The following is a 218,998-nucleotide window of genomic DNA, read 5'->3' as shown; positions in this document are numbered from 1 at the left end:
TCCCTGTGTTTCCCTTCTGCAGCTGCATGGGTGGGACGTGCCCTAGTCCCCAGCTCTGTCAGGACATGTGTGTCTCAGCTGTGCAGGGAGCATGCATGGGCCCATGCCCTGTCAGAGTTACCCAGCTGCAGGAAGGACAGCACCCCCTGCAGCAGTGCACTGGGATATGGAGCAGGTAAGTGGCTAAACGCATCACCAGGTGAGCAGCTAGCTTCGATCCTCCAGGGCCAATACAGAAAAAGCCCTTGTGTGTGTCTGCAGCGTTGCTTAACAAAGGTGGGGGCACAGAGACTGACTCCACTGCTAGCTGCAACACCCACTGCTGAAGGAAAGCTGGCACTTCTGTGTTGACTCTAGGCTGCGTTTCTGTCAGCGAAGTGTCAGGATTTGCACTTGCTTTCACAGGAGTGTTACAGAAGAGCCCTAACTTGGGAGTCTTTCATCTCATGGAAATGAAGCCAAGCAGAGCTGCCTCTGGCTTGCCTGCAGCCCTGCCCAAGGCAAGCAGTGGCCGAGGGGCTGTGGCAGACCTGGGAACGGCCCTGGATGTCAGAGCCCTGGAGGAAGACAGCTCAGGCAAGTGTCCGCAGCCCAGCCCCGCTGGGTCTGTATCAATGTTTGTCCTGGGCTGCCAGGGGCAGGTGCCATGCACAGCTGTATGCTGACTCCAGCCCTGCCCACCTGCAGCTGGCTACCCAGCTCCAAAGGCAGGCTGTCCTCCCATCCCTCCCTGGATGCGCTGGGCGCTGCTGCTGTGGATGTATTGAGGAAAGAGGCTGTGGTTTTACCTCCCTTTTGAGACAATCCTTATAGAGCAAGGGGCCTTTTCTAGACATGAAAGGCCAAGGGCTGTTTTAGTGTTGTCAGCAGGGTAATATGCAATGCACGATGTTATGACCTGCCCTTGATTACTGTGGGGTACTGAGCAAAGACTAAAAGATTAAACACTGCATGGTATTTGGGAAGCGGCTTCATAAAAGTAAACCCGGCCTTGCTCTGTGACAAGAGGGACAAACTCCCTCAAAAAAGTCATATTGTGTGTAGGGTGTTACTTTTAGTGCAAGTGTCCCAGGCTCCTCCTTCATTTACACTTCAAAACACTAAACTCTCTCCCTAAAGCACAAAGGTCTTTACAGAAGCTCTCACCTCTCTTTGCTGAGCTGGTTTTTTTTTTTTTTGCCCTTCTCCCCAGTTCAAAGAGAATTTAGCACAAAAAGGGGGAAGAGGGGGAACTACACAAACCTGATGGCCATCTTTGAATAGGAACACCCACTTCTGCTAACTTAAAGAAAATTACAAAGGAGAAGTCTACCAGTAACTTCGATTTCCATTTTTATTATTCCATAATGGGGTTAACAAAGGAAAGTTACAGGTCTAGTCCAGTGGTAGTTACGTTGCTTCCTTCCTTGCTTGTTCAATGTTTGGGGACTTCCATATATTTAGTACCTTGACAATCCTTTTTTTCTTTTTAGAATGACAGCTCTCTGAAAGGCAGTATCGCAGCCTAAATAGGCTGTATCTCTCAAAAGTAGGAACAGGGGTGGTGTCAAACCTCATGTCCAGGAAGGCTGAAACTCTAGAGGCCCCCAGAAGTATTTTCTTTTGAAGAAAACTTTCCAAATCCATTGTACACTCTAGTCAACTTTGCATTCAACAGTGGGGGGGGGGGGGAAGTTACCTCCCAGGAAAGTATTTGCCTAGTGCTTCTGAAGTTAGGACTGTAGCTGTATGAACACCACCTTCAGAAGGGAGCTCAAGTAGAGTAGGTTTGAAACTGGCATCCAAATAAACTAGTCAAGAAATGTGTCCTAAGCCCAACCTTACTGCAGTATGAGGTTGCTCTCTGCAATAACCTAAGCATTTTCCAGTACTAAACAAAAGAAACATTTAAATTCCAATACTCGAGCTAACAATGCTTAGTACAAGAATTAAGTGCTTAATTACCAGCATTGTTCCTACAACACATACATACTTTTGTTATTAGCTAACATTAGGGAAGCGTTAACTTACAACCGAGAAGTGCATCACGCTCAAATACATGCAATGACTTGTGAGTTCAGTATTTTTTATTAAAGATTAAAAATAAAAACATTTGACACCCAAATATACATAAAGTCACAATAAACTCAGATGTGCTAAAAGCAAAATGTGCATAAGAACACTCATTTCTAAAAGGCACCCTGCCACCAGTAGTTTTAAATGTTCGTCTAACTTCAACAGGTTTCTGGTTTTTCCTCTTCCTTCACTGAAGGTGAGACTCTACACCACTACTGAATAAAGATGCTAACCACACCAACCCCTTTCAGGGATCTTTGCTATCACTAGAACACTTAAAACTGTGCATGCAGAATTAACTCATACCTCTCATGGAGTTAACTGTCAGGATTTAAAATGCACAAGGGCCTTTTCTTCAGAGAAAAAGGTAGTGATATTTGGGCCATTTATAAGGGCCAAGAGAAAGCAATAGCATTATGAAATAACTGCTGGGCATCCAACCAAGAGCTTTGCTAATAAAAAACAACCCCCTCCTCCCACCCCCCCTTCCCAAACTCTCATTAAAAACAACCCCCCAAGTTACAAAATGCTGCGCACACACACACACGCGCGTGCACACACACAGGTGTGCACACACACAGATGAAATGTTAACACGTTTAGCTATTAGCCTGTCAGGGTGTGACAGCATAGGAGCGCCACTGCTGCAGTCCTGAAGCACAGCGATGCCCGACGCGTGCTTGCGCGCCGCTCGCGGTCCCCCACGCTGCTCGACGGCCGCAGGAGAGCACGGGGCCCGGGCCCTCTCTCGGCTAGGTAGGTCTGCGTCGATTGCCCTCCGCTTCGCCGTTACCAGGGTCTCCACATGGATTTGGGAAAGCTAGAGGAAGGCACGCCGCGCGTCCGGGAAGCGTCCAGCCCGCCCGCCGAGGTCTGGCCGGGCTCAGCCTCGGTCTCCTCCGAGTCGGAGCAGGTCTCCTCGCCGGAGGAGGGCGAGAGCGCCGAGGCGGGCAGCGCCAGGCCCAGGGCGGCCTCGGCCGGCGGGGCCAGCGCCTCGCCGCCGGGCCAGGGCCCGAGGCCCAGCGAGGGCTCGGCCAAAGCGTCCGCGATGAGGTCCTGGAAGGCGCCTTCGTTGAGGGGCATGGACTCCAGCAGGTGGTTGAGCAGCTCGGCGGCCGTGGCGTCGTCGATGCCGGGGCAGCTGGAGACGAAGGTGTGCACCTCGTGCATGCACTGGATGTAGCCGGCGGCGAAGCGCTCGCTGGCCTCGCGGTGCAGCCGCCCGCCCTCTGCGGCGCCCGCAGCCCCGGGGGAGACACAGAGGGGAGCGCCGTGAGGGGGGGGCGGCCGAGCCCGGCCCCCCGCCGCCGCGGCCCCGGCCCCGGCCCCAGCACTCACCCAGGGCGCGGCGCTCCAGCACGGCCTGCACCCGCCGCACCGTCAGCTCCAGCACCTCCGCGTTCTCCAGCTTGGCCTGGAACTGCCGCCGCGCGGCACCGCCGTCAGCGCCCTCTGCGGCGCCCGGCCCCGGCCGGATCGAACCGGCCCGCGCCGGCCCCCGCCGCCCGCCCCTCACCTCGCTGTCCGCCAGCAGCAGCCGCAGCTCCTGCAGGCTCTCGTTAATCCGCGCCCGCCGCTTCTTCTCCACCAGCGGCTTCCTGGTCTGAGGGAACCAACAGCCGCCTCAGGGCACCGGCCGCGCACGGCCCGGCCCGGCCCGGCCCGACGCGACGCGGCGCCGCCGCCCCGCTCACCTTCCTGTCCCCCTTGGCCTCGAAGAGGTCCTCGTCCTCCCGCGGCGATCGGCCCTTGCCGGGCCGGAAGGCCGGAGCCATGGCCCGAGCCGAGCCGAGCCGAGCCGAGCCGAGCCGAGCCGAGCCGAGCCGAGCCCCCTCGCCGCCCCGCCGCTCGCTCGCTCGCTCGTTCCCCCGCGCGCCCCCCCCCGCCCCCGCCCGCCCGCCCTACATATAGCTTCTGATTTGCATGTCAATGAGCCCATTGGCCGCGCCGCGCGAGGACGAGCCGGAGCGTCGGGCGAACGGGCCAATGGGCGGCGGGCGCTTTGTCTGTGCGCGCGGCGGTGGGCGGGGCGGCCGCGGCCGAGGCGGCGGTGCCGCCGGACCCCGCGGGCATTGTTCGGCCCTCGCGGCGACATGGCGGCCGGGCCGGGCCGGGGGCGGCGAGCTGCCGCCGCCGCCGCCGCCCTCCGTCCGTCAGGCTCCGCGGGGGACGAGCGGCGGTTTGGGGCCTGGCGCGGGCAGCGCCGGGGGAAGCGTGCCCGAAACGGGTGCCTGGCGCGGGCAGATAAAAGGAAAAAAAAAAAGGATTTTTTCTGTTGTTTTGGGTTATTTCAAAATTATTTCATATTTCAAATATTCCCATTTATTTATGAGAGCAGGAATGTCTAAGTGTAGCTTGCTTAGGAGCGCCACAGCGGGACCTACCTGTAAGGCTAGGTGAGCTTGACGGTAGAGCAGCCGTGGGCGGTTGGCCCGTTTTCAGGGTTTTTTTTTTTTTTTTTTCCTTTTTTTGGACGGTTTTGGCAGCCACGCCAGGCAGAGAAGGGGAGCAGGCAGGTGCCTGGGGGGAGAGATGCGCCCCCCCCGCTGCCCGTGCGTGTCCTCGAAAGCCCTCGGGCAAATCGGTCACCTTCTTAAAAAAAGAAAGCAAACAAGCAAACCCCCAAAACGGCGTGTTCGAAGCCCTGAAAAGCGCGCGTGGGTGTTGGGGGTGGCTGGAGCGGCGCGCGCTTGGCGTGGCGGGTGTCCCCGGCCGCTGCTCGGCGGTACGCCTGCTCGTAGAGGTGCAGGAAGTCGGGGGCCTGTTACAACCAGCAGCCTGAGCGTGAAAGAGGCAATTCGGGAGGAAAGCAGGAAACTGCTGGGATCCGAGCGTCGGGCGCAAAAGACGGGTCCCGTCCTTTGGTCTTTCCTTGGTCAGAATTGCCCAGGTTTGCAAAGCTGGCCCCTCTCGCGGCTCAGATGGGATTTCAGCGCTTGCTCAAGGAGACGTGCTAAATTCAGGGGTTTTTTTTTTTTTTTTTTTTGGTACCTGAGCAATTATTTTATGATGGGCTGGAATGAGCTGAGTTAACCGTTTGGGGCGGGGATCGCCGCGGCTGAAGGTGGGCACGGTGCGGGAGCTGCGGCCCGAGCGGAAGTTTCCCCCGCCGCGCTGGGCGGCGTGGGGCCGCGCTGCGCTTTGGCGGCCCGCGCTGCGCTTTGGCGGCCCTGCCCGTCCCCGCGCCGAGCGGAGACCCCAGGCAGCCGGGCTTTGTGCGAAACTTGATGCTGATGACAGTTGGCAGCTGCAGTCCTGTCCCCCCCCCCCCCCCCCGCCGCCGCCGCCGCCCCGACAGACTGAGTCAAATAAAAGCGTTGGGGCTCGTCCCCGAGGAGAGCGACAGGTGTTTGCGCTCGCTCCTTTGTTCCCCTCTTTTTCTCCTCCTCGGTAGCGTATGTCGTGTTTTCGCTGCCCGAGGAAACGAGAGGCGCGTCCCCTGCCTGCGTCAGCGCCGCGGGCCCGCTGCGCACGCTTGCCTCTTTGTACGCGTTCAGCCTGACTTCCCTCCCTCCCTCCCTCTCTCCCTCCGGCTCCCGGCTGCTCCTGCCTACGCCGCCTGGAAGGACCCAGCGCGGAGCGCGGGGTGGAGGTGGAGGTGGTGGTGAAGGTGGAGGTGGAGGTGGTGGTGGTGGTACGCGTTGCCTCTTCCGTAGGCTGGTGCCTGCCTCGTCCCTTGCGGTGCGCTGGGTGAATCCGCCCCGAGAAAGACCCGCAGACCTCCTAAGTCCCTTCCACCAGGCCTGAACGCTGCTTTTTCGTCTTCGCAGCCCCCGCGTGAGCATCCAGGCTCGCGCTGTGCTAATACCTGTTTGACAGGGGAGGAAGCTGGGGTAGAGGCGCTCAGCGCCGCGCTCGCCTGCCCTCAGCGGAGCAGAGCGTCGGAGAGCGAGCTGGAGCCTGGCGCGTCCTGGCTGCAGGCCTGAGCTCAGGCCACGCGGCTCGTTGTATCGCAGCTGGCAGCAGACCTGATTTTCAGAAAGGTACTTTTATTTTTTTTTCCCTTTTCCTTGTATCTTAAAGCAATGATGTTTGGACTTTGGCAAAGCGTTTGCTCTGTAGGTGACGCATTTCCATTGCGTTAGACAAACAAAATTGGATGGTACCTGTGACTGCATGACCAGATCTGTCCTTCCAGTTCGGATGAACTCAGGGCACCACGCAGCTGAAACTCCCTGATCTTTTCACTGATAGGATTGATGCAGACTAGGCACAAACGTTGTTCAGGCCAGGGGCATAGCATTTTTATCTTTAAGCAAGAATGGACACCTATGACTGCGTCTTGTGCCTAGCCTGTTCATAGTTGGCCTAATGGGAGAAGAAAAGACCATCGTAGGGATGCAAGCTGCAGCCAAGTAACGGCTGTTACAGTTTCGAGGGAGCCGTCTTTGTTCTGAACCAAAATTAGCTATGTCTTTTAGCTACATCTTTTTGTATATATGGATATATAAATATACGGACATACATATACACTAATACACCTTTAAAAAACATACAGTAATGTATCAAATATACATAATCACGTGGTAAACGATGAACCACAAAAGAGTCTGTGAGCATGTTTTCCCTTCAGAGAAAGCTTAGTTTTTCCTAACGTATGTAATCAGAGACGCTCAAGCACTGTGTTTAATCTAGTGTAAATTCTGCTGATTTACACCAGACACGTTGCACCCTTGTGAGGGCATAAATTCATTCTGAAGGGAAGGCAGGAGAAATAAAGGAACGTAATAGCTGAGCGAGATTTGTCTCATGTCTTCTTCGTTTTAGGGCCTAATCCACAGTCCATTGGAGCCGGTGGTTCACAAGCAGAGCTTGGCTAAGGATGGCCGGGGAGAGTCAGCCATGGCTGTAAAGTTCTGCTTCTTTTCTGCCTTGGCTGGAACTGGTGGCAAGGTAATTTTACACATTGCTAGCTCTTGCTCTGGAGCGTGTCTTTCTGTATTTTCTTTGAAAAGCTGCACATCAAATGAGTTAACAAATGCTGGAGACATTTGTGCTGAACATTAAAAATCTACGGGCCGTAAATATCAGGGCACTACTTGACCTGCCACTCTGGAGGAAGAAGTCACCGCAGGCTATCTGCTCTAGCCTGCGGCTGAAATGTGACATTTTTGTGCCGCTTTAAATAAGCTCCATCACATCAGGTGGAGCAGTTCATGATAACCTCATGCATTTTAATGTAAATGTCAACTGCAGTCTAGTAAAAAAGCGTTCCTTACATACCTTGTCTAATACCTCCCTGCTTGCCCGTGCATGGTGGTTCCTGAAGGAGATTTTGGTACACCCTGTCTACTTCTCCATATGGTTCTTTACTGGCTTAAACCAATACTGCTGTCTGCTGCCAGTGAGGTGTATGTGTGCTGCTCTCCCCCCTGTGGAGAGTTAAACCTTCTCTAAGGTAGAGAACTCTGCCCTGCCAGAGACTGCAGCTCCCACACGTGATATAATTGTAGTTTAGCTGGGGAGCCGCATAGTTTTAGCTGAGACAACGGGATCAGGGCTTTGCTGCCTGTGTTTTCGTGTGAGACTGCATGTATAGCAATGTAATGCAACGTGACTGTTTTTGGTTCTTTATTAGATATTGTCACTAATGGCCCTGTGGTAGTAGGGGCTAAGACACCTTCTGTGGAAGACAACCCTGCAGCCTCAGCTACCTGCCACGTGTTTCGGAGGCACCGGTAAGTGGTAACTCCTCAGGAGGTGGAGGATTCTGCCACATAACTCCATGTCTCACTTCTTTTTGCAGTATCGGTTCCATTTAAAAAGCCTCTAGCTCCTAGAGGAACATCCACAGAGAAATAACGCACCTCTGAAATGTTTTAGGACTCCTTGTAATATAGGCAAGTGTGTTCCTGAGACTGGCACTATCCACACTTTCAGCAGGTAATCCAGACTCTCCGTTGAATAATACAGTTAGAGTACGGTACAAAGACATGACGTGTGTGGACAGGATCCACTGGAAATGCTTGAGTGGTTTCTTTCACGCATACTATAACATCCTGTTGTCTTTGGAGGCAAAAGTTCCTGTCAGAGAGACGTGTCATCCTTATAAATATTAATAATGCATATAAATGGCGGTGGGTGTAAACTGTGGTGGATATTAGGTTAACGCGTGAATTAGGCATCAGTTTTATGTCATCCAGTTTATGTTTACACTAACAAATACAAACCGCTTAGGTGGCAGATCAAGCAAAAAGCTGCCTTCTCCCCCTTCCTCTCCCTGAGGTCCCTTCACAAATGAAAAGTGTGTTCTAATTAGCCTCCTACCTTGTCTCCCCTGAAAATTAGTCCAGCTCACAGAACCAAGGTACAGGGGAACCAGCCTGGAGCTGGAAGAGCTGAGAGCTGCAGGCAATAAATGAAATGAATGAAGAAGGCTGTGTAGAGAAGTCAGCAGCATTCCTCATCCCACTCATCGTGGTTCCCTTTGGTGCTATCGATTTCTCTGCTGTTACAAGCACAGCTGTTTAAGAGGAAAACCTGGTTAAATATCATTCTTCACTCAGCTGCTCTTGGACTTGTGTCTGTTACTGCAAAGTGTATTTGCTGCCTTGAGCCCTGAGAGTCTGTTGCCCCTTGCAAAAGCCGTGAGGCTTTTCCTAACCCTTTTTTAATCAGCAGACCGATACACAATGTTTATGTTCATCAGCCGGGGCACAGAAGGACAGTTCATGCCAGCAACAACATTAACGTGCAAAAGGGTCTCAGGTCCACTCACAGAAAATCCCAAAGCTGCATTCACCCCCTGTGCGGGCGTGGGTCCCCCTTTGACAGTGAGGATGCACCCTGGTGTCTGCCATTTCAAAGGTACCTGTGGTGATACTCAAATACAGCAAATGCGTAGGGGCTGTGCTGAGCAAGTACCGAGGGCAAGAGAGCATCTCTCACTCATCCGGTGAGTGCTGGGTGGGAACTGGGCACGGTGAGCCTCTGCGGGGCACAGCCATGTGTGCCAGCGGACTGTGGTGGGACTGGGAGAAAGATCACCTGTTCCATGGAGTCTGGCTCATCTGGGGTAGTGGCTTCCCCTGCCTGCGAGCTATTTTTTGTGGTAGTGCTGTCCTTGGCCCTTTTCTGCCCACAAATAGGCACAACTTTGTTTTCATCAAATAGTAACCATTACCAAGACCCAAAGTTAATCACTGTTTTGCTTTGGCTCTATCCTGATTGTATCTGGAAGTCCACTGGGACTGGAGTCTGTTTGTAATAAGGTACTTCCCATTTCAGTGTTCTCCTCCTGCATTCATCACCAGGTTGCTGGTGGCATCTCGCCTTTATTGGTTTTCTTCAGATATTTGATAGTCTAAATACAGATCGAAGTCTGACTTTGAAATATTTTAGCAGCTACTTTTATTATAGTGCTGTTCTTTCCCATCAACTTGTCAGACCTCAGGAGAGAGATGTCTGAACTCATATGGCATTCAACTGTGCCATTTAGATTGTGGCCCATTGTTAGTGACTATGGCAGGGTCCCATGACTTGTGAGGTTAGAGAAACCATTTGTTTGGTCACGTTGTATTTGTGAAAGTTATTTCGGGGAAGTGAGAATAACTGTCTAAAGTAAGTAAAGAGATTTTTCAGTCTGAGTTAAAAAAATAAAAAATAAAAAAACTCTCTCCCTGTGGTGTTCCATACTGTAGTATTGCCAGAGAAGGCTCTGCATTTGATTTATCTAATGTTTTGGGGTTTTGAAAGTTGTCCTAGTTATGGGGTTCATTTGATCAATAGGGTTTATCCCATCCTTGTAAACAGTGATGTTTTACGTCACTGATCCTCCTCTTTAAGATGTTTTTATTGATTTCTAAATGATTGCCAGGTATCCTTGTTAATATACGTTTTCTTCAGAGATGATGTTGAAGCTGTTAAACACAATCCTAACTAAGGCTGAAAGCTTTAATTAAATGCGTGCCCTTCAGAACGCATTTTTTTCTGACATGCAGTGCACGGCCAGGATTACTCCTGGCTTCTGGCAGTGACACTACAAGTTTGTTGACAGGACACAGATTTTATTTTTATCAGGTGAACATGTGCATAATCAGGCTGTGAACTTTGCTCTGGTGTGTTTTGTCAAATGCTCTAGAAAATGCCTTTACTCGTAGTCTCTTGCAGGTTTGTATTCGCTTTGCAAATGACATATCTGTAGGTGGGGAGAAAAACTATACCCTTAAGGGCATGTTTGTTAGGTCCTTTTTAGCAATGACAACATATATTTTACTGTCAGTTTTGGTAAACACGGGCCTTCTCTAAATCAGAATGAGAAATATTCTACAGACTGAGACCGATACCAGTACTCTCGCTTGAGAGTATTGACACCAGTTTTGATAGTTCATGGGTTGTATAAATACTGGTTTTGATCCTATTGTAAGAGATACCTCATTGTGCCAATATGTTCTTTGAAGGTATCGCTGGACAGCCTGGGTAGCCATACATGACCACAGTATTAGGCATTTGTGGGCTTTGATGTAGCGAGCAAATCCAAAACAGAAGAAATACCCTCTCTCATCCTCTGTATCTTGTCTGAAAAGTGCGATGCTCCCACTCTGTGTTGATTGTTTCTCTCAGGAGATACTAGATTATAGCCCAGACTTCTTTGTAAAGATACGGCAAGTCCTTCCAGGGACTTGGTCCATCATGTATTATGGAACAGATGTCTCTTTAACTACTCCAAGGCTAGTATGGATTGTAGCCTTGCTCTTTGCAGAGCTCATTTAGGTGGCGTGCTGCTTAGCTGATTTAGATTGGTGGTTGAGTCCCTGAATCCACTGCAGAAGCTCCGCCTGTCAGTTTTTGGTAAGCAGCCATAACTTAGAGAGATGCTGGGAGGCATGAGGATGAGGTAGCATGGAGGAAACTTAGAGAACTGATTTGAAAGAGGTGATGAGTGCTGTCATTTCTGTCCTGTCCGTATGTGTTGCCCTTGTTGCTGGAGAAGCTAGTGTCGTGTAGGAGGAGCATAACTTTTCTGAGCACTTGGAAAGAGAATACCTCTGGAACTTCAGCACAGAGAAACATAACCTATGTGAGGGCTTGTTCACAGCTTTCTGACAGGGACAGTGCACAGCTGAACCCCAGCAGCTAGAGGGAGAGGAGCTCTTGCTAGCTGGAACCTGGCTGCCTCCGTTTCAACTGACAAACCAATCTGGAGTTGGCAAGTCAGTCTTTGGACCCGTGGCAGTGCTGTTTGTAATTCTACATTATGTTGTTTGGCTTGCTTGTGGGCGTGAAAAACAGGGTGGAAATAGGTGCATTCAAAGATATTGCAAGGCATGGGGATACATGTTCTCTCCTGGAAGAGCCGGTGAATGTTACCTGTCTGCTCTCCCATCCTGGAAGGACTGATGGGTGTCTGGGGCTCACAAACATGCTGCGGGATTATGAAGTGCAGAGGAGAACTTGCATTCCTCTGCTTGGAGAGTCTTTTCTCCTTTTTTTTTTTTTTTACCGGTGGGACATAGGTATTTGCAGGAGAATGCAAAAATGTCCTCCTACTGCCTTCTGTGCTGACTTTTGGTTGTGTGGGGCTGCACAGTAGTTCGACTTACCTCTCAGCACGCGTGGGGTGGTGATGGAAGGGACCCTTGCAGGGTGGGAGTGGAGGTGCTGTTCCCCCCACATCAGTAGAATACCAAATGCCTTTCTCATGATTATAGTTTGGTAAACCCTGCCAATCTGTGGCAGGTGTTCCTCTGTCAGTAGGCACAGAACACTGTAGCCAGCTCACATGATGAAACAAATAGCATATGCAAAACAGGAATCACAGGAAGTCATGGATATCATGCAGGCTCATATTTGTGCTACACAGGGTGACTTAAAATGGAAATCAGTTGCCAATTCATTTGCTACTATGTTATTTTTCTAACTAATTAAAAAGGCCTTTTTTTTTCAGGGTCTGATGTAAGGGCAGGCTCTGCTCTGCAGCATGCCTTGTTTTACAGAGTATGTTAGGAAAGGGTTCGTTTACTTAATGAATTCAGCATCCAGATTAATTGGATTCTGAAATGGCTACTTTGGGGGAAAGCCGTTTTACTGGCTTGTAGGGATTACTTGAAGTTCGCTAAACTCCATCAAACATTTCTTAGCACAGCCATGGCTTGTGTGTCCTTGCAATTAATGGACTAAGCGAATGCCAAATTTGCACATACCTACAAGCAGAAACTTCAGAATAGAGCAGTAGGACTAGATCCACTGGAGGCAAATGCGTGTTGCTGTGTCAAATAAAAATCCCAATGATATACAACCTAAAGCTAATTACGGGGCAGCTCTGAAAATCAAAGTACAAACTGAAAACGCAGCAGCTTGGTACACTGAGTTGCTCTTCGCAGTTTCCTTCCCTCCCACCCCTTTTGGAGGTGTGGTGAGTGGTCTGCCTGTGCTGAATGAGAGCAGGGGTGGCTTGTCCTCACAGCTGCTGAGCTGTCTGGATCCCAGCAAGCTCCTGTGACTACTGTACCACCTAAACTGTTTGCGGATCAAAATAGTGCAATGGAAGGTGGGAGATTAGGCACGTGACGAGCTGCTTTTGCCTGGTTAAGTATTTGGTGAGTAACAAGGACTTCAAAGAGCAAGAAGTTGGGAAGTGAGAGTTCTGGGATTGCAGCTGATGATTTCCTAGCCTCATTTCTGTCACAGGAGTTGCATGCTGGAGAAGATGCAGAAGCTGCCGCTTGCTGCAGGAGGTCTATAAAATGCCACTGGCTTCTAGGAGATGGAGGAGGTGTATACAGAAGATCTGAAAGGTGGAAACAAGGAATTATGGGAGTGTCAGTGATGGGTTTCCTCTCTTTGAAGCAAGCAACTTGTGACTATCAACTATGCAGTCAGGCAGATAAAAGCTGACACAGAAGTGTACCACAAAGTTCGTCAGGGGTATGGGCTCAGGCCGTAGCTGGGAAATCACTAAAGCTTGACCTTAGAGGCACCTTCAACTCCTGCTCTGCTGGCCATATACTCTGATGCCTCCCTTATTTTTGCTCTTGGAGGCTTTCTGGCCCAGCTTTGCTAGACTTCAGGATCTGAGAAGAAATCAGCTTGTCAGTCCCATGTCTTGCTGTGTGCCTGGGATCAAACCATTCACTGCAGGATACAAGCTCAAGCAGTTGGCCAACGCTAAACCCACAGTTGCCTGGTCTCGACTTACGGTTGCTGTGGAGCCCACTTCCTGTCTCTAACAGCCATAATTAGAGAAAAGCCCAGAAGGAGAAACAAGACTGATTTCTTGAAGAGCTCATTTGGAGGATCAGGAAGGTCAGAGTGGATGGCTTCAGTGCAAGCTCTGAGATAGGCTTAAGCTGAGTGGAGTCAACCCTCAGGCTTGACCCTAGATGTCAATGTAAACAGTTCCTCTAGGGACTTTCATCATGGAAAGCATGGGCAAAACTGCAAGCCCAGTTGCAGTTTTGTCAGTGCTTGAAATTCAGACAGTATAGATTGGGCAGGTAGGGCTAAACTCGCTTTCTGCAGGTGCCTGGAAAGAGCCTTTGGCTTAACCTTCACAAGAAAGGGAGAACTCGCTCGGTCCTGGGCACTGCAGGGACCTGCAGTGTGGTGGGTGTAGTGCAAGACTCCTGCAGGGTGAGAGGACACCAGTGACTGTGGGTGGCAAACTGACAAGGTTGAACCAAGGCAGCGCAGAGTTGAATGTGCTTCTGCTGAGCAGAGGATCAACAGCTTCAGGATGCAATCGGTCACATCATCCTGCTGGAGGGAGTCATCTGAGATGCTGGTGCTGTTCCTTACGGAGGAAGAAGGCAGGCCCTTTGGGCTGGCACAGACTCACAAGATGAGGGCCCCTCTGTCTGAGCGGGAAATAGGCTTAACGCTCCTCCTGCCACTCCTGCAGTTTCTCGCACTTCTTCCTCCATCTCTCCTGGACAGCTTGGCACTCTGTGGAGCTGGGTCAGACAGAAGCACGAAGGTGCTAGTCATGCTCTTCTGCTGCTTTTCCTCAGTCAGCTTGTTACTTGCATGTTCCTTAATATTCTCTATAGTGCCAGAAGCATGTGATATTTTTCAGTGAACCTTTTCTGGTGATAAATGTAATTGAACAGACAGGCAGAAGAAGCTGTCACGAGTTCCTTTCAGCTGCTGTGTTGGTTATGTTCTGCAGGTACTGAAGAGAGCCAAAGCGTGCTGTTGCCTTCAGTGTCTCTCCTGCAGCTGTGCTGGCACACAGCCCCTCTCCAGAAACCCTTCCTGTTTTCTAGGGTTTTGTCTTCTAGGAAAAGGTCTGGAGAGGAGAAGTCTGAGAGGCGATCTCATCAACGTGTATAAGTATCTGAAGGGGGAGTGTCCAGAGGATGAGGCCACTCTCTTCTCCGTGGTGCCCAGCGACAGGACAAGAGGCAACGGGCAGAAACTGAACCACAGGAAGTTCCATCTGAACCTGAGAAAAACTTCTTCACTGTGAGGGTGACAGGGCACTGGAACAGGTTGCCCAGAGAGGTAGTGCAGTCTCCTTTGCTGGAGATCTTCAAAACCCGCCTGGACGTGATCCTGGGCAACATGCTCTAGGTGACCCTGCTTGAGCAGGGAGGTTGGACTAGATGATCTCCAGAGGTCCCTTCCAACCTCAACCATTCTGTGATTCTGTGAAAAGTCCCTCTATTATTATGACTATTTTGGTTTTACATATTCTTTTATTTCCTATGGGTTTTATATAGAAGAGACAAGTTGAGGGATAGCTTCAAGAAGGCCCTTAGACATCTACTATCTAAATATAGTGTCTGAAAGAGAGTTAAATCTCTTGGAAGGCAGGTCTGAGAAATCCATGTGCTTAGCAAGGAGGTATCGGGAAATTGTCACTAGAAGACCTTGTATGGGTGTATCTGAAACCCTCCCATCCCTGGAGCTGATGTAAGGCTTCAGTCAGGTGTTCATCCATCCTGGGTCCAGATCTCTCTAGTGAGGGTGAGTGCTTACAGCGCTCGTGAGCAGGACTGCTTCTGTCAGGACAGGTGCTGCCTTTGCTGTCATAGCCTCTTAGTGAGTGCAGTCCTGCATCAGGTAGGAGACTTGCTTTCAATTTTCCTTTCAGGCCAAGGAACTCTGCCTCTCCGTCCCTGGAGGAGAGTCAGCTTGCATGTTGCTCTCCGAGCTCCTCCTCTCCTGTTCAAACTGCCTCATGGACTGGAGAGAAATGGAAAATCCATGGAGCCAGAGGAAAAGCAAGCAGGGGAAAACGGCTGTTTGGCTAGTGGTTGAGAGAGGGGAACTGTGGGCTCAGGTCTCAGCTTCAAGGTCTGCCTATTCATTTTGTGTTGTGCAGTCAAGCATTTTCCCAGGAAAAGGCTTTATGATGTTTGTATTTAGGTCTGAATGGGGAGGGCACTTGATTGACTTACTCTAGTGACGTGTTTCTCTTTGTTGTATCAATAAAAGTATTTGCACAGAATTCATGCGAAGGAGGAAGTGATCTGGAAAATTACTGGACTGAATTAGAGTTTCCTCTTCCTTTTCCAAACTGACCCACTACCTGAGGCTCCCCAAGGCCAGAGGGACCCCAACACGATGTGTCAGGAGCGGCTGGGGAGAGCAGGAGAAACATCATTTCTGGTACTTGTAGCAGATTGCTGTCCTGATGTGGCAGTGTGAGCAGGGCTGAAGTCCCGGGATCTGACGAGGCTGCATTTGAGCAGCTCGTCGTTAGACAGTGGGGCAATTCTCAGTTATCATGTTATTCATTTTTACAAAATATTACAAATTCTCTTCTCTCTTCAGACTACCTAGTATTTCATTTCAACACCTTTTCCATATCCTGCTGGACAAAAGACTGCCCAGACTGCCAGTCATGCAAGACTGCATAAGGCTGCCCAGCATCAGCCTGCCCCTGAGCTTCGGAAACGCGGAGTGCCAGCCAATGGGCAGGAATCTGGACTTGTGTCAACTGCAAGTGCAGTAGTGTCTAGTTCGGGGACCCTGGGTCAAGAAGGATCATGAGAACGTGGAGGAGGTCCAGTAAGGAGCTACCGGTGGTCAGCTCTGAGGAGAGGCTGAGGGAGGTGGGCTTGTATACTTTGTTAAAGAAGAGGCTGAGAGGGATCTAGTAGCATCCTACAACTGCTAGAAGAACAGTCACGAAGTCAGTGGAGCCACACTGTTCTCATTAGTGGCAGATGATAAAACAAGGGGCAGTGACCACATATTGCTGCTGGGAAGATTCAGATCAGATATCTTCACTAGGAGATGCAGACCCGAAACAGGTCACCCAGAGAGGTCAGGGAATCTCCATCCTTAGTGGGTTTTGAGTCTCAGTTCGACAAAACTGCAGTCAACCTGATCTACTCTTGGAAAAGGCCCATCTTCAAGGAGGATTGAACTGGAGAGCTCCACAGGTTCCTTCTGGACAACATTTTGGTAACCCTATTCATTCTGGTAAGGTTACCAGTGTGCTGTCATAGTTTTCAAGGAGAGTTTCTAACCCTAAATATATGGAGATATGTGTCTGATGCAGTAACCCAGGACTGGAAGAAAGCTATTTGTTCCAGCTTACTAGGGCAGCACGATCTCAATATGTATGAAGAGCATGGGTTTTGGGAGTGGGAAGGAATAGAGGGATAGATGTGGAAAGAAGTCACTTTTGCTCCCTGACCAGGAGACAGGAGTGAGGGGAGGGAGCTGTTCCTGCAGCCAGAGGGGGCTGGAATTTCATTTGAACCCGCTCCTGATTTTGCAGTAGGAGCAAGGCGAAGCGAGCTGCCGAAGCAGAATGCCTTTTGTTCTGTGTGCAGCACTGTGCCCCAGGGGCCGGGAGCAGTAAGGAGCTGCCTCTTTAGCACTTGTGCAATACAAGTAATAAGTAAAAGGGAAGAGGGGTCAGTTGTAGCTATCTTTAATGTCTGTTGTGATGTACTGTGGTCTTCCAGGAAAAAGCCTCCTTCCAGACATGCCATCTGGCAAACTTTTCTGGGAGCAATTAAACTTGACTTCCTACAGCTTTGAACACAAAGGTGGATCCTCTGTCCTTCACACCCATATACTCTTCCTCTGCTGCCCAGGAAAAAGTGAATTCCTGTTGCAGAATCGCTCACCTCAGCCCAGATGTCCATATTCACAACATTTAGAGGTACTTCATTTCCTTGTTATTTATTTTTTTTGCTTCCGTAACCTTTTGTTAATTTTAGCTAGAGGTTGGCCACTGGTTCCAAAAGTTACTGGAGGAGGAACAAGAAGGCTGAAGAAGAGACAGAGTCTTGCAGTGGGATTATTGCTTTAGGGGAGGAGATGAAAACAGAGCCCAAGGAAGCCAGCATTTTAATCTTACCTTTGGCCTCTTATCTGTCCCATAAACACAAGCAGATCTTAAACCTATTCATCACAAATATGTCACCATTGCTCAAGTCATAACTAAGTTCAGCATTTTCTTGTCAGCTTAATTACTTTAACCATCTTCCTTTCTTTCCATGCCTTGAAATATAGTCTTTGTAGTATAGATTCTTTGCCAAGTTATTGAGTTGTAATGTAGTTGGACCTGAGCTTTTAAAATGAACCTCAAACAGTAAATATACTTAGTTCCTAGGCCTGCCTTGTTTTCAGATATGAATGAGATCAGCTGAACAAGCCAAGCGTGAAGGTCTTGTGCGTCTGAGCGATACTGAATGGATGTGTACTCAACAGTGCAGAGCTGGTGAAATGTCCTCTGGCTGTACTGCAAACGGCTGGTGACACTCCAACTTTTCCAGGAAGGCCTGTAAAATTTTCTCATTCCTCTTTTAAAATCCAGGTTGCTGGGAGAGGCTCGTCTTCTAGCGAATCATAAGCCTAAGTGAGTTTTCCTGATGTAGCCCTATCTTCTGGGAGTAAAAAGAAATGGCGCTTCTCCCTACCTGTTGTCCTGGGGAGGCAGTATAACGGGTACCCCCAGGACAAGCCTTTCTGCCCCTCGGCTGCTCGTGGACTGTTCTGGGACGTGATTCATCTGGACAGGCAGACAACTGCCTTTGCCAGGATAAGCTGTCTCTCGGTAGGGGGGGTTTCTGGCAAATGCTGTTCAGCTCTAATTAGCCTTTGGTTGGCCTCCAGGGTATGTTTGTTTGTTTGTTTTACTTGCACTGAGTCATCCCACTTGTAAGACGTGAGAAACATTCAGCCAGAGCCCTGACCTGCCCGTTTCCAATATTGCCAATGCTGTTGCCAACAGAACCTCCCCACAAAGAGGAGCAGGGTAGTCCTTCTCCTCTCCCATTAATGTCTGTCCCTCTTCAAAATCCCCGTTAATGTCTGTCCCCCTTCAAAATCCTAAAGGAAGAAAGCTGGGTTTGTAATATGACTCCTTTGCTTCCTCGCTTTACCAAAGTGTGATGTACAGACAGTTAAGTTGGTGTAGGAAACGTGCTGAGGTGCAGGAGAGAATAAGAACTGGTCTGTTCTAGTTTTCCCTCCCTGCTTGCTAGGAATGTGAAGAGTAGGCATGTGCTTCTCTCTTTTGTTTGCAGGACTTGAGACACCTGAGAAGTGATGGTGGCAGGAGAGCCTAAGAAAGTGAGGGTGTCTGGAAGGGAGTCATGCATGCTGCCATGTCCATGAGGTGTTGGGGAGAGAACGAGGAGAGGAGTGACGTCTCCCAGGTTACGTCCTCTAGAGATGTGAGGGCTAAGCCCTGTGCACAGAGTTTTCAAAAGGACTGCTAGTCTAAACCTGTGCTTGCTGCAGTGTGCAGGGAGGTGAGGCTTACAGTGGCATGCAGGGCTGGCCTAATGCTGGATGGCCTTGTTTGCTGTAGACAGTGCTCCAGCATGCTGGCTGGCTTTGTGTGCCCCAAAGGGTGCAGAAATGGGCAGGTTTGCATTCTCTGCCCACAAGCTCTCAAAAATTTTATCTGTTGTTGCAGGAGATGACAAGAGGAAAAGGAAAAGATTGCTTGCCTTTTGCAGAGATGCAGAACAGATCGTAGGGCCAGACTACATCCAGGATGAGAGATGCTGGGCCAGACTTTGTTTCTAGTAGCCTATCCTGTCTCTTACAGGACCTCTCTGGAGGTCACACCAAGTAGGTGAACTTACGAAGTATGATGTGAATGCATTGCTACTCCTACGGTATGATTGTGCGATCCTTTGCTTGCAAGCGTTCCAACGATGCTTGTGAAACCCTATCCTCTCTCAGGGCTTCCTTACAGCTGGATTGTTTTGTTAGAGCACTAAAACTGGATGTCTCGTCTTCTGTCTCAAAGCGGCCGTCTCTTTTGTTGGATGATTTGTCAGCTGCTGTCTGACGTCCATCCTGCCATTCCTTTCCCTGTTCCACGAGAGCCATTGCATTACAACGGCAGTCACACCTCTGTGTATACGATGTCACTGATAAATTCCAGTCTGGCTCAGGCAGGATGCATGGTCCTGAGACAGTCCTTTTGAAGGTCTGCAGCGATCTCTCCTTGCCGGCTGGCTCAGGGTTTTTTTTTCTGTATTAACGCTCCTTGATGTGTCTGCTGGTTTTGACACTGTCGACCGTGATGTCCTTGTGGAATGCTCTGAGCAGATGGTGCATCTGTCTGGGGCTGCTTCAGGTTGATTCAGATCATATCTTACAGAGAGCTGCAAAGTTGCCTGTTACACTTTCCAGGCCTTCCAGCAGGTTTCTGTCTGCTGCATGGTTCTGTGAGGAGACCCTCCCATTTTAGTGCTTATTGATTTATTTTGGCTAAGCTGATGAAACTCACTTCTGTCTGCCTTCAGGCATTCCTCGTGTTCCCTGCTCCTTTCCCCAGCCTGTCACTCCAGCAAAACGGGTCTATTTGCAGCTGTTCTGAGGATATGTCAGTGCCAGTAGTGTTGGTCTTGATGGATAGTGTCCTAAGACATCCAAGGCATTCCTAGCTCCTGCCAGTCTCAAGAAGGGAAGGATCTGAGTGTCCTCCTTTTGTACGTGCTCCAGATGTGCACAGCTGGTTATTAACATCTCTGCCACTCGTTATTCAAGCTGCTGACTCTGTGCGCTGTACGCGGAATGACTGATCTGGCTCTGTACAGAGCCAGCTTGGGTCCGACAGCCCCTTTGGCTTGGGTGCGGTTCTGCACAGAGGTGTCAGTACAGGACTAGTTGAGGTGGGAAGCATTAGAGTCACTTCTGCATGGTATAGCCTCATGTTAACAAGCCATTCTGAAACCCAAAGTGCTTGACAGTCATGCTGAGCTGTCCCTGCATCTCTAAGGGGCTCCTTGTGTTGTGTGCGTATTTCTGTTAGCCAGGGCATTCCCCCATACATAGCAGCCTGTAAAAACCTGGCTGTCTCACTTAAGTTCAGTGCCATTTGCCTGATGGCTTTGAACGAGGGAGCTCTAGTACAGGCTCCATTTTGACGGGCGTTCCCTGTTTGCTAGCAGTGCCTTTCTTTCCAACATCTGCAGTGCCAAATCCGAGTGGTGCTGTCAGCCAGTGACTCATTTGATTGTTATGCCAGGCCCTGCCTTTGCTCCTGGAAAACCTCAGGGGCTGTTGGCCCGTAGGGTCACTGTGTAATAAAGACCTGCCAGAAGTCCCAAATACTTAGAGTGTACAGTTGCTCGCTTATCACCTGCTTGTTAGTACAGCATGAAATAAATTTTGGCTCTCCGTAGTATTTGAATGCCATTCTCTCATTCGCTATATGCTTTAAAGATGTAACACTACAAGGACTGATAGACCAATATACACCCTTGGGTCACAGCTGGTCTTCGCACCTGTATGTGTAAGAGCTGCTGCCAAAGAAAACAGACTTTTAATTTCAGTTATAGGTGATTGACTGAGTTTTATTTTTGAAAGACACAGAAAGAGCTGATCCTTTTTTGATCCAGCAAACAGAAGTTACTTGTGCTTGAATATGCCTAGCATATATATAGTGCCTTTGTTCTTTGGGTCACAAATGCTATTGCCTAAATACTTCCATAGATTGGAAAAGTGAGCTGGAGAAATGACATTGCTTCCCTCAAAGTCACACAACTGGGATATGTGGGAATGACCCAGCTCTTCTGTTGCTCTACCCACTGAAGTACGTTGCTGCTGTACCCGTCCAAGAGAACTGTCTTTCCTTCCCAAGACATGGCCCATGCTATTTCTTTATGTATCCTCTTCCCTTGTCCTTTCTTCCTTCCAGCCTGTAGGGAAGAGATGGAGGAGCAGTGTCTTGGGACAGACTGAGTTGGCGGGCTTGATGGAGAAGACGAGGCTGCACAAATCGCTCTACTCATAAACACCACCCTGGTCAAGGATTTCAATGGACCAGTGAGCCTTTTACAGGAATAAACATGTTTGATTCTTACCATCTCTGGTACTAAAACTGGTGCTAAAAATCCAGCTTCTCCCCAAGGATGGTAAATGCTGCCAACCCTTATGCCTTGAATCTGCGTTGTGCAAATTCCTGTGACTCAGAGCAGCTACTTCAGGATGAAACTCAAGAGATTTGTTCTTATATTGGCTACAAATTGTACCTGAACTTTATCATTAGCAAGGCAATCCTAGCCCGTCTATCATTACGTTCCCTGTCTGGAATTCACCACGCAAGCAATAGCAGTGTAATAAAAGCCAACAGACAATCTGGTTGCTTTACTGAGCTTTGAAGTGGAGCGTTTGGCACTTTGCCACACTCCTGTTGGGGCTCAGCCATTCCTACATCTAGAATGTAGAGTGATGGGTTTGGGTGCTATTCAGCCACTACTTTCTCTTCTTCAGCCTGGTTGCCTAAGGAAATGAGACCAGTGCAAGCACACCCAGCATGTATGTGTGTACGCACCCCCTCTCCAACTTTTCTGCTCCCTCCGCTCCCAAATGGTTGGAACCTGTTGGAGCACTTTCAACTGCATTTGACAGAAAGGCAGAGGTCTTTAATACATTAAACTCGTAGAGGTTTGCGAAAATAGCTGGGCGGAAGAAAGAGATCAGATTCTACTTGTGTCCCCACTGCAGGATACGTTGCTGTGGCCGCTCAACCTATCTCAGACTTTAGAGTATCTGCACACCCTCATGGTGCAAATTCATAGAGGTTTGCTGGTTTCAGTGGTCATGGAACTACTTTGTTGACTTTTTTCCTCCTCTTTCTTTAGTCTGTCCCGTATTTCTTCATGAAATCTGTTTTCTGAAGCCACACTTAGGTACACACTAAAATCATCTGATCCTCTTGAGATCTTCATGCATCAGCTTCAGGTTTAAATTTGCTGATCCCATGGAAATCTGGGAGGCATTTGTCACTCCTTCTAGTGGGCCATATTTTGGCAGTTGTACTCATGGATATTCTTTTACCTCGTGTTTCACTGAGTTCAGCTTCACTAAGTTTAACAGGATTTCTTCTTAAGACTAAGTGCTGTGCATTGTAATTTAAGCGTCATGGCAGAACCTGGTCTACTCACAGCAGACCTGATCCCTTTCTCTCAATTTTCACGGCTCCTCATTTTCGTAAGTACAACTGTGCCATGAACAAGCACATCTCATGATCATTTGAAGCCTGGGAAGGGTCTGGAGTTTGAAGCAATTACCTTTTACACTTGATTCAGAGTGTGCAGGAGGAGGGGGAAGAGAAACTGATCATTCAAACATGAATTATAAATACCCAGGGGAAAGTCTGTCATCTTTTGTTTGGTGTTGTATGAGATAATATCTTGCCTGCGCTTGCAGGGAGAATGGGGCAAAGTACTTCCCGCCTGATGCATGTCAGCGTAGGAGCAACGCTGAGGGGCTGTGCCAGCCAGGCACGGCTGCTGCCCTGAGCCAGGCTGCAGTGCTGGAGCCAGCTGAGAGAGCAGTGGGACGGGAGGGGGGGACGAGAGCTGGCCTTCCGCACCCCTTGTCCCCGTCCTGGCTCATGGGCTGTACCGTCGCATGCAACTCTCCTTTCTTCCTGTTCAGACTGGCTGTGTCTGCTGTGGATGATTTCCAGTATAAATCAGACAGAAGCAGGAGACAGGCAAAGGGAAAAGGAGCGGCTCAAGCAGTGTCGCAGAGGAAACCGGTGCCAGAGCTGAGGACAGCACCCAGCCTTGTGCTGCAGGACTGCGTGTTCTCCCAAAAGACAATGAAGAGCTGCTCTCTTTTCTGTGAATTACTGTGTTTCCCCTTTATGTGGATCATAAAACACAGAGCGGCATCGGCACCCAAGCCTTCCCACTCCGCCCACGTCACCAAACTCCTGCTCTTTAGAGAAATACCACCCAGAGCCACGTAAGCCTACACTACCCCACAACAGTTCACTTAGGCTAAAATTTGGTCTTGCTCAGCTTTTAGGGGCATCAGTTGCTCTTGCAATCAGTGCTTCCAGCTAGGTGCTAGCTTTTTGCTTGGAGGTTGTTCCTTAGAGCTCATTCAAGTGTGATTTCAGAGTTTCTCTAGGCTTTTGCACGTAACGTACCGACTTGAAGGGAAAAAGGAAGAGAGGTAGCTTTCTGAGAGGAAGGTACGTATGAGCGTTGATGTTTTGGTAACTCCCTCCCAGGGAATCTTATCAGCACTGGGTACTGGTTAATATCTCTGCTTGTGTGCCCTTCCTTTTCAGAGCATAGCAATTGCATCAAGTGTTTGCCCCAGCTGCCTAGCAATTTCAGATTGTCCTATACTTGGTATATTTACCTTCCTAGCTGTTTCTGATGCATGGGGTATTCAGCAGCTGCTGTACTGTGGTATACTATAAACACAAGGCAGGTGTTAACTGGCAGCCCATCTCTCATATGTCACACATAATTGCAGTAGATTGCCAGAGTTCTGCCAGCTGGGCGAGCCGCTTGTGTGTTTTGGGGAATATTGTATTCCTGTAAATCTAGATTGTCATACTACACAGAGACACCTTCTCCCCCAGGATATTTCCCACCAGTTACCACTACAGATGAGCCCCTCACTGCACACTGATTTAAAATGCTATCAGGGAGGAGTTAAAAATCCAGCCCAACGTATACCCCTGCCCATGCTAAAGATTCCCAGTTGGTCATCAGTGTAGGTACATGGAACGGACACACAGTAGTTGTACTGTATGGTTTCACAGAGCAGTTGAGCTAACAGATCCCAGTCTGGCTGCCCTCAGTTAAGATCTTGGCAGGCTTTCGCTGCATTAGAAATTTATAAATGCCATATGCCTCTTTGGGATTTTTCGGTGTGAGGATGTGTGGATACTCAGAGCAGGTGGTTCATAACAACCATACAGGTTGGAGCACAACCTGTAGAGGGAGATCTTAGTTGATGGCAGACGTTTCCATGTTTGTTTTTTCTCCCACATGTGTTGCATCTACATTAATCAATCAATCAGTGTCCCAAAGCTGTGCCAAATCTATGTGCTAAAGGAGCTCTTTTAAAGAGAACAGCATGAAGTTTTTCCTTCCTGAGTCTGCCTGCAGCGTACCTCTCTCCAAGAGATACTTCGCTTCCTTTTGCAGATCTGTGTTCGTGCAACACAACTGAAGAAACTACCCAGAAAGCAAGCAAGCAAGCAAGCAAGTAAGTGCTCCCTGTGACTTGAGTTGTAGGCACCTGGGGAGTCACGAATGTGGTGAGAGGGGTTGTACAGACCCTGGACCAGGTCAGAGTGACAAATTCACCTGGCCTAGGGAAGGAGAAGGGTAGATGAAGCATCTGAACTCAGCTCTAAAATCAGTCCTAAAACCAGCCACTGCTGATTTGATCTGAGAAGATCCTGGAGTCCTCAAACAGATGAGATGAAATATGTTTCTACCTGGGGGCTGTAAAGGAGGATAAAATGCTGGGACCACAAGGTGTGGTGAAATTGCTGGAGAAAATGGTCCCCCTGGGAGTCAAAATGGGAGTTTCTGCAAGCTGCAGGCATCAAAGCAGAACCCCCAAGGGCAGGTGGGAGTATGAGTTGACTCCCACTCTGCAGCCAGACTCCACATGCCTTTGGTTTTTTTCACTCATTCCTTAATCTTTTCTCCCTTGGGGAACCTCATAAAATTAATTATGAAAACTTTGACAAGGCAGCCCTAGGAGAAGGGAAGCACAGAGAAAGATTTATCCTCTGGTTGCTCTATCAATGCCAGCAGCTACCCTAGGCAGAGCTCCCCCTTTCCCTGGGGCATTTGGGTAGAGGCCTCATGTCTGTGCTCAGCAATCTCCTCCCTCTTAGTGGAGCTGTGTTTGCTGGTCAGGGAAGAGAGAGCGGAGACCATGGAAACAGAACACAGGCCCTAACCACATCAGATCTCCTCAGGGATAGGCTCCTAGAGGTGGAGGGATGCCTCTGGAGGAGTACCGCTGCAGAGACCAGCTCTACAGCTGCATCGCTCTGAGACAGTTCTTCTCTAAATGCAGACCTCTTCTGGAGAAGGTTTCCTGTGCTTTGAGGCTGCCACTGTTCCTACAGCACTGAGAAATGGCTGGGGGCCACTTGGAGATAGAGGCCCCAAGGGCAGAGCCAGTGGGTTGTGTCAACATGGTAAGTCTGTAAAAACACACTGGACTTCTCTGGGCCTTGTCTTGGGTGCTTTGTAGCTTGCAAATCCTGCCTGATATAAGCTGCCCAATCTCCAGCCCTGGGGGGGCAGGTTGAGCTGAAGTTCTGCAATCCCCAATGCTTTGGGGCCTGAATCTCCGTTTTTGCAGGTACTAGTTTTGGTCCAGACCAAGTGTTGCACAGCACGTTGGCAGAAGGGGAGCAGCCATCCTCCCCTCAGTACCACAGTGCTCTTGCTGAGAGGGGAGATGGTTTTGATGTGGTGGACGCTATGGCCATGCTGTACACTTTTGGTTTGGAAGAGCTCAAACTTGACAGAAGGCCCTGGTTATCTGGTGAAGAAGGAGGCAATGGGTTGGCTTTTCGAGTTGAGCGTGCAGCGTTCCTGGCTGTATGAGAGAGACAGCTCTGTCCTGTCACATAGCCTCTCTGGGGGCTGAAATTAAAACAACACTATCACTTGAAAATGAGATAAGGGTAAGTACTACTTTTTCTCTCCCACAGAAGAGCACTGAGCTCCTGGGTATTTGAAATGATTGGGTCTCCCAGCTTCCTCCTTTCAAGTCTCAGCCAGCCATGGCCCTGGGGATGCTTAACATCAGGAAGTGTAGGCAATGTAACCCTTTGACAGCCCTAAATCTGATTGGATTTAAAGTAAGAGCCTAAACGTTAGTTCTCAGAAATTCAAGTCTCTGTGATCCTCATTGTTTTTTCCCTGCTTAATTCTGATTTCAATATATAGGGATTGTAATTAGGCAGAAAAAAAACAGTATTGGGTCCTCTGATTCTTAAACTCTGGTCATTCCTTGGTAGCAGAGAGGTTTAGATGTGTTAGGAGGGGATAATCCAGAGCTAGTCCCTTCCAAAAGAGAGCTTTGCCCTCAGAATGGGGTCAGGCAATTCTGGGCAGGCTGTGAGGAATGAATATGCTGGTAGGGGCATTTCGCTCTGAGAGGAAGAGGGCTTTGCTGGGTGTGGGGGAGTATGCTGTGGAAGGCTCCTCCATACTTCTCTTTTTCTCTTTCCCAGAGATGGGCATACTGTGTTAGGAGGGCTCTTGGTCTCGGCTAATTCAGCTCTTATGCTCTTACATCTGAATAGATATTTCAAGCTATGGGAATTTCCTCTAGCTTTGCTGCTAGACACCAAATACGCATGCACACATACATTCAGTAACTCGGAGACTCTCTAGGCCTGAGGCCAAATATATCAGACCCAGAGTAAGGTGACAAAACCTCATGCAAAGAACTGTCCTCTGTTCCTCTGTCTTCTTCCCACACTTCCAACTGCCTGCAGTAGCCTTGATTTCTTACCTCAGCTAAAGCACCATCTATGTTAAATTGGTTCTGTGTTTCACCCCAGAGATGGGAACTTTTCACTGCCAGTTGAAATACTTCTCTATATCTGCTTTATAGAGGACATTGGATGAAACAGACTCACGCTATGAAGTTTGGTCAGTGTGGGATGGTGGTGGCGAAGGTTTGTTTGTTTGTTCTGGTTTATTTATACAGCTTCGCTGCAAAATCCATACCAGTTATACCAGTATAAAAGTGCTGTGTAAATGAAGCCGATTTTGATTGTCTGATCTGTTGATTCCACTCTTTGATTTTTTATTTATTTATTTATTTTTGCTATGGTGGGGAGTTTTGCCAGTACAGCTATACCAGCAAAACTGGTAAGTGTAGGTGAGAGCCGCTGGATGCGTATCAATCATTGGCAGCTAATGCACTGCATCTCCCTGTTTGGTCACTACTGTCTCCAGTAGTATGAAGGCTGAGGGTGTTCACTCCCTAGGCCAATATTCAATGTGTTACTGGGCCAAATTCAGGGAGAGCTATGTGCATTTGTTGCAGTCAAACTAAATCTGTTATTCCTAAACAATGGTGATGTTTGGACCCCTGTGACACTGTGGAGAGGTAGAAAGTCCTTGATCAAAACATAGTGGGTCCAATCTGGGTCCTTCTCATACTTTACCTGTAGTGTTTGGGGAGGTAAGGGATGGCTGGTCCCTGTCCATATGTGGAATAAGGAACAAGTATTCTTCAGGGAACTGACTGTATATGTGTGTGTGTGGATGCAGACACCTGTGCACATACCACGTTGTACTTTGGGGTTCAGGATTTGTCTCGAGACAAATGCCCTGGAGCCAGATTTTTGAGCACTTCAAGGCTGAGCTGAGCTCTTTGTGAAACCCTGCTCCTAAAGCTTGCAGGGAACCCTCAGACACTGCTGTGCCGTGGCCCCTTTCCATGTCGTGGAAATCTGGGCGGTCTATCTACAGACAAGCATTTTGGTCAGTCATTTTTGCCACCTTGATTTGCATTCAAACACTTGGAGAGTCATCTGCTGGGGAGCTGCCAGTTGCATGCTGATTCTGTTTGGGTTTAGGTCATGCACAGACACGCTGGGGAAGGCATTCCTCCCCTGCAGCTTGTTATCTCTCCCTGGAGGAATGCAGCATCTCCTTTATATAATACGTACACACTGTGCCTTGTCACAAGGAGTGGCCAGAAGAAAACAACTGCAATCTGAATCAAATGTTTTGGAGCTGGGGGTGTGGGTGGAGTGAGGGCATGGAGTAGGAGCTGAAGGTTGTGAGGAGCAGGAGGGCAGCACGGAAACGTTTTATGTGTTTTAGTTTTCCCGAAAATGGTGGTCCTCCTCATCTCGGCAGTGTGATGTGCTATTTAAAAAAAAAAAAAAAAGGCATGCCCCTTTCTCCATAGCAAACATGCTAAATATCTTGAAGTTAGTTCCTCTTGCCTTTGAGTGCAGTAAATCTTTGGAAGCCTGAAAGAAAATCTGTCCTGTCTTCCCACCTATGGCAGGTTTGCTGTCTTTGTGCTGTGCGTGAGCAATGGTGAAAGGAATTGATATTTCTCATTTCTTCAGACTACTTGGGAAGTCAGGACACACCAAAATGCCACACCAGGAGTCTGATAACAGCCTGTTTAGTGTGATTACCTGCTTCCTGTATGTTCAATTTATTTCTCTGTTGGAGTGGTTGCTTCTTTCTGTTCTACTGCTACAGGTTTTACTATTTCTGTTAGTCTTATTCTTTTTGTCCTCACTGTTGTTGGTTTTGTTGTGGAAAAGCATAGGGAGGCACTTGGAGAAGCAATTATTTTGTGTACTGATTTTTAGTCTACCCATGTTTTACTGTTTGCTGATTTTCTTATTTCCCAAGTAGTTTGACAGGCAGATATTTTTCACGTGCAACATGCATGCAGACCCATATGTCTATACCTATATACATAGAGAGAGAGAGAGATGGATATATACAGTGGGCCAAAGAAGCTGTGTTAAGTGCGGAGTTACTGCAACATCCCTTAATGAGTGGGTATTGCCTTAATATATTTATTGAAAGAGGCTTTTCACATGCATTTGAAGGAATTTTACTAGATGGCAGCAATGTACCAGTGGAGAGCCCTGGCATGGCTGACTGTCCCCAGCTAAGCCCTGCATGAAGCAGCAGTTCGGACTCCCAGGGGCTTGACTGACCTGCAGAACAGCCCTGAGTGGGGCAGGTAGCCGGAGTCGGCTCTTCCTCCAGCCTTTGCCATTCTGTGAAGAGGGCACAAGTCTGAAAGCATATAGACAAAACTACCAAAGCTGTGCTAGCAGCTGGGATGCAGACATCTCTGTCGAGGAGGTAGGTATTGTCCACCTCACTGCGGTTCACATCACAGCTTCTAAAGGATTCGGGGCTGCTGGCGGCAGTGAGACACATGGGTGCTGGAGTGAGCCTGCTCCCTGCGTGACAGCAGCTATAAAAGATTTTCTAGCTCTTGTTCTAAAACATTCAGCTTGTTCACGTGGTGGCAAACTAGAATGACAGCCAGCAGGAACTGGTCCACAGCAGTGATGGCTTTCTGTCTGGTTGGCTTTCCTGTCAGAAGCAATTCCCTAGCTCTCCTGGCCATTCATTTTTCTCTCTGATCCCCATTGATGAAAGCCACTAGAAAATGAATTTCCCATTTCGCGTAGAATCTCACCTAAATAAATTCTGTTGTCTCAAGTCTTTTCCCCTTCTGCCTGGCAGGCAGCTGGCTACGGAGACTGTCTTGCACTTTGTTCCTCTGCCATGGATGCTCCTGTAAAGCCTGTCTTGAGCTCCTGCTGTCCTCTGTCAGTCTCCACCCAGACCGTGCGAGTGGCTGCAGAGTGTACATGCTACAGAGCAGAAACCTGCATGTGTCCCATGCAGCAGTTCATGCAATGGGACCCCATCCAGCTGAGGACCAGTAGGTGCTACCCTACTGTAACTGAAGACTGCCGTCCCTGTGGCCCTTCAGGTGTGAGGGGTGTGCCCTTGGCAGGCAGATCCTTCCTGCTCAGACTTACTTCTCCATACCCAGTAGTACTGTGGGTTGACTTTCTAAATGGACCTCTCAGCCAGCTGGAGAAATGCCTGCTCCATATTTAGGGAAGGCTGGAGAACCGTCTGTGTGCTGGGTGAGGCCTCTCTGATCTGTGTGGCAGGAGCAGGATATAGACACAGACAGCTGGATTAAAGGTTAAAAGTGTGTAAATTCCCCCTGAGGGGCTAGGATTAAATCTGTGAAACCAAAAGTTTACGGAGACGCTTCAGGCTCCATCTGGAGTAGCCATACTTCCCTCCAAAACCAATCAGAGTTGAGAGATCATAGGCTCCATCCATACTGGTGTTTCATCTTAGAGCAGTGGTGTGGTTTTGAGGGGAATTTCTTAATTCTCCTCATTCTATTCACTGGTGGTTCAGTCCACAGCACAGTTTTTGTGCACACAAATTGGATTCCTTTTAGTAGAAACTAAATCAGAAGTCCTGCTCTGAGTTAGCACCGATGTACTCTGGCTGTGGTGGAGGAGGACGTGGTGATGAGAAGCAGCAGCTGGTGCTCTGGGCAGCTATGAACCACATGCATGCTCAGGGAGTTTGGTCCAGGTGACTAAATCTAGCTGGAAGTAAAATCTTGAGCAGCATACACGATACGTGTAGGAGCCTCAAAGCCAACTGCTTCAGCCAACTGATCTTCTCTATGGCATCGAATTATTTGCTAATGGAGACACAGCCCTTGAGCTTATGTGACCTTGAGCCCTTGGTGTGTAGCGGCCTCAAGTGGGTGTTGAAGGTTAGCTCTTCAAGGGTAGTAGGTCACTGTGCTTCGTGTCTCACATCTTGCACAACTGCAGTGTGGCTTGCACCAAAATGTTTTGATGTTTCACTTTGCTGGGAGCAAGCCATTCCCCTTTCCTGTGGAGTCTGCACAAGCCACCAGAGAGAAGAAAGGCTGCTTTTTTTTTTTTTTTTTAATATAGGAGTCTCAGTCTGCTGAGACCTGCAGCAGGACAGATGCTCGGGTTTCCTTGGGGTTGCTATGAGCTGGAAAGTAATTGCAGCCATCTTGGGATCCCTCCAGGAGGCCCTGTCACCTTTCTCCCATCGTAACACTGCCTCTCCCTGAGAAGAACAAGGTGTGGGAGGTAATGAGGTTGTTCATTTCAAGCATTTGGTTGGGCAGGGAGGATGCACCTGCCTACCTCGTGGCCTGTAGTGCAGTTGGCTGATACGCTTAGCAGTGAGGCGCTGTGCTCCAGGTGTGCCAAAGCTAGGCTGAGCAGCCTGGCTCACAGGGAATATGCCTGTGAGCACCTCAGGCTTACAGTGTCCAGGGTCTGTCCTTCAGCCACCACCAGCCTGAGGTATGGTACTCTAACCAGCTGGATGCAGGGCAGGAGAACAGGCTAACACCCACTGGGAGTTTGGAGGAGTTACTTTGGTAGCTTGGAGCAACCCAAAAGGTCACAGGAAAGATGTGCGGTGTGTGGCTGATAGCATGGACGTGTGGATGGGGGTGCTGCTGGCCCACTGCCCGCTGGGGGGAGTGGTAGGGCAGGCTGGCAGTGAGCTGGGAGGTGGTGTTCAGAGCAGTGACGGGGGCTCTGCGGCTGTCAAGGCAACAGCTGGAACAGAAAGCAGCTCTTTTGGGGTTTAGTGCCACACTGCAGCCTTCCTGCTTTTCTGCTCCTTCCCGCTCAGCTGTGGTTATCACCCCAAGTCACATACTTCCCTAATGAATCCTGGTGCCCACAGTGACCATGCACCACTTCCAGTGGGAGAGCAAGGCGTTGGGGCAGACTTCCTGAAGGGTAAGAGATGATGAGCAGAGCTCTCATGCAGGGCATCTTGCTTCAGTCTATTGACAAGGGGCCAGGGCTGGAAGGGATTCTTCATGAAAGAAACAGAGGGTCACTGCAAAAACAAAGCATTTTCCAGACTATAAATGTATCTTCCCAAGCACTGCACAAGGAGGACATACTTTTCAAAGGTGCTGGGAAATAAAGGTTCCTCTGTCAGAGGTATTGGCATATTGCAGTTTGTGGAGCTGTTCCTTGAATAGAAGACCCTTCCAGAGAAGCAGAGCTGCAGGGGTGCCTGTCAGCACCCTCAGCACACTTAGTCTAGGATACACAAGACCACAGTCTGGAGCAGCCTCTGTCCCTCACTTGCTGAGAGCTGCCTGGAGGGAGAACTTCCAGGCCACCCTGGGAGAAGTCTCCCAGGTTTTCAGGGCTCCCAGTGCCCCTCAGGTGATGTGTTTGATCCGGTTTCACCTTTTTTTCAGGTCAGAAAATTCTTTTGTGAGATTTCAGTGCCTAGCCTGTTGCTGCCCCACCAACAGGCTGGTTCATGCCAGCTTCATGCTTTTATGTTACCTTTATGTCAGCTGCAGGAGGACGATCAATACCTGATCTGTCAGGAGAAATGCATTTCAGCCAGCAGAGTAAGTTCAGGTAGGATTGATGCTACACATAGTGGGAGCCTGGCAGTTTTGATGGGTAGTACGACCATCACTGCTGGATTGACCATACCATCGTCAACGCAAGGACAAAAGAGTTGAGGGGCAGTTGGATGGGGCGGGCGTGGGGCTAAGGATGCAGGTCTGGCGGGGAGCAGAAAGCCAGTAAGGTAAGAGAGTGGTGGGAAGGCTGGGCCGGATACTAATGGCACTTCAGGGAAGTGGTAACAAGAGTATATTTGTGTTCAGGGACACTGAGGAGGTGAGTGCTGGAGTTAGAAAGACAGTGGAGATGTGACTCATATGATAGTCAACTGGAGAGGTGCTTTTTAAGTCCTGCCTCATCTCTTTAATATGGGCAATACTTGGCATCTTGTTAGTGCTTTTCATCTAGAGATTTCAAAGATTAATAGAATCATCACCTCCAAACAGGAGCTGGGAAAAAATCAGGTGTAGAGAGAGTGAAGGTTGGAGTTGGGCCTAGAACAGTATTGACTGTCGTGCTCTAGCTACTACCCCTCACTACACCAGTGTAACTGCTGCTGCTCTGAAGGCAGTTGGCAACTGACACCAGTTCCAAGTCTGGATGAGAGAAGCTGTACTAGCAGGCTCAGGGTTTCCCCTCCTTGTGTTTTGGGTCTGCGTTGGAAAGCTCCCTGCTTGTGGAACTTTCTGCCCCAAATGCGTTCACGTTCCTGAATCCTCATGGACGAGGGAGAACAAAAGACTTAACTGCAGCAGTGGCCTTCTAAAGGGTACATGTTCGTGTGTGCAGTGTCAAACTGCTGTGGGGAGGGAAACACTGGGATGTATTGTTCTTCTTTTCGCCAGATAATTTTGACACGTCTGGTTTGGAGAACCTGTCTGTCTAGGTATTGCTTTAGATGTGGTCAATGGTCTGGGTGATTCTTCTATCAGACCTATCAAAGTAATATCTCAGCACTTTTCAGGAGTGCATGAGGTGATGTGATTGCTATCTTTCCTGGATTGCTTGTTCTCACAGCCTCTCCAGTGGGAAGACTGCATAGCTTGAAGTGTTTGGCTTTGTACTTCAATACTCATGTAAGCTAAATGTTTATAGGGCAGGGCAGGGCAGGGGACAGAAGTTTGAAGTTGTGTGATTGCTGCTGAGATGTTACTCCCACAGCCCCAGACTGAACCAAGATGGCTCTAGCTCTTGCTGCCCTTCCTGCGGGGAGTTCCTCTGTCCCAATGGGCTCAGCTAGAGCTCTCCTGGCTCGCTTCACTGTCCTGTTAAACATCTGCTCTTCTGAATGGTGCAGAAATGATTCTTTCTCTCTTTCTTCCTCAGTCTGTAGGAGGTGGAGAGAAACAGCTTGAGCAGCGTGAGATGGTGTGATCATGTGAAGCGGTTGCTGAAAGAAAGCGAAGCTCAGTTCTGTGTGTCGCTTACGTTGCAGGCCTGCTGGGGAAGGTTACCCGCTCCCTGGCATGATTCCCCACTCCATCCACTGGCTTGCTGGGACAAAAAGGAGTGGTCTTCTGGAGCCAGTCTCAGGGTTTTCCTCACTTGTATTTTTGTGGTTACATAGGGCTTGCTTCTAGTTTTACAGCTTTTCAACTGAAAAACACTTTTACCATAGCACCCTGGAGCAAGGAGTAAGTACAGAGACAGGAAGGTGCTTCCAGGAGACTTTGCTTCATTCCCATCAGCAGCCATCAGAAATAATGCTCATGGCCCAAAATGATGTGAGTTCCACCTCCCTAAGGGAATGCATCTCCCCTGGTGTGCACTGGGATTTCACAGCCACTGGGAAAACAAAGCTAAGATGTTAGCTGAAGCTGGGGGGAGCTGGTAGTACGCTGTCTCAGAGGGGTCAGCGATTCTGGGGCTGTGACAGATGGCCTCTCAGTGTGGCTTACCGGGTCCCCTGCTTAATCTCGTTAGGGGGTTGTGCAAAGCACATCTGCTGGGGAGAGGCTGCAAGACAGAGGAGGGTCCCAACAGCCTGTAAAGGAGGCCAAAGTGGAAGCCAGGCCAGGACTTTGGAAATGCCTGCATGGTTTATGTAAAGCCTTATTTCAAAGAGCTGATTAAATCTTGTGCTTTTGAAGACACAGTGTGCTGAGAGCATGTGAGAGGTGCCATAAAAGTCCGTATCAATAAAGAATAAAAGTGAAAAGGCGAGCACTTTATTAGATTGCTATGAAAGGCAGTAAAACAGCTCTTTATAGCACGGAGCAGCATTTATGAAGGGGTAACAAGATCAGCCGCTCCATTTCTCTCCTCTGCAAACAATTTTTACAGCTGTATTCTTAGGCCTGTAGAGAAAGTTTCTGGGCGGTAGGTAACAATGCAAGGTGGCACTGATGTGATGATTTGAGTGAGAAGTTGTCCTATCCTATGATGCTTTTGAATACCAAAGGCACCTTCTTGCCTGACTTCTGCTGCATGGGCAAACTCAGGGACGAGGGGTGCTGGGCAGGGGGAGATGGAGAAAGGAAAGGATTTTAGGAAGCTACTAGCAAAGGAAGGGATAACTTGGCAGTGGTTTCCCCTTCTTTCTTTTTACCCCAGGTTTTCTCTGGGAGATGAGTCCCCTCGGGTGTCTTCCTGTTCCCTCCTACCAGAAGGAGGACCTTTTCACAAGGGCAGCTCCTGTGGAGGCATCTGCTTGGCAGGGGAGCAGCAGAGCTGTTCCCTCGTGGGCTACTTTTGCCCTGCTGCGGGGCTCCTGTCCTGCCTGCGTTCCCCTGGCCGCCCCAGGGAAGGAGGCATCGTTCCCAGCTGACCCTGGGAGGTGTTTGCTCTTTGGCAAAGTGGACGGGATGGTTCTCCAGCCCCAGAGATCGCTTTGAGCTGTTGCAAGGGTCCAGATCTCTCCATTGCAGTGGATGTGGGGTTGAGTGTAGAAATCTATTTTTTTGGTTGTATTAGTCACGGAAATCTTGATGAAAATGTTCTAATGTGCAGAAGGATCTGTAACATCTACAGCACAGTCCATAGGAGAGCCTCAGAAACAAACTGAGGTGTGTCTGCGATCTAGTGCTTTAGGCAGCAAACCCCACTCTTAACCACGGCTACAACTTATAAATGAAACACCGTAGCAGTGCAGATGTGGGGCTGGCTTCAGTTTCTGCTGCCTTATTCATGAGTGTGTGGAAGCTCTGAAAAATGTGACAGACTTTGGGTTAGGTTCTCAACACAACATTACTTCTCGTGAGCTGAAATCAGAGCATGCCTCTGTTAAGATAGGACTGTATGCACTGGAAGCTGTGAGATAACGGCTTATACACAGGGAAACTGAAGTCTTTGGTGTTCTGTTGTTGGCGGGTTTGTTTTTGCTTTCCTCCCAGCAGGAGCACTTTCCTTTCTAGCTACAAGGACTCGCAACCATAGCAGTATGGTTAAAATCAGGTTGAAAATGCTTTGTCCCAGAATTGCTTTTGTGTGGGATGTTGCAGGGTCGCTTGCTTGTAAGTGCTGAGGATTAGAAGTCCCTTTGTGGGTCTGGAGAGGTCAGATCGGCAGTCCGGGGTTCGGTCTTGCCAAAATGAGCGCACAATGAAGAGGTCAGCCAAAAACTTGGCTCCTGTTCCTTTTTTAAGCAGAGCTCTCAACCCCCTTGGGTAATGATCTGCAGGATCTCAACACTGCACTTGGTCTGCTGAAGTGGTTTGGCCTGGCTGCTCTGGGTAACTGTGGGACCGTGTGGGCTGCAAAGGGGGTGGCAGCAATGCCTTCAGCGTGAGAGGAAAAATAAGGGAAAACGCAGGGATGCTCTGAAGCCCTCAAGGGCTGTGTGTTTGGGGAGGAGAAGACAGCATGCTAGGAGTTGGGCAGAGCCATGAGTTCTGTTATATACGCGTGAACTTCTGTACCTTTCTTAACTGGGAAAGGATTCAGTCCTGTTGCCTGAGAAATAAGTGGGAGTTTTCCTGCTGGTCTCAATGAGAGCTGGGTCTGGGATTACAGTTTATACAGACAGAGCTACTATGCACACGTGTGTTTTGTCCGCTTGGGCTCACATCGGTGTATAAGGCCGCAATTGTTCTGCGCCAAAGCTGTGTGGGGGTCCTGAGCCTCCGTTCCAGCCTTCCCCATATCCCTGCATACGTAGAAGCTGGCCTCAGTGTTGAATGCTCAGTTCACAAAATACACGTTTGGAACAGCGCTCTGGCACTTGCTTGATTTTTGTCTTTCGGTGACATGCCTCTAAGCTTAACCTTTTGTGTGTGTCTGTGGGCTCCAGTCATGAGCCGAATCTGAAGCTTGGATGTGAAACCCTCTGGATCCAACCTTGCAGCCAAACCTTGTGGGTGGAACAGCGGCAGGGGACAAACAAAGCGCAAGTCTGCAAGAGGCCGTCGCAACCCTGCTTGCACTGCATGTGCCGGGTGAGATGTTGATGCATCTTGTCGCTACTAGCAAACAGGTCTGGCTGGCTGTACCCATGTTAAGGAACCTGGTCTTGGTGCTTGTCTTGGCCGTTTCCAGTCTGTATAGTGGGTTAAGACGTGGGGGTGCAGCAGGCCCGCTGTCTGTGCCTCCAAACCCCTAGGGCCTCGGGCATGTAGTCCCAGATGGGAACTGCTGTGCAGTCTTGAAGGTGCCTAATCTTGGAGCCCTGGGTTGCATTGCTGCACACCCAGCAGCAAGAAACCACAGCTCCAGGAGCTTGGTGCAGATGTGGATAGATACTAGCGTCGGTGTGGACGGTGGGCCCAGCTGCAGCCAGCCGCTGCTGTTGTATCCAGGCGGCGCGTGCAGTGGTGCGGCTCTGAACGCTCTCTTACTCGGGCAGTGCTATGTTTATTCTGAATTAGCTAGCCGGTTGGGAGGCAGTGATCTTGTTAAAGGGTATGCCCAGATTAGAAAAACGGGCGCCAGCTCTTTGCAGTTGCCGCCAGCAGCGGGGACGGTGGAACCACTGGGGGAAGCAAGACCAAGCGCTCCCTGCTCCGCAGCAGGCGGCTGTGCAGCAGCAGTGGTGTTGCGCTCTCATTCGTGCTACTTTTGCTTGTAAAGTCACATCTCCCAGCCATTTACCACCACTGCACCTCCCGGGGATAAGATGGTAGGAGCTGACTGCGTTTTTGGGTTGTCAGTGGAGAAATGCCTGTGCTGAGGAGTGAAGTGTTATTGCTCTTTGCGGTCCTGGCTGGGTCTGCAGTAAATACAGAATTCCTTTGTCAAGCACAAGTGATAGCTGACCCTGTATGCATGAAGTGTTATAAATGATGTTCTGTCTTTTTGAAGACGGATTTTATTTACTATAAACAAGTGACTTGTAAAGGAATCATCCGGCATTAGTTCCTGGAGGGATTCTGTCTGTCTGAACTAGGTTTTATATGTAGACGTATGACAGGGAGATCATTTAAAAGGATACCATCAATTTGAAATTAGGACAGTGAAAAATTAGTGTCTTGTAGTAAAAGTTTCTGGAGAGTCTTGGCCAAGTTTTGCAGTCTCCCTTTCCTATTTTTAAATCTGTCTCACCAGCTGCTGTGTGACCCTTCCCTCCACACCCACAAAAGAAAAAACTTACTGATTAGAAACAGGAAATAATAAAACTCGCTAACCACAAAGTATTTTCGAATGCACAAAGTAAACCAGAGACTGTGAGAAATACATATTTCCCACTGGTCTCTTTTCAGCACAGTAACCATAGCTGATAATTATAGTCATCGGAGAGTCACAGGTTTTAGGGGGAAAGTATGTTTTTAAGTTGATGCTGTCAAAACATAGTGAAATATTTTCATCACACTGGAACGTTGCGTAGCCCCTCTCCCCGCCTAGCTATAAAGTTGCCACAAGGTGCGGTTGGACCCGTTACTGAAACAGAACAGAAGTAAAAGAAAGCTGTTAAGCTTCAGACCCCACCTCGGGTAGGGGTATGCTCCCCACCTCTACTGTGCTGGTGCGTACAGTCCCCAAGGCTGGGCAATGGGGCTTTCCCCAGCGGGTGCAGTAACGGTGGGTGCTTGTGTGGTGTGGGTCCTTAACCTACGCTCAGCAATATGTGTGATAATAAGCTGTGAAGATCTTTAATGTCTTTTCAGTTGCAGGATTTTGATGTGCTTTGGTTGCCTTAGCCCGAGTGTTTTCACTGACGGAGAGTACTCTGTATTGCTGCTCTTTGCATGGGCTGTCTCTAGTTCCCACTGCCATCTGTATTTGGGTGCGAGGAAGATTTGGATGTATTTTCCATATCGTTAGTCATTCTGGAGGTTCCCTTTGGTAAAACGTTAGCCTCAAATTGGGGAAGTGATGACAAGTCCTGCTTTTTAGTCAGCAGATGGAGGCTGAGATTGCTGTAAGATGTCTACAGTTCCGTGTCCTTAGAAGAGCTGCTTTGCCGCCCCACGGGACTGCTGGAGGTTGCTCTGTGCCTCTTTCGGCAAAGCCCCTTCTTTCATGTCGGCCAGTTGTTACTCCTGCCACCCTTATGCCACCCCTTCTAATGGCTTTTCAGAAGTGCTGGATGAAAGGGAGAGCTTCACAGGAGAAGCGGCTAAAACCAGAGGTGATGATTTTCACTCTTTCAACACATCATCAAATAGATCACGCTGCATAATTAGTCCTTCTGAACTGGGGGCTTGTTAATTAGTATGCAGAGTGTTTGTTTAAGGGAGCATTGCTCTTTTCTTTTAACCGTGAAGAACTCTTAACTGCCTTTGAGTTGAAAAACTGTGACCAGATGTTGCCAACAAGTTGAGCAGATTTGTCCCAGTCTTGTTGGTACAATTTGCAGGGAATTTCACCTTCTGGTCTTTAGGTTCTGTCTGTGATTCCCTTACAGGTAAAACCTAAAGTTAGTTGTCCGGGTTGATAAGCCCAACTTCTGGCTTCTTTCCAAATTTGAAGTGTTACCATGATCCAGGTGATTCTTTGTGTATGGGTCAGTGCTGCTTTTCCTACAAAGCATCGGGAGCAAAAAATGAACGATTTCTTTCAACTGCTAAGGAACAACCGTTTGTGAAAGAAGAAAACAAAAGCAGATTCCCCAAGTATTGTTTATTCAGAGTAGACAGGTCAAGGTTGGGAAAAAAATCACTTGTAATCTTCCAAAAGATTATTTAGAATTTTTAGTTAAGTAAACGAAAAAAATCTCTAAATGTAACTATATGTAGCATATATCTCTACACCTAGCTCACTATTTTAACAGTAATGCCGACGTGTTTGGGTGGTTAGGAACAGTTGCGTGGCTAGAGTGAGCAGTACAGAGAACACTGAATATATCTGCACAACCTAAAATGTCTAAACAGAGTCTCTCCTTTTCTCTCTTCCTTCTAATCGTTGCAGCATTCTTACAGGAATTAGAACTGAAATCTCCTACGGTTGAACAAGAATAATAATAAAAGTAAGATTGGCTTTTTTCTCCTCTATCCAACAAAGTAATCCCAGCTGCTTATGTGAGATCTGAGAGGTAAGCTTGATGCAAAAGAGGGTCGTTTCTCCTTGTCTCATTTTTATTCATAAGAGGCTAATTATTTTAAGAACATGGGACAAGAAAATTAATATATGCTAAAGAGTGTGAGAGGATTCTATATAATAATTTAGATGTATTAAATAAATACAAAATAATAGCAGCCTTCTACAATGCAGGCTACACATAGGTTTACTTCGGCATGAAGTACCCTGGTCTTTAATACACCTACAGGAACAGACTTGCCCCTCAAGTGTGTTAAAGAGACATATCTATAAGATACATACATAAGAGTGTCTAACATTAGGAGAAACATTTTAAAGCACATTTTACCATGGTCTCCACATATCTAATGACCCCATACTAGGGTTGTTATGGGAAAAATTTGGCTGCAGGACCTGTCTGGGAGGCACAGCATCTACCTGGCTGAAAACGGACAGTGATGGCAGCTGGAATGGATTTTTCAGTGCCTGTTTGTTCTCCACAAGGTAGAAGTGCTCCTGAGATGGGTTTCTGCTGGGAGGGTTCCCCTTAGGGCTCGGTGGGGATTTTGGTGTCAAGACAGGCTGCTGAGATGGGCTCGAAGACCTTAATGCTATTTTGCAGGTGTCTTCACCAGACCTGGGTAAGGATTTCAGCAGGTGGTTTAATAATCGTGCACCAAGAGTCTTGTCCATCCACTCGCAGGTGAGGAGAAGGTTGTGAACCTCGTGCATGCACTGAATATATCCAGTGCTGTATCTCTGCTGGGCTTCAAGGCCCACTTTGGAGTCAGCTGTATTGAACGAGAGATAACTGGAGTTGGTGAGTTGGTAAAAGCTGCACAGTGCTTTTTCTCTTAAAAAAAACACTCAACAGGGTCCTGTGTGCATTGTCCCCCCATGGGCTACTCCTGGGTGACTTAGTGGAGAAAGCTATCCTGGCTTATTGTTGAAAACTTTCTGTGGGGTCTGTGGCAGGTCAGTGCCCTATCTCAGGGTGAGACAAAAACTCTGCACAATTGATGCAAATGAGAACGGTCTTGGGGCCGTGGCCGAAGCAGAGGTCAGGGCTCAGATGGCCCGGTAGAGCTTCCCAGCAGAGCAGGAATATCACAGGGTAACCTCTGGGCCCTTTTGTGAAAAATAAATAAATAAATAAATAACTTGGAGAGACTGAAAAAATCATTATGTAAGGCCCTGTTACTGGCTCCTGGAGAAGGTAGTTTGATTCCTCCACTGATTTCATCTTTATTTAGTTCAACTGGGCTTTATTACAGTGTTAATCGCTTGCAAGGTTCAGGAGGAAGGTCTCGCAGGCAGCGAGCTGCCCAGCCAGGCAGCCGATGGGGCTGCTTACTGACCGAGCACTGCAAAGCTAGAACAAAAGGAGAAACTGGCACTGGAAGAAAAACTTCTGTGGGTTAAAAAAAGTGTTCAGCTCCATCTCCCCATCTAGTGGTGAAAGCAAAACCCAGTCAACAGGTTTGAAAGACGCTTTTGCCAAACTGCCGCTGGATTAAAAATGCAGCGGGCTTCTGCTCCCCGGGGACCCTGCTGCCTCGACCCTGAGTTACCCAGAAGGGGCTGGAGGAGAGACGCACTCACCCATGAGCTTGCTGTTTTGGATGTTCTGAAGATGCTTTACTGTCATTTCGAGGATGTCTGCTTTCTCAAGTTTAGACTGCTAATAAAGGAAGAAGTCAGTAGTTGAGAGACAATGAAGTGCGCGGTGCAGTGCTGAATTTCTGAAAAGGCGTGGGGGGGGGGAATCCCCCACCAGGCAAAGGACGGAAAGGTGTGTAAAAATGAACACTTACATCCAGATGAAATGCACCAACAACAGTCTCCTTCAGCTGATCTAAACAGTTGTTAATCCTTTCCCTTCGCTTCCGCTCAATGAGAGGTTTCCTTAACTGGCAGGGAGATGGTGGAAGGGGAGGGAGGGAGGAAGAAGTGCAGAGATGATTTTTATTTTTATTTATTTTTCTTCTCTCTCCACTACAGCTCAGTGAGGGCAGAAGTGAACCGTGCTGGCTTCACTGAGGCAGAATGAGGCCTTGGGTCTAGTTTCACCCTGAAAAGCCACATCCTCCAAGTGAAAGTGGTGCGGGGCAACAGCTATCGAAGCAGGATGGAGAACCCCCCATCTCCAACTCCGGTAATACCTTGGTCTTTAGATCATATTAGGTCTTAATTATTTCACTTCAACTCACGTTAATCAGAGTTTCCCCATCTCAAACCAGAAGCGAGGCAGCTTTCTAAGACAGAAAGGAAGCGGGGGGGGGGGGGAAGGAACCCACCCACATGGGTTACGTGCAGAGAAAACATCTTTATAATGAGAAGGAAAAAATTGCTCCGCTTCTCTTTCCTAGCAGCACTGCCTGTGGTTGCAGCGCTGTATCGTTAAAAGTGCTCGGTACGGGCACCTGCGTTATGGGGTTCGCGCTCCGCACGCGTGGCCGTGGCGGGGTGAGCTGGCACGGAGCGGCACCTACCTTCCTTTCCTCTTTGGTGCTGGAGAGTCTCTGCCCGCCGCTGGCCGTGGCTGCGGCCGTCATTGTAATCCAGGCTGTCGGCTCCGAAATGCTGGGAGGCAGGCGGCGGAAAGGAGGCACTTGGGCACCGGCTTGCTCCCTTTCCTCGTGGGCGCTTTGCTTCTCGCTGCTGTATTTATAACCCCGAATTAGCATGTGAAAGGGGGCTTTCCTTGGCTGGACCCCTTTTCCCACACGAGGGGTCGAGCCCAGAGGTTTGTGGCCATCAATCAAAGCTGACAGGTCACTGCTTCTTTTCAATGACCGCATCGGCCCCCCCAAACGGCGACAGATGTCCAGCCTCCAAAGCTTTGCTTTGTAGGGATCTTTTGTGAAGGAAGCAAAATGGGCGCGCTCTGAGCAGCTTGCATGGCTCCTTGCTCAATTTGCACAGATTCCCAGGGAGGAAAACAATAGCTGGGAACCAGTTGAGTTACACCTGGGAAAACGTCTTCTATGCTTTTTTTTTTTTCTCCCCCCCTTTATCTCCTTGAGCCAATGCCTCTTTTTACCTACTAACCTGAGCCTCAGTCGTTTTAAATCTTTGAAGCCAAGAGCAGCCTTTAGTTTAATAACAGTACAGGAGCTACTAGTTCCTGCTCCCAGGAATTATTATTACAAGGTAATGATGATCGGTTAAAAACTGTTGGCAGCAGGCACCTATAGAAACGTTGTTTCCACCACAGAAATCCTCTAGGGAAAATGCTGTGGGACTTAATTTACCTCTTGAGAGTCTGAGTTGTGTTTTGCAGGCTCTAGATGCATGCAACTCTTAGTTTTTTTTAACTGCTGTTTAGACTTGCATATGAAAATTACAGACAATTTCAGATGCAAACAAACCTACAGGTGAATTCAATCCTGTTACTTCTATGGGATTTTTGCACAAATGTTTATTTTTTCCCCCCTTCTATCAACAGGATTCTTGCATAGTTTTGGGGAGCAGGAGTGTTCTTGTTTGTTTTTTATCCTCTGAAATGCTAGTGCAATAGCACATGGGCCTTTACAGGAGACTTGGCACAGGATGAGAATGTACTTTTATGCTTCCTCACTTCTATTTGGTTTTTAAGGGGGAATATGACTGTGCTTTTGCTTTCTGACAGTTGCTTTGCTAATGAGCAGGATTTGGCAGCGTCCTGTGGAGTTACGCGGATGAAGCCCTTTACACTGGTGTTGAATGTGTCACCTTATTTAAATGGACAGGAAGAAGCTGCAGTGGTTCAGAAGAACCAAAAGCTGCCCCAGTCTGCTGTTGGGATTTCCCATCACCCAGCATAACTCTGCAGCTGCAGAAGCCTTACTCCACCCCTTCTGCTGTGAGTGGTGATGTACCTCCGGAATAAAAGGCAGGACATTGTGTCCCTTGCTTAAACACCGTGTGGGCGTATGTTTGTATGTATGTAAATGCAAACATTTATCGCATGTCTGTATGCACTGTGGCCTGTGCTTGTAATGAAAACGTGTCCCCAGACGTGATATCTTACAGGCAGAGGTTGTCTGTCAGCCGAATGCAGAGACTGGATGCAATTGCCCAGTGTTAGGAGCACCCTCCCTGGCCAAGGCCCATGAGCGAGAGCCTGAGATGGGCTTGTGTGTTTGTTGCTCTGCAAAAGGAGAATTGGTAAAGGTGATGCAGCAAGGGGGTAGGGGTGTTATGTCAGGTATGTCCCCTGAATAGAAAATGAAAAGGTCTTCTGCTGACCTGTGTGAGAGCCCTTCAGTTCTGTCAACTCGGAGTGCTCAAAATTCGAGAGTCCTTTGTTTTCTCGAGTTTTTTCCAACCCAGTATGAGAATTAGAAGCTTGCCTGTCTTTAGAAAACATGTGGCTGAGACATCCATGTAACCACATGACTGCAGCAGCTGGGACACGAGAAGGTAGCCCAATGGGTTGAGATGGGGCTCCGACTTGTGAGTCGGTAGCACAGGGCTTGGGCACAGAGGGGAAACGTTCATTCCTGGGTCTGGGGAATTTTCTGGTGTGTTTAAGGCCTGGAGACTCCTGCTTCTGCCTATGACCTGGCTGCACTGCTTCTAGCCAGGGTTTAGCTTGGCTGGTGGGGAAGAGGAGAAATTGCTCCTCGCAACACCATTACCTTCTGTGGAGAGAGGCATGTTCCCAAGGTGGTCAGAGCAGCAAGGGGAAGCCCAAGGCCACCTGGGCTCCTGTCCCAGCTGGGCATTGCAGGGGTGTCAACAAACACAGAATTGCCTAAAAGCTCTGAAAAACGTATCAGAAGGGAGCAGGCGTTCTCCCACATACTCATCTGTCCTCCTTCAAGGGGGTCCTCGGTCTAGTGCTTCTCGGCTGGACATGGGTCTGGGGTGCTCTGTGTGTCCCCTCTGTTTGTGGCCCAGGGGATCACCAGCCCCAGCACCACTGGAACGGTCTCTCCGGTGGTGGCACCTGATTTCTTGTCCTCCCTTTTTTTCCTTGGCCTGGACTTGCTTCTGCTTTAATCTGCCTTCTAGTTTTATTGTCTCGAGAGATGTTGCTGAGTGGAAACACCAGGCTCTTATATGCACGTTTCTGACTGCCCACTGGGGCTCCCGGGAGAAGAAGGGAGATGCAGGAAGGTCACCCAGAGGTTTCCTCTGCAGAGCTGCTCTCTGTACTGAGGGGGGGGTCGAGAGCAAAGGCAGCAGCGGAGTAAGAAGCTGTAGGTTGCATGTTCCCGCGCAGCTCCTTTCACGACTCTCCCTCCCTCTCCATGGTGCCTCCTGCCCTCAGCCTTGACCCTGTGTGACCTGCCTTCCTCTGAGGCCCTCAAGCAAAGGGATCCATGGGTTTCGCAAAAGAAGCACGCAGGGTGTTTTTAGAGGTGAGGGGTTGGGCTGGGCGGGCGGGAGCAGCTCCTGCTGGCCCTTGCTGCCGCCCCGCTCGCCCGCGGCAGCGCAGCCCCGAACCTCAGAGGGGTGCGAGAGACTCCGAGGGGCCCATTGCTTGTACTGGTCTTGCTTCTCCTCTGGCTTTTGCTCTCGGTGAGCGCATTTCAAGGTTCGTTTGTAAGACAGCTTTTGGGTGAAAAAGAGGAGCAGCTTTTGCTGTAAACAGTTATTTTACACCTCTCATTCAGGGCAAAGCCCTTTATTTTCGGAGCACGGGTGGTGTGCAGGCTGTAGGGTCGCCGTCCCTTTCAGGGGGAAACATGACATCTGTGCTCGGGATTGTGTGGACGAAACAGGCAAATGCAAATGACCACATAGCATTAAAGGAAGCATTTTGCAAATTCCCGCTTTATTTTCACATTGCGCACTGCCAGGTTTTACTGAAAAGGGGATTCTCCTTAGTAAACAAAGCCTCCTTTTTTTTCCCCTGGGCTTTCCAAAAAAAAGAAAGAGAAAGGGGTCAGTGCTGCTTGGAGTTTTCTTTTTTGCTATTTGCCTACATTTCACACCCTGTAGAAAGAAAACAACTTTTAACATCTGTTCCTGCACTTTTTAAGAGGGAAAGAAAGGGTCTTGAAAATGGGAAAAGTGTGGCAGATGTTGGCAGATTCCCTCCAACGCAGATGTCTTGCTCTGAAAAAAGTTTCTTTAGGAATTCGTGGCCACAGCTCCTCTTTGACTTGGGACACGCGACTGCCTAGCGAGGGAAGGGACGTGGGAAAACTCTATAGAACAAAAGAGCTTATTCAAACAAACCTGAGAGCCGTGAACAATCTAATAACCAGCAGAGAAATGGACAGCAACCCTATGAGCCACACAAGGGAGGGGGCTTAACCCTTTCCCTTTTCCCTCCCGCTTTTTCTCTTTTTCAGAGCGGGCTCTGAGTGGTGGAAATCCACAGTAAGGTGCCTCCCGTCTTAAATGGGTCTAATTGCAGAGCAAATTTCCGTGCCTGGGACAAGGCGTGAAGCCGGGTGTCACCACTGGAGCGCAGCAGTGCTTAGCGCAGTGCCTGCAGGCCAGGACCTGCAGGTCGCCTATGGACCCACCACGGCTCCTCCTGCGCAGTCGCTGCCCCGTGCTCACACCTTGCTCCCTGTGGAGCTGCTTCTGGAAGTGTTTTTGCAGGTTCTGTTCAGGTACAAGCAAGTTCTTGCTGAAAGGCAGACATGGGAGTGTTAGGCTTAGGCCTTGGGCGAGCTGGAGGAGCGGGAGAAAAAGCAAGAGTTGCTCTCATGTGTCAAGTAGCTGCATATATTAGAGTCCAGGTGGCTGAAGTTTGCAGTAGTCTCAGTAATCAACCTTTTCTGGCTCGTTTTGAGATGACCTTTAAGGCGTAGAGTTGAGCAGAGGCCACGGAGCACCTGTATCCAGTACTTTACTCTGACTTTTTTTTGTACCTAGTAGCAGCTTTTCTTGGTGTTGTATGGGGCTGGTTTCTGTTCAATTCCTGCAGCTCCTGTGTTGGCCAAGCTGCGTCAGGCAGATGCCCAGCAGCAATCGGCACTGACGTGGGACACCTCTGATGTCTGAAAAGGACTGGATGCAAAAGCGATCAGTGAAGACTGAAGCCAGGAGCAGGCTCGCAGAGTGCTGGTGGCACTTGTGCAGTCCGGTTTGGGGGAACCAGTGGCCCAGCGGAGCATTTGCAGAGTGGAAGGAGCTGAGTTTGTCTGCGGCTGAGGAAGGATACGTTCCCAGCCTGCAGTACAGGGAGGACTGACTCCTAATCCTGGCCTCCACTGTCTGTGCTGTTGGACACATTGCTTCGTCCAAAGACCTCCTCTCTGGAGGTGCTAAACGTCAATCGTATCTCATTCGGTCTGCAGTTTAGGCTAAGAGTGTAGGGGCCTGGCTTTAGATACCCTTGTTTGAAAGTGTTACCCTCAACTTCTCTTCCTTGGTGCTCTCAGGTGTGAAAGTTGTCAAGTACTTAACATTACTGTGATTACTCCAAAATTAAGTGATTTGGTTTTCTCTCATTTCTCAAACATATTTAGTCCCTAGGAGACTAGAGAAAGAGAAAGTGATGCTTGATGGGCTCCCATTCTGTCTTTTGGGGTCTATATTTGTGCTGTGTATTTGCTACAGAGGAGAGAGATTGGCATAACCTCAACCTGTGCTGATATAGGTCTGTTATTTCTTGCCCTGTCTGTCATGGATGTGAAAAAGATACTTCTTTGCACCAGCCTCTAAAATATTTGAAAACTGTTATCAAGTGTCCCCACTTCCTTTCCAGATTGAACAGCCATATTTTCCCCATCTTTCTGTGCAGACCACGTGTTTTACAGGTCTTTGATCGTTCTTATTAGTTCCTTCTGGCCTGTTCCCAGGTGGCTGCTCTGGAATTCCCTGCTGGATTTACCTTTTAGGAAGGAGAGATCAAATCCAGGCTATTTTAGTAGGTGTTTCAGCCTCCTGATGTAAATTCACTAGTAGGCTAGAAACAGGGCTGCCTTGTGCAAAGCAGTGAAGAGTTAAACTGTGGCAGGCTGACGGGGAGGCGCAGGTGGTGAGTTACATCTGCACGGCACAAGGCTTATTCTGTTTTAGAGCATAAAATCTGCCAAGGCAGTAAACACACCCGTAAATCAGAATTGTTAAATGTGCCTGAGCGCAGCCCGCCAGCGTGGCTTCTTGGTCGTTGGGCTCACACAAGAGTGAAAGGGTTGCTTTGCAGCGGATTTAAGAGTGATGGAATGAGCTGGTGCTGCAGGCCGTGAGCTCCGTGGTGGCCAGCAGCTGGGCACGTACCCGGCGTCCTCCCTTTGAAGGCGTGCCTGTGCGGTGGGACCCAACATCCTGAGGATGTTACCTGACTCTGAAGGAAGAAATTTTGGCTCCTTGCTATGCTGCCGTTGGGTGCATATCTGCGCTAGGTAAAGTGCCCTCTCCCCTCACAAGCAGATGATAAAGCGATGGAAGAGAGCTCGCTGTTGGCAGGAGCGAGCGCGCGCGAGTCCCTGGCCCGCAGGAGGTGCTGGTGGGCAGGCTGTCAGGCAGGCGGATGGGGCAGCGATGGGCGAGGTTGCTGCTTCTGTTTGATTTTTATTGGGTCTGCTTTCATTAAACTGCTTCTGTTCTCAGAGCATGCGATGATGCAGATATTTGTGAAGTGAGAAGCAAAGTGCGGGTTCTGCCCCAGGAAAGAAGCATTAGCTGCGGGATTGGAGGGCTGGCAGCTTGGAGGCCATGGCTGGGGTAGCTGCTGTTTGGGGCATGGAGAACGAGTTAGCTGTGACGTGCACCTCAGAGCACCTTCTGGACCCTGCGTTCCCTCCCTGGTGGGTAGGCTCCAGTTTTGTGTTGCTGTAAGCAAGCGAACATCAGGCAGAGGCTCTTTATTTAAAGAGGTTGCCAAAATAACTAAAAGGTTTTTAGTCCGGGGAGGGGTTCAGACGTTTAGTTCTGGTTCAAAGCTGAGGTTTAAAAATGAGGGTTAAATCCCTTTATTAAAAGGTTTAAACCTGTCGGTTTTCCAATGGCTGTAAATCACAAGCAGTCCGTACTGAAGTCCGGTGTCGCCCGAGGGGTGGTTTACCTTCAAAGTGTTGCAGTGGAAGAAGGATGTGAAGGAGAGCGGTAGATGCCAGTGAGGTGACTGGACCTGCCGGCTCGGGAGGGGTACAGTCAGTGTCTGGGCAGGTAGGATGACTCCCAGGGCAGAGGTATGTAAACTGGTGCTGCTTGGTGATTACTCACTGCCAGATCGTCCCAGAGGGGAACAGGGTTACGTTTCCTGATTGACCTCCGTTCAGTAAGTTGTATCCACAGTATCACCTCTCAAATTGGTGCGGCAGGGTCCTCCCAAGGATCATGCGTCCCGCACCCTGGCCACGCTGGGGTAACTGGGCAGATTGGGATAATTTCTCTGTGCTTGAGGTGTGCAGGAGAGCATCTGCAGCCATTTCATTTTGTAATGACAGCCACCTGAGAGCACAGCCCAGGGGCAGGAGGCACCAGCCAAGACTGGGCAAAGGAGTGCTGGGCAGGGGATCTGGCAGCACCATCGGAGTCACCTTGGGCAAGTCCCTGAATGAGGTCAACGGTTGTCGCTGCTGGTTTTGTGGACTGAGCCCTTTGGGTGGGACTGGGCTGGAGAGGGTAATCTGCCTGAAGGAGACAAACAGGAGAAGGCCTGCGAGGGGAAGGCGATCTGAGGTGCCTGGAGGCCTGCACCTCCGCAGACCAGCAGCTGGGCGCTGCGAGGAGGATGTGGGGAAGCGCACTGGAAGCCCTGCCGGCGGTGGCTTGCACGGCTGGCGGGCTGCCGCCTACCTGTGCCGTGCCAAGCGTGGCAGGCGTTTTGTGGCTTCAGTGGCAGGCAGCTTTCCCAAAGCAGAGGGAAAGGTTCCTGCTCTCGCGAGAGTTTCGGGGCAGAGGCCGGGGCGCTATGTGCAGACCTGAGGCCTGCTCTCCATCTCCTGCGGCTGCCAAAGTGAGCTGGCAAATACTGCCCATTGCTTAAGCGCGCTTCTGAGCACCCAGCGGCTGAGCCGGGCCCCTGAGCCAGCCCAGGCCCCCAGCATGGCCCCGAACGCCGCAGGGTGGACGGAGCAGGGCCGGTCCTGCCCGCTGAGGCGTCAGAGCCCCCGTGACGTGCGTGCTGGGGGCAGCAGAGAGGCTCGCTGCCTGCAGACGATGGCTTGCTGGGGAGAGGCCGGTGGCGGGGGCACCCCTCCGTGCGCCGGCCTTGTGGGGGGACGTGGCGTTGATGCACGTGACTGGATAGCAGAGACGGGCCTCGTTTAGGGAAGCGGAGGGGAGCCACAGCAGGTGAACTGGGGTGCCAGCCCTGCCAGGAGCTTCTCTGTGAGGTGCTGTGCCAGCAGACTTGTCTCTGCTGGGAAGCCCCACAGGGCGCCCTGCCTTCACCATGCAGTCAAGTGCCGTCTTTGCTTCAAGAGAGGCTTTACGTCCCCTGAAGATAGACTTAAAAGTCCGTTGTAAACAAAATAGTGTGACAGAGCAGGTCAGACCACGAGGGGTTAACGGTGTCTGCTGGCTCGTGCCTTGCGGGTGCCTGGCTAGTTATCGGCATGTTCATGTGCCTGCATGTTTACTCCAAAAAATGTTCCTCCACAAGACTCCACCTCCTCCTACGGTCCTGGGCTGACTTGGAGCTGACCTAGACAGATGTGGGGTGACACCATGTGTACCAGGTCACCGATTTTGGCACATGGGTGGGAGGTGAGAAGGTTTTGTGAAGGTAAGTGGCTAGGAGAGAGTTGTGTGGAGAGAAAGAGGAGGAAGGAATCCAGGAGCTGAATGCTGCCCCCTCTGTTATCACAAAACCACTACCTTGCCTTTCCTTAGCTGTCCTTCCTTCTGTGCAGTCATATTTTTGGCTGGGGGGAAAGAATTTGGATGAGCTCATGTCTGCCTCCAACAGACCTGGGACAGACTGAACAGCAGACCACGTGCTATGGTGCTGTTGAGACTGAAGGAAAGACAACTGGGAAATAGGCTATGAAAAGAAGGGCTCCCAGGCAGATTGCCCTGCTTGGTATCCTCGTTGTCTTTCTGGCCTCTGTTTTGGAAGTGACCTTGCTTACACGTTCTCCTAAGCCTTGTTGTCACATCCAATGAAGACTGAGAGTTCATGTCCTCACAACCATCTTTGCTGTCCATGCTCGAGGGGTCGCATCTCAGAGCAATGTCTTGCCCAGTTTCCATGGTATAGATAGGGGCAGGAGCACAGCTGGAAGCTCAGCTACTCAAATGACATTTGCATATGGAGAAAGAGGACATCCGTGGCATAGGATGATGCTACATGTAGCACTTTGATCACAAGTGGTATTGGACATCTCCTGGAAATGCCATTCCCTGGAGGTAATGGACTAATGACATCTCTGAATCCAGCTCCTTTCCAAAGGAGTACTCCAAAACGTGCTAGTGCTTGCTTTAGTTCCTCAGCATGAGTTGGTTGTAGCAGCTTCATGAGTGGGCTCTTGGTATAGGAAATAATTATCAGTACGGTACTAGCTGAGTAGTTTTCAACTTTTCTTTCACCTGCACCCCTCTAGCCTTTGTGTTAAGGATCCGCTGATGTTCCTGCCATTGCTCAACGTGTCACCTGTCTAGCCAGTTAGCAGTTAGCTCCTGGGCCCTGGAGGAAGTCTTATCTACTTCTCAGCCAGAAAGCTGCTGGTTGCAACATGGGATCTCAGGCCAAGAGTGAGCTATAGGAAGAAAAAAATCTGATAAGCTGTGTGGGTGGTGACATGCTGGCAAAGCTTTAACTTCTTGTCTGTGCTGGAGCGATGGTGAAGGAGGAAGTGAGCAAAGCTTGATGAAGAAAAAAAGCGAGCTTTTGAGGGAGTGCTCTGAGCAGTTCCTGAGCTTTCCTCGATGGGCGTCCCAGGATTTGTTTCTTTCAAGAGGGCAGCTCTGGGCTTTGTCACACTCTGTGTGTGTGTAATGTTACCAGGTGTCACCTGATAACATGCCTCATCTATAATGCAGCAAATAGTTTATTCAGTAAGCTTCGCTTTCACAGCAACTTCTGCATCTGTGCCTGCCTCCCCAAACCCTGGTGAAACGGGAGAACAGCACCCCATATGCAGCCTTTGCACATCCCGTACCGCCTGTTCCTTCTTGGCTTCTCCATTGCTCAGAAGGAGCTGGGGTAAGTTTCACCTTTGTGAGACAAATATCTCTTCAGTGACTATGAGTAAACTCAGCTTTCATCCTGACTCGGCCACGTGCCAACAGCAGCTTTCTTTTTATAGTACGTGTGTATACATGTGCTGACGCCACGTCCTGACCCCTTGACACAAAATATGTTGTCAGCATGAATGAAGCAACGAGGCTGGTCATCGTTAATTCTTTGCAGGAAGAGGAACTTGCAACGTTCGTGCCAATGCATTGTCCCCGGCCTTGTGCAGGCAGGCTTCTCTCGCAGGGTGCAAAAAGATGGCCAGGAAGGCAATGTGCTTATAAACAGTGATTCTAATATGCTACTTGTTTTTGGTTCTGCAGAGGCTGAAATTGCAGCATCCGGAAGAAGTGATGAAACACTTGGTTCATTTTTTAACACACTTGTCACTTCGCTCTTGGTGCAGCTCAGCTGGCTTCTGGGGACAGCAGAGTACACAGGCGATTAGGATGGGAGGGCACGAGCCGCAGGATCTTCGGACTTTGCAAGCCACATCCAGCCTGGATTGTGCATAAAATCACATCCTGCTCTTTAAAGTAATTTCTCTATCTCTCTTTTTTTTAAAATATCTATTAAAGCAAAAAGCAAGGACAATTCTTATACCGTTGTTTTATAAACATTGTATTTTAGAAACACTGTTTGGTTTTAGCCTTATCTCTCCCGTCTTTAATTTCTTTAATTTTTTTTTTTCTTTTCCAAATATTATCTAGGAGACTGTCTTTTTATAGGGATGAGGATTTCTTATCACTCTGGGGAAACCCGAGGGTCTCGGGCACCCTGCCAGCTCTTGTGACACTAGATGGAAGAAGACAGACCCTCCTGGGGTGAGGAAGCAGGGAGAAGACAGAGCTGTTGGGCTGCTGCGGAAAGCTGTGTGATGCTTCAAGAGCCAGTCTGTGAAGGGGGAAAACAGAGCTTGCACCACTTTCAGCCTCTCCATCATGAGGCATGTAAAAATGAGGTGGTTTTTGGAAAAAAAAAAACAAACAAACCCATCGTCACAATTTTACTTTCTTGTTTATTTTTACTGTTAGGTGTTCTGCCCTTGGTTTGTTCCTTTAAGAAACAAGAGAAACATGGGAACTATCCAAGCGGCTGATTGGAAGGGTGTTTTTTGTGTTTTGAAGGTGGTGGTCTGTTTCTGTGTCTTCCCTTTCCCTGGTTTGTGTGGGTGGCTGTACACACATACAGGGAACTACTCTCTCACACACCTGCCTATTTAAGATTTTTTTCAGAGATATAAATTTAGCCTTAGATCTGAGTTAGCCACCTACGTACATGAGCTCCTTCTCAGAGGTACCCAGCTGAATCACGCTGAGCTGGGGGAACAGGGGGCTCAGCACTTCCCAAAATCAGGGCTGCCCACTCAAGCGCCTGAACGTGAAGGTGGGAAAAGGTAGGAACGCAGCGCGCCTCCCTCCTTTGGCAGGCAGCGTTTGCTCGGGAGAGGAGGAGGAGGAGGAAGAGCGCAGAGAAGCTTGCGAGAGGCTCGTGGAAGTTGTCCACGCGCGTTTGCTGGAGGGCCACAGCACAGATCTCGGCTTCCAGCTGAAGTGCAGCAGCTTCCCTGTCAGCTCAGCCCCAAAGCAGACCAAATCCCGCAGAGCAGCAAACCCCACAGCCCTAATCTCGTGCCAGTCATGGTAGCAGGTTTTTTTGCTGGGAGAGCTAATTAATTAGTTTCTGCAAGTCCTTTGAAGGTGTAAAGCGCTAAGGAAGTGCTTACAGCATTACCCCAGAGGGTGTGGGCTTCAGAGCTTAATGGGAGCTATTTAAATATGAACCTTAGTAAACTCCACTCATATCTCCTCTAAAATGGAGCGAGGGAGTGAAAAGAACAAAGAAAACGAGCAAGGAGAAGGTTAATACCGTCTCTGCCTTCAAACGTTCAGCCTGAAGGGGCAGGGAAGGAAAAGGTGGAGGTTGGTACAGTTTCACTGGCTGCTGCGGGTCAGGTCCCCGGGCTCTCGCTCGGTGCCCGCGGCCGCCGCTGCCACGGCGTGAGCGGAGCCAACCTGGCAAGGGCACCCGACATGCTCCTGCTCCCGCTCCGCAGGGGCCGCGGCGAAGGCGGCGTTCGCTCGGAGTCCTTCGGGGAGCAAAGTCCAACGCTGTTTTTCCAAATCAGGCCTTCGTCACAGCGAGCCGAGAGGAGGACCCAGCGGTGAATCGCAGCCCGAGGGCGGCGGGGACCTGAAGGCCAGGATGGGGATGGGGACCTGGACCCGAAGGCCAGGCGTCTGTGGGGATGGAGACCTGGATCCTGCTGGGATGCGCTCGCTGCAGCTGGAGATGCTCCCAGCTCATCTGTCCTCTCCACGTGTTGATTCATCCTTTGGGTTTTCCCTCCCCCCCCTTTTCATTCTCCGTTCCTACTCGGGCAACGTGAAAGCAGATGACAGCACACGTATTTCTAGTGCTGGTAAAACATTGCTTCTTTGCTCGGCTTGGCTTTCTGAATGAGCTTTTCTACATCAGCACGGCTGACAAAAAGGGTCGGTTTGGTGGCACTGACCTTGAGGAAGAGTCACTAAAACAAGTCAGCGTCCCGAGGTCTTAACTCTTTGCTTCCTGTGCTCTGACATAAACCTGCGCAGGAATTGTCTTCGTCTTTTATCTATTTAAAATAGAAAATTATTAAAAGTGGGAGAACATAAGTGCTGAGAGAAAAATAAAAGTTGGAAAAGCAGGTCTGCCTTAAAGAGCAGGAGGTAAAGTTTCACCGGGGCGGCTCAGGGGTGGATTTCGTTGACCTGGGTGAGCGGCTCGGGGGGTTACGGCCCTTCGGGCGCGCTGAATCCCCGAGGGGAGCGAGTGCTCCTCCAGTGAAACGCTGGGCGCAGCGGGGAGGGCAGCGGGTCGCTGTGCCCCCCTCGCCGCGTCGGTGGCCAGCGGAGGGGCCCGCGGGCCTGACCTGGCCAGCGTAGCGCCCTTCAGGCATTGCAGCCCACACGCGTCTTATTAAAAGTAGGAAAACTGAAGCTGGAACCCGTTTCTTTCCTGCAGAGTTTCAGATGCACCGATGTATTTGCTTGCAGTTTTGTCGAGTTAGTCATCTATTTGACTATGGGTTTTTTTTGGTCTTTTGTTACCCAGGAAATGCATTCTTCCAGGGCGCTGTTTTTCAGAGAGGGTTGCGTTATTTCCTTTTTATCAAGTTTACCAAGCTGATGGAAATCTTTTTTTGGTTTTAGCGTAGTAGATTCTCACTGGAAAGGATGCTGCATTTGTATAGATAATTCTCAATTGTGCCACAGAAATAAAGAGTGTATTAAAGTTACGTGGTTCTGTAGAATGACACATTCATCTTGTTGCTGTCCAGGAAATGAGTCTACAACAGATTTTTTTCCTCTGATTATTTTGCTCGCTGTTTTACTGACAATCTTTACATGCTACTTTTAATTCTTGTGGTTTGCAATAATATTTTTTCAATGTGCTTTAATTCGGGAACGACAGCTTGAGCCGAGGATAAATCATAGCATCCCTGAGAGAAAAATTTTCCTGATACGGGTGACCACTAGATTCACTTGGGCTGTTCTACTGCGGATAAGTTTTGGCGGGGGTCAGTCTGTTCACCGTGTATTAGTCGAATGAACGGAAAGTCAACAAAATGCTCACCGACGGGTGTGTCTTTGAGAAAAGTTTCTAGAGGTTGGACTGAACGTGCAAAGCCTAGCAGAGGTGCAGCACGGTTTCGGGCAAAGTCACAAGCACTTGCGAAACCTGGGTGACTAAATTTAGCCACTTCAGCCTGGCTTGGTCAGAAGCCCACGGAAAGGCTCAGGACTCTTGCTCTTCCAAACGTTCAGTAGAAGGTATTTAGCACAGCCGGAGCGGTTCCTAGCGCTAGTATTTTCTCCCTCTCCTTTCCTGAAGCGCTTGTCAGGGAGCACTAGCCTGGGTTTTGGTCTCTGAATCATATCAAGGCATGCCCGCGGCCAAGCCTTCTTGAACTGAAGCAGAGCGCTGGGGGTTGGTTTGCCTTATTCATCCTTTGTATGTTTGTCGAGGCGAGCTGGAAGGAAGACCTAGTTTATTGTTTTAAATGGTCTGTGGCGTTAGCTCAGCTGACTGTTGAGATGGCCGCGTAGTCAGGCAGCGGGGACACCTCTGCGCTGTCGCGTGGATGATTGTGGCACGCTACGGTAAGCGTCTTACTTCTGTCCCTGTGCTTCTTTCCTACCTTCCTGCTCCGGTCTGGGCTCCTCGGTGCGAGCTGGGCTGGTATCGGTGAGTGCTTGCTTACAGCAGCGCCAGTAAACCTCTGCGTGCCGCTTTCTGGGGGGTGACGTTTACCTTTGCTGGGGCGTTTCCACGCTCTAAGCAATAACTTGCAGAGCGTGTGGCAGGCTGCAAGGGCTGAAGCAGTGGGGACTGTGACGGGAGGCCTCCGCCTCCTTCTCCAAATAGGTCCGAGACTCTTGCTTTTTGTCTTTAATCAGAGACAGGCGAAGGAGGTTGGATGCCGTTACATCATTGTGCTAAAATGCATGTGACTAGCATGTCAGCTCCGCTCCATATTTGGTGGGAGGGAAATAGAAACAACTGCGTGACTGGTGGTGCGCGGCCCTGCAGGAAACCCCAGCGCGATGGGCGCTGGTCGTGGCCCTGGCACCCGCTCTTCCTTTTTCTTTTTTTTTTTCCCCCCTCTAATAGAGAAAAGTAAATTAAGCTTTAGCTTCTGCCTTATAGGTTGCCTCAGGCCACTTTTGCTGGCTGCGTTACTGTAAGATCGTGTTTTAGAGGCAACCGTACTGATCTCTTAAAGAAACCGACCCTAGCTGAATAGCATCCTGCAAGCATGATGCTCTTCCAAGGACGTGTCGGCCCAATCGGCATTTTGGCTGCGTCCTACCAGCCGGTGGTGCTTTCTGCAGGGTACGTGCCTTCGTTTGCTGGTAGCAGCGGCGAGCCTTGAGGAAGGCTGGCCCCGAGGAGATCACTGGGGCTGTGTGGGGTCAGTCACCCCAGGAGGAGCTCAGGGGCTCTGCTTAAGGCACAGTCAGAGGAAGAAATGAGGTCAGCAAAGCAGAGGTGCTGGAAAGAGAATTAATTTGCACCATTTCACAAGATGGAGTAATTTTTTCCCCCACTTCCACTGTTTTTTGGTGCAGGGTCATGGCCAGACGAGCTGGAGCTGAGTAGCAGGGCTCTCGGACCTTGGACCTGCAGCAAAAAGCCTTAAGATCACGTTCAGCCGTCTGCTCCTGCTGAGCAGAGCATCTACGTACTTGCCTTTGTAACTGCTTTTTTTTCCAGCAAAGTTTCTTAGATTTTTTTTTAATCATGTTTATTCATGTCCTAATTTGTAAGAATTAAGTAATTCACGGTGGATGTCTCAGTCGTGGCTGTGAATTAGTGAACTGCTATTGTGCTAGGCGGTCTCTCACACGTTGAATTTAATATCTGCTTCGTAGAGCCTAGAAAAATTATGCTCGCTCTGCTGATGGATTTCCCCGAAGTATACTACATGCTCGTGGTGATTATGCAGAACAGGTTACTTGCATGGTTTCTTTTCCAGTGGTCATTTGTAAAGCAGTAGTGTCTGTTTTCCAGGCTCTGGTGTTGCATCACTGTACTAGTGCTTGCCTCTAATGACTTGCTCTGTTCAGCACCCTGAATATTATCTGTTTAAACTTGAATGCTTTTAACATAATTACAGGGTAACAATTTGAACTCAGACATGCTCAGCCTTTTGATGTTGGCTTTGAAAACAATGATTTCCAGCTCGTAAGTGGGATATACAAACTGCCAGCATTACCTGGCCGCGTGCTGTGGGCCCAGACAAGCTTGGCAGATGGTACCCAACGGCTGTGCCACCCTGCACGGGCAGCGCGTCCCCCCTCCTGCTGCACGTTCAGAACCGCAGGGTCCATCTGAGATGAACCAGCACCATAAGTAGATTTTTTTTTTCGGCCCCACCTTCCCATTTCATTTCCCTGCCTATCCCATCTGCGCTTGCTTGCCTCTGATGTCCTGGTCACGAGGTGTTGAGCAGCTGCAGGACACATGGGAGTAACCCCACAGTGCAAGGCTGGACCCTGACTTTGCAACGCAGGAGAGCATCCCCGCTACAACGGCGCTTCGGCAGAGGCCCCAACTATTCAGCTGAACACAAAGCTCCTATGCACTTAAATGCTATTGCAGGTAGGGATGGTTTCAAGTGTGGTCAGAAGCATTTTTCTGAAAGTGAGCTGTAACATGCGGCTCACGGGGCAGGCTGGTTCACGAGGGCGGTGAAACACACTCAGGAGGTCTGTTTGCCAGGTGTTTCATAGGTCTCGGAATATCTGTCCGCATCAGAGACAGCACCAGCAACTTCATTTTGTCTTAGTCAGCCTGTTTACCCAGAAACACCACGGTTGCTGCTCAGAGAGGGGGGAACAACTGTATCATCAGGTTTTCCCCCTTCAGCCCACATGAGTATTCTGCTTTTTCTTTGTTTAATGACAGGCTTATGTTGTGAAGAAGGTTTATGGTTTCCCTTGTCACTAGTACTAAAGCCCAGGGCTGAACCTGGAGGAGAGAGCTGGGAGCTGCAAGCAGTGCTGTTGAAGGGCCCGGGAAGGGGGTGAGGAGCCAGGCTGTGAAACGCTGGAGGTTGTGGTCAGGCAGCTAAAAGCTACAGGTAGCCCAGAATGGGCAGCAGGTAGAGCTGCAAATGCAACCCGTGGGCGCTGGGGTATGCTGACCAGGCTCTGCCGAGCTGCCAGGCTTTGCCGAGCTCCCGGGAGCCGTGTGGTGAGAGAGCCAGCGAGCGTATTTGTTGTTTGGGTATGGAGAGTGTATTTTTGCTTACCTTCGTGGGTTTTTTTTTTTTTTGATAAACTTTCTAATTAGGGGAAGGGCAGGTCTGCCAGGTATCTGGGAAGAGCAGTGTGTGGAGGATGACTCTCCGGTCCTCAAGGGGAGTGTACAGGTCCAGCAGCATGTGGAAATCCCATTGCACTCGTTCAGGTGGTGCTAGGGGAATTCCCTGCCCAGTCATCTCACGGTGACTAGAGTAAATCCTTCCTCCATAGACGAGAGTTGTCAATGGACCAAACCCTCCCGTTTCCACCTCTTTCACGAAGAGCTTTCCAGTTGTCCTGCTCCAGCTGGACGAGGAGCAAAATCAGCCTCCAAACCTGCCTTCCTCCAGCTGGGCTCTGCCACTGCAGGGTGCCCAGCGCGGAGCGGGGAACCATGTGAAGTGGGGGAAAAAGAAAATGAAACGTCCCGTTTCTTCATAGCCGCTTCAGCCCGTACGCGTCTGACGGGGCCCTCCTCCGCGCGGCCCCGTGGGCGAGCGCGAGCTTTCCACCTGGCAGGCTCAGCGCGAGCCTTTCCGTGCACGCTCAGCGACGGGCGGAGGAAGAGGACTGGCGCCTCCAGCTCAGCCACCACCTGAGGCACGTGTAGGACACCAAGAGGCAGCACTGCCTTCCCAACACGGCTTTCTTCCTTTATGGCAGAAAAGGCAAACCGCAACAGGAGAAATCCAGAACAGGAGCATCCTGCTATCGAGAAAATAAGGGCACTAAGACCCACAGCAGAAAAATTTCCCCCGGTGTGACAAGCAAAGTAGAGGGAAGTAATGTGGAGATATGTAACACGGCAGAGGTAATTAAAAAGAAACCAAAGATAGAAACTGTCAGCTGAAGATGTGCAGTGCAGCAGAGCGTGAGGAGCTTAAGGACTTTTCTAAAAACCAGGCCAGTAAGTCCCAAATTGCTGTGCAGCACGAATATATCAGACACGCAGGTGCAAGTTTTCCTCTCAGAACAAAGCTTGTAAGAAATTAATGACTTGTTCCATAAAAATATATCCTTCTTTAAAATCATGTTGTGTATTATACTGTATTATTGGACAGCAGCAACTTGACACATATATATATATATGTATATGTTTGGGTATATATATTTTTTCAACTCAGGCTAATCTGCATTTGGCACAGTGAGGATAATATATTGCTGTTACCTGCCGGGGCACAGAAGTAGCCTGAACCTGTTCCACATCATGAGCAGAACTAGCAGAAAACCTCAGGACTGTAATTCATCAGCAGTCCAATGAAAGGAGTCGTCTAAAGTCCAAGCGCAATATACAATACTGCATCAGGACCCAAAGTCTGAATACAGCCGAAGCCCAAGGCTAGAGACACAGAAAAAAGTTTTCTGGCAGGGTCAAGGATATAAACTCCCTTCAGCAGAATTAAGTTAAAGAAGATAGTGACCAAGACATAGTTGGACAGAGGTATTCCAGCCCAGGGGAGCGATACTGCAGAAGTTCTCCCAAAACAGTGCCCAAGGGCTGCCCTGGTTGTGCTCCCCAGAGCCGTGGGGGCCGGGCCGTGCAGAGGTCTCTGGAAGGCGTGCGGGTCCTGGGGCTGCGTGGTGCTAAGAGGCAGCCCGTGCGATCCCGCTCTCTCCTTTGCAGAGCTCCTTTGCTCCTCAGTGGACCGCCTCCACCACTGGAGCACCTCCACCATGGCCCCTGCTGTGGGAGCACCTCCACTGTGGTCTCCAGCATGGGAGCACCTCCACCATGGCCCCTGCTGTGGGAGCACCTCCACTGTGGTCTCCAGCATGGGAGCACCTCCACCATGGCCCCTGCTGTGGGAGCACCTCCACTGTGGTCTCCACCACTGGAGCACCTCCACCATGGCCCCCGCTGTGGGAGCACCTCCACTGTGGTCTCCACCACTGGAGCACCTCCACCATGGCCCCCGCTGTGGGAGCACCTCCACTGTGGTCTCCACCACTGGAGCACCTCCACCATGGCCCCCGCTGTGGGAGCACCTCCACTGTGGTCTCCACCACTGGAGCACCTCCACCATGGCCCCTGCTGTGGGAGCACCTCCACTGTGGTCTCCACCACTGGAGCACCTCCACCATGGCCCCCGCTGTGGGAGCACCTCCACTGTGGTCTCCACCACTGGAGCACCTCCACCATGGCCCCCGCTGTGGGAGCACCTCCACTGTGGTCTCCACCATGGGAGCACCACCACAGCAGCAGGGCAGTGCTGGAGCAAGGCAGGTGGGCGTGGTGCCAGCCCAAGTTACAGCTGCAGGCAGGATCCCTCACCCTGGACAGGCTTGCCTGCACGTCTCCCTCCTTTCCCACGTGGAGCGGATAGCAACTTTGGGTCACAGCATGCTAAAAATAAATAGCTTGTTTTCCAGGCAAGCTGTGTGTTTGTCCCCTTGAAAACCGCCCCAGCTAAGCTGGAGATGGTAGGCTCAGGTTCTCTGGCCAGATGTGGGCGTGAGCGTGTTTCCCTCTCTTTAAGCACCCAGCACCGGCAGCGCTGCTGGAACATGGGCCGTTGCCTTCACAGCGGGGCCACTTTCCTAATTTAGTCACCTCCGTCGGCTGAGAGAGGAACGCAATGGCTAATGCTGCGTTTTATGATTTAGCAGAGCAAATGAGAAACAGGCTAGGATCAGGGGGATGCGTTCGAAGAGCAGCGGCAGCCCACGCGTGCACTTCTGCGAAGGTTGCATGAGTTAGGCGATTATTGCTTTCTGCTGAAAAGCCATGTTATTTCTGATAAGGTGAGGAGATATCTCTGTCTGGTTTCCTGGTGTGCTAGGGCACCGGAGTAGAAGTCTCTCTGTCCTCCTCGCACTCTTCTCCCTCTGCAAGCCTGACTAACCAGCTAGCCAGGTTACTACCTGGGTTACTACGTATTTCACCCAGTGGTTTGCAGTTTGGCATTTTGAAGTTTTAACCTACTGTTTCCAGACTTCTTCATACCTGAGCCCCTTCCCCCAAACAAGACCAAGAGCGCTTTTCAGCCTTTCTGGGGGCTGTTAGGGCCTCCGCGTCTTAGCGTTTGCACTGTCTGCGGGAAAGAAGGTGCCCTCTGGGCAACGGGGTGGTGTTATTTGTTGTGTGGGTCAGCAAGCTAGGGAGTGGTGATACGGAGGTGTGAATCACGCTTTCCCTTCAGATTCGCTGTTTGATCATGCGGTGCCTAGTAGCCCAGGGAGTACTTGTTGCTTTGGATGACGCAACATCAAGAAATTAATGGATTTTTTTTTCCCCTGCGTGAAAAGGGGAGGAATTAGCCCTGCTTCTCTCTCTGGCTGCTGAAGGCTTGCGATACACAGAGTATTCGTTTGCCAAGCTGCAGATACGGGGGATTCTTGGGGCTTTTGCCTCCCTAGATAAAAGCGGTGTTTTTGATGCGGGCCACCGGCAGCCTTCCTGGGCGAGGGGGAAGGCGTCGCGCAGCTGTCCAACGGATTTTGCAGGCTTATCGGAGGGCTGGCGCCTGTGCAACACGTTAATTATGGTGTGAAACAGGTTTTTTTTTCTTCTAGCGCTTCCATAAGGAGTCCGCGGTCCCCTGGGGGGCAGGTTGGGGTAACGTGTGGCCCCTCCAGGTCCTGCTTCTGTGCTGTCTGGCTGCAGCCCCTTACTGCGCTGAGCTTGTCTTCTGCGGCATCCTGCCGGGGGGTGGGACGGCACTCCCTGGGGGCCGCCTCGGGGGTCCTTGGGGACCTGCTTCAGGGCCCCCTTGGGGGCCGCCTCAGGGGTCCTTGGAGATGTGCTTCAGGGACCTTGGGGGCCCCCTGGGGGTCCCTCGGGGACCACCTCAGGGGCTGCCTTGGGGGCGTGCTTCAGGGTCCCTTAGGGACAACCTTAGTGTCCCTTGGGGACCACCTCAGAGGCTTCCTTGAGGCCACCTCAGGGGCGTCCTGGGGATGTGCTTCAGGGCCCCCTTGGGGGCTGCCTCAGGGGTCCTTGGGGACGTGCTTCCTGGACCCCTTGGGGGCCCCCTGGGGTCCCTCGGGGACCAGCTCAGGGCCCCCTTGGGGGCTGCCTCAGGGGTCCTTGGGGACGTGCTTCCTGGACCCCTTGGGGGCCCCCTGGGGGTCTTTCGGGGACCAGCTCAGGGCCCCCTTGGGGGCCCCCTGGGGTCCCTCGGGGACCAGCTCAGGGGCTCCTTGGGGACCTCAGAGATCCCCGAGGGGCCGCCTCAGGGGCTCCCTGGGGACAACCTCGGCGCCCCTTGGGGCGGCCTCAGCGCCGCGCCGGGCCGCGGCGGGGCGGGGCGGGGCGGGGGGAGGGGAGAGTCCGCGCCCTGCGCGGGCGGGGGCGGGGCCGGGGGCGGGGCCGGGGGCGGGGCCGAGGCGGCGGCGGCGGGGGGAGGGGAGGGGAGGGGCCGGAGGGCGGGCGCTGGGTCCGCCGGGCCGCCGGGGGGCGCGGCGGGGCGGGAGCGCGGCGGAAGCGTGGCCGTGCCGCGCTGCGCTGCGCCGCCGCTGCTGCCGCCGGCTGTTGGCCGCGCTCCGCCGGCGGGCGAGGGGCAGGGCCGCTGCGCAGCAGCAGCAGCAGCAGCAGCAGTAGCAGCAGCAGCAGTAGCAGCAGCAGCAGCTCGGCGCGGGGCGGGGGGGGGGAGGGGGCCAGGGCCGGGGCCAGGGCCAGGGCGAGCCGGTCCGCGCCGCGCCGCTCCGCCTGGCCTGCCTGCCTGCCGGGAGCGGTGTGCCGCCGGTCGGTGCGTCGGGCCGCGGCCCGCCAGCCGCAGGCCCTGCCCGACCCGCCGAGGCGCCAGGCCGCGCTCCGCACCGAGGTACGAGGAGGCGCCCGGGCCGGGCCGGGGGGGGGGGGCGCCGCGGCCGCTCCCCGACCGGGCCGAACCGGGCCGGGCCGGACCGTTAGCGGGTGGCCGGGGCGGCGGGGCTGGCTGGCGGGGGGGGGTGGGGCCGCGGACGGTGCGGCGCGGTGACGGCCGAGCGGACGGCGGGCCCGGCCCCGTTCGGTTCGGCCCGGCCCGGCCCGGCCCGGTTCGGCCTCCCCTTTGTTCCTGGCTCGGCGGCGCTGGTCGGTTCGAGTCACGGTAACTTTGTCGTCCCCGCAACGCCCGTTTCGGAGGCCTCTTCCTACAATTGTTGTTCGGGCGCGCAGGCCTCGCCGCAGGCGCAGCTGTGCGCGGGGTTGGTGGTAAGATCTCCTCCCCCCCCCCCCTTTTTTTTTTTGGTGAGCTACCCTTCAGCAATCCGACCCAGCATGATCTATCTGCCATTAAAAAATAATAATAAAAAAGTTTTTCCTCCCCCCCGCTCCTCTCCATCCCCCAATTCTGGGGGGTGCTGCTGGTATTCAAACTGGGAAGTGTTCCCCGCTCCCTTTTCCGCTGGGTAACTTTCCTTCAATGCTAAGCGTTTTGCTGAGTGGTCCCCCCGCAGGTCCCTGCGGTTTATTTAAAAGCTATGTGCTGCCTTATGAGACTGGTGTGACTTAGTTTGCATGATGAGCCAAAAGATTGAATTCGGTGTCCCAGGCTCCTTAGTTTCAGCAGCGCTCTGCTGTGAAACAGTTTAAATGTAGCTCAGAAATGCGGTCTGATTAGCATAAAATATTTTAAAGTGTGTGTGTTTTTTGACCTGCTTGTCAGAAATTGTAATGAGGCCTTGTGTTTTCTTATCAGCAGTTTAGTTAATCATCAGGAAATGCATTTTCCTTTTTAATGCTAGGAGCTCATGAACTCATCTACTGGCAGAGGAAATGTAACATCCTGAGCTGGCATCTTGGCCTCTAAACTTTCACATGTTAGACTTTTGCTATTTATAATGCTGTACACCTTTCGTTAATACCTAGTGATGTAGCATATGCTTTTAAGTGGAGGAAGAAAAACGGCCGGGAGTTGGAGATGTCTGGTACCTGTTTTGGTGTCAGAAGAACAACCTGACGTTTTATTTAGCTGACCTGTGCAATCTGGTAGCTTACCTGATTTTTAGGAGTAGCAAGATGCCCCACGACATGGTGCGTTGGTAGGATTCGGTCTGTCACTGACTCGGTATTATAAGAATGTTGTGTTTTGCTATTAGCTTCGTGGCCGTCTTGGGACGTGAGAAACGCTTGAGTCAGCCAGCTAGCATACACTTGGCTTAAGCTTACTTGTACTTAAATTGTAATATTGATGGTTGCGTGATACGTGTTGTTAAGATTTTCCTTAGTCAGACAGAAAAGGTCTTAGTATAGGAGGAGATTGTGTCTGGTGGTGTTGGTTTTTTTTTTTTTTTTTTAAATGATGGTAATAAATTTAATTATGTTCTCTTATTTACGTTGACGCAGAGTTCTGAAACTTGGACGCATTCTGTAGGCATTTACCGCACAGTTACAGTCAGAGATGCATTGTAAAAGCAGACTGTAAAATAGAATTCATACTTATTTGCGTTGTATGTATTTAGATAAATGAAGGAGACTAAATAAAAAGTCAGTTAAGTAATACTTCATGACACTATGTCTTTGAGAGATAATTGTGCTCTTTGGGTATTATCAAGCACAGACAAATGTGTATTCCCAGTGGGGGATGATAATATTAAGAAAACTCCATCTCTTGGAATTCCTTGATTGCTTTTATGAAACATTTATTCAGGAGGGAACGGCATCTGTTTTGCATGCTATCATGGAAACTCATACCTGAGTTTCTTATTAATTAACTGATGCTAGTCAAATGAGACCTTACCGTTGCGCTATGTTCTCTGCACTTTCTACCTTTCCGGGGGTTTTGTGAATGCTAGAATTACAAACCAGTTTTTTAGTGAGTTATTATATACAGCCTTAATTTTTGTGTAGGATCATTCTTGGAGCTTTGATAATCTTGGTGATACACTTCTAGGCCTTAAGCGTTTGGTAAAATGTAGTCTTTTTTTCTATTGCATGTGGAGCGTACGAACGACATGTTAATAGTTGGCGCTGCTTTGAGGCAAGGGCCAGGAAGGAACCAAGATGACTTTGAGTTCCCTTCTAGCCCTGCTTTTCTCCAATTCTGATGCTTTTTAATATGGTTTAATTACAAGATTGGCTATTAAAGTATGATTACCTTTGTGTAATTGGATGTATCTTGGAGGACTTATCTGCAGCTTTTTCTAGCAAAAATAAGATTTGACTCATCTGCTCCTCCAAAAGTAATAGTAGCACAACAGCCTGCAGCAGCTACCTTACGTGGATAATGCACAAAGCAAAAATATCAATTTCCGGTATCATATTTTCTAGGTTGTGCAACTGAAATCTTGTGAATATAGCAGTTCCTGGTAAAGAAATAGTGGGTTATGTGCGTCTTTACCACTTGTTAGCTGCAAGTTGAAGCCAGATATTAATCACATTAGATAATAACTTCTTTAGTTGTTTGGTGATCTTAAGTCATAGTGTTCATTGTAACTCTGTATTTTTGTAACTGTAGATAAATCTCGAGCAAGCTTGAACAATTCCTGTTTCTATCAGTCCTCAGATTTGCGCTCTTCTAGCAGGAGGAGAACATTACAAAGTGTTCCTTCTCTAATTTGTTGTCTGATTTAGGTGTCTAATAGCCTGAACATTTTGGCAGTTCAGCTCTCAGGCCCTTCTCTTTGTGTTCTCTCTTTCCATAGTTTCTCTGTGTTATGCTTTTATTGCGCTTGTTGCGCCGTCAGATGTAGAGGTACACGGCTTGATGAAACTTCATGTCTTCGGTTAGAAGGTGAAACTTGAAGCTGATGTACCTCCCCCCAGCACAAACGCAAAGGTTAGTTAGAAGATGATGTTGTCTTGGATTATTTTAACGCTCTTGATCTAGGCTTTTAAATACATGCTTCAGTAGTACCTAAGACTTAAGCTGGTGTCATGCGAGTTTGGTTGGTCCGTAGCCTGAACAAATTTGTATGGTTTCCTTATTCTGCCTTATGGTAAAATGACACGTTTGCTTGTCCCTACTTAAATACTCTGCATAAAGGATTGAATTCAGGATTGATCCAAACTGGTAACAGCCATAATACTCTGCGTTTACAAGAATAACTGTGGTCGTTCCTCAGAAGCCATCATGGCCAGGTTTTTTTGAGATGTTAATTTAGAAAGTAATTTTCTTAGGTTTAAATAAACAGTTGCAATTTGCTTTCGAACTCCCTTGTTTTGAGTATTCTAGCTAATGTTCTGTATAGTCAATGGGCACTATAAAAAGTTCCTGACTGTGGCTTTTAAATATGCCAAAAGGAAGCAAATTTTAATTCTGTCCATAAGGGTATGAAATTATGGGGTCAAACTGCTGAAAGCTATAGCTCATCTTTCTGTTTATTGGAAATTCTGCTACTTCTAAGAAAATACCTAATCCCTTTTTAAAGATATATTTGCTTTGTAATTCTTTTCTTCCTTCCCCCACGCCTTCAAACACTTAGGGAATTCATCACTAAAAAGTTAAATATATCTTTGTAAAGGCAGTTCAGAAATTGAGAGGTTATAATTAGTACAGAACTATAGTGATACAGTAATATGTTTTTCTAAGTTGAGAAATGTCTTTGGGTGAAGTTATTTCAGAGTGACTACTCTGAGTTATTTTAAAACATTTAGATACGCTTTTGAGTGGTCCACATACAAATGGCTACATAAGTGAAAAATTGCTGTGTGCTGCTTTTGATCCTTACCCTATTGTATATTTTTTATCAATTTGTGTTGATAACAAAGTTATTTTTGTTACTCAAAGAATGTAAGTAAAAGTTTAACAGACCCCCCTCTCCCTCACCCTAAGGTTTGAAACATGACACTTCAGAATAGCTAAGATAGGACTTGACTATTAATTAAACTGGATTAATATGCCGTCTTTTCAGGGAGTTGAATCTGCATGATTCTGAGAGAAGTACTTAGGTTTAGTCATTCATGTATGTACCATGTCTTACCGCCTTTAAAGTTACCTACATTAAAACTAATGATCCAAAAACTGAGAGAAACATTTATAGAAATGAAGAACGTGTAATCTTTTTCTGGCTGCTGGTGGTGCCCATGCAGATAGTTAGCATATGAAGAAATACCTTTCCACAAAGTTTTATTTTTTTTTTAAAGCGTTCTAGTTTGTGGAAATACAAAGAAAGCCTTTTGAAGAGAAAGCTGTAGAAGGTGGCCTTCTCAATCTGTATCTGGCCAGCTGTAATACTTTCCCAGGCAGAAGCGGGCTTTGAGGTTGAAGCCACTTCCACTATTGTTTCTCTCCTTACTCCCCTGGCCAGTAGCTCACCTGGGAAGGCTTATTGTGCAATGTCAAGCATTGCTTCACAGCTATTCCAACTTCCAAATATATGTGCTGAGAAATTTAGAAAAAGCTGTAGACATTGAACAATTAGTAAAGTTTTGTATTGTGATGTAGATGCATGTGCTGACAGTGCTTCAGAGCATCCTGCCCCAATGGGATCCCCTGAGCTCTTTCTCTGGGTAAGCAGTTTCAGGAGTTTTTGCTACAGTTGTACAAATGAGGTAAAAGTTATTGATATCACTATGTTTTACTTTGGTGATTGTATGTAAAACCTGCACTTTTCTGCTTTGGCAGATCATACTTTTTTCCAAATATGTCAAAAAGAAGATTTTTTTTTTGTTGCTGTTGCCTGGTATCTTGAGATGATTTATAAAGTTAATCAGCATATATTAATAATGTTAATCAGCAGTTCCATCTTGACTTTATGGAACATTCTTCTAGAGAAAAAGTAATAGTGAAGGAAAAGTTTAGATCACAGAGAAGTCAGGAAACACTCTTTCTTTCTAGGAAAGAAAATGTGGGGAGGGGGGGTGGTTATTCTACCTAAATGAGACCTTAGTGATACTGACACACACGGACGGTCGCATAGGCGAGCACTGAGAAGTCTCTCCCACACAACTTACAAACGCTTCGTTCTTCTAACCTGTAACACCTGCTATTCAAGTCCTAAGTTTCTTCTGAGCAGAGATTGGCAGCGATGGAGAAGCTTTATGGGGGAATATAAAGAGGTATCTTGTAGGGGGAAGAGTTGAGACAAACTTCTTGATGGAGACTTTATATCTGCTCAGTGTTATGTTCGAAAATTGTTGAGAAAGCAAAATTAATCTTTCAAAAGTTAACAAATACCAGAACCTCAATGTGCCTTGCTTACACCGTGGTACAAAAACTCTGATTACATGGTTGTTTACAGTTTTGTTTCTGCAGGACCTTTTGTTCAGTCATTGCATGAGAGGACGCTCAGGGAATGAGCATCCTTTAAACGTGTTTGTTTGATCATGAGGTAGTATTTGGTCATCTTTATTGCACCTTGTTCAGCTACTTTTCTGAAGAAAAAGGATTCAGTTCCTTGTGGAACTTTAATTGGTTCACATATACTAACGGAAGTGATTTCCGCAGTGATCTTCTGCAGCCTGGTGGTTCTCCTCCTCCTATTTTTCAGGTAATGAGCTTAAGCATAGAGAATCTTCTGTTACATTTGAATGCCTGATTTTGTACGTGTGATCTGAAGGGATACTCAGGAGCCTACGTTTTCCGAGCATTTTTTTTTTTCCAGAGGCTTCCTTTCGTGGTGTGGGATTCAGGCACCTAAACACAGCTGTCTGGTATGATTCTGAGATGCTCTCAGGCATCTGCCCAAGACAGGTAGGAGGCCTGGTGATTTTCTGAAGTGGCAGTTGGAGACCAGGTATGCCCTTCCAGGCACCTGAAGTGGCATTAGTCATTTAGGCACCTGCATCTCTGCTGCCTTCAGAATCTCATTTTGGGCTCCCAGAGGAGGATGAATACTTAGATAGTGGCCACATGGTAGACATTTGGACTATATCTTGCTTAATGAGAAAGGAAGGATCGGGATAGAGTTCTTCTGGCCCGGACAGTACTCGAGAGTGTTGACTGGGAGCACTGTTTTTACTGTCTTCTGCCTTGTTCATTGTATGCTTTTTAATTTCAAAATCAAATAAGGAAAAGTTCTTATGGAAAATGCTTCTTTTTAGGAGCCTGGTGTAGCTCATCTGTGAAATGAATGAGGGCTTCTCTTAGAAAAATATGGTGAAGGAAAACTAAAATAGTCAAGATAATTAGAAAACCTTGCATCTGGAAATGCAGGGTATTTGACTTGAGAGTCTTGCTACTTTAGCATGAAAGTTAGAGCTTGTGTTCAGATACGGTCGAAAAACAAACAAAAATTTCTCCTGCAGGACTTCATTGACCCCTGAGAGCTAGGCAGGAAAGTTGGCACCTTTCCGTTCCAGCTCTCCGAGGGAGCGTGCGTCCCCCTGAGCTGCCAGCTCCCTGTGAGCTGAGTGGTGACATGTTGTTGCACTGGGCAACTGAGCTGCTTTAGCGACCAGAGGAAGCACGTTTTTTCCATGGATTTCACAGATAGTGATTGACAACAAAGGAATTGTCTTGATTCTAAGTTTTCTAAACAAGTGCTGTTCTGGAACATGTATTTAGATTTATTATCTCTAAGAAAAGCAGTCTATTGACTCATCAGCATTGACTAATGTATTTCCGTTTTACATCTATAATTGACGTTGAGCAATATTTAAACTCTTAACTCTATAACAGGGTGGAGCCGGAATAAACTCTCTTCATGGAAACTGGATCCATTCACAGAGCGTTTTCTGTAGACTCCTGGTGTAGTTGTGCAGTCTGACTGGTGTAGGTCTGACACTGTGTGTTATGTGAAGGGGTTAATGCCCTTGGGTCCAAGAAGGCCTCTTTATTTCAGGGTTATGGAAAAATTTCCAAAGAAGTCCCCAAAACTTCAGTGCAGTTGTGCATGATCATACTTTCAATAGGGTGACGAGACAAGCTTAGCACGAATGTGTTGAGGTTTTCAGTTCTGTGAACCAATTGCATGGCAGTTTTCGTCATTCTTTTATCTTAAAAAGCAAAAAAAAAAAAAAAAAAACAACAACCCAAACACAAATCCCCCAATGTTCTGACTCGTGGTTGTAAGTACTTCTTTTTGCATACATAATTCATTATCAAGCTTACAGAGAAATGAACTCTATTTAGTGAGCTTTCATACTTGTCTGGGAACTTACAGGCACATGTGTGCGTGTGCATGTATATATATATATATATCAATAAGAAAAATCTAGTAGCCATATAAGCATGGATTTCTAATGTGCCTCTAACAGAAGAAGGATTATATTTTTCCCTTGAGACTGACCATGCAAGGCTTTTTGCTTCCCTTAGGAATTGCACTGAATAAGCTATCAGTGTTAGAGTGGAGCTGTTGGAAGGGACTCTGAAGGGCAGTTCTGCTCTGACTCGGGCGCTGGCAGTCGCCCCTAAGGCATTCATGCAGGTTGAGGATTTGACAGGAGCAAATCTGGGGAGTAACATCAAATCTGTGTTTCAGAGTTAGCTGTTCTCGAGGTTTTTATTGAACAAGGGAAAGAATTGTTGGCCAGAAATGTAGGATCTGGAATCACAATCTGGAGTCATTTTTGACTTTCAGAAACTCTTACAGCCATGCAAAAGTCTTAGTAAGTATAGCAGAACTTTCTGTAGCTTGTTACTTCTATTTATTATGGACTTCAGCTTTGAGTGCTACGAATTTGTGCCTCCAAGATCTATACCAAAACTGAGAAAGTCTGTCCTTTTATCAAGTCCCTAAAAATGCATAAACTAATTAAACAATACCTTTAAAATGATTGTTTTTCATATTGAATGAGAAAATTAAAAATTTTATTTTTAAGAACTAAAAGGTGAAACTAGATGGTTTGAAATACAATGAGGTATCATGCCTTTCACTTGAAGTTTATCTTAAAATTTGTTCAACTTAGTAGTGAAAAATTTTACCTTAATAAATGCCTGGATTGCGTGAGGTCACCTGTTTTACTTCTGTATCTATTGGATAGACGATCATATTCTGAAATTGGCATTTCAGGCATTTTATTTTATTTTTTTCAGAAAATTTAGAGGTCCCATTAGAGATTATCTTGCAGAATTTGTAGCCGATAGTACGTTTTGATTGCAGCGTTTTAGGTTATAGTCTTACGCCAGTATCTTAAAAGCATAACCTTACGGAGACCTTGTTAAACGTAGTATTTTTCCAGTATTACGATTGTTATTGTCACTGAAAATGCAGATAGTATAAAAGTATAGGAAATGTTTCAGAGAATTATGATTTTTTTCTTTAAGTAGCCTTCATGATTACAAGTCTTTTAGCATAGAAAAGAATTTTTGGAAACAATTTAAGCTTTTCAATCACATTGGAGTTTACCAAGGCTATGACTTTTGTTAGCTGCCAATTTTTATTTCTAGAGTATTTTTTCGTTTGATTTGAGGGCTGTTTGAAATCTCTTGGTGATGTAGAAAGCAGTGATAGCATACTGTTTAAAAGTCCTACCAGAGTCATTTGTATGACCCTTTATTAAAGGATTGTTTTTAAGCTGGTGCGTTTATTTGCTCTTAGGGCCTTCAGATAGCCCTAAGGCAAAGATGGGGTTGGCAAGAGACTGGCATAGAGCTGAAATAGTCACTAATACATGATATAGGGGTATAAATACCAGCTAAATATGACTATTTCCATATGAACTTGGTGTCAGTCCTTTGGAAGATCTTCTGCCCTTTGAATGTTTCTTCTAGTAGTTAGAGAAAAGCTGCGTGGTTGCTTCTTGGGTAAGCTTCTAGAGGTGGTAATTTTTTATGATAGGGTTCAATTTCTCTCAGTGATGTTACGCAGTAACTGCTTTAGAGGGCTGCAGTTAGGAGCTCTTATGTTACCATTGTGAAACAGTTCGATAGTTCCCTTTTCCAGTCTGAACTGTTTTTAGCAGATCAGATAAAGGAACTCTGTCCCTCAGAGATGCTTCAACTTTTTCCACTGTGTTAGTTAGTCTAATATTAGTTTCTTCTTGTGGCAAGCCTCCTTTTTTCACCTACTCTCCTTGATCTGAGAGTTCTCAAACTTTTTTGGTTGTAGACCTTTAGGGGTTTTTCAGAAGAGCTGCTGACTCCTGTATAGAAAATTGTGACTCTTTCTGGTACTCATCGTATTTACCCTTTGTGAACCCTCTGGACTGTTCTGCCTTGGAGAGTCATGTCTACAACAGTTATAGACTTGAAAACAGCTAGTTATCAGCTGGGGAGTCTTCCTTTTGCAGAGGTATCTTTCTGCTGTGGTGTTTTCTAACCCCTCTCCCCCCCAGTTTTTAAATACAAAAGTACCTTTTGAAACTAGTAGGCAACCTGTCTTAGTTCCAGCAAGCGGGAACGGTGATGTACTTTCCTCTGTGTGTTGACTGACATAAAGTTGGGTTGTTAAACATTTCTATGAGGGCCTCCTACCAGTCTGTCCCAAGGCTTTTATTTTGTTTTATTTATTACTCTGTCGGAGGCAGATAAGCTCACTTCCAGTGAGGGGAGACTACCAAGAAAGATAACTTGGTGTCCTCCAAAGGGAAAACAGCTGTGATAGAGAAAAGGTAGCATATACATTTGTATACCTTATGGATCACCGTAGACAGCTGTAACTTTGTTTCTTTTCAATTTCTGTTTAATGTACAAGTAACTTTCTAGTATCTGTAATTTTAGTAATTCCAGCAGTGTCAGGAGAGAAAGGGACTTGCAGGTGGGTGTTTGTGGAGCGTCTGGCTCTTCAGAGTGGGTCTGCTGATGTACCCAGGTGTTTCTTGGACGTTTCTGCCGGCACCATGCGAGTAATTGAAATGACTCTTACTGAGGTTGATATGGCAAGAGCCTGGATGCTTTTGTGGGGACACTCTACATCTTCTTGCCCTTCTTGATTCCTGTGCTGCATAACATTTCATAGCATGCAGTGGAGTTAGGGGTGAAGTTGGAGCTTGCTTTCCTCCACCCCAAAATATTTGCTACAAAATAAAAATAAAATGGCGTGATCTTAAAGTCCTGGCTCTCAGCTAATCTCTCCTGAAGGTCTGTTCCATAGGTAGTTCTCTTAACCCTGGTAAGCATCATCTCTGCCCTTAAATATATCTTTCTGGGCTCTGTGATTTGCCTTGGCCCTAAGGGAACACACCTATCTTGGCAGTTTAGGTGCAATGTGGTTTATGTACCAGAAGTTGAATCCGTTAACGACTTTAAAGATGTAGACCAAACACTTAAACTGATGGTGGAGAAAAAGAATATGGGAGCTGGTTTGAGGGAACTGCATAAAAGACACTTTTTAAAGCAGCTTTGGCTATAGATACTTTCAAGATCACAGCATGTGGGACTTGTGTACCTCTGTGGCTACGCTCTTTCTTGGGAGGAAGGAGTGACCTGCCTTTAATGTTTTTTTGTGTATTTTTTAAAATCATGGATGCAGGTTGATCGACAGTTCAGTAGTGAGCCTGAGATTTAGTCAAAAAAGAAAATAATATTATCAATGTATTTTTTTTCTTCCTGAACCCATGACAGTTTTGTTCAGGCTAAGTTTCAGACAGCTGCTTTTTGGAAGTTTATTTCTTGTAAGTACAGTGACGTTTTGGTAGCGATACTCACACCTCTGGAAAGTTACACGTACATCTGAATTTTGTAGGTGTGTGTTTGCACCTTTAAGGTGTTTTGATTGCTTGCTGTTGCAAGTGGTGCCACATTCTTGATTTTGAATATTTAGGGAAAAGAGAGGTTTCCCCTGGCCAGCCTCTGGGTTTTCTGGTTTCAGCACTGTTTTCCCATCTGTCACATAGTCCTTGGAACCCCTTTTCTTTTGGTATAGTACAGTGTAGTGGGAAGGAGTAGGGGTTTCCATCCGAGGATAAGTGGGATGAAAGCTCCATATTGAAAAAATGTATCTCGCATAACTAGTTTGAGAAAATTAGACACTGGATATATGATGATAGCTGTGTTAGTGTGAAGAAAAGAGCGTTCTTTGTAAATGTACTTACACCAGGAAGGTCCTAGCGCAGTTGCCGTTAGACCGGCCAGAGGTGTGTTTAACTAGTATAAGCTGTATCTGCACTAGTAGCATTTACCAGCATAGCTGTGTCAGTAAAGCCTTTGTAGTGTAATCAAAACCCTGTATTTTAAGTGCCAGGAACAATGGCAATAAATAAAGGTTTGACAGAAAGCAAGTCTATCGAATGAATGATCATCTCGTGGATCTGCTCAAATACTGCCTGTGTGGCTGCTCTTACTACTGGATAAGAGCTATCTAAGGAAAAAAATTAAGCGAGCAACCTTTTTGTCTTGACCGAACAAGGCTGTAATGTACTGGAAGGAAAGAATTCAAAATAATGGTGGGGTCATGATTCCTGACTGAGAACATAACCTTGTTTATTGATTACCCTTTCCTGCTGTCTCCGTGACTCAGGGCATAACTCCTGTAGGTTTTTGGTCAGGAACTCCCTTTCACAGAGGAGTTATGTAATCCTTGAATAAAGTGCCAAGTTCTCTTGGGCTCGTGCAGCAAGAATCGGCTGGATTGATGAAAGTTGATCTCGGAATAATTTACACTTTAGTCTTGTCCATGAGATTTTTTTGGTGTCGTGTCCACGCGGTTTCTCAATGGAGTTTAAAATAGCAGAACCGAAGAGTCATCTGTGGTCTCAGACTTGCCTCTCAGGAGCTTACACCAATTGACCCAACACCTTCTTGCGGTGTGGCCTGCTGTGCACGTTATAATTGGGTTTCTGCCCTAGTTTTGTCAAGCTAATGCACAAAAGTAAGCCTAGAGACATTAAGCTGTGCTTGACTGCGCGTCCTCTCAGCTAGTTTCTAAGTGGCTCCTAGGAGTGAGGTGAATTGTACAGTAGTCTGACATAAATAGTGTTTAATTGTGAACTCCCAAATTCATTAGTTTGGAAGGGAAGCTTTAATGGACATAGTATGTCGAAGCAGAGACGCCTGTAGTTTATTATATATTTGCCTATGACAGTGGCCAGTAGTAATTGTTTAAGGAAAATGTATCTTCCCAGTTCTTAAGTCAGTGGTTTTAGGATGTTTCTGAGCTACACCTGGATCATTGTTTAACAGCCCATCAACTTCATGCTTTCGCTTTGTTGTTTCTTAACGTGATCTTATTACGTTTGTTGAAGATCCCTTTGTTCTTCAGATATATTATGTGAAGAGCTGTGATGTGCTGAACTTAGGTAAACTTAGGTTGAGTGTTGCAAGTTTCTAGTGGGCCAAGCAATTTGGTCTCCAACTGAAGTAAAGGAAACGTGGGAAAAATATTGTTGTTTTTTAAATTATTATTAATAGTACTATCACAAAATTACAGTTCTCATTTAAACTGTATTTGGATGACTATTTCATCCATTTTGAAATTTTTTATCTAACTTTCTTTGTGTTTTTAATTTGACTATGTCTAAAGAATGACTTTATTGAATATAGTCTTTTTGTTTATTGATGGCGTGTTCTCTAAAGAAGATTGCACCTTAGAGGACTGCACCTGCAGCAAACACAGGATCATTCTTGTAGTTTGATTGGTCTCAACTGTACTTCAAAACAAAATCTCCAAAAGGCCCGCGTGCATTTACCTTCCTTATCTTAGGATTCTCAGCCTCTTTCCTTATGTAACTAACTCATGTTTTAAATAGTCTGCTTTTCTTATATCCTTTGCACTGGCTTTCTATCTTAAAAAGTAAATGCTGAAGTGGGAGTGGGGAAGTTTCCCGTGCTTCATCTGTGCGGTGTCTGATACTACAGCGTCATATGGTTGGAACACGTTAGCTGTGCACCACATCACAGTTTGTGAAATGAACTCAGAAACTACTAACTGCAGTGTACTTTCTGCCTCCCCTTCTGCCACTTCTTTCCTCACAAAATTGACCCATATGTGTATCCTAAAATCTGATACACTGGAGAACCTCTGGAAAGAAATGAGAATAATATATGCAATGGAATAGGAGTAGTTAAAAGGGGGACTCTCTTGCTCTGTGTTTCTGCTTCGGAGGGTGAGTAGAATGGCATGTACATAGTTGCAGTGTTTTCCGTCATGTAACAAGTATTCTGGGTTTTGTGATGGTGTGGTAAAGGCATCTGAGCCAACAGAGGTTTGCCGATAGTGCCAGGTTATGAGAAAATTATTTGACCTTCAACCTGGCCAGAGGCAGGCAAACTGCCTGATGACATTTGTTAAAGATTGAAGTAAGCTTTTTTTACGCAGTGTGTTAGAGAGATTAGTAAATTTTTGTGGTGAAACTTGTGTGTGTTTTTTTTTTTTCTTATGTATTTACCAAGGAATGGGTGAGGCATTTACATGCTTCTCTGTATGCTATATTGCAATATAGCACTAAGGTCTGTGAAAATGAAATGAATGGGTGGGGTGTCTCTAAACTGCACACCAGGGAAAGAAGCTGAGTCATAACATTTCCTTCAATATGGAGAAAGAACTAGGATTTCAGACACTAAGCATTATTATTAACAAGCTTTTTGCACTTATGCTGCATCTGTGAAGCCCCTTAAATGAACCACTCTTACGTAAAAACAATCGTTACCTAAGTTTCTGCAAAAGCTCTGTTAACTCTGTGTTAAACTGCAATGAATAAAGCAACGTACAAGTCACGAAGTATAATTTATGTACTTTTAGGAAGCTGTAGTCAGCTAGTAGAGTCTAATGGCAGTCATTGCTGTCCTCTTCCCCCAGCATGATGCAGCTGTCTGCTGGAAAAGTAGGCTCTCAAAGAGGAAGAAGGATCAGTAAAGTAACTGAGTGGCAGGAGAGAAGTCTGCTTAGTGGAAGGAATCAGCTGGCATTTGGTGCTGAAGAAACAAGCAGGGCTGTGAACTACTGGGGACTTAATTTGTTAGAGCGTTTCAGAAAGTGAGAAGCTGCCTTCTATGATGTATTGCCTTTTCCATAGAAATTTATTTTTGAATTTTCTGTCTCTTCTGAATCCATTAGGTCCATCTTTTCTCTTCTCTTGCTATGCTCCATCCATGTTATAATGGGGGAAATTTCTTCTTGATAATTTCAGTTGATCTGTGCAGTAAGTTACCATTCTTAGATGGAAAGGTTTTTTTTCCCCCTTTTCCTCTTTAAATGGGTCACGCTGCAAATAATTCTATGACACAGAGTTGTGAAACTGTTTTTGAATCTGATTAAAGCTTCTGTGTGCTACAGATCTCATTAGAATAAGTTAATAGTTTCAAGGAAGAGGCTAGTATTTTAATGATGGATGGGATATGTCAGGAGGTGAAAGTGCCTGTCTAATTAAAAAAAAAAAAAACTATATGCTTAAATTGTATTCCTTACAGATGATTACAGCAGATCCAAACTGATCTTGTAGTTAGTCATAGATTGTTTCATACATTTATATGTCCAAAGTTGTACTTGTCATGTGTGCAATGGCTGATGGAGTACTGGGTGCATGCAGTTCTCCTGTCCATGTTTTAAATTCATCCTGAGAAAAGTGCTTAATGGAGATGCAGAAGTATTTTGGAGCTAGCAAAAATGTCTTAGAGCTAGAGTACGCTCCGTAATGTTGCCCGCTGGTATTGGCAGTAATTATTCTTGTTATCTATTACCATAGCCATTCTGTTAATGGCATGCTTTGGAGGTACAGGCATGGTTATAATATGTAGTTTATACTGGAATAGTTTGAGGTATAGCTTATGCTCTTTACCGGTCTCATTTCCTGTATGATAGGCAGGTTTTCCATGTGAGGTTATGTTAATACATTCTGCTATTTAGACGTGTATTTTGGTAAGAGACTTAGATGTTCCAATCTGTTTAGCTTATCAAAAAGAAAACTGAAAAATGATTTTGTTACAGTGCATTAGTTCTAGAGATTTTTTTTTTTTTTCATCCGGTGGAAGACTACGTACCTAGAGCCAGGGGACTGGAAGCTATAGTAGACAGCAGCTCAAGAAAAATGTGGCTCGGTGTTTTCATTATGAATGTGAGTACCTGAGTACCTGCTTTAAATAAAGTAGCCAAGGAACTGGTGGGTGCTGCCTTTGATCAACTCCTACTGCGATTGGAGGTGGTGTGCCTTTCGAGAAGGCCTGCTCGCAGCGAGGGTTTTCAGTGTTTAGTCCACGGCGGTATTTCAGATTCTTCCGAGCGATACCTGGTGCTGCCTGGTACGTGCCAGCTGCTGGGTGGCTCGTACAGGGAACGGCAGCCTCTGCCCTCGTCAGTAACGGTACTTAAATAAAGCACAGTTAGTAACTTCACTGTGGCTAAATACTAAGGTGGCCGATCAAATTCTATAATCTGTTGTACCAGAGGGCGAGATAGCTAATTTGGTGTCCGCTTCTGTCTTTGATTCCCCCCCTCCCCCCAGCAAGTATGGTAGCTTGCATCAAAAACGGTCCTTGGATCGGGGGAACAGCTGTCAGTCTTCCTTCCCAGTATTGTATATGTTTGAGAGGGAAGCAACGCTTTTAAAAAATGTCTCATTTCTTGATCTGTTTCTGTTGTTATTGTCCTGATCAGCCTTTCATGGTAGTGATTTCTAGCTGAACTAAGCCACCTGTGACAGTAACAGCTGGTGAAAATTGATTTACATTGTTATTGTTTTTAATAGCACTTAATGATCCTGTCAATGTAACGTACATAAAAGACAAGGGGCTGATAAGTCATCTTTACAGGACAGGGATGGTCTTGTTACATTATATTGTCATATTAATACAAATATTTGTCTCTTTAGAAAGATGCAGCCTATATGGTCAGTAATAGACTGGTAAATTCTCGATATAAAATTCATATACGGAGATGATCCAGCTATCTGTTGTGAGCCCAGGTATTTTACCTTCATGGAATCATCAATTTATTTACTCGTCTTTGTTTGAGCCAGCCTCCCGTGTGCTGTTAGCACTGTTGAACGTAGTTGCCTCGTGCTGTGGTTTCACGACGTGAGTCGGCAGCGTGCCCCCGGCTGCCTCGCCGCCTCCCGCCAGCGCAGGCTCGCGTCCGGCGCTGCCTTCGAGTTGCTTTGTCTTACGCACCTTTCCGAAATCTTTCTTCTTCCTCGTTGTTTTCACTGGGCTTGTCTTCTGTCGTTTTAGTGAGTTGAATCAGCTTAGTGGGTGTTGAGACAAGTTCCCCGCCTGCTCAAGACACCCGGTGGAGCGCGACCTTCCCTTTTCAGGCAGGCCCTTGCTCCGGCTCAAGCCGGTGAAGGTGAGGCCGTGAGATCGGGGAGCTGATTAAACACCTGCTTTCTCTGCCTTCCCCACACTTGTGGTTGCTTCCTTTCCTCGTGCGTGTGAGTTTGGCGATGGCCGAGCGAGTCACCTTGGCTCGAGGACGGGTCGGCTGGCAGTGACGTAAAGGCACCTGCGGCCGCCCGGCCGGGAGCCGAGGGGAACGGGCCTCCGCTTTTGGCAGCAGCAGCCTCTTAAATTGGCCCGTTGGTCTCTGGCAACCTCACTGTTAATTGCTTAACCTTATTAACATTACATTCATTTTGTTTGATCTGTGGCAGTTTTCTTCGTATCTTAAGTACATGCTAACAGGATGTTTTCTGTGCATTTTTACCAGGCCCGAAGTCTTTTAGCCTGTGCAGTTGTAGCCAGAAAGCAGCTAAAGAGTTTTTTGTCCCCTCTCTTTGCTCATCAGCAGCTTGCTAAAAACGTTCACCTTAAATTCTTCCTGGGTAAACAAGTCAGCAAGATCTAGCTGTAGGCTTAATAGTGTTGCTTCTTTCAAGTGAAGCAAAAGTAATACTATCATGCTATAACGTGAGGCCTACGGTAGAGGAAGAAATTGAGTTTGTGGTACCTGGTTGTTTCACAACACTGGGCGTGTTGAATTTTTTTACAGTATTTTAGGAGTGTTTTGGAGGCGGGAAAAGCGGACGTTGGCCCTCCTGAGCAGGAATGATGTGAACGTTCTTTTGATGTTTTATTTGTGGATTCTACTTCTATGGGGAAAAAATGAAGGCTGTCATAACTTTTTTACATCATGATAGTTCATGGTATCGTGGTATAAGCAGAAAGGCTGAGTTAGCTTGGTTTCTTTGCTTATAACACTAGTGGTCCTTTCGCTTCATGATAGCTTTAAAAGACTGCAGCTCTGAGGCTGCAGTGTCTGTAATTCATTTGTCTGTGGATTACGTTTTTGCAGAAGTGAGCATTACTGTACTATTTCTTGTACCAGTATTTTTCTTGTTAGTAGCCATGCAGGAATCTTATTTACAATATGATTTAATTAAAACAAAAAACAAAAAAAACCCTTCCAGCATTAGGTAATCAGGGTTTTCACTGTAACACTTCAGGACTTCTACTATTGCAGAGGTAGCACGTTTTCTTACCCTTCAAATAATAAAAAGATTACAATTGAAGGGGACATACTTTAGGCTAGTGAATCTATTCTTTAGAGGATTAAAATAGATTAAAAGAGAGGGAATTGTATATCACGCTTCTGCATTTATTCTTGCAACAGGTTTTTTGCAAGAGGGTTGTGCTCATAGAGAAATGCTTTTAAGCGTTGTCTGTTTATTTTAAAAAAGCAGTGTTACGTAGGAAACGTGTTAGTTTTCAGTTGGATGTTAATTGATTGTGTGGTCAATGCAGTCAAAAATAAAAAGCCTTATAAATAAAGCAAACTGTGGATATATGCTGCAGTGGTGTAGTTGGAAGCTATATGCTATCTGAAACAGTGGGACTGCTATCTCTTTTTGTCACAAAGTCCAAATGTCCCAATGTGACTGTGTGTGTCAGTTGTGCTTAAAACTCTGGATATCTGGCTGTGTGCCATGTTTTTGTTTCACAGTCCAGTTGGATTTATAACGTCATTTCAGAGTCTAAATTTGGCAATGACACTGCTACTTCGTGGACCTTGCACTTTGTTAGGTTTGGCCTGCTTGAGTGTTAGTTAAATAAAATGCATGCCTAGGTAAGCCTGAGTTTTGGTGTAATGTTGTTTATAGCCTCTCTTAACAAATGAATAAAAATAACGAGATTTGTAGGAATGTAAGATAAAACAAAGAAGCCCAGCAGAGCACAGAGCCCTCTGTGCATTTGTTGTAGTTTAACTCTTGGAAAGTCCTGGGGTCACTTTTTAAAGCTACAGTCAAAATTGTATAATAAATTTATAGGGAAACCAGGTGCTAGTAATGTGAAACAATTGTCATTTGGCACAGTGTAAGGTCTGTTTTTTAATTATCTACAGAAAGTGTCATTTAATGTTGTTTCCCTTTTTTTTTATTTGCAGATGGGCTTTGTTGCAGTTCTTTCCGATCGCGCACAGATGTTGGCATTGACTATTGTTTACGGATTGCTTGTTGGTGTAGTTTTCCTAGGCTAGGAAAGGAACAGTTTGTGTGTGTTTTCGTAGCTGCATTAAGTACATCTCTGAGACAAGGGATTGTCCCTGCTTTTTTTTTTTTTTGGTCTAATGCGACATGGGGTCTTCAGAAAAACGATTTTGCTTTGGAGTTGGTAGGATCTTCAGACCTGACTCCTCAAGTGAGGATCCTGACAGGGCCACTGCTTTCCCTCCAGTAATAAAGCTGGAAGTAGCAGAAATAACGTATTTATTCAGTTTTACGTAATGAGTAAAACACCTTGAAGCAAAGCGTTGCCTTCAGTAATCAAGGGTGTGGATTTCCTGACTGCACTTGGCAGTTCTTACCTGATTTTGTAAACTGCTTATGAGAAATTCCTACGGAAACTTACTAATTTGCTATAGATGTTCAGTATAGATATACATTAATTATTTTCCAATAGGTATACCACTACATATACAAATCATATACTAAGTTTTATTATATACGTAATATATGTGTATATGTACATCTATATGACGTACGTAGAATCTGGAAAACTTCATGAATAAGTCAAAGTGGTAGGCTATTTTCAATTTAGAAGACGAAATTGAGCGCTATCTAGAGGGATACCTGGTTTTGCAAACGTAGACGTTGGGCCCACCTTAAGAACAATTGTTTGCCCTAGTTCTATCTTTATGTATGTTATAGATGTTATCTATGTAGTATTTTTGTTTAGAAGTAATATAGTTAAGACCCCAAAAATGCATGCAGAGAGGTTTTTTAAATTGTTTTTAATGTTCCCTTTGTATATTGTCGCAATTCCTCAATTTTGTGATTCCATATAATATTTCTACTCTCTCAAAGAACTGTTTTGATTCCAGAACTGGATTTGATTCTATTTTAACATGCGGTCCGGGGAATTAAGACTAGCAGCCTTTTGAGCAAATCTGCTTTGTTGTATGTGCTTAGCCATCTTTCAGAATGAATAGCTTGAGCAGTTGTTAAATACTGTTATTATCAGTGATGATATGCAAGCCTGAAGGAATCTAGCTTGATTTGCAGGGCTCATCTTAATTTGGTAGGGATGGTAAAGTGAGAGAAGGTAAAGGGAACACTTTAAATGTTGCTGTGATGCTAAAGGTATGCCGTCTGTGTTGTGGGGAAATTGTACTTATTTTCCCATTTTCCCGTCGGCCTCTTGCGAGTCAAAACCTCCTGTGTGAAAATACCATAACTTTAATTAAGCGTTGTTTTAAATAGCATTGTGTTTTCATTAAATAAGAGTTGTGCTTTTCCTAAAGGCAGGCTTACGTTCCACTCCTCAGCGACAAAGTCGAGGCATGAGATTCTTTTAACTGAGGAGGGGCCTGTGGTCAGTTCTTCTACCTCTCGGGTACCAGTCCTGGTTTTATAATTTCAATGTGATAACCATGTCTTAGTGCAGATTATGAGAGAGATATTGCTATAACTACAGAATTATCAAATTGCAAGAAAGAACCACAGAAGGTACTTCCTATCTGTTACAGAAAGGAAGTAGCTGTGAAGGGTCTAGTCACTTCCTTCACGCTGATGTTTTTCCTTTTATCTGAAAGTCATCTGATTAAAAACTACCTGCCTTATGCTTTTTATCAGCTGTGGTCGGTCAGTTATAGGTATGAAGAAATAGTTATGATCACACTGTTGTCCTTGGACCAGCCTGGCTTGTTTGTGTTAAAAATCATCACAAAAATCGTATAAAATTGATATTTCTAGTTCTTGTGTAATATGATTGAATAAGATCAGGTTTAACCTTTTTGAAGCTCCCAGTGAATGAACCAATGTATTAATCATGGATCAAAGTGCTTGGTATTAGATATGAAACTTAAACATAGCCTTTTTTTTTTTTTTGGGTTGGCTACCAATCTTACTGACACTGTGTGAAGGCAGCAAATAACTGACTTTCAGGGTAACATCCCTTCTTTGTAGTGACAGCGTAAGCTCTGCTCTGTCAGCTTCAACTGTCTTTTGTGTCTAGCAGAATGAGCGCTGTCAGCATTTTCGATGCAGGATTTCCTGTTCTCTTCTTCTCGAACTCTAGTCTATTTAGTATGTTGTATGGTAGTCCTTTATAAGAAGTTTCTGTTGTTATTTAAATGGGGATATGTGTGTTTAGTAGTGAAAGCTTTTGTAGGTTCATTCATATTAATAAAATACTTTGTTTCCTACATCAAAATAAATATATACAGGTAAATGCACATATATGTAAATATACAAAGGAATGCATGTGTTTCATTTGACGAGCCAAACATTTTAGGAAAGAAAAATTACTGCCGTAAGACCAGGTTTATCTTTTTGTAAAAAGATGCATCCGATGTGAGTGTAGTGTTTCTAGGTGCCTTATTTACGTTCTCATTTTTCATAACAAAATCTGTTCCCCTCATAAGATGAGTGGGGTGACTTGGAGAAGAGATTGTATTTCAGTACTAAGCTACAGTAATATTAATATGAAAAAGCCAGGACGTAACAAGCGTTTTGACGTAGGAGTAAGTTGCTGTCCGCAGGCTCATCTGCAACATGCTTTTAGCTCTTGCACCGAGGAGAAGGCTTTACTCTGTACTTTACACTTGTTACGGAATGAGTATGGGTAAAAACACATACCTGAACAGTCATTGCAGAGCAACTGAGACATGTGACATGTGTGTCAGAGACCCAATGTAAAGAAGTATTTTGCTTGCCAGCATAAATTAGAATATTTTATCCGTGTTGATCTTGCCTACATGTGCTATTTGAACAGTACCATGGCTCTGGATATTATTAGTGTACTCTTTCATTGGTTGCTGTAAAACAAGATAACGATCTTAATGTGAGTCCTTAAATTCAAATTCTGTACTTTGTGTTTTGTTAAGAATCAGAAACATAAATGGCTTTTAAGTTTGTGAGGGTAATTTTAATTTAACTTTCAGAGGTGGTTATTCCTTGTGTGAATGCCTTTACTATGCTCGCTTGATCTTCATGTGCGTTGTTATGCTGGCATTATGCTTCTATTTTTGACATGCCTTTTTTTTTTTCCTCCTCCTTTTCCAGGTGAAGCAGGAGCTGTAGAAGGAAGGCCTGTGTTGCTTGCAATCATGCCATTCCCCTTTGGCAAATCCCACAAGTCTCCTGCAGACATAGTGAAGAACCTGAAGGAAAGCATGGCAGTTCTAGAAAAACAAGATATCTCCGACAAAAAGGCAGAAAAGGTATGACTGGGATTTCTCAGTGGTTAAACAATAATGGATATTTAAAAAAAAAAAAAAAGACGTTTACAGCTGTTTAAACTGAACCAATTAGGAATTATTTTTGTTTTCTATGCTCTGTCGTAAAGGACGAGTTGTATGTACCTTTGAACTGATGTGTTTCACATTGGTTGGTTTTGTACTTTTATACCACTATCAGCTGATATGGTATTTAAAATAATTTGTTTTGGAACTGTTTGACTTTTCACTCTTTAATGACCAGCTCATAGGCCTACAACTTCACGGTATTTGTGTCCATTGTAATGATTTTACCATTGTGCAGTAGTTCTGTCTTTGCTAATCCATGTGAACGTTCGCAGAGCAGAGTGGCTCTGTTGTTAATGAAACCAAAGAACTTTGTGTCTTTATGGGTATCAGTAGAGGACATGCTTGTACCCTCTCTTGCCTTTTGTTCAGCCCACAGGAAGGTGTAGTGAAAATTTCCTGTGCTACTGCAGTTTCCTTTAGATAAAATGGTTTGCTACTTCAGGTCCTGTCTGTCAGGATCTGCATCTTGTGTCAATCATTTACTTCTTAACTGGTAGTTTCGATAACTTCACTGAAAATTACCTTAAGGTTCAGCCCATGTGCAGCTGCATTCCACTTACTGACTAGTATGGCAGGGATATTTACTGTTTAGATTGCATCTTTCCTGATAAACTCAGCACCAGGGCATAGATGTCAATACTGAAAAGAGGAGAGGAACCCCCCCCCCCCCCCAAACAACCCACAACAAATACCCAGAAAAGCTTTCCCAAAACCCAAGAAAACCAGCTGTTGAAGTAGGCTGTGATACCCTCCTCAGATCCTCTCCCAGCATTGTTTAGCTGTTCTGTGCCATACTTGGCATCCATACAGGGTCTAATAGTCAACAATGAAAGTGTAGGTATAGATGCTTTCCAAGGAAGTTAGGCATTGTATCCTCTTCTTTCTTTAATTTCCTGCTTTGGTTTTACTGTCATGAAACCTCTCTGTCCTTTTCAGGCTGTGGTCTTTGCTCCCTTAATACCAAACTCTTCCTCTAGAGCTCTTTTTTCACTCATGTGAGACAAAAGCCAGATATAGGAGTTAGTCATGATCTTTTCTGTGTTCACCGGTATTTCTAAGTAGAGTGTTACCAGCCTCTCTGCATCCAGCTTCATCCAGATATGGCCCTATTGCTTTAAATGCAGGGAGAGCTGGGTCTTGATAGAATTGCTCTTTATCTTGATACTCTTTAGGATCAGCGTCTTCTACTTCCGTGCCAGGATATGGTATGTTCCAGGTCTCTCACAGCAAAACCACAGTGTTTTTCCGTGATGCTTTTTCTGTCTTACTAGAACAAATGTTATTCGGGCCTGTGCAGAATGCACACTTGTGTCTCATCCAGTTCTTTTTCCTGGTTCATCACAGAACACTAGCACCAAAGCTAGGAGTATTTTCATTTGCTGCTGCTGCTTTTCTTCTTTCTCTGTTAAAGGCATCTGTCAGGAGAGGAGGCATAGTCTGAGATGAGACCTGCTGCTCCCTCCTTCACCTCAACCTCATGGTTAATTCCTGGAGATGTGGCTCAGCCTTGAAATCTGTGCCCTTTTGTGCCGTCTTTTTCTTTTTTCTTACATCCTTGTATTAGGGAACAAGCCAGCTTCATTCCATTGTGCGTAGCTGTGCACTGTATCACACGCCTGTGTCTTGCTGCTGTAGCTGAAGGCTGTTACGTACAATTTGCTTCTTGCTGGCCTTTAATCCTGTACCTCAATTTATGTGAGGCTGCTTTGACAACAGACTGTATGCACAAAGACTGCAGAGCTGTTTCTCCTGTGTCAGGTAGGAAGCAGTACATCCTGCTTGGAAGAGAAAAGAAAGCAACTCATCTTCACCGTAGTAGGTTGAACGTAAGGAGAGTTAAAACTGACTTTCACAAGACTGAGTTGGGTGTGGTAGTGCTGGCCTCTGATCTTGGTTATTCACAAAGGAGACCAGCTGATGAATGTGGATGCTCAAGACACCCGTCCCCACATCTCAGTATGGAGTTTCTTCAGGAAATACTTTTTTCATTGGCAAGCTAAGACCTCCATCAAGGTGACTGTGGTTGTAGCGGTTCGTCTCAGGTTCTCTGCGTGTTGTTTGGGTTGATAAAGTTCTTGAATATCTTGCAGACCAATCATCACATGTTTGAGGGTACAGCTCTGACTGAACACCTTGAATTCATGCCTGTTCCTATCCAGTCAATAGAAATCATTGGAGTAACTTTGGACTTCAAGATAGCAAGGGTCTGAGCAATATCCGTTATTTAAAAAAAAAAAAAAAAAGGAAAATCTCTATATGGCCATATCTTAATATACAGGCATCTCTTTTTATTTCTTTCAGCACTCCTTTTATTATTCTGATCCTTTCTGCAGTGTAACTTGTCAGTCTCAGTTGGAGAATTCTGTGTTGCCAAAAAGATCAGTTCCATGGCTGACAGTTGAACAGAAACAGAAAAACTTCCTGCACCTAAAGCTCAAATACTACCCTTTAGGAAAAGAGAAAAAGAATGCCATTTTTTGTCTCTCTCTCTCTCTCTCTTTTTTTTTTTAAAATAACTCCATCTTTCAGACGTCAGACTGGTATAACATAGTTCTGTTTCTCTGTCTTTTTAAATTTATTATTATTGTTTAAATTTCTGCTTCACTGTTGCTGCTACATCCCAAGGTGTGCTTTTGTAGCCTGTCACGTAACAACAATGAACTTTCAAGGCTGAGCAGCGTGGCGCATATTTTTGTTGATTAATTTTGTGGGAAGGGCATCCTTCTTTCATGATGACAGGTGTTTAGTTGGGGGTAATAATTACTTTTCCTACAATTCTTTATGATTTTTAAAAAACAAGTACACACAGTTACTTATTTTCCTCACTCTCGAACATATGGAATTTGAAATATGTATGTCAAATAAAGACTAAAAGAGTTTCAGTACAGGTTGAAGTGAATTGAACTTCTCAAAATTTAATTATAATTTGAAATGTTTCTTCCACAAAATGAAATCCACAGTAAGTGCCCTTTTATATCTTATGGGTGAGAGTCCAAACACAAACTTATACTTTTCTCCTGCAGTACCACAGTGGTTTGTGTGTAATATATAGTTTATGGTATTTCCTGCCATGCAGTAGCAGCACAATGCTGTCATGAAAATATTTAGTTCGATACTCTGTAGAGGATGCTCTCTAACAGTTGCCTAACACACTTGAATGTGTAATTAGTTATGGAAAAAAGGAATACCTTTTTTTTCCAGTACTTAGGCTAAAATGCTGGGTCTACCGTCAACATTGTCTTGTGAGAGCGAGAAAAAGCACAAACGCATAAGAAAGAGATTTTTAAAGCTTGGACAGGATGTGTTCCTGTTTGTGTATCGGATATACTTCATAATCGAAATGGAGGAGACCCTTTTAAGTGAAAAGTGTAAAATAACCATAGCGGTCTTGATGAATCTTGCTCAATTAGGAAACATTTTCCCCCTGGAAAATTTGTTTTATAAATTGGAAATGTGAAAGTGGAAAGGCAATTTGTGCTGCATGGTAATTTAGTTTTTGCTGGAGTCTGTCACTGCTGGAGAAATATTAAACGGGTAATTCTCCGGGTCCTTTTGAAATGTTCTTTAGGGTTGCAGTACGTGCTTCAGCCCTGAGAAGGGCAGGGAAGGAGCGCTCCGGGGCCGGGGGAGCCGGCCTGCGCCGCCGCGCTGCTGCCAGCCTGGCCTGTGCCCTGCCCCTCGGGGCTTGCTGAATGCCGACTTTTATTTGGGGTTGGGGAGTAGTTTGCTCCCTTATTATTAATGAAGGGTTATTTCAGAAACTTGAAGTGATAAATAGTTAATTACTGAAAACCTTTTTGTCTCATATGCTATTAGTTTTCCTTTACTCGTGTGCTTTCCGAAAAGGGGACTAGGGAAAAGGGAAGGGGAAGGAAAGCTCCTTTCATATAGGTGGGACCTACCCTTGAGCTAGCACGTTAGTTAGTATTTTATTTTCATCTCTTCCTCCTCTTTGGCTTACCTCAGCATTTATTTTTATGCTACTAGTTCGTTTGATTCGTGGCACACGTGTTTACTGTTGTGAAGGTAAATATTTACTTATGTAGTATACTTGCTCTTCCCTACCCTCTGACCTTGGGTTAACCAGCTCGTAACAGCTCCAGGTTGGGCTCTCGGGCAGCTATTTCAGCCATGTTGTTAGCCTGCGCGGGTAGACTGTTTCCAAATAGCAATCCCAAGTTTTGACCAAAATGAAATTACAGAAGTCATGGTCTCTCTCTCTCTTCTTTAAGTCGCCAGCTCTGTACGAAGGCCAGTATCCTGTGTGTACGGACAAGTGCAATATGCTATTTCATTTGGCTCAGCTGTCAGAGGGTAATGTTGTGCCTTGTTGCCTTAGCCATAGATTAGGTTTCAGTGAATAAACTTTGTAATTTACAAAGCAGTTACATTTTAAATGTGTTATGCACGTATATAAAATCAGTTCATGGTTGAATGAAAGCTAAAGGTTAATCTGCCTTGCCTGCTGCATGGGGCTGTTACTCAAAGATTAAGTTAGGACTTTTTTTTTTTTTTTTAAAGTAGTAAGTGAGACAACATACTTCTCTGCTAAATGAACCCAGCTCTTTGATGTCTTTATGACAGATGTTTACTGGAAAATAGCATAATAATTTTTTGCCTTTGTAGTAAACCAGTAACATCAATATAGGCAGATAATTGTATGTTCTCCAGAATTGTATGTTTTACTAAGTTTTCAAATCAAAGCAATTTAAATATGAATTACCGTTTTAGCAATTCTATTTATGACAGATATTGTCCTAGACTAGGAAAGAAAATCACTGCATGCAGGCCTAAAACTGTAGGTGATTTACCTTTTGCATAATAGTGCAAATTATATAATTGCATTACTGGTGTGATAGAACCCGTAGCTGTAGAGCAGGAGCCTGTTGAACACAAATAACGTTCTCCTCAACTTACGTACTGTATTCCTATTCTGCTGCTTCCTGTAAATAAAAGCAGCATTTACTTCAAAAACCGAAATACTCCAGCTCCACAAATCTAAATGAAGTGTTTGTATTTGCACTGCTTAGTGTTTGAGGAAACAGTACGTTTTGGGAGTATCTCTGAAATTTCCTAGAGAGTGGAATAAACCATAATGGTTTGTAGCTATCAAGACATATCACTGACTGTGGTCTGACGGTCATATACGGGTGACTTTGTGGTGTCTATTTTTAGATAGTGCCTTACTTAGCCTTTGATAAGAATAGAGAAATAAGTGCTTTATTTATTTTCCTTACTGTAAGTTTTAGTTAGGCTTTTATAATCTGACTTGTCCTCAAACATCCTTGATTGTCTGACGCCTTTGAATTTCATAGGGGACTTGTTTCAGAATTTTTTTCTAAAGCTCTAATTGCTCCGTGGTAGCTCTTTCTCAGTACTGCATTGAAAGAATATAATACATTGCACAGTATATGATTACACATCTGGTGTCCAATTGTTAATTCCTCTTTGCATTTGATCTTGGGTTTTTGGACCAATTTCACTGTGCGTTTGGGTTTTCTCTAGAGGTTCTTTTTCAAAAGAAGGTAGGCAGCACATTTAGCGATTATTTAGACTTTAATACTGAAAGATGTTTGCAAATGATGCTTTTGTAGCTAGCCTTTTCTTTATTCTTGGATTTTTTTACTAGTTTTTCGCTTAACTCTTGATTATTGATATTTAATATAGCATTATATTTTTAGGTGTAACAAAGGACCTAAGTTCCATTCTGTCTATAATGCATCTAGAGTGGCAAAAATAGCTCTGCACATCATGCAATTGGGATATGTTTGAGAGTTCATGGTATGTAGTAGAGAGAGAGTCCAGAATGAGTTTGTAAGTGTTTTTCTAGTCCTTTTGGTGCTGAGGTAGAGTAGAAGAGGGAATATAGAAATGTAATCTTTCATGTAAGTGTAATGTATCAAAAGACCTTGGTTATTGATAAAAATATTTCCTGTATTTTATATTTGCAATATGTATCCAGAAGTAATGTTTTGGCTTGAGTTGAAGTGATGCAAGCAAGTCTATATGTTTTCAGAGTGAAGGCAGTCAGACTTTGGAGCAGGTTGCCCAGAGAGGTTGTGGAGTGTCCATCTGTGGAGCTGTTCCAGAGCTGGGTGGACGTGATCCTGAACAACCTGATCCGACTTGGAGGTTGGCTGTGCCTTCAGCGGAGCCTGGACCCTGGTGGCCTCCAGAGGTCCCTTCCAACCTCAGTTGTTCTGTGATTCTGTGCGTCTCTCGCCATTACTTATCATTAAAGCAGGATGTCATTCCGAGTTCAAATAAAGCACATTCAGAAGGTCTTGACAGTAGTGAAGGGAGTGAGAAACAAATTCAATTCTTGGTGTCTCTTGAAGTTGTTGAGTTATATGTTTGTATTAGGCCAGAGGGATTTGTTTTTAAAGCGTTCAGTGTTTGGAAACACTGTATTTTTCTATTTGGTTTGGAAGCATTTAAATTGCTAGGCCTCTTTCTTGGGGTGGTGGCAAAGGAGAGCCTTTAAGTGCGGTTACGAAAGTTTGGGGGGGTTGTTCTCTTTTTTGGGTTTTTGGTATGAAAAAGTATCCACTGGCAGTCCTCTTAATTGCAGGCATGTCTTCAAAATTGCCCCGGTCTTGCTTGAAGCTGCTTGAAGCTCTGGGTTTCTTCCTCTTTCATCTTCTTTCTAAATTACTGTGCCGGGCCAAACTACAATAGAATTTTCAGGGCTGCTTCCTCTTCTCTTGGTAGCCAAGTTTCAAAGGCATCTCTCTGTATCTCTGGGTTTGACAGCTGGTCCTGCTCTTTTCCTAGTAAAGATACAATTCTTCTGAATTTTGAAGAAATAAAGCAGCTGTGTAGTGTAATAATGTTGTAACACGGTGAGCTGGCTTTCTCATTGTAGGTCTTCAGGAGCTGTCAGGAGTCTAAACAGCCATACTGAACACCTGCTTCTTGCTATCTTACTAACAGTGCACAGAAAAGCCTGTGGAATTTCAACTGAGGAGGAGACGCCTGGGCATAGGAACTGGAAATAGAGAGAAAGGGGAGGCAGCAGGGAGTGGAAAGTTGTGGAGGAGCTAAAAATGATACGGAGCCTCCTTAAAGGTCATAGAGTCCTTACTTGCATACCTAGCAAAGCTGGAATGGCTTAGTCTTTAATAGTACTTGGGTCATGCTGATTTTAGGCCTCTGTAGATAACACCCTGCAAATGAGAAATTTTTTAACATGTTCCTTATAAGGCAGGTAATATTCAGAAAGTGATCGTTTTTTTCTCTTCATTCAGTTTCCATGTGCGGCCAGTCATAATTCACGTACATTCAAGTCTGTGCATACGTTGCTAGTCAGTTCAAGGAATTGCTAAGAATTAGTGCGCTATTATACTTATATTGCATATTATTACATTATGAATAATAAAACGTGCAATGAAATATAAAAATATTTAATAAAATATATTACATATAATAAAAATATATAATGTGTTTTGTTATCATATATTATATTATAATAACATACTTATTAATTAATGCTTTTTAGAGACACGACAGACAACTATAAAATGACTAAACCAGTTATTTATGGTGATCATTTTCAACATTTTACCCCCAAGCTATGGAGACCTATTTGTTTAAAGGAGTATATATATTTTTTTCCTCTGAAGATAACTGTATTTGAAGATACAGAAGTGGGTGTTTAGAAGCGTTCTTGTTGGTTTTGCGTTTAGTTTTACTCAGAATTCGGCTTCCACTGCTAAACAGTGCTCCAGCCCGACATGGGAACCCAGGGACTCGTTCCCTGGCTTCCCTAAGTGAGCAGTCAGACCCCTCTCTCTTCTGTAAGAGGAACTTCGGATGGGAAGCACCTTAGACCCTCTTAAGTGCCCCCTGTATTGGGTTGTTCTTTGACTACAACTCTCCCTGGGTCGATTTGCCAGTTTGTTCTTGTATACTGAGATAACTTGAAAATAAAAGCCTGAAGAGAACCTCATTTAATCAGCTGGAAAGGAAAAATGCCCTTCCTGCTGCCTGGAATGGGAGCCTACTATTTCATAGAAAACCTGCACAATCTGTAGAGTGCGTTTGGTGTCTCTGAGCAGTTTGCTGGAGACAGGCATCTGTCTCTGTGGTGTTTTCCGGTCTGATCCTGCATACCTCTGTGTTACCAAACGGAAATTGTGTTAGTTTCTTGTCATCCCCTCGCTAATCTTTAGGGGTTTTTTGAATGGGAGGTTCAGAGGCAGTAAAAAAGAAGAGATTTTTGATAACTTATCTTGCCAACTAAATTGCTTGTGTCTTGCCACTGCTGTTTTTCAGTAACATAGTCTTGTTTGCAGAAAGAGTATCTATATATTTTTTTTTAACAGGTTGTCATTTCCTGATTTTTTTTTTTTTTTTTTAATAGAAGCTTGCTGATGATAATAATAGAATGTGCTGTTACAAAGACAAATGACACTTGTCTGCACTCTAACTGTATTTTTTCCCCATTTTCTTTAGGCCACTGAGGAGGTTTCAAAAAATCTTGTTGCCATGAAAGAAATCCTGTATGGCACAAATGAAAAAGAACCACAGACAGAAGCTGTGGCACAGCTTGCTCAAGAGCTGTACAACAGTGGTCTTCTAAGTACCCTTGTAGCTGACTTGCAGCTGATTGATTTTGAGGTAAGAAAATAAGTTTTGACGCTTCATATGCTGTCTATGCTGAAATAAATTCATCTGAATTCTTGTCACTTTAGTTGGATACCAACAGCTTTTGATCTACAGGTTTTATTTTCTGACTGCGACAAAGCCACTAGAAAGTGTATTCTTCTTATTACAAAAGATGTAGTAAATTAAGCAAATACAGAATACAAAATTTGTGAATTTGCACAAAATCCTAAATTGCACAAAATTGAAGTAGATAAACCTTTAAGCTTGACTATACAGTTCCATTAAAATTTTGGAATAAAGGATTAATCTTTTAGTAGTAATACTATAATGAATGCAAGGTGCAAACGTCTGTCTGGAACTTGACACCTCGTCATATCGAATAATTTAGCTTCCCAGTGTCACAGTGAAAAATCACATGATTATTTATAAGAAACTGCAGTACAATTGGATTTTCCGGTTTTTCTTGAGGCCCCACAAGAAGTCTGTAGTTGTCTAAGAAAAGAGCCAAGAAGCCTTGTATTTCACTCCGCAGCCTTGACCATAAAGACCCTCCCGCCTGTTAAGGTGGTTTGAAAATGGTATCGTTCATAACTGAGCTGGTCATGTTGCAAATACAGCAGTGTAAACTCCTATTTTAGTATCACATTCAAAAAACTAATAGCTTTTTTCCCCTGTTCTTTCTTCTCTCTCCTCTACCCTGCCCGTAACTCCCTCTGATTTGTGTGTTAGTACAATGTGGTGATATTTTCTCCTACGCACACAACTATTTACCTCAAACATATAAAACATTCTGGTTGTTATTAAGCAAGGAGACTTGAGAGAGAGTGAACGCTGAAACATGATGGCCTTTAATTGCTGAAGGAAGGAAGGAAGTGAAACGTCATTTGGATTTTGTTGACCTTATAGATTCTTATCGGCATGGTGTTTATGCAGCCTGGTTATTAGCGAAGGAAACCTTCGTTATCTTCTGGTAATGAAGAATGATAACGATTTGCACAGGCTTGCTCTCATTAAAAAGAACTATTCATTTTATTCTAAGGGGACTTAAAGGATTGCGAGCAGTTTCCTGCTTTTAGGCTTTGGGTTGCATTGCTACTTGGGGATGTGACCTTTCCCCCTGGAGAGGGAACAAGTCATTCATGTTGCTTTCTAGGCTGCACCGTGGCTGCTTTTCAAGAATGGGACCTGGCACGCTGTCCAGCTACTGTTGCTACCCAGAATTAACATCAACACACCCATACTCCAAACCTGCACTAGCTTCCAGTTTCTACAAAGCCAATTAAATGTTGGCTTTGGCATTTCAAATCTCTGTGACGGGGGTTTGTCTCGTTTGATATGGTTTCTCCATTGCTGATGGAGATATGAAGTTGATTTCCTGTCGGTTCCTAAACTTGCAGAATAGCTTGAGTATTTATTCCTTCTGGTGCCCCAGCAAAGCCTGAGGTCATTCAAGGATTGAGCAAATGTCATCTTTTTTTTTGCCAAGAAATTTATTCTTGTCCCTGAAGAAGATTTCTTTATAGTATACTGAGATAATAGTGTTTACTCTGACTCTTAAACTAGCTCAAATGTATTTGAAGAGGAATACCATGGTAAAAAACAGAAGAGTAACAAATGTAATGCTTTTGTGTTTTTAATGAAGAAACTGTGTAACTGTCCAAACCTTGTTGGACAGAGAAGGCTTGTTAAAAATGGTATCTGTATCCTGGAGCTTTCTTTCCAAGTAAAGCAGTTAACAAAACCGTCTACTTGACTGAATAGTGTTACAAACTGAGCAGTCATCTCCCTGCTGATTTGTGCTAATGTATCTGTAGGAGAGATGGTATCCTTTGTGAAACTATTTTTTTTTTTTTAATGAAGAAAAACAAAAGACAAAAACGCCTTTTGCATAAGGGAGCCTGAATCTTTCAACTCGGGAGACAATGCTAGCACAGTTTCACTCTTACCTCTTGCAGTCGTGACTATTGGCACAAGGTTCAGTGTCTGTTTGCCCTTGTTAGACCATGACATCACTTAGTAATAGATGTTTTTAACACTAACTGGATTTGGTATTACTGTGTACCACTATTAGTTCAGTTATGTGAATAATAAGAAAATGCTGTTCTTGCTGGTGAATTCAAAGCAAACTGTGAGATCCAAGGCAAAATTGGCAATGTTAGTGAATGAGAGTTGATGACTATATTATGTGGAGTTTGAGTAAAGCAATTTCTGGAAACACTGCTCCACTCTACCAGAACAAAGAGTTGTGGTGTTGCTTTGGGCTGGCTTTCAATAGAATTGTAATTGAGAAAACAAGCATTTACAAACAAACTCTTATATCCTGAAAACAACACTCTAACGAGCTGTCCATGCTAATTCACTAAACATGCCATTTTTAAAACTATGGTTCTCCTACATGTTCATAAATATTTGATTTTGTCCTATGCAACGTGCATTGTTGATTTGATTTTTGAAAAGGGTATTAATTTATGTGTTATTGCTCTTATTTTTGAAATGCTTGCTAAAAAAGTACAGCTTGCGTTTTACTTGAAGGCTTGCTGATGTTACCAGGAGTTTTTAAGGCACAGCTAGAGAGTCTCAAAAAAAAAAAAAGATCTACTTAAGGTTTTTATGTATCAGGTTCAGGGAGCCTTTAGGTAGAATTGCTTCGCAGGCTTTTATTTGCAAGTCTAGAAGAAGTTTGCTATTTCTTTTTATTTCTTTTTTCTTTTCTGTTTTTTTTCCCCTGAATCACATGTGATAACAAATAGTTTGGAAGATGTCTTTATGACCATTCCAAATGGAAAGTTAATTTCAGAAATCTGGCTTTTAAATGATAAATGTGAATGACAGTGAAAAGTGTTTATATTTATGGTCAGCTTTTTATTGATATCCTTACCAATTTGTCAACTTTAGCTATGGGCTGACGTGTCCCAAGAGAAGTAAGTGGTAGATATATATATATTCAGTGAAGAGAACATTCCCACTGCCTGGTACTAGCAACATACCTTTTTTTTTCTTTTTTTTTTTTTGGTGTCACTGGTGCTGAATTAAAGCCCATTATCCTATTTATGCTACTCTTGTCTGTTATAAAATGTAAGACTTGTGTTTTAAGTCGATGGATGCTTTTTGTTTGGAGTTTTTATTTATTTATTACCTCCAAAAGTTAAAATTTTAAGTTGGATGTTAACGCTGCAGTCCCAAGCGCTCTGCAGATTCCCGGAGGTGGCAGTGTATGTCCCTAGAGAAGGGGGGGAGAATAATAGAACATTGAAGAAATCTACTTTCAAGCAAGAGCATTGTTTAAAAGCTGGTATGTTGTATCAACAAAAACAAGTATAAAACAAAGTCCCAGAGATGGATGCTGTATAGGAATATTAGATGAAATACGAAGTGGCTTTGTTTCTTAATGCAAGCTACCCACGGTAAAGCGTTTTCAGTGCTTTGACACATTGGAAATGGGTATAAAGAAGCAGAATATTTGACCTAATTAAGGGAGTGTACAGAGCCTGACTGAACTGCAAAACTTATTAGGTGCGAAGGCACGAGATGACGATAATGATGTTTAATTCTTACCTGCGTAGCGGACTTCAATAATATGCACTTAACTGCTTGTGTTTTTGACAGGGCAAAAAAGATGTTGCTCAAATTTTCAACAACATTCTCAGAAGGCAAATTGGTACAAGAACTCCTACAGTTGAATACATCTGCACTCAACAGAATATATTGTTTATGCTATTAAAAGGGTATGTACACTATGAGGCGTAAATAGGCCTTTATATGAAGTAAGAAGTTTTTCATTTTATAGAAAAGCAGTGAGTTTTGAAATGGTTTTTCTTCCTTTCCAATACATTTGATTTTTGTCTTAGAGCTTGTCCTTTCCCTAAGGAAAAGCAAATTTGTTTGGAACACCAAAAATATTATTTTGCATGAAATATGGCTGAGAACTGATAAACTGATAGTAACCTAACAAGATTCTTCCTGGAGTCCAACGGATATTTTCCCTTCAGTATACTATCTGATCAAATTTAAACTATTTACTTGTGAACTTACTCGTTTATCAAGTATTAAAGACTGTTTGTTTGCTTTAACCACCATCATTTCCGGTTTTCTGTCCTATCACCAGGTCTTAGTTTGTGGCTTTTTCTCCATAGTGATTCATATTCTTACAGTCGCACAAACACACTAGCTCAAACTTGTCCAAATAAAGAATGATTCAGGACATATGTTGCATGCCAGAGTGCTATTTCCTCCTCTATTCTTGTATTATTTGTGTTGTTGGATATTGAAGAGTCCTGTCATGTTGAATACGTGATTGTACGTGTAGAGCTGTGCATCTTGAACATGAAGTCTTGCTGTATGGAGAAAGCACGTGTTTTGCATCTTTTAATTTCTTGCTGACTGCAAAGGCTAAGCCCTAGAAGCAGTACTGACTGTTTGCATCAGTTCTTATAAGCTTAAGAAATCCAGTCTGCCAGAGGTACTTTCATTTTTCCTGCATTACAGCTGTGATTTTTGAGGGGAAGCAAGATTTAGATGTTAGAAGGACAAGAGAAGGACATTATTAATTGTGGCATAATACGAAAGAGAAGATACTGATTCAATGCTTCCTCAAAATAACTTACAAAGAAAGGCAAAGAAATTGGAGGTACAGAGAAATGAAACTATTTTCTCTGCATGCTCTTATTTACGTAGGACGGAGGGATGTAACCCATTTGTCCTAATTTTCTGACAGGTTTTGCTGAAACACATTCATGAGTGAAAATGTTTGAAACGAGCATTTAGGCTTCAATGACTTAAATATTATATCTGGCATCTGGTTGAGTCAAATTTAAGTAAATTTAAAATATGGGATGATTTGCAAAAAAATTGGTAGAATTCAGATCTCCCTGAAGGGTTAAGTGGGAAAGTGATGCGGCGCTTAATGTGAAAATTAATGCACGAGAAAACTTTTTGTATGATGATAACAGTTAATGCTCAATACACGCAATGACTCTTTGCTCCAGAATCCTTCCGGTGAATTTAAGTTAGCTCCCACTGAATTAGGACCAAGATCTTTTTAGGTGAGAGGTGGGGGGGTATATAAGAGGCTTTGATTGCTCCGAGTGTAGGTAGGTGGCAACAAACTTTTCTGTAGATCAGGGTAGCTCATATTTCAAAATGTTGAGATTAGTTCTTGCCCTAGAAAGGCAGCCTCCATTCGTCCAGTTTCCTACTATTAAGCATACTTGTTTGGGAAAATAAGGAGCTAGTATAGAGTACAAAGGTGCATTTCTGTCAAATGTGCATCTTAAACTCACAGCTTAAACAGCTGCTCTTGGTATATGCTAAAATCAGCTGAAGGAACAACAAAGTACTTGAGCAAGCGTAGCAGCAATTTGTAAATGGAGCCATGCCTGAGGGCTTCATCACTTGTATCAAATCAACATGATGGACGTGTTCTGGAAAGTCTCTTTTTAGAAGTTGCATAGGCTCTGCTTGAGGTAATCAAGACTTAGGTGCAAAGAAGGTGTTCTGTATTGCTCTTACAATCAAAGGACACTGTGGCCAACATTTCAAGCAGGGCATGTTCCATTGAGTAGGCAGGGACACTGAAGGAAGGTTTAATGAAAGAGGAGACACGAAGACATGCCTATTATTATTAATCCTTTGGCTTCGTGCTCATATAAAGCATAGTATTATGTAAATTGCTGTTATATGTAAGCAAACAGCTTTCTAGACTGAGATTGCTTACTGCACATCCAGATGTGTGCAATCCTACAAATCTGAAAAAAAAATTGATTTTGAGTATAAAGGGAGAGATTTTTATTTAATCTTATTTCTCGTTTTATAGAAGTAATTTGTATTGGCAGTAATTTAATCGTTTCAGTGCTTTCAGTAATATTTCAGGAAAATATTTGAAAGTGGAGTTTAATAGTTAAGTACCTCTAATTATTTGAGTTATTGTTGACTTGATAGCACTGAAAGTTGTAATCATGCACTGCGGTGTTGCAATGCTAACTTTGGAAGGTATTGAAAAAGGTTCTTTGTTTTATAGGTACGAATCTCCAGAAATTGCTCTAAATTGTGGAATAATGCTTCGAGAATGCATCAGACATGAACCACTTGCTAAAATAATCTTGTGGTCAGAACAATTCTATGATTTCTTCAGATACGTGGAAATGTCGACATTTGACATTGCTTCGGATGCATTTGCCACGTTCAAGGTAATTTACATTCCATACTTGAATTATTACTATTTCAGTAGCTCTTTGTTATGTCAACTGAGGTGTTGTGTGTTACGTTCTTGAGCAAAATAAGCAAAGAGAGAGGAAAAAAATTGATCTGGTGCATATGGGTAAGCTGGACGCTGTTCTTCCTTGTTTCTTAGGACATAAGAGATTCTTTTAAATATACATACTACGTTCTCAATAACTTTTATTCCAGAAGGCAAAATTTAAACTGCTGTGCATTAGTTGAATACAAGTGCAACTTCATGTGCCAGTGACCTTTATGTTTCTCTCTCCAACTGTAAGGCTATTTAAGCAAGTGGTTTCCTTTTCGTTTCATTACAAGCAGAGTATATGTGGTCTTAAATTTGTCTGGAGAAATTTTTTGTTGGCCCAAAACAACTGGTTATGGGACTATCAACATAACTAGTTAATACTGACTGTAGTCAGTCAGTATTAACTGCTGAGTGTTAACCTCAGTTGCAGAGAGTTCTGTGCATGGCCTTGATCCATGTAATGGAGCTCTTCAGTGGTAATTTCACAGGCTACTATAATTTATCTGTGTGAATTAACACAGTGCATAGCAGACCTTTCATGAGTGATACCAAGTTCATTAACAATGTCCAAATATCGACATTCACGTCCCAGATTTCTTTGTTTAATGAAATAGCAAAATTGTCTATTAGATGTCTTACGTTCTTACTGGTTATTCAGAATGAATATGTACTGTTTAAATATTTTAGTGAAAATACTGCTTTTGTGTTGTTTTACAGGATTTGCTTACAAGACACAAATTGCTAAGCGCGGAATTTTTGGAACAACATTACGACAGGGTGAGCAAATATTTTTCAATATTCAATGTTTTCTTGTACTGTATATCTTCTTCTTATTTGAAGAAATCGGTATTTTCATTCCTTGCTTAGCTTCCTTTTTGAAAGTTTGTGTACAATATTGTACCAATTGAGCTGACAGTAGTTAGTGCCAAAGCAGTAAAATCAAGATTAAAACCTTATTGTTGAATGTAAAAAGTGAGACTAAGGTGGAAACAGGAGACAAAGGGTGGAAGTCTAGGTCTGTGGAAATGCGTTTTGTTTCCACTAGAGGGAACCCCTTCCCAGGTTTTTTTCTTTTTTCTGTCTTAGCCCATGACAACAAAAGAATACGAGTTAGCCTTCCTCTACCTGCTGGTGCTCTTAAAATTAACGAGCAAAGAGCATTCAGTAGCTGTGAACTGTTATGGTTTAAGAAAAAAACAGATAGCTGCTCCCAACACGTCAGTCTAAATATCAAAGGCTCCTAAAAGCGTGAACACTTTTTAAAAAAAGTGCATACAGTGTTTAACAGTAGTGGCTTACAAGACAATGAGATTTTTGAAATTTTGTTATGGATTCCCCCCCATCCATAATTATGGATGCATAATTATCATGTACACACTCATAATCATAAACCGATTTATAATATTATGATCATGGATCTTTGGAAGAGTGCTTGTGACAGTGGAAAAGGTTCTAACTCTTCTATTTGTTCACTGTTTAGTTCTTCAGTGAGTATGAGAAGTTACTTCATTCGGAAAATTATGTGACAAAAAGACAGTCACTTAAGGTAAAGGCAATTTTATTTTCTTCTTAAAAGCAAAATTAGAGAACTCCTTTAATTTCAAGGTGGGTTGACTTTAATTGAATCGGCCTCAGTAACTGCCTTTTAGTTACGAGCATAATCTTTATTTTAATTTTTCCTATTTTTTAATTCTTCAGATGAATTAGTTTTCTTTATTCCAGTCCTTTCACCAGTAATGTTGAGCACACACTGGGTCATTTGTCTCCACATGCAGAAATAGCTATATGCAAGTATGTTTTCCCGCCCCCCCCAGCAAATCTGGACGTGTTTAAATAATTCAATGAAGACTCACATAACGTGACTAGAGTAAAAATAGTCTTACATTCAAGTTAAAAAATATCGAACATAAATATAATACATAAGTAAGCTAACTCGTAGCAAGAGTGGTACTTGTGGGGAATACCGGATTACTCCTGCAACAAAACTCCCAGCAGCAGGAGGTTTTGTGTACTTTTGAGAGCTTTAGTGTGTTTTGTTCACTAGCAAATATTCTTTCGAGCTGGGGGAAAGTGCATAGATAAAATCTACTGAAGTTTTTGTCTTAATTTTGCATCCCTTCTGGACAAAGAGCATGGCAGAAGAAGTGGAAATATTTATTATTTGAAGTAGAGAGTCTCTATTTTTACCACATTCTTATCGGTAATGTGTGGGGTTTTTTTTTTTGTGTAAATGGAAAACATAATGTAATTATGGTAGGGGAGGGGAAGTGAAACAGACTTTTCTTACCAATTCCAATTCACAATAAGGGGGGAGCAGAAGGTGATTTTTCAGTTGTGGTATGGAGGAAAAAGGAGAAACTGCATCATCAGAATAAGAAAAGCGTACCTTGCACTTAGAAATTCGGGATTCAGAAATTCTGCTTTTTCAGACTAGTATCAATTACTAAGCATGTTTAAAAGCACTTATGAAAAAGTTGTTTCTTATTTCAAATGTCGGTAGTTTTTTATTTGGTTTTGTTTCCCACTTTTAGCTTCTTGGTGAATTGTTATTGGACAGACACAACTTCACAATTATGACAAAATACATCAGTAAACCTGAAAATCTCAAACTAATGATGAACCTTCTACGAGACAAGAGTCGTAACATTCAGTTTGAGGCCTTTCATGTGTTTAAGGTATGATATTAAAAAAACCCCAACCACCCCACAATAAAAGTTATTTAGTTGAGTAAAATTCTACACTGAGCCTGAATGCAACTCATCTGAGCATCTGCTCCTGTTTGTCTTTATTATGGTCCATCTTTACAAATAGTTGTCTTTCTGAAAATTACTATCAGTGTCATCTTATACAATTTTGGAATTAAGAAAGATAAAGTGCAGTGGAATAAGGAAGAACGCATGATTTCGTGCAAAAGCATGAAGCATCTTGGGGTTCGGAAATATTTTCATCATGCTGCATGTTAGGAAAATAGCTGTATTTAATCAAATCACCTAAACTTCAAAGTCTAAATTCTAATTTTCATATGAAAACAGATGCGTTTTGATTTAGTAGTAGACAAGCAAATGACTAATAAGAGTTTGGAGGTAGAACTTGAGGTGTAAAAGCTCTTGGTGTACGTAAATATATCCATTTGATGCCCTGCCCTTTGCTACAGAAATTAACCATGAAATATTTTGAGTGGGTTCTGCAGGGCATTAGGGCTGATCAGCTCCTGTGGACACAAATTTACCTTGGAACTGGTGTTCTATTCTAATAAAAATAAAATTATTTTCATTTTTCTGTGGGGATATTGGAATATAGAGTGGTTAAAACATCATTTTAAATTATTGTTATAGTTGTTTTATTTGTTAGGTTTTTTTTTTTAATTGAGCTTTCTATTTCCTACTCTTATGGCAGACTCCTTTTACTTTTTTGCAGGTGTTTGTAGCCAATCCTAACAAGACACAGCCTATATTAGACATCCTCCTAAAGAACCAGACCAAACTTATTGAGTTCCTCAGCAAGTTTCAGAATGACAGGACCGAGGATGAACAATTTAATGATGAGAAGACCTATTTAGTTAAACAGATCAGGGATTTGAAGAGACCAGCACAGCAAGAAGCTTAATCTCCAATAAACCCCTAAAATATTAAACCCAAATTCAGCATTTGCTGTTAGATATTCAGCATCAGGCACTCTTATCGATTCATGAGGAACATTACTGCTAATCTGCTGTTCAGTGAACGGTTTTTGTTTTTCTCTTTTCTTTTTTAGTCCAAGTTGAAAAACATAGCTGCTGCTTTCTTGCACAATGTGGACTTTATTGATATTTGTGTCATTTCAGAATTCAAAGACACTGCTTGTTTTAGGAGTCCTGAAAAGAAAGATTCTAGGTTCATGAAAGCAAACATATAGATACTAGTTTGATTTAGGAAAGAAGGTATTAATGTAGTTAAGCAACAGGTTGCATGCTTGCAAATCTGAATAAATCTGTACGTTTGCACTTACCTTGTTTGAGATATGAGCACAATGTGACCTGTGCATACCTGGCACCATAGTATAAGATTATATGCCTTGATTAAAAAAAATGTGCAGTGCTTTATTTGTAATCAAAGGGGAAATGTATCTAAGATGTGAGCTTATTGGGATAAACAGTTGTCTTGCAAATAAACTGATATTGAAACTTAGCAAGAGTGAAATCTCAAGGTTCATAAGGAAAATGTATATATGCCTTTCACTGCTTTATAGTTTGTTTGTTTGTTTTTTTTTGACATGATTTGATTTTTCTGAGAATTGACTTGTAAACTTGGAAATATGTTCTAAGGGTTTTTGTTAATTTTACTTTAAAGGTCTTTCAGACAGTAGAGCTAGCAGTGACATTTTGCATTTCATTTCAACAATGCTTGCTGTTTCTTTTGTATATAACTCCTAGGCTGCTCATTTCTTTAAAGTATGATTTAATTTGTACAGCAGAGGAATGTTATTGTATTAGTCTGTAACTATTACCTAATATTGAGTTTTGCAAAATGAATGCTCATATGTAATTGAATACTTCAGATCACATGAAAATGCTGATTTAACAATCTTAAGTACTGCAGCATTAAAAGAAAAAAACTCAAATTCTTTGTATTCATTTATCTAATGGGGTGCCATCAATTAGGGTAGGCTGAAATAGAGAACTGGAACCCTTTAAACTATATTCTTACTGGATAATATTGGCCTTATTCAAGTAAACTAGTGTTGTGCTCACCAGTTCTGCAAATGGCAAAGATTATACTAAATTAATATTGATTTATTTTGCTTCTGGGGAGCCTACGGTGCACCATTTCTTTCTTATGGTAAATAGTACAGTAGTTGTGAAAGTGAATAATTTAATTCCCTCTGACTTCAAGAAACGTACTTTTATAGAAGTCCTAGTGGTAACAAAATGATTTTAATTTTGTTAATTTTGTTCTTTAATGCTGCAAACTATCAGTATTTATAAAAACAAAAAAACAACTGATTTTGCACCATGTTTTTGTTACTGTGATCATACAAAAAGAATCTACTAAGTATAGCTAAACAATGTTATTAAAATTGTATCTATCCATCATATAGTAATGCTAAGATCACAGCCAACCAAACTTATGGATTGGAGTCTGAAAGTTCAAATTCTGCATGGCTGAATCTGATTGAGACTGCTATAGAAAATGTGTGTTGCTTCCTATCCTCCTACTAATTAAAATATTTCCCAATCAGCAAGATGAAGCTCCTTAGTGACATTTAAGCTGATTTTTAAAGCCTTCATAAGGGAAGCCAGATAGTAGCTCCAGAAAACTGGGTGTTTTCACTCTGCAAATTAAAATCGCTCTTAACATTATAATTGGTCTTTTAAAGGTTCTTAATATGTACTTTGCATACAGAATCATTTTTGCCTACTGAAAACAAAATAGCTTAATCTTACTGAAGATCTCTTACACAGGCAGGCAGAACTGGCCATAATATGGTATTATAGTTCAGTACTAACAGTCTATTATATTTTGGTTTATCATAGCTGAGTGGAGGAAAACATTATTTGCCAAGTTACTCACCATACCATATAAGGCTTCCTCTTTAGGAAAATGTAGAAGTGCTAAAGATTTATATATGTAAAGAAGTGAAAACATTTGGACTGGGATGTAGGTTACTCTTTATTAGGCCTGGGAAACAATGTCTATGGTAACTTTTTTAATATGTGAAAACATTTGAATGTTGGCTTTCGAAAAGAAGTTGTATTTAAATTAAAGCTCATTTGACGTGCTCTTCGTATTAAAAAAAAAAAAAACCTATTGTTCTGGAAGTGGTTTCTTATCTGCTTGAAGGCTTTAAGATATTACTTATTTAAATGTGAGAGGTTTTTGGTTTTGCGCCTTTTTTTTTTTTTTTTGAGAGATGTATACAGTTGTAATTCTACTTCCGTAGTAGCATTTCATTTCTCCTGAGGAAAATGCATTTCTTATCAGAAAAATCTGGCTGGCCCCATAATTTAAATTGAAATAAAATTTTGAAGAAAAACGTGTGCGCTTCTCTGTGTTTTTGAAGACGGTGAGTTTTTCGTGGATGTGAATGTCTTTTCCCTGTTGTTGCCTTAGAGGGATTCAGCTTCCTTCCTTTGAAAGAAGGAGGAAGCATGAAAAACTGTGGATGGCTTAAAAAAACACTTTTGAGCAATTCAGTGTTGTATTAGAGACATCAATTTTAGTTAATTGTTGATGAGCTATTATTTTGCCTACACATAACGTGTTTTTGCTGATTCTGTTCCATTTTTGCATGTCCAAAGGCAAAGAGAGGAGATGCCATTTCCTGCGTACTACCTAGGATGGGACGAGGTTAGTGGCATTGAATCTTCCGTAATCCTAGTTCACTCCCTTTTCGCCTAATTTCAGGAGAAAAGTTTGTGGAATTGGTAACTCTCTCCTTAAGAAATACTGTAGTTTCTTTGCCTTTGAAGTTGTTTGCCTCTATTTGTCATATATAACACCCTAAGTCGTGCAAGGGTGTCACTGGCAAGAGAACCAATGCATTAGATTCAAAAAAAAAAAAAAAAAAAGTTTAAGGGCTTTTTGATGCAGATTTCTCAAGCAGTTTTATTTAGCAAAAATTAAAATCTGTTTTTCCATCTGGAACATACTCATTTTGCAGGCAAAAAATATTTGGTATACCATAGCTCTCACTAGAGGCTACACCTGTAAAATTTTAGTGTTTTTTTTCCCCTCCCTTAAAACACACAGAGGAAAATCACGTATTACAAGGGGAAGGAATAATTTATATTTGTAATCAAAAAAACAAATTGCAAATTTTAATTAAAAGGAAACAGTCAAATTGGGTCATTGAATGGGTATTTGGATGAAACAGGTCAGGAAGGGAGGCATGGGAGATGCATGGAGATGTTGTATTGACTTTTTAAAATTTACTTTCTCTACAGAGCTTATCAGATGGATGTGCCTTATGAGCCGACATCACTAAGGACCAGAATAAAAGTTGCCCTTGGAGCCCATGGAAACGAGTCATGTACAAAGCTGGTTTCAGTAAGTTCGCTTGTCTTTGTGGCCTGCCAAGAATTTCCTAGCAGGCAACTTTATCTGTTTTTTCTTTGGTTGCTACGCTATTTTTCACTTTATTCTAGAGGTTCCCTCGCTGGTTGGTTAAATAATTTTCCTGTCTGTATTGCTTTCCCGTACGTGTCTGTTTACTTGAGCCGGCGTGCCCTCTCGTTGGGTGCAGTGGCTTTGTTCTTCTGTTGTTGCTTAGCTCGTTTCTTATGGTGTATCAGCACTTCTTGTGCCAAAGGTTTGGGCTGTTGCAGAGCTATTCAAAGTGCTGTTTCTTTTAGCTCTTCAGCATATTGTAGTTTGGGATAATGTTAGTACCACTGATGAGAAAAACTACTACCCAAATATTTTGCATGGTATCTCTCTAAATCAGTGCTCAACTTAATCTGAAGAGTAGCTGCCAAACTTAATCTAATGAAGAGTAGCTGCCAAACAATGTATGAAATCTGCATTTCCAAGTGTACCTGGTTGGATCCAGTTGAAATTCCATGCGACTGGAGGCAGGAATCGGGATACGAAAAGAAATTAGAAAGGAGGGGGGAGAGCAACATTTCAGTGTGTTGCATTATTTGAAGGAAATAGGTTACTGTGGAGAAAAGACCTGTTCTGCTTCTCACTTAAAATACACATTTTCTGACTCATTAAAAAACCCTGAGTTGGTAAGTGCACATATTCACAACAAAATGTGATGACAAGCCCTTTTTTAGAGGGTTTGTATTGGAGATTCTGGTGTATACAGCAGACCTGAGACAGCTTGTTTTCTTCCTCGGAAAATGCACTAGTCAGAACTGTTTTCTGTCACTTGGCATAAATGGGATTTTTACGCTGAAGGTTTCCTCACCGTATAATGCAGGAGAGTTTTCCAACCGTGTGCTCGTGAGGCTGAGCGTAGCTCTAGTACGCAGGCTTACCGGGACTGCTCTGCTGTGGGGAGCCATCACAGGTCTGGCTGTGATACTCGCCTGACTGCCTTCTGCGTCCCTGATAACGCTGAAACTAAAGGCTGGATCAGGAGCGCTTCTAAAGAGGGAAGGAGGACAAAATACGCTGATACAGATGAATTTTAGATGTTGGGGGCGATATCTCTTGAGAAAACCAGAAGTCATAAACATTTATGGTGGTTCTTATATCTATAGGAAAACAATTGTGTCCACCATTTGAGATAAATGATTGTGAGTGGAGTTATCAGCAGTCCTTGCCCAAAACTAAATCAACGGTACTTGTTTTTGCATTTCTTCCTCAGCAAGTGCCTCGTGCTAAGTCACCCTAGAGCGTGCCATTACAGTTTCTTCTGTCTTCCCGTTGTGATAGCCTTGAGGAATGTCTTTCTTCCTACCATGAGGAAACTTGGGTTGATCAAAAATGTGAGTGTTTAATACTTAAAGTTCTACTCTTAAAGTAAATTTTGAACTGAATCTAATATTGTTCAGTTCTGTTTGGAGACTTGAAGGAGAGAAAACTGGAATAAAAACTTAGTAAGTTTTAGGCCTATTTCAGCAGGATTAAGAATTTTGTGTAGTCTATGGTTTGATAAATATGTGAGCCTTCATAACTATAATGCAAGGGACCCAAAGAATGGAATACAGGTAGTACAGTACTTAAGAAACTGAGATGTGAGCAAGCCAGTTTCTGGCTTCTGCCCTTTATAACAGCCTCTAAAGATTGTGGAGAAATAAAGGAAAATGTGGCTTTAAGATAAATCGGAATGCATTAAGGCTTTTAGACATTCAGAGAGTTTGAGAAATACAGTCTAGAGGGACTAAAAGCTACAAAAAATTCACCTGGTTGTAAGATTTCAGTTGCGACTACTGAATTTCCTGATCTTTTCTCTGTCTCAAGAATAATAGAGCACTGGGTTGTGCCAGCTAATGTAATTATAGGAAAACAGGATTTAAGGATTTACAATAATCTTACATTTTTAGACAAAACATTATTGCTCTAGAATGTTTCTTACAGAAGTAGAATAATCTCACTAACTTCAACAGTATATTGGCTGAGCTAGATTTTTTTTTTTAATTGTTTCTTTAGGCTATTAGAACAGTAGGGAAATCCCGTAGGCTTAGTTCTAATCACTATATGTTGTGCATGCTTAACGTTTGAGGGGCCCTTAGGATATGCAGAAATACAGATTAGAGTTAAATCTTAGCTGTAAATCACATCAAAGCAATGTTCTAGAAAGCAAGCAAGCACAGATAAAGCTAACGTGCCAGGAGGAATGTGCTGCAACAGTAGCAGACCTACAGAGAAGCAAAAGATGAATACACTGTTTGGAAAAAGGAGGTTGTGAATAGCTTGTAAATGTATTTGCTTTTTAATGTGAAAGATGAAATGGTTTGCCATATAAGGTTGTAGGCCTCTAGGGTACAATATATATAATTTGATACACACTATACAGACAGAACTGGAATTTTGGCTTCAGGTTATCTGATGTAAGGAACACATATTTTAGGGAGAACAAAGAAGTAGTGAAAGAGCCATAATGCACAGTGGCTGAAAGTATTCTTGCCTCTTGGAGTTATTTGGGAAGCTGCAAGCCAACTCCCAAGTTTGTAATGCCAGTCTTCCCTTCTCCTGGGTATTCACCCAGTTTGAGTAAAACCTGTAGGCAGAAGGGGAAAGGAATGGTGATGAAATGGAAATGGTTAAAATATCAAGAGAAAACACATGCTGAGGGGACCCTCCTCCCAGAGATCAAGAGGAAACTGATCCTGGCTGCATCCCGGGGTGAGCTCTGATTATCCTCTGTTACCACTGAGGTGATTGTTCCTATCTTTTCTAAATTGACGCTCTTTTACGCTGTGACTCTCTTCCCTCTCAGTCTTCCCTCATAGTGACTACTTTCTTTCTCTTTGACTGCTGGTTCCTTCCAATGTGCTGTTGATTATCTCAACTTCTAAACTGTAGGGAATATAAAATTCTGGTTCTTGGCACCCCACTTTTTCCAGGCTTCCCTTATGCCCCCTGATCAGCTAGGATACAGTCATTGTAAACTTACTTTCCAGTGGTCCGGCCCCCTAACAAGCCTCTGGAGTAGTTTGTGACTCCCTTTACAATGCTGCAGCAACTGAAACAAGGTGTAAAAAAAGGTACCCAAAGGAGAGAGGAAGCATTCTGGACATGTGTACTTCCTCACCAAAAAAGCAATATAATACTAGGTTTTAATTCTCTTGAATGGCCTTTCAACATCATGAGACCAGTCGGCTTTTCAAGTACTGCAGAGAGAAAAAATTCATATATTTCTTTAAAAATATTAGAGACTCACTGTCATAGTAGATATAATCAGGAAGATTTGCTTTAGCATGATGAGATAGAATAACTGACTTCTGTAGGTAAATCAGATGAGATAGTCTGGCTGCAACTGCTGTCATTCACCAGTGTTGCAGTAATCAACTGGAACCATTATTTCATTTAGTTAGCTCATGCATCTGGGTCTTGCTTAGCTTTTTAGGGTCTTGCTTTGCTTTTTACTTCTCTTTTCTTACTGCTACTCTAGAACCTCAAAATGTTTTTCCCTTTGTATCTCTGAAACGAGAATAAACGGAAAACTAGCATAGGGTAATTTAAACTTCTGTACAAAAATGTAAAAGAGCAATAAGTTGTAAATTCACTTCTTTTAGCTGAATGTTCCTTCTGAGCTGTATTTTTTCTTTTAGCTTTGACTGGTATAAATTAAATTTCTCATGACTACCTATTGCACTTTTGGTAGTTAGTAACACATGACAGCTGTGCAAAAGTGGTTTTATAGTTTGTGGTGCACTCTGTTAGTAGGAAGTTTATATGTGAAGCAACAAGGTAGGCCAGGTTCTTGATAGCATTGAGTTTTAGAGTTCTTGATGGTTTTAGAAGTCACTATTCCAAAAAAAAAAATCCTTTTTATATTGTTAAGAAGAAGTTTGCACAACCTAGGAGTTGCTTATAAATGCATTGATATATATTTTGGCTGATTGCTTTTCAGAATGAATGGTAAACCACGACTATTTTGGAAAAAATCTGCTAGAGAAATAACACCCCAAGATGCAATACTGTTGTGTGGCTTGTGATTTCAGCTCACTTCCACTGGCTGGGTAGGCTCTGCTGCAGCTCCTTCCTGGGCAGCAGTGTCGGCGCTGCTGCTGCTGGTGCAGCTACCCCTTGCTGTGGGATCAGTTTTCTGCCGTCTCCTGACTGACCTGTTTATGCCTCATCCCACAGACGCAACTTCTTCCACGTCAGACAAAAATCTCCAAGGAAAAAAGAGCATGGAGCAAGATAGGGCAGTCATGCACTGGGTCTGAAAAGAGCCAGTCTTGCAAAAGAGCTGGAAGCATTCTCATAATGCAGCACTGCAGCATGAACAGCAGTTTCGCGCTACCTATCTTCGACTCAGATAACGGGTGTTAATTCAACCACGTTAGCTGAACTGTTTCTGGGGATATGATGCTTTTAAATCATCTTTATCTCTTCTAGTGGTCCTGCTCCTTGCTTCTGATCTTGCAAGTCCATTTCAAGGATATTTTCTGCAGCTCTGTTTCCTGTTAGTCCCTCTCTTACCAAGTCTGATTCTTCACGTACAGAATTCCAGTCATTGTGACAAATCACTTCTTTCCCCTCTAGCCCTTCCCTTCCAACTTCTGCCGTTTGTCTGTTCAGTCCTCTTCCAGGTGGCTCTTTAGGGTATTTTGGTAAATGTTCTTTAATTGCTGAATCTCATATGACAAGTGGGGTTATTCGTGTCTAGTCATTTTCTCCAGTTCTAAAGAGCTTATCAGCCAGTGTCATTGCTTCAGGTATTGTGTGATTTCCTGTAGACCGCTAGCTGAATATCATTAGTAAACAGCAAATAGGTAAAGCAAGAGTAGAGGATAGCTACAGCACATAAGGGCACTGTATCAGGCACATGATTTGGAGAGTAATATGGAGAGAGGTGGGAGTAGCACTAGATTAGGCTGACCAGGATGCACTTTCCTAATGGTGGAGGTGCCACAGCTTTGGGATGAGGGTTGGTTAGCCAGGTACTGTTATGAAGCCTGGTGCTACCAACCGCCCCCACCCCCCAATTCTGTGAAGCGCTAAATCCCTGCAGTTGATTCAGGAGTTATAAAGCAGCCAGTGTTTCACCTCTGCTTTGGGAATGCTGACCGTTTGTATAACGTCGGAGGTGGACCTGTGGCTTCTATATTCAGATATCTGGTGTCAGTGATGGTTTCTGTCAGTGAGTTAGCTTTTGTAATCTTTCTTGTCATTTCTGTGTAGTAGGTAGCTGGTTGGGACAGTCTCCTCCTGATGCAGAGCTAGCTGACAGGGTGTTATCACAGATGAACCTTGATCCTCACATAGTCAGATGGTATCTGTATCATCTTGTGACTGGACAGCAGTCTGCAGTGAGTCTTCTGAACTCAGCAGAGGAGACCTGATCTTTGATTTCCTGTTCTCTCAGTCCATTCGTCCTAGAAAGACTGTGGTTTCTGCTGCAGCAGTTTGATTTCCTGTGCCACTGCCAGAAGTGACAGGTTGTAAGGACTAATCGATGCCCCTGATGCCCAGCTTCAGATTCATCCTTGCTATTTGCATGCAACATAAATATCTCAGCTAGGCCCTGTTTCCTTCCACTGCTGTGTGGCTTATTCATTAGCATGCTCAGGGTAAGGAAAGGCAATTGCAAATCAAACGAACACTTAAACTGATACTCTAAAGGGGCAGACGAGTTCAAACATTGTTCAGACAGCTGGCTTTGTGGCCTGACATGAAAGCTATTCCCAGAACTCGTTTGCAGCCCCTGCCACGGGGCACTGGGTGATGGTATCCATGTCACTGTTATTTATTGCCTGGGTGAAATTGTCTTTTGCGCCAACAGTTTCACTCCTTTCCAACCTCATCGTCTAGCACAGTTTAGAGCTGTTTGAAGGCTGCTGGAAATAATAGTCTCTGGAACAATCTGCCGCAGCAGGGTCCTTCAGCCTTTTGTAGCAGAACCTCTAAACTTATATGATCTTCTGAGAGGTCTGTTGTAGCTCAGATTTACGTTCGCTGTACAGGAATGCATGGCTTTCTTTGGAAAAAGGAAAAAAGTTTCTTTGGAAAAAGGGAAAACAATCAAACTAAAACCATTTCCTGGCTGTGACAGGAGTTTGACCTTTGATTTGTGGACTCTTTAGTTTGATTGTCCTTTCCTTGCAGCATGGCCTTTTTCTTCAGGATGCAAAAGGTATGTGAGAAGGTATTTTTACCCAGTTAGACTGGGACTGACTGTTTCTGATGTAATGTTCTCCACCCCTTGAAGAAAATTCCTGGACCCAGTTTGGATAGTTCTTTGTCTCCTTTTTGCCTCCATAGCAGCAGAGGGCACAGAAGAGCTGGCACTGTTTGTTCATGGTGACATCAGCTTCAGGTTTTGAAACTTCCTGATCCTATTCAGAAAGTCTCTGCTGGCTACAGTGAGCTATGTAGGTCCACAATGTCCTGCTAGACAGGGGTCTACTAAAGAAACAAAGGTCATCCTACATCGGTTGCATCTTATGCATTCAGAGGACCCAATTCCACCCCAGTCAGTGAGTCTGACAGACAGCAGTTGTCAGCAAAGGACAACGTGACGAACCTGCAAGGAAGTCTGCAGCTGCCTTACCCCTTCTGTTCAGGGCCATATTTTGGGGTTCTGCTTGGGAGGTGAAGGTGGAAGTAATGAAACTCGAATGACAGAAGCTGCTGCAAAGCTGCGTCAGCTTTGCTGCCTCTGGCATTGTTTGACTATTTCCTTAAAATGAGATGCTTTTTTCAAAGCTCAGAGCATTAATCACCCTAGAAGAGAGAGATCGGTCAAATCTGATTCTCAGATCATCCCCTTCCTCCTTGTGTGGAGTGTAAAAGAGTTAGTCTAAACTGAGTTCTTGGTCCAAGCAGGACATCATTCCCATTTTACAGGTGTCCGAGTCTCATGATACGTGTTCTGCTTACAGTTGGGAACCTTTGTGAGCTGGCGGGGTATCTTTTACAGACTGAACATGAGAAGTGGTGAAGAACGTTAGTTCTAATATCCATGTAGTTTTGCATTAACTATTGCTCTGGAAACACCTCAGATTGCTGTCTACCTGCCTGTTTAGTATTTTCCAAATTCCATAGGTCTTAAAAACTATTGGCTCTCTTTGCTTGCTATGTTTTCTTGTTCCTCCAGTCTGCTTTTGGATCCGTCTTTCTTGATGTTTCTATGCATATTGTGGCCTAATCCAGAGGCGCCCCCCCCCCCCCCCCCCAAAACTCCAGAAAGACTACTGGTGGCTTAGAGGGCTTTGGAGCTGGCCTCTAGGATAGTCTAGGTCTCAAGGCTATTCCCAATTAGGGCTGAGTGGGTGAAAGAGAGCCTCTTTTTAGCCAAGTACAGGAGGTAAGGCATGTTTTTCATTTTATTTATCATGCAAAGGAAGGAACAAAAACAAGCCTTGGAACGTTCATGGCTGTAAGAGAAACTTTGCTCCATGAGCAAAGGAATGAATGAAGCCTGCTTTCCAGTGGATTTATCTCATCTGTGCCATTCCCCATCCGTGATCTCTGTGACAGGCTTACAGGCAGGAAGCAGCACTGAGGTGACCGTTGTGGCTCTATGCGTGTACATTCACAATCTACTGTTGCCAAGTGGAGTTTTTGCCTCTGTGAGGGGAGCCAATGGATGGGTGAAGGCAGCCAGCAGAAGTGGGATGGGGAGAAGGAGACAGCTGCAGTCTCCTTGGCAATATGGAAGTGGAGTTGCTAAGTGGCAGGAGCCGGCAGGTGTCTTACTCTGAAGTGGGAGTTGGGCAACGAGGGTTGAGGGGGCAGAGGTGGGAGTTGAGTAAGGAAGAGGTTGGGAGAAATGAGGATGCTGTGCTGTAGGGTGGCTGGGGCTGAAGGGGACTGGGGAGGAGAGAGGGGATAGGGAGCTGGAAACGCTAGCTCCAAAAGCGTTTGGGGATTACCAGGAAATGTCTCCTCCACCTCTACAGAACTTGATGCTGGGGCTATGTCTTGCAGGTGGAGATTTGTACATAGGGCTGCTGTAGCCTTAACCCCGCTCCGTAACGCAGAGGGTTATGTAGCACCCCTTGCCCTGTACACAGGCGTGACTCGTGCACTCACTGCTGTGGGTGTCAGAGAAATGGCCATCTTTGTTCACACAGGGCCATGTGATCTTGCTGTCACTGCCCTGATGTTTGTCATCTTTGACTGGGCCATCTCCATCTGAAAGCATCCAGAATTGATGTGTTTCTTCTGGGGCATTGTGCAGTTTGGTTTGGAAGTCAATGCAAAATGAAATACTGTATTTTGATCCTCTTGGTGAATCAACAGTTGGAGTGTTTTTTGGGTTTTGTTTTCCAGAAAGAACCTTTTCCCTCATGGAAAATTTCCATTTTTTCAGAAACAGAATTCTCTTTCAGCAAAACTCACCTATGGAAAATTCCCAACCAACTCCATTTCTAAAGCTTGATGCCAAAAAACATCTAGCAGGCTGTAGCAGAGGGTGACTCAGTGTGTAATGTATCGTTTAATTCTAACTAGGGCAACATATCCACCTGAATCTGAGAACATGGGCACCTGCCTGTGCTTCCCTAACTCCACAGGCAATCCACGAAAAGCACACATGCAGAAAAGAGAAAACCTATTGTGATCATTTTTCAATTTTGAAAGCTAAGTTCTATTGTGAGAGAGAGGCTGGCAAAATGTCATCAGATGGCCCCAAATCTGCTTCCTCTCGGTGACTTCCAGATCCAAAGTACTCGCTTTAAAAATAAAAACGTGCGTTTTTTTTTTTTAACAATACCAGCAACCAATCTGCGAGACAAAAGAGTTCATTCCTCCTCTTATAAAAATTCTGTTGTGGAGAAAGTTATCTCACCTTTTTAGAGGAACATCAGACTTGCATGTTGAAGTTGATTCTACTGATGTGCAAGAAATAATCCTTCTCCCTCAGCTCTGCTGCTCCTGAGCTGCTACTCAGAGGGGGGCCCACCGGTGGAAGAAGTGCTGTTATCTTCAGCAGAAAAAGCGTTTGGGATTCAAACCTGTCTCAAAAGGTAACTTAAGGGAAAAGTAGAAAACAATGGAAAATTAAGTCATCTGGCGTGATGTGCAAACCCGAAATGCTCCTTGTTTATCCTGTAGCTTTGCACTGAGTGTACTGTTACCTAGTTGCAAGTGCTGAATATTTAGTCTTATCAAAGTGATAAATTTTAATTAAATTTACTGTTTAAAAATCAGTTATTCATTAAAGGGACTCAATTATCCAGAAAGACAGGCTGATCTCAGATATAAAATCCTCTGACTGAAGAAGGTTGTTAAGGATATGGATTAGAAAGATGTCATTTCACATAAATTTACAAAAAAGTGGAGATTTTCTTGGCCAGTTAGTTACATAGATATATATTGATCCTGATTTGGTTAGTTCATCTGAAAGTTTCAAAATGACACTGTTCACTGTGTCAGGTATCAACAAATTGTGTTTTGTGTGTGTGTCCTGTTACTCCATGGGCTCTGGATGTCACTGCTGTTGGGTCTTAAAACCAAGGCTGAGCCACAGACCCCCAGGTAGCTTAAGCCTCTCCTTTGATCAGGTGGGAACACTTGTGGGTTTTTGGTTTGCAGTTGACCTCTTTCAGGGCCTTTTAATGGTGGAAGTGAACAGAGAAGAAAGCTTTACAAAACTCGAGCCGTTTTTATCTACGACAAAGAATATGCACTGCTCAGCAAACAATAAAACACATATTCGTTTCCATGCTCATATGTTTTGTTTTGCACTGCTAAAGTATTCTCTGCAATGAGGTTTGAATCTTTCTGTGCCCAGCAGCCCTCTGCCAGCAGATGTCTTCTTTTCTGAAAGTCTCTCTTTTCTCCTAGCATCTTTTATGCTTGTCTGGTGTTAGTCTAAAATATTTATGGCTGTAAAAATATGCTCTTTGTTCCTCTCATCTGCTCAGGGTTCCTCTGTCTCTGAATTTCATCTCTTCTTTGATCTTTTAACATCTAGCACTAGTTTGACCTTGTTTTCTTCTGTCAATATTATCCCATCCTCAGAGAGAGAAAGAGAAAATTAATATAAAAAGAAAACTGACTTTATCAGGAACATAGTCTTTTGTTCTCCAGAATTACTTTGGGCTTTGCCTCTAATGGTCTTTGCTCAATCTACGCATGAATAAGCAAGGTAAAGACACCGCTCTTTACCTAACGTAAGGAACATGAGGCAATAGGCAGTGAAAGATGGTCAAAAGATATGGAAGCAAACACTTAGATTTCAGACATATAAATTAGATTCCAGTGGCTGCCCTACTTACTGGAGTCAGTGAAGCTGTAACATCTTACACTGCTGGTGGAAAATTTAATCTGTGGCACAAAGTCTGAGTGTGCTTTGGTCAGAGTAAAGGATTGGTTTGAAAGTTACGGCCTATTTTTGTGTTTTTGTCGAGGCAGTGTAATCTCTTACTATCTAGGAAAGTGTGATCAAAGAAACTGTCTTTTGGGGTTGCAAGTATCTGTGCAGAGCAAGTGAAGAAGTGATATTTAAAGGTCATAGCGCTCTGAGAGAGGTATTGAAAGGGCAAAAGAAACCAATAGAGGACTCAGTTCTTGTTTCATTTCATCAGGTGCTGTATGAAAGTGATAGAGTAGTTGAACAAAGCAAACTACAATAATGACTGGAAATTGAAAGCAAAATGGGAAATGAATGAGTCATTCACTTTTGTTAAAGCAGAGAGGAATAGATTTCTGCCTCAGTTAATTTCTCTATGGGCTATAGAGGCAGCCTTTAACAAAAGGAGAAAAATCCCAATTCCTTTTCATTCCTTCTAATTCCTTTTAAAATCCCTTTAGACTATGGAAGTTATCAATAGTAGTATTACCCAAAGAATCGTTATCAGTCAGGAGACTCAAGTTTAATCCTTCTTTGTAATTGAAGTGTTGGACTTGGTTGTTAATAAACACATCTGCATTCATGAATGTATCTCAGGTATCCAGAGTTAAACAGGCATTAGCAAAACCATGCAGCACCTGTCACTCAGGGCATGTCCCCAAGTATATGCAATGCTGTGAGGCGACACCCAGACAGACTCCCTCCGAGTTATGTCACGAATCTGATTGCTTAATGCAGCTCTCCAGCTCCGTCTCCCAGCTAGTGTGGTCAGGGCTAGCTCATGCATTGCTCTGCTGTGAAGACTCTCTCGTAAGGCCTTAAAATAACATAGACAGGAAGCAAAGGTTTACTTGGAGTAATTATCCTCATATAACAAATAATGTATTGATTTGGAACTGTATTTTACTGGATTCGGTGTTCCCCAGTGAAAGGTTGTTTTCAGAAGGAATGCTTATTGGGGGAAGACCTTGCCACTGCATTTTGCAAGAGATTCCTGCTGTTTTGTGCAGGTTTATACCTGAGTCCCCGTATTATGGTAAGTGGTCTCTTTGCTCTTCAGAAGCTTTGCCGAATGGTTCTTAGGCAAGTTCTATCGCTACTTGTTACTCTGGTAGCAAATCAGACTGCATGTGCTGGATGCCTAAGGTGCCCAGCTCTCAAACAGGTGATGCCCCTCAAAACAGTCCTCCTTAACAACGTTGGTTGATGCCGTCAGGAAAGCTGACTCATAACTGAGATTGTCCGTATAGTCTGTTACTATCCATCTGTTGGTATGAAGACAAACATCTTGTGAGAAATGGAAATCTGATAATGTGCACTGTGTGTGTGTGTGTGTGTGTGTGGAGGGGGAGGGATAGACTAATGCTGATATCATTAGTGCTTGGTCACCTAGGTGATGGATGTTGCTGCTATAGTAACCTGAAGGCTACATTACTCATCAAATATAAATTTTAACAAACAGGAATGCTTTAAGGTGCTTTATATCTTCTATATTGCTGTAACTGTCTGTCACCCTTTAAAAATATTTACAGGAGTTGTAAAACAATAGTCCAAGTAAAGTTTTTATTCGCCCCCCCCCATTTATTTATTTATTTATTTATTTATTAAGTATGTCCTGGGAAAGACCTGACTGTCATGCCCAAGCATTGAATTTAGGATATTTTTGAGGAGTTCTTTGAAGAAAGATAATGCTATTGCTTATTGTTGGCCTTCTGAACCCTTGCCTTGTAGGATGTGCCCTTTACTAGGGAAGCTGCTGCTCTGGCTAGTATCCAGAGGAGTTTGAGCCAACTCAGTACATCTGTAGGCATCCACACTTGTGCCATCCTCATACCTGCAGCCATGCTGCTGTGCAGGGGTTGTGTCTGCAATATGGATATTTGCAGGGGAGAGGGGGAGAAGGAAGAGAATGATCCAGGCTGGCACTGTGGAGAGTGGAGCCTTTCTGTGACTGGTTTGTGGTGGATTGTGGGACACTCTTAACTTCTCATTTGTGACCCAGAAATGAAGTGATGAAGGCAGTTTCTTCTAGTCAGTGCACAAGGTGCTTCCAACTCCTTACCACCATAGCGCCGTATGTTCAGTCAGGGATGCAACTTTGTGTGCTACTGGGCAAGAGGCTTTCTTGGATTCGGACACCAGCGTGTTTTGGTGTACCTCACTTTGAGACCTAAGAGAGATGATTCAGAAGTCACGAGTGTACACAGAGTAGCAAATCAGCTCCTAAGAGGACTGATATATCTTGTTAAGTCTTATGTATACAAATCAGCTTTATGTGTCTTAGTTTTCAGGAGTAATACTATATATGCCCTCCATTAGCTGCAGTGCCTCGTATTTTTCATTTGTCCACCGTAGATAATAGGTAATTCTTAAGTTCCTATATGGAGGGACGTTGTCTGTGCAAGAGAGATTTCTAGGTGCCTCTTGACAAAGCAGGATGGGGTAAGGAGAATATGTTCTGATGACTTGTGGTGGGACAAACTGGTGTATCCCACTCAGACTGACCTGGCTGACTGACCAGACTTTCTTCTCTGTGGAGAGTTTTACAGAAGATGAATAAGAATCTGGAAGAACCCTGTTAAAATCAAAACCACAGATGGTTAAAAACTAGACTGCCAACTTGCCATCCCACTTATCTGCAGCCCTCTAGACTTACTGTGAAAGGACAGGGTTGGGCCAGTATATGCAAGAAGGACTTCACCAACATAAAAGACAGTATCTTAGCACTAATGCCCCCTCCACCCCTGTATCTCTGAAGGATATCTTTGAATCGGTCAAGCCAGGTGACCCTTAAGGCTTGGGGAGTATTTGCAGCATCTAGAGTAGGCACCAGGAGGAGTGAGAAGCAGCTCCAGGATGAACCAGGGCTCTCACTATCTACTTCTGACTTGGTGACCCTGACTGGCCCTTGGCAGGTGCTGTTTTTTCCATTAACTAGCTAAGTTTGGTACCTTAAATACTACCTCCCTTCCCCTTCCTAACCTGGTGACTGTGACCCTAAGGCTGAATCTTGCTATCCAAACTGATAAAATAGATTTTCATATAAAACAAATCCCCATATAAATGAGGTGCCATAGAACAGGACGGCCCATCCATCAGAAGCAAATCTGTGGAAAGGGTAACTGCCCAGAGTTAACCTGTAGTCATGCTTCAAATGACAAAGAGAGGTCTGATGTCCTGTCCTGCAATTAATGAAGTTTCATCTGCTCCTGGCACAGCCAACTGCGTGGCTGTTAGTGCAGCTGTGTTAGATGCTTTGAAAAAGCCCGAGGAGAATATATGTTTGTGGCAGTCTAGTTGTAATCATAACCCTGAAAATACTTCCTCTGGACATTAATCAAACCCTTTAAATGCTCGACTGACCAGTTCCATCTGAACATAAGGAAAAACTACTTTACTGTGAGGCTAACAGAGCACTGGAACAGGTTGCCCAGAGAGGTTGTGGAGTCTCCATCCTTGGAGATACTCAAAAGCTGCCTGGACAGGGTGCTGGGCAGCCTGCTCTAGGTGACCTGTTTGGGGGGGGGGGGGGGAGGAGGGGACTAGATGATCTCCAGAGGTTCCTTCCAACCTCAACCGTTCTGTGATTCTGTGAGCTGTGTCCATATAATCTGCTAGCAGCTGGTTTCTCAGATTTAGGATTAAAGCATAATACAACTCTCTGGGGATAGGGGAACCTGGCGCGCTGGAATTCAGTAGGCCTTGAAGTTAGAAACGCAGGGAAATGTGGGCTGCCAGTGGAGGACCCTCTCTACATAAGTCTGGATACACTGCATCCATGCCGCAAAGAGAGCGGATAGAGAAACACATTGCAGCCTAGTTTGGGCATCTACTTGTATTCATTTGGGTGGTCTTGCTCCTGGGCAAAAAGGTGTGAAGGTGCATGGGGGGGAGGGGACAAGAAGAGAGTGTGTAAGGAGCTTCCTCTAGATGCCTCACTGTTGGTCCTGTGTAATTAGCTGGTGTAAAGCTAATATAATTATGTTTTTCTTTAGTTATCCATTGGCACTCTTGGTTCCTCGTTGTGGTGGTGTTCCACTTGACCCAATGAGGCGGTCTCCTCTAATCAATGAGCAACTGTACTGTATGTCATATGAGATTAGGTCAGCTTTAGAAAACAACAGCAAACAGGGAAGTGTGTGTGTTTGTGTTTGAGAAAAGTTTCATAGCAGCTTGTTCTTCTGAATGTTTCACCATTAAATGTTATTTCTTCTTCAGCCCCTTAGGAGGGAGACCGCTGCCCTGGTAGAAATAATATGCTTCCGGCAGGCAAGCTAGGTAAAGATGAGAGTCCTGGAAAAGCATCTTCCGTGACTGAATGCTGCAAGGGGCCCAGCTCTCCATCCCTGATCTGTAAGATTGCCAGGCCAAGACGCAGCTGCCATGTTCGTGAAACTGCGGAGCCCTGCCATGCGAGTGTACAAGGCACTGTAAATAGAAGTGAGTTGCTACAACCGTCTTTTTTTCCCAGAGGAAATCCACCCACCTTTCCTTAATCCCTTGGAAGATAAACCCAACTTCCGTACTGTCCGCTGAATTTCAGATTCTACCTCTCATCTTAAAGCTGGCTAGGATAGTGACTGATAAAATATGGGAAGAGGGAGAAACTAGCATGGGTGCAGTTTCTGTAAGTTGCTTATACTTCTGTGGAACTGAAGCAAAGGAAAGCTGAAGGTTCCTAGACCGGTGTTTGCCCTCAGTTTCTTTAAGGCTTGAACAAAAGTGTTTCAGCTGGTGAGTGCAAGGGAAAGCAGGCAGATCATTCCCATAAATTAAGACTAAAAATAAATCTTGGAACCTTTTCTCCTCTCAGGAATTTTCCTCTCTCAAGGTTGGGAAGCAGATAGCTCGCAAAGCAGTTGTATTTGTTCACCAGAAAAGCTGATTGGTGAGTGAGACAGACGCATTGGTAGGAGTAATTGTAGGTGAAGGTGGAAGTAATTAAGCCATGCTCAGTGCTGTGCAAAGGTAGCTGACCTCAGAGTAAAAGTGGCTTCTGAGTTAGAGAAATTGGCCATCCCAGATCTAGGTGTCCATGCTCAGCCTTTGAAGGAGATTATTTTGGGTGAAGGTCCTCTTAGGTCTTGTCTCTGTTCCCTTCCCCTTGAGGCCTTCTGAACAAGAGTGTGGCAATTGCTAGATGTGGATGAATTTGCTTGCTTTAGCTTTTATTTCATTTGAGCTGCCAAGCAGAGGATACTTGCGTAGCAAAGGCTAGATTGATTTCTGCCAATTACTGACTCCCAGCTTGCTTGAATTTGTATAATGTGTGCTGACGCTATAAATAAAAGCAGCTCTGTCTCCTGCACTGAAAGCTCTTTGTCAGCCACAAAATACTGAGATTTTGTTACGTTACCGGTATTTATAGGAGGCCGTGTGTTGCTAGGAGGACACGCTCAGGGACTGCTGGTTCTTCCTAGTTGATCCAATTTGCAGAAGGTTTGGGTACAACAAACAAGGCGAAGGCAATTTCCCAAGTGTCTGAACAAAAAGGTGGTTCACTGAGTCATTTCCCCAAAAGGAGGGCAAATCTGAGGATTTCCAAGCAGTTGTTTGGCTTGGTTTCTTAGTGAGACCTTTTTGTCCACGTTTCTAAAAGGCTGGTCATGGTTTTATTGTTCTTGTCTTTTTCGTCTTTTCTGTGTGCGTTTTCAGTACTGGGTTCAAAGGCAAGAAACCAAAAGAAGGATCAAATCTAAGGAACCAGTGTGAGGAGGAGGGCACCTGCTATAAATTTTGCAAATTTTTTGAGCAATGATTTGACATCAGGCAAAAATTTCAATAGAGACCAAAGAGATGAAAGGGAAGAGGGGAGATACAGGCTCTGTCTTGCTCAGTCCTGCAGCTTATTAGCACTGAGGTCTCCATCTCCTAAGCATTGCTAATAGTAATGTGGTGTCTTACGATACTTCATTCCTGCTGGGTTCAGGGTAATGGTAATTCTGTAGGCATGTAACACAAAACCTGGAGATGTTTATCAAGATTCTCTATTTAAAGAGACAGAACAGACTCATTTCTGAGAATGTGGCTGTCACAAAGCATCACGGCACTTTTTTCTGAACTTTGAAAACCAATTCTTCAACAGCCAGGCTCCTAGAGAGATGTCACCTCTTCTTCTCTCCCTCACTACCTAAAATCTGCTGGAGAACTGGTGCTGATACTGTTTCATGCTTCTTTCCCTTCGTTGTGTTCTGCTCTTGGCAGAAACCATTTTAGGCTGAGTGAGGTCACTCGCTCACAGCAAGCTCTGTAGTGGGAACTCTTTTGCCTCATTGGTTGCTGGCTTGAAAGAAGAGGAAGATCAGGACATAAGAAAGAGAAAAGAGGAATCACTAGGTTGGATCGGACCACCGTGTGTTCAGCCTTGTCTGACGCTTACTGAAGCTGAACTTGCTGCTCTGCTTGGGTTTAATGCATCTAATTGGCTAGGAGGGTAGGGAAAGTTTCTTCTGGCTGTACCAAGTGATCAACTCCTGTTGCAAAGGTAGAGACTCCCCTGCTGCTGCCTTAGCTAGCTGTGGGTTTGCAGATAAGAGAACAGCCCCCAGCTTGTGATTTGCTGGCAAACGTGCCTGAGACTGGGGCAGTGATTGGTACTGAGGCTGGTGGGTGGGGGGCCCCTGCTCACAGTATGTTACTTGCTTCATTCATGGGCACGAGCTGGTGAAAACTGGGGCTGCTGATGCAAGCTTATACAGTCCTCTTGAAACTCCCTGGCCTTTCTGTGGCCAACTAAAAAGTGCATTGCACGGAGAATTGCAAGTGCAGACACTTCTGCTTGGAGCCGGGCATCTGACACCATAGAAATTGGAGTCGATGATGCTTTACTCCCCACATCTAAGACTGATGTTGTGCTACATCTGCACTAAATAACTTCATATGATGACTCTGTTCAAACACTGCTTTAGCAGAGCTCATTACCAGGGCAAAACCTGCCTGCACCTGTCAGAAGACAGATTTTGCCAGGCCTAATCATTTCCTGATATTGGTCCTTATTGAGTTGAGGTATCGGCCAGCCTCCCAAGATCCCTTCCCACTCTGTTAGTTTGCAGGTCCTTGGCAGGGAGGAGGGGGCTTTACTTGGACTTGTTGCTTGCAGAGAATATGTATGCCTTGGGGCTTGGGGCTTTCCACCTCATTTAGCCTCTTTCAACATCAGACAAGCACGGCGTTACCAGGTTTGTGCGGGTAAAGCAAAAAGTCCCGTTCTTGAATACAGATACGAGAGACAAAGTGCCAGAAGGGAAAAGGAAAGTGCAAGCTCAGTTTACATCTTCTCTTGTACTTGAGAATTGCTCTTTGGGAGCTGGGAGAGAGGGCAGCGTTTTCTTGGAGCTGAGCTGAACTCTTGTGTGGGGGCTGAGACCCCTGCCTGCTTTCTCCCACAGCACTGCTTGCAGCAGCAACCCTCTGAGCTAGTCCCATGCCTTTCATCTTCTTCAACCTGCATCTCCCCCACATTCCCCTTCTCCTGCTTGTGTTCGTAATATGCATCTTAATATTTGCATTCAGATAAAAAGGTTTAAAAAAAAAAAAGGAGGGGGGGGGCCTCTCGCTTCCTGGGCCACCTCTGTTTTTGTGCTTCTATCCTGTTCTTTCATTAGCGCTTCTGCGCTAACTTGAACGTTCTCCCTGCTGGTCACTGCCTTTCTAGAAGTGACGCAAAATAGTCTGTGCAGGGGTTTTCAAAATATTTTGATTTGTGGCCTCCCTAACATGTTTTGAGCTAAACTGTAGAAATTCTATAGGAAAATGTGCTCTGAATCATAAAGAGTATTAACCGTACAGCAGTTCTGTTAATTTTACTGTCTCTGAGCTGCTCCCTGTTTTTCCTATGTCATAAAAATACAGATTGGGTATTTAGAGTGCTGTCTCCAAGGTACCTTTTTCCTTCCCTTTCTCACCATCCTGCCCCAATTTTTGCATGTTAGAGGAGTTTTGGTGCCACGTTAGGCAACCAAATGTAAAGAAGCATCCTGGCCCTGGCTTCTGACAGTCCCGCCACCACAAAGGTTCATTGCACTGAGAGGTTCAGGTCAAATCTATCATACATCTGGTCTGCGCAGAGCAGTCACGGCAGCGTCTGGTTGCTCCTACAAAACGTTACCGTTTGGACTGAGTTTCGCAGCGGGAGGCCAAGCCTGACCTGTCAGCGGCACGCGGGCAGTTCCTCCGCTCCACAGCGACAGCATTGGCTGGGCACCTCTGTGCCAGTTTTGCCTCTGCAGTCGATTATAAGAATGATACCTGTAGGTTTTGTCAGTATTGTGATCTGGGTACTCTGGTGTCTTTGTATGGCCTTGAAATGTGTGCACTTTTTTTCCTTTAATTTTTTTTTAGTTGAAAATACTGCCTATAGGAGGGTAAGAGTTAGCTTTTGATAGACTAGAGTTTTTAAAAGAGAGATCTGGAGCTTGCTAGCTTCCAGGAGTGAGGCTAAGCCAGGATAATTGTTAATATTAGGAGAAAATTACTTACCTGTTATTTTTGAAGTACATAATGGTAATAGACTTCCGTTCACCCTCCGAGGTGGCCCAGTGCTTCCTGCTGCTACCTAACCATCAATTTGATTTGAACAAGAAGAGAGAAGGAGCAAAAGACTCCATCCGTGTTAGATCTAGCAAGGATCGAGGTGCTTCCCCGGCCAGCTGGAGCACGCGTGGCCAGGAGCGGCAGCAAACGCAGCTCGGTGCAGGCAGACGTGGCTACGTCCCGGCGAACCTGCTGAGCTGTTCTCTGCCCTTGGCTACAGGTAATTGCTTTGCCTCATGCAATTATATGGGGTAATTAGTAATGGATTACACAAAGCAGAGCAAAACTATCAGTGCAGCCTCCTCATTTGTGGTCTGTCCCTTTAGGAGTGATTGATAATGTGTTTTTATTTTTTTATTATTATTCTTTTAACCCAACCTGTCTCTGTGTTTTCTACGCAGCTAATCTGTAACCTGTATGGTATAGGAAAGGAAAATAAAGGTATACTTTAAAGCGTTATTGAGTTCTGCTCGTTTTTGCAGCGCAATAGCTAGTACCAGCCACTGTTAGAACTGCAGTGGGAAAACAGAACGATTTAAGGGCCCTAAAACTCACATCATCTTCCAGCCTGATATAGTGATGGGCTATTAATATACCAGGATGAACTCTGAAATAGATGCAGCTCAGTAAAAGACAAATTCTAGTTGGCCCAGCATATATTAAGGCAGTTTTTGGGGGCTGTTTCTTTAATCGTTTGAATTTTTCTTTTTTGGTCTACATCAAGTGGTACATTTTTGAAAGGTGAAAAGTGGTAACGTAGTGGGCAGTTTCTCTAATAAAGGTTGATAAAATTCCTACTGGTCCATTCCTTCAGAAGTGCTGTCATGCTGCTGTGCTTAATGAAAGATCAGTCAAGTAAATTGTTCCTGGGATTCAACTTAATTACATGCAACAGAGAGGAACTTTGTTATCGAGGTCTAATAAAATACCAGGTGGTTTTAATAATGTCAGTAAGGTGGCAGTTTTAAACTGAAACCTGCTTGCTTAATAATAGAAAAGATAGTAGATTTGAGAAAGGTCTTTTATACGCAGCATGTCACTTTTCCACTCCAAGGAAAGAGACATATTTTTAAGCTGGGTTAGTGAGAAACTATAAATTTGTGTGAGTGTTTATCCTCTAAGCCTCAAACTAAAGGGCTTATAGCTGGAGGACGTTTCTTATTGAAAAATTATTTTAGCCTGAAACTTGGCATGTGATGATGAGGGTGATTTTTCTTAATACTTTTAAAGGAAACCTTTCATCCAGATATATAATTGAAATCAGGAGATGTCTCAGAATGACGTGGCTGTGACTGATACTACATCCTTAAGCTTTAAATAAGGAACGGAGCTTAAAGTTTTATATTTTAACATGACCCATTTTATAATCTTCTGGATGCCTTCTTATAAATTAAAAAAATATATACATTTAGGGGTTTTTTTTGATAAACCTGCCACTCTGTCTGAGAATAGCCTGCCTCTCCCACCAATACTGCGCATTTTTTTGTGGTGCAGTAAAAATGATACAAATGTTCCAGCAGTATTCACAGACACTGCATACTGGTAGATTATTGTGTGCATCTCCATTAACAGAATTGCAGAAGTGCTTTTTTGGGGGTTTTTTTTGTTTGTTTGTTTGTTTTTGTTTTAAGTGCAAGTTAACATCAACAGCATCCCACAGGCCTCCTGACCTGCCTGGGGAGCGGCGTTTGTCAGCTCCACGGTGCGTTTGGGGGCTGCTTCATGCCTTACTGGGTGACGTGAAGTTGTGCCTAGGCGGCAGCGCCAGCAACCAGGTAGGACAGTGGGGCTTCAGAGGGGCCTTCCTGGTGAACGGCAAGATTGATCCGCACAAGCTGCGGTGTCCGAGCCAAAAACAGCATTCTCCCTGGACACGCGCACCCTGGTGTCAGTCTCCCGCATTTGATCAATACTGCTTTCTATTTGGAACAGGAAATGAATTGTTTTACTCCGGGGAAGATCCAGATTGACTCAGTATTTGACTCTGGCCAGCACCTGACCTGCATGAAGAGGGAAGGGACATGGTCGCTGCTTCCCGGTGCTCTAGTGCTAACTTGGCCTGGTGTGGTGCTGCCTGGCGTTCGGTGTGCCTCTGCGAAAATCAGTAGGGTAGTTCTGTCAGGAGCCCTGAGGAGCATCGGGAGCCTCGTGCTTATTTCTCTCAATATCTTTCACAAATAACCCAGGTATCGCCAGAGCGTCTTCGCTTTCCTGAGCGTGCAGGCTTTGCCCACGAGTCCCGCAGACTGACTGCCTGGGGGGGGGGGGGTGTTTTCCACAAATGGAAGGAGTGAAATCCAATTTTCTACAGCTTCTGCCTTTAAACCCAAGATCTTTGTGTCAAGCACTTTCTGCTGTTTATCAGATGTATTGAGGGACTTCACCTCATTTTTTTTTCTGAGCCGGCTTCCCTAGGTTTAGATTTCTTTGCTGTGATGAGAGCTGAGTGCTGGATGCCGTTGGACTGGAGACATGCTTCGCAGCATGCTGTTTGTCTTTATAGAAAGCTGCATGCCAAAAAAAAGCATAGACAAAACTGCCCAAAAAAAGGCTGGGCCAAAACTATGGCCAAGGTGTATGAACAGGGTGGAAAGCAGGATAACCTGGTGGATTGGGTAGACGTGACCTCGACTCCTCTTCTGGGCACTTCCTTGCTCTCAAGCTGTAAGAAGTGTCATTTAGGATAAACGTTATTACAGTAGTTAGCGCTTTGCTTGTATCTTTTTTTTTTTTTTTGTATGGGAGATTCTGGTGGTGTCTCGTTTCGCGCTTTGAATGGGCGACGTCTGGATCTGGCTTTAAGTGCTGCTGATGGCAGAAAATCAGCACCGTAGTGTCTCGGTTCGCTCTCCTAAAATCAGTGGCCGTTTTGGAAAGGCTGCCCCGTGTCTGCGTGTGAGAAAAGAGTCTGTAATGCTGCTGTAACTTCTACCCGCGCAGTGGGATGGGGGGAGGATTTAATGGCTCTGCGAACCGGACAAGGGTAAGTCAGCACTCTGAGCCATTGCTGTTGTGACTCAACTTTGAACCCCTGCCAAAGATGCCTTTTGCAAATAAAATTTAGCACTAATTTATCAGGGGGTTATTCATGACATGCTGTAAATCACTCGGTTACATAATGAATCTTTCTGCATCCAAAGAAAATGTTCCTGACGCTTTATTACAAATAAATAGTATGTTTAAGGGGCCCCAATCAATGTTAGGGTGTCGCCGTGTTTCACCACTGACAACTTGCTGCTCTCGCTACTACCTGCTTCTGCCAAAGAGGCAGGGAAGGTTTTGTTAATATTTTTCTTCATTTTCTTACCTTACTGAAACTGTCAGCATTTAGTCTTTACTCCCTGCTGTGCAAGTGCCTCAGTGAAAGCTGCGTACAGGCGGGCAGTGGGCAGCTGCTGCTGCTGCAAGAGGCTCCAGCCCCCGGCAGCCCTGCTCCCTCCTGCTTGCAAACCTGGAGTCAAAATGGCACAAAACCCCCTTCGGTGACACAGGCGCAACTCCACAGCCCTCCCCCCCTTCTCTCCGGCGCGTCACGCTCCCCGCTTTTGTCAGGAAAGGCTTTTTCTAGATTGCTGTCCCGCCGATGAAGACAATCCGTCTGCTGTTCTGCGGCCCAGAGCTGGGCCTGGAGGAGAGGCCACCTGCCTGCTCTCCTTTCCTCCGCGGCTGCTGGTCTCGGGCCTTGCGAAGCGCCGCAGCTGGGCTTCTGCCAGCCTTCCCCAGCACCCCTTCCTCCGCCCCGGCCCTTCTCCGGCTGTGCCCCCCGGCCCCCCCGGCACGCTCGCTCTCCGGGGCGGGCGGCGGCGGCGGCTCCGCCCCGGGGCGGGCGCGGCGGCGGCGTGGGCGGCGGCGGCGGCGGTGGCGGCGGCGGCGCGGAGCATGGTGCAGATCGGCTTCCAGCAGGCGCCGGCCGCGCTCAAGGCGGAGAAGGCGGCGGCGGGCGATGGGGCGGCGGCGGCGGTGAGTGCGGGCGGCTCCGCGCCGCTCCCCGAGCGCGGCACGTCGGGGGGGGCCGCAGCGAAAACCCCATAGGAACCCCCCCCCCTTTAACTTCACCCTGGTTCCTCTTCCCTAAATTAGACCTGAACTGTAAGGAAGGCGCGTATTTAAGGCTTGGTTTATTTTTCGCTCGTCTTTGCTTGGACGGGCACCCCCGGAAAGGCAGAAGCGTATACGTTTATCAGCGCTAGCTTATGTCCTAGGGAGCAAACAGGCGGGTAAGGTGTCGAGCAGCGGGGGGGGGACGGGGCGGGATGGTTGCGGGGCTCTTGGGGTCTTGGGGCACGGTGGCGAAGGGCTGGCGCGCACGGGTGGCTTGAGAGGTCGTCTGCCTGGGCCGAGCCTTGGCTCGGGGGACTGTAGTTTGGTGTTTGTCGCTCACAGGGGACTTCAAAATTATGGCATCTCTTGAGGTTGGTAGTTTACACGGAGAAGAGGGAAGAGGAGCGACGCTGCCAGGAAGGAGATTAGAAGGAAGGGGAAAGGAGCTGGTGATAAAGCTTGACTAGGAGCGCGGCTCGGTCCTCTTGGCAGCTCTCAGGACGGGAACTGACACCCTCAAGCTGAATTTGCTGCACTGGCTTCAGGTGGTGGGGAACCGAGAAAGAAACGGCTGGTCGCGCCTGCAGGGATCGGGACCCTGCCAGGCACGGAGTGAACGGAAGCGGTAGGGCGTCCCCGGCAGGTCTAGGGTAGGGCTTGGGTCCTGGGGCAGTCCCGACCAGGCCTTCCCTGCCCAGGCGCTGCCTGGCTGTGGCTAACGTGTGCCGGCCGCAGCGTGGCTGGTGCTCCTCTCGAGGAGGGAGGAATCGCTCCTAGAAGGGAAAAAAAACAGCACTGTCATGTTTGGCGAGGAGTTGAGGGCTCCTCAAGTCTCCCCGGCGGGGTGAGCCCCAGCTTACGAGTTCCTCCGTAAGGATAGACCTGCTGGCATAAAAAAAGCACTAGACAGCGGGAGGGCTTTGTCCGTGGATGGTCTGACCCACAGAATTGGGACTGTCTTGTTAAAATGTTTCCGTATCAGAGCATGAGATTTAAATGGTATTTCTGGATTCCTCACTGCTGAGCCTCTGTCCTCTGGTGCCTTACCGAGCAGGTGGGAAGTGCCTGCTCCAGAGTTACTCTGCAGTAGGCTGCTCAGTTTTACAGAGAGCTCAAGGAGTTGCTTATATCATAATGATCTCTAACATCATGCACTGACGTGCTTCTAACTCTATTAAATGTGCTGTCAGGCTCTGAATGTGCTCCGTGTATCGTTATTGCATCTATTAATCTAACTCCCTGGAAACTGTACAGGCGCCTGTAACGGGAACGTGGCCAACCGTGATCCCTCGGTGATGTCCAGGCTTTCATCTTTTCTAATTACGACCAAAAGAAGGTGGTTGCTTTCTTCCCACCTTTGATGTCGAACCCTGAAAAGGCAGTCTGAAAGTTAAATATCGTGCTGGACTTCTGGCTCACGCCACCATAAAAGCTGCTTTCTGCAACTGGAAAGTCGTTCCTTCTGCTGATTGTGCGTAAGCTGAAGCAGGATCTGGCTCCTTCTCATGAGCTCAGTGAGAACAGGAGTTAAAAAATAATAAAAAGCGTAGCAGAAACTTATTTCCATCATTAATTTTGCCAGACTCCAGCAATCAAAATCATTCCGATTCTGGTCCTGCCAGACGAATGAAATTGGCATAAATAGCAAATAATAATTTTTGGGTTCCTTTCATTGCCTCGGGTGTTTTTTTTGACTCTAGGGAGTGTGCTGTGTTGTTCTTTGAAGCCCACCTAGCCTACAAAGGAACTTAAAAACGTGAATTTCAAACAAATTCTTCAGCAGTCTCTTAAGTTCAGCAGGTGGACATGCAAGAAAAGCGGTGTGAGAGCTGTAGCAAAAGGGCAGGAGCAGGTTGCAGTGAGTCACTGAGACGTGCCGGTGTTCAGGGAGCGCATCTGCTGACAAGAAGGTGATATTTCTGGAGTTATTTTTCAGGACGTTTGGGACGCTAGATTCTTGGGTAACTGTCTCCTGGGTGTAGTTTGTGCTTCTCTGGGCCGAGCGAGCGTGCACCTTTGTAAAACGTCAAGCTTGTGTGGTTGAGCTTGCAGCAGGTGGGCTGTCTTGCAGCACGCTCTCGTGCTGCCAGTAATTCCTGTGTGCGTGTCTTGCTCCAGCTGCCTTGCAGCAAAATGGCATTGGCGGCATGCAAACAAGATGCTCGGCATTCCTGGCCCTTTTGATCGCTGAACTTCAATCCCAGTGATAGGAGCCAGAGCTGGGAGATGATTCAACGGGAGCTTCCGCAGCCTGTGAATTTTGGCAGGTGCTCCCCAAGTGCAGCGATGTGGCAGGAGGAGGATGTCAGTGATAACTCATGTGGCCCAAAAAGTGGTAGATGAGGAGGCCTGACAGCAAGCTCCCATGTGAGGTACTTTGTGTTTCTCTGCTGTGCAGCTTGGTTTGAGTTGGCAAGAATAAGCAATTTAAACAATCAGAAAATTGATGTAATTTTGAAGCAATTTCAACATTTTAAGGGCTTGTAATAAAAGCAATCTTTTTGTCATTAGCAGAAGGTGGGAGAATGTAGCCGCCTTGAGCAGAAGACAGTTTGAGGTTGTGCCGTCAGCAAAATAATTCTTTGTACTTGTTGGAGAATATTTTCAGCATTCAGTGAGTTTTAACTGAACTCTAGGTTTACAGTCTGAAATGGAAATAAATATATATAAATATATAGGCATATGTCTTTAGCTGCATTGGGAAATACACTACTTGTATTTGTTAAATCTACAGGAACAGATGAAACTCAGATGGCGATAGCTCTCTAGTCCAAATTTGGTTTTGGGTGTTTTTTGATTACTTTCTTGTAAACCCCTCTAATACTAGTAATTAAATATTCTGCAGAGATAGTGCAGGAGCCAGAGGAGAAGGGGTTTCATTAAAATCTTCTGTTTCCTGAGGGGTAAACGGCAAGAATAGGGAGGAAAAGGCATCGCTGATCCCCCTCTCTTTGTACGTAATGAACACCAGCTACTCAGTTGTCCTTGTCAAGATTTCAGCTAAACGCTCATCCCTGCTGGCCAGAGGTGAAACGTGTCTTACGGCGAATGCTCTGGCGCAGCCCGGGCGCCGCGTCGAGGGGTCTGTGGAGATCCAGGACAGGTTGCTGAGGACGGGAAGACGGCTGTGTGCATCAGGAAACGCCCTTGCACAGAGAAGCAGAAAGCCCAACCTGTCATGTTGTGTCTGGAGAAGACCACTCTGAGAAGAGCACGTGCGATTGTATTTGTCCTCTGTTTGCCAGAAGGGTGAGCATCCGGGAGAAGAAGGCATCGGCTCAGGGCTTTGACTGCTGGATGTAACTGGTGAGGTTGACGTGCTTTGTGCACGGGTGGGGAGCTGGGGAGGACTCGAGCCGTGCCTGCAGATACCGGCAAGCCTAGTAAAAGCCTTGGCAGTGGGTTAAAGGCGCAAGGGCTGTGAGGGACTTTCCAGTGGGCACCCAGTGATGTCCTGCAGGTGTGACTGGTGTTTTGCTGTGGCTTTCGGTGCTTTTGGGCTTTGCTTGCATGCCTTTCCTCTCATCCCGCTGCCCCGGGACTCTGCGAGACTCCTGCTTTCAATGGGCTTTGGATCACACCCTTCCTGTTAGTCTGGGACGCAGCAAACGCGTCTCCTAATGATGCGTTTGCTGCCTGCAGCTGGAACCCCAAGACCTTTCCGTCTCTGCAGAGAGGAGCCGCAGGATCGCTTGGTTCATGCCCAGGGTGTGCTCCCACTCTCAGAAAATCCGGCCTCTTTGGTTTTCCTTTGCACCAGACCTGCCGTTTGGCCAGCCTCCTTGGTGACACGGGTTTCCCTTGCTGCTGACAGCAAGCGTGAGCACAACATCTTATGCCGCTCTGCTTCTGCTGGCCTTCCCGGCCGTACGGGAGAGGTACTGGGATGTTGTCAGCAACGGTGCTCCAGAAGTTGAGTGCCCGTGACGTCGGCCCTGCACTGGGCCCGGGAGCAGCAGTGGCGTAGGGCTCTCTGCTGCCCTTTAAAAGCGCGATGGCCCCGGCGTGGTGCTGGCAGTTGTGCCCGTGCAATTCTAATCTCCCCATGTTTGTTTTTATGAGCGACTTCACTGCAGGATGCTATGAGATAAAAGGCAGATGGCTGGGGAAGAGGATACGAGGAAAACTCTTTTAAACACACCTTTTTTTTTTCAAAGCAAGCTGTAAATGCAGAGAGAAGGAGAAAAACTAGCTGGCAGCTAAGTGCACTGAGTATGCCCATCTTGATTTGTTTATAGGCATCATAGTCCTGGCTTGATGCTTTTAAGGCTTGGGTGTTTTCACCGTGTCGAAGTCTTGATTTAAGGATCTGAACACAGTAGATCGTGATTTCAGGAAGCTGACTCCTGTATCAGAAGATTTTTCCTGGCCTTTTCTCAACCCTCCTACGTCCACCTGGGCTGAAGCGGCTTCTTTTTGTGACCTGTACGGGGTCATCAGCTTAAAAAGAACCGTTGTGGCTGATTCTGTGTGGTTTCAGGGTGTCTCGGAAGGGGAGGAAAAGGACTCAATTGCAGAAGCGTTGCTGCAGAGCCTGCCCCTCACAGGGCTCATTCCAGTGAAATGCTGGACTTGAGTATCTGCTTGTATGAAGCACTGGACTCCAGGCTTTAATATTTGACATTCCAGCTGAGCATGACAAAGGATCTGGCTAAGACTGGAGGGGCAGATTAGGAGAGAGAATGACTGTTTCCAGCAGAAATGTTAAATGTACTGAATCGGGAGACTCAGAGCTCTCTTTCAGCAAAAAGATGCAGATTAAAGAGCTGGAGACAGGAAATCTTGAACTCTCTCTCTAAAGGTGTATATTCTTCAAAAGCTGGAGGGTATCCTAAGCCAATACAGCTTCCAATGAGTTGAACGTGGGCCAGCAATGTGCCCTTGTGGCCAAGAGGGCCAATGAGGTCCTGGGCTGCATTAGGTAGAGCATTGCCAGGGTCGAGGGGGGTGATCCTCCCCCTCTGCTCAGCCCTGGTGAGGCCGCATCTGGAGCGCTGGATCCAGTGCTGGCTTCCCAATACAAGAGAGACACAGACCTGTTCAGCCTGGAGAGGAGAAGTCTCAGGGGGATCTTATCAATCTGTATAAATACCTGATAGCAGGGTGTAAAGAAGATGGAGCCAGACTCTTCTCAGTGGTGCCTGGTGACAGGATGAGAGGCAACGGGCACAAACTGAAACACAGGAAATTCCACTCGAACATAAGACGACACTTCTTCACTGTGAGGGTGACAGAGCACTGGAACAGGTTGCCCAGAGAGGTTGTGGAGTCTCCATCCTTGGAGGTATTCAAAACCCAACTGGACACGGTCCTGAGCAACCTGCTCTAGGTGACCTGCTTGAGCGGGGAGGCTGGACCAGTTTATCTCCAGAGGTCCTGGCCAACCCCAGTGATTCTGTGGTTTGGTGGTTGATTTGCATGTAGGTGGTGTTTACATGGAGAAGAACCAGCTCGGTGCCTGCCTTGAGTGCACAGAAACTCTGATAACCCAGAAATGTCTTTAAATGATAGTGATTTTAAAAGGAACGAATGAACTAGATGCAAGTGAGAGGCAGAAGCTTAGCTGCGTATGCTGAATGTCTTAATGCTGTAACACGGCGGGCCCTCTCCATGGGACAGGAACTCTCCTTTATCTGCTGTAGGGAGTCTGCCCCTGCGCCCCGAAGCGATTTGCAGGACGCCAGTTTTCTGATCTGTCCTTGCGCCGTGCTGTTGCCGTGACTATTCAGGGGAGAGATGGGCTGGTAGCTACTGTGCGTTGCTGCTCTGGCGAGGGAAGCTCCTGTGCAGCAGAGAAAACCAATTACGGATCTGGAAGAACTGAGCTTGTAAGGAGGATGAGTTGTCCTTGTGTGCGTTTTTGCAATCCTTGCTTTTCTGCTACTGGGTCTTTGTGCATCAGTGGGTTTACAGGAGATGGAAAAGGCATCTTCCCTGCTGGACTGGTGTTTGGTTCCCAGGTGATGTGTGGGAGCCTTGGCATTTTTGTAATACTAGCGCTCTTAGAGTTTGGGGAAGGACAAGGTGGTAGCGTTTGGGGTGGGAGTTGTTGTTGTTGGGTTTGTTTTTTTTTTTTATCCAACCCTCTGAAATTGCTTCGCAGAGTTGCGCTCCTTGCTGCTGTGCCCTGCCATCCAAAACAGTTTGAACAATAAAGCTGAGAAGAGTAAATTGGCCTCCTCTCTCTTGCTGTTGTTAAAGCAGACGCTGTTGCTTTACGTGCTGAATTTTCAAGCGCAAAGACAACTCTGTCAGGGTTTCCAGATGCTGCGGCAGGAGGAGTAGAGATAATCGCTGTCAACGTTTCTGAAAGGCAGCAGTGATTTCATCTTGCGGTTTGACACCGTGTAAGTGCTGATTCGTAGGGAGCAGCAAATGTCGTAGCTTGAAAATCCGATTTCTTGTTAAGGTGCCTCAGCTTGAGCCCGGGGAAGCTCTGGGCTCTGTCCCCTCTTCTCTGAGCAAACCGCGCTGATTCAGGGCACTGAGTGCCCTCTCCCGTCAGCAGAGCCGTGAAGGCGGCGTGTGCCGGTACCGCAGCTGTTCCCAGGCCTGCACGTCGCGGATGCGAGCCCGTGCTCCGGCCTCCCGGGGGCCTGTCGCCTCTCGCAAAAGAGTGAGGTGGGCACTAGGGACACCACGGGTGTCGCTTGTCACAGCTGTCCCCTTGGGGACAGCCCGAACGGCCCTTGTGCTCTTGATCGTCTCAGAAGATGCCCTCTCCCCTCGCTCCATCCACGTTCGCAACCATCGCTATGGGTGGCGTGGCTTGGCATGGCACTGCGTGAGCCTTTCCACGTGTGCAGGTCTTCTCCCTATCCTGTCTTCTGCTTTCAGGTGTGATGAGACAGCACATGATCTTAGCTCCTTCTGTAAAATCAGATACTAGCCCTGGAAAGGCAAGCGTCTGGCCGTGAGAGTGGAGGTCTGTCCAGCTCCTTTCCAAGCACTTGGTCCTGCTGTCCTGCCACGTGACTGCTCGCTGCTTTGGTAGGACGTCCTATATTTCAGGAGGTTTCTTGCTGTGGAGCCTTAGACTCTTCCACAGCTTGGCACAGACTTGAGCATAGGGATAAAACTAGCCCTGTGGCATCCTCCCGTGAGTGCCAGAACCTCGAGCGCGGGGAGAGGCCGTGCCGGTACAGCGGACACCCAGGCTTGTGGATGGCTTTCTTAGCGACGCCTGAAAACGGGCTGAAGCAGGGTGGTTTTGTGGACCCTGCAGCAGCAGTCACTCTCTGCTGCACCGGGTGTGAGAAAGAAGGCGCAGCTACGCTGAAAGCAGACCGAAAGCTGCTGGCGTTTCCTTGGTGCCTTGAATGTTTTTGGTGTAGGTTGAAGAGGTGTTTTAAGGCATCAGGGGTCTTCCCACGCGCCCGTTCACCTCTGAATGAAGCCTCCTGGGCTTTGAAGAGCTCGCTGCTCCTGCCGTCCTGCTGTCTTTGCCGTCCAGCGACAAAGCCGTGGTTCTTAATTAGGCAGCGGCTGGTTCTGATGTTCTGATTTCCAGCGCTGCGAAGCGGCTCCTGGGGCAGGCGGCTTTCTTGCTCGTCACGTGCGGCAGCGTCCTTCAGAGATGTGATGAGGATTCATTTATGACAACCTTTTTTGCCCTCGGCTGTGATAGTCTCTTAATTACAGCCTCTGTTTTTGGATTTGGGGTTTGCCGTCGAGGTTGTTCCTGCACAGGCACTGCTCAGGTCCTGCCGGCTGGGAGTTCGGTTGCCTTGGAAACTATGCCCTAGCGACTGTATGCCAAACATATATCCTATATGTGTGTGTGTGTGTGTGTGTGCATATGGATGTCCCTGCCTGTCTTCCTGCATCTGCCTTTTCCCTGCGCGCAGGCGCTCGCTCTCCTCACCAGAGCTCGAGGTTGGCAGTTGCTCCGGTCCAGAGCCCCGACTCCCCCGGGTCGCCCTGGCCGTTCCTGGGAGCTGGTGGTTGCCAAGCGCCTCTGCGTTTGAACACCTGGAAACGAGAGCCTGCTCCCTTGGAGGAGGCTGTGGTTGCCTGTGGTGTGGCTGTAGTTACCCGGGTGCGCCTTCCTCTTGCAGAGCTCGCACCCTCCCCTTGAAACCACGAGCAGCTTCCTTGAGATGGATGGCTTTCCATCACGATGTCCCTGCCTTTCAGATAGCGTTCCTCTCAGAACTGTGTCCCGCTGAGTATTTGCCCTGTTTGGGCAAATCATATTTCTTTCCTCGCTTGTCAATCATCAGAATCACACCTGCTATTTTTAGTTTCGGCAAGGTGTATATTTAGACGCTTGCCAGGCTGTGGCCTCTGTTCTTCAGGCCCTGCTAGATCTAAAATGAAAGATTGCAAATCCACCTGTTTCATAAAGGTAGGAAGAAAAAGGTTCGTGGAGAGCTCGACAAATGCATCCGCTAATCAGCTAGATATGTACAAGCGAGGCTGGCTTTAGGCTTATTGGAATATTGTTATTGATATGAATATATATGCTTATTTTACACTCGTTGCAAATTATGCAGAAATGAAAGGAGAACGGCTCGAATCCCAGAGCGAACAGTAAGTGGTGGATTTTGAGGGAAGTGCTGAACGTGTCGTTTCTCTGTCTATGTAATTAGATGTTGTCCTGCTGGAAATGGACTACTGAAAACCAATAAGCTTGGAAAAGCTGAACACCGGTAACATTTTTCTGGAGGAGTTGTTAGGTGCCCCGTTTGGATCGCCCGGCAGCAGCTGGCAAAGCCAAGCGGACAGGATGGTCTCAGAAGCTGAAGAGAGACCTCGTGAAAAGGCAAGGAGTTGAGGTCCCATCATGGCAGCTGAGGGAACTGGGTGCTGTGCTGGGCTTTGCCAACAACTAGTCCGGGACTAAAACTTCCCATCTGTGCGCAGCTCGCCCAGCTTCCCCCTTGCTCAGCCCTGGCTGCTTCTTGAAGAGGAACCCAGTGCAGTCAGATGTCCTCCCGGAGGTAGGACTGCTTGTGCGAGCCTCCCCAGCGTCTCATGAGTGACACCGGTACCGCGACACCCTCTCCTCTGCTGCTCCCCTTCCAGCCGGCGATAAAACCAGACTCGTTCCCTGGCGTAATTCCCCCATCCCTGATGCGCTGTGCGGCTTTGGGGCTGCTTTGCCCAAGGCCTTGCTCGTGGGATCTGGCAGGTGGCTCTGGGTGGACCCGGTGCTTCCCCTGCTCGGTGTTCCTCTGGACCTGACGTTTGTGCTAGGGACTGGTGGCAGGGCCTGCGGAGCACGGCCCGGGCGTCTGTCCCCCTCCCTCTCGTAGTAGAGATGCTATTCGACCGTCCAGGAATGAACGTGGAGAACAGGACACCAGCTGTTTCCATCACGTCCTCGGAGAGCCTCGACGTTCTGAAGGTAATCCCCCACTACTCAATCGGCACGTTTTTCTTTGCTGGGCCTCCTAATTTCAAGCCTCCTCTTCCAAACGGTTTGCAGCACAACTTCATCCTCTCCCGCCGGCGTATCCGCCGCCCGTGCAGGCGAGCAGGCAGGGTGCTGAAGCGTACGGAAGAGGCTGTTTTGTCCAAGCAACGGAGCCGAGTCAGCGCGTCTGGCGGGTCAGGACCGCGCGCTGGGGCTGCCTCTGTCTCCCGCCGGCGGCCTGGAGCGTTTACAGTGCGAGACTTGGCGGAGGACCAAGAGACGCTGCTCTCGCCTTTGGTGATGGATGTTTCCCCCGTTGCCCGTATGGAGGAGGAGCAAGCCGTGCCCTGGCTCGGGCTGCGCAGGGCAGGGAGCCTGGCGAGCGCACGGCGTGGGCAGGCGCCCCGGCCCCGGCCGGGTCCCGCTGGCACGGAGGGGGTGGGACGCCACGGAGCGACCCGCGCCGTGCCCGGGGGCGCGCGGTGCGGATGCTCGCCGCCGGCTGGGCTGCGTCCTGCGCTGGCGTCGCAGCGGGGGCGATGCCGAGAAACGCGGAGGGAGGAAAGGATGCGGCAGGGTCTCCCCGCCTGCAGTCGCGGCAGCGGGAAACTCGGCCGAGCCCCGGGTCTGCCTTCGCTCCCTCCCCGCTGGCGCCGCAGGGGCGCGTGGACGCACGCGGCAAAAAGCGGCTCGGCTCGCTCGCGGCCGTCGATTTGCTGTCCGGTCGTTCGCAGAGAAACGCTCGAACGCGCCTTCTCCGCGCAGCCCAAGGAGGGGAGGAAGGACTTTATTTTCGCTGTTGATTTTGTTGTTGTTTTAAATATGCCCATCTGTTGGCCTACCGTGTTTGAGAAGAGCTTCAAACAAGGAATCGAAAACGGGAAGGGAAAGGCCGTTTGCTGCGCTGCAGGGCCGGTCCCTGCCTCTGTCCAGCGCTGCCTCTGACCCGACCTTGCCCGGCTCCCTTCGCTGGCAATAGCGCGTGTAGCTGAGGCACCAAGCTCGCTCGGGTGACTTCTTGCAAGAAGAGCATCTGGTTGATGAATTCTCATGGAATATTGTTAACCATCTGGTGCACGTTGTTAGACCGCGTTTTTGCGTGTTAATATTTTGATTTTTATCCCCCGTGCAAAGGAAAGGCTGACAGGCATAATCAGCTTTCCAGGAGAACTGCGCCGTTGGACCTAACTCTTCTCTCCGTGGCAGAAACGGAGGAAGGGTGGCGATGCTGCCAGAGCTGCAAAATCTGCAGGGCAGCCTGCGCGCGGTGGGTTGTTGTGTTTGGCCTTGGTGTCCTACTTCTTCCTAGCGTGTGTGCTTTTCCTGCGTCCGGCTGCTGGCATGGCCTGCTTCTCTTTATCGTAAGGTTAGTTTAAGGGAAAACTGCCCCTTTCCAAGGGAGCCAGGCGTTCCTATGGCAAGAACAGATGGAAATCAGCTGTGAAGTTGTGTTTTGTTTTGTTTTGTTTTTTAGAACATTCACGTTTCGACCGCAGGAAGCGTCTGTCCTGTGGGGAAGGACGTACGTTGTGGCAGGAGCAGGGTAAGAGCCTGTGGACGAAGCTTCGTGGATTTTTCCAACCTGGTGAAGGTTTCTCACCCTGGGTGAAATGCTGTTCAAGCAGGCTCTTCCTTCCACGGCTTCCCAGCGTCCAAAACGCCTCCAGCCTGAAGCTCAGATGCCTATTGACTTGATGTTCAGCCGCTCTTGCGTTGCGGATCGTTCATAGTGGCAACGGCTGCTCTTTGCCCGGTGGCCTTTTCATCCGATGGGCTGGGGAGGGGGGAAGAGAGGCAGATTGCAGTGAAGGTTTGTGCAGGTGATTTTTACACGGTTTGTGGTGGGATTGTGGTGAATTATTCCCCTTAGCCCGGCTAACAGCGTTTAGAGCCTCAGGGCTCTAATCCCTCTTCCATCAGAACGGTTGCTGTTGAGTTTTCCTCTCCTCCTTTAGATTTTGAGTTTTGGTTTCGTTTCTTTTTTTTTTTTTTCCCCTAGCATTTCCGAGCTTCTCCCAGGACAAAGTTCTGCTTCCCCCACCTTCTCCCAAAATGCCAAACTCGGGCATTTCTCCCCAATCCAGGAGTGCTTTGTAGAGAGCCAAAGTAATCCGCGTTTGGGGCGAGGGGCAGGATGCCTCGCTGTGTCTTTGGCTGCGCAGAGAGCGCAGAGCTGCTCTCGCAAGCAGCAAACCAGTGAAGGCTTATTAGCCCTTATTAGCCCTTCCCGCGTGTTCTTCAAGTTTTTCTGTTTAGCGGGAGTATTTTTTTTTCGAGCTGCTGGAAGGAAGGGAAAGAAAGAGAGAAAGTGAACTTAAAATAGTGGTATTCTTCAGCTTTGTGACACCCTTGTTTGCAGGAGGAGCAGCGAAGCATCGGTGAAGTGCTGATGCTTCAGTGAAGGGAGCTGCCAGGGAGTCGAGGCGCTGCAAGGCTTTTCAAAGCTGGGATGGAAGGGAAATCAATATAGGTTCATTTGTCCTGGAGGGGGGCTGGGATAGAAGCTCTCCCAAAGCTCTTTGGTCTTTGCAGGCATCAGTGAGTTACGGTGGCGTGCTGTTTGCCGGCTGATTTTTGCACCGCGCGTAAGCTGCGGCTTGGTCTGGGGCAAGGGGGGCTTTGGCCCTGTAACTCTGCAGAAACCTCCCTTCCTTTGCTGATGTTGCAGGCGTAAAAAAAAGTGATAGATCTTAGAAACGAGAGGCTGTTGTTTTCTTTTAAATCGGGTCTTCCAGCTTGCAGCGTTCCCTAGCTGGCCACCAAGGGAACGTCTTCCTAATCGAGTGCTTCGGCTCACGCCGCCGAGCGCGTGGTGGTCCTGCAGGCGTTGCTGCGGGGCCATCGCCCCCGTCTGCCGGCGTAGCTGAGGGTAGCTTTGAGCTTTTCTGCCTGGAAATGGGGGCATCTCTGAATCTGTTTCTTTTGTCTGCTTCTGAAAAGCCTTACATCTTCCTGCTTCATGTTTTAGAGGGTTATTTTAGTTGTGAAAATAAGAGCATCTTAGGCAGGAGTGACTGGCCCCTGGGAGGCAAGCTGTCCTTTCCAGGTCCCTCCTTGTTGGGGGGGGGGGGTGAAATTAGGTGATCTGACTCCCACCCATCGGGCAACCCTCTAAAACAGGCAGATTTATTTTCCTGTGATGCTGTGACCGTCCTGCATGTTCCTGGAAGGCGTGCAGGAACCTGGGGCTTGAAAATGAAGTTAAGGCAGTCAACACAGCTGTTCGGGTGGACTCACGCAATGGTTCACCATAGCTGACGTGTCCCCGTCTGAAACCAGTAATTCCCGCCTCAGAAATTTCCCCTGCAAAATGCTGCAATAGCGGCAGCGTTTTAGCAAAAATCTTAGTCATAAATAAAAAAGAAAGTGCAACGACACTCACTAGTCAGTTAACTGTTCGTTCTGCAGACCTGGTCCTTCTTCTTGATTTCCTTTTTTTGGTTGATCCCTATCACCCACGAAAACAAAGCCTGACTTCATTTTGAGCACTTGGTGGGAAGCGAAGTATGCACATATGTAGGTATGTACACACACACACACACACACACGCACACACGAGTTGGTGGGCAGAGGAAGCACATAAAAGTGTTTTTACTCCTTGTTACCTTTGCTGGAATGAGCTGTCCCATGGGAAATCACTTTGCAGGACCGTGGCCTGCATTCCCCAGCTGCGCACCAGACTCGTGCGTAGGCTTTGAATAATATATATTGTAATATATTGCCTGTATAGTTAGCTGACTAACGCTCTGTCCTTGGCTGGCAGGAGGAGCCGCCTCCGGCGGTGCAGGGCCGGAGGTCGTCGCTCAGCGGGGTGTGCTACCTGACCATGGGCCTCCTAGTGCTGCTCCTTGGCTTGGTCTTCGCGTCGATGTACGTGTACAGATACTTCTTCATCGCCCAGGTATGGGAGCGTCCGGAAGGACTGCTGGCTCTTGGAACTGGAGCAGCCAACCCGCTCCAACCTTTAGACGAGGTGGTGCTGCTTATTGCTTTATGCTGTGGTCATTCGGGGGCCAGGACTTCTAGGCACTGCAGTGCTCTGAGAAACGGGGCGTGCCGGAAGCGGTAGGCACGGGCTCACCTCCGTCCCACTGTCGGGAAGGGCCTCCCAGAAGTTCTCCTCTTCCCCCCCTTGTTGTTTATAACTCCATAAAAATATCCTGCCAGTTCCACCTTGTAAACGCAACCTTACTGCTGTTAGTTGTAAACCAGTTTCAAAGAGTGGCTTCTTGCGGGGAGGGGGGAAGGAAGCCCAGGAGAGAAGGACCAGCACTTAGCTGCTCAGCGATATAGTCTTGTTTTATGTGCTGCCTTGCTTCATAAATTTTCTTGCTGTGAAATTAATTTACAGTCTTTGTTTCCAGATATATAAATTCTTCATTACCCATGCTTTTTTTTATAACTGACCTTTAAACCCTGTGACAAACGTAGGGCTGTTCATCCCCTGCCGCACACACGCACGTTTTCGTGTCATGGGCTCATGTGCTGCCTTTGAAAGAGATGATTGTTTATGGAGAGGTGGCAGCGCCCTGACGTTGTGCCTGGGTGATGGACGGCCGTCGGTGCCCATTGCAGTCAAACGAAAAGCGGCGGGCCAGCACGCGGCACGGCGCTGCAAAGCGTCGCTGGTCCGTTCAGGGTTTCCCATTCTCTCTGTGGCTGCCTGTGGTACAGAAGCACAGCTTGTATCCAGTGACACAGCCAAGCCGATCTGAGCTGGACCGAGGTGCTTTGGGGACCAAAATGTATATTCCAGGTCTCCAGTGGCTGCAGTTTGCCCCGTGATCCTGGTGACCTGGCTTCATCCCTCGCCCTGTGCTAGCCCTCTTGCCTGTCGCCTGTACTCCTGGGCCGCTGGCGAGAGCGGCTCCTGTGCTGTAGTGAGGCCAAGTCACTGCTGGCTTTGGTGCCTTTGCAACGTGTGTGCTTACCACGAGCTTATATGCCCTATGCAGAAAAATGCAATTGCTGGAAACTATCTATGGAGGGATGTGAGTAACCCAGATATAAAATTTAACAGCCTACGCACTGGCACTTTGCCTTTCTGCATTACCCCTTGTGGAATCCCACAGGGAATTTATTCCATTTGGATCTGCCTCGTGGGAAGGGAGACAGTGCTGCTTGGATAGGACATAGAGGTCCTGGACATGTCACAAGGGTTTTTTGCCCTACCTGCATCATGAACGTTTTCTAGTTGATGGAATGGTCTTGAAATATTTCCAGGTGTCTGTCTGTGCTTGATAAGGGTATGTTTAGCTTTCTCCCAGCGTTTGCCGTGGACGCTAACGGGACACGGGGACGTCCGTGTGCGGTGTCTGCCCTTCGGTCTTGTCCCCACAGCTTCCCCGCGAGAGCGTGTTCCACTGCGGCGTCCTCTACGAGGACTCCCTGTACTCGCCGTTCAAAGGGCAGCTGGAGTTGCACGAAGACGTCAAGATTTACATCGAGGACAACTACGAGCAAATCAACGTGCCCGTACCCCAGTTTGGAGGGAGTGACCCTGCAGATATCATCCATGATTTCCAGCGAGTAAGAATCTCTCTTGCTGCCTCTGTGGGGTGTGTAGGACAGGGCAGAGGGGGAGGGCAAGAGCTGGGGTGTGCCATCACGATGGCACTCATGGCGTAACGCAGTCGCTAGTGTCGTGTAGGTCTCCAATGATCTTGTTATTGAGTGTTCTCCTTCCCAAGACCTGTGTGAGATTTTCCAACCTGCCTGCCTTGCCTGCTATGCCGTAGTAGTGAGTCCCTTGGAAAGATTTGTTGCTTAAAGCAATTTGCAGTCTTCCATGAATTTTTATTTTGGCCGTTTATCGTTTCAGCGTGAGGTTGGTCGTGGTCTAGGAGCTTAGAAATGCCCAAGGACTGGTGCATTGGCTGCCCATCGTGGAGGCTCTGCTCTCCGAGCAGCTAATGCAGCAGTGGGAGAGGCCGTTAATAGCCCAGTGCACGTCCTTCCTCGCCTGGCAGAGGCGGGGAGGTAGCAGTGTGCTCAGCTGCAGGGAAATTTTAGTTTTTCTTTGTAATTCCTGATGCTGAAGGCCCTTTCTCCAGCCTCCCAGTGACAGTGCAGCTTTGATTACGCTATTATCTTTTCTTTGTACTGCGGCTTTGCCTTCCTTTTACTGGCTGTTGCAATGAAGAGGCCTTCCTAAATCTCACGTTGGTGCTATTTCTGTCCCCAGGAATACTGGCAGATTTTTCCAGTTTATTTTCAGGTAGTCCGAAGAGCAACTTTGTGAACTCTGCGAGGCCAAGAGGGCCAGCTGGAGCCAAAGGCCTCGCTTGTGCCAACCAGCTGCTTTAGCGTAGCCTGGGGGTCTGCCTGCAGGCTGCCGAGCGCGCCGGTCCTGACGTCGGGGCTGCGTGTCTTTCCCCTGCTCGTCGCCCAGCCCTGTCCCTGTGCTTCTGTAGTGGCAGTCCTGTCAGTGCTGCAGCCCTGGGCGTTTCTTTCTCTGCTGCATCTCTTGCTAAAGCTTTTGAGGGTGGAGGCGAAGGTGGTAGAAGGGCGTTTTTGATGGCAGGAAGGGTAGCGCTGTCGGTGAGCTCGCAGGGGGATCTGAGGGTGCTGCCCTGGGATGCACCCTGCTCAGTGCCTCTTTCCTGGCCTCTTCCTCACCTCAGCCTCCTTTCACACATCTGCGCACAAACGTTTCGTCGAGAAGCGCTTAATTCCTCGATTTCTCTGCTTGGAACGCAGGGCCTGACAGCGTACCATGACATAACGCTGGATAAGTGCTACGTCATCGAGCTGAACACCACTGTTGTGATGCCTCCGCGCAACCTGTGGGAGCTGCTGGTCAACGTGAAGGTACCGCTAGCATCGTATTTGTTTTGTATGCTTCTCCTGAATTGCTCCTGGGTGTCGGTTAGAAGCTCCTGGGAAACAAAAACTGCTGCTGTGTCTGTAAAATAAACCTTGGCCTTGACAGAGCTGAGTCCTCATGTTCAGCGATGGCTTCAGGGTTTTTAGCTGAAATACTGATTTTGCGGACAACCCACTAACACTGGTATGAGGGATGAATCTGGCCAGGGCGACACAGAGCAGAAGCAGATTCCTTCTCTCTGGTGTTTACTGATAGTATGAATCAAGGGAAAAAATATTTTCTCCCCCTCTCACTCTTGCTGTGATTGCAGCTGCATGTTTGCTGCTTGCAGAGCTGTCTGTATCCCACGGGGTGCCAGGCCTTTCCGTGCTGCCCTCTGAGCCGCACCGAGGGCTGAAACACATCACCTGGTCTAACAACGATTGTACTCACAGCAGACCTTAACGGGGTTTAGTCCCTGCATTTATGTTCAGTTTGGAAGCCTGTGCTGGTGTATTGCAGTGACCCACAACAACCTTCTTAAAACAGAGCACTGTTTCATCTTAACAGCAGGAACAAGGCCAGATGTGTGGGAGAAGGGCTTTCAGGACTGCAGAGGGTGCATATCTGTCTCACGTAGGGTCTTCTGCAGGTAAAGCGAAGCACTGAGAGTCAGCATCTCTTGCTACCATCCTTGACAGTCTGTTTAGAAGAAGAAAAAATCTTAACTCTTTCTCAAATTCCCTCGATTGCACTTGCTGCACCGTGCAGCGTGGTGAACTTTGGAGGGTGAAGCTGAGAGGCAAAACATTGCGCCTCTAAGGGAACTTCAGTAATCCCTCCCCTTGAGAGATGCTGGATCTCCAGTCCTCGTCACACTCCCACTTTGTTTTCTAGCAGTCCTCGCAGTTTCATCCTCTGTGACCATCTGGTAAATGGGCCGCGAAGCCCACTAGGGAACGGCACACATTTATTTACAGCTCGTCCGAATCAGCCGCAGCTTCTGATAGTGGCAGGTGGCCAGTCCCTGGGTCAGAAGAAAACGGAAGAGCCAGGATCACACAGGCTGACAGCAGAGCCTCTGAAAAAAGCGTGAAGTTGGGAACGCTGGTCGCATCTAAAATAGTAAACACAAAATCACAGTCGACAAAAATAATAACAGTCTTTATCAGCGATTAAGTTACTAAGGGGATAAAAATATAGTTAAACTGGTTTTGTGTGTCGGATTCTTAAAAGAGTGTAGAAAGCTGATGGGGGTTTAAATGGCTCACTGATTGTTTGGCTAGGTAAGGTGTCCAATCTGTCTACGCGGTTTTTAACGTGCACCTTGGAGACAATATTTTTAAGTCTTTTGCTTGGTCTTGAGCGTGGAAAAAGTTTTTCACCATGAGGACTGTCAGGTAGTGGAGAAGGCTGCCCAGAGGTGATGTGCTGCCTGTGTCCTTGAAGGTTTTCAAGGCTCGACTGCATCGAGCCCTGAGTAACCTGTTCAAAGCTCTGTTTTTCTTGAAACTCTGCAGAGATTTGAGGGTGTCGTGCTTGTCGCACAGTCCTGCGATGGAAGAACAAACCGACTACTTCAGCTCCCAGAACTATTTACGTCTAAAAGGCTGAAGAAACTGAAATTGATGGCGTCCTCCTCTCTTAAACCCTCCTACCATGCCAAGGATATGGCAAAGCTTGAGCCCCAGCCGCGTGTGTTAACACGGTAGCTCATGTCGATAGCTGCACATATCACGTGCCCTCTCCTGCAGTCTCCTGCGGAGAATCGATGTTCAAACTCTTACAGAGCTGTTGTGTTAATGTAGTACCAGCTTCCTCTAACATACTAGCCCTCCGGCACGAGGGGAGAGTTTTATTGATCTGTAGGTTATGTCAGCCCAATGTCATGGTGCGAAGTTAAGCCAGCGTGTTCCCTGGTGCTTCTGTATGAAGATAGTCAGTCCCATGGTGGCAGGTAGTGATGTTTGCAGTTGTGCTATTATTGCCTACTTTTTCTCCCAATGATGTTTAAATTGACCTGTCTTTCGTGGTCTGTTAATTCTTTTACTTCTTTGACTCTTCTTAAGTGGAAGGGACCACAAATGAGTCTTTGCTTTTGTGGGGGTGATTGAGAAGTGCAGAATGCCGCCTTTTCCCTGACTGCTCAGCGCACCCCAGCAGGGTGTCGTTGCTCAGTGTGGTGCCCACAGGCCGTTTCTAGTCCCCGTTCCTGCAGGCCGGCGTAGGAAACCGTTGTATTCACAGTTGGGCCGAATAGATCAAGGAGTAGGGGGAAATGTGGAAAACTTGTGAAACTGTTGGAATCTGCGCGGGTCGGGGGTGGTGGTGGTTGTCTTTTGAAGCAAATGTAAAAGGCACGTTGTTGATGGAGTTTCTGGCATGTCGGTCGAGCCTTGATCCCTTTGCAGATGGGTTCATTCTGCTCTCAGCCTGGCCTTCCCTCCTGTGGAAAGTGGCTTAGTTTATAACAGTGGTGATCCTACAGTGACTTTGCCCCCTACATGCGAGTATTCAGTTTTTGGATCCAGTCTGCTTTGTGTGCCCTGGAGTTGCTCGTGTGCCCCGTCTGGGCACTAGTTGCATCGGGCAGTTTAACGCGAGGACAGGGAAGCAGGTTAACCAGCCTTGGCAAGGGGAGTTTGAGCCTTCCGATAGTTTAGTGAATGGGAAATCACGTGACATTGCTGCAACGCCTGTCCTTTATTTTGGTGGAAACCATGTCGTTTCAGAAAGGGACGTACCTGCCTCAGACATACATAATCCAGGAGGAGATGATCGCGACGGAGCACGTCCAGGACATGGAGCAGCTCGGCTCCTTCATCTACCGCCTCTGCAGCGGCAAGGAGACTTACCGGCTGAAGCGGAGGAGCCCTAGGCGACGTAAGACCCTTGCCGTGTTTAACTGTCCGTAGCCCGCTTTGCCACTGCATTGCAGTCGTTATCTGCTGTTTACAACCATGCTGGCCTCTTCATGGCTAGAGAGGAGGTTTCTCTGCGGGTGTAAGCCCACAGGAGACTGTTTGAGATGTTGCTCCACTAATTCAACTGTGTCCACATCTGTGACAATGCTGCTGCAAGTGGGTGCTGGCTGTTTTAAGTATTGCTATTGCTACGTCTCTCAGCCTAATAGAAACATTGGTAAAAACGCTTGCAGGAGCCAGCAATTCATTTACATGTGGGCTTCTGGGGCTGAACTAATGGCAGTGCTGTTGAGAACTGCTTGGAAAATTTCCCTGATGGAGACACCCGCCTCAGTGGCAGCTATTCAGAGTAGATTAGATCTGCAAATTGCCTTTAATTAATTAGGTTCCTAGTAATATTGAAAAAGTGGTGAGGAGGGAGCCTTAGACTACCTGGTAGTGATTTCATGAAAATCAGCAATACGCATCTTCTATACAAATGCCAGCGTTGCTGCAAAAGCTCTTTAATTTCAATATTTGCGTATATTGGTTTTTAGAGACCGGGGTATTTAAAGCCTCATCTCAAATGTTAACCTGTGCTCTGCTGGGGTTTGAATCTCTGGGGAAGGCGCAGAGTGCTGTGAGCCTTTGGGTGCAGAAGTCACCACGGCTGCAGTGCCTGGCTGCTTTTCCAGGGGGAGCGCAGGTTTCCAGGTTTTGCCTCCCTTTGCACCACCTCTGTGCAAATGCTCAGCGGCAAACATGCCGTGTGCAAGCCGTGCATCCGGCTCAGGGGAATCCCCCTGTCTGCCTTCCTCCCACACTGTGTTTGCACTCGTAGGGCATTTCCCCACGTATCGGGCAGGTGCTCACTCTGAGATGCGGATAGGTGTCAGTAGGGAGTGGAAGGGTTTCTGTCTGCCCGCTGCGTGCGCCACCTCACCTTGCCTCTGACCAGGCCTGCTGCACTATGTGCAGCTCTGGGGTGCATACGTTGTTAGCTGCTCCCTTGCATCAGGCCCCTAGATTGTGGATGGACGTCCCCTGCCGCATCCAGCCATGCTGCCTGGAGTTGTTTCCCTCTCCCATCTGCTCATCTGAATGTCCTGTAGACCCCTTCATCAAAACGAGATGAATTGGCACATGGAGTGAAGGACTTCAGTTAGCTACACTCGTTGTTTTTGACTAAAACTGACTGAAGAACACGAGTGGCTCTGGCTGCGAATCCGAGGGGCCTTTGATGCCAATAAGCGGCGTGGGGGACGATGTGGTCTCTTGCCTACACAAGTGCAGAGACATCTCTGAGATAACACTGAGGTGCTGGGCGTTGACATCAGCCGTTTCCAAGTGGCTCCATTTGTGGTGGTTCTCACTGCAGCCGGTTGCCTAGATAATATGGCTGTTCTTCCAGAGAAGACAAAATTATGCTGCTTTCTGTATGGGCTGTGTTGCTTCTGTATCTCAGTTTTCAGTGGTTGCATCTCATCTGCTTTCCTTCCTCCGCTTGATGCAGCTCTTGTAAATTAATATTGGTTGACATTTTTCCCTCTGTCACTCTCTCTTTTTTTAATCCCTTATAGGTATAAGTCGACGTGAGGCTGGAAGCTGTCATCGCATTCGTCACTTTGAAAACACTTTCGTGGTTGAAACTGTTATCTGCCAGAAGTCATGAAGCCCCTGTCCAGATGTACCCTTCCTTAGCTTTGCTTGCACACACGCGCACACACACGCTCTCAGCCCTCTCGTTAGACATGATAACCCCTCTTACTTTTTTTTTCTTTTTTTTTTTTTTAACTCCCTCTCTGGCTTGTGCAGCTCTAACTTCTTGGGTCCACTGTGGCCTCACAGTGGATTCTCCTCTCTCTGTACTACCTACTTGAGACGTTTTGCTGGGCTTAAATTTACACAGTGATCGGAGATGACCTGTAAGTAGGAGCAGAAGCAACTTCTTCAAACACTGCAGGGCAGGAATATCTTCTGGGAGCTGGGCTGGGGTGGCAGGGGAGGCTGAGGGACAGGAGCAGTGGAAATGGCTGCTCTTTTCCTGGCCGAGTGATTTCACGCTCACGTAATGCCTTGACGCTGCCGTGGCACGGAGATATGAGGTGTACCACAGAAGGAAGGTTACTGATTTGATGCTGCTATAATGGCTAGAAACATATTATCAGATGCGCTGAGGAAACATATAGTTGTGAGGCTACAAACTGTGATTTGGAAAGCTGAGAAGACGGGAGGGTTTCTGCCTAAACCAGCTGATGGTGGTCCCAGCTTGCAGTGTGCTGTCTCCCCAAAGACCAGGTTCCCACTGCGGGAAGCAACTTCTGCTGCTCTTTCTGTGACCGTCTCCTGGACTTCCCTCTTGCCTCCTGGCGGTGTCACCCACCAAGCGTGGTGGGCCCCTCTTGTGCGCCTCACTTGGCTGGCATCAGGGGAGGCAGGAGGCCGGGACACTGGGCGAAGAGATGGAGCAGGAGTGACACGAATGAATGTCCCTGCACCCTGGCCACAAAGCAGAGGACGAGGTGCAAGTCCTTCTCTGTGCCCTCGCTGTGGAGGGACCCGAATCCTTGCTGGCTGGGGTGGCATACGTGGAGGATACTCTTCCTCAGCCTTTTCTCTAACAGTCACAACTTCTGTGGGTCCTGGGCAGATTGGCCCTTGCTTTGCCTGAGCAGATAAAGAGGTGAATGTCTGAGTGATGCGAGCTGCCAAAACTCCACCAATGTCCCTTGTCTGGGCCATCGCTGCCGGTGGAGCGGCAGTTCCCTGCAGCCCAGTCTGTCCTGGCCACCTCCAGTTGCCGGGGAGGACCCGAGGAGGGGAGACCGGCTACATTCACATGGGTCTTTCTTCCTGAGCTGTCGAGATCCCACCTGCGTGTAGACGGGCCCCGTACATACGTACGAGGTGGTGTCAGCAGCAGCACCTAGTCAGCAGCCGGTAGTTAGCGGCATGTGCAGAAGCAGATATATATTTTTTTCATTTCTGGAGAGAGAGGAGGAGCGTATTCTTGTATAACCCCTCTGATGAAAGCTGTTTTGATAGTAGTGACTAGCCATGTTTGCGCTATGTGCAGGCACCGCTGAAGTACAGATACGTGTACAAGGCCAAGATGCAGCAGATCAATACACTGCAGAGAAACTGTGTGAACAGAACTGCATTTCCATTGATCATCAGAGAGAGGAATTGTAGAGTAATTATATATTCTTCCCTCTGTTCCATAAATAGAGTTAAAATTAATTAGACTTTTGAAATGCAGGCAGTTTTTTGGCTTGAAAGAGCAGAGTGAATTTCAAATTGGCACCTTCTTGTTAATTGGTTTCCAGCAAATCTGGACTTGTTCACCATCTGTTGAAATGAGTTTATTGTTTCGGAAAGAGGAAGGAAAAGGAAATACAAGTACAATCATTAACTTAGCTGAACCAAAAAAGTGAATATATTTTAGAATAAAATTTTTAAATAATAACGATATGAGCTAAATGTATGAAAAACAGAACAGGATCTCAAAATGGTCATCTAATACAACGGGAATTAGTATGTCCTTAGAGGCTGAGGCTCAATTTTTGTATAATGTGGGTTGGTAAGGAAGGTTTCCTGCTGCCCGAGGGGCATTTGCTTTTCTATAGCATAGTTGTGTTTTTCCAAATATAACTTGCTCTTGGCCCTAACCTTTCGTTGCAGAGTGGGTGACAAGAAGCGAGACGGAGACTTGGTTCTCTTAGTGGAAGTGCAGCAAACTGGTAAATTTAAGCCCTGCATTTGTGTTTGTTTCTGGGAGGCTCAGCCGGCGCTGGGGCGAGCATACGGACCTTTTCCCCTTCCTTCTGGTTCTGCATGAATTCCCTGGCCATTGAGTACGCTAACTCTGCGCAACCCCCGGCGGTCAGGACGAGCCTTAGCCCTTGACGAGGAGCTACCGTTTCACGGGACGAGGACGCGACTGTCTAGAAAGAAAACGTACAAATGCTCTGTATGTTTTGTCTGGTAGATCTCTTACCTCTTAGGAAACATCGATGGGATAATAAAATCTTTTACCTCTGATGCACGGGGAGCGTGCTTGTTCTGGGGATGGGGGGGAAGCAGGGGTGCTGCTGCGCGTGCGGGGTGTCGGCAGGACGGCCACGGAGGGGACGGGAGCGCAGCGGGGAAGCCGCGTGCCGTGGTGGTGGGCTCTGCCCCGGGACTCGTGCGCCCCGAGGTCTGTGTTTCTGTTCTCGCGCTTCCTCGGGACGCAAGAGGTGGGAAGTCACTGACAAACAGAGATTTGTGAAGCAGCACGTTGTCCCTGCTCCTTTGTAAACTGGAAACTCCGCAAGCTTCTAAATTCAGATTCTAGCCGATTAGTGAGGAGGTTAACTTGAGGAATTATTTAGGTTCTAGCACTGCATTTACCTCTTCAGTATCTGCGTGCTTTTTCCGTTATCAGGGTTCTGCAGAAGAGGTCTGCACCTTACAATAATTGCGTTTGCCAAAGCCAGTTCTGGAGCTGAGGCTAAGTATTTGTACAGGCATAAAGGTGGGAATGCTGGAGCTTGCAAAGGTGCAAATACACTGTGTTTATGCCTCAGGCAATTCCTGTGTTTCTTCCAGAGGACACAGCAATGGGTAGAAAGCTGTGATCTGGATTGTGCACTGCCATGAAGTTTACTATAAAAATCCAAATACGTTGTCCAAAGAAATAATTACCAAATGCTGAGGTGATTTCAGAACGTACCTCTTAGGACCATATATCGCAGTGTTAGTCAAAACAAGAAATGGGTATATTCTGCCTGTTGATTACCAGCGTCTGGAATACTCCTCATTGTGGCTACTGATTTCTGATGCTTACATCTAGCCCAACACTCGACGGATAAAATGGTTATGCGAGATGCTACTCTGAACTTCACATTCCTTTGTTATGACCATGCATGACTAGAAGTTTGCAAGTTAACTGTTTTAGATGATAATTTTGGGCAGTCTCCCTGTTGAGGGACACGAGCAGCCCATCTTGATGGCCGCCGGGATGCGTTTGAGCGCGTGCGTCCCGCGGATCAGCCTGGACGCTCCCGGTGGGAACTGAGGGGGGAAGCTGGGCAAAGCTGGCTTGCCACAGGGGCTTGTCAGCTGGCCAGAGGGACTCGTGGCAGGTTTTTATGAATTGTCCCCCCCGGCCGGCCTGTTCACCGCCAGGCGCGTGTCCCTCGCACAAGCTACAAGGACGTGGAGTTGCTGTTCTCTTTCTTTGGGGGAATCTACCTGACAAAGTCCATCAACAGTGGCACGTATAAAAGCACGGCAATAAAGGCTGTTTTTTGGAGGGCAATGAGATGCAGCTGCAGCCCGTAATTAGGGGTTAATAGGATAGCAGCTAGCACCTAATATGATTTACCTTTCATTTGTAACACTTGTGTATGGCAGTGCAGACTGTTCAGCTTTGCCAGGCAATGCTGACTCAGTCACGATTTTGGTTTAAGTTGAGCAGCATCAGCTTCCAGGCTCTGGCGGATGTTTTTAAAATGTACTGGAAACCTATTAACTCGGCAATTGAGGGGAATTTTTAAACGCAGTAATGTCAATGTTGCGTCTAAAACATAGGCGAGCTCTTGCTTTTTCACAAGTCTCTCACGGCTGCGCTGGGTGCTGCCTGCCCTGATGAAGAGCAGCCCCTGGGGATTTCTGCAGACCTGGGACAAGGCGTGTTTGGGCCAGGATGGACCACGCGGGCTCCGGTGGAGATGCTGAAGGTCGGTTTGTTCCCCCGTGCTGTAGGGAGCCCGTTTTGAGGGGGGAGCGTGTGCACCTTGGCGGGCTGCTGGGCCAGGGGGACCTGTGGGCAGCATGGGCATGGGCAGTGGACAACTGCTCTCAACACCTCACCTTTCAGCTTTGGGGGTGAGAGGGGGCCCACGGTCATACCAGGCCTTAGGCTGATGCTGGTTTCTTGGGCATTTGGAAGGGGTGCTGGTGTAAATACAGTTCAAAGCGGCGGCCTTCGTGGCCCAGTGAAACGAAGGAGATGCTGCAGCCCCACCGGAGGGGAACGTTGCTGGGTGAAGGGAGCAGCGCGGCGGAGTGCCGGCGAGGGGGTCACCCCCGTCTGGGCTGCGCTCGGTGAATGCCGTCAGCTGACGCAAAAGAAGAAGCATAAAAAGGTGGGGGAAGCAGCTTAAACTTCCTGATGTTAGGTTGAAATTTTTGTTTTAAAACTTTAGTAACAGAAGTTGCTGTTTCTTTTTTTTTTTGTTTGTTTTGAAGCAGCTTTTATCTAAAAAATGTTGAATTAAAACGATCGAGTAACATGGGAATAAACAAACGCTTTTCATTTTGTGTTGAATGAAACTTTTTTGTTGACTGAAAAGATTTTCTTTTTTTTTTTTTTTGCGTTGCCAAACCTAAGATAACCTAATTTTGGTTTTGATCTGAATCTTTTTTCTTAATTGGGTTCAGTCACCGACCAGTACAAGTCCCTGGTTATCTACGCAGCGTCCAGCTTTACTTGCAGCAGGGCCCAGTGAGACCGTGGAGGGAATCTGAGCTTGAAGTGTCATTGGGACTATCCAACTGGTGATACCGAAGGCAGGAGCCTTTGCTTCCTGGAGAGGAAGGGACGTCGCTAGGGGGTGCTTTTGAATGCTCAGTTTAGGAGTTTCTCCATAGCTTCATCTCCTGAATCAGACCATGCCGTAACAGACCACCCTTGGTGGTGCAAAGTGGGAATTATTGCACTTCGGTGTCTTCCCTGATTGCTGCAGCGGTCTGGGACATGTGTGATTAACCCAGTGGTTCGGCTGCATGTGTTTTTTAATAAGATGCCTGGTATTTTATAAAACAGGATTGACTTTAGGACAGGGAGATAGCAGCCGTTGCTTTTTCTGGCAGCTGTGCGCGTAGGACACGCGTGTTTCCCCTCTGCGTGAGAATTAGGGCTGCTTGGTCCCACTCGTTTCCTCTGCAGGGAAGTGCTGAGCAGGGACATAAATAGGGTTTTATTGCCTGCTGGCTTGTGGCTGTTGGGTCTGGCGTTGGATCTCCCTCCCTCGTGCTCAAATTTTAACGGAAGCAGGTAGGTACAGAATCAAGAGTCGGCCGTTTCCTTGACTTTGCTGAGAGCGTGTCCTGGGAGGAGAGTATGGTGGTGGGCCTGGAGTTTGTTTGTGCAGCTCGAAATCACCGCCATTCCTCACGCTAAGATGTTCTCCAGTGGAAGCCAGTAAGGTACTCTTATTTGTTTCGGTAAATTAACTTGAAAAGGCCAAGTGTGCAATTTCATACTTGAATGTTTGGACCTGTATTTGAATTGAACCGAAACCCTACCGTGCAACGACTGAAGCGTTGTCACGGTCCGACTGGGGAAGGAAGTTTCGGAAAAGGAGACACGTGATGGGAGCATGCTGAAGGAAAGCTCTCAAAGTAAAATCACCTGCTTTTAAACAGATCTCTCTACAATGTCGCTCTGTTCCCCCACGTGTTATTCACGAAGCACATTGTTTTCATCCTGCCGTTTTTCCTCTCCTCTCTTGTAAGGCTGTAGCAGCTGAAGGAGGCGTTGGAGCAGGCCCCACTGATTCCCTGCTGGTTTCACGGGGCGATACTGGTGTTGCCACTGCTGCAGCAAAAGCCAGTCAGCAGGGGATGTTTGGCGCGTGGCCCTCGCCTCGCCGGGGGAGCGATGGGTCGGGGATTGCAGTCCTGGCCGCGTGGGTGGCAGCACCGCTGCCGGCTGCCTCGGTCCGCCGGCACCTTCTCCTGGAAGTGGAGCCGCGTCCGATGGTGAGGGGGTGGGTGACCTAGCAATGCACCTAGTTCAGAAAATTGCAAGCTGGATTTGAGAAATGAAAGAAAATTACCGCTCTGGTTTTGAGTGTGTAGTAACGGTAATACTGTGTATGGCTTTAAATTGTCACATCCCGTCGGGGGCCCGCCGGCGCTGCCCCCTTCCCGCGGGCGCTCCCACGCGTGCCCGGCACGGCGCGCGCCGACAAGGCTTGCAGCGCTCCGTCTCCCAGGTCGCCCGCTGGGATGCGAGCTGCTGACACGCTTTCCTCCTTAAATGCTCACAGCGCTCCCATTTATTGAGCAACGCTGGAAAACTCCGGGGTGAGCCCAGGGAAAGAGTTTACCTGTTCTTAGCTTGAGCAATATGTCTGGCGTGGGAAAGCGAGGGGGTGATTTCCCACCCCACCCCTGGCAGTAGCTCTGCTAAAGCCTGTTGCTTCCTCCGGTGGACGAGGCCCTTGCGAAATTGCCTCCAAAGTCAACTCTCTGGGCAACGGCAAGTGCAGCTGTGCGTGCCGCTGCCGGCTGGCCCGTGGGACCCACTCCGATGCGGGGCACCAGCCGTCGCGTGTCGTCCGCTGGTTTATCCCTGGTGCTGAGGCGGTGGCGATGAGCACCAAGCTCATCCGAAGATGCCCGAGACTCTGCTCTCTGCATCCTTGCGTCCTGGTAAAGCACTGGAAAAAGAATCACCTAATAAAGTGCCTTGAGAAACATTTTAGAGTATGTGGAAAGGAGGCTTTTAAAACTGGTACTTACTCACCTCTCCAAGGAGAATGAGCCCTATGGAAGTGCAACCAGTAGCGATGTAACTCAGGAATGCTCAAAACATGAGGCATGTCTGCAGTAAGCCTTTTGGACCATCTCGCTCTGAGCTTTATAACAGCTTAAAAAGATCCAATTAAGATGTCATGGATATAAATGCTCCCTCTTGCTACTCCTTCCCCCCCGCACCCCTCCATGGTATTTTTAGCGTTTGGCCCTGAAAGGCACAAGCAAACACGAGATGAAATCAGGCCTAGTTGCCTTTATAATAGCAGGTACCACGTAACAAATCTGCTCTGGTTGAAACGTGAAGGTGGGGGAGAGGCAGGCACGTCAATTCTGTAACGAGGTTCGCGGAGGAAATGCACTTTGCTTTCATTCAGCGCTTTCGATGAAGTTGTTTATTGGCACTAGAAGGTGAATATTTGGTATTAATCTCCTTGGCAATTTGAATTCATTCAGCGCTAAATGTAGCTGCACCTGAAAGGCTGTTTCTCTGCAGAAGCAGTGCTTTGTGCTTGCCCGCAGGGACTTCAGGACAGTTTATTTTTTGCCCCAAATTTTTCATTAAGTGCTCAAGTATTTTCACGTTAACGACTACTGGAAAAGCAGTTCCACCCAAGACTGGTTGTGAAAGGTGCAGCTCAGACTTTAAACGCATTAACACGTTTTAAAATCGGCAGCCTCTGAGGGACGTTCAATTTATATGCCATAAAAAATGTAGGAAACGCAACAGCCCTGGCATCCCTCAGTGTTTGCCGCAGCTTTTTTGGACGTGATGGCGCGGCCTGCTTTTCCTCAGCTCAGGCTGTTTTTTCCCCCCGGCTGGGTGGTGACAGCCGTGCAGGAGGCATGGTGCAGCCCCAAGTGGCAGTGCTGCACAGGCTGCCGAGCCGGGGCCGGTGCAGCAGCTCCGATGCAACCCCGGGGCAGGATCGCGGCTCCTCCGAGGTTGCCGGCTGGGAGGGCTGCGGCGGGCTTGGTGCACCCATTTGGCCAAAAATGGTGGGTTTCTTTCCAGTCAGGAAAAGCCTGGGTTTGATCTGCCTCTGAGCTTGGTGTGCGCGCGTACATGAGCATGTCACTAGTGTGCTGAGTGAGCCCCGTTCTCAGCGGGTCTCTGCTGCCTCGGGACACGGCAGCCCAGCAGAAAGGGAAGCTCTTGGCTGGCTGAGGGAAGCTGAGCTTTACTCAGTTACCTGCAGCCACACAAAGCTTCAGTGTGGCCTTGGCTATCACGTCCCCGTCCCTGGGCTGAACAGGAAGGTGCATGAAGGAACAATGCTGGGTCTAGTGTCTTGTTGTCATTAGAACAGGTTTGCTGATTTCTTTTGTTGCCTAAAACCTCCCTCTCCCTGAGCTATGTAAATATCGAGCGAAGCGAGAAACTTGTACGAGTCTCGGTTGTACAAGCAGAGACAGTGCAAACTGTCCGCAAAAGTTTGGACCTGATGGTGGCCGGGGATGTCAGCGGTCCCGGTGGGGCCTCGACCTGGGGAGGGTCCTTGGCCCGATCCTGTGTCGGGTGGGCAGCCGGGGCCGGGGGTCAGGGCACGCGGGCTGGCTGCTGTCTTATCTCACTGGGGCTGACATATAAAAAGTTGCAATGCTACTGAGAGAAGAACATGCAAAATTCACGATTAATCCTAAGAACCGTCATTGCGCGTACCCGCTACGGACGCCCTCCCTCTGCAGCACTTTTCCCCACCGTTTTAAGAGTACTTTGAGCAAGGCCTTAAATATTATTTCTGCAGCGGGCTTTGCTGGCTGTTTGCACTGCTGGTTCAGAGCCTGTTGTTTGCAGCTACTGCTTGGGCTCTGAGACGCTCCCTTATTGCAGCCTGGTTTCCCCTGTCCAGCCTTTGCCAGGCAGCAACTTGCATTAAGGCAAAGATGCTGTTGCCATGAGCCGCCCCAAGGACCTTTTCAGAGCTGGGCACCTGTCTCCGAGACCTGCTGTTGTTTGCTACTGCTGTTCTTTTTAGTTTATTTTTGTTTCCTTCTTCCCCCCCCCCCCCCCTTTCTTTTTAAAGCTTTTTGCTTTAAAAGTTTGGTAACAGATGTTAAAAATTGCTCCCATCTCAGGGCACGAATAGGAGTTAAGTGACAAAAAGTTAAAGCAAATCTGACGCTTGCTTTTGGTTACATCTGCCAACTCCCACCTAGGGATGCAAAAGCAAATGTAAAAACACTCTGAAATTTTTGTTTACTGTTTAAAAAGCAGCTGATGCCTCTTGAAAAACCTTCAGCTGAGAAGCATTGTGCTGCTTTGTCTCTATCTTTTCTTTATTTCTCCTTCATTGTTCTGCCCAACGGATGATATTTGCATGAAAACAGGACCTTTTGTTTCTCAAGAGCTGATCCATCTCTATTACTTATTCCTCATTTGGACACTGCGCATTGAAGTCTGAGTCTGTCTGGGGAGTGCAATGTGTGCAGTCAGACCCTTCAAACTCTGATCTGCGGGGATGCTAGACTCATTTCCACAGCAGCTAATTGTGGCAGGGAAAAGGGTTTCTAACCTCAAGTGGAAGTTGAGGGAACGTGGTTGTAGTAAGAGTGGGGTGCAGCAATGCAGAAGATATATTAGTGAACTACCTTTCAAACTGGGATGTTTTTGCCTAGACTCCAGGGTGCAAATGTAGCTGTTAAGAGTTAAAATTCGGATGTGTTATTTGCTATCATGTTTGAAATCCCACTTCTTCCCCTAGGGCTGGGCATCTGTTGAGCCACTGGTGCCTGCTCTGCTGCCCCTGTGCTGCAGCATTTGGCCCGCACTCACTGCTGGTCCCTTGCTTGCTCGCAGCAATCTGTGGGCTCGCGGCACCACTTCTTCACCTGCAAATTCTGGAAACTTGCCTCCTGCTACTTTGCATGCATGCGCTCAGTTTGTTAATTCTCCAAACGTCCCAAGACTTTTCTAGGTGCCCTCGAGCTGACCTGCAACGTGCTTCCTTCCTCGTAGCTCCCTACCAGGGTGACACGCAAGCTCTGCCACTTTGCCTGACGTTTTTTATTTATCTGAGAAAATACTTGTATCCTAAACAATTTTGCAATGCTTTGGTAAGAGCGTTGGTGACTTATGGGGTGCTGTTCACAGCTGTGTTTAAAGGACATGGAAACGTTAGCTGGAAGCTGGATTGTAGATGCAACGTGGTTAGTAAGAACATTAAAAATAGGATTCTTAAAAGTATGCAGCCGAGTCCTGGAAGAAGCACCACTTCATCTGGTGCAAACAAAATAGGTTTCAGCTGTCATGTTGCGAAAGTTAGACAACTTGATGGACTAAGCAGGGAAGAAACATTAGAATGGGTATGCTTACCCATGGTAGCAGATCTTTGTAGGAAAGAGGGCGAGAGATTTGGGATTCAGTGCCTTTTAAAGATGGTTGGTAACAGGCATACATAAGCAACCCAAGGCGAGTGAGTGACACAGGCTGATTTAAGAGAGTGTATTACATAATAGCATGGAGTATAATAATGATGTGAAAGGTGTGACCGTGTCCAGGGATGACATCTAGGATAAGACTGAGTGAGACGGCTTGATTTCTGCCCTGTCAGTCCAAACCAAGGGAATGTATTATTCTGGCATCTGTATTTCATGTTGCAAACGTGGGAGGCATTGAAGGTCTCGCTGCTGCTAGCGGGAGCCATAGCTGTGTGTGTCGGGTTGAGTTTTATCTTGCAGCTCTACATCTGAGCTGGCTCTTCTCATAAAATTTTGGGGTTAATTTTTGTCATTCACCTAGATGATCTCACTGATGATATACGAGATTCCTCAAAGTTTCCCCCTGGGGCAGACCAGCCCCTTGAGCGAGGTGATGGGAGACCGGGGCGCAGAGCAGCAAGTACGTGGCCTGGGTGGCTGGCTATTGCTCCAGGAGGGGGGGCTGTTTTAGCAATTTTAGTCTGCAGGAAGCCAACAAATCTGTCTGAGGGGTTTTTACAGCTGTGTTGACCTTTGCCTGTGGAAGGTCCCAGTCATTTATTTTAGCCCGCTTCCGCCTGTGATGTTTTCAAACCACTGCTCTTCCTATTAGCATGAATAAAGTCAAGCTGGACTCTGCTGTCTAGCTTCTCCTCGTGCTTTTCTAGGCTCCTCTTCAAACTGAGTAAAGGTGTTTCAAGTAGTGTCCCTCATTAGCTCAGATGCTTCAGCTGACCAAGGGAGATCAGGTCAGATGCTAGTCTACAGGAGATGGTTTTGCTCATAGTCACAAAGTTAAAACTTAACAGGGAACAGGCAGGATTGCTTTGGTGTACTCTGAAGTGTAAACTAAACTGGATTTCCTGAGTTTCTAATGCTTAGGCTTGGATTAACAATTGTCTTGCAGTGTTTATAGCTCTAAACTGCTGATACTTGCTCTCAGGTATAATCCTGGCTTAATGCCTATTTGTCTTGGAATAGTGAGAAGAATTAACAGGAATCTGTGACATACAGCAGATGTGAGGTTCTACATCCTTTGGTACCTGTAAAAGGCAGTGGTTCAGCTTTTCTTTCTGGGAAACATTTGTGATTTCTTGTGTTTTTTTGGATTTGTTATGATCTTGGAGAAGGGACTGCCACGTCCTGTCCCTCAGCTCTACATGGCTGGCTCAGGATTGTAGCAGGGACCTTCCCTCAAAGCAGTGAAGGATTTGGCAGGCTGTTCCTTCTCCTTCCTGCATCTCAAGAGGATGTTATGGGTCAGGTCAGACCTTGTTAAGCTGAAGGCCATTGCAGCCACTTTACGTTTTGTCTGGCGGTAAATGGAATTAATTGTCTTTCTGGAAAAAAAGCGCTCATTTGGCAACGTCTCAGAGCAGTTGCTTTATCCCACAATGAGTGATGCTTACCACATTTTCAATGGAATGGTAGTGCATAAAAATTAAAATAAGAAGACTAAATGAGATAAAAATGAAGTAGCATTAACAGGGGAGTTTGCCTTTGTCACGCTAGCTAAAGGCACTGATTCACTGGCATTGGTTGCCATGGTGGAAATTTAGTAGTGAACAAGAAAGCTGATGGAGGGAAAGGTCTCCCCCTTTCCAGAGAATTCAGTGCCTGTAAATAACTGAAGCCAGAGCCATGTGAAGAGGAAGGGAGCGTGAAGACGCGCCTGTGCAGGGTGGGCTGCAGCACTCGCCGCTGTGGCTGTACACTGGCCACTGAAAATAGAAATGTTACAGTCACTCTGAGAGGAGAGTCTGCCTGTGAAACTCTCTGCACAGGTCTACACAACCCTCTTGAGACTTGCTTCCCTCGGGGCTGTTTTCCTCATTATCACTGACCATAGACACAGCATCAATAATTGTAAATATGTTGTGCTGTTCATTGCATGTGGTTGTCTTTCACAAAACATCAAAGGCAACAGCAAAATCCGTGGGGGATGCTGCATGCCTGGGACCTGCACTGACTCCTCCTTTTTGGGGCATAAACTCTTTGGTTGGCATGTTCTTGGTTACATGCAAATATTATCAGTGATGTTTTCTTATAAAGTTTCTCCTTCCCAATCCCAACAGGGCTCAAAGCATGAGTTGAGAACTGCACTAGAATAAAACGAATTTGGAAAGCATAGGACAGATGCCTAGAGTTGATGGATACATGAGTCAGAGTCGCAGTACTTTCCCAGCTGAGTGAGGACGTTTGGGTTGTTTCATGCATGAAATGCTGAAGACATGGGCGAATTTGAAACTGAAACGCAACCCCCAGCCTTTTGGTGAAACATGCAAATAAGTGAGAAGAAAGCTGCTTGTGTGAATGGAGCGCTTACGTGGACGAGTGTCTACAAAGCTGTGGTCTCGGCGAGCAACTGACAGCTGCCGAGAGCGTTTTGTGAAAGGCCCCTCGAGCTAAGGGGCTTGGTGAGCTTGGGAAGGTGCAGCTGAGAACAACTGTATTGAACTCTGTAGCTACACCTGAGGGATGACATTAGGGAAGGGAAGCATCTATTTCAGCTATCGGAAATACTGAAATAAGAGAAAATGGGCAGGAACTGCGTGAGGGGCTTTCTCGCAGGAGGTGTCTGGCCCCCACGCACCAGGAGCTCCCTTCAGGTGCGTGCACGTTGCCCGAGGTCCTGGGACGTGGGTAAAGCTCCTGGTCCCCGGCCCAGGTGCGGTGACGCAGGCTTTGCTGTCTCCCATGGCCCGCTGTGCCTTCAGTGCTGGCTTCACTCCCCATCCTCACCAAGTGTCCCAATGCAAAAGGAAAGTGCAAATGGAGGGGTCTAAAAGAGCTATCCCTCCCATTCCCATTCTTTCAGAATAAACTAACTTAGTTTTGGCTAAGAACTATGTTTGTTAGGAATGAGTCTCCAGTTCCAGGGGAGTGAATCATTTCCAGACAAATCCTGGGTTTTGCTTTCTTTTTCTTCCGGCGAGTTCATTGCCTGGGAAGCCTGCAACGGCTTTAGACTGCAAGTTTTCAGTTTTCTTCCGTTATTTCCAAGCACTGTATGTCTTTAATGTGCTTTTTGTGCAAACAGAAGTCACTAGATACCCAGTGTCATGCTTTGGATATAAAGCTCCACCAAGTGAATAAGCTGTCGCAGGACCCACCCGAGCAGAAAGGATCAGGCCACACCAGATCGCAGCTGCAGAGTGAATGTTCAGAGGCCGGAAAGCAGTAAGATCTGGTAGAAACTTTCTGAGAGGAAAATGTCTCCTTTGCAAAATTTTCATTTCCCCCTGGAACTCTGTGAAAATTAATACCCTGCATTGATAATCGTGCTTGATCTCTGTTCGATTCCTGATTTGAAACATTTAGGGGAAGGAAGACGTTTCCATTTTCATAGGCAGGTTTAATAACAATGATGCCCAGCCATTCTTTTCAAAAGGTCCCTTTATAATCCTTGGTAAAACTGACAAAAATATTGTTAGGCAGCTAGATACTGCTTTGGAGGACTGAATTCTAACACCACAGCCGCCACCCCCCAAAACAGCAAAAAGGCTTGAAGAGCAGACCAGATGCTAAGGAAGAACAGCTCCAGCTGTCACTACCTTTCAAATATATCCAGCATTGCCTTGACTCTTCATTTCAATCAGAAATGCTGGATTAAGAGCTATGTGTAATGCAGGGTATAAGAGCTTAATGGAGGAGCTATGTTGACCTGAGGCAGGCGTGTGGGGACCCTGCGCCAGAGCTGCCGCTTCAACCTGGTGAGCGGGCAGCATTCATTTCCCCAAAAGATCAATATTGGGGGAATAGCAAGAATGGTCAGAAAAACTGGAGAAACCTATGGGACAGAGTTTGAGAGAAGAAGAAATGCCTTAAGAAGCAGTTTTTGTCCTTCATACAAATTTAACTATGGTTAATTTGGCTAAAATTCCTGCCTCTTCTAAGCAGTATATTATTGGTGAGAGAGGAAGCCAAGAAGCCAAAAATTCCTAAATTTAATATGAGTCTTGTTGCTGTCTACCAGCACTTTAAGGGAAATTACAATACAATTTGCCTTTGTATCTGTGAGACAAAGGACAGCAGGATAACAAGCAAATAAGAGCAGGTGCACTTAAAAATGAAAAAAAAAAACAAAACCAGCTGAGCAACAGAGAATGTATAAAGCTACAGGTCAGCTTTTGGTCTCAGTTATAGTGGTATGGTCCCAAAATAACTTCAGTGAAACTAGTGGAGCTGCCTCAGGTTATAGAAATGCAATTGAGATCAGTTTCCTAACACACGTTGGCATTTTCTGGCTCTTGAAGTACTGATAAAATCCCTGTTCCCTATGTGCAGTCATTATCAGGTAAAGTGGAGTCCCCTTGGCATGGCCCGCTACCTTGAAATGTAAAATAAATCTTCTGCATCAGCATTATTTTATTCTATTATTTGTTCACTCTGCTTCCAACAGGAACCTGAAATCTCAGTAGTGAAAAACCTTCGTGTCTGTTGAGATGCAGTTAGTTATGGGAAACGTTATGAACAAAGAAACGATGACAATTCAGTGTCTGCCGACAGGGAAGCTACGCAGGTATCCTCAGTTTATTGAGGGAGCCAATGCCAATGATATGCAGAGGGGCTTCTCGTGGGAAGCTGCGGATGAGTTTGGCCTCTACACACTGGCAACGTGCAGGACACCGTTAGCATGAAGGCGCAGCCCTGGTATCCTCAGAAATATAGTTCATCAGCCAAATGCTGAAAGGACGTTGTAAACACCAACACACGCTGATGTCTGTGTTGGGTTAGTATTTCCTTCCTCAGTTAATGGATTTCTTTGGTACAATCTCATGCACAGAAGTAGCTACTTAAAAAAATTTCAGTTTTACAGGCTGGAGTCTCCAAAGGCCAAGTCACTAGCTCCGGGAGGAAATCAATACCCTGTACATTGTCCTTTGCAAAAACGTACAGTGAAAAGACGGTTCAAAGGCTGGGATTAGCTTCCCTGCCTAGAGGACGTATTGCAGTGATCTAGCTCAACATGAATGTGAAAACTAATTGCGTCAGTTAATGAATCATGGTAAATCTGATAATCTCTTTTTGATGAATACCGGAGATAGGCACTCAGTGCTCCTTAGCATCACCTTTTCTGGGTAGCTCGGCGCTTGCAGGCGTGTTGCTGGGCTGCAGGCCTGGACCTGCGCCCAGAGCATATGCACCGACTTGACACCAGAGACTGCCCCAGAGCCGAGGGCTGGTGCCTGGTGCGGGGGGGGCACGGCCACGGGGCTCGACTGCAGCCCCCTGCTGTGTCCTGCTACAGCCAGAATGCCGGGAAGCTCCAGCTGCCCGCAGGGTTGCTCCGGTCAGAGTGAGCCAGTCTCTCCAGGCTGAGCGCAGATTGCTGTTCGGGTTATCTGCGTGCCTGGGAGTACTGATAAGTAACCGGCAGATTATTTTTTATTGTCTTGTTTGTTGGTAGGACCTCAGAGGAAGCTGAGCACTAAAAGTTGTTTTTCCCCTGGCATCCTATGTTGCTGGCTGCTGCTTGGGGGATCAGGGCTGCTTTTGCCTTATTGCCTGGTAAGGTGCGGTTTGTTCTTTCACGTTCATGCGTTTGCCATGACGTTGGGCTTGGGCTTTTTATTTCACGCTCGTTTGGTTCAGCAGTGTTCATGAAACTAGGTTTTGTAGCCAAGTGGGAAAGAACAGGCACGTGAGAAGCCAGCGAGCGGGGAAGAGGAACTGATGAGACCTGTGCAAGAGTCCAGGCTAGGACTGGGACAGTCTGAAAGTAAACTTGAGCTATCTGGGGATGTGAGTTAGTGGGTCGTTCAGGAAGGAAGGAAGGATGCGGTTGGGGGACGTTGTCCTGTAGGTTTTAGGCATGAGGCTGGATATCTGGGTGCAAATCTAGAGCCAGACTTTGCAGCCTTCTGTATACGAAGAAAAACTGCATTGCTCAAGGACTGCATGTTGGCCAGTGAACCTACTTGCAGAGTAAAGTGCTGCTTGGTGTGAGAAGGGAGACAGAGTTGTGCCCCAATGCTGTCCTCCCTCTTGCTCCCACTTCTAAGGGAACAAAGCTTTTTTCAAAGTAAAAAGGAATCACATCCAAAGAGATATGTATGACCATTTATAGAAAATAATTCCATTTCTTTTTACCCGTAATTGCCAATACAAAATATGGGCAAGATAGGTAAATTAGGAGCAGATTCCTGGGAATGGTCTTAGTTCTGTGTTTCCTGAGATATTTTCAGACCTGAATATTTAAAGTAAATCACTCAGGTAAGTGGTTCAAAACCCTGCAGCATCTACCAAAGCATGTCCACGCATCAGTGATGTTTAAACAGTCACCTTTTCTTGAGAGCGGTTTTTCATCTGTACCTAAGGAGCTGTGCCTGTTTGCCATGTGGAATGTGTTGATCCTAGGACGTCGGCAGTCGACTGCCTTCGCTGGGCTTGCAGTGAGAGGCGGGCTTGCAGTGAGAGGCAGGCCTGCCTGGCACGGTGACGCTTTGCAGGAGGGCATCCCAAGTGACTGCTGCTCAGCATGTAGCTCAAGGCCTTCGCCTGGCTGTTTTTTGACTGTTTTGCAGTGAGTCTTCCAAAGACTCCTTTAAGATAAAATAATAACAGGCCCCATCCAGACAACAGTTCAAGTTTGCCCAGCAAAGTGTGACCTGAAGGATGGCTCGTAGGGTTTGCTGAAAACTGTTGTGAATGACGTTATTCCTTACCAAAAAATACAAGAAGAACGCCACGTGGTAAGGAGTGAAACAGACCAAAAATGTGACGAGGTTTGTAACCACTATCTTCTCCGCTCTGTTGGTGTGCGTTTGGGAGTTGTTGGGTTTTCTGTGCTTTCTCAAACACCTGACGGTCTGGATGGTGCAGAAGGTCATCGTTGCCATGCTGCAAAAGAAGGCAGTCTCCAAGGTGCTAAACAATCCTATGTTCTCCCATGTACTTTTGGAGAAGCTATGGAAGCACGATGAGAAGTTGTGGTCCTGCCCATGCAGCTTTAAAGTAGAGGCAGTCCCGGCTGAGGTGCCCAGGCAGATGATGGCACAGACCATGGTGGCCTTCCTCGTGGATCGCACAGTGGGAGCCACAAAAGGGTGCCAGATAGCAATGTACCGATCTACGCAGATGCAGAGGGAGATGAGCATGCTGCCATACATGTTTACAAAGTAAAGACTTTCCAAGGCTGAGCAAAACACAGACCCCAAGTTCCAGTTGTTCTGAAGGTGATAGGAAATGATTTTAAAAGGAAGAGTAAACAGCAGCAAAGTATCCAGGAAAATAAGGGCTACCATGTAGACTGTAGATTCTGTGAGCTTTTTAACCTTAAAAAACAGGAATGACAAAGCCATCACATTGAACAGTAAACCCATCATAAAGGTGGGAGTGTACGTGATTAGCTGGAACAGTTCCACTGCAGCACTGATATCGCTCTGAGCACGGGTATCATTCATATCTCCAGGGGTACTGGAAGACAAGAAAATCATATTCACCACAAGGAAGGATGAACACCACATTTAAGACCTGGCACAAAGGTTATTGAGGTCAGTAGGCTTTCACAGACCTAGAGATATTTTTTCCCCTCAGACTGCGGTGTGCCCAGTTCGAGCTCTCAGTAACGCGGAGCTGCCCTGCACCAAGGGATCTCAATGCATGGTTAAGCCCAGAGCACTAGGGCCCCTCAGATGCATTTGTGTAAAGTACTCCAAATAGTTGTTGCTACCCTGTGCACCTTCCCCCCACCCCTGGGCTAAAGGGCTGTGATTACATCTGGTCCTTCTGCAAGGCTTGCTGAAAGGATGCAGTCAGGAAATCTGAAACAGGCTGTTTCTAGCAGAGGTTAGGTCTTTAGAACAAAAATGATGCTTAATAACCCAAGCTTTTGCCTAAAACAGCCAAACTTACCGCAGCTGACAAACTGCTGTCTGTGGAGGCAGAGGTGCAGCAAACGTGCAGCTGGTTTCCCTTCACCAAAAAATATTGAGGTCGGTGTCCTCTGGGTAGGGGTCTTGAAGAAATTCACTTTTCTTCCTTGGCCAAGGGCTTTAGCGTGATCCCACGCTCACAGGCTCTCCTGATGGGGAAACAGAGGCGCTCATTTGTTTCTGCAGTCCTGGTCTCTGGCAGAATCACTTGCAAATGCACAGGCAAACCTTGTCCTTTATTCTGGTCAATTCTTTCACAGCAAACATAACCTTTAAATGAACACTTTTAAAGATCTTTCCATTGTTGCTTAGAAATTACTTTCATCTGCTGCTCTGAAATTGTTATTACTTCCACCTTATTTTCTACCCGTTACTGATCTCGATCCTGTTTCCTTTCAGATTTGGCAACCTGCTGTAGTTCCTGTTCCTCAGATCAAGTCGCTCCTGCAGTGCTGCAGAGGTAAGCTCTCCCCCTCCAAAGGGAATGCATCTCTCACCTAAAAACTAGCAATTTTTGTTAGAGTGCAAGAGCAGGTTTGCTGCTTGCTCCTTTAAGAACATACTGAGGCCAGGTAAATGATCTTGCAAGTTATTAGTTTACATTTATAGAAGTGAGCAAAGCAGCCTCAGAAGCACAGCACGAGCAGGAAAATGGGATGTTGGCATGGACATGGGTGCCCAAAGGCAGCTTTCTAACCATGTCAGGTTCAGGGACCTGCAGCTTGTGCCTTGCTGAAACCAGCGCAGGTTTGATTCTGCTTCCCCGGCCAGATGTGCGTTGACCCCACGGGCAGGCGGTGCTGCTGGCTGCCATCCTGCAAAACACCTCTCGCACCCTAAGGCACGGTGCGGGACGTGGGGCAATGCGCCCCCCCCCCCCAACCCACCCGGTGTGGTGCGGAGCCCCCGGCGCCGGGAGCAAACCCGTTGCTCGGCGTCCAGGGGGATGGACAGTTAACTCGGGGATTACTGCAAAGTGAGAAATAGTGACAAAGTCCTCTACTCAACTGCCTGTGTAGAAGACTTCTTTAGCCTTTTTGTCTTCTTTTTTTTTTTTTAAGGTACAATAGTGTACCTAGAAAATTCTGGGTCTAGAGGAATAAAACCAAGAAATAACATTTCAGCTCCGTAGCTGGACTTCTGCTGGAGAGAAATCGAGTTAGGGCAGAGAGGCGTTTTGGACTAGCGTCCGTTCTGCAGATTTCTAAACAAAACACAAAACGTTTTAAAGCGTAAACGCCAAAGAGTAGCTCCGCTTGTTCCTGGAAAAATAAAAAGCTGGTTAATGCTATAAGCAAAGTAAGTTATGTAAAATATGTATGCTTTTCGGATCTTGCTAGCAAGAAGAAAGCCTTAAAGGCAAGGTTTCGCTAGAGTGGAAGTACATCCCCTCTGCGTTGCCGTCTTACCTTTGGGCTGTCTCTGGCGCTGGTCGTTGGCTTCTCCCCCCCCTTTTCAGCTCGCTGGATTCGCGAGTCTCGGGTCGCCTTTTCAGGCAGGGGAGCGGGCTGCGTGCCGAGCAGCTGCCAGTCTGGCTGGGGCAGAGCTCGGGGCGCTGGTGCCTTTCGTTTCACCACGTTTCCGTGGCCGCCCTGGCCTCCCCAGGCCGCCGGGGTGCTCGCGGGCGGCTGCGGCCATAGCGCGCCGCAACTTCAGGGCGCCAATAGGGTTTCTTGGCGGAGCGAGCGCCTCTTGAGTCACTCGTTTAAAAATAGTCGGCAGTGAAAGAGAGGGAAACCCTCCTGGCCCTCCGCGCGGGGCTGGATTTTCCGGGTTGCGCTTGGTGTCTGTGGGTGGAGGAAGGTTAGCCGCCAAAACGCGCTGCGAGCTGAAGCCTGAGGTGTCAGCCGCCTCCTTCCTCTGGCTTGCGGGGGGTCGGGGCGGGGAGGGGGAAAAAAAAGATTTTTCCCAGAAGCTTTTGGTGGTTTGTTTCACATTGGTATTTAAAAAAAAAAAGAGGTTAGTGGTAAAGCTGTTTGCGCTGTGGGGGAGCGGAGGCCTCCGCCGCCCTGGCTGGGCCAAAGGGGCGCAGGCTGCCGGGGCGGGGGGCGAAAGCGGGCAAGAGGGGTTCAGCCCCGGGGTGCGTTTTGGCTGTCTTTAGCGCAGCGGGGGGAGGAAGAAAGGGCCGAGGGGGTAGTTTAGCTGGGTCCTCTGCCCCTGCGAAATCCAAACTGAGGGCTGCCCTCGGCTGTAAGGTGAGCTGCGCAGAGCGTTGTGCGCTGAGGCGGCGCAGGGCTCGCTGAGCCCAAGCAACCCAACGGGAGGCGCCGCGGGGGTCTGCTGCCTGCCCTCGCCTGGCCTGGCCTGGCCTCCCCCCCCGCCGGCCGCGGGCGGCGCCGTTGGCGGGCCGGCGGCTCCATCTTGTGGCCGTGGCGGGCAGGGGAGGCGCAGAAACGGCCGAAATGGCGCCCAGGGTTTTCCCTGGAGCAGAGGGCGGCCGGGGGGTGGGGGGGCCAAGTGAGGAGCTGTAGCAGCCGTTTGGAGGTCTCCGTCTCTCCTGCTGTTGCCCTTGCGCTTCAGGTTGTTGCCCGCGTGGCCTGAGGCTTGAGCTGGCGCAGCCCGGCTGAGGGCCCTGGACGCCGCGTCGCAGAGCCGCTTTCCAGCTTGGAGGACTGAACGACTGCAGAGTCGTTGCGACACCTCTGAGAGATTTTTTTTTTTTTTTTACAACTTTTTCCTACACGAACAATTAGTTAACGTTTGCCTTCAATGCAGTAATTACCTCTGAAAGACCTGAAACGGCGTCTCTCCCCCCCCCCCCCATAAATTTATTTCCCAACAGAATAGCCAGGCTCCTGCTGCCCCAACGCGGCAGACCAGCTGCAATTTTGCAAGCTGAGAACGAACCAGTTATAACTGAAGAGGCCCTGGGGAGATTTCGCGTCCTTCTCCAGGGAGCTGCGACCCCAGCGCAGCTCCGGCGGGAGGTAGCTGTGTCGGGTGAACCACCTGTCCGCAGGGTACTTTCCACGTCTTTGGAGGCAGCTGGGCTGCTGGCGTGGCGCCATAGCTGCGTGGGGCCCCGGGGCGCTGAGCGGATGCGGGGGCAGGCGGGCGCGCGGCTGGCCGGCTGCGGGCCTGGGCTGGAGACCCCCTCACCCGGGGATGGGCGATGGTTGCGTGTCGTCCTGAAAGGTGATTAACTACTCCAGAAGATAAGGACAGATGTTCAGGTGAGAAGAAGAAGCGGCGTCTGGTGTCCTGCCTCTGACAGCCGCCAGCAGTGGACGTGCAGGGGAAGAGCATAAGAAACGGAGATCGTCTTGCTGGCGTTGCTCCCAGCGGTAAATGGCTTAGGGAAGGAAAAAAAAAATAAGGAAAAGTTGGTTATAAAGCCTCTCTCAGTTAAATCCCAGTAGTGACTTACCTCTTCCCAGTTCCCACGTTGTTTTTCTCGTGCTGTCTTAGAGATGTAGGACACGCAGGTAACTGGTATACACGTGTCTAGCAGGCAGTTCTGACGCTTTTGTACTGAAAATACCAGCTTTATTCACGCGTATTAGCCCTTCTTTAGTACTGTAGGGAACCAGTTGGATAGGTTTGAATTATGTTACCTCACAAATGGTGCTCCAGGAATATATATTTTTAAAATTTTGTATATGACGTTACAGCTTCAACTTTCCAGCATTTAGTAGAGGTAGTTTGCCGGTTGGACCTGCTTAACAGAAACAGCAGGTAGGTTGTTGGGTGAACGATGGCTTTTAGCCTTCCTCACGTTGAAGGACAGCAAATCTCTGAGTGGATCTTGTTGGGTAATTAGTATGAAGAGATGTTAGTTAGAAATACAGTCAGAGTAGCCAGAGTTTGGCAACACTATTTTTTTTGCCGAATGCATACTGTTGTTGTAAAAAATATTTCCCTTGGGGGAAAATGCTATCGTTTTCAAAATACTTGGAAAAATAGTAGAAATTTTGTTTTTGTTTCTGAAATTCATTTTGTTTTCTTTGTGTTTTACTATATTACTCCATTGCGTCAGCTGTGTATAGTGTTGCTGTGCCAAATGTGCAGTCATGGTATAGTGTGACGTTACCATGCCAGCAATAACACATAGATGTTTACTGTATCAGGACATGCTAGTTGGATTTAACGGCTCTGCTATTAGCAGAGGTGGAGTGCGCCTCTAGAGGATTTGGGTGTTAATAACCTCTCCTCCCTTGATGTTATTTAGCAGTCTTGAAGGCTACTGCTTTCTGCCCACCTTCAGCCACGTGCGCAGCGTGCAGAGCAGAGCTGCCTGGTATAATAAGCAGACATATTCATTGTGCAGGCTGATTAATCAGATAACAAAAGAGAGAGGTCGTTAGGACCAAGGCAAGAATTTCCTAGAATAACCTGAAATGATATGATGGTGGTGATAGATTCTTGGAGGGTCTATTTTACGCTGTTTACAAAATATTAATATAATTAAATATCAGAAGCAAGAACGTGGCCCTGAGGGAGATCTGAACATGCCTAAGGCTTGGTTTGCTCAGAAGTGCAAAATTAAACAGTAGATGTTAAGAAGGGGATACAGAGGAGAACCTTGTTCTGTCATTATATGAGTTCCTATGCTGTCTGGTACCTTGAATACTGTGTACAAAACGTTGCTGCAGTTGGCTCAGGTCCTGGCAGCAGCCTGGCCACGCGAGTTCGGTGCTTTGCTAGCCTTATACCCCGTTTATCAAATATTAGCTGTGCGGAGTGTTGTGCTGAGGTGGTGTAGTGCTTGCTGAGCCTAATCAAACCAGTTGGAGGCGGCTTGAGCGTCTGCACATGACATCGCAATGCCCCACGGCGTGCTTGCGCTTGTCAGAGTTTCCGTGGCTGGATGTTCCTGTCCTTTCCTAAGTGTAAGTGTCCTTGTGTCATCCCAGTGATGTAGGTAAGGTCTGTTATCTTCCCTATTTTACCAGTGGGGGAATTGAGGCAGAGAAAAATAAAGGGTTTTTCCAAAGGTGATGCAAGAAACCTACAGGGGAGTGGAGTTTCCCAGCTTGGGTTACCTTCTTCCGATACCTTCCTCCTAAGGCCAACACACTATTTTTAGGATGGACCAGCTCCCTTCTTGCAGCCCAGGAGAGACAGCGTTGCATTGATCGTATCTGGACGCTTACATGCCTTCCCGAAGTCCTACGTTCTTCGGAAATGACTAGTCCCTCAGCCATTTCATATGCAGAATTGACTCTTCTCAGTTGGTAAGTGCATTTCTTAACTGTGTGTTGAAGCTATGTGTATGCAAGACAAGCGAAGTAATCAAGAATAAGACAACATGTACGTGATGTCACTTTCCATAGACCAAGACGTAGCATAATGATCTCTTAATCTATTTAACTTTGAGAAGACTGTACTTAGGCTGAGGCTGTCTGTATATGATAAAAGCAGTAGAGTCTCTACAGTTGCGTTGCGTGCAGATTTCAGTAAGGATTAAGAGAAGAATATGTTTCTCTCCTTCCTTTTTTTCTGTAGCTGAACCCAGGAAGTGGTGGCCTTCAAGCAGATCTTGCACTGTTGTATGAGTGTTAATGGTATGGTGTTTGTGCAGAAGCATTTATCGCTTAGTCACCTGACATGATGGAGATTTGCTGAGCGCTCATAACTCACCATCTCTTTTTCCTGTTAAAGCCTATTAAAACCATCCAGCTTGGAAATCTATATGGCCAAATGTTTGCTTTCTTTGGCCAAGAATCCATCATGCATTTAACAAAAGGCTTTCTTTTTCTTTTCTTGCCTTGCCTCGCAGCAGAATTCCTCTCATCGTAGACAAAGGTACTGAAACATCAGCCTGGTTAAGCTACAGCCTATTGCGGTGCTACTCACGATAGTGTTTAGACTGCTGTTAAGCGGTGGTGAATATGTTTGCTCTTTGCCATGTGAAACGTGTGTGACATCCCACATGTATCCGGATCACTGAGAATAGTCTTGTTATAGCACATTTTTGCTTCCTTTTCATGCATTTCTAATTTGCTCACTATTAATGCAGTAGTATTTTTAAGTGTCTTTTTGTGTCTTTGCCCGCAAGAAATTTACACTGAGGGAAGGCCTGTCCCGCGTTACTTTTGTGCTGATGTGAAACGCTGGGGGAAGCAGGTCGCGTCCAAAGCTTGGTGTCCCTCCTCGCCGCCGCTGCTGCATGCATAAGGGCGCAGATACTGTCACAAGGGCTGGCTTTTGAGCTACTCTCTTCTGAGAAACGCTACAGTGCAGTGACTAAATTTGGGCTCAGAAAGGGAACTGCTGCGTTCCAGTCGTACTTGTGACATCACTCCCTTCAGAAGCCGTTTATGGACTGCCTTGTGGGCACCTTCGTGTTGCTTGACGTAGGGAGAGGCGAGTGAGGAGAGCTCCCCATAGAGCTGGGGCAGAGGGAGGCTCTCCTGTGGGATACCCGCAGCAGGACCCTAGCGTGGACCTTGGTAATATTCGTCTGACAGGACTACTTTGGCCAATTTGAGCAGTAGTTGCTTGGTTGTACCCTTCTTGCTGGCTGGCACGAGTGCTCGTGTAGCTGCGTGCTAAACTAAATGAGGAAACTGAAGTGGCTGAAAAAGAAGTTAGCAAGCCAGTGACCCCTAGGGTTTGGTAGTGCAAATAATCCCCTTAATGCGGGTTTACCTAAAAATGAGGAACTGATGAGGTGTAACGTTTGTGAGGCTATGTATACAGAATAGTTTTATTGTCGCGTTGTCCTTAGAAACGCATTTCTTGAACCATGTTCAGGATATAACTGACAGACTTAAAAATACATTCAGAAAAGAATACAGCGAGTGACAGGTTTTATCCTCTGGGGCCCCTAGTACTGCAGGCTGGGGAGAGAAAGGTTTGAGCGTTGTCACAAGAAATAGCTTTAAATAACCTATTTTAAGGAACCAGTTCTTCCTGAAACCAATTGTTTGGCATCACTGTGTATTATTCCACTGGCTTTGAGACATCATGCCTAGAAGAAATGCAATTTAATAGAGCACTTTCTATTTTGGCATTCTGTGGAAATGGCAGTTTTCTATCAAGTCTACAAGTAAGAGTTTTCCATCCTGTTACTCCTGCTGATATTTCCTTTATGCTTTCTTCCACCCCAAATTCGACCGTTTGCTAAGGCCAAATTTGTGGTTGTTTCTTCTCTCTAAGATGGAAGAGCAGAACGGAGGTGGTCACCCCCATGCCCTGGGTCTCCAGGCAGCTGACACACCAGGTGCGATGGACCTTCTGCTCGGCCTGGCTGCGTGTGGGAAGGGACGGGAGGCGATGGTCGCAAGAGGAAAAGGGCAGCCAGGGGGGTTGATGGCTCCTTCTGGTGTGGCATGAACGCCAGACTGGGAGGGTAGGCGGATGTCTGTGCTGCTGGGCATCAGCACTGCTGCCCTGCCCAGGCAGGCTGGATGTGTGTCATAGCCCTGTGTGCTGCTGTTCTGGTTCGGTTTTGCCTTTTTGGTTATTTGTGGTTCAGCTACTCATGTCAGCAGAGCATCCAGAAAAAAAAAAAAAAGAATTTTTTTTTCATTATCGGCAGGGAGCCAGCTCAAATCATGAGAGATTTTTTACGCTTACTACTTTCCCTTCTCTAAGTGTTTCCATCTGTCCTTGCTGTGGGTGCAGGGTGTCCCTGCCCTGCAGAGCTAGGGAGGCAGAGGTTAATGCTGACAGAAATGCTTGGGTTGTCTGTACTCTCAGGTAGCCTATATATCTATATATCACCATATATAGAAATAGTTATATGCTATGATATATATGCAGTTAGATATGTAGTCCCTATAGACAGGGGCATGGGTCTTCCTGTGGCCTGGCAGGTGTCAGCCGTGTGGGGCTGCTTCCCCCATCGGTGGGACTTGGGTAGGAGTTTGCACCAGGAGCTACATTTTTCTTTCTTCAGAGCTTTCCCCCCTCTCTTTCTGCCCCCACGGAGGTGCTCGCTGGTGCGTTGGAGGTGGTGGGAGGAGAGCGGCATAGCAAGAGAGTCTCAGCAGTGCTGCCGGCCACCGCAGCGAGCTCTTCCTCTCCCGCTTCCCACGCCGGCATGGCGAATAGCTGCTGCTGCCTTTTAACACCTCCTGCGGGCACGTGAGCGCGCATGGGTTTCTGCTGCTAGCAGAAGAAGAAAGAAGGAGCCTTGCGAAAACATGAGCTGTGTTTAGTTCACAAGCTGTAAATGTTTTGACCAATTTTCTTTTTTCTGCACCTTCAGCAAAAAGGTTTAAAGGACTTAGTAAGGATTATTGGCTGTGAATTAAGAAGGTCTGTCTTTCTGCTTAAAAATGGATGATGTTTAACTGCTAATAATGTGCAGTGATACAAGTGCACTTTAGACTTCTCACGCTCATTAATTCTTAGCAAAATGAAATTCATATGAATAAATACAACACTGATGAAGTTGTTACAAACTTCATTTATCAGGCCACATCCTTTTCCTGTTGTTTTCCTGGTAAGCAGTTCTAAAGTCAAGTATTTAAACATTTTAGCATAAAATTACTCTGGTCTTGAGCACTTTTTGTAAATAACCACAACCACTTAAGCAAAAGTAACTAGGACTATAGCTTTGATGCTTATTTAGCAATCAGGCTTGTGATCTGAATTAAGGGGGAGGGGGAGAAAGTGTTAGAATAGCTGTTTTTCTTACTATGGGTTTTTTTTTTTTTTAATATTCCTGCTGTGCTTCACCTTTTGCAGATTTGACACGAGGTTCCTTCTGAGCAAATTGTTTTGGGATTCAGCAAATTGTTTCTTCCGTTCCTTCTCTACCTCACAAAATTGTGAAACGTACATTAGATCAAATCTGTGATCAAGGCAAGTCCAAACTTCTGCAACTGCAGCTTGATTAGCATATACAGAGCATACCGCATCTCGGCCAAGTCTCTTCCTGGAGCAATAGTTGGAGGTTAAAAATCCATTCCCCTCCAGTAGGAAAAAGAATAATGATCTTGAATTAACTCTTTGTTGTGCTTGCTTTCTTCTCTTAACCTAAGGTTGTTTATCAAACTAAGAAATATTGACCGTTTCTGTGTAAGACTGTTCTTACGCATGACTCTAAATTCAGAAAAAGATGCGAGTTTGGAGGAAAAACCCCGCCTATGAATTTTAGTGTAAGTAAGCACAGATTACTGCTGTTGTGCTCAGTGACATCTTCCATACAAATATCCGAATGTGTAAGGGGAGGGAGGGTAGAGGGAGATGCTACTCAGCGTGGCAAAGAAATTTAGAGTCTGGTCCTCACAACATATAAGCAACAGGCTAGAAAAAGAGGTATGTGATCCTTTTGTAAAGCCTTTTGCATTTGTTAAGTTGCTGATAATTACACCATGCCACTCCTTTTTGTATGTTGTGGCACCACAGAGCAAGTGAGAGGGCTGGGTTTTGTTCTTTCTGCGTTCAGTCGAATTTACAAAACCCGAGTGGTGCAGCCAAACGCCCTCCTATTCCACCTGTACAAAACCACCAGAGGAAACCAAGCAGGCCGGGCTCAGGGGAGGGCAGAGGCGCTTCGGCTGCTGAGCACGCAGAGAGCAGAAAGTGCACAGCTTGCCTTCATCACCCAACTACAGTTTGCAAGGGCTTCTCAGAGCTCATCACTGCGCTGCAGGGAAGGGCGGAGGAAAAGACAAAGGCAGGAACCTGGGGACTGGCTGTGTTGGGGAATAGTCTATGTGATCCCAAGTATTGCAGCCTTGCACGTTCCTTGTGATGGGCCGCAGCTTGGAGGTGGGCACGCTCCTCCTCAGCAATCTCTCTGCAGTCTGCCAGTAACGAAGGGCTATGTCTTAAACTGCTTCTTTGCCAAATAGGTCTGTCTGGTTGCCTGTTTGCTTTGCACTAAGGTGCAAGAGGCAATTGGGTGGCATTTGGCTGCTGAAAGAGCTTCCAGGCATCTTTTGGGCCAGCAATAGGGAATGGGATCTCAATGTCACATGGGGAACCACCTTTGACAGAGGAAACAAAAGCAGTGTTTTCACGTTACACAGAGTCATTTCATTACCATACTGTTCTTTACTTTTTCATGAGCACCATGTTCTCCACCCCCAGGCACACACAATACTGTCGGGTCTCCCTGCTTGCCTAAATGAGAAAGAAGAAAGGTGACTCAGTCCCGTGCCTTTCAACATAACAAGAAAAAGCAGCCTTTTCTCACTGATGTGGGAAATCTGGGGTAGATTCTCTGAAGAGTCCCAGCTTGGATCTCTAGCAAAGGGGAAACAGCCCTGAGAAGAGACGACTTGCCCGGACGGGGGAAGCCAGATGAGGAAAGCCCTTGTGTGCCAGGGATGGATAGATGTGGGCAGGAGGCCAGGTGCCGTGCCAAAATCGCAGAGATGGGGTCAGGGGTTGTGGGCAGGAAGGCTGCGGGGCCATGCTGGGACACCTGTGACAGTCCCGGCTGCTCCCGGGACTGTCGAAGCTGGGGTGGCTTGTCCCCCACCCCGTCTGAGCGCTGAGCTCCTGCCTGGGGTGCAGCCTGCAAGGGCAGATCATCTGGCAAATGCAGGTAAGGAGCCTTCCTCAATTTGTAGCAACTCGGCCACAAACCGGTTTGGAGAACTGAAATGTAAGCTTAAAGCACGGAGTCTTAGGAGCAAGACTTCAGAATGAGAGAGGGTCTGCATTTTGGCCAAGGCCAGGGAAACATGTTGCCTGAAATGTGAAAATTCTGAGCAGTGAGCAGAAAGCTGAGGAGAATTGCAATGTGTTTGGTACCCTAGATAGTACAGCCCCTTGAAAAAATAAATCTCAGTTTAGGAGCGCGGCTAGGCCAGCATGTGTTCCATAGGAAATGGTGTGTTTGCCCAGAGGCTGCAAGCCGTCCTGGGATCGTCCTGCCCACGTGTATTAGTAGCTCAGCCTGTGGTGATGGGGAACAAACAGCGATTTATTTAGATTGTTTCATGACAACTTTAAGAAATATTTCATGAAATATTTCTTATCGACTTACTACTGTCAGTAATATGGTTGAATTTCTGTTTCTCAGTCCCCTGCTAGTCCCTGGCTCCGTAAAGCTCTTTGCAGAGGACGAGGTTTAAGGGTCTGTAGCGGCTCGCTCTCAAATCGTGGTGAGTGGATTTACGTGTTCCGTCCTTTGGGAACGGGTTTTCAGCGGGCCTCAGCTTAAATGCTGCTCTAAAGTCTGTGCCCGTGTTAAAGATGTATGCATACGCATCCCCCCCAAAATAGTGGGGTTGCTATCTTTAATCATTTTGAAAAATTTTAATATCTGACTCTTCCTAAGAGCCTGCTCTTAGAGATGCTTCTGTCGCAGACCTAAGTCAGGGAAGACCTCGCTGGCATGCGAAGCCTTGCTCGTTCGCAAGCCTGCCTGAAAGGGCTGCGACTTGTCCCTGGGCCTCGAGCGCGTCCAGGGGTGCTGCAACCTCTTCTTCGATCCTCCTCTTCAAACGGGGCTTGGCAGCGAGCGCTCGGGGCCAGCTCTGGCTGCGGTGCGGCCATGCCTGGGAGGAGCAGCGGGAGACGGAGGTGCCAGGCACCGCACCAGGGCTTTGCAGTGGCCCTCGCGCCTTGCCAGTGCTGCCCCACTGCCCTGACTGCTGGGGCAGCTGTGATGGAAGAACCCAACTGCGTAAACACCTTCTCTTAAACAAACAAACAACCTACAATCATTTTTGGGAAACTTTGTTAGGAAGGACCATTGTCTGAAATTATTTCGACGCTTGGGGGACTCCTGCCCATATATTTCTGATGTTTGGGCAGTCACTGACTTTGCCAAAGCTCAGGGTGTGCTCTTCGCTCGCCAGCCAAACTAAACGAGGGAACTGTGGACTGCCCTTTTTTCAGGGAGAACTGGAAAAACAGGGACCTGAAGACGAGACTAATGATGGTGAGTCCCTGGTGCTGATGCCAGCTCTGACGCGGACTGATGTTTGGAATAGCATCTGCCACACTGAGTTCTGAGTTCCTTTGAAAATAAATTTGCTGTTAGATGTTAAGAAGTTCTCCAGCAGTGGGTGAACTGCATGCATACAGGATGGGAAGATTTATCTGGTCACAGTTCTCAGTTTGTCCAGGGGTAGATTAGGAAGCAGAATGCAGCAGAAAGTCAGGAGAAAACAGCTTAAACGGAGGAGACGGGAAAAAGCCACGGCTGCCTAAGCAGGGCTGCGTAAAGGGCAGAAAGCTGACGGAGAGGTCAGGCTAAGGACCAAGGGTAAGACAGTGGCTCCGTGCTGTTTTCCACCCCCTTGACTCTGGGAGACATGGCATGTTGTATGTTCTCTATTAAAAAATTATGCATTAAATCTGGTCAGCTTCTCACGGGCCAGAATTCTTGGTGGTTTGTTTGCTGGAGTTGAGCCAAATGTGACAGCGAAATTCTGTCCTAAAGATCAACCTGAACAGTATTTTTACATAATAGACCTAGCAGTTGGGTGCAATTAGGGGGACCCTGGAGCACCTTTATATCACGGTGAGACTTCTTGGCTGCTGCTCTTGTGCTCTCTGTGCTATTTAGTGAACACGAGGGCAATTCCCACTGAGTTAGACTGAAATCTGCAAGTGACGACACTTGAAGCCTTCGACTGTGCTCTAAATGAATAACGGTGTAAGAGAGAGTGGACTTTTGCTTTCCAGCATGGGTGTGGAAAGGGAGCGTACGCTGTGTCTCAGGGGCCATCAGCAGCGCGGCTAGCTGCGCTCTGGCTGCAGTGCCGGCTTGTGCTCCTGCCTACCTACCTTTGCATGTTCCCAGAAAACGGCAGTTAAACCGGGTTTCACAAAGTGTAGCCAGCCCCTAAGGCTGTTCGACAGGGATGTGTAAATAAGAAATGATCCAGCTGAATTCCCCAGCTTGAATTTCCAGCAGCAGAAGTTGAAAGAAGAGAGAGAACAGAAGGCTTGGCTATGTAAATGAGGCAAATGTGATTTAGATTCATCTAGAGAAGCCTATGACTCAAAATGAATCATGCTGTCTGCTTTTCAGAAAGATTTAATTCTCAGGATGTCTGTGTGTTTCCAATACAGAAACCTAAAGAGAAGCTGGTTTAGGAGGAGATACTTTATGTAATATTTTTACTATCTCTAGTGAGCTTAGTGCTTGGTGTTCTGCTTAAAAAAAAAAATCGCACTTTCCTGAGTTTTGTTTGTGACATTTTAACCAGTCAAGCAATCTGCTATAGTTTCAGTGGAGTCATGTCACTGGGACTCTGGTTTGCAGTAATATGGTTTCGGTAAGCTAGAACCAGGGAGGTGGAGATATGAGTAGGTCTCTGATTTTACTGGAACTGTATTGCGCTAGGCATGCTTAAGAAGATACGGTGCAGTGGAAAATGGGAAGAAAAGATTTGTAAGAATTCAGTACAGTTATGTTGAAAGATTTACACAGTTTCAGCAATTTTTTCTCAGCTGCTCTAAGAGCTGGGAGTGAGTCTTGCTCTCACTGGATTAGAATTATTTGCCTTAGGAAAAGGCTTGGTGTAGGAGTAGAAAAAAGCCCAGTGTGCTGTAAAAGGTTTGAAGTACTGAGGTAACAAAAGGTACTAGCATCTTCTAAAAACATGATATATTCCACATCCGTTTATGAGAGTCCAAGAAGTATTGAAGAAAATTTGCCAGCCAATGTAAGCCTGAGCAAAGGGAGCACTAGTCACAGCGCAAAGTTATGTTTATCCACTAAATAAACAAATCAAAGGTTTGAGAAACACACTAGAATCTTCACTTCCTCCAATAACACCTGACAATTAGTAGATTTAATGCAGATGTTAATGACTGGCTGCTTGAACTCTTACACCAGCCTACGAGAGCTATCATACATTAGTACTCTCTTTTCTAGAGTTTGAATGGCCCCTGGCAGAAGTACTGGCTGCATCCTCTTTTTGAGTAATGCATTGACTGGGGTGGCAGAGCTGCTTAATAAGCAGCTGTGTGGTTTCAGTACCGGGATACAGACAGGCACGTGCCTAAGGGACGTGGAGCAGCTCGTAGAGGTGATTTGGGAGCCCAGCTATCCTGGCAGCCCTCTGCCCCAGCGCAGGGAGCTGGTGCTTGTCCAGGGCAAGCCAGACCTTACAAAGTTGAATTGCTGTCTGGAGAGAGCTGTAGCGCTTCACTGTCCCTTGAGGGAGGCTCAGTTGAGTCTTTTTTGTCACCTAGGTGCCTCGCCGGAGCTGGGAGCAGTCTCCCCGCTCAGGACAGCGTGTGGCGTATTCAGTAAAACGTAGCTAGGAAATACTGCTGCCGAGAGGAATGCCGGGAATGGGAAAGTGAAGCTGAGCCCTGGTGCTGTGGCGGGAGGCCAAAACTAAGCCTTAGTTTCGTTTCAGCACATTGTCCAAAAGATGGAAAAATGTTGCTCATATGGCTGGACAGCCTTTTTTGCTCTCTCCGTTAGTTTTTCACTGGAATGTCTCGTGTGCTTACTTCCAGGCTGAATTTCTTGAAACAAGAGCAGTCTCTTTGGTCTGTAATCTTGATGTGTGCATCAAAGCTGTTGTTGGCAGTTTCCAGAACAACAGGATTTTACCTGTGTACTAAGAGAGGTAAGCGCAGGCTTGGTATGAATGAAGATGAAGTGTGGAACAGCATCCCTCACTTAAATATGAGCTTAGAATGCCTTATTTCAGGCAGTAGGAAAAAGGATGCAGGGGACTAGGGCCTCAAAACTGAGCAAAAAGGAGCAGTTCTCTCCTTTATTTTTTCAAATGGGAATCTGTCTGTCCTTGGGGCTGTTGCTCCACAGCAAGGGGGAAAAACACCTGTGTTTATAAAACCTCCTGCAAACCTAATGCCTTGCAGGCAGTAGCCTGTTTTCTGCCATGCTTCCAGGTGTGACCACGGGGTCCGAGGGTGCAGGCTGTGAATGGAGCAGTGACACAGCTGGTATATCAGCACCTGTCAGTGTTTCGGCTGTGGTCCCGCCACAGAAAGGTGCTGGGCGTGTTGCAAAGGTCTGTTGCAGAAGCTCCCGGAGGCTTTGTGGGACCACTGAAATTGCTGGTTCATCCCGCCAAGAGGCAACCTTCAAGGCTCTTGCTGTTATTTTCTGCCCAGGGTTGTGGAGCAGCAGAGTTGCTTGCCCAGGTGACGCGACGGCTGTCAGCTGAGATGGGAGCACTGCGAAAGCGAGAGGTGCTCCTCACCCTGCAGCAGCTGGCCAGCACCTTTTGTGCAAAGGACTTACTCGGTCCTGAACCGAGGGCTTGCGAAGGACTTGCAGAAGTGGTGAGCTGAAGGGAGGAGGAGATGAGCACTAGGACTTAGCTACTTTCGAACAACTGCATCTCCTGCACGCTTTGAGCCTTGTCCTGAGCTCTAAAAGTATTTCTTACCTCCCCCATGTACTGTCTCTGAAGGTTTAAATGAATAAGCTTAGAGAGCTTCAGTATAGGCACTCAGAGTGTGTAAAAGTGACCTGCATGGTATAGAGGCGGTGCCAGACCCTGGGTGAGGCTTTTTTTTGTAGCAAAGAGTGTCAGACAACTGTCTAAGCCTTAGATGACATCCTGGTGCTGCAGAGCAGACTTCACTGCAGCTCTGGCTGACTTTAAAGTTACATGTAATGCAGTGGTGGCTGCGTTCGATCCTGAGAAGACGAGTCCTGAATGTAGAGGTGCAGGTGCTGGGGAAAGCAGTGCCTTTCCTAAGGTGTGTCAGCATGGAGAAAACGGCACTAATTTAAAAAAAAAAAAAAAAAAAAAAAAGAATAATTCCTGTTTTGGTGATCTCTCTGTCATATGGTATGCTGCAATGAGAACTGCCAAGTTTCCATTCAATCTAATAGATATTTTCAAGTGAAACAAATGAGAACAACATTTCTGACAGGGCCAAAGGCAATGAGTCCTGCCGATCCAGGGACGCGGAATCACCTTGTAGCTACTGTGCTGCTCCCTGTCCGATTCCCCTTTTTGTTCCCCATTTTTATGACTTAGAAGAGCAGAGAATAGTGCTTCTCATCTTCAGTCATTCTAAGTTCCTCAGATGAAAGACACTGTAGAAATACAACTATTCTTAGTCTCGTGATGTGTGCTTCATTGCTAACGTGTACTTTAATCTCTATATTTGCCAAATGTAAAAAGATAAACAGAAGATTGCTTGTGTGAGCTTGAGATGGCCCTGCTGGAGAGGTAAGTTTGTATCTCTGCAGCTTTCTGGCTAGCACCAAAGTAACAGAAGTGCAAAAGCTCATTGCACAGTGATATTTTGTGGCAATCAGTTCCTAAGAATCCTATTCAAATGTAAATACTCTAGTAGTGACAGAAAGTCATTTCAGGTATGCTTTTTTATGCAGCACAGAATTCCCCGCACACATTTACAGCACAAATATTTTTAGCCATTTTCGAAACCAATAACTGTAACCAAAGGAGACTGCAAGCCTGTGTGGACCTTTGTCTCAGTGTCCATCCCCCTGCTTGCTGCTATGTCCGCAGGGTGGCAAGTCAGGCGCCGCCGGCAGCCCCATTGCAGAGGCATTGCTTGCCCTGTCCCCAGAGACACTGCGTGCCGGGTGCCCCGTCCTGTCCGTGGAGCCGAGGTATGCCTCTTTTGGGGTGGAGCAAATCTTTCACCTCTGTTACAAGAGGTACTCTGGGAGAGAGTGCCAGTGGCTGTATACGGGCAGGAGGAAGGCTGCCTGCTCAGGAGCTGATGCGAGGGCTGGGTGGGAGCCACGGAAAGAAATGCGATGGCAAAGGGCAAGGCTTTTAGGGGAGCTGGGCAAGCGCATGCGCTCAGACTGCAGGTGAGAATTGGCAGCTTGGAGACATCTCTGGTTAGATACAACATCTCACCTTGGGCTAGAAGAAGGGGCTTTCTGCGTCTCCCTTGTGTTTAGTCCAGGAGGTGGTTTGGGTCTTTATTTGCAGGCTTTGGACTGAAGCCACTTCAAGTTGCAGAAACGATCACTTCCCATGTCAAACTGCAGCAGTCTCAGATCACCCTTGGTGACAACCACTTATCCACCACACGCTGCAGCATCCTCTTTTCCCCTTCCTCTGAGCCTTCCTTCCCCTCTACAGAGAGAGCTGGTTAGTGTGTAAGAAAAGGAGGTACTACCCCTTTTGGTAACTGTGAACCTTTGAGCAATTCTTCTCATGCCCTGTGTGTTGGCAGTGGTGGGAGAGCAGCCAGAGCAGAGACCATGTCTGTGTGGCTTGCCTCTGTGTTTCTCTCTGTGCTTAGTAAACATCAAAATTTGAAATATAATCATGCCCACGCAGTGCTCTCATTCTTTCTGTTGTGTAAATAGCAAAGTCAGGTAGATGTCTCTTCGATTTGCTTATCGAGAGCACGTTTCTGCCCCTTTTTTTCAGTGACGGTTCCCCCTCTTCTCCCCTTGAGAACAACCTCTTGGGAAAACTGAAATCCTGTTTGGTGCACAGTGGCCAGCATCCCCTTGTCCTCCAGGCATCTGTCTTCCACCAGGGTGGTGTCCCTGCTGCTGTTGCTCTCTGTTTGGGTGTGAGCATGTCTGTGCAAGCTCTCGTGGTAGCATGGCCATCAGCAAAATCATCTTAAGGAGGCAAGAGGTTTGTGTGTAGAGCTAACGGGCTCTTCATGGCTGGAAAAAGCGAACAGGCTTTCAGGCATGCAAGGCATGCTTGTGTAAAAAGGCCTAACAGAATTTGTGTACCCAGGAGCTCACGTGTTTTCTCCCATTATACTAGGGTGTCTCAGAGGACAGCACCTCTCTCCAGCTTCTCTTCTCTGGTTTGGGTGGAAGGACTGAGAACGTGCCAAGGACTTGTGGGAAGGGATCGGTCTGAGGTGGAAAGCATGCTGAATGTCTTCAAAGTCATTTTGATGCGAGATTCAGAAGGCTGTGTGCCTTTGAGAACACCATAGCATTGGTTTCTCTTTTATTCATTTGCATGCATTTTGGACAGGTTAAGTTGTGGTGTTGGAGAATAACCTTTGAGTGAGGTATCATTTAGAGCAGCCCACAAAGATGTGAGGTTTAGTAAAGATATCTCTCTGAAGATGGTTTCAGTGTTTCAACCTGTTTTAACTTTATTTTGTGATCTGCAAGCTGTCTTAAGCAGTGGGGTGTTTGCTCTTCTCACTCTGCAGATCTCTGTATAATGGCTGGAGATAAGCTGCTAAAGCAACATTTAATTAAGATTATTAGGCTTTATTTGAAGAAACTTTGAGAGAAGTGATTGCTGATCATTCTCTCATAGAAACAGCTCTGTCCATTTTACGTTTTCTAACCTATTTAATCAGAATGAAATGCTGCAGAACCGCTCCAGAGCTCCTAGCTGTGCTCACCCCAGCCCAGTGCGAGAAGGAAGGTGGAAATTGTCTCTCAGGGCCTCTTTCAGCTCCCACATCATAAAGGCAGTTTTGTGAAGGCTGTAAAAAGAAGCTCTCATATTAGCTCTTCTGCTTGCTATTAAACCAGTTGAATTTACTGCCAATTTTTTTGGTTAAAAAAATCATTCAGATAAGTAGGTTCAAAGTGGCTTTCAGGACAATATTGCCTTTTAAAAATAATTCAGCGTTATTAAACTGGTACTTTTTTTTTTATAGCATTTGAAGTTAGTGGAGTTACACTGATCTAAAATTTGGAGCTCAAGTGTGCTTGGGGAATTTAAGATGATATAACTCACTTGGCAAAGGGATGGGAAAAGAGTTTCTGGAAAACTGTGTTTTGTTTTTTCCAAACTGCTTTCATTCTGTATGTGCTTTCAGTTGCTACCTGGGTCAGCCAAGTAAGGCCAGGGGATCACAAGCCCTATTGAACAAATACTAATGGTGGGAGGTCGATGGACCTGATAAAACGCCCCAGATGGCAGCGGGGTGGAGACCCAAGGGGTTTGGTTGCTGGCATAGCTGCTGAGCTGATCTCGTGGGTTAGAGGACCGCTGCGGGGCACGGCTGGAGAAAGCCCCGCTGGTGGGCTGTGGGTGGCATGCCAGCAGTTGGAGGTCGGGAGAGCTTGCTTCCACAGGCCCTGAATTGCGGGTGAGAGTCAGTGGGGTGACCTGAGAGCCGCACATGACAAGAGGGAGAAAGCAAAGGCTTGGGACTGTGGGCTCTTTTATTTCATAGTATTAAGAGGCTAGGTAGAAGTACGACATTCGGGGCAGTAGCACTGGGTGGACTGCTGTCATTAGCAGACATGAGAGGCGTAATCATTTTTGGAAAAAAAAAAAAAAAAAGGATTGTGTTTAGTCAACAGAAGTAAGCGCGTTAACCTAACACACGCAGACTTCCTTACTGTAGTTGGTTTATTCCACTGTGATATTCTGCTTCTAAACAAGGCCTTACCTAGGAGTATTCTAATCTATATGAAATGGTTTAAAAATTATTATACTTGATTATTGCCAAACAAGTATAAATGGGACTCCCTTATCCACACTGATTTTTTTTCTTGCTCAGACAGACAATATTCATTTTAGCACAGCCAAATGTCAAACCGTTCTTGCAAGGTGGCCCATCCCAAGCTAGATGCGGCACATGGGACCCTAGAGCTGCGGCAGTAGATCAAGGTGGTACCTCATATAAATAGCTGCCAGCACACACTTTCCTCATGCAGCGCTGGACTTTAGGGAATAAATATGATCCGTGGATGCTTAAGGAAGGGGAAACAAAGTTAAAGTACAGCAGGCACAATGCTTGAGCGTTGTGAAAACACATAGGAAAACTGGATAGGGTGTGGAACACAGCGTGGTGGATTCCACTGGCTCGCAGCTGAAACCAGAAAAAAGAATTTTTTTTTTTTTTTAATGTTTAAGCTAATGGTGATTACCCATTTGGGTAGTTTGCTTAGTTTGAGAGGGAGTGTATTCTCTTCAGCAGATAGAAATCTTTAGATCAGGAAGATCAGGAATGAATTCCAATATCCTGTTCTCTAAGGAGTTCCATCATTTAAACAGGATCTCTGTCAAGATTCAGGTCAGATTACTGGGGGAGCGTGGCCAAATTTTTTTGCCTGCGCTATATGAGAAGTGATCATAGGTAATGCCTTGGTCAATTCTGCCTTAATATCTGTGAGTGCCTGTATTGGGCATGTGATTGGATACCAACAGAATAGCTTTTTATCTATATTCTCACCGGGGTGTTCTGAAACAATCTTGGCCAGAAGAATTCAGATTAAATACAGCTACCCTTTAAAATCTGTGGTTAACTGCATCAGCTTTTTTCAACACAGAGAAGAGAGCAGAACTGAAAATGTAATTTTTAAAGGCATCCTTATGGGTGTTTTTGGTTAGTGCTTGAGGTGGTGGTGGTTGCTGCTGCTGCTGTTATTTTTAAACTAGGCAAATCCTTCTTTGATATTATAGTACAGTTGACTGCCTGGGAGGAGGGCTGGGTATGTGGGGGGTATTCATTCAGGTTCCCGTCATCTTCCTGTGTATTAGGGATAACATTGAGAGAAAAGAAAACGCTACTGTTGTGCAGTCTGAAAATTGAAATTGTGAACTTGCATTGACTCAGTAAGGCTTTTGTTGTTGTTGTTTTTAAAATGTCAAGCACTTTTCAGTTTTATTCATCATCAGAAGTGTGTGCCTTCTCAAGCTGCATGGAGGTTTTTGTTTGTTTTTGTTGCTGCTCTAAAGATAAAACTTTAGGTTCTCCAGAGTTAACAGGTCATTAGAGGAGCCTATGTGGAAAAAAACCATTTGCAAAAGAACGGTAGTCTTAGCTGTAAGTCAAGGACAGAATTTGAGTTTATTTTTTTAATTTAAGTTCATCTTGAAAAGCAGTGAATTGAAAGTGACACCTTCTTACTTAAAAGATTTGCTTTTTTATGATAAAAATTTGACTATCGTAATAGCCCCATGAAACCAACACAGCTGGGCTCTCTTCCTTCTTTCTCTTCCTTCATTATCAGAAATTTAAAGTATGTTTAGGCAGGCTGCTCTCATTTACATATGTAACAGGCAAAGTTGGAGATAAACGAGGTTATATATAAAATCACTTTTGAGCAACAAAACAGTGGCGCTGGTAATGATAAGTAGGAGGAAAATAGTCCAATTTAACTTTTAGATTCTGTTCTTCAATTTTGCTGTGGTATATGGACTGAGCAGACTGAGTTTGTAGACCAGTGGCACATAGTGGGTCCCATCACTTCCCATTCTTACAGCTGTATTTCACAGGCGGACCACTGTTTCCTTTGTTGAAAAAAATAAGTTGATTTCTGACTGAAAGTGGAAGTCTCATCCAAAGAGAGCTGCTCCTCAAAGAAGAGCTCCTGTCTCCCTGCTCGTACATGCTGCGACTCTGCTGTCTACCAGGCACTGCTGTGAACATTGTCTTTCTAACCCTGGCAGATCAAACTTTTCCCCATACCATACTATGAGAGCCCCTAAGCATCTTTTCTCTCTGGTTGCTAGGTCTGTGCACTTACTCTTTTTAAGATTATAAAATGCTCTTTTCCAGGTATTTAGTGATGAATCAGTTGAAGACAAGGATATTGCTTCATTAGTCCTGGCTTCAAATATAGTAGCCTTATGGCTCATAGATGCATGCCTGGTGATTTTTAGGCAGCTAATATATTTCTTCAGTTTTGGGCTGTGCTTGCAGTAGAGCTGTTGACAAACAGTGCCGTAACATCAACAGCGCTAGGAGATGGCTTTTTGTCTTGGAAGGGAAAAATAAACGAGCTTGGATTAGTTGAGAATCACAGAAAGGTGGGAAGGCACCTCTGGAGTTCAGCTCCTTCTCAGAGCAGGCTTGCCTCTAACGCTAGAGCAACTCAGCTGTGGCTTTGTCTAGCTACGTCTCAAAACCCGCTGTGGATGGGTATCACACAGCATCTCTGGGTAACCTGTGCCAGTGCTGCCTTACCTCCTAGTGCAGAAGCTCTTCCTAATGTTGAACCCGAACCAAGGGCCGTTACTCCTTGTTATCTTGTCAGGAACTGCTGGGCAGATTTTGGCTCTGCTACTTCCCTTCCGGCATGCCAGGGGAAAGCAGCCCAGCTCCCTTCACCTCTCCTCTCAGGCTGGCTGCCCTGTGCCCCAGGCATCTTGCTAACCCTCTGCTTCACCCTCTCCAGCTTCTCCATATCCCTCTTGAACTGTAAGGCCCAAAACTGGACACGCTATTCTAGTGCAGCCTCAGTAATACAAGTAGAAGGCAGTAATAACTTTCCTGTATGTGCTGGCCATGCTTTTAATGTAGCCTCGTGTCTGTTTTGCCTTATTTACGTGAAGAGTGCACCATTGGCTTGTATTGAGCCTGGTGTCCACCATCACCCCTCCAGGAGGGCAGCTGCATCATCCCTTGTCTCCCAGCCTGTGCCGATCCATGAGGTTGTACCGCCCTTGGTACAGAACTTTGAATTTCTGCTTCTTCAAATTAATGAGGTTTCTGCTGGCCCAGTCCTTGAGTTTATTGGGTTCCCTCCAGACTGAGGCTCTGCCACTTGGCCGTACCCCAGGCTTAGCGTTGTCCACAGAGCTGCAGAGGATGTGTACTGTATCATCACCCATTGCGTGTGCATGATAAACTTTAAACCTTAAGAAGTGCTATCTTTTTGCAGAGTTGCAAATTGCACCAGTGGTAATATGAAGTTTCAGATAATTGGCTCGTCATAAAAGAAGGAGCTCAGCATTTTGGAGGAAATATTGTAGGGGATTTGACAGGGAATTGTCAAGCATTTACTGAGAGGGTTTCCTCAGAAAATGTTTTAGATTGTCCAGATTTCTAGGGGTGGTTATCTGTCCTGTTCTTACTTTTTCTATTTATTTCTGGTAATTCAGTTATTATCTGTTGCCATAGTTATGAACCATGTTTCCTGGAAAGGAAAATCTCCAGTTAAGTCTTGGAGCTGATTTTAAGGGAACAATGGTAAAAGTTTGGCATGAAATAATCAGATAAGAATCATACACTGCCATCACATTGAGGAAGGAAAATATATTTTACAGTCATTCAACTTACATATACAGTTTATTTGGTAGAACATGTTCTTTCTCCCACATATCTTTCAGATGCAAATTAATGTCAAAGGTACAGAAGGAAAGGCTAAACCATACTGAAAAGGCTGCAGATTTCTGAATGATCGAGACAGTAGTAAATAATGTTTTGAGAATCTACTGTTTTGGAAAGCTCTTCCTCTTGCTACTCTGCAGATGCTGGTGAGGAAGATAATAAAAACCTTTCCTTTCCTCTGAGCTCCTTCATGCCTCAGCGGTGGTCATGCTGTTAGTACTAACAAGTTTTAAAACACTCACACGTTAGATATGTGCAGCTTCCCACTTGCACAATCAATAATTTATAAAGAAATCAATTGACTGCAATTTTTTTTTTCAAAACTAGCTCCCCTCCCCTTTCTTTTTTTGCTCCAGACAGAAGCCAATTTCTTTTCACGTTTTGAATAAATAAAACGTCCGCTCTTGAACAGAGACCTGGTTCTGAGCAATCTTGAACAATTTTTACAGCTGTTTCTAAAAGGCCCAAAGATAAACTTCTTTATGCGAAAATGTTTCTGGCTAAGGCAACATGAATCATACTAGTATCGCAGTAGAAGAAACCGTGGACTTAAATTGCAACAATAAAATCTTTAGTTTACACTCAGGGCCAAACTTGCATGTGATATAAGGGTGGCGAAATACCAGCAGAGCTGACTGAGAAAGGTTGTAAGACGTTTGTCTCCAGAGTTTTGTAAAGCAAAGTTAGGAAGGCTTTTCTGAGGCACGAGGTGGACGGGGCTGATCCTGTCTCACGACTAGGAGCCAGGAGTTTGAGCTGAGTAGTCCCAACCTATTTTTCTGGGGTGCTATGATTGCTTCCACAATTCCTGTCCTCCAGGAATGCATGAGAAGGCAGGCAGAAAACTTTAATGCATGTATCATGTTAAATCTTTGGCATAAACATAGTGATGATTACCCACAGTTCATCATGTGGGATCTTTCACTAAATGCAGTATTTGAAGCAGTTATTTTGTTTTCCATGTGCAAAGTCAGATTTAAAATTGCTGGAGAAAACTGTGCTGATTCCTCAGCGTAGATAATCACAAATGTACATTGCTCAGGGTCACATACTGGGCAAGCTGTCCTCCGTAATGGCCTGGACCGGTCTGTAATGCTTATAGGAGGTATGGTTCAATATTGCAACAGGCTGGCCAAGCTGTTTATGCCAGAAGAGTTCTGATGGTAACCTTATGCAAGGCTTAGAGACGTAAAGAACAGAGTCAGACTTTTGGCCCTATATTGCCTTTTAACTCTCGGTTACCTTCTAAGTTAGAAAGAAGGTTTGAAATAGTCACTTCTGTTTTTGACTGGCCCCAGCAAGTTTCTGATCAAGTTGGCGAAAGGAAAACTGGTGCAGTGGTGGTGAAGGCTGATTTTAAGTGGCGTTCTCATGATTTATGTTGTTTTACTCTGGCAAGCTTTTCACGTTTTAACAAGTACCATCAAGGTGAAGGACATAGCACTAAGACAATAAATTCTTTTTTTCCAACACTTCTCCCCTTTCACCTTTAATGGGAGGAAAAATATGAAGCAAGTTCACATTCACCAGAAAAACGCTGTCCTTCCTCCTTCTGCCCCCTCCCTACTGTGGCCAGGGTGACCCTGCTGCTACATCAAGGATAACGCTCTCAGAGTCCTGCAAGGCAAGTGGGCGCTGAGGAAGAGATGTTCTTCCACTGCAGGCAATCCCGTCCTGTAGCACAAGGCTTAAAGACAGGACATAGTTCAATAATCTTCTTCATGTTCGTTTTCTCACGAAATTCTTTTGCGGCAAAGTAATAAAAGATGGCATCCAGGCAGCAGTTCAGGTTGGCAAATATCATTGACATCTGAATGAAGAGGCTGATGTTTTGTTTCAGACTGCAGTCCTCTATCACATGCTGTCTTACCAGGCACTGTAGGCAAATCCCAAGATGGACTGGTGTGAAGCACACCAAAAATACCACGAGGTTAATGGTAATGGCTCGTAAGGAGCTACTGTCGTCTTCCTTCTTTTTATCTCTGCTCTTTTGATTCAGAAGAATCCGGATGTTTTGAGCAGAGCAGTAAACCATCGCTGAGAGTGGGATCAGGAATCCAAAAATCTCCACAGAAACAATGAGGGGAATGCTCCAAGCGTGCTCTGACATGTTGTGAAAGCACTTTAAATTCTCGTCCTTGTGAAATGCATACATTGGGCTGCTGCAAAGCCAGACTATTACCCAAATGAAGCAGCAAATCAAGATTGCCCGCTTGGGGGACTGGTTAGCTCGACCTTCAAAGGGGTGCCTTATGCAAATGTATCTGTCAACTGTAATGCAGACAATAATGAAGATACTGCCGTACATATTGACGAAGTACAGAGACTCGATAAATGCACACAGGAGCCTGGGTGCTTCTTTGATGGAGTAGTACAGCTTGAGAGGGAGTGAGAGAAGCAGCAGGACATCTGCAAGTGCAAGATTGATCATGTAGACCGAGGTTTTGGTCTGTTTCTTCCAAAAGCAGCAGAACACGGAGAGGGCCAGGGTGTTGAGAACCAAGCCAAGAATGAAGGTGGGGATGGAAATCCCGTATTGGAGAGTCTTTGCTAAGCTGTCAATGCCAGTAAAGTTGCATTCCTCACTGTGGTTGGCCATGTCTCCCCTAAATCACACAGAGAACAGGTTGGAAAGGTGCAAGGCCCCCAGTTAGTTTCTGGATGTTTCAGAACAGAATACTTTTGGATGCAACTCTTTCTCCTCCCCGCCACAAAACTGAACCAGACGCTTGATAGGTCTTTGCCTAATTTTGAAAGTGAGTCCTCATTTTAAGCACAGATCTTTCTATTTCCGTTCTGAATGGCTTAATCTATCCTAAAGGAGCCTGATTCTTACAGTGCAGGTAGTCAGCATCTATTGACTATCAGGTCCTTTAGGATAACCCCATTCAGATATTGAAGATGCTGGCCCCTTCAAACCCATGCTTTCAAGGACTCTGAAGTGGGCTGGTCATAGCAAGTAACTTGTATGTCTACTTAAACTTCCATAATGCCTGTGTGTGGTTCCTTCATTACACAGCAATTTGTGAAATGAGTGTTCTGTCTATTAGGTCAAAGTGATAGCTAGGAATTTACTTTGAATACGATACATGTCCATGATTCCCTATGCATCAGTAGCTTTTGGTAATGTGCTTTTACTATCTCTGCACTCATATGGATATTTTTATTTCATATAGTGCTTGTGTTTGATGCAGTTTTTGAGTAGGTCAGCTTACGAAGACCGACTGGGCTTTTACCTAGGAATGAGTTGAGTACGCAACGGGGAGGAGTTGAGAAGCTGATTAAGAAGTGGGTGTCTGCTTTGGAGGGCAGAAAGTGACAGGTAGCTAATAAGCGTTACCAAGCGGGGTTGGACTTTGCTGAAGAAACCAAAAAACAATAATTTTTTTTGTTTACATGATTAAAATGTCATATATAGAAAGAGAGTGAGCATGTGAGCAAGCGTGGAAACCAGATTATTTCCAGCTCAGACTACTGAAAGAACTGCCACAAAAAGCTGTAAGTCCAGCCCAGGAATTTTTACGGAGTCTATCAAGTAGGTATGAAATCAGTATATCTGGAAAACAATCAGTTTAGTGTACCTATTTAAGGAAAGAGGGGCAAATGCAATTAAGCACTTCTGTATCTCTTAACCCAAAGCTTCATACAAATTGTAAATTAAAGAATAACTGAAAGCATGGTAAACTGAATAAAAAGCACAAGGCCTTTGACAGACCTTGCCAGAGCAATGTTGTCTTTGTTGAAATACCTGATTTTTCAAGTAAGGAAAAGGCAGAAGGTCTAGGGCAACTGGATTTCAGTAAAGCGCACTAGACAAAAATAAGTTACATGAGAAAAACTGGGGGTTAGAACAAGAGTTATTAAGTAGGTGAGGCTTTGGTTACAAGAAAATCGATGAGTACAAAAGAGTCAATGGAAGGTTACTAGAGGGTTTCACAAATTCACGTGGGACTAGTCCTTCACAGTGGTACAATGGTGACCCTGTGGTGCAAGTGGAGGGAGACCTGCTGGCAGAACGGAGCGGGGAGGTGTTGTCAGTCGAGGGGCCTCGCCTGGCTTAGCTGTGGGCAACTGGTCTGAGCCACATGAGTGGGACAGTCACAGTTGTGTGAGTTTAGGAAATAACAAAAGGAAATCTGATTGTTATCAGTAGATTAATCTGTCAGAAATGAGAACAAAAGAAAACTTTGGTTTATAAGTCAATCTGGGATTGAGTCAGTCCCTTTGAGCCACCAATGTGAGGCAGCTGCTTAAAGAAATCATGTGGTTGTGGTACACATTAGGGGAGATAATTCCACAGGAGGTGGTGACGTATCAGCACTACGTGTACATGGGATCATCGCATGCAGACACTGCTGTCACCTGGATGCAGGGCAGGTAGGAGGAAATAGGGGTGTTGTGCGGTTGTGTGGGCACGTGCGTCATGTTGGCAGGAGCATCGTTCAGTTGGGGAAAAAATCAGACGACGTGAAATATTTTTGGGAGGACAGCACCTGTTAATCCAACGTTTTATGTCCTAGATGAACACATCAGAAAATTGCTTGTGATCTCTTTTAAAATTAAAAGTACAAATTTTGATTCTACTTTTGTCAAGTTCCTATCTCACTATTCTTCAGAATTCCTTAGTACAATCACAAGTAGCATTACTCCTGAAAAACGCTTAGCTTCAAGGAAATTTTAGCCAGTTTCTAAAATGGAAATTTCAAGAATTCAGGTGGAGTGCCTGATTCTCAAAAGGTTTGATGTTTTCAATCATTTTGCGCTCCTCAAATTTTAATTTCACGTTTTGAGTAATCTGAGGGAATTGTTAACAAACAGTCCACACAGTAACGCTTGCCCAAAATTATTTGAAGAATTTTTTTTTTTTTTAAACAAATAAGCTTGTAGACATTTAATAAGCTTCTTCTTTATTACAATGTCCAAGTTATTAACAGAAATACTGACGATACTGAACCCTGCAAGACTGAACCTTTTCTGTATGACTGAGACTGATTGGTATCTGAGCGGGTACTGGTATGTTGCTCACTTATCATATAGAAGTTTCATATAGATCATGTTTCCTTAGCTGGCTTATGAGAATTTCTTTAGAGATAGCGTTAGAAGCCTAGTTCCCCCTCCTACACCCTAAGTGCTGTCAGTCTGTCCCTGAAGAAAGTTGCATTACTTTGATTCCAGTCGTTTTCAGACAAATCTATGCAGATTGTTACTTACTGCTGCGTTGTCTTCTTCTAGGTGCTTGAAAACAGTTTTGATTGATGATTCCAATATTTTTCCAAGTACTGAAGCAAGTCCTAGTTCTTAAAATTTCCCTGCTCCTCCTTTTCCACCTTGTTTAGAGATAGGCACCATGTTTTTCTTTTCCTGTCTTCTGAAGAAAATTCTTCTAGCCTCCACGAGTTCTCTGAAGGAATTGCAAGCAGCTCTAGGACCGTTTCAGACAATTTCTGTAATTCAAATGATAGTGGAAGAGCCTAAGTTTAACACTGCTCAAGAGAGAGTGCCTTAGCCAGTCCAGACCCAGTGTTGTCACTGCTCCATGTGCTCCCAGCTTCTCCTATTGAGTGAGGATTTTCCACTTCTCACGGACTAGTTAAATATTAATTGGGCTTAATGGTGAGCAGGAGCTTGTGGCTAAGCTAGTAGCAAAGTTACTGACCTATGAAGCGGAACATCAAGGTTTTACAGTATCACCTTTGCAGATTTTTTTGCAGCACAGCAGTTTGTGGGATGGGTTTCTTTTTGGAGCTCAGTTCTGAGCTTATCTGGTGCTGGTTGGTTCAGACAAGTCTATATGTTAGCACACGTGGCGGGAGGGGGATGAATTAAGAATATGCTTATCCATGAAAGCTTCATAGGTAGGAACATTCTCATCAGAAAGTCTGTAACTTACTGTTAAGTGTAGGTGTAGCTTTAATAGTGAGGAAATGATAAACAGATGACACAGAACACAGCAAACCAATCTTTTTAATTTAGCTACAATACAAAAGAATGAGGCAAATTCAGGTCACCGCTTCAGCGAGGACTTTTACAGCATTTACAGTTACTTTCCTAATCAATTCAAATCAAATAATGTTACTGCTGTGAAGCTGACTTTGTTTATATTTGTTTTCTAGATCGTTATTCGTGTTAGCTATAAATTGCTATTTTGTAGATGCACAAGAGAAGGGTAAGAAGGCTTAGAGCAATAAAGAGCAGGAGGTCCCATATCTGCCATGCGTTTAATTTGTAGTTGGATAGTTTCTTGCCATTTTTTCCAAGGTATTTTCATTGCAAGAGAGTATATGTATGCATATCGCTGAAGCTGGAAACCTTTCTGCTCTAAGACAAGCAACACTACCTTTTTCATCTTACCCTTTGATCTTTACAAGAAATAATCATCAGGCTATGCTAAAAATCATGCTCTGAAATCAATGCTTCTATCAAATTACTGAAAAATTAAGACAAAAAATTAAAAATGAATTACTTTACCTGAATCCCAGCAAGCAGATCAGCCGCACTGCTTCAGTCAAGGTTAGTCTATAGAATTTGTCTACAGATAATACCCTACAAAGAACACTTACTATATGGCATAAACTGTTACCACATCCTTTTTTTCTTTTTTTTTTTCCTATTTCAAAACAGTCTGCTTGAGTTTCTTTATATAGGCCAGTGAAGGTGAAAGAATGTAAAGGTTTGTATCCTCAGCTGCTTCCAGTCAGTAGCTGATGTGGGGGGAGAGCAGTTTGTCTCCAAAGCTGGGGTTAGTTTTGAACTGGTCTTCGCATGCTGTGAAGCAGCTGAGAGCTTTACTGAGTAGGCCAGTAGTGGCTACTGTCACATTGCAGATTATTCCATGTGCTGGAGGGGAGCTGGGCAGGTGGAAAGTTGTAGAAATGGCTGTCATAGAAATAGGACTTCTTCCCCCAGTTTTCACCCAATTTGCATACTGGCAATCAGCACTTTGGTACTCAGATACTTCTGAAAGATGCAGATACTCACATGTGTGCAGCTGTTAAACTATTTAAAGGACTTGTGCCAGTTTTAGCCAGTCCAGGTGTTGGATTCATAGCTGCCAGTTGGCAAACAAATGCTAATTGACAAGATACATGAGGTGTATTGAGCACAAAACCGTTGCCTTATTATCTTTGTACTGTGAGTCCCGTAGTAGCCAGGACACACTTTTCTTGAAATGAGCAAGCCCTCTAACTCACAAGACGCGCATTGCGTTTTCAGCAGTTTGCCACCGACAGCTCTGTCCTAATGGAGGTTTAAGCTCTTTCTCTGCTCTGGGAGGTACTGCCTGATGTACACCATTTTGGAAAGATCATTATGCTTGCAAAGAATGAGCAGCAGGAACACGGGGGAGTTAATTCACCATTGTTCATGGTAGATAGTGGACAAGGGTAGAACAAAGGGACCGAAGCTGCTGATCTGTTCAGACTCTGGCCAGCTGTGGCTTGATGGGGACCGGTGTCCAACAGATTACATAAATTAGCATAATTTTACTGGAAAAAAAAGTTAATTGCAGTTTGATGAGAATGTGACATTCTCTTAAATAATAACGCTATCTGCAAGCTACAGAACTGGCAGAAGGAAAAAAAGTTTGGATGCATATGTATATGTCACATGGACACTTCATGTGGATGCGAGCAAACAGACTCTCTTCAGACCCCGGCTAAAACGTGAAATTCGCCTGCTAGCGCTGAAAACCACTAGTTTCAGTGTGGTGGTAAAAGCTGACTGCTCTTACATCACATGCTGCAACCCTTCTTTGAGGCAGTAAATACAGAAGAAAAAAAATCCCCAACCTCTAAGTGATGTTTTTCAAATTGCCCCTTGGCTCTGGAGGTAATTTAGTCTTCAGAGGGAAGTTCTGCTGTTCTTGCAGAAGGCATAGTGCCAGCATTCACACCACAGGACTTGGAGAAGAGATGAAAAGAATCATAGTTTCTCAGCACATTTTTTTCTGCCTGTTTCATCTGAAAATGAGATTTGCCAAAAAAAAAAAAAAAAAGCGGAACCCAAACAAAGTTTAGGTGAGCCTTGTAACAAAATCACGTGGCAGAGGAATTGAAGCCAGCTTGATTCATATAATTTGGGAAACAGGTTATAGAATTGGGAGGTTTCAAGGGCTTTTTGACTTCTGTCTTCTCAGAGCTGTGGGCTAGTTAGAGTCTCACTAATGGATTTTAAGGATGCTGGGATCATGAAAGAAAGCTGAGAGTATGACTAAATATTAGCAGAAAACAAATACGCTACAACTGTGTGTGACCTTTGAATAGATTGTTCCTTGTCACAGGACAGCTGAAATCAGGTTGCTGCTTTAGTCCTTTCTCCACCAGCATATTTCAAACTTAGGCTAAAGGTGAATTTCAATATTTAGTGCTACCCTCATTCCTGACACTAGGGTTCATTGAACCTATGTCATTCCTCATGACTGTGTGAACTTCCCACCTGGCGTCACTTGGTGCCACAGAGCTAAAAATCAGCATTTCTGCATGCATCAACCACATGTTTGCCAAGTTGGCAATTTGCTTATGAGTTGTGTGGATTCATCACTTGTAGGTAAGCATCTAATTTGCTGGTATGCAGATACGTTTCTCTTTTGCAAGCTGGCCCTTTGCTGGTTCAAATTAGGACAGCTTTAGTTTAGGGCATAGTTAATGAGGCCAAGCTGAAAATGACTCACCCCCCCCACCTGCAGATAGATTATCGGCTGAGCAATTAGGGCTTGCTTCCCTATCTTTGGCAGCTGCTTTTGTAATTTTTCACAACAGGTGCTGTATGTGAATATGTTCAGTGGTAAATATTTCTGAGATCTTTGTGCTTCCAGTCCCTTTATCACCCAACACTACTGCTTAATAAATGCTGGATTGCAGAGTATCAAACAGCTGCATAGCTCTGAGTTTTTTGATGGGAAAGAGAAGGCATGGTTTTGTTTGTTTCAGTTTATTTTTTTAATTAACTGCAGAAATGTGCTTAATGTATATTGTTTGCCCTGCCTAGAGACAACAATCAGATCAGTAGATTTGATTATCTTTTCACCATTATTGTGTGCCAGCTAGCAAACATATAGAAGGTTATGGGAAAGGAAGAACCTAAACCAAGCTTTGAGTAACTAAAATGAAGTGTATGAGCAAGCAACTTAGAATGCTTATGGCAAAAATGAGGTATTCTTTGTATGTGCCTGGTGAGTTTTCTCCATCTTCGATCCTATATGTGCGATAAATGCTGCTGGTCATTAAGTCAGGCAGCAGTAGTCAGCACTTGACATTTTCAAGGAATCAAAATCTCTTTCAGAGGAAACACACTCATGCAGTGATAAACCACATTTGCATTACAGCAGCATGAATTCTGCTGTTCTTCTTTTTTTACGGAAAAAGATATTGAAGCAGCTCAGCAGTTCAGCTTTTACAAATGTCTAAAATATGTGTTTACTTTTATATAATGGCCAGAATGGAATATGCTGGGTTTCAGATCTGGAATTAGGATGCTCGAGTGCAAAAGAATCAAATTTCAGAGACAGGGTCTGATGTGATTTTCTGTCACTGTGAAGGCATGTGTGACTTGTTATGTTCTCCCATACAGCTATAAAACATAGTCTCAGAAAATGGGCCTTAATTATCCAGAGTGCAAAGAGTCAGGAAAAGACACTGCGCAGGCAAGAGCAGGAGGTGAGTGAAAAAAGTTGCTGACTTCATCCTTATAAAGGAGTGCTTGCAGCGGTGGGGAAGTGGAAGGCTCATGAGCCCAGACCTAAGCCTGAGCCTACCTCAGAAATACCTTCTGTGTTATGCTGTGAGTGGTTTCTGGCTCTTGTGTGTGTCTTTAAACGTTTCAAAAACTGGATGGTCCAACTGAGCTAGGCTAACAAGTTGTCTTATTCTGGACAGGCTACTGTGGCTTGCTGCCACAAAAGGTAGCAAGATTGGCCTCCCTTTTCTAAGAGGGGACACTGCTGAGGGCTTCTTGTCATGCTAGCTTATCAGCAGTGCACTTCTTCAAATGAGATCTACCCAAAGAGAGGGATGCCGCCACCTTCCCAGAAGATATACCTTGATGCTCTTTCTGTCCAAACAACAGGTAAATTAAGGAAGAAGTTCAATTTTCAGTAGGGATTAGAAATTGTTCTTTGTACCTGGGTTAGGATACAAATACAGTTTACTTTAAATGGAGCCTTTTCAGTTCATGCTAGAACTCTGTGGGCTGCTCAGCACTATATTCCTCACCCTTATAAGCTGAATGCTCTTCTGCACAGACCAGTTTACAGAGAGCTTTCTTAACTGTGCAGTTGGGAATCTTGTATGGGTAGGGAGATGTGTTTTGGTCATGTAGCTACTCTTCTGCAGTGGCTGCAGGAGAATGCAAAATTGGAAATCAGGAAGCCTGGCAACTGCAGTATTTTCTGGAGAACAGCCCCATGCAGCCTCTCCAAGATGAGACAGAGATCTTTAAAGACAGCCTAGTTACCCAGGACGGAGAAACAAGTGCAGTTGTTCTTGGAGATGGCCAGCTGCGAGAGCAGATTTGTTCCTGACTTCATCTAACAGACCTTGCAAGGAAAATGTTGCATGCTGAGAGACAAGGTAACTGTCAATCTGGTAAGCAGCCATTCTGGCATCTAGTAAAGTGGATGGGCAGAACTGTGGGAGTAACATTTTTAGGGTGTAGAATTTCTTGAGCTGTGTCTGCTCCAGAAAATTCACCAGTGGGACACCAAGCAAACAGGGTGGCATCTCTCTTGTAACTTCAGAGGTCCGCAGCTGAGCTGGAATTACCTAATTCACCATAGTTCATCTCATCTGAAGCTAAGCATCTAAAACAGGTTCAACGAATTGCACTCCAGAGGTTCTTACTCCTCTTGCTTGCCTATAAAGGACTCTAGATGACTAGCTTTACCCTTCTACACTGCCAATGGGAAGACCCTGTCCTAAACTACTGAAAGAGCTCTTGGCTATGATGGAGATTACTAAGGCGCTGTAAGGGAGGACACTGCTCCCTTGTATGTGTTGTTACAGTCACACGTATTCTGTGGGCAGCAGTTGCTGGGATCTTAGCATCTGGATAAAAATTTCTTTTCTGGAAATCATTTACTGGGGTGGGGGAAGGACTCAACTGATGGGCGCGTTTGATAGTAGGTGCCGCTTGATTTAGCATGAGGTGCTTTTTTTGCCCATGACATGCTCTTCCTACCCACCCTTCAAATTCCAGCACCAGTCTTCCAGGATCCAAAGGGACGGATAGACTCTGGTCTGTCTGGTGCCCATGAGGACGTGGATTGAGGGGCTAGTCTGTCCCTGCTCCGAGGCAGCGCTGTGCAAAGCTAGCACAAAAGAGGACCTTGGGCCTGTTCAAGAGTATGTCTGTTCATGGGCATACCGTAGGCTATTTCTTTTCTTGTGTGTTCCTATGCAGGGGCAGCAAGCTAACTGAACTGTGACTTCAGTATTAATTAAACTGTATAAGAATAGACACTGAGCTTCCTGCATGAATATGTCTAGCAGTCTGCCACAGTTGCAGTCACCAGTGCCCCTCACCTGTTTGAACTGAAGAGGGTGACTGGTCAGTTGAAAGGGTTTGTGGTTGCTCTGCACAGTGGGAGTGGTGCTGGTAAAACACAGCCCACTGCAGATGCAGTCTACCAGAACTCATGCAGTTCTTACAGGTGTTCCATGTGGTATGTCAGGATTGTATCTCTCAAGAGCCTCCTGGAAGGGGAAGAACGTGAGGTTGCTGAGTTGCTCCCTCAAAATAGGGAAAAGATTTTGCTTAGTAAAGAAGTCATGCTCACTAAACAGTGTGACTGCCAAAGGAAATGGTAGGTGTGTGCAGTGAACTGAAGTTTCAAAGGAAACCTCCAGCTTAATTTCGCAGCCATCCAGAAAAGAGATTTAATGGTTACTAGCATGAGGATACACGCTTGGGACCAAAGCAGAGAGACTCCGTGGTTCCTTAGCAGGCTTCTGAGCCAATCAGGTTCCTGTTAGTTATAGTGTCATACTGCAAAGAAATAGGATATTTCTCTGCTCTGTCATGCCACCCCAGTGGCACCATGTGGTTATTACACGATATTCTTTTTCCTTACACATGGAGTGATCAGATCCCGGAGCCATGTTACATTCTCTAGTACATACCATATACCAAATACTCTGATAAATGGTGCATCTAGAGTATTTTTTTCTTGGAGAACCATTTTTTTCTTATCCTTTGCATTGCATTTGGTAATAAAACACATGATGAAAATTATTTCCTTTGCATTTCCATTATACCGAGTATTACTCAAGCACAGTTGACTTGAGCATCACCGACAGAAGTCAGCCACCATCCATGCAGTCCAATAATTACTGCTAATTATTCCTATCCCTAGTTGAGTGTCAGGCCTAAGCCATCATTCAGGTTGTTCTGTCATTTCTCAAAGCCAAATCTTACTTTTGTTCCACTGCGACAGAGGACTGGCTTGTGTCTTCTAATCTAGTCTGTCCTCAGTATAGAAAAATGGTCTTGAACAAAATTAAAAAGAATAGAAAGGAATAAAATAGCAGAAAAGAATAAAAGCTCATAAAATATTCTTCTGCTTTCTCTAGTGTCATGAAAAAACCCACCTCCTCAGTCCTCTTTGGCTCTTGCAGGTGTCTAGACAAGGACTTTTAGCAGACTGGTGCCTCTATGGGAAGCCTGGAACAAGCATGTTGTATGGTGCCGTGTGGGGGGTGGCAGCTGGTTAGAAATGGGTTTATGGCTAATCCTGGGGCCGCAGCTGGAGCGGCATGATGGATCTTGTAGCCCCAGGTTGCGCGCTGGAAGGCACCATTGTGCTATTCGGGATGTAGCTTTTGAGGGTCCCTGGGACTCACTTTGGCGCAGCGCTACAGCCTGCCTCCTGCTTTGGGACGCTGCGCGCCCTGCCAGGGCAGGGGAATGCCGTGCAGGAAAGAGACAGCAGCCACGTTGCACGCTCGGGTCTTGTACAGTCATTTCTGTACCTTCTTGTAGACGGTCCCGCACGAAGGAGTAGGAGCTCTCTCATCTGCAGGGTTTATGCACTCTTAATTCTACATCTGTCTGAATGGCTCGTTTCTTTCAAGTGACTTGCACTGAAAAAGAGCTGACTTTTATGGAAAATGGCTTTTTATTCCATTTCCTTTAGCCTTTCCTCATCTTTCTCTCCTCCGTGTAGGGACTGATTAGAGTCAAATGAGAACCACAGGCTGGCCTAAAAATAGCCTTTCCAAGAGCTGGGATGTGCCCTGGGTGACGGCAGGCAAGGTGAATGTTCCCGTTTTACACTTTGGAAATTTCTTGCAGGGAGGCTGTGCTTGGGCATTTTGCTCTTCAGCATTTTAGAAGTATGTTAATGTTTATTGACAGCCAGCTAGAATTCGAGGACAGAGATAAAATTATGGCCTCAAGTTTTGCCATGTTGGAGGGAAACATGCAGGAACATTTTATTTTCAGTCTCTGGAGAAGCTCTATTAGAAATGCAGAGATAGAGGCTTGGGAGAGTGTTCAGTACTATCTCACAAAAAAGCTGCCACTGTTGTTGTTGCAGTTGTGAAGGTGGTGGGATCTTCCTCCTCCTGTCACTGGCTGTACCTCGAGTGTGGAGGGGCTTGATGGTCAAATACTACTTTTCAGGTCCTGAGGAAATACAGTTGTCACATTTTCAGAAATGCTGATGTCTCCATCCTGAATGGAAGAGGAACTAAAAGAAACCCATGCAATGAGCCAATGACTGTAACTAATTTAGTGGAAGACTATTCAATATGAGGTCTTTCATCTCTCCTCTTCTGTCATTAATTGTGTGTTTTGGAAGTCTAAAATACCTTGTAGCTAGAGAGTGGGTGTTTATCCCTTTCCTTCTGAGCCAGGACCACTGAGAGGAACTTGGCTGATTTCAGCAGAACGGCACAGGGTTAAATAGATGTTTGTGTCCTATCAGGAGTATCACTTAGTCTGCCTACATCATTGTCGAATATGCTGCCCCCCAAACCCCATGTTATGAACATCCTCTCTTTGTTGTAGCCTATCTGGGGCAATTTGGTCCCTACAGCAGAGCCAAAGAGTAAGGTCTGAAACTTCTGACACAGAGCAGCAAGCCTCAAGGGGAATGCCACCTCCGTCCTCTCCGGAGGCAAAACGCACTTTCCAATGCAGCGCTGCTACTTTTCGCTAGGTTGAAGCACCGTATGGTGTGGCCCGTTGCCTTCAAGTCTGTTTGCTCATAGAGTTCCCACCATGCCTGGCTCTATCCTTTGGGCATGTTTTGTCCCCCAGCTCCAAGGAGAAAGAAGCAGCAAGAGCAGGTGGCTCCCCACACAGCACATCTGTGTTCCCGTGCTTTTGAGAGATGAACAAAAAGGCCTGTGAAAGAAGCAAACAATAAATAAGAGGTAAATGGTTTTCGCCAAAGTCTCAGTGGGCCTTAAATGAAAGCTGTTGTGGGACTCTTTGGGGGGAAAAAAACCAGTAACATAAAATGATGTGAAACGCTTCCTGAATGTGTCTGTCATCTTTGCACTCTGAGTCTTTCCCATTTTAGCTTATGTGTTGCCACATTTTTATTGTTTTCAGACCAGTGTATATTCAGCTGTGCATTCATCAGGCTGCTCCAGCATGTCCCTAAGGGCTGCAGAGGAGCAGGACCAGCTCTGGCATGTTGCAGTACAGCCAAAATGAATATTACTATCCCAGGGACATGTGAGATGGGGCTTGTTTTTCTTACTGGTATTGTCTCACTTGGGCCACTGTTGTTAGCATGTCCATGGCTCAAAGGTTTACTTAGCTTTGTATTTTCTTGAGGTTTCTGAAGCATACATCATGAAGAGCTCTGCCATAGCCTGAATGATGGAGGTGTGTTTGTTAACGCATGCTCTCCAACCTGTATCCCGTGGTCCCGTGGCTGTAGGTTTGAGAGGACTAGAATTGCTCTCCACCTTGCTGCTGCTGTTGTGTCTCCTGAGAGGGCCCAGAGTGTGAAAGTCCCAATTTTAATCACCGAGTGACTAACGTGGAGATGCAGTGAATGCTGCTGAGAAATAGAAAGTGTCCAGGAAAAGCTAGTCAAATGGGGAAAAAAAGTTACGGAAATGCTTGCAGGCTTCCCTGCATTTGCTTCAAAGATGGGTAGTTTTGATCTGTTGCCTGTGCTGGTGGAGCAAACACAATCCAGCAGTGCCCTCTTGGGGTAGTTTATGTATCTGCATTGGACAAGAAGCACCAAGCCGAGACTTGACTTTTCCTTTGTGTGGCTCTCTCTCTCTCTCTCTATACGTATATATTTGTGTGTGTGTGTATCTATGTTGTAATGACTTATTAACATTAGTCACTCGTGTTCATGCAGGTGGCATGCAAGCTTACTCGTTAAGCTTTATTTTGCTCCCATCTCCTCTAATCTGACCTTGCCTCCCACTCTTAATTTTAATAAGATAGCCAGAGTTTGCAAGGGAAAGCTCTGTTTTATGCTACTTGAAAAATGGCTCTTTGCAAAAACATGCTAGCCTGTGGCGTGAAGGCTGTGCTGGGCAGCCTCCCTTCCTGCTGCTGCTGTGAGTGCCTCGGGCAGCGTGGTTCCAGGTCTCCGCTCAAGCACTTGGCATAGGAGAGAAGCAGGGTCTTAATCTAACCACCTCATAGACCCATAGCCTGGCTCTATGGGTGAGCCTTTAAAAGCTCTTCTGCAACTGCCTTTCAGCGGGAGCCAAGTGGCTAGGTAAGGCCTCTGGCCTGTCTTGAATCTGGATCTGAACTAGGGTCCAAAGAAGAAAATAAGGGAGGTGACTTCAATCAGGCTGGAGCTTGTTTCTTCTTTGCACTTATGCAACTGGTTTTCTGCCCTTCCTATCAACCTATCATTAGTATTTAAAAAATAACTGGTGGCTCATGGTCTCAGACTCTTGGATGCTTTGAGATTCACCCCTGTCTAGATACTCTGGTGTGGCAGAACCTGGTGCAGCAGGAGCTGTTGCAGTGTCCTGCTAGCCCAGCAGGCTCCCTGGGAGAAATTGCACTCTGGTGTGTTTTGTTTTTTTTATTGAGAGTGGAAATTCCTCCTCATTTCTGCAGAGGGAGATGGTGATGTTTGAGCCTAATGGTGGCTAGCTGCTCATTTCCTTATGGTGTGTAATGGTAGTTTATCTGAGTTGATTTTGTTCTGGCTGCGTGCCACAGCTGAGTGTTTTTGCACAGCCTGGACTTCATCTGAGTATAAACATGGCACTTAAAATGATAACCTTCCAGTTTTCAGTTGCAGACCAAGCCTAGAGAGTTATTTGATGCTGAAATGCTGAAAAGATCTGTTCCCTTTAGCACAGGTGCATTCCTATAAATAGGCTGTATAGAAAAACGTCATACCATGAAAGGGATCAAGAAGGCAATTTGCAGGGAAGTGAAAAACCCATAACAAATGAAAAGAACCTCTCAAATTATCTGACACTAGAATGGCAGAAGCTATCATAGAATAAGGCATAGACTTTTCTGAACGAAGCACAAAACTAAGATTTTCAAAAGAACTTAGAGAACAGTAGTTTTGGCAACCAATTTCACCAAATTACTGACATATCAGCCTGAGATGAGAACTTTTAAGTTTCCTTGGACAGGATCTCTTGTGGGTCTGACAGGCAGTCTCTGAAAGACTCAGCAATTAGCTAAAGACCAGGGTGGTCCAGCCTGCTCACTGGTGTGGGCTGCTTGGGGGGAGAGGGGGTGTGCACGTGCATGTCAGCCAGGATTTTCTGCACTCTGAAATATATTTTTATTGCTTTGCGTCCAGCTGCAGGAGCACTGGTCTGTGTTAGGCGTGAGAGTCCAGACACGAGGCTGGTTGCTCTTGAGGATGACTCTTGCCATGGGTAAGGACTCGCCATGGGTAACTGCCCCTTGTCAGATATTAGTCCCCTGACTAAAAAAGTGTTGTGGGATATGAATAGAAGGCAAGGGATGAAGTATTGCTTACTGAATTGTGTGCCGTTCCAGCTGGTAGATGGGAGCAGTATGGTCACAGGTCAAAGGCTCAGATTATAGTCATGCAGAAATACCAGTTTTGGAATTGGGTTCAGAGTTTCAGAAAAGAAGGAGCAAAGGGTTATGCTAACTGATGACTGGCACATGGCAGTTGAAGTTTTATCTGTTTATTTTTACAGCAAGGGTTGGATGAACACGTAGACTTACCTGTACATTGACTGTTGGGCAATAGTAGGTGCATGGGAGTGCTCAGGACAAGGTTGGTTAGTGTTAGAATGACAGAGTGATCTGGGGGGCGAAGGTTCATGGGATCTTTTCTGGCCCCTTTATCTAAATGCAGCATGGGTGGCAGCAATGTCTGTAGCTGATGGTCAGTTTTAGCAAGGTGTGGATCAGCTAGCAGGAAGTATGATATGAGTTAGGTGGGATAAAGTTTACATTTTTGAAAGAAAAGCAAGAAGGATTTTTCTTTCTTTTTCCTCCTCTTTTTTTTTTTTTTTGCTCACTCTTCTCTCTTCTGTTGTACTTTAGTAGAAGACAAGATCTGATAAAACAAGAAGTTACAATTTGTTTTATTTAATCCAGGTGTCAATTTATGAATGATATTCCCTGCTGTTGAGGAAGGGCCAGGGTTAGAACTAGAGCTAGGATTAGTGTTTAGGAAAAGAAAGGTTATACTCGGTGTATGCAGCTTGTGATGAGCACTGGTGCTGCCACAGGGCTGTTGTCAGCAGGGGTCACTGGTTTACAAAGCTGAGAGCTGTATAATCCTGGATAGTAAAAATGCCAAAGGCACTTTTAATAATTCACATGAATGCTTTCAGCTGAGAACTGTGCCATTAGGCTATGAGCTAGTATAGGCTATAATACTGAAACCTCATTTTACAGCCCTTGACAAATGGGCGTGAGAGCACTGGATGGGCTGGGAGCTGAAAGTGTGCCTTCATATTGAGCCTGGCAGGGCTGCTATGGGCAAGCTAGCCCTTGTCTTGGCAGCACAGCAGCACGCAGCCTGTCTGCTTGTGTCTCTTGTCTCTGCCCGACTGATAGCTGCTCCTGCTGCAGCCCAAAGCAAGGTCCCGTGGGTGGGCGGGCGGCAGCCTACCCCCAGCCTGCGGCAGCCAGGCTGCTGCCAGTCCTGCTCCCTTGCAGCTGCAGCACCCCGACCTGTGGTCAGGTACATTGCTAGCAATGTTTTCCCTGTTGCCTTGTGAAGGCAAGAAAGAAAACCTTTTTTGGGGGGAGGAGGGTGAAATTCAGTTTCAGGTGTTAACCCTACAAAAGTCACTTTAGGCACATTCAAGTCAGTGCGGTGGCATTGTACCCTGCCTGTGGTTCGTTCTTTGAAGTCTCTTGCCACAAAACACCATTGTGGTCCTGTGCTTTAGCGGTTCGGTTGTCTCACCTGCAGCTGAACATGCCCGTCTGCCTTTCTGCTTCCAGGTGTACTGGAGGTTTTGCTCTAGACAGAGGCTGGGTTTCCCTCTAGTGGTGTGAAATGTTCTGTGCAGCCCTGTCATACAAAAGCATGAATTGCGCCTTTTAGAGTTTCCCATCAATCTTGAGCGTTTGGAAGCTGTAAATGTTGGCCATGTTGACTGCTCAGAGTGGTATCCCAGCTCTGCAGGACGTGCCCTGTGGGCATGGCCCTGGTTTGAAGATGGCCCCTTCTGCTCCCAGTGCCAAGGCTGCGCTAAGCTTCGGCAGCTATGGGGACACACTGCCCATCATGTGGAAGCTACCTGGTGTATAATACCAGTCCCAACTGTCCTTTCCAGCTAATTTGGATCCAAACGCAATTGCAAAGTTGTGAATGACGGAATAGGGCAGGAATAGAGAATAAAGCAGGCAGCCTCATTCTGCGAAACGTAGAGTGCGCTGGTACTCCCAGCGCTGTGCGCGGCTCTGTCTTAGCTCAAAAAACCCACAGAGGAACTGGAAAAGAGCAGGAGAATGATGGCAAAGAGGTTCTTCTCTTCCAGCTTTGCAGTATAATGCAAGGACCCTGCAAAGACAACCTTACCTGGTTCCAGATGCAGTTCGAATCTCTGCTGTTCCTGGGTAGATGGCATTGCAGCTGCAGCAGCAGCCAGGGCAGCAGAGGATATGCTGGGGTTTTCGTCCTCAGTAGCCTGACAGCAACCACGTGGGGAGACAGCCTGTGTTAGGAGAGGATGATTTCAGTGTGAGATCTGCTTTCTTGCAGTGCACAGGAGAGGTGATGAGATCATACACTGGCACTTTTTTCCCTGGCTGCCCCTGTACCCCGCCTTTGTCGGCCCAGAGGCTCACAGAAATTGCTAATACTGGTTGGCAGAGTTAAATCTGAGCCAAAGGGAAGAGCACTTGCTACCAGTGCCTGAAACAGATGTTTTTAAAAAACCCAAACAGAGAGAAGCGTAGGAACATAACTCCTTCAGGCACTTGAAACGGCAGCCTAAGCACAGAGATTAATCACTGTATTGCAAAAGAAATATATTTTAAAGGAAGCCCCATCTGGAGATTATTTACTAGACCTTCTGGCTCTTGCAGAACATCTTAGGAGGACTTTAAGTCTTGAGGAGTTCAAGAAAATAAAGCAGTTTATATGAAATATGACGTATATTAAACTACCCATGCCCATTATTCAGGCATATTAGTCATGGGGAATTCCTAATTTCTCTAACATGACAGGTCTAACCCATCAGGAACCACGTTTATGCAGAAGTTACTGTCCACCCCCTCCTCCACACCACAAGCACTGCCATTTTTCCATCAAGAAGTCTCTCTCTCCTAGATGCTTACTTGCTTTCTTTTCCTCCTGTTTATGCTGATATTATCCCTGTGCTCTACGTCCTTCGTGTCACACTGCTACTTTCTGTTGACAGCACTGGGAAGGAAGGAGAAAAAGTGAATATTTTATCTCTACATTGACTGGTGTGTTATTTACTTTTTAGCTAGAGATTGAGGGTTGTGTTCACAATGTTTCTTCTCAAAACTAAAGATTTTAGAAGTGATAGGAGATGACTCATGCAGATGTTTTCTTAGCTGTCATCTTAAAATAAATCTTTACATATTTTACTCTTCCTTCCCTTTTTTTTGTTACAGCATTCTGTATTGACCTTCCCTAAGTTACCGCGTTCTAGTGTTTGTTGGTCTTGTACTGGTCGTTTATTGACTGCTAGAAATCATTTATTAAAGTTGGCTGCTGTTGATCAGTGATGGGCTGGTCTGGCCTAAGACGGAGAAGCAAAGCGAGCCACAGGTATTTTGACACCCAGATCTCTGTTCAGGCTGCAGCGTGCTCTGTGATTCCCCAGCTGCAGTGTTTCTACAAGAAAATTGCTCCTTTTAGAGAAAGGCACTGGATTTTCATGAAACCAAGGCTTCATTTCAGTAACAGTCCAGACTGTGTGGAGAGACCAGGGCTGTGAGGGCCAGAAGAAGTTGGTGAGAGCCTGCCTGTAGTCTCCTGGCAATGAAACAGGGGCTGTGATCTGCATCGCTGGCCTGGCGGATGGAGGACTTCAGACTGATGCCCCCCAGTAGCCCTTGGTGCCACGGTGGCTCTGGCTGACACCTGGATTGCTATTGCCATCTGGGCTTTGGCGCTCATCCTGGAGGCAGCAAAAATGTGTATGCTAAGGTAACGGGAGAGGTGCAGGGCAGCGAGGCAGCTACTGCTCTTATCTGTGAAGTCACGCTGGTGATAAGAGGAAGCAAGTGTTTGTTATTTGTGTGCGTTCCCCCGAAAATATTGTTGTTTGAAACCCTGCTGCTTATTCCTCATTACTTCCCTGCCTCACAGCGGTGCCACAAGCTGGAGTACCTGTGAAGTGCCCTATGGTTTGGCAGCAAAGGGCACCAGGAGGTGCAGCGAGTTTCCCACACAGCTGTGCTGGCATCAAGAAGCGATCTGCTTGAGAAAGGAGTCTCCCTGGCTTGGGTTTTGGGTGCCTGAGGCCAGCTATCTCCTGCCGCAGAGGTGTGCCGGGGCTGCAGAGGGGAGCACGCTTGCACAGCATGTCCCTTAGTAAGTTCACAGCTAAAGAAATGACCTTACACTGAGGTTTTTGCTTCTGTCTAGGCTTAATTTCATTGTGATGAATCAGGCTTTTGGGGTGTAGATACACAGGACTGCCAAGCCTTATGGAAAGATCCCTGACTTTTTGTTTTCCTCTCTTTTTCTTTTTCATAAACATATTCTGACCTGTACACCTTGGCTCTAGATTAGGAATAGTTTTCCAGAAATAAGAAAAAGAAAAGGAATAGAAGTAAGACGGTGCCAAAGAGAGAGAGAGAAAAATCCTTTCTGTAAGAAGTACCAAACTCCTATTTTTGTTTTTTTCCTGTCTTTCCATTAGGTCATTTTTGCTGAAGTTTGGTAACAAGGCAAAAAAATGCCCTGGGAGTGGATGACTGGCCAGTGCAGGGGCTGGATGCTCAGCACCAGTCAGAATAACTCAGAGGGATACAAGCCAGCTCTGGCCACCAAGCGTGCCCCCAGGGCTGCTGAAAGGGCTGTGGTTCTTCTCGGCTCATCTACAGAAAAGGAGTCCCCAGGGCTTGGAAAGGATGTCGTCCACATGGCTGCTGGAAACACTGGTATGTCGTCTGGGGCATGCATCTTTCTTCTGCATTTGGTGTCTGTGCCTCTGCACGCCCAAGAGCTTGTCACGCATGAATTGTCTTCTCTGAGGTCTGTAGGTTGGTTGGCGTGTTCTTTTTTTACTTTTTTTTTCCTCGTCCTCTTCTTATTTATTGACATTTTTGTGATACATGTGCTTCTTTACTGTGAGCTAGGGTAGTTCTTAGGCTGGATTCAGGATATCACAGGGCTTCTGGAAAGAGCTCTCCCTGCAGGAATGGGACTGCAGGGTCAGCACTCACCTCATCTCCTCCAGCCACCGTAGCTGTTGCCATCTTTTATCTCCTTACCCTAGTTCTATCTCGCCTTTCCCACTGGAGGGGCAGACGTGCTGTTTGCCATAGCCGTGGGCCTGTGGGTCGTATGGTTTTGCCGACAAGCTGAACTCCTGCATGGCCACCCATGGGGAGGCAAGCACAGCGCGGGCGGCATGGGGACGTGACGGTAGCCGGCCAGAGACCTCCCTGGCAGAGACCTCCGGCAGCCCTGCCAGCCACTGGGCTTTGCAGGGACTCATCAGTTGCATTACCAGCACCACGGGGGATGGTCCACGGTGAACAAAAACATGCCCTTGTGATTTCTCCCTTCTACACGTGCTGAGCGACGTACTGTGCCTTTGTGTGCCTCGAAATCTCAGGACATGGACCAAGCGCGATCTGAACCCTGCGACGAGCGCTCTGTAGCGTCCTGCTCAGGGAGCTGTGGCTGAAAGCAGAGCAATTCCTCTTCTGCTTGCTTGTACCAAAAGAAAAAAAGTTAAATAGCAAAATATTTCAAGGGAAACTGCAGTAGGTTCTGAGAGTTTTGTGGATTTATAAGGGAGAAGAAAGTGTTGAAATAAATCCCTGGAAATAAATCGCCCTTGTGCTTACTGTCAAGAAGAAAAAACCTAATGTGAATTAATCAAAAAAAGAGAGAAATGCATTGGATTTCGTAGCTACTTTCAGTACAGTCACCTCAGCTCTTTCTTTTAACAATCATGTAGACAAATTGTCACCACAGCACTGTCTGAAGCTGGGAAGTACCTTTAAATACAGAAACTAGGAAAATACTTCTTAAGACAAAGTGCTTTCCTGGTGCACATGCTCTCTCTCTCAGTCTCTCTGTCTCTCCCTCATCTTCCTCCCTTTTTAGAGAAACCTTTTTTGGTGCTTTTTTCGTGTTTTTCCCTTCTGATCAGTGCAGGTGTGGGGCTTGGGAGGCTGTGGGGTGTCCTGCAAAAGCTCTCACACGCTGGGTCTGCTGGCACCCTGGTGTCGAGCTGCAGGGACAGGAGGTAGGTGCAGTGTATGGAGGGGAGCATAGCATCTTCAGGGGAACGTTTTGGCAGGCCTCAGTTTATTACAGCTTTACCTATTACAGTTTATTGCACCTTTGAAATTTTTCAAATGTCTGTGTCTCAAAAAAAAAAAAAAAAAAAAGGACCTGCAAACCGTTGTGTAGGTAGCTGTGACACCTGAGATGACAATTTCCACCTGCAGTGACTGGAAGTGCCAGGGTCGAAGGGCCCATGAGGGGCCTGGCTGTGGCGGCTGGAGCAGCGCTATCCCTCCGTGCAGCAGCCACTCGGTGCCCGGGGCACCTCTGGAGGCCGTGAGACCACGTTTAATGCTGCTCCATCAGAGATGGCCGGTTCCCCAGACCTGAAAGGGGGCAGCCTTGAGGTAATACAATGAAGGGGATTCATTGGGCACTGTAGTCCATCTATGTATATATGTGTATATGTGTGTGTGTATATATATGTGTGTTATGTTGTTCTACTGGGACATGTGCCCTGGTCTCTCATTTCTGATGGCAGCGCAGTCTTGCCCCTGGAAAACGTCTGCCTCAGGCCCCAGTAATGACCTGGAGAACTAGGAGGTGAATATACCCTTGAAATATAGAGATGTGCCTTTACTTTCCGTAAGAATGACAGAGAGCAGGGAGGAGAAGGTGCTGTAGTTTCTGCGACCTGCAAGTGGAAGGCAGGAAGCCAAAGAAATGAAGGTGACGCTTTGCAGTGCAGCCCCAGGAGTGCTTGGTGATGCCCGTGTCTTCGTGTGTGTCTCCCAGCTGCCCTGAAACCAGGGTGCAGGTGGCCTGTTGGTGTTCCTGAGCTGGCTGAAATGAGGCAAGTGGTGTTACGTGAGATCAACCAGCTCACGCAACTGATGAGCGTTTGTGTTTTGTTGTGGGATGTGGTTTTTTTTTTGGCTTTGATTCTACAGAGAATCCTCCTGCTCCCAAAACCATTGCTTAGGGAATATGGAGGAGGTGAGGGCCGTGGCCAGGTATCTGAGAGCGCCCTTGAGCGCCATGGGCTTCCTCCTGGGGGGTTACAAGCAAGTTTTGAAGCTAACAGAGGAGCTGGCAGATCACTGCTGAAGTTTCTCATGGTCAGGGTTAAAGACGCTGAAGCCTTTTACCACTTTGCTGTGGGAGAGGGGAGCAAGCCTGGCCAGTCCCTGTCCCCCGCTTGTGCTTGCACTGTCCACACAGACTAGCTCCTCAGGTCTGAGTCACCCAGTGATGTGTGTGAACTCTAATTCAAAAACTAAGAGACACGGTTCTGTATCAAGCTGGTGGTAAGGCACCTTAATTTTCATTTCCCTAGCAGTGCCCTCTTTCTGTCTTTGATGAAAGCATCTTTGAAGTGTGTCACGCAGGGTGACAGCTTTCATGTTTCCCTCTGCCTGACATTCAGCTGAACTCTTGTTCTTTGGTCAGCTGCCTGGGCGGCATGCTCAGCATCAGAGCGGAAACAGCAAGTGGAAAGCCCCCAGGGAGAGAGCGAGCGTGAAGCAGTACCAGACTGCTGTGAGCAACGGCATGAAAGTCTGAGGGAGTTTTGCACGTGCTCCTTCACTGCATGTGTCCCCACATGTGCAGCCACCTTTGTGCACTGCAAGAGCTCCACACATGCTTTCAAATGATTTATTTTTGTAAAACGTCCATTCATTGCTTGTGAAAGGGATTACACTGGCTGTGTCCAGCATGGTTGTTAATACATAGGATTAGAATTAATATACTATAAGAAATGTCAATATAAGAAGTTCCTTATTGCCTGTGTCCCGCAGTTGCTGAGGGCAGACTTGGCTAGTGCTGTGGCCTGAGGGAGTTAGAACTTGAGTCGGGTGCGATGCAGGCTATTAGGTACCTGGGTTGGTCAGTCTGTGGGATGCAGGCTCCAGCCTTTCTCCTCTCCTTATAGCAGCAACTGCCAGGACCTGACAAGTGTGAGGGTTAGCGTTATCCAGACTTGGGTCCAGGGAAACCTGGAAAGTCTGGAAGGCAGAGTACTTCTTAGGCTAAGAAAACTAAGTTGCAAATTTCAGAAACGGGGTGAATGCGGTGAGATTGCTGTGTTTTTGCAGTGAGATTGAAGCAAGCCAGGCAAGGCTCCACCCTGATGTTTATCATCTGCTGTTGCACAGGGTGCTGGCTTGCTTTCAGATAATAGTGATACCCCCGCTGGTGTGGAGGGGAGGAGAGGGAGGAATCGATGCCCTGTGAGCAGATGCTCAGATCATCCTTGCCCCCTCGATGCTGTGAAGCCTACCAGAAATGTCAGGAGATAGTAGTTTGCTGCTGCCTCCTCACTGCTTAATGCAGTATTTAGCTCTTCTCTGTATGCTGTGGGAGAGCTTGGCCGTCTGAGTTAGGAAGCCAAAGGACAGTTCTATTAAATCAGCCCAAAAGCTCCAGGTGAAAAAAACCCTGCAAACAAGCAGAACACCACAATCCGAATTTCTAGCTGAGGAGTCTACAAGGGTTTCCTCATCATGCCCTTGGTCCCTGTGCCATATATTTCAGCACTTAGGCAGCCAAATCCCTTGTTAGCCACAATTGCACCTTGGTGGACCTCCACTCCCTGGCTTACGTGGTCAAGAACATAGATTTTGGTCCTGCGTCCAAAGGATGGTTCATTATACCTCTTTTTGAGGGTGAAACACGTTGTCCTGCCTCTTTACCCTCATTCCTCTCATTGCACAGCTGCTCTTAGGTTGCTGCTAGGTGCATCCATGGTCACCAAGCAGCGTCCCCTCATCCTGCGTGCCTGCTCAGAGCCAGTCCGCGGTGGTGGAGACTGCCCCCAGCCTCGATTGTAGCCCTGCCCAGCTCTGGCCGGCACTGAAGAAGCACGGCCCTCTGCACCGCAATGCCTCTGAGGCTCTCTAAAGGCGGTGGTAAGGGCCTGAGGACTGTCTGCTGCAGAGGTTTGGTGTGAGTTTTGTTGTATGGTCAGGAAGCTGGGTCATCTTTGGCTGAGCGGTCATGATATTTGTTTCTGGGTGAGTGTGTTGCTATGGGAAGGCGCTACCTCAGGGTGAGCAAAGTCAGCGGAATCTGCTCAAAAAAGGTTTGCTGTAAGAAGCTTGGTGTCCCCTCCACCCCGTTTAATTAGTGTTTACTGGAGGAGAAACAGTGTTTTCCTGCTGCATCTAAAATAGCTCTTTGTTTTGTGCAGTGCTTTCACCTCTGAAGAGCTTGCACCAATGCCAGTGAGGCTGGAGGTGCGCAAGAGACAGGCTGGCAATCAGGCTGATCTCACAAATCACTGCTCCCTCAGGACACAAATCCCCCATAGGCAGGTAATTTTAAAGGAAATTTTAATCTTATTTGGGAGCAGGCATCAGATTAATATGCCAAAGGTATCATGCATGTATTATTACAGAAATGGGGATGTTTCAGTGTACGCTGCTAGGGAAGGTGACTGTGGGCTTCACTGTGCCAAGCTGAGCTGTATGAAATCACTGACAAAACCCATGCTGTCCCTCAGACTGAGAGACAGAGAGAAGAGATACCCATCTCTGTATGCGAAACGCCATTCGTTGCTTCTTTGATCATTTCAAAGAAAATGTAAGGGTGGAGGAGGGTAGAAACTAGCCTCCTTTAGAAGGCTGTTTTTTCTTTTATTTTTGTAATCAAAGCCTCTTCTTTTCCTGCTCCTCATTGTGCTGTGAGCAAAGGGCAGATGCTACTCTCAGGTTTTGGTTATGACAGAGCAGAGTTCCCCGTTTCTTTCTGAGTCTTTGGCAGGAAAGAAGCCTGCATCTCCCTTCCCCAGAGGTGCCATCAGGGCTTTGCTCCCACCTCAGCAGTGCATGGTGTTCGCTGTGGGACAGCGCGCTCCACGGCCGTGCAGCCTCTCTGCTCCGGTGGGGGCATAAAGCAGCTCTGCTCTTTTGCTGTTTGTACCATCGTGTCTCCTTGAGTGACTTCCTCATTGTGCGTGGGCCTTCTTATGCCTTGAATGAGAGAATTCACTCGTAGCAAGCCAGGCCTGAATGTGTGAAGCTATCCAGTTGCCTCCTTCCGTGCCCAGCCAGTGTTGCGACGGGAGCCAGCATCAGCACTTGTGGCTCACTCGCTGGCCCTCTGCATGGGGTTGGGGAGCCCAGCTTTGATTAGGAAAATGTGGGCGGAGGTGTGTGCCTAATTTGTGATTCCCATCCCCGTTAGACATGAGTACTATTTGAACGTAATTACAGAGGTGATTAGTTACTCTTTGGCCTACTTTGCTGTTTGTGGGTAAGTACATCGTGGGATAGCGTGCGCTGCTGTGCCTTCAAAAATCCCAGCTTGTACCCACTACCCTTTGCTTGGACAACACCGGAGATGAGCTGTCCCACTCGGGGACAGACAGCAAGCTGGCCCAATAATGACCCCTGACCTTTTCCATTTAACTTGTTAAGAGACTTCTCTGTGCCAGTGAAAAGGCTTTATTTATATTGAATACTTTGTAATAACTTGTCGCTACTTTCTTTAGGCTAGTCTTTATGTTGTAATGTTGAAGAGACCCCGATACACAGTTCTTGTCATTTCTTCCTCCAACTTTTTGGATAGTAATGGTAGTGCCATTTGACTCAAATGTTTTCAGTGTAAAGTTTTTCTACAGTACAACTGTAAATTCTTCAGAGCTTGTATTGCAGCTGATGACAATTTTCCAGCTGTTACATGGTAGGAATGGTGCTGTAAACTTGGCTAAAGCAGGATAAACGTGTCTCCACATTTACATTTACAATTGTGATTGAACACTTATTACCAGCCAAAAAACAAAGAAATTTGCAACTTATAGAAACATCCCCCCTTTTTTTCTGCGACTGTTCCACTTTGAGGATTTT

General features: G+C 46.4%; 6 protein-coding genes and 3 long non-coding RNA genes across 26 annotated transcripts; 4 read left to right on the top strand and 5 right to left on the bottom strand.

Moving 5' to 3' along the window:
- Positions 1 to 2,048: 2,048 nt before the first annotated feature.
- HES6 (hes family bHLH transcription factor 6) lies at positions 2,049 to 3,932 on the bottom strand. Of its 3 annotated transcripts, none has more exons than XM_068954421.1 (4): positions 3,749 to 3,932; positions 3,571 to 3,657; positions 3,393 to 3,474; positions 2,049 to 3,283 (listed from the first exon to the last, which is right to left on the bottom strand). In XM_068954421.1, exons 1-4 carry the CDS (start codon positions 3,827 to 3,829, stop codon positions 2,844 to 2,846), a joined length of 690 nt encoding a protein of 229 aa, XP_068810522.1. In that variant the 5' UTR covers positions 3,830 to 3,932; the 3' UTR covers positions 2,049 to 2,843. The 3 variants fall into 3 exon arrangements, with proteins under 3 accessions (XP_068810522.1, XP_068810523.1, XP_068810524.1); XM_068954422.1 differs by having other exon boundaries at positions 3,393 to 3,468; positions 3,749 to 3,930; XM_068954423.1 differs by having other exon boundaries at positions 2,049 to 3,195; positions 3,393 to 3,468; positions 3,749 to 3,930.
- A 578-nt stretch (positions 3,933 to 4,510) lies between these two features.
- LOC104143548 (uncharacterized) lies at positions 4,511 to 52,721 on the top strand. 6 transcript variants are annotated; one of them, XR_011142869.1, is made up of 16 exons: positions 4,511 to 4,944; positions 5,874 to 6,037; positions 6,822 to 6,947; positions 7,633 to 7,732; positions 12,684 to 17,115; positions 17,586 to 18,712; positions 18,880 to 19,037; positions 21,118 to 21,245; positions 22,863 to 23,174; positions 24,377 to 24,437; positions 25,266 to 25,389; positions 39,454 to 39,577; positions 40,184 to 40,381; positions 41,563 to 41,716; positions 51,958 to 52,074; positions 52,345 to 52,580. It is a non-coding gene; the product is annotated as an uncharacterized lncRNA (long non-coding RNA). The 6 variants fall into 6 exon arrangements; XR_011142868.1 differs by having other exon boundaries at positions 5,825 to 6,037; XR_011142865.1 differs by lacking the exon at positions 4,511 to 4,944 and having other exon boundaries at positions 5,503 to 6,037; positions 51,958 to 52,170; positions 52,345 to 52,721.
- LOC104143549 (enhancer of split mgamma protein) lies at positions 39,147 to 42,482 on the bottom strand. 2 transcript variants are annotated; one of them, XM_009674106.2, is made up of 4 exons: positions 42,054 to 42,376; positions 41,376 to 41,471; positions 41,164 to 41,239; positions 39,147 to 40,352 (listed from the first exon to the last, which is right to left on the bottom strand). In XM_009674106.2, exons 1-4 carry the CDS (start codon positions 42,360 to 42,362, stop codon positions 39,907 to 39,909), a joined length of 927 nt encoding a protein of 308 aa, XP_009672401.2. In that variant the 5' UTR covers positions 42,363 to 42,376; the 3' UTR covers positions 39,147 to 39,906. The 2 variants fall into 2 exon arrangements, with proteins under 2 accessions (XP_009672401.2, XP_068810666.1); XM_068954565.1 differs by having other exon boundaries at positions 39,149 to 40,352; positions 41,164 to 41,242; positions 42,054 to 42,482.
- Positions 52,722 to 55,265: 2,544 nt separating the features above from the next.
- Positions 55,266 to 105,643, top strand: CAB39 (calcium binding protein 39). Of its 5 annotated transcripts, XM_068954561.1 has the most exons (10): positions 63,068 to 63,188; positions 65,992 to 66,125; positions 84,539 to 84,696; positions 93,235 to 93,399; positions 96,994 to 97,112; positions 99,404 to 99,572; positions 100,349 to 100,408; positions 101,112 to 101,177; positions 102,163 to 102,306; positions 103,049 to 105,643. In XM_068954561.1, exons 3-10 carry the CDS (start codon positions 84,583 to 84,585, stop codon positions 103,235 to 103,237), a joined length of 1,026 nt encoding a protein of 341 aa, XP_068810662.1. In that variant the 5' UTR covers positions 63,068 to 63,188; positions 65,992 to 66,125; positions 84,539 to 84,582; the 3' UTR covers positions 103,238 to 105,643. The 5 variants fall into 5 exon arrangements, with proteins under 5 accessions (XP_068810663.1, XP_068810661.1, XP_068810665.1 ...); XM_068954562.1 differs by lacking the exons at positions 63,068 to 63,188; positions 65,992 to 66,125 and adding an exon at positions 55,266 to 55,449; XM_068954560.1 differs by lacking the exons at positions 63,068 to 63,188; positions 65,992 to 66,125 and adding an exon at positions 55,299 to 55,779.
- Positions 105,644 to 106,579: 936 nt separating this feature from the next.
- LOC138068189 (uncharacterized) lies at positions 106,580 to 126,378 on the top strand. 3 transcript variants are annotated; one of them, XR_011142862.1, is made up of 5 exons: positions 106,580 to 106,656; positions 107,924 to 108,044; positions 115,598 to 115,700; positions 121,247 to 121,468; positions 125,558 to 126,018. It is a non-coding gene; the product is annotated as an uncharacterized lncRNA (long non-coding RNA). The 3 variants fall into 3 exon arrangements; XR_011142861.1 differs by lacking the exon at positions 106,580 to 106,656 and having other exon boundaries at positions 107,840 to 108,044; XR_011142863.1 differs by lacking the exon at positions 115,598 to 115,700 and having other exon boundaries at positions 121,247 to 126,378.
- A 3,007-nt stretch (positions 126,379 to 129,385) lies between these two features.
- ITM2C (integral membrane protein 2C) lies at positions 129,386 to 152,708 on the top strand. 4 transcript variants are annotated; one of them, XM_068954556.1, is made up of 7 exons: positions 129,386 to 129,520; positions 140,434 to 140,502; positions 142,723 to 142,860; positions 144,300 to 144,488; positions 145,659 to 145,769; positions 148,497 to 148,647; positions 150,248 to 152,708. In XM_068954556.1, the coding sequence occupies exons 1-7, from the start codon at positions 129,440 to 129,442 to the stop codon at positions 150,337 to 150,339; spliced, it is 831 nt and encodes a 276-aa protein (XP_068810657.1). In that variant the 5' UTR covers positions 129,386 to 129,439; the 3' UTR covers positions 150,340 to 152,708. The 4 variants fall into 4 exon arrangements, with proteins under 4 accessions (XP_068810657.1, XP_068810660.1, XP_068810658.1 ...); XM_068954557.1 differs by lacking the exon at positions 129,386 to 129,520 and adding an exon at positions 138,198 to 138,950; XM_068954559.1 differs by lacking the exon at positions 140,434 to 140,502 and having other exon boundaries at positions 129,395 to 129,520.
- An 11,835-nt stretch (positions 152,709 to 164,543) lies between these two features.
- Positions 164,544 to 170,746, bottom strand: LOC104143553 (G-protein coupled receptor 55). The gene is made up of 3 exons (XM_068953710.1): positions 169,900 to 170,746; positions 168,471 to 168,639; positions 164,544 to 168,032 (listed from the first exon to the last, which is right to left on the bottom strand). Exon 3 carries the CDS (start codon positions 168,017 to 168,019, stop codon positions 167,102 to 167,104), a length of 918 nt encoding a protein of 305 aa, XP_068809811.1. The 5' UTR covers positions 168,020 to 168,032; positions 168,471 to 168,639; positions 169,900 to 170,746; the 3' UTR covers positions 164,544 to 167,101.
- An 18,396-nt stretch (positions 170,747 to 189,142) lies between these two features.
- On the bottom strand, positions 189,143 to 198,975 carry GPR55 (G protein-coupled receptor 55). The gene is made up of 3 exons (XM_009674111.2): positions 197,798 to 198,975; positions 196,541 to 196,773; positions 189,143 to 193,935 (listed from the first exon to the last, which is right to left on the bottom strand). The coding sequence occupies exon 3, from the start codon at positions 193,926 to 193,928 to the stop codon at positions 192,939 to 192,941; it is 990 nt and encodes a 329-aa protein (XP_009672406.2). The 5' UTR covers positions 193,929 to 193,935; positions 196,541 to 196,773; positions 197,798 to 198,975; the 3' UTR covers positions 189,143 to 192,938.
- A 3,590-nt stretch (positions 198,976 to 202,565) lies between these two features.
- LOC138068115 (uncharacterized) lies at positions 202,566 to 211,176 on the bottom strand. Its single transcript, XR_011142740.1, has 4 exons — positions 211,052 to 211,176; positions 210,291 to 210,426; positions 208,475 to 210,202; positions 202,566 to 205,669 (listed from the first exon to the last, which is right to left on the bottom strand). It is a non-coding gene; the product is annotated as an uncharacterized lncRNA (long non-coding RNA).
- Positions 211,177 to 218,998: the final 7,822 nt, after the last annotated feature.

Source organism: Struthio camelus, chromosome 9 (genome assembly GCF_040807025.1).
Source record: "Struthio camelus isolate bStrCam1 chromosome 9, bStrCam1.hap1, whole genome shotgun sequence".
NCBI lineage: Eukaryota > Metazoa > Chordata > Aves > Struthioniformes > Struthionidae > Struthio > Struthio camelus.
This window is presented reverse-complemented; position numbering and strand designations above follow the sequence as displayed.

What these genes read in the sequence shown, in the direction of transcription:
- HES6 (XM_068954421.1), bottom strand. Translation starts at nt 3,829, where the DNA reads ATGGCTCCGGCCTTCCGGCCCGGCAAGGGCCGATCGCCGCGGGAGGAC. An exon ending in AGGCCAAGGGGGACAGGAAG is followed by an intron (nt 3,658 to 3,748) that starts GTGAGCGGGGCG and finishes TGGTTCCCTCAG; the next exon opens with ACCAGGAAGCCGCTGGTGGA. An exon ending in TGCTGCTGGCGGACAGCGAG is followed by an intron (nt 3,475 to 3,570) that starts GTGAGGGGCGGG and finishes GCGCGGCGGCAG; the next exon opens with TTCCAGGCCAAGCTGGAGAA.
- LOC104143549 (XM_068954565.1), bottom strand. Translation starts at nt 42,362, where the DNA reads ATGCGGTCATTGAAAAGAAGCAGTGACCTGTCAGCTTTGATTGATGGC. An exon ending in TTGGTGCATTTCATCTGGAT is followed by an intron (nt 41,243 to 41,375) that starts GTAAGTGTTCAT and finishes TTCCTTTATTAG; the next exon opens with CAGTCTAAACTTGAGAAAGC. An exon ending in CCAAAACAGCAAGCTCATGG is followed by an intron (nt 40,353 to 41,163) that starts GTGAGTGCGTCT and finishes CGTTCAATACAG; the next exon opens with CTGACTCCAAAGTGGGCCTT.
- CAB39 (XM_068954560.1), top strand. An exon ending in CAAAAAGACAGTCACTTAAG is followed by an intron (nt 101,178 to 102,162) that starts GTAAAGGCAATT and finishes TCCCACTTTTAG; the next exon opens with CTTCTTGGTGAATTGTTATT. An exon ending in AGGCCTTTCATGTGTTTAAG is followed by an intron (nt 102,307 to 103,048) that starts GTATGATATTAA and finishes ACTTTTTTGCAG; the next exon opens with GTGTTTGTAGCCAATCCTAA.
- ITM2C (XM_068954557.1), top strand. Translation starts at nt 138,864, where the DNA reads ATGCTATTCGACCGTCCAGGAATGAACGTGGAGAACAGGACACCAGCT. An exon ending in TACGTTGTGGCAGGAGCAGG is followed by an intron (nt 140,503 to 142,722) that starts GTAAGAGCCTGT and finishes CTTGGCTGGCAG; the next exon opens with GAGGAGCCGCCTCCGGCGGT. An exon ending in AGCTGCTGGTCAACGTGAAG is followed by an intron (nt 145,770 to 148,496) that starts GTACCGCTAGCA and finishes ATGTCGTTTCAG; the next exon opens with AAAGGGACGTACCTGCCTCA.
- LOC104143553 (XM_068953710.1), bottom strand. Translation starts at nt 168,019, where the DNA reads ATGAATGATACCCGTGCTCAGAGCGATATCAGTGCTGCAGTGGAACTG.
- GPR55 (XM_009674111.2), bottom strand. Translation starts at nt 193,928, where the DNA reads ATGGCCAACCACAGTGAGGAATGCAACTTTACTGGCATTGACAGCTTA.